We start from the raw sequence: 288,358 nt of genomic DNA, 5'->3' as shown, positions 1-288,358 counted from the left end.
ACCAACTTTGAAGAAGTTCTCCTCTCTCCTGAAATCATATCTGACGTGCATTGCAACTTAAAGCAAAAATATCTTCTAAGTCAAATAGTAGTTAGTAAGCAACCTTCTGTGGCCTTGAAAATCCTTCTGTAGTAATGTCATTATAATTTTGTTCTGCTCTAACTCCAACATGTTGGGCAGTTCATGAGATGCCTTTGATCCCAGGATGGGACCTGTGCAGGTGAATAACCTGCACCATGGAAATTGATTTTGTTATGTCATGTTAGTTTGGGCATTTTGCTTCAAGACTGACTGAAGCTGCCAATGATACAACCTAGGCAATCTTTTTCTTTGCACTAATAAGGTCCCTCCAACTGACCTGCAAACACAAATGGGGTTGGTGCCAGAAGGACATGGTCAAGCACTGTCCCAGCGCCAAGGCTTACCGTTCTCACCCACGCAACTTCATTGATTAGCTCTTGAAGAATTTATTTCCTTCTGATCAGTGAGAAGAATAGACAATGCACTTTGAAGATTACAAAATTTTAATCATTTATCATATTTCTGAATGGGTGAGTCTTAACTCTCTGTACTAAATGGAGTATAATGTTTGCATTTGATTGTCTCAAAAATTGCAACTTGACAGCAATGAAATTTAACCCAGATCATGTCCACACCTAGGCGTGACTGTTGCAGCCCACAGAAAATATTTTAATCCCACCTTTGGCCTTCAAACAGACTTCAATTTCAATCACCTCTTTGTCATAACAATTACTTCCACTTAAATTTGTATCTTTTGACATATTTTTGGCAGAGTTTCATTCTAGGCACCGAATGGTTGCATGTTCCTAGCTCAGATCTCTTGATCCAATAACTCTCCCCTCCACCCCTACATTCCCATACACGCCAGACCACATTATATTCTATTTTTGTTTGTTTAACCTCTTATAAAATTTTGCAAATTGGGATAATCAGACACTACTGTGCCTGTTAGTAAGAACATGTCACTTGAGTCAGCCATTGCTCTGAAACAAGCCAACCCATTCAGCCCAGTGCGAGGTGAGATAATTAATAGTTTCAAGCCGCTGAATGGAAATGATTTTCATTTGTTTGGAGAACATGAGTCAATCCCAAAGCACATGAGAACATGAGGAAGAGCTGGCATCGATCTTGCTCTCATTTCCTCATTCCAGAGGGCTGCCACAGAGATATTGGTGTATAGTTCCACTCATTGGCTTCTCCTTGACATCAGCCTTTCTCATGTAGCAGTCCTTCGGCGACAGTGAACACAGGTAGCAAAGCTCTTCATGGCGTGTTGGCCATGCCACCGAGCAACCCAATGCTTGGAGCGTTTCCAATTGATTCTCTTTCCCAAATTGCGATTGCCTTTTGCCGAGATAAAAGGTCCTCCCTCTTCAACCATTTTCTGATCTTACAAAGAGAATCTCATGTCAGTAGAAAGAGCTGTTTCATTCAGCAATACAGGCACAATGATGCCAGGACTCAACAGTGTGCAGGGTGCGTGAATGAGGACTTTTCATGGAATGTGGCAAAGAGGACCAGGAAACCGGAGAATCCAGACTTTAACCTGGAGCCTGGATGAATGAAGGCTTAAGCACTTTGGTCAACGTGGGCTGTTTTTAAATGTGCTATATAAATAAAATTGACTTGACTTGACTTGACTTAAGATATGGTTGGCCATAGATCAAATGCATAATGCTGTTAGATGTCCTGCCATGAAAAGGACAACACAGAGTTATTGATGCACAAGCAATACCAATACACACAGCGGTATGCTTAGTTTAGTTTAGTTTAAAGTTTAGTTTAGAAATACAGCGTGGAAAGAAGGCAGTGGAGGCCAATTCTCTGAATGCATTCAAGAGAGAGCTCAATAGAGCTCTTAAGGATAGCGGAGTCAGGGGGTATGGGGAAAGGCAGGGACGGGGTACTGATTGAGTATGATCAGCCATGATCACATTGAATGGCGGTGCTGGCTCGAAGGGCCGAATGGCCTCCTCCTGCACCTATTGTCTATTGTCTATTGTCTATTGAAATAGGCCCTTCGGCCCACCGTCCGTACCGACCAGCGATCCCTGCACACTAACACTATTCTACACACTAAGGCCAATTTACATTTATACCAAGCCAATTAACCTGCAAACCTGTACGTCTTTGGAGTGTGGGAGGAAACCGAAGATCTCGGAGAAAACCCACGCGGTCACAGGGAGAACGTACAAACTCTGTACAAACAGCATCCGTGGTCGGGATCGAACCCAGGTGTCTGGTGCTGCAAGGCAGCAACACTACTGCCTTGTCACCGTGCCGAATAAATGTTATGACTTCACATAAAATGTCATCTTTGCATAAGTGGAGTGCCATGGAACTCTGAGGAGTTTGACCCTCCTCACACTCACCCAAAGGCTGATGGACTCAAAGCGAAGGGTCAACCTCTACCAGGGGCTGAAACTCTCTTTATCTGAGAATCCCAGCAGTTCCACCAGCCCCCAGGTTTCAAAATGCCTGAAACTTGAGCAGGCTCTTCAAGTGGGCATTGCATCACAACAGACTTTGAACTTTATTTGGACCTGGCAATAAATTCAATTTGTCTCACCCTCCTGCTACCACCAAACAGAAGTCAATTAGTGACTATCCGGCTTAGAACATAGAACATAAATCAGTACAGCACAGGACCAGGCCATTTAGTCCATGATATCCATGCTGAACATGATACCAATTTTAAATAATCCTATCTGCCTGCATAGCTTGATTGATTTGACCGATTTAGTAAGTTTGTTTCTTTTGTTTCTCCATTGCGATCATTACTGCCAAGCAGAACTGAGTCATCAGTGTAGCATTGCACTTTCTGACTCTATTGTTTATCTACAAGACCATGCACATTGCCTCACTGCCTGAAGAGTGATGCCAGTCCAAGGCAAATTATCGGTGGCAGCTTGGTCCTGTTATTGTCGGTGGTGTGTGGAACAGAAGAGGACCAGTACTAGTACAACGTCTGTCTCGGGGTGTGACAGACCCAGCACTCCCATCCTTCAATGGCCTGGGTGGATTGCAGCTGCAAGAAAAGGCACTTACATTCTGAATAGCAAAACTCCTCACTTCAGTCACAGCTGCTATTCTCTAAATGTTTGAAAAATGCAAGTAGCATTCTGTTATCATAATGACCAAATGAAAGCCAGCCTTGTGTTTGCAAATCATTACCCAGGTGCCAAGAGGCATCTATTGAGACTGAATAGATGAAGGACGAGCTGTGAAAATCTAAATTTTCTGGGGAATGCCAGCCACAGAGTCAGCTGACAAGAACTATGCTTCTTGTTCCTCTAAATGGTCTCACGTGAATACTGCTTGAAGAGAACCGAGGAGCCGTGATATGTCAGTGCTTACATCAGTGAAGTTGGAACAGTACTCCTTTTGTAAACTTCCATTAGGGAGAACCTTTCATGGATGAAATGTCAGATTTTCGCATTCTCTTCCACATTGGTTTCTTTTAAAGTGTATTTAAACACTCCAGAGTGTGGAGGCTATATTTAACCTCTTTGAGGATGAAGAAGACTCCTGCTCACTCTATCAAATGCACCTACAGACTTTAAAGCCCAGGAACAGGCCCTTCGGCCCACCAAGTCCACCCCGACCAGTGATCACCCCAAACACTAACACCATCCTGCACATGAGGGACAATTTACCGAGTCTGAAGAAGGCTCTCGTCCTGAAAAGTCACCCATTCCTTTTCTCCAGAGAAGCTGCCAGACCCGCTGAGTTACTCCAACTTTTTGTGTCTGCCTTCGGGACAATGTACAATTTTACCAAAGAGAATTAACCTACAAAGCAGTACGTCTTTGGAGTGTGGGAGGAAACTGGAGCGCCCGGAGAAAACCCACACGATCACAGGGAGATGTGCAAACTCTGTACAGTCAAGCACCTGTTGTCAAGATTGAACCTGGGCCTCTGGCGCTGTGTGGAAGCAACTCTACCATTGTGCCACTGTGCCGCAATGGACCTATAGTACATTGTATGCAACAAACAGTTGTCTCAAACCAAATGAGAAGGCATTGACTCTTTTTGCCCCCAGCTCAAATTCATGGATGGGCAATTAGATTCCATGTTGGCATTCTCTCAATTGGGAGAGACTTGTAAATCATCTCAGAGCAAAACATTAAACAAGCTGGTCGATCATCAGACCTCTTGAATCAGTGGCCAACAGAATCCACAGACTTTGATCGATTGAAAGATACAGCATGGAACCAAGCCCTTCGGCCCACCTAGTCCCACCAACCACCTATCACATACAAACTCCATATAGACAAACATTCATAGTCAGGATCAAACACAGGTCTCTGGCGCTGTAAGGCAGCAACTCTACCTCGATGCCACCATAACCTTTACTCCACCAGTTTGCTGGTTTGCTACAGGTTTGCTCCACCAGTTGATCAAACCTTGGATATACTATATTTCTTCCATTTACTCTTGCTATTTTATCATCTCCTTTTGCTTAATGAAAGGTGCAGCATGGAATCAGGTCCGTTGGCATGCTGAGTCCAGCCTGACCATTCACACTAGTTCTGTTATCCCACTTCCCCATCCATTCCCTACACTAAGGGCAATTTACAGAGGCCAAATAAGCTACAAAAAGGTCAGCACAGTGGCACAGCAGTAAAGTTGCTGCCTTACAGCGCCAGAGGTCAGAGTTCAACCCTGACGAAGCGGCTGTCTGTATTGTGCCTGTATTTTCTGCCTGTGATTGCGTGGGATTTCTCTGGCTGCCTCCCACATTCCAAAGGCTTGTGGGTCAATTAGCTTCTGTAAATTGCTCGTAGTGTTTAAGAAGCAAAACTGGGGTAACGTGGAACTAGTGAATGGGCGATCGTTGGTCGGCGCGGAATTAGTGGACCGAAGGGCCTGTTCTCACATGGTATCTCTAAACTAAACTAACCTAAACAAACCAACATGCCGATGAATTTCTTACCAGCTTCTGATAACATCCCCTAAGTTAAAAAAAGGACACAAAGTGCTGGAGTGACTCAGCGGGTCAGGCAGCAACTCTGGAGAACAGTGATGGGTGACATCTCGGGTCAGGACCCTTCTTCAGGCTGATTCAATGATTCTTCAGACTGATTCCTCCAATCACCACCCGAATCTTGAATGTTATAATAACAATTTTTATTCTAACTCCAGTGAATATAGGCTAGCTTTATTCAGTCTCAGAAATCATTCTCGTTCATATCCAAATTGCATGTCAAGGCAGTAGCATGAACATTAATTTGAGAACAACAGAAGCTGGATAACATCATGCTCCTCCAACTAAAGTATTTTGTGAGGTGTACGTGTCCAGATCATGAAATACAAGGATGAGTGGTTGTCTTTATTTATCCTGATCATGAGATTTTGACCCGAGATTCATCTGATGTTGAATGCACGTAAATCACATGTGAAAATATGAATGTTGGAGTTATGAATCATAACTCTGTAGTCTGCATCATGTGAGGGGGATATGCAAACTCCATTGCAAAAGACTTGCTCTAAATATTTTCAGGAATGCAGATTCAAGAGTACAATGAGCATCTTATGTCAACCAAAGCAATATTAACACAACAAGAGGCTTTCCATTTCTGATGTATTTTGCCCCTATTTTCTCCCCTTCTCTCATGCAGATATTGACCGCTGTACCACTGTGTCAACCTTACAATAAGATGTAATAGTTGCAGGCGAGTGTTGTGCATAAGATTCACAATGTATCCCACCTGTGTAATAAATAGTAGCAGGTTATACATAATATAACGTGAAAATGTTTTATTATAGTTTTTTTAAATTAATTGTGATCTAAAGTGGGGGAAAAAAAAACACATGGAAGCACTGCAAAAAGTCACAGTAACTGCAAGCCTGAGGCGTCCAAAGAAAAAAACATAGGATTGGGCAGAACATCTATATACTAAAACTCTCGTATGTTTGTTTGTTCCTGAACTACAACCAAAAGGGTACACGATAGCGCGACAATTTTAGGCCCAACTTACTCACCGTCGTCCCGTGAACCTATGGAAGACGTTTAATTGAAATCAGTGTTATGGGTTTTCCACGGAGACCAGGTGCAATATTTGCTCTTGCTGGCAGTCTGTTTGTCCTTTGTCCTTTTTGTTTGTGTGTTGGTGGTGGGGTGTTTTGTTTTGGTTGTGTATGTGGGGGTGGGGGTGGGGGTGGGGGGGGGGGGTGGTGGGGGTGGGGGGGGTGGTGAGGGGGGGGGGTGGTGAGGGGGGGGGTGGTGAGGGTGGGTGGGTATGTGGGGGGGGGTGTGGGTGGGGGAAATCTTTCTTTTTTTTTAGGTCTCTTCCGCAGGGCCTTCCATCACCCGGCGCGGCTCGGCCGCGGGACTGAACAGCGCCCGGTGCGGCTCGGCCGCGGGGCCTTCCATCGCCCGGTGCGGCGCGGCCGCGGGACACCATTCTGCTTTAGTTAAACATTTTGTTCAAGATGGCCGCGCCGTTGTGTTTGGCTGCCTGCCACTGTATGTTGTTTCTTTTTTTTTCCTAATCAGATGTGCAGCACTTTGGTCAACGTGGGTTGTTTTTAAATGTGCTATACAAATAAAATTGACTTGACTTGTCTTGATATGTTTTAAGTTATTCACATTTTAAAGTTGAAAAAACCACGCATGCACAGTTGGGGCTCCGTTGATCTGGTACTTACGTAAGATGGCCGCCGCATCCGTGTGTGCGCAGAACAAACACGACCGTGCCCGCACAGTTGAGGGCCGTTGAGCAGGGCTCAGCTGCCTGTCTCTTGGGGGCGGGAGAGCCAGGCCTGGTGCCGGGGGAAGCAGCCAGAGCCTGGGCCTGGGCCTGGACGTGACCGGGTAACCATGAGCCTGAGGTGGGCCGAGGGGAAAGGCGGCAGCAGCAGCAGCGGCGGTGAGGCAGGGCGATGGTGGAGGTGGAGGCCGAGGCCTGGGCCTGACGCTGGGCCTACCTTCGGCTCCCCCGTCCCTTCTCCTCTCCCCGGCCTGGCTCAGCGCCTTCCCCACGCCGCCCAGAGTCCAGCGGCTCAGCAACAGTGGGAGAGCCGCCACTGTCTACAACTGAACATCCCCACACTGGGACGGGACAGGTCTCTCTCCCCCCCCCCCCCCCCCCTCGCTCCACCAATGGCGGCCGCCGGGGCCGGGAGGTGAGTTGCTAAGGCAACCGCAGGTTGCTCCGGGGGGGGGGGGGGGGGAAGGGAGGGAGGGGAGAGGGGATGGGGGAGTGGGGGGGGGGGTGGAAGAGAGGGGAAGGGGGAGTGGGGGAGGAGAGGGTGCTGCACCAATGCAGGAGTGGTTTGGGCCCAACGGGTCCACTTGGTCTAGTGGAAAATAAAGTAGAGCCTCTAGCTCTCTGGCATGGAAATGGGTGACCCATGAAAACATGATAGTGCTCCACGCTCTCTCACATGGGACTGGCAGGTACTGCATTGTGAGGTGAAGAGTCGAAGCAAAGTAGATTTAAAAAATAATACTGAAATGAAATGGAAGGGGCATGACTCCGAGTCAGTCGCCCACCCCTGTTGTCCTGGAGACAATGTAGCTGCCGGAGAGGTCTTAAACCTCTTCATGTGTGAATGCTGGAGGTGAGGTGACTTGTTCTTTTCCTTTCCCTCTCTCACGTCTTTCTAGTATCCCTTTTGGAAAACTTCCCTACACGTTAAAAAATGCTCACTCTTTATGCTGCCGGTTGCTGTCTCGGTCATGCTTTTTAATGTTAAGTAACATTTCTGGAATTGGCCGTTGGATTAGAGCAGAGTGAAACATGAATGAATAATCCGGTTGCAGTTTTCGTTGTCATTCCAGCCCAGCTCAGGCACATGCAGTTATTCAATTACACTATTTCACAGAAGGTAATATGGTGCCCCTGGAGTGCATTCATTCCACAGGGGATCAGATCACAGGTGATGCTGACATGACTGTGCAATTGGTGTGAGACTCGCATGGGTGAAAGAGCAATGCCCCGCAGTGCGTTTACCATGAACCACATCTCCAAGGCTCTTCCCTTTGAAAACACCTTGTTAGGAAATCTGAGCTGCCCATTTCCCACTGAGACATCAATGGAGTCTGATTTCAAACAGAGTCTGAACAGTTCAGTTTTGACAGGCAAAGAACTGGTTCATCGAGAAATAGTGTACACCTGAATCGCTGGGATTTGTACCGGCTGCTTCAGCTGCCATTAAGAAATCCCTTATTCCCGACACCTTAATCTCTTTCATAAATAATAAATCGGGACACACTGCAAAAAATAAATCTCAATAAATAAAACACTTCAGCCATCATTTAAATTGACTTATGAACAATTAAAGCCAGAGATACATTTCCATAAAAGGTTTACCTTTTTAACCGTGTTTTTATTAACTGCTCGTCCTTCAGCTCAGTCATTATCTTCAAGCATATATCACAGTGCCCCGGGCACATGGACAAGCAAAGAAGATTAAAGTTTATTGAAGAGTTCATTTTCCAAAACATTTTTATTTGGCCTGGCAGCTGTGAATGCTTCAGTCTTTCTTGTAAACTTATCACCAACACTTGAAAAGATGTTAATATTAAAGGTCGCTCTCTCATCTCTGACATCTGAACATTTCTGTTTTCCACTGGTGGCATTGAGAGAGGATTTTGGAAGATTGCAACGCGATCCTGTGAGGTGTACATTTCAATCAAAGTTCAAACCGTGTACATAAGCTTTTCAATTTGCAATGTAGCAGGAAAGAAGAATCATACAGTAAAATAAATAGCCACTCATCACTTGAAGCATTTGCTGTAAAGGTGCCAAACTTTCAAAGGACGGCAAGGTGGCGCAGTGGTAAAGTTCCTGCCTTACAGTGCCAGAGACCCTGGTTCAATCCTGACTACAGTTGCTGTCTGTACGTAGTTTGTACATTCTCCCCGTGACCGCGTGGGTTCTGCTGGGGTGCACCGGTTTCATCCCACACTCCAAAGATGTACAGGTTTGTAGGTTAATTGGCTTAGATTAAAAACATTGCTAATTGTTCCTAGTAGGATGAGTGCTAGAGTAATGGGATCGCTGTAGGATGAGTAGGGTGAGTGCTAGAGTAAAGGGCCTGTTTCCACACTGTATCTCTAAACTAAACTAAAACATGAGTGCTAGAGTAGAGTGGTCGCTGTAGGATGAGTGCTGGAGTAGAGGGATCGCTGTAGGGTGAGTAGGATGAGTGCTAGTGTACAGTCGCTGTAGGATGAGTAGGATGAGTGCTAGTGTATAGTCGCTGTAGGATGAGTAGGATGAGTGCTAGAGTAGAATGATCGCTGTAGGGTGAGTAGGATGAGTGCTAGAGTAGAATGATCGCTGTAGGATGTGTGCTAGAGTAGAGGGATCGTTGGTCGGGGCGGACTCGGTGGGCCAAAGGGCCTGTTTCCGCACTGTATCTCTAAACTAAACTAAAACATGAGTGCTAGAGTAGAGTGGTCGCTGTAGGATGAGTGTTAGAGTAGAGGGATTGCTGGTCGGCGCGGACTCGATGGGCCAAAGGGCCTGTTTCTGCACTGTATCTCTAAACTAAACTAAGACATGAGCATTCACTGGAATGATAAGCAAACCACCGAGCAACATCCCCTCCAGTACAGAGGCTTGAGGGTCGGGATGGAGGGTGGGTGGGGGAAGGGGTCGCCCTGCTGGCTTACCCCTAGGCCAGGGCAAGATGACCATTCGTGGGTCCAGGTAGCGGGCAGTTGAGGGTTCTGCCCGAGTCGACTACCTGCCCCTCTTCTGGGCCTGCGTTCGTGCTCTGGTGCCCCTGGAGATGGAGCACGCGGTGTCCATTGGGATCCTGGAGGCCTACCGTGAATGCTGGTTGCCGCAGGGGGTCGAGTGTATTGCAGATAAAGTTGACAATATTTTAATCAGGTAACTGTTTGATTGTTGTTTGCAAACTGCCCAATGGCAGTCTTGATTTTGTTACTCTGTATTTGTGCTTATTTGAATAAAAGCTCTAAATATTTTTTTTAAAAGAGCAACATCTCCAGCACTGAGGCACGAGTCACACACAGTTGGCTCCATTGGGCAGGCTACACCCCTGAAACAAAATCTGTAGGGGAGTCTTTAGCTTTCCTAGTTACCTCAGAACCAGAAAACTGGAATGGAAGTTAATCATCCTCAATCCCAAGGATCTGCCGAAGAGACACCATTACAGTGCCAGAACAAAAAGGGAACAATGTATCCATTAAATTGCCAGAAATTGGGTGCAGATTGAGAAATCACCATTAACCTGCCAAGAATTTGCTTATCTACATGCTTACTGACTGCAGGCTACTACAACGCACACTCAATACGGGACCAGTTTTTTTAGTATTTGCTTGTTCAGATAATCACCATCATCACGAGGAAAAGAAATGTGGAAATACTCTCAATATTGGACCTATGAATTCTATAAATCAGTGCAGCTTCCAAGTACTGGAAAAGGGCATCAAACCTACCAATGGGAAGCAAATACAGTGTAAAATATCAAAAAGAAGATGCACAAGGTCATATGGGCATTTGCTTTGTCTTGTATGAACAGGGGTGTTTAACGTGAATAGGAACACTGAACACTTCAGCTTTAAACATTGAAACATGGTCTTTCCTATCTAGATGATCACAGTCGGGGTCACTACAAAATGTTACCTGAACTTACGACTCCGTCTTCAGATAATATTTCATTTCCAAATGGAAGATGGTGTTGGGATGAGAGCTTGCTAGTTCATCCTCCTAATTGAGTTCCTGTTAAAGGCTGAACAGAAGAATGGATCAGTGATGTGAATTAGGCTAAATATTTTTCTCTAATGACTCACAGTACACAACAGACATAGTATTAGTTTAGTTTTTTGTCATGAGTACTGAGGTACAGTGAAACTTAGGAACAGCACCTCATATTTCGCTTGGGCAGCTTACAGCCCAGCAGTATGAACATTGACTTCTCTAACTTTAGAGAGTTCCTCTGTCCCTCTCTTCCCCGCCCCCTTCCCAGTTCTCCCACTGTCTTCCTGTCTCCATCTATATCTTTTCTTTGTCCGCACCCCTGACATCAGTCTGAAGAAGGGTCTCGACCCGAAACGTCACCCATTCCTTCTCTCCTAGATGCTGCCTGACCTGCTGAGTTACTCCAGCATTTTGTGGTACCTTCGATTTGTACCAGCATCTGCAGTTATTTTCCTACACGAGGTACAGTGAAAAGCTTCTGTTGCATGCTAACCAGTCATCGGAAAGACGATACATGATTAGAATCGAGCCATCCACAGTGAATAGACACATGATAAAGGGAATAACATTTAGTGCAAGATAAAGTCCAGTAAATTCTGATCAAAGATAGTCCAAGGGTCTCCAATAAGATATAAATATCAGGGAGGTGATTTCCTCCAGCCATGTGTTATGACTTAAGTGTAGTGGTGGTGGGGAGTTACCACATCAGAATCACACGTGAGATATGATTCCAAATCCCACCATGACAGTTGTGGAAATTAAATTCATTTTGCAATTTGAAACTGAAAAAAAACACACACGCATTCTTGGCAATGATGGCCACCAAATTATTTGCCGTACAGTGGCATGTTTGAGTGCAGTCAGTTAGCATGTTCATAACCAAACTCTTGGCACGTTAATGGTGATTTCTATCTATAGAAACAAGGAACTGCAGACGATCGTCACACAAGTGCATCTAATTCATTAAGTCCCTTCAGGGAAGAATCCTGTCCTGTCATTCTTCCCCAGTCCATATTTCCAGCAACTCGGAGCATGCCTTGCAAGGCACTCAGTTGTTCACAAGGGGCGGCACGATGGCGCAGTGATAGAGTTGCTGCCTTACAGCGTTTGCAGTGCCGGAGACCCGGGTTCGATCCTGATTACGGGTGCTGTCCCTACGGAGTTTGTACGTTCCCCCGTGACCTACGTGGGTTTTCTCCGAGATCTTCGGTTTCCTCCTACACTCCAAAGACGCACCCTGGCCACAAACTCTTCGAAGCACTTCCCTCTGGAAGGCGACTCCGGACTGTCAAAGCAGCCACAGCCAGACATAAAAACAGCTTTTTTTCCCACGACTGATAGTTCTACTCAATAACCAAAGTCTGTAGTCTCTTTTTTGCTCTGGTTTATTTTCACCCACATGTTTAGACCGTAATGTTTTATCCTTACTGTTTTGATGTATTTATGCTTTATTCTTCATTGTTAACTGTATGTTTGTGTTGTCATTGGTGAGCGGAGCACCAAGACACATTCCTTGTATATGCATACTTGGCCAATAAACTTATTCATTCATTCATTCATTCATACAGGTTTGTAGGTTAATTGGCTTGGTATAAGTGTAAACTTGCCCCTAGTGAATGTAGGATAGTGTTAATGTGCGGGAATCGCCGGTTGGCGTGGACTCGGTGTGCCGAAGGGCCTGTTTCTGCGCTGTACCTCTAAACTAAACTAAGGTTCATAAGTTATAGGAGCGGTATTAGGCCGTTCAGCCCATCGAGTCAACTCCACCATTCAATCATGGCTGATCTATCTTTCCCTCTCAATCAATAGTCAATAGTCAATAGTCAATAGTCGTTTATTTGTTACATACACATAAATGTGTAGTAAAATGAAACATTACCCGCAGTTGAACAATAAGACCAATAAGATTAATCAATAAAAATGCAATAACACATACAATCACAACTAACACCAAACAAAAAGAAACATCCATCACAGTGAGTCTCCTCCAGTCCCTCCTCTCTGTGATGGAAGGCCAAAATGTATTTTTCTCTTCCCTGCCGTCTTGTCCCGCGGTCAGGCTGTTGGAGTTGCCACGTCGGGGCGGTCGGGGCTCCCGATATTGAAGCCCCCGCTGGGCGATGAAAGGTCAACGGCCTATTTCAGGCCGCGCCGGACGGTGAAAGGTCCGTGGCGGGCCGACCCAAGCCCCGCGATTCGGGGCGGGCGAACACGCTGCCGCTGCCGCTGCCGGTGCTCCTGATGTCGGCCCCCATCCAGGGGCCTGCGGGCTTCCGACGTCCACGCGGCCCGCGACCGGAGCCTCCGGAGACGAGTCGCAGCCGTTCCCGCAGCATCCGCAGGCAGCCAGCGCCGCAGGTGGTGAGTCCGCGCCGCGGGCTCTGCGAACCAGAGCCCCAGGTGTTCCCAGGTGAATGGCCGGTGGTAGGCCGCAACGGGAACGGAGACACGACACAGAACAAAGGTCACGTCTCCGTTCTGGAGAGAGAATGTTACAGTTCCCGTTCCCTCCCACCCCCCCCCCCCCAAAACATAACATACAACACTACATCATATTAAACTACAATTCAGACAAAAACAACAAAGAACACAAAAGACAGACGGACTGCAGGCAAGCCGCAGGCCTTCTCTCCATAACCCCCGACACCCTTATTAATCAAGAATCTGTCCATCTGTGCCTAAAAAATATCCAATGATATATCCCCCACTGCCGTCTGTGGCAATGATTTCCATAGATTTACCACCCTCTGACTAAATAAATTCCTCCTTATCTCCTTTCTAAAGGTATGGCCTTTTATTTTGAATCATGGATTTAGTTGTATCATGATCTTTGTGTGACCAGCAAACCCTGCAGTTCTCACCATTGAGTGTATTTGCATTACCAGTGGGGCTGGATGTACCCAAGGATTGCAAAGGAAGATTCTGCCATATTGAATTTAAGGTAAGACAATGTCATACATTTATCCCCATTTAGATGTTTGGGATGGGTTTGTTTAAGCACCAAAACTGTAATACCCAACAGACCATTCTGGTAAGTTTGGACACAGCTAAATTGTTCCTTGCTCAGTTGAGCTTTCAAGGCCTTGCCACGCCAACCATCAACCATTCACATTAGTTCTATGTTATCCAACTTTCACTCCATATACACTAGGGGCAATTTACAGAGGCCAATTAACCTACAAACCAGCATATCTTTGGGATGTAGGAGGAAATCAGAGCACTGGGAGGAAACCTGTGCACGGCACAGGGGCGGCACGGTGGCGCAGCGGTAGAGTTGCTGCCTTACAGCGAATGCAGCGCCGGAGACTCAGGTTCGATCCTGACTACGGGCGCCGTCTGTACGGAGTTTGTACGTTCTCCCCGTGACCTGCGTGGGTTTTCTCCGAGATCTTCGGTTTCCTCCCACACTCCAAAGACGTACAGGTATGTAGGTTAATTGGCTGGGCAAATGTTTTTAAAAAAATGTCCCTAGTGTGTGTAGGATAGTGTTAATGTATGTGCGGGGATCGCTGGGCGACGTGGACTCGGTGGGCCGAAGGGCCTGTTTCCGCGCAGTATCTCTAAATCTAAAATCTAGAAACCCAAGGAGAACGTGCAAACCCCACACGGACAGCACCCGAGGTTAGGAGCGGACCTGGATCCCTGGCAATGTGAGGCAGCAGCTCTACCAGCTGCACCATTGTGCCTGTTCCTTTGGCGGAGTGGACTTGATTAGTAAAGGATCTGGAGTGCGTCGTTGTTGGTGTAAGTGAAGGGGGCACTGAGGGTTTCATAGCTGCACAGGCAGAGTGCCAGAATCTCAGGTGGGAGGGTGATGCCCAAAGGCATTTACCTGTGACTCGGAGAGTAAGGTTAATCACCTCAGAAACAACCCTGTCAGACAACATTATCCACCTCCCAAACACTTAATACCACAGAGACAATAGAAAGATTCAGTTTCAGATGCAGAGTCACTTCGCCCGTGCACTCGCACGAAATGAGAATCTCTGTCGGTGATAAACAATAGGTAATTGTCTGAAAAAGGCAAACTGCCACCCAGCGCTGAGTGTAATCAAAACAGCTTCACCAAAACAACCCCAGCTTCTCTTCCTACGCTGGGAACGCAAGGCAGGGACCACAGGGATGTGGAACATAATTCACAGCCACAGCCCGACAGCCAGTGTGGCTTCTGGCTGCAAAGTAATTGATGGGAAAACAGCTAGAGATTTTGACACAGACCGAGGGACATCAACCTTACATCTGCAAACAGTCAATGCCCGGCAACATAATTCAAGTAATGAGTTGAATGGGCATGGTTGCTGAATTGAACTTTTGCCTAAGAAGTATGATTTAAATAAACTTAACAACACAAAAGTCATTCTGACAGAAAATAAGTGAAGCTGAGAGACTTTGAAGCACTCCTCAAGTAAATAACTCCCTGTCACAGTTACTGTTACACAACGCTCAAAATAACAGAGACGCCAAACACTTCTGACAACATTGATGAAACTGCATAATATTTGAATGTAGGCAAACATTTTGATTTATATACAATGAATAATATTCCATCACTCTGTAAGCCCCTATAAATATTCTGCAATTTGGTACGTGCTGTAATTACAAACTAATTGCAGTCTAGACCTGTAATGCTGTGATTATGTTCGTACAAATTAAATCGTAAGGAATACATCTCATCACATGAGTGCATGTGACATTACCATTCAGTATTACCATTCATATATGAGACATATATGAGATTTGTTCAACAGTCAGAATATAAAGACAGCTCAGTTCCCTTACCACACTCTATTGCTCAGTTATTTGAGGGCGTTTGCGTGTAGGTGCATTTATTGCCCAGCCCTGGTAGCCCTGAGAAATTAGTCCTTCAAGGAATGACTGAATTTACACACAGGAGAGGCATTGAACTAGTTGAGCTTTCACAACAATCTAATAGTTTCAGCTGCATTGTTCACCACAGCTCAGAGTGAACGTATTTGCAGATCTTAATTTCATCATTCTCACCATGCACAATCGCTGGATTATGATTCTGGTGCCCCAACCATTATATAACCACAGAAACTCTACATATTAGTGGTAGGAGAGAACTGTTAAGTATGAAGAAGGTCAACTTGTAGTGGTGAGTAAGAATTTTGGAACTGTAATGATTGCTACTTAAAGACAAGTGCCACACAAAAGGACCAAAATACAATCATCATTAAATCATAAGTGATAGAAGTAGAATTAGGCCATTCGACCCATCATCTACTCCGCCATTCAATCATGGCTGATTTATCTCCCTCACCTCACCCCATTCTCCTGCCTTATTCCCATAACCTCTGACACCCGTACTAATCATGAATCTATCGAACTCTGCCTTAAATATATCCACTGACTTTGTCTCCACAGCCTTATGTGGCATAGAATTCCACAGATTCCCCACCCTGGTGGTGGCAATGAAGGTACATAGAGGCAGAGTCGCACAGCGAGAAGAGCTACTGCCACAGAACCCTAGTGATCAAGGTTCAATCCTGACCTCTGGTTCTATTTTGTGTAGAATTATACATGTCCCTCTGTGATTGCATATGTCTCATGTCCCATATCTCAAGGTGCAGTTGTTGATAAGTCATTTGGTCACTGTAAATCGTCCCTGGTATGTCGGGGAATGATGAAATATGGGAAGCTGACAGAAGTGAATAAAATGGGATTAGTGTGGATTAATGTAGATGGGTGATTGTTTATTGGCATCGTTTTGGTGTAACATAGGCTATAGAACTAAACCTCTGTCGGCTGATGTCGGTTAACTTCTGATGATTGTCAGAGTCAGAGAACAATTATTGAGGTTGGCATTAACCTGTAAAATCTGGAGCAACAAACATGAGACACAGTTCCACAATGATCAGGCATGATCATCTCTCTTCTTCCCCCTTCAATGGATATACCAGGAAATTCGAGAGACATAAGTTTTCTGTTTTGGAAAAGGTACATAGCCAGTAGTACTGGAAAAATTGGTCATTAAATTACATTGGAATTAGTTGAAGAGGTAGTGGGAGCTAGAGAGAGTTTAAGTGGGATAAAATAAATGCCTTACAATCTCCCACTTAAAGTGAAGGTGGTAATACCTGGACAAGGAGAGCGTGGGCCACATGGAAGCAGAGATGGTTGAAGAGACCAAAAGGTATAGAGGGTAAAAATGAAACCTCTTGACGAGGAACAATGAATTCTTATGGTGAGATACGGTGACAAAATAGGTGCTTTGGCTCAGGAAATGCACATAACCATCAAGCATTTACTTTTCCATTAACCCTACCCCAACCCACATTATGCTCTCCACACTCTCATTGACTTCCCCCTCCCCCCAACCCTCCAGGATCTCCCATTCAACTTTACGTTAGGGGCAATTTAGAGTGTGCAATTAATCACCGGGCGGCCACGGTGGCGCAGCGGCAGAGTTGCTGCCTTACAGCGCTTTCAGCGCCAGAGACCTGGGTTCGATCCCAACTACGGGTGCTGCCGGTACGGAGTTTGCACGTTCTCCCCGTGACCGCATGGGTTTTCTCCGATATCTTCAGTTTCCTCCCACACACCAAAGACGTACAGGTATGTAGGTTAATTGCCTTGGTGTATGTGTAAATAGTCCCTAGTGTGTGTAGGAGAGTGTTAATATGCGGGGATCGCTGGTCGGTGCGGACTCGGGGGGCCGAAGGGCCTGTTTCCATGCTGTATCTCTAAACTAAACTAAACTAAACCTACCAACTATCACATATTAGGGATGTGGGAGAAAACCAGAGGACCTGGAGGAGACCGAAGAAGTCACAGGGAGAATGTGCAAACTCAGTACAGACAGCAACACGGGACAGGGTCGAAACTGGGTCACTGGAGCTGCTCTACCAGCTGCCCAAACTCTGTCAGCTTTGAGCCTTGCGTTGCTTACTATATATGTAGTGTAGGAAAATAACTGCAGATGCTGGTACAAATCAAAGGCATTTATTCACAAAATGCTGGAGTAACTCAGCAGGTCAGGCAGCATCTCACGAGAGAAGGAATGGGTGACGTTTCGGGTCGAGACCCTTCTTCAGATATATATGTAAGTCATTTGGAGAACAGAACTGAACTTTATGTTTATACTGCTGACCTCAGGTTGAGCGGAAGAAAGAATCAGACGGTGAAACACTGCAGCAGAGTATCCTAAGCATGGCAGGATAGCAGAGAGGTGATAGGTATCTTTTAATGCAGAGACCTGTAAAACGTTGCATTCGAGGAGTAAAAATCATTTATGATGACAGCGCAAAACGACGTTAAAAAAGGCAAGTGTAATTCCTGGTTTTGAATCTGGAGTCGAAATTACTAAAGCAAGAAAGTAATGTTGCTATTGAATAAGATGTGAAACTGTAGTTGGACATTGTGGAGAGTGAAACAGTGATAATGTTTCAAGTCGATGACCTTTCATCAGCGCCATAAGTTAAATGTAATATAAAGGGAGACAAGGATGAACTAAGCAATTATAGATCAGTTAATCTTACCTTAGTTGTTAAAAAGAACTACTGTTTAGGAAAACTCACCAATCCTTAGAAGGGTGACCAGTATGGGATCTTTTAGGTTAATTTCTAAAATCTAAAATGCCGCATCATGGCAGTGCAGTAAATGGTAAGAAAACCAAAAGAGACCTCAGATGCGAGGAGGATGCTAGGAGGCTGCAGAGTGACTTGGATAGATTAGGCGAGTGGGCAAATGCATGGCAGATGCAATATAATGTGGATAAATGTGAGGTTATCCACTTTGGCGGCAAGAACAGGAAAGCAGAGTATTACCTGAATGGTGACCGATTGGGAGAAGGGGAGATGCAATGTGACCTGGGTGTCATGGTGCACCAATCATTGAAAGCAAGCATGCAGGTGCAGCAGGCAGTGAAGAAAGCGAATGGTATGTTGGCATTCATAGCAAGAGGATTTGAGTTTAGGAGCAGAGAGGTTCTGCTGCAGTTGTACAGGGCCTTGGTGAGACTGCACCTGGAGTATTGTGTGCAGTTTTGGTCTCCTAACCTGAGGAAAGACGTTCTTGCCTTAGAGGGAGTACAGAGAAGGTTCACCAGATTGATCCCTGGGATGGCGGGACTTGCATATGAGGAAAGACTGGATAGACTGGGCTTGTACTCGCTGGAATTTAGAAGACTGAGGGGGGATCTTATAGAAACATATAAAATTCTTAAGGGGTTGGAGAGGCTAGATGCGGGAAGATTGTTCCCGATGTTGGGGGAGTCCAGAACCAGGGGTCACAGCTTAAGGATAAGGGGGAAGTCTTTTAGGACCGAGATGAGAAAACATTTCTTCACACAGAGAGTGGTGAGTCTGTGGAATTCTCTGCCACAGAAGGTAGTTGAGGCCAGTTCATTGGCTATATTTAAGAGGGAGTTAGATGTGGCCCTTTTTGCTAAAGGGATCAGGGGGTATGGAGAGAAGGCAGGTACAGGCTACTGAGCTGGATGATCAGCCATGATCATATTGAATGGCGGTGCAGGCTCGAAAAGCCGAATGGCCTACTCCTGCACCTATTTTCTATGTTTCTATGTTTCTATGTAACCTAGAACCCAAAAGAGAAGATTGGAAGAACTTGGTGGGTCAAGCAGCATCTGCTGAAGCCAATGGTGTACATCTGCATTTTGGGTTGAGATCTTGCATCAGGACCAAGAGGACAATGGAAAGACTCCACCCACTGCCCAACACATGGCAAGTTCTGATCAACTACCTTCTTTAGTCAGAGGGTAGTTAATCTGTGGAACCCATTGCCACAGAGGGCTGTGGAGGCCAAATCAGTGGGTGGTTTTAAGGCACAGATAGACATATTCTTGATTAGAATGGGTGTCAAGGGTTATGGGGAGAAGGCAGGAAAATGGGATTAGGAGGAAGAGATCAGGCATGATTGAATGGCAGAGTAGACTCGATGGGTCGAATGACCTAATTCAACTCCTATAGCTTGTGAACTTGTGAACTGGTCCTTATGAAAGGTTTGACCTGAAATGTTAACTTTCCTTCTTTCTACTCAGATGATGTCTGACCTGCTGTCTATTTCTTGTATTTTCTGTGGTATTTCCAGCATCAGCAGTGTTTTGCCTTTGCTGTTAGAATATTGTGTGTTATTTACGAAGAATAACTAAATCCATGCAAAATATCTTATCAGGGATGAAGAATCAATATTATTAAACAGGTAGAGAGTTTTTTGCTGAAAGGTTAAAGGATGATCCAATTGAATTCTACAAGATAATGTTAGTTTTTGAGAGACCTTAAAATAATAACAATAATAAATGGCTTCATTAGTTAACAAGACTGTAACAAGAGGGCACATATTTAAAATAATTGCACAGAATTAAATAAGACCTGCAACGGACAGCGTATGACAAATTTGTACTTTTGTTTGAAAGGATATCAAATTGTTTCTTGAACATTAAAGATTATGGAGAGAAATAATGAAGTAAGGAAGCTTAGATGATGAGAGAAATTGTGGCTCTGGTCAGGAAAAAGAAGGAGGCAGGAGGCAGGTGGGATCAAGTGTATCCCTGGTGGAGTTTCGGGAACTGAGGAGCATATTTAAGAAGGAAATCAAGACTAATTTTAAACAGGATGCACAAGAGAACAAGCTTGTTTCCAGCTCCTGTAGATTTATTTTTTTGAGAAACTGCCCACGTTTCTTTAGACAGCCCTGTTGAAATATGTCAATGAAACATTAATCTGCAACATTTTAGTTTGTGGATTCAACTGCACAAGAAATTAAAAAGCTATTTCTTCACACTTGGCTTTAGTTTTAGTCTGCTGATGTAAAGCTGCACAATCTGACGTCAAACTGCATGTGAATCAGATAAAGAATTGTGAAATATTCTGACATTTTGATGTACTTGAGATATAGACTTAAAGTTCCAGGGACTACTGCAGATCTGTTTCATTAGACTGGAATAACTCAAATTGTTGAGAAAATGATGAACTATTTCCAACCTTTAATGTAAGTACCATTGACATTAAACTGTTCACCATATAAACCAGTCAGTTAAAGGGCAATATGACTTCCTTTATACATTGAAGTGAGTTTGATGTCATACGTAGTAGTCTTTGGATCCAGCAAAATGCTATTTTATCTCAGTTCTGTAAAAATAGGGAATCACAATGAGCACAAAAATAGCACTTTGGCCATTTTTGGCCACAACCATTTTTACACCAGCACAAACAGTAGTGTTGTAAGTACTCAGCCAGAAATGTGGCATCAGTGAAACGAGAAACCAGTCAATGTTTCCTGTCAGCAGCCTTTCCTCTGATAGATTTCTCTTTCCACAGATGTTTCTTGACTGGCTGAGTTCTTGCAGCATTTCTGCTTTACATTCAGATTCTGGCATATGCAGTTTTATCTGTTTTCTATTTTTAACAATAAAACTATCTTAAACAATTTTATTCTCCCCACGTTCCCATCGACTCACTCCCAGATTCTACCGTTCATCTGCACATCAGGAGTAATTCACAGTGGGCCAATTGCATGTTTTTGGGAGCGCCAGGAAATCCAACACCTGAAGGAACTGCAGATGCTGGTTTACAAAAGAAGGCACAAAATGCTGGAGTAACTCAGCAGCTCAGGCAGCATCTCTGGAGAACGTTGGGTCGAGACCTTTCTTCAGACTGAAGGAGGGTACGGACCCGAAATGCCACCTATCCTTGTTCCCCAGAGATGCTGCCTGACCTGCTAAGTTACTCCAGAACCTTGTGGTTTCTTCAGTCACAGGGAGAATGTGCAAACTTCCCACTGGCAACATTAGAGGTCAGGATTAAATCCAGGTCACTGGAGCTGTGAGGCAGAAGCTCTACTAGATGTGCCACTGCACTGCCCATTAATATTAGTACTTTAAAAATGATTCTCTTTGGCTAAATGCTGCACTTCCTGCAGCACAAATGTACAACAAAAGAACAGGGAATAGGCACTGACACAAACAGCAAACCAACTTATTTCTGTATATGTGTAGGAAAGATGCACCGCTTACACCATAGATAGACACAAAGTGCTGGAGTAACTCAGTGAGTCAGGCAGCATCTGGAGAAAAGGAATCGGTGACGTTTCCAGTTGAGACCCTTCTTCAGACCTTCTGAAAAAAAGGAATAAGTGACATTTCGGGTCGAACCCTGTACAAATCAACTTCCTCAAAGACAAACTGCTGTATTTTTTAGTAGACAACACAAACAAAATATTCACAACAGAATCTGTTTCGAAACTTTTCATCTGGCAATAGTTACATGCTAAATGGACAGTTATATGTTCCAAAGAGCTTTATAAATGTGGGAATAAACAAATTGTGGTAAAGTGTGCAAATTTGAGAAATGGCAAGTCGATTGCAGTCTGTACAGTGGGAGCCTTTTCGCGGCCCTGGGGGGCTGTATAGACTCATTCATATCCATTATTAAGAATAATCTTACGCAGACGGAGCCCCAAGTGAGAGACTGCAGCTGTCAGTCTTGGCTGTGATTAACCTTTGGAATACACACAGATCATTCTGCACCTGAGCCTTTGCAAAGAGTAGGGTGTCAGTCAGTTTGTTACAGAGAGCAGGGGTCGCCCAGCGTCGAAGTCATAAAACAGTAACCTGTGTGGAGTGGGGGCCATCTCATTTGCAGTATTCTCAAATCCCACTGACCTCCATTGTGCATTCTTATCTGCCAGTGCTCGCAGCAAGGGCTACGAAACAATAGAATACAAATGATGGAGAACTCAAGTGACAAAGATTGACTGGAAACTACTGACTGAAATGAGCAGAAGTGACACTTGGCCGTGTTATTTTGTGCATATATCAGAGAATAGAGGGTGATCTTTGACAAATCGTGATATTAGTCGTCAGACCACTGTAGTCTGCTAGCTGAAAGAAAAGACCATGTGTTGCAGCAGCTGCTGGTTACAACGCAGCAAGAGGGATACAGGTCATGTTAGGAAATACAGGAAATGAAGGACTACAGAGTAAAAGCACTGTAGTTGTGTCCAGCTACAACAACCATTCTTAATACTGTACCCATGCTGCCAATGTGAAGCTACTTAATCGTAATAACAGTTTAAAAACTAATTTGGCCACAGCAAAACTCTTTGGCAATGAAAGTGAAAAATAAATTAGCAATCTGTTTCTTTTATATTGTTATACTAAGTGCAGTCCTCAGTCTTTGATGCTCCGCTCTTCGTTGATCCTTCGTACAATATATTTTCCAGTGACATTTAAACTGAAAGATAAATTATGTTACTTGATTTTTTTTTGTAAAAAGCAGCATAAAGGTGTTTTCGTGCCGAAAGAATTAAGGATGATTTTTTAAATGAATCCAGCAGAAACATTTGACTTTGAGTCACTGGCTTCAACGTCCCAGAACAACAGTAGTCTGACACTTTAGATTAGCTTTATTCTGAAGCATCGTGATTAGCAGTTAAAGATTACTCCCCTTATGAGCCAGTTGTTTCACTAACATTTTCTCAGCATGCCAATTTACCCAACGGACCAATTTCTGAATTAAATACTGACGGACGGAAGGTTAAATACCCTTGAGACCAATTTTGATTGAGTCAGTTCATGTTTTAAAATCCAACATGCTTCTGTATGTTCAAAAGGAAATGAGATTGTTTATTCATTGCACCTGACAGAACTTTGAACGATTGTTGGGTAATGTAGTAAGTCTGGGAGAACTTAATAAGATTCATTTATTTTTAAGTAACAAAATTACATTGTTAGATTGTGTTTTATCACTATTCTCAGAAATATGTTTCACAAATGACATATTTTTTGATTACCACAAATGCATGGTAACACAGCAGCTCTGTCCACACAGGGAGATGCCATAATGAACAACAATATAACGAGTTGCTTTTGGTGATATTGGTTGAGGGGGAATTGTGGAACGGACAGGAAAAGGTGGACATCGTGCTGGTCATTCGTTAGAAGCACGAAGCCTTCCTAAACCTATTTACTGTGGCCTCAACTAATGTTCTCACTGGAAATTTCTGTCAGTGTGTGCAAGCTTCTTGAAGTGTATTTATTCACAAAATGCTGGAGTAACTCAGCAGGTCAGGCAGCATCTCGGGAGAGAAGGAATGGGTGACGTTTCGGGTCGAGACCCTTCTTCTTCTTGAAGTGTGCGTCAAATTGAACAAATTGAACACATTGAACAAATTGAACAAATTGAACACATTGAACATGTAGGTGGTGCAGCGGTAGAGTTGCTGCCTTACAGTGCTTACAGCGCCAGAGGCCCGGGTTCGATCCGGACTAGGGGTGCTGTCTGTTTGCAGTTTGTACATTCTCCCCATGACCACGTAGGCCTTCTCCGAGATCTTCTGTTTCTTCCCACACTCCAAGTTTGTAGGTTAATTGGCTATATAAATATAAATTGTCCCTAGTCTGTGTAAGATAGTGTTAATAATAATATTATAATAATAAACATTTATTTTATATAGCGCTTTTCAAAATACTCAAAGACGCTTTACAAAACAGTCAAAACATAAAAACAAACAAACGAACAAAAGATTTGTCCTGACGGAGAAGCAGCGAACAAACAGCGCCAGCGTCCTCTCACGTCAGGGTCCGGCAGTAAACAATAAAGAACACAAGACACACAATTACAGTTTAACACAAACAGCCATCACAGTGATTGCTCCAGGCACACCCTCACTGTGATGGAAGGCAAAGAAAAGTCTTATCTCCTCCTCATTCTTCTCCCGTGGTGCCACGAGGCGATCGAGGCTCCCGACTTTTGAAGCCCCCACCGGGCGATGGAAAGTCCCAGGCCGAGCCGAGCAGGCCGATGAAGGTCCTGAGCCCCCACCGGGCGATGGAAAGTGCAGCGGCCAGGCCACGCAGGGCGATGAGGGGCCTGCGAGCGGGTCGATCAAACCTCGCGTTCCGGGGCGGTCGAAGCTGCTGCGGCTGGAGCTCCCGAAAGCCGGTCGCCAGCCAGGGACCTGCGAGCTCCCGATGTTGCGGTCTGCAGGGCCCACGGCCGAAGCCTCCGATACGGTAAGTCCAGGCCCTGCGACCGGAGTCTTCAAGGATCGCTGATCAGCACGGACTCGGTGGGCCGAAGGGCCTGTTTCTGCGCTGTATCTCTAAACTAAACTAAATTAAACACATTTTCATTTATAACATCGACTTCTTTCAAGCATTTTGTGGAAGGCCTGAATCACTTTCTAATAGATTGATGTAGTTCTATTCACGAATATACTTTCAGCATGTAGGGAGAGGTAGAGTGAGAGGGGAAAGATTTAATAGGAATCTGGGGGCTACTTTTTCATTCAAAGGGCGGTGGGTCTACAGAATGAATTGCCAGTGGAGGTTGGACGGGCATCATGATAGGGAAGATTTAGAGGGATGTGGACCAAATGTGGTCAAATAGAACTAGCTTAGATGGGGCATTTTATATGGCATGGACGAATTGGGCCGAAGGACCTGTTTCTGTGCCCTCTGGCTCTATATAAAAGTCATACCCCTGACTTCTCATGTGAGGCTGAATGAACAGTAACATTTCCAAACACCAATACAGCGACACAATGCAATCACCATCTGCAGGAAAGTTTGATCATCTTATTGGGTTTTCCTGTGGAACATGAATACTAAAGAGATAAAACATGCTGCCAATATCCACCAGGCTACTGTGATTTGTATAGAAAGGAACTGCTGATGCTGGTTTAGACCGAACACAGACACAAAGTTCTGAAGTAACTTAGCGGGTTGGGCAGCATCTCTGGAGAAAAAGGTTGGGTGCCAGTCTGAAGAAGGGTCCCATCCCGAAACGTCACTGATCCCCTTTCTCCAGAGATGCTGCCTTAACCTGCTGAGTTACTCCCGCACTTTGTTTCTATCTCAGGCTACTGTGATAGTTTTTGCCATTTTAAGTAGACGGCATGCACATGAGAACGGGAGCAATTTATAACATGCATTGCCAATGCCCCACACTAACTAAATGCAATTATCTTACTGTGATGTAAGCAATCAGACAGAGCTGTTTAGAGTCCCAGTGGTCAGCTTAGTCATGGTCAGAATATCTGTGTATTCTTGCCAGCTTTACGCAATCTGACATTCAACTTCCCATAATAGCAACACCTCATCAACAAATCTGTGAGGTGAGCCCATCGGCCATATATTCTGGTTAAAAAAAAATCCCAAATAAGATCCTTAGTTGTTAAATCGTCAAATATCTCACCACACAATATTTTAGAAATAACTCTTGTGTATAAAACTGCCAATGGTTACAGGGCTGCATCAATGTTCTCTTAGGAAATGGCATTTTATTCATCAAGTTAAAAGTGTTTAATTTCAATTAAAATTAAATATTTTGAAATTGTTAAAACTCCGCCAAATGCTGTTGATTTTGTGAATTAGAACATGGAAAATACAACATTATCAACAGGCGTGAGCCTTGGGATATGTTCCTGGAATAAAGTATACTAACAATATAAAGTACTGCCCACAGGTGCATTTTTACATCAAAAGAAACAATATATTTTATCCTTAAGGTTAGCAGAAAATTCCTTGGTACTCTTAATTAAATCTGAAACATTTACAAATCGCATCGACTGAGTCCTACTTACGTTTCTGATGGAAACAGGTAATTATTTTAGATAGCTGTGCAAGGGGCATTATACTCCAATAAACAAGAGTGCAAGAAAGATCCCATTAGCACAAGTTAAAATAAGGACTAAGACTCCTCACACATTCCTGCAGAGGGTTAGAGGGCTGTTTCAGCAGAGGCAATGAGCAGAGGTCACCTGTTTGTCCTTGCAGGTGTGGAAAGCTGCAGAATGTGACCTCACGTGAGAAGGGCAGGAAATGTTCCTTAAAGCATCTCTCTTTACTGCTTATTCTGCACGAGAAGCCTCTGCAGCAAGCAAAAAAAAACCTTGCACAGCTGTGTAAGCTGGAGTTTGATCATGACTTGTGCTTCCCACTTTACTGCACTGTCAACGCAAAAATATGTAGCTGGCTGTAAATCACTACAGTCACTTAGTTTCTTTATGTAGATATATAATATATAGATTCAAAGGCATACATCTGGGAATATGAACCATCTCAAAGGACTAATATCCTGCCAAAGGTAGTTAAAATCAATGGAAATCTGGAGGTGAATCTAAAAGGAATCCGCTGTGTTCAGGCTAGTGCCGCTGTGCCACCATTAGATGTCCCTGCTTTAGAAATACTCTCCAATACAATAATGTGCACTTGACATCTAGTTTGCAGGTATTTGGAATCAATTGAAATGCAGACACATCATCGATATGCCAAAAGGATTGGGGGGGGGGGGGGGAGTCTTTTGTTTCTTCCAGCAATCCAAAAGCAAATTGGAGGAGGAAGATCACAATCCTACTGTAGGTTTTCAAGTGCTTACAACTGCATTGGGATAACCAATAGAGAGAGAGTTAACTCTACACTTATTAAGCCCAAGGATACTGCAGGCTATGTGTTTTTTTTTTGTTTTCCATATGATTGTGCAGTAAAGGAAATGCAATCCAGTATAGTTTGACTTTGCCACTTTCCTAACATTAAAAAGTTTGTTGACCAAACGTGTCCATTTCTGAAGCCAGTGACTGCGGGGGAACTATCACTTGGCACGGGTTGATGGCTGTGCGGTTTACCTGCAATGACAAGCTCTGTGCGGGACTGACTGAGATGGCTGTGGGAGTTGGAAACAGCCCATGGCAGCACCTAAAACAGTTGTCAGTCAGAGCAGCCCCCATGTAAACCAAGTGTCAGTCATCCCTAGGCTGACTGATACAGCAGTCAACAATGGTGCTGCAGCCTTTTGACAAGGTAATTATAGAAAACGTGCCCAGCCCGGTGTGCAGAGCAGTTTATGGAGGATAACCAGCCTGGATTATCGATTGTTCAGGGCAAGAAATTTGTCACTGTCGCTACTTTTCTCCCAGGTGCTGCCTCATGAAACATTTTCATCTCAACTGAACCAACTACTCCTGGTATTCTTGTCATAACTGAATTTTTTTTTTTACAATCATTCAGTGTTGGTTCCACCCATGATTAGACATTTTAAATGTAAGCGGTAGCCACTTCCTCTATATATTGGCATGGAGAACAAAGGTTTTGGCTACCCAATGAATGAAATCATCTTTTTTGATAAACCTATTTTGTTTTGGTTCTTCCAGGCGACCCCATCTCCAAACAAGTGACGATGAAAAGAAAAGATCACTGCTTTGCAGAGAGAATTGGTCTTCCAGGCCATTGTGAGAAATCTAAACATCTGTTTAATTTGAGAATCACTGGTACAAAGGGAAAAGGAGGCCAATCCATCATCATGGCTGCATTTACTTTGTTATGCCAGTCCAGAACTAATGCTACTAACCAGGTGACCATTTAATTATCCCAACCCAAATCCATATTCCTCCAACCACTCCCACTTTTCACAGATCTATATATAATCTATTTCTATATTCCAATCAATATTCTTTGAGGAAAGTGCCGTGGATTACTATTCTGAGCATTCTTTTTTAGTTTTCGAGATATAGCATGAAAACAGGCCCTTCAGTCCAAGGACTCCACACTGTCCATCGATCACCCTTTCACATTAGTTCAATGTTTTCCAAACTTCACCATCTATTACACACCTACATGCTAGGGGCAATTTACAGAGGCCAATTAACCTACAAACCTGCACGTCTTTGGAATGTGGGGGGGAAATCGGAGCACCCGGAGGAAACCCATGCGGGTCACAGGGAGAGCATGCAAACTCCACACAGACAGCACCCAAGGTCAGCATCGATCCCAGGTCTCCAGTGCTGTGAAGCAGTGGCTCTACCAGCTGTGCCACTGTACCACCCCAAAAGCTCTCCAAAAACATTTTAAATCGTGACCTGCAGTTGGTTTTCGAAGCTTGTTTGAGTTATAAAAGTCACTGGTGGAATGAATCTCAACAGGGTCCCAGATATGAATAGTACAGTAAAACCTATCATGTTGTGAGGATCTTTTCTGGCACCTTAAAGACTTGGCAGAACTGTTTATAATATTCATTCTGTCACAAATTAACCAGATCCAAACACAACCACATTGATATTTTAATACTCAGAAGGTCATTGGAGAAGTAGATGTTTCATAATTGCAGGGAAATATAAAAACCAGGAACAAAGACCACAATTGAAAGCTGTTGAAAGATTCCTCTAGTTAGATTGATATGAACTTCCAAGATATGACAAAAGTTTGCCGAGCTAGCAATAATGCAATATAAATTTGGCTCTAAATTACTAACGAAATAAATATCAATGGTGACTTGACGAGAAGATGAGATCTCAAAATGGAATATATTTATCAAAGGATAACCAGAGAGACAGGATACTTAGTCAACAAAACCCTTGTTCAGTCTGAACACTTCCCTGGGCTCTTGTATTGTTCCTTAGGTCTGGAGGGAGACCTAGGTCAATATTCAAAGTAGTCAGATTTTGGGGACATTTTACTAGGCTTTTGGATATAACTGGCACAGTTGATGGTAATGTTTTTGACAGGGTAATATGGCAGAGGCTATTAAATAAGATGGCATCCTGTGGTGTTCACAGGCAAAAGTTGCATTCTTGATGTTATCAATGGCCATAATCCTTCGGAAAATGGTACTGGAGTTGTTACTCTTCACAACTATTATTCACTTTTTGAATGAAGATATTCTGAATGAACGGTTTTGTGGAAGAAATTGTTGATGCTGCTATAACCTTAAGCATAAAAAGTTTAAAATCAGGTGCAGACAAAATGATGGAATGGATCCAAAACTGGCAAATGACATTTATTATTAATAAATCTAGCATTGTGCATAAGTAAAACTGATGCCAAATCTTGGCAGACTAGACAAGGATCTGAACTGAATACTATTGATAATGACAAATACTTAGATGGCTAGAGTGGATAATTCCAAAGGTTCATGACCAATACCACGAGGCTATAGGAAGAACAGATACAATAGGATGTATTGTTGAAATGTTGCAATATATTTACAAAAACAGTAAAATGTCCTTGTGTAAGACTTGGTTATGTTTCTTTTTGATGATAGAGCCTAAGTTTCATCTCCTCACATGGTGGGTGAGGTAAAGGGCCTGGCGAGGTTCAGAGAAGGTCACCAGACGATGTACAATTTGCACGCCCAAGGAAACAACAAAATTCTGAGACAGTCCGAGTACTCTTATTGAGGTTTGGAAACAATGAACTGGGACCTGTTCCATGGACATAGACTATTTAGGTTAGCTAGGTCAGAGAGGACCGGAGGGCACATCCAGCTTAAAGATAAGTACTTATTCATTGATAAGATGTGGAATTGTTGGCAAGGCTGACATTTATTATCCACTCCTAACCAATCCTGAACTGAGGAGCCAGTTAAGAGACAATCACTTCAGTGAAAGTGGAGTTGCACAAAGGCCAGAATGGGTCAGGAGGGCAGATTTCCTGACAGACCAGTAGCTTGGTGGTTACTATTGCTAGTTATTTATTCCAGATTTATTTAATGATTTGGATTTATATTCCCCAGCTTTTTTGATGGATTTTGATGCATGCCTCCAGATCAATGACCCAGGACCCACTAGATACCAGTCCAGCCACAGAGTCACTGTATTACCATATCCACAACAAAAGTAAAATTTATCTGAAGAAGGGTCTCGACCTGAAACGTCACCCATTCCTTCTCTCCAGAGATGCTGCCTGTCCTGCTGAGTTGCTTCAGCATTTTTGTGTCTCTTTTAAGTTGGCTAAGCAGAGAAGTAAGTTAAATGCTCAAGGTACTTCTTCATTCAGAGGGTCAGCAAACTTTGAAATTAGTTGTTGGATTTTGAATGTGAATTCATTGCAGGCATTCATCATGGGACTAGTGAATTAACCAGCTGATATCACACCATCAAAAGGAAAGAAGCTACGTTGATTGATATGCCTGCCTTGGCGTTATTGGGGTTGCTTGGAATGTGTTTGGGAAAGGGAATTCCTAGATTTCCAAGCACATTGAAATATATAAGTGAAAATATCATTGTTAATCGGCAACGCAGTATGCAATATAACTTAATAGATAGATATGAATGCAGGGGTTGGACTATAAATAAATCGTGAGATTATGCACAAGATATGTATTACTAGGTGTACAAAACAAAACCAAAATAGAAAATTAAAATACAATAGATACTGAAAATTTAAGGTAAAATTAGAAAGTGCTGGAAATACCCAAGAGGTCAGACCATTTTTGCAGAGAGAAAGGGATAATGTTTGAGGTTGATGACATTTTATCAGAACTGGGAAAAGTGAGGCATAAAGTTTTACGTTGCCAAGGAGGGGGAACGGGAATTAGATGGATTTTGTCATGGGGTGAAATGGAGGAGACTTCAAATGGAACAGCTCAACGTAAGAGGGAGATACCAAGATAAACAACACAAGCACAATAGCCCCAGTAAAGGTGTAAGAGACAAAAGGAGAATCATTTCCTGAAAGTGTTTCAACTCAGTGTTACTTCCAGAAGCTGCAATATGCATAATCAAAAATACCATGTTGATCCTTAACCAATTGTTGGAGTATTGTAGGAGGCCAAGGACAGGAAGGTCAGAGTGCAGAGGGCAGAGGGCAGAGGTTTAAAGGAGACTTAAACCTGCTGAGCACACAAACTTAGAGAGTTTGCACAGCTCACTCGGTCACTCAATACCTCTCTCCACCTCTCCCTTCCCACCATATGACTTAGTCACTCTTTCCAGGTAAAACCATGATTTAAAAACAAAAGGATATACATGGATAGGACTGGTTTAGAGGGATATGGGGCAAATGCAGGCAGGTGAGACTAGTGTAGATTGGACATCTTGGCCGGTGTGGGCAAGTTGGACCAAAGGGTCTGTTTCCATGCTGGAAGACTCTATGACTCTATGAGAAACAGGAGCAGCAGTTAGTTAAACAATCCCTCAAGCCTGCTTTACCATTCAATAATCTGATTTTTGACCTTAACTCTGTTGTTCTGTCCAATCACAGTATCTCCAAATTCCCCAATTGTCCAAAAAGTCGACCCATCTCTGGCTGGAGTGTAATTATTGACTCACAAAGAAACATAGAAAATAGGTGCAGGAGTAGGCCATTTGGCACTTCAAGCCAGCACTGCCATTCAATATGATCATGGCTGATCATCCAAAATCAGTACCCCGTTCTGGCTTTTTCCCCATATCCCTTGATTCCCTTAGCCCTCAGAGCTAAATCTAACTCTCTCTTGAACACCTCCAGTGAATTGGCCTCCACTGCCTTCTGTGGCAGAGAATTCCACAGATTCACAACTCACTGGATGAAAAAGTCTTTCCTCATCTCAGTCCTAAATGGCCTACCCCTTATTACTACCTTCTATAGCTATCTGGATGGAGGTTTCCAAAGATTCACAAGCCTCTGATGGCAGAAGTTTTTCCTCATATAGATCTTATGGTAAAATCCTTAGCCTGACCCTTTGCCCCTTTGCCCTAGTGCACGATTCTTCCTCAAGGGGAAACACCCTGACCATATCTGCTCTGCCAAGGTCTCACCTGTTTCAATCAGCTCTCATTCTTTTAAAATCCAGGGCACAGGCCCAATTTATTCATTCTTTATTATTCATTCTCATTGTAAACCTCATGCATCCCAAGACGCGATCCAGTAAATATAACTGCACCAGCTTTTGACCTGTATATCCATCCTTATACAAGATGAACAAAACTCCATGTGCGGTCCATCTGAAGCCCTTCATAGTTCCAGCTAGACTTCCATACTCTGTATTCTATCTCCCCTTGCAATAAGATCAGTATTTATTTGCTATCTTAATTACTTGCTGCATCAGCATGCTATAGTTCAGTATTTCTTGTATAAGAATACCCAGATCTCATTCAACACCAGCATTTAATAGCCTCACACCATTTAGTGAATACTCTACTTTTCACTTGATCCCATGCCTTTCCCTGCATGGTACTCCATCAGTCATCTTTTTGCCCACTTACATAACCTACTTGATTGCTCAGGAAGGAAATGAGGAGAAATTTCTTTAGTCAGAGGGTGGTGAATCTGTGGAATTATTTGCCGCAGAAGGCTGTGGAGGCCAAGTCAGTGGATATTTTTAAGGCAGAGATGGATAGATTGTTGATTAGTACAGGTGTCAGAGGTTATGGGAGAGATCGATCAGCCATGAATGGATGGCGGAGTAGACTTGATGGGCCGAATGGCCTAATTCTACTCCTATTCCTTATGACCATATGACCTTATGAGACACTTTGTGCATTCTGCAACTAATATGCATAAAATATTACACAACTAACATGTCTACCTCTGAATCATCAACAAACTCTTTCCATCTTCAAAAACATATGTTTAATATATAGCCTCCCCTGCCCTATACTGAGGAAGCTACATACAGACCAGGTGCCACTTTCTGGCAAGCCTTCACTAAACCCGCAAGCATGACCCCAAGTTTGAGATGTCCGTCACTTAAATTTGCTGTCACCCTCATCTGTTTTCTGGACCATATCTTCCCTGTCATTTACAGGTTGTACGTTACGTATAACAGACCTGACTTCCTGTCTCTTGCCATAAATATTGCACAACAACAAGTATCCTGAGAGTCTGACAGTGCCAAGACTCATTAACTTTATGTCAGGTACATCCCTGATAGGAAAAGGTCTGACAACCCTGGGCACCATGTCAGCCATTTGACAGTGGTTATTCAATGCATACTGAACGTATTCTCGACCACCTTACCCAATGTAATGCTGTAAGTGCAAGTAACGGCTCTGTGATCTCTCAAATAAATCATTCATTTGGTTTCTAACCTTATCAGAGAGAGGAGACTGTTGTCTGCCCTTACCTGTCACCTTTCCTCCCCCGTTGGCCATTCATAGAGCATGGATAGAACATGGAACAGTACAGCACAGGAACCGACCTGCAGTCCACAATGTCCATGTCAAACATGATGCCAAATTAAACTAATCTCCTCCTCATGCATTTCAAGCATGTTCCTTCATTCCATGCAGATCCGTGTGCTTATCTAAAAGCTTCTTAAATGCCACTATCGTATCTGCTTCCACCACCACCCCTGCAATTCATTTTGGATTGGGAAAGAATTGGCGTGTACGTTTTATGTTCACTGAGCTCCATGTCCCTTTAATCCTGGCTCCCATAATAATAGGTTTCGGTTTAGCTTTTATCATTGACACATTTACCGAAATACAGTGAAAAGCTTTGTTTTGCATGCTATCCAAACAGATCAGATTTACCATACATAGACACAATCAGTTCAGCCTCAAGTCCAATAGATAGAGCAAAGGGGGAGACACAGAGAGCAGAATATAGTCATCAGCATTGTAGCACATCAATCCCATAGGCAGCACATCAGTCAGATGTAGCAGAATTAAACAAATGATACAATGTTATTTCTGCTCCTTTGCACGGTTTACACATATGTTTAATTTCAAGTGAGCCAAAAATAATGTCCATAATTATTTCACCATGAACATTTTGGAAATTCAGAGTTGTGGTATTATGTAGTGATAGCAGCCAGCTAAAGATTATGACCCTGCAGACTCACAGAAAGCTAAGACTAGTCTGCGCGATGACAGTAATACAGCAGTCAGTGACTGCCGTGGTGCTGTGTGAAACTGTGCTCTAAATGGGGAAATGCACACCCTGTGAATGGATCAGTGACTCTGTGACACAATAGAACAGTGGGAGTTTCGGACATTGCCTCAAGCTACGCCAACATAACTCCAACATACATGAACCAAGGCATTCCACGTGTCACTCACCCTCAACCTTTAAAACAGAGCCAGCCATTCGATAGTTTTGTTGGAATTGGCTCCAAGACAATGCGGCTTTATTACATCTGTGTGCTGTGAAAGTGAGGGGGGATGAGAGTGCACAAGAGCAACGATGACTTCAAGTATTGGGTGTCATACAAAACATTCCAACCTGCTCCTAATGAAAAGAAGTTTTTAAATGAAACTGTAGTATTATCATATTCAACAATAAACAATAAAAGCACAATTAATCTGGAGGTCATTTACAAAATCAAAAATAGGCACCAACTTGAGGTGAGCCAAAGTTGAGATGTACAACGGTTCTCATTCAGAAAAGACACTGGATATGCATAGTTATTATTATTTGTTATTATTATTAGCCCTTGCGTTGGCCGTTCTAAGCCGCACAGGAACTTGCATGCCATCCATCAAGGTGTTGATCTGTTATTGGCTCAGTAGTGTAAGAAAATAACTGCAGATGCTGGTACAAATCAAAGGTATTTATTCACAAAATGCTGGAGTAACTCAGCAGGTCAGGCAGCATCTCAGGAGAGAAGAAGGGGTCTCGACCCGAAACGTCACCCATTCCTTCTCTCCTGAGATGCTGCCTGACCTGCTGAGTTACTCCAGCTTTTTGTGAATAACCTTCTGTTATTGGCTCATGATCTGTTTCTCTGATTGGAAGCTCTAAGCCCTTCCCTTATTAATTTAAATAAATTATAGGTAGAATTTTTTTCCTCTCATTTATTTCTTCCCTCAACTTTGCTTCATGAGGAATTCCCTCCAATTTGGCTGTTTTCACAGGGCATCCACTGGCACTTCGGCAAAAGCTTAAAACATGACTCCCAGCAGTGAACTGCTGTTCAACCATGGAGGGAAACATAGCACAACCAAATCAATCACTCACCCACCACCCGAGGCCAATGGGTATTTGGGCCAATTTCCTATTGTTAAATCATGGCTTCTGCGAAATCTATGCCACCCATCGAGATAATCTCTCAACAAAGAGTGGCCTTCCTGTTTGGCTCAGGGAAGAAGGGGAAACATTTTAATTTCATTTGCCATCCATCCCTGAATAAGCCAGCAATGAGCTGAGAGAGGAATACACCCTGTGATTGAGAACCAATGGAGGAAAAACACAGTATTAGATCTCTCATCATTTGTGATCCTTCACTCAGGATGAAAACACATCACACCTGTGATGTCTCGTCACTATGTCATTGCTGGCGGATGTTAACTATACAACCTGGAACATCATTACACCAGCTTGAAGCTACCATCTGAGAGGTCTGCCCCAAGATTACTTGTAGTCACCCCACTGAATCTCAGCAGCCTTCAATCAGCAAAGCACAAATGTAATGAAAGCAGAGAGAAGGCATGGATCGTGGAAGGACAGTCAGATGACATTCACAAACTTTAGTTTAGTTTAGTTTAGTTTCGTTGATTGTCATGTCCACCAAAGTACCGTGAAAAGCTTTTGTTGCATGCTGACCAGTCAGTGGAAAGACTATACATGATTACAATCGAGCCATCCACAGTCTACAGATACATGATAGAGGGAATAATGTTTAGTGCAAGATAAAGTCCAGTAAAGTCCAATTAAAGATAGTCTGAGGGTCTCCAATGAAGTTGATAGTAGTTCAGGACTGCTCTCCAGTTGTTGATAGAACTTTCTGCCATGTTTTGGATTTTAAAATTAGGTTTGGATTGTTTATTTTCTGTTGGTTTTCATTCTACTTCCACGGCCCATAGTTGTCAGCTACAGATGAAAGGTCCAAGATGAGATTGATGGTAAATGGAGGACTGGTGCTGTGCTTATGCTTTGTGCACACTGAAGAGTTGGTCAAGTCAAGTCAAGTTTATTGTCATATGCACATGTATAGTGAGGTACAGGTACAATGAATATCTTGCTTGGAGCAGCTTTATAGGCACATAGACTCAGACAACACACAAAAACATAAACAATACAAGGCAATTAATGGAAAAAGACTGCTTAAAAACAAGAACAAGACATTTGTGCAAACTCAATTTGAAAATAAGTCCATGATAGTGCAAGAGATGGTCTATAGTGTTCCATTGCTAAAGTAGGATTAGGGTTGTTAGGTTGGTCCAAGAACCTGGTGGTTGTAGGAAAGTAGCTGTTCCTCAACCTGGAGGTGTGGTGCTTTAGGTTTCTGTACCTCCTGCCCAATGGTGGTAGGAAGAAGAGCTATTGAAGAGCTATGCTCAGGCAGCATCTCTGGAGAACATGGATAGGTGGTGTTTCATGTTGGGACTCTTCTTCACATTGATTGTGGTGGGGGGGGGGGAGCTGGAGGAGAGGTGGGGTAGTCAAAAGCCTGACAAGAGAGGCTGGATACAAATGAAGGGTCTTTTTTGATAGGTAGATGTTTGAACAAAGGCCAGAGATGGAGAGTCAAAAGGTTGAGGTAAGGGTAAATTGTGAAGCTAGAGGGAAGAATATCGGTGGAAGGGGGCGGGGGAGGGGGATGGGGAGAAATGAGTGTGAATCCAGGTGGGGCCAGGGAAGAGAGGGGGTGAAGGGGAGGGGTGGATCATTAGCAGGTGAGTTACCTGAAATTGGATAATTCACTTTTGATGCCATTAGGTTGTAAGCTCTCCATGTTCACCTATCCATGATCTAAATATACTGCATGAACCGCTGACTTACTCCAGTACTTTGTATCTTTTTTGTAGACCAGCATCTGCAGTTCCTTGTGCCTCCACTGCTGTCCAGGCGCCTGGGAACAACTGTGCCATGGAGAGGCTTGACAATGTCAAAGAGCCTCAACAGCTGGCACAGCGCTCCAAAGCCCTGTGGACTTTAGAAACTTTCAAGAACTTCAGAGAGCAATAAACTCTTCTGGAATCACAGTGACACCCGACAGTTATCAAACACCAATTAATTTACTGTCAGTTGATGATCATTTTCAATAGCTCAGCTGGCAGAGCCTTCCAGCTGTGGAGCCTGTGTTGAATGGCGCAAGGTTAAGAGAGACTGTCAGCTGATACGCAGGGCTCCCACTAGACTATGCCGATGGAAGTTCAGCATTGCAGATCATATGCTGTTCATTCCACGCACTTCCAATAGACATTAGGAACACATGTACTAATGCATTGATCAGAACATTTTCCTGCCTTGCTCATTTCATAAATGTGCGTATGTGTAAATACTTGGATCAAGTGCTGTGCCTGTGTCATATCAAACATTATTGCCGAGCTGCTGCAGTTTATAATTTTTAGATTTGTGAATGTAAATTGTGGTTGAAGATGTGAAAGAATGAAATTCTTCTCTTTGGAAAACAACAAGAAAATGCCTTTCCCTTGTAATTAACAATTGCTAATGAAATTACAGATTTGAAATATGACTTCTCAGAATGCAATTTTGTTAGCAGGATGTTAAATAAGGGGAAACAGAAACATTCTCCTGCTATTTTTTGCCTAACAAGGAAATTATGATTCATAAATGTCAAAAAGTGTGCAGCACGTTACATCTTTCTCCATTTTGCTTCCTTATGTACTGAAGCTGCATGCCTAAATCGGCTTGTGTTTTCACGATCGTTTCTCTAATCACATTATCCAGTTCTCTGCAACGTCCTTTAGAGATGGAAGGAAAGATAGCCTTGGATATAGATTGTCCATCACTCTTGTCTGCCATGCTCGCTGATCTGCCAGCAGAAGTGTCATTGGAGCAAACCAAGACAAACAGTGCCCTGCCCTGGGCAGCTGCAGTCAACACTCGGTCACTCGCTCAGCCCTGGTGCTTTAAATCAAAGCGAAGTTTCAGGAGCTGCAATACCAGAAACAAACGGAGTCTTAGTCCACTCATTGGAGAATGGCCTGGGGTCACCAACATTCTAAATACATCACCTGCTCTCTGACTCTGCCATTTGTTTCTCAGAAGAATGTGTTTTGCTATATTACTGCCAAGACTGCAGCACCAAAAAACTTCAAAGTACTTTGGGATGCCCTGAGGTCATTCAAAGTGCTAACTCTTTAGACTTTAGGGATACAGCGCGGAAACAGGCCCTTCGGCCCACCGAGTCTGCGCCGACCAGATATCGTCCCGTACGCTAACCTACACACACCAGGGACAATTTTACATTTTACCGAAGCCAATTAACATGCAAAGCCAATTAACGTCTTTGGAGTGTGGGAGGAAACCCGAGCACCCAGCAAAAAACCCACGTGGTCACAGGGAGAACATACAAACTCCATACTGACAGCACCCGCAGTCAGGATTGAATCCGGGTCTCTTGCGCTGTAAGGCAGCAGCTCAATGCAAGCTCTTTCTTTTTGTCACATGGACTGATACTGAAGAGGAAGGCGGATGGGACTCTGGCATGAGCTCATCAATGTACATACAAAAGCAACAACATCCAAGCACCCCACCACATGCAACCTTGATTCATGTTACAGGAGTAACAAACAATCTGTTGGAGGAACTCAGTGGGCCGAGCAGCGTCTGTGGAGAGGAAAGTCATTATCGACGTTCAGAGTTAAAATCCTCCAGCGCATTGTTTTTTTTTGCTGCAGATTCCGACATCTGCAGTCTCCTGTGTCATCACATTATATACACCACCTCACCCACCTCCTAGATTCTTCAACCCACCCTTCCCAGGTTTTACCACCCCTAATCTCCGGAGAGTGGGAAATAAAAACTTCCCACTCAGCCCAATGTGGAGGGAAAAACTCTGGAAAACACTGCTTACAACTCATCTTCCCCAGCCAACAATGGGTCATTATGGACTCCACCCTTCCTTAAGTCGTCTGTTGCCAGCCTTGTTTTGTTGGGTCCTTCTCTATCTTTCAGCCTGAAGAAGGGCTCTGCCCCGAAACATCACCTACGCCATTTTCAATTAACATTTTCTTGGAGCAATGATCCTTATTAAATATATACAACTCCAAGCAAGTAATAGAAGGAAGATCCTGGAACTGGACATAAGATCCTGGAATAACTCAGCAGGACAGACAGCATCTCTGGAGAGGAGGAATGGGTGACAATTCGGATCGAGACGCTTCTTCTGACTATCAGACTCTATCTTTCAGTCTGAGGAAGGGTTTCCACCCAAAACATCACCCATTCCTTCTCTCCAGAGATGCTGCCTGTCCCGCTGAGATACTCCAGCTTTTTGTGTCTATCTTCAGTTTAAACCAGCATCTGCAGTTCCTTCTTGCACATGTAATAGAAGGAATGTCTCAAATAAAAACAGACAATGCTGGGAATAAAAAAGTCAGGAAGAGAGGCAGCATTTGTGGAGGGAGAAATAGAGTGAACATCATTGCTCCAAAAGCTTTCATCAATACTAAGAAAATTTAGAAAAGAGTCACATTTTTAGTTGCAGAGAATGGGTAGGGTGGATGGAGCTTGGGGATATTTCTGTGATAGTTGAGAAATCTGTAGAGACTTAAGAGGCACAAATAGTGGTGGTGCTGGGTGCGAGAGGATGGGGAGGCCATCTCAGAATTTTGCCCCCCTCTCTCAGTGCATGAATGGTTGGGTGCATAGAGGCTGAAGAGTCTAGAACCAGGGCTCCCAGCTACAGTCTCAGAGTAAGGAAGAGGCTATTGAGGATTGTGTGCGAGACATTTCATCAATCGGAAGATGACAAATCTTCACAATTCTCTCCCTAATAGGCTGCGGTGGCACGGTCATTGAGATCATTCATATCAGTGATTGATAGAGTTCTGGACATTGAGGAAATCCATGAATATGGGGAATGTGCGGGAGAATGGTATTGAGGTGGATCAGCCATGTTCTTGATGAATGGTGGGGCAGCTTGAAGTGTCAGATGGCTCCCTCCAGTTCACATTTCTTATCTTCTTCAATACTTTGCGATCTCCCTACATCATATGCAATCGCATTGCTCTCTCCACTCTTTCCCTTCTCTGCAACCTCAAACAATTTTCAGTTCCAATGAAAGGACACTGACTCGCTATAGTGATACTGCTGCTCCCTTTTCCTCAGATGCTGACTGCCAGTTTCTGTTTTTATTTCTCATTTCCAGCATCTGCAGTCTTTTGTTTTGTGAACAAGAGGAACATTACTCTCAGGCAAAGGAGAAGTGCAGGCAAGGCAAGATAAACAGAAGGTGCCAACATAATCCAAAAACAATTATCAAATATCTAACCTGCTGCCCCTTCCCAGCTACTCGTAAGCACAGGTCTGAATTCTCCCAAACTCAGCGAGTAGAAACAAAATGGAGCGAGTGTGGACACAGAACATACTGACAAAGCCAATGCAGTTAATTCCTGTTCTTTGAAGGCTTATTTGTAACTTTGAAATCAATAATTCAGTGGCATTTGGCTGGATTTAGTTACTTCTCCTTGGTGAAGTAATCCATTTTACCTCAAGCGTTTTGCAGTTGATTGTTTGCTTCACTAGTGAAGGCTGTCTGATTTTGGAAGCCAGAACTATTAAACAAAAACTGCAGATGCTGGACAACTGAAACAAAAAGATAAAATTGTGGAAACATTCAACAGGCCAGGCAGCATCTACTATAAGAGAAACAGAGTTAACATTACAGGTCCAGGACCCTTCTTCGTTTCCATGGATGCTGCTGGGCCTCATATACCTAGGTCAAACCTGCTTTTATTCCCATGGGTCAGTGGAGAGAGTCAACAACTTCAAGTTCCTGGCTGTGCACATCTTTGAAAATCAGTCCTGAACCCAGCACATTAACGCAATTATAAGGAAAACCCATCAATTCCTCTATTTCCTTGGAATATTGAGTTGATTTGGTATGTTAACTAATACTCTCTTGAACTTCTACAGGTGGCTGGTAGAGAGCATATTGACAGGTTGCATCACAGCCTAGATTGGCAACTCAAACGCCCAGGAATGAAGCAGATTACAAATAGTGGTATAACTGGCCCATCATGGATTACTGACCTCTCCACCATCAAAGGGATCAGCAAAGGAGGCACTGTTTCATAAAGGCAGCCAGCATCATCAAGGACCCACGCCATGTTCTCATTTCACTCCTGCCTTTTGGAGGAAGGTGTAGGAACCTAAAAACCATGTCCTCCAGGTTCAGGAACTGCTTCTTCCCAACAACCACCAGGGTAATGAACACCAACTAAACTTCGAACTACAAACTGTCTTGGTTGCACAAGGGACTATGGGATTTTGTTTTGTTTTTGCCCTAATATTGTGTTTTTTTTAAACTTATTGAATTCCGTTTTTATTTATTATTTTATCTATTGAGTACTGTAAGAATCGCACTGTTCACTTTTTGTAGATATGACTTTTAAACAGTCGTGGGGCTTGACCTAATTGACACCACTGGCACTTTAGTCAAATATTTTCTACAAACCGGGCTATATGCTGGCTTAGAAAATCCACTGCAGCCAACAGAAAAGTCAGAGGTAAATGGTTGAAATACTCAACAGGCCAGACAGCATCCATGGAGAGAGAAGCAGTTAACACGTCTGAAACCTGAACTCTGTTACTTAGAAACATAGTAACATAGAAAATAGGTGCAGGAGTAGGCCATTCGGCCCTTCGAGCCTGCACCGCCATTCAATATGATCATGGCTGATCATCCAACTCAGTATCCCGTACCTGCCTTCTCTCCATACCCCCTGACCCCTTTAGCCACAAGGGCCACATCTAACTCCCTCTTAAATATAGCCAATGAACTGGCCTCAACTACCTTCTGTGGCAGAGAATTCCACAGATTCACCACTCTCTTTTTAAAATTAATTTTATTTAAATTTTAACAAAACACATACATGTTACAGCTCATCGTACGCAATGATACTTACATTATAAATTCGATTATACATTACAAATTCGATTATATATGTATTGTTCTGTATTATCTCCCCACCCACAACCCCCCTCCCCCCCACCCCCCAGTTAGAAAAAAGAGGAAAAAGGAGAAGTGAGAAAGAAAAAGAAAAAAAGAAAGAAAGAAAGAAGGAAACCTGGAGTCAAGAAGGAAACACTTCCGGCTAATTTCTTATTAAATTCTTTTTAAGGGTATCAAAACAATCTTGAAATTAAATATTTCCAATTCTTAATCCTAGTTTTAAAGTGCAGGAGTAGGCCATTTGGCCCTTCGAGCCTGCACCGCCATTCAATATGATCATGGCTGATCATCCAACTCAGTATCCCGTACCTGCCTTCTCTCCATACCCCCTGATCCCTTTAGCCACAAGGGCCACATCTAACTCCCTCTTAAATATAGCCAATGAACTGGCCTGAACTACCTTCTGTGGCAGAGAATTCCACAGATTCACCACTCTCTGTGTGAAAAAAAACTTTCTCATCTTGGTCCTAAAAGACTTCCCCCTTATCCTTAAACTGTGACCCCTTGTTCTGGACTTCCCCAACATTGGGAACAATCTTCCTGCATCTAGCCTGTCCAACCCCTTAAGAATTTTGTAAGTTTCTATAAGATCCCCCCTCAATCTTCTAAATTCCAGCGAGTACAAGCCGAGTCTATCCAGTCTTTCTTCATATAACCTGCCATCCCAGGAATCAATCTGGTGAACCTTCTCTGTACTCCCTCAATGGCAAGAATGCCTTTCCTCAGATTAGGAGACCAAAACTGTACGCAATACTCCAGGTGTGGTCTCACCAATCCCCTTGCATGCTCTGTTTTTATCCCAGATTTTCAGCATCTGCAGTAACGTTGATTTTCAGAAAGTTCAGGGGAGATGTGTGTTTAAGGTCAGAGTATCAGATGGGCCAGAGTCCTCGCCCCGGCACTGCCACTGAGGATGCTGAGGGTTTTCAGGGCGCTGGATTGCCTGGGCTTTCCCACCAGGCAGTAGGACATGTGGCGTTGATCGCGTCCCCTACCTTGCGTGTAGGAATTGCACTGGCGGCCAGACTGGGACATGTTGCACAATGTCAGAATCCCCGAGGTTTACAGTAACCGCGGAAGGCAGGCAACCTGCAGCACAAATTCCTTAACCCTGACTGTTTCCCATCAACGGGATAAACACAGAGCGGCGGCAGGAGGGAACAATTAGTGCAGGATATTACAAATCGGGGCATGTTAAAGGAGAGCCACACTCCCAGGCCGTACTGCCCCGTGGACCTACCAGATGTTTCTGATGCGTAGCTCTCGGAGCGCCTGTGATCTTGTTTAATTAAACACAGTCACTTACATACAGCATTTCATGCTAACAGCACCATCTCATTCCGGTCCGGATATGGAAAGGAGCCAGATTCCCTTGAACTACTTCTCCACAGTGTAAGAGAGAATTCCCCCCTTCCCCCAGCCCTGCCCAGCCCAGCCCAGCCCTGCCCAGCCCAGCCCTGCCCAGCCCAGCTCAGCCCTGCCCAGCCCAGCCCCGAGAAGGACTCCCACCACCAAAAGCAACGTTTAAGTAATCTTTAGGAAATAATCATTAGAGGGTTTTTTTGGGGGGGGGTTTCCAATTTAAAAGCAGCTTCTTTCTCTGCCTGACTGATGGCTGAGGCCGCTCGGAGATGGACTGCGGCTCTGGCAATCTTATTTAGTTACAGTTGAATAAATTCTCTGCTTTCACAAAATGACTGGCCGCGGGGCAGCGTCAGCAGTTTAATGCACACCGACCAGTAACTGGAAAACCGTGGTTTGTGACACAGTAGCTATATCCTGCCTCTCGCTCATGATGCAAGAGTATTCAGATAGGGAAGAGATGGGGTGGGGGGCTGTGAAGAAGAAATTGAAATTGAAATGATTACTGTACATAGGCAATGAAAAAAACAAAAATTGCTAAGGCTTTGTCCACACTGCTTGTTGTGTGGCATGGGCTGCCATTTTATTCCTCTTTACCACCTCCATTCTATCCCCTCATGCGTCAATACTGACACACATCTAATTCCAGGCAGCATTGCAGGATATTTCGGTAACCACTGTCCCCACAGCAGGGATATTAGCTTCCTTTGGGTGATACCTGAACAACTCCAACATCATGCATTTTCACACCCCGTCTCACTGTGCCCCCACAAACAATGTCAGTAAGGTTGCCAACTTTCTCACTCCCAAAGAAGGGACAAAAGGTGACGTCACCACCCCATGAGACCTCACCCAGCCAGCAGCCACGTGCTCCCACTACACCAATGGCGGCCGCCTGGGCCGGGAGGCAGTTTACTAAGCAAACTCGGTCAGGCGGCACCCCCCAGGCCTAATACGGGACAAGGGCGGTCCCAAACAGGACAAGGGCGGTCCCGTACGGGACAAACCAATTTAGCCCAAAATGCGGGATGCCCCGGCTAATATGGGACAGTTGGCAACCCTGAATATAAGCGTTACTCAAATGCCAACATCCATGCATCATATGATGAACATTTGTCCACAGTATGCCTGTACTCGCTGGAGTTTAGAAGGATGAGGGGTGACCTCATTGAACCATATCGAACGCAGGCAGGTGGGACATGTTGGCAAGTTAGGCCGAAGGGCCTGTTTCCACGCTCTCTGACTCTATGATTCTAGTGAAAGGCCTGGATAGCATGGATGTGGAGAGAATGTTTCCACTAGTGGGAGAGTCTAAGATCGGAGGCCATACCCTCAGAATAAAAGGATGTACCTTTGGAAAGGAGATGAGGAGACATTTATTTAGGCAGAGGGTGGTGAATCCGTGGAATTCATTGTCACAGAAGGGTGTGGAGACCAAGTTAATAGGTATATTTAAGACAAAGATTGAGAGTTCTTGATTAGTACTGGTGTCCGAGGTTACGGGGAAAAGGTACGAGAATGCGGTGGAGAGGGAAAGATAAATCATCCATGATTGAATGGTGCAGTAAACTTGATGGGCCGAATGGCCTAATTCTGCTCTGAGAACTTATGAACTGATGAACTTACCATTGGCAAAAATAATTGTGAGCTTGCTCCATCATTGGTGTGTTCCCAAGACGAGCTTTAGTGTGACAACATCATGGGTATTCCCCTTTAGCCAAATTTACTGTCAATCCCATGGCCAACATCAAGATCAAAGTTTATGTTGTCCTGAAGAAAAACATTAATACAACGCAACGTTTAATATAAGTGCTCCTTACAGAGAATACTGGAGTTCCGCAAGACAACATTAGTGATCCCTGTGTCTATTATCAGTGTGATCCCCCATGCTCAACATCAGTGCTCACCGTTGCTTATGTTAGTGTGACCCCCACGGTCACATTTGTGCAATACCACTCAAAACGTAGAAGCAGGCCCTTCAGCCCGCCAAGTCCACGCTGACCATCAATCACCCAATTTACACTACTTCTCTGTTATGCCAGATTCACATCCACTCCCTGTGCACAAGGGTCAATTTACAATTAACCTACAAACCCGCACCTTTTTGGAATGTGGGAGGAAACCAGAGCACCCCGGTGGAAACTGACGGAATCACAGGGAGAATGTGCAAACTCCGCAAAGACACACCTGTCACAAAGCGGCACGCTAACGCAGTGGTAGAGTTGCTGCCTTACAGTGCCAGAGAACTGGGTTCGATCCTGACTATGGATGCTGACTGTAAGGAGTTTGTATGTTCTCCCTGTGAACGTGTGCATTTTCTCCGGGTGCAAAGACGTACAGGTTTGTAGGTTAATTGGCTTCTGTAAATTGTAAAGTGTCCCTGGTGTGCAGGATAGAGTTAGTGTACAGGGTGATCGCTGGTCAGCATCGACTTGGTGGGCCGAAGGGCCTGTTTTCACACTGTATCTGTGAAGTCTAAAGTCAGGATCGGACCTGGGTTTCTGGTGCTGTAAGGCAGCATCACCACCATGAGACCCACTGTGGTCCCTACGCCCAACACCAATGACACCAGGACCATCATTAGTGTCCCACATGTCCAGAACCATGACTCTCCATGCTCAAATAGTCAAGCCAGCATGTTCCCCCCACTGCCAACATGAGTGGTCCACAGGAACATCACAGTCAATGTCACTCCTCTTGTACCACATGGATCCATTGGATTTTATAGTGACTCCAGTCTCCAGTTGGAATCTAATATTGTGGAATAAGTCATGATATAATTCATGCTGGCACAGATTCCCATTTGGTCTGTGGTTTACCACATTGGGAAAACAAATTTGCTTTGAAATAGTTTTCTTTCTAACAAAATCTCTTCTTCTGGGTCAGAATGATGGCTCAGTTTCAAGAGGAGAAGGTGGCTTCTCCAGCACATTGTTTTAATTCAGCTCTCATTCTCATCCTACAATCTTGTCACTTAGGCTTTCTAGTGTGTGCCTCAAATAATTCACCGCCAGTCTCTGGATCCCGCACTGACTCTGTCGGGAACTGTGAATCATTAATGAGATTTCCCAGTTGCTGCTGATGGGCGACATGGTTAGTTGCTGTAATGATCTGAGGAAATGAGGTGATGTTTCCGGTGGAGCCAAGATGACAATGGAAGAGTTGGAGGTGAGGGATGGATCAAAAAGTTTCAGGACAACCAATAGTGGGTAAATAATACAACACTGAATAATTGTCCGTAATTGCCTTCTCAATCAACACATCAGCACTGAGCTACGTTTCTGGTAACCTGTGTTCTCCACAATATTGATGATGGTAAACATGATAATGCCATCGAATGTTAAAGCATCACAGCATGGAAACAGCCCCATTGCCCCAACTTGTCCAAGCCAACCAAGATCCTCCATCCCAGCTCGATCCATTTTCCCATGTTTTGCTCATATTGCTCTAAACCTTTGCTATCCATATTCCTGTCCAAATGTATTTTAAAAGTTGTTATTGTACCTGCCTCACTTCCCTCAGCAGCTGGAAAAGTGGCGAGACATCAGCTTCTTGGAGATGGTCATTGCCCTACAAAATGTTGTGTGCCACTTATTGCTTGTACACACTGGAATTTAGAAGGATGAGAGGGGATCTTATTGAAACATATGATTATTAAGGAATTGGACATGCAAGAGGCAGGAAACATGTTCCCAATGTTGGGGGAGTCTAGAACCAGGGGCCACAGTTTAAGAATAAGGGGTGGGTCATTTAGAACGGAGATGAGGAAAAACTTTTTCCCTCAGAGAGTTGTAAATCTGTGGAATTCTCTGCTTCAGAAGGCAGTGGAGGCCAATTCTCTGGTTGCTTTCAAGAGAGAGTTAGATAGAGCTCTTAATGATAGTGGAGTCAGGGGGTATGGGGAGAGGGCAGGAACAGGGTACTGATTGTGGATGATCAGCCATGATCACATTGAATGGCGGTGCTGGCTCGAAGGGCCAAATGGCCTACTCCTGCACCTATTGTCTATTGTCTATTGTTACTGTACTAGTCCTACTGTACGAGGCCATATCACAAAGATGCCAATGACGTTGAGAATGAACATGAATACTGCATTATTATCAACAGTTCCATTTTTGAACTTGGGATGGAAGGAGGGTCATTAGTGAATCAGCTGAAGTTGGTCTGGCTCAGTGAGCTGCCCTGAGAAACTGTAACAGAATCATAGCTGAGATGTCTGACCTGCATCAACCACAAACACATTCCCTTCTGTTACATATGGCTCCAGCCAGTGGAAAGTTTTCTTTCTGATTCCCACTGGCCTCAATTGCACTGTGGTTCATTAATGCCTTAATTAATAATAATAATAATAATACATTTAATTTATATAGCGCTTTTCAGGAAACTCAAAGATGCTTTACAGAGCAAACAAGACATAGAAACAAACAAAGAAACAAAAGATTTGTCCTGACGGAGAAGCGGCGAACAAACAGCGCCAGCGTCCTCTCACGTCAGGGTCCGACAGTAAACAATAAAGAACACAAGACACACAATTACAATTTAACACAAATAACCATCACAGTGATTGCTCCAGGCACAGCCTCACTGTGATGGAAGGCAAAGAAAAGTCTTATCTCCTCCTCATTCTTCTCCCGTGGTCAGGCAGTCAAACTGCTGCCTCGAGGCGATCTAGGCTCCCGACTTTTGAAAACCCCCGCCGGGCGATGGAAGGTCCCAGGGCCGAGCCGAGCAGGCCGATGAAGGTCCTAAGCCCCCACCGGGCGATGGAAAGTGTCGCGGCTGAGCCACGCAGGACGATGAAGGTCCTGCGAGCGGGTCGATCGAGCCTCGCGATTCGGGGCGGTCAAAGCTGCAACGGCTGGAGCTCCCGAAAGCCGGTCGCCAGCCAGGGACCTGCGAGCTCCCGATGTTGCGGTCTGCAGGGCCCACGGCCGAAGCCTCCGAGATGGTAAGTCCAGGCCCTGCGACCGGAGTCTTCAAGGTCGATCCCAGATGGAGGCCGCCGACTCCACAGTGTTAGGCTGTAGCGCGAACGGAGATACGACACAGAAAAGGGTCGCATCTCCATTGAGGAGGAGATTTAGAAAAAGGTTTCCACCACCCCCCACATATAGAGAGCTAAAAATAAATCAATACATACATTTAAACGCTAACAATAGACAAAGACAGAAAAAAGACAGAGAGACTGCCGGTGAGCTGAAGCCGCTACAATTAGTCAAGTGTTGCTTTGTCAAAGCCGGTCACCCTGCTTGTAACTCTGCATTCAGCCCTTCATGTTACCACCATGTCCGGGGCTAAAGGATGATGTCAAAATCCAAACTGTACACTGACGTTCAGGTTATTGATAAGTACTATTTGATTAGACTGTGAGCAGCATCTTCCAGCACTACACTGATGATTGACTGTAGATTGATGAGACAGTAACCACAGAGACTGTATTTGTCCTCACTTTTATGGACTGGACTTAAAGAAACACTTTTCCACTTTGAACGGTAAATGCCAGCGTTGTGACTGGAACAATTTGCTGGAGGTGGAGTTCAATTTGCTGGAGTCTGGAGTTCAAAACTTCAGTCATGACCTTACCTGGAACCATAACTTTTGCTGCATCCAGTCCATTCAATCATCTCGTGAAATAATATGGAGTAAATTGATTTGGCTGGAGTGGTGAATTATTTATAGGAAAGATGTTGTCAGGTTTGAAAGGGTTCAGAGATTTACCACGATATTGCCAGGACCTGAGGGACTGAGCTATAGTGAGAGGTTGAGCAGGCTAGGGCTTTTTTCCTTGGCGTGCAGGAGGATGAGAGGTGATCATACAGAGGTGTACAAAATCTTGAGAGGAATACTTCGGGTAAATGCATAGAGTCTTTTGGCCAGAGGAAGGGGATCGAGAACCAAAGGATATAGGTTTAAGGTGAGGGGGGAAAGATTTAATGCAAACCTGAGGGGTAACTTTATTACACAAAAGGTGGTGGGTTTATGGAAGTAGATGCCGGAGGAGGTAGTTGAGGCAGGTATTATTGCAATGTTTAAGAAACATTTAAATAGGTACATGGACAGGATAGGTTAAGAGTGACATGGGCCAAAAGCAGGCAGGTGGGACGAGTGTAGATGGGGCATGTTGGTTGGCGTGGGCAAGTTGGGCCGAAGGCCTTATTTCCATGCTGTATAACGCAGTCTCAACATGGTCCTGGTTATGTCAAAGTGTAATTGGAGTATGTACTTTAAATCTGTTTCCAGTTCATGGCAAGACCAGTTGCACAATGTGAAATTAAATTTGGCAGCTACATCCTTTGAACGGCTTCCATCACATTGACTCATACACAAGGCCTCAGAGACAGTTTTAAGAGACGAGACAAGATTCTTATGAAAGCAAATCGCTTTTTCCCCGTATGCCTGACTGAGAGAATGGGTCGACTATGAAATCATCACCACAACAAGTGGTGCATAGCAGGGGCAGATTGGTGGAGGGCCTACAGAGGATGAATGCTGTTAGGTGTATATGCAAATATCATCTGCATTTTGGGTGCCATTGGTTCTTATTTATGGAGGAGATACAGGTTGAATTATTTCCGATTTGTCCAGTTAGTTCAGACTTCAAGTTTAGACTTCTGTCCAGAGATCCTCACCAGTATAATGTTCAATAAGAGAATTTACCTCATACCATAATAACCCCAATGATTACTTTTGAACACATTTGGTATTTAAACTGCGGAAGTATGCACTGAAAAGATGACTTGGGATTTTTGCTCCGTTTGCCAGCTGTAGAGTCACTTTGTCACATGTCATTTACTTCACCTGTGACTGGAACTAAGAAAGAGATCAACTTATTCTGACACCATTTCACAGAAAGGCAACCTGACACTGAATGGAGGCTGTCTCTGATGGTCGACACATTGGTTTGAACGACCCTTGCTAAATTGTGGGAAACGTTAGACGTCATATTATGAGAGAAGCTTTTCTTTTTTTGGAGCACTGCAATGTTGCTGTTATCAAACCTGTTTTGTTAATGTCAGGAGGTCTGATTGGAATTGGACAACAGGTAACTCAGGGAAATATATACTGTCTTCTCCCCATTTCAGCTCTCTTTTAGATGATCCACAGGGTGAAGACCAGTGAAATTTAGCAGTGGTACTGTGTCATTTTGGCTGGTTGTAATCTGGTTATAATCTGGTTGTGATCTGGTTGTGATCTGGTTGTGATCTGGTTGTGATCTGGTTGTGATCTGGTTGTAATCTGGTTGTGATCTGATTGTGATCTGGTTGTGATCTGATTGTAATCGGGTTGTAATCTGGTTGTGATCTGGTTGTGATCTGGTTGTGATCTGGTTGTGATCTGGTTGTAATCTGGTTGTGATCTGGTTGTGATCTGGTTGTGATCTGGTTGTGATCTGGTTGTAATCTGGTCGTGATCTGGTTGTAATCTGGTTGTGATCTGGTTGTAATCTGGTTGTGATCTGGTTGTGATCTGGTTGTGATCTGATTGTGATCTGGTTGTGATCTGATTGTAATCTGGTTGTAATCTGGTTGTGATCTGGTTGTGATCTGGTTGTGATCTGATTGTAATCGGGTTGTAATCTGGTTGTGATCTGGTTGTAATCTGGTCGTGATCTGGTTGTAATCTGGTTGTAATCCCTTTTCTCTGCCCTTTGTTAATACTCTTCATTGGTCTTATTTAAATATTTGCTTGGTTTTCCTTTTAAAGGATGTTCTAGTCTTCACTTCCAGTGCTGCTTGTGATAAAGTATTCCATGCCTGGAGATATCTTTATTTCTTTAGTTCTCTTTTGCTGACCGTTACAACTCAAGGGCAACAGCACCCAGCATCAGGCCTAGATACAATTTCTGTAAGCTTGTTAGATCAACTTCCCTCTATTCTCACTAATATCATGACAATGGAAAATTGGCTGGTTCATAGATCCTGCACCATTTGGGTTTTGCACTGTCCAAGTTAAAGCTTCCCCTGCAATTTCTGAAAGGGAAATGTTTGTTAGCACAAGTTTTAATCTATGTAACTTGGTGGTCACTGTGCAGACTAGTGCCTTGCTTCTTGAAAAATAATTTCATTGTGCAGCTGTGCATGTGACTAATAAAGAATCATTGAACCATTGAACCAATGAACCATCCAAATCTTGAAACTACCCATCGAAACATATCTGAGAGAATGAAATGAGTATCTTCACCACTAAAGCTGCAGTTCACCACCACCCTTTAAGAAGCCAAGAATACAAGAAAAGATCGGCTGGAGCCTTTCCCCCACGACCTGCCCTCGCTTTGTAATGATCATGGCTGTTTTGTTGCTGGCTTCAACTCCCCTTGGAACACAGAACAGTACAGCACAAGTGCTGTGAACTGCTCACACAAGTGCTGTGAAGGGTCTTGCCATTAACTGCATACTTTCCCCTTACATTTGATTTCCCAAAGTACCTAATACCTCCTCGGATTAAACTCCACCTGGCATTTCTCCACTCATATAACTGACATATGAGCTCATAACTCATATAACTGATTTATATCCCACTGTGAACTTTGACAGCATTATCATATCATATATCATATCATATACATACAGCTGGAATCATATACATACAGCCGTATACATTCCTCACTGTCTGCAACTCCAACAGTTTTGGTGCTATCTGCAAACTTACTAACCAGCTCATTTACTTTTACATCCAAGATATCTATACATCATCGCAAACAAGAGAGGTCCCAGCACTGTGGAACATCACTGGTCACATACCTCCTGCCAGAATAACACCTTTCCACCACTACCCTCTGTATTCCATGGGTAAACTAGTTCTAAATCCAAACTACCAAGTTACCATGGATCCCATGTATCTTAATCTCTGGATCAGCCTACAGTGAAGGACTTTATCAATTGCTTTAATAATTTCTATGTTGACAACATCCATTGCCTACCGTCATGAATTATCTGTGTCACCTCTTCCAAATACTCAATTAAGTGAGTAAATTATGACCTGCCACAGATAAAGCCATGTTAACTGTTCCAACGTATCCCACTCCCTTCCAAATGAATGTAAATCCTATCCAGAAGAATCCTCTCCAATAGCTTCTCTACAATTGCCGTGAGACTCATCGGCTTATAATTTCCTAAACAAAAGAACAACATTGGCTACTCGCCAGTCTCCTGAATCTCGCCTGTGGTGAGGAAGGATGCAAAGATCCCCTTCAAGGCTGCAGCACTCTCAATAACCTGGGATAAATACCATCAGGCTCTTGGGATTTATCCACCTTAATGCTTTTCAAGAAAACCCAAGACTAATTCTTTTAACCTCAAACTGCCCTAGCACAATAGTGTACCCCACATTCATTTCAATTTCCTCCCTATCTTTCTCCTTGGTGAATACAGATGCAATGCATTCAGTACCTTGTCGACACCCTCTGTTTCCAAGCATAAATTCCCTCCCTTGTCCTTCAGCGGTCCTACCTTCTCGCTGGTTATCCCCTTATTTTTAATGTACAAATAAAAAGCCTTGGGATTTTTTAAAAATCCGCCATGCCTCTTCTTTGTCAGTCTTCCCATAGTCCTCGATTCCCTGGCCTTTCAAAAATGTATCCACCTCCACTTTAAATACGTCCGATAATAAAATCACCATGGTGAAAAATTCTAAAGTCTCATCATCCTCTGTAGTAATTGGAGTTGGGATAATTACTGCTATCCCTGCCAGCAACATGCATGACCCATAAAGGAATATACACTGATACACCACCTAGATATACTTGGGCAGGTTCTGCACCCAACGGAGAGATAAAAGGAGGATAGCAAGTTCCAAATGCCCCTTCAAATACTGGTTTCCACTCCATGAAACATGTAAGATTGCCAATTCATAGCCCTGTACCCAGCCCGAAATCCCTACACCCTTTTGGGAAATCTATAATCACTTTCAATTCTCTTTTATTGAGTAGATTGTAACCTTCTGACCAACCTGAAGTCCATATAGACAAATAAAGCAAAGCCGATATTTACTGTACCTGGGAACATATCACAAAAGTCGCACAATGCCTATGAGAGTCTCTTCTTGTTTTCTGCCCCAACCTCTGAAGGGAACCAATTCTTTCAATCGAGAAAGTTTATAAAGTTATCTTTCATTAAGAAAACATGTATAGGATGCAATGTTCAACATTTAGACTTTCTTGCACCACTTTATGTCACACTTCACAAGGTTTGTTGTTATTCCAATAGCTTCAGCTGCTGTCTAATTTTAGCTGATCTGTTGGCTGCTCCTCACATGGTACAGCCCAAGGCCTTGACCTCTCCTCTTTACGTCAGTGTATTTATGCTCCAATACCCCCATCTAGTGGGCAGTAATCACAATGCATGAAAATAAATGCCAACTGGTTAGTATTTTCATACAAAGTGAACATTTAATTGAACATCTTAATTATCTACACATAATTATTAAATAATACCTTGTTCATAAGGAATAATTTAATAATCAGAGCAGAGCTAAGTACTTTGAGGCTGGTATCTATTTCCAAAATATGAACTAAATATAGAAACAAGGAACTCCTGATGCTGGTTTACACAAAAGGACACAAAGTGCTGGAGTAACTCACCAGGTCAGGCAGCATCTATGAAGAACATGGATAGACGACGTTTCGGGTCGGGACCCTTCACCAGGATCAGTCTGAAAAAAGTGCTTATGAAAAATCTTCCGTTTCCCTGAATTTATGCATGGCTCATGTGTGTTAAGTGTAACAATCCAACAAGTAGTTCATATCAAACTATTTTTCAAATCTAAAGTGTATCCATGCCACAAAGTTGCAGAGCAAATTGAGAGTTTACACTTGGGCAAAGGTTGAAAAGTGAACATATTAGAGCTAATTATTTGCTTGCTAATTGTCGGTGTACTTTCATCCTGCTCTGGGTAAGATCAAATGTATTCCCAATCCTTCTGCATGTGAGGAGGAATAGCATGAAAGTCTCTCAGGTTTTAGTGAATGTTTTTACCCTTTAACTTTCTGGACCAATGTATCCAAACCTACATTACTGTGCTTCCCTTCTGCTTTGATTTTCCGCTGAAAAGGATTCACTGTGACAAGGCCAAACTGGAGCCAATTCACAAAGTGTCAGGAATTAGTCTTCACGAACCAGTAAATTAAAATATCTCCCTTAATAGAACTGAATCTCATCGTGGACAATAGTGAAGTCTTCCCTCTGCCCAGCCCTTCTTCTGTCTGTGACTTTTGCAACTCCTTCCCTGTATACGTCTAGTAGGAAATACATCTCAGTAAATGATGGCTGCTAATATTTTAAAACGTTTACTGCTGGTGAGAATTTGAACATATTAGAAACTTAACCTTCGACTCGAGTGGCAAAATCACTCCAGGAAGTTATAAGAATGGCTGGCATGGGTGGCACAGTGGCACATCCAGCAGAGTTGTTGGCTCACAGCTCCAGTGACCAGGGTTCAATCCTCACCTCCTCTGTGTGGACTTGCATGTTCTTCCTGTGACCACTTGGGTTTCCTCTTCAGTTTTGGTAGATTAATTGGCCACTGTAACTTGTCCCTGGTTTGTAGGTGAGTGGTAGAATCTGGGGGAGGCCGATATGAATGTGAGGAGAATAGTTGACAGGAAAATCAGCGCATGGATGAGATTGCTCTGTGAGTCAGCATAGACTCAATGGGCCATTGAAAAATATGGAAATCTTGGAATAATATATGGCTGGCCCGACAATTTGTAACAGTCCAGTGCAAAGTGCCTCTCACTGTGACACAATGCAAGACTGAGAATGGGGGAAAGAACTGAACAGGAGCAATGGAGCGGAAGGAAAGTGAGATTGTGGGCATTCAGGTGAGCATTCACCCAGTTACATTATGGGTCCGTGAATGCCCACTAGATACTGGCAAACTTACATTTGTGCATGTCCTGCTCTCTGAGGTTTGGGGCTTGAGGGAAGTGTACTCAAGGCCAAAGGCCACAATCAACCGCAATTACTAGGCATGAGAAGATATGGAGAACAAATAATGAACCTGTGGAGTTTTATTCTTTCCTTCTCAGGCCTGTTTAAATTTGGTACAAGTTCTCACTGCCATAAACATATAGGACACTGCTACTGGTGGAGAAGTGGCAGGGGAATATTATTCCCACCTTCATTGAATTTTAAGCTATGGAATAGCCTCCTACTCAATTCAAGTATTTTTGCCTTTACTTTGCCTTTAGGGGGAAAGATTTAATAGGAACCTGAGGGGTAAAGTTTTCACGCTAACAAATAGACAAGTACATGGATAGTGTAAGATTTGAGAAGTTTTCCCTCATTCTGCAATCAACACCAAACCAAAGAGCTGCAGTTTGGACATTTTAAACGGGAGACTGGGGCTGATAGCGGAGAAAGGCTGCGGTCAGTTTACCAAGGGATGTCACAATCCGTGGGTCCTAAGATGGCCGCGGGACCTCGTGACCAGCCACAAAAGCAAAAACCTTACAGCCCAGTCTCTAGGTTTCTGCAAAGCCACGGCCAGAACAATGGATGGATATTGGCCGTGCAGAAACCTGCCAAACCAGGTCGAAATCCAGACACAGGGGCGCTGACATCAGCATACTCACAATGCCCCAAGCCGACCTACACAGTTAATCTCGTTAAGGGGGCACAATAGCCCATAGAAACCTACCTGGCAGGAGATGGGAAACCAGTTAAACCCATCACCTCTCAACGAGAAACAGATTAACAGACCGTCTGGCCATCACCGGTACCCCCGGACATAACGCAGATCAAAGAGAAACTCAAATACCCATCTTTGAAACAAAGAGATCCCGAGATCTGGCAGGAGATAGGACGGGTCAGAATAGTATAACTGGCCACGACTTTTGGGTTTTAAACTCATGCAAGGAACGCAAGCCAGGAGGGAGAAGAACTGATGCAAGACAGAAGTCAGAGAACGCAACAAACGGCACGGAGAACGGAGACTCAACGAGAAGAACGGAAGGAAGAAACTCACGGAACAAGCACGACCCTCACGAAGAACAGCGGAGAAGCAGCACGAACAGTCAGTAAACCCAGTAATAGCCCCATGGTGAGCATGTACCCCGATCCTGCACATCCTGGACATAGTTTAGTGTAGAGGGGAGGGTGGTTTTAATTAACATGGGTGTAAGTGTATATGTGTTGGCCAATTTTGCGATGTGTCGTACGTGCCCCATCTTAAAGTATTCATGTATATGTCTTGTAGAACTGTACGTTTTATAATTCAGAGTAAAAGGTATTCATGTATATGTCTTGTAGGACTGTGCGTTTTATGATTCATAGTCAAAAGTATTCATGTAATTCGATATGTGTCTTATAGATATGTCTTATAGAACTGTGAAGAGCATCCATGTACAATAGTCCCAAGCGCTCAATAAAAGCCTTTTCCATTTAAACCCTGGTCTTCAAATCTGGTCTGGTTGAGTTTTTCCTGCACTATCAACGCTCCTGCATCTAAGTCCAGTGTCTAGAACCGTAGGGGGTGAGTGGGTCGAACCACTCACGGGGAACCAGTGTGCGCGGCCTGGTCAAGGGATCAGAGCAAGGCACCGGGACCTTAGGTTGGGCAAAAGCTCGGCGCAGAAACCCCTTACAATAGGACAAGTTTAGAGAGATATGGGCCAAACGCAGGCAGGTGGGGCTAGTGTGGATGGGACATGTTGTTCAGTGTGGGCGAGTTGAGCCGAAGGGCCTGTTTTCACATGGTATGACTCTATGACTCTAATGTTATTGGCGAAGGCAGTCCACAAACTACCCTCCACAGCAACACACCTTCCAAAGTTCAAAACTCTTCTAATAATCTGTTGGATCAGATATTCCCTTCTCCAAAATTATGAAATGAATTAGACATGAATCGCTCCAATAATCCTCTTCATAACCCAAAGTAGAGTTTTATAGTCTTCGTATGGGAGATGGGTTAAAGTCCAAGTCTTCTTCTTGAAATGTCATTCGCTGGCTGCAAGTAGGGGAAGCTAATAACATCTGTCTTCTTGTCATTTGCAATAATGGTCCATAGACAATAATTGTTCCTTTAATGCTGTCTCCCTTTTAAGGGTTCTTTTGTGTCAATGCTTCTAGTGTTTCAATAGTGTTTGAGTCAGGCATTTCCACAAGGGAGCTGTGAGGAAGAAACTGGAAGGATGCCCATCAGCCCTGGGTAAAGTACCTTTGATAATACATTAATTATCCCAACAATTTCCAGTACTTTAGAAAGTGATTAGAAGAGATACTTAGGCAAGTAGTTAGAAGTTCCAATTGATGAAACTATCAAATTTAAGTGCTAGGCATAAATCAACAAACCAATAACTGGCACCTTGTTGTGACCAGCACAGTGGCACCGCACAAAGTGCACCTGCCTCACAGCTTCACTCACCCTGGGTTCGATTCCCACCTCCACTGCCTGCGTGCGATTTCTCCCTCTGACTTGGTTTTCAGGTTTCCTCCTACAGTCCAAAGATATGCTGGGTGTTAGATTACTTGGCCACTGTAAGCTGCCAGTAATGTAGAGAAGGGTAGTGGGAGAAACAGGGAGTGTTAATGCATTCGTGAGCGATGTCAGAGGGAAATTAGTGGAGTAATGGGATTGATGGGATCGTTCCTGTGACTGCCATTGGTTCAATGAGCCCAGTGACAGAGGGAAATATGAGATAACATGTGAATGTGTGGTGTCAGATAATTTACTGAGACCATGCACAATATGACAAATAAAGGCAACGGAACCACTAAACCAGTCAAGTTACCCATCTAAAGAATGGAGAAAGTGGACGGAAGTATTTACACTGTGTATTGCATTGGCTGAAGCTTTCTGTCAGCAAGATGGAAAAACATATTTGGTGACAACGATTGATTGTCAAACCTCTAGGTGAGAGACTTCTTTAAAAAAATATCCATTTATCTCAAGCTCAAAGGACCATTTACCAGATATGCCATTGGTGAAGTATTGGCCACAAATAATAGGCTACAGTTCACAGCGGGTATCTTTGTGAGGTTCTTAATCGATGACAGAGACATTTGAAAGGCTGAGAAGCCGAACAAGCACCTACAGTTTAAAGATACAGTGCGGAAACAGCTGAGCCGACCCGCAATCCCCGAACACTGTCACTATCCTAGACACACTAAGGACAATTTACAATTTCACCAAGCCAATTAACTTACAAACCTACACGTCTTTGGAGTGTGGGAGGAAATCGGAGATCCCATAGAGAACCCATGCAGGTCACAGAGAGAATGTAAAATCTCTGTACAGACAGGATCGAACCCGAGTCTGTGGCGCTGTAAGGCAGTAATTCTACCCCTGCACAACCGTGCTGAAGAAAGCTCTATCATTCCATTCGAGCCTCTATTTGAACCTCCCAGCTTCCACAATACCCTGAACCAAGGGACAACAGGCAGCCTGTGTGGAGACCTTGGGGTAGAAGATCTGGAATTCGTCCGAGCAACAGAAAGCCTGTGTTATAGCGTAGTGTGTCACTAAAAGACCACACAGTAGTACCAAAACATGCCAATATGAAGAGTAACTAAAGCTTACACATTTAGCCATTGTTTGTCTTTTGTCCCACTCTACTCATTCCACACTGGGACAGCCTATCCCAATCTAATGGTTCCATACTGCGACAGTCTGTCCCCTACCTTATTTGAAATGTAAATATATACCATAATGTTGAAGAGTAGTTGCCTCCGTACCATTTTTATCCACATAGGTTTACTGTCAGATATATGAAGGCCATTTCAATCCGTGATAGAGGTTGTGCTGGAAATTTAATAATTATAGACTGGAAATAAGGAACTGCAGATGCTGGTTTACCAAGGAAAGACACAAACCTCTGGAGTAACTCAGCGGGTCAGGCAGCATGTGCGGAGAACATGGATAGGTGACAGGATAGGTGACATGGATAGGCAATGCTTCCTGACACGCTCAGTTACTCCAACTTTTTGAGTTATAATTTAATCATTATTATTATTATTGCAGAGAATTCTCGCATCACTGCTCAGGAGAAATAACAATCTCTCAAGCTCAAAGAATGGGTTCAGGATCCTGAGCCCCAGATCCAGATTCACTGGTAGATGAGCGATTGTCTAGAGTTGCCCAAAAACATCCAGCAGAGTCACCACAGATGATCAAACTGCAAGATTAAATCAGTGCGATAGATTCTTTCAAAAATGACTCCCTGGAAACCATTCCACACCATCTTAAAATACTTTACCAACTCAGTTACTCAGTTACCAACTTGTCTTGTACCACAACCTGGTCCTTAACCAGAACCACCCTGCTGCTTATGACCATAGTCAATCTCCTCATCATTAACTACTACAGCCTGCCTGCAGTTATTAATCACCACAGCCTGTTCCGCAGTGATTACCCACCAAAACTCATATTCATTAACAGTCTGCATTAGAAACATGGAAACATAGAAAAATAGGTGCAGGAGTAGGCCATTCAGCCCTTCGAGCCAGCACCGCCATTCAATATAATCATGGCTGACCATCAGTACCCCGTTCCTACTTTTTCCCCATATCCCTTGATTCCTTTAACCCCAAGAGCTAAATCTAACTCTCTCTTGAAAACATCGTGAATTGGCCTCCACTGCCTTCTGTGGCAGAGAATCCCATAGATTCACAACTCTCTGGGTGAAAAAATATTTCCTCATCTCAGTCCTAAATGGCCTATCCCTTATTCTTAAACTGTGACCCCTGGTTCTGGACTCCCCCAACATCGGGAACATTTTTCCTGCATCTAGCCTGTCTAATCCTTTAAGAATTTTATATCTTTCTATAAGATCCCCTTTCATCCTTCTAAATTCCAGTGAATACAAGCCCAGTCGACCCATTCTTTCATCATATGTCAGTCCCGCCATCCCAAGAATTAACCTGGTGAACCTACGCTGCACTCCCTCAATAGCAAGAATGTCCTTCCTCAAATTAGGAGACCAAAATTGCACACAGTACTCCAGGTGTGGTCTCATCAGGGCCCTGTACAACTGCAGTAGGACCTCCTTGCTCCTAAACTCAAATCCTCTCGCAATGAAGGCCAACATGCCATTAGCTTTCTTCAGCCTGCTGTACCTGCATGCTTACTTTCAGTGACTGATATACAAGCACACCCAGGTCTCCTTGCACCTCTCCTTTTCCTAATCTGACACCATTCAGATAATAATCTGCCTTCCTGTTCTTGCCACCAAAGTGGATAACCTCACATTTATCCACATTATACTGCATCTGCCATGCTTCTGCCCACTCACCCAACCTATCTAAGTCACCCTGCAGCCTCATAGCATCCTCATTGCAGCTCACACTGCCACCCAGCTTTGTGTCATCCGCAAATTTGGAGATGTCACATTTAATTCCCTCATCTCAATCGTTAATATATATTGTAAATAACTGGGGTCCCAACACCAAGCCTTGCGGCATCCCACTAGTCACTATCTGCCATTCCGAAAAGGACCCGTTAATTCCTACTCTTTGATTCCTGTCTGCCAACCAGCTCTCTATCCATGTCAATACCCTATTCCCAATACCAATCTCTTGTGTGGGTCCTTGTCAACGGCTTTTTGAAAGTCCAGATGCACCATATCCACTGGATTTCCCTTATACATTCTACTTGTTACATCATCAAAAAATTCCAGAAGATTAGTCAAGCATGATTTCCCCTTCATAAATCCATGCTGACTTTGACTGATCCTGTCACTGCTTTCCAAAGGCGCTGCTATAACATTTTTAACAATCGACTCAAGCATCTTCCCCACTACCGATGTAAGGCTAACTGGTCTATAATTCCCCGTTTTCTCTCTCCCTCCTTTCTTAAAAAGTGGAGTTACATTGGCAACCTTCCAGTCCACATGAACTGATCCAGAGTCGAGAGAACATTGGAGAATGATCACCAATGCATCCACGATTTCTAGTCAAGTCAAGTCAAGTCAATTTTATTTGTATAGCACATTTAAAAACAACCCACATTGACCAAAGTGCTGTACATCTGATTAGGTTCCAATGGAAAAAAAATGAAACATACAGTAGCACGCAAACAGTTCACAGCGCCTCCTCAATGAGCCTCAAACGCTAGGGAGTAGAAATAGGTTTTGAGCCTGGACTTAAAGGAGTCGATGGAGGGGGCAGTTCTGATGGGGAGAGGGATGCTGTTCCACAGTCTAGGAGCTGCAACCGCAAAAGCGCGGTCACCCCTGAGCTTAAGCCTAGACCGCGGGATAGTGAGTAGCCCCAAGTCGGCCGACCTGAGGGACCTGGAGTTAGAGAGGGGGGTTAGAAGATTTTTGATGTAGGGGGGGGAGTGTCCATTTAGGGCTTTATACGTGAATAGGAGGAGCTTGAAGTTGATTCTGTACCGTACAGGGAGCCAGTGGAGAGAGGCCAGAATCGGGGTGATGTGGACCCTTTTACGGGTACCCGTCAGGAGTCTCGCTGCGGTGTTTTGGACCAGTTGCAGGCGGGACAGGGAAGATTGGCTGATCCCAGTGTATAGGGAGTTGCAGTAGTCTAGGCGGGAGGAAATGAAAGCGTGAATGATTTTTTCTGTGTCGTCGAATTGGAGGAAAGGTTTGATTTTAGCTATGGTTCGAAGTTGGAAGAAGCTGGCTTTTACCACAGCGTTGACTTGCTTATCAAATTTTAATGCAGAGTCAAATATCATGCCGAGGTTTTTGACATGCGGTTTGACTAGGCAGGATAGACTTCCAAGACTGCCTGTTATCAATTTGATGGAGTCGGGGGGGCCGAATAGGATGACCTCAGACTTGCTCTCATTTAATTGGAGGAAGTTCTGTGCCATCCAACATTTTATGTCCTCAAGGCAGTGTAAGAGGCTGTTTAAATTTGACTGGTTGTTGGGTTTCAGGGGGAGGTAAAGCTGAGTGTCATCGGCATAGCAGTGGAAAGAAATGCCGTGCCTTTGAATGATTTGGCCAAGGGGGAGCATGTATAGAGAGAAGAGAATGGGGCCTAGGATGGAGCCTTGTGGAACTCCGCAGGAGAGGCTAGCTGGAGCAGAGGAATAACTGCCTATGTTGATGGCGAAACTCCTATCTTTGAGGTACGAAGCGAACCAGCTCAGGGCAGTGCCATCAATGCCAACTGCGTACCGGAGACGGTCAATAAGGATGGTGTGGTCCACTGTATCGAACGCTGCGCTGAGGTCGAGAAGGAGCAGGATTGCACAGTCGCCGGTGTCGATGGCGAGAAGCAGGTCGTTGTGTACCTTCAACAAGGCAGACTCTGTGCTGTGGTGGGCTCTGAAACCTGACTGGAAACTTTCCAGGATGGTGTTTTGGTGCAGGTAGGGCACTAATTGGTTTAGAATTGCCTCTTCAAGGACTTTTGACAGGAATGGCAGTTTGGAAATGGGTCTGTAGTTGCTAGGCAAGGTGGGGTCTAGGTTAGGTTTTTTCAGTAGGGGCTGGACCACCGCGTGCTTGAAACTGGTTGGAACAGTGCCAGTGGCCAGAGAACTGTTGATAATAGAGAGGATGCTGGGACCGGCTATTGCAATGACATCCTTCAGAAGGGCAGTGGGGGCAGGATCAAGGGGGCAGGTTGCAGGTTTCATAGCGCCACCTCTTTGAGTACTCTGGGATGCAGACCATCAGGCCCTCGGGATTTATCTGCCTTCAGTCCCAACAGTTTACCTAACACCATTTCCTGACTAATGTGGATTCCCTTCAGTTCCTCCCACCCACTAGATCTTCGGTCCCCTAGTATTTCCGGGAAATTGTTTGTGTCTTCCTGAGTGAAGACAGAACCAAAGTACTTGGTTTAACTATTCTGCCATTTCCTTGTTTCCCATTATAAATTCACCTGTCTCCGACTGTAAGGGACCTACATTTGTCTTCACTAATCTCTTCCTTTTTGCATATCTAAAGAAGCTTTTAGAGTCTGTTTTTATATTCCCTGCAAGCTTTCTTTCATGCTCTTCCCCCCCCCCCCCCCCCCCCCCCAACCCCACTTCATTAACCGCTTTGTCCTCCTCTGTTGATGGCTCCGAAGTGGAGCTGGTTGAAAGCTTCTAATTCATAGGAATAAATATCACCAGCAATTTGTCCTGGACCAGCCACATCAAAGCTTTGGCCAAGAAAGCACACCAACGTCTCTACTTCCTTGGAAATCTTAGAAGTTCAATATGTCCCCAGCAACCCTCACCAATTTCTACAGATGCGCCATAGAAAACAGCTTATTGGGATTTTGGGATCTTGTCGTGTTTTTTTATATTTTCTCCCTCTAACTTTGAGGTACAAGCCCATGTACAAAATTAAGGCCAACCAACCAATTCCTGTTTTAACCTGGCCCACTCGACAGATTCGGTGTGAAATTGGGACGTCCTAGTTTCTGCAATCCAAGAGTAGTAACTTTAATTTGCTGTGTCCAGAAACATATAATCTGTAACGTAAGGCGTCCACGCCCTGCTTTATATTTGCAGAAAGGGCTCTAATCTCGTGACTGTGGTCGGATTCCCATTCTCGCCCGGGTCTAGCATGGAAACCACTGTGACCTCTCCAAAGTCTACAGACAAAGCCCTAGAGAGGCGGGTGTTTTGGTCTTCTTGTACTTCCGGTCTTTTCTTGTCTCCACCGTGATCCACACATGCACTTGTCCAGGAAGGCTCAGGCTGCCGTCAGGAACTGGTTCTTTCGCCTATAAAGCAGTTTAACAAACTGAATTGCTCCCACTGCTGCATCAGCTGAAATCAGCAATCTCGGCCCAGGATAGCGATCAAACCTGGAGCTCGCTTGTAATCAGCCCTGCATCGGATAACGTGAATTCAATAGATTTTATATTTAATGGCTTCCCACTAGATGTCCTGTGTTTCAGTATTTATTAACCCGGTGACAATATTTGACACCGCAAAGCCATGACATTCAGATTCAAAGTCAAAGCTGTTTGGACTTCATCTGTCAGTCCAAAATATTAGCCGCATGGTAAACTGAAATGGCTGCCTGCATTTCCTGATGGGTTTTAGTTCATTTCACATGGCATGAGTTGTCCAGCAGTCTGTGATTGTCCTTGCACCCCTCAGGGCTTGACTCTTGCTTTCCAATAACTGGCCGCTCAGCTCTTCCAGCTCCCTGAGTCCCACAGATCACACCAAACACAAACAAGGCTATTAGATTATGACATTAATCTAACTATGACAGTGGCCTTAGCTGCCCCATCCATCTCTCAGCAGAGCCTGGCTCCTGATGAAGTTAGCAGAGTGTCAGAGGCACTCACACCCCGTGTCTCGCACTTTACAAATGGGCTGAAATCAAACAGGAAATTGAAATTTAACACAGACCTTCCCTGACTCTGAGGCGCATCGAGGGATAAAATCACTCATCGACTTCACGCCTGTCACATTCAGCGGAAGCCGATTTACAAAGACATCGGGAACTTTGCCATTTAACAATTTCACTACACATTAACAAATGAAAACTTTTAACTCTGTCAGGTTTCAACAAAAGGGCCTCCAGGAGAACAATTAGCTACATTTAGGTTTGGACACTTGCTCCTGTATGCAATCTGTAAACTGTCTCGCCACTACAGAACTTCAGAACAAATTGAGTCCAATAAATTTTTCAGCAGAATTCTTTGCAATTCTGGGAGTCGATAGCATGGACTAGCACCGAGAGATGGGCTCACAGCTGCCACCCAAGGTCTCTTGCTCCTCAGCCTCAAGGATCGGGAATTTTAAAGCTAAAATCACCCATCCCTCATTAGCTGGCTTCTGGCACTCTATGTGGGGTGATTCTTTAACCCAAGGGAATTAAAGAGTCATTAAATTCATATACAGATGTCCACATTTCCATCAACAACGTGCCAAACAGTTGGAAGGTCACATTCAATTTGGATTATTTTATTACACTTTTTAAAATGTTGTCAGGAAGATCTGAAAGCAATCCAATTAGTCGGCTGGTTTAAGGAACATCAGACCTCTCCACGTATCAAGGAAAGCATGTGGAACCTGAGACATCCCACGCAGAATTATTGAGAATTTGCCACACGGTTACAGGCCATTCAGCCCAGACAGTGCCTGCCAGTAATTGTGGTCCACACAATCCAACTCCATCCTTTCTTCCCATCAACCTGCTGTCTTAACCTATGATTCCTTTTTCCTACATGTGTTTATCTAAAAAGCACCTGTGCTACTTTCTTCCACTCCACCTGGCTATGGTAAATACCCTAATAATGTTAACATTAATCCTCTGATGTATCAGAGATGTGGGTTAGTTGGATAATTAGCCACAGCAAATTACTCCCAGTGTATAGATGGCTGAATCTGAGCGTTGATAGGGATGTAGGGAGGATAAAATGGGTAGTGTAAATGGGTACTGGATGGTCAGTGGGCTGAAGGGCCAGTTTGTGGCCTGCATGATTCAATGACACTCTCTGACTTCAGCTTAAGTTTCAATAGACACCGAACAACACATTGGCTCACCAACAAATTTCCCAACTTTATATTAAACCCAACAATGAGCTTGATATCTGACTATTTTATTTTTAAAGTAGTTGTTATTAAATAAAAGTGCAGGAAGGGGGTAAAAGCCAGTGAGAAATGTCCATGAATCAGAAACTGTGGTGGCTAAGGATGAAGGAAAATCCTCACTGATCCAACTAACCTGTGTAAAAATAAGTCTCTGCGTCAGAAACCTGCCAAACAGACAAAACAGGGGATGGGAATGATCATTCCCTGTAAATTCTGGAGCAGCTAATCAGATCCCTCTTGTTTCCATGTTTTAACAGTGTGTGCGTTTGCAGACTAACTTGTAAAGACTAACTTGCGTTAGAGGGGGGAGGTGAGACAAATGGTTCAGAACTGAAATTCCTTGTGCAATCTTGTAATGTGTCTGTTAAACTAAGCTTTCTCACACCAACGGACTTGTAATCCCTTCTGAATAGACCATCTAAAGACACTCTAATGGGCAAAATAGAGAGAGCCCATCTTTTATGGTGTAAGGTTTTGAAGTTAAAATGCAAGCAAAATTGAACGGAAGTGGCCAAGATATAGTTCAGGGACCACGTCTAGTCATTACCTACCACCACCCAGCTCCTGAGGTTTGGAGCTTGTTATTTTCTATCTGTGAACTGATCTATGTACATTTCTTTTCCCACCATTTGAGACTGAATCTGGAGGATGGCGGCGCAGGTTGACGGGGAGCAATGCAGATGCTGAGAAAGTGCTGCATTAGTAAATTTGACCCAATAAAGAAGCGTTCTCTGTTACATAAACAGATAAATAAAACTCTTGCATTTCACATGTGGGGCTTAGTTTAGTTTAGAAATACAGCAATCCCTTCAGCCCACTGAGTCCACACCGGCCAGCAATCACCCATACACTAATTCTATCCTACAGGCTGGGGACAATGTGCAGAAGCCAATTAACCTACAAACCTGCATACGTTTGGAATCTGGGATGAAACTGGAGCACCCAGTGAAAACCCACACGATCACAAGGAGAATGCAGTAACTCTGTACAGACATCACCCGTAGTCAGGATGGAACCCGAGTCTCTGACGCTGTAAGGCAGCAGCTCTACTGCTGCGTCACTGTGCTGCCCTAGCGTGATTTCTAGTGAAATCTGGTATCCAGTTTTGTTTTGTCTACATGCGAATACAGAGGGTGTACATTGTATCATCAACACTAAACTCAAGAGCTTTAAAATTATTTGAAATGTTTCGTTGATTAATGTGTCAATAAATAGAAAAAAGGAGGCACAGCTGTTGACTTTGCCACACGTGTACAATTCTGCCCAACCTGCCTCATTTGCCGCATTCTTTTTAGTTTTGTTACATGGATATAACTCGCTCTTCCAAAAGGCACGAGTACCAGAGCAGACTGTTGACCTCTAACTTTAGATAGTTCCTCTGTCCCTCTCTTCCCCTCCCCCTTCCCAGTTCTCCCACTGTCTTTCTGTCTCCTCCTATATCCTTTCTTTGTCCCGCCCCCCTGTCACCAGTCTGAAGAAGGGTCTCGACCCGAAACGTCACCCATTCCTTCTCTCCAGAGATGCTGCCTGACACACTAAGTCACTCCAGCATTTTGTGATACTTTCGATTTGTACCAGCATCTGCAGTTATTTTCCTACAGAGCAGACTGATTGTTCTGTACATGTGGTGGGGTTGTAGCTCCAGCTGCAAATTGAAATCTATCAACAGCACGACAGGTGCATGCAACCCAGGCCACCTCATTCACTCATCCATTGCGTGCAATGATTCCAGTAATTACATCTTCAATCAGAGGTGATCAACAGCACTGATTTCAGAACTCTTTAATCAGCCTCACTGCCAGTATGTGCAGAAAGAACTGCAGATGCTGGTTTAAATCGAAGGTAGACACAAACTGCTGGAATAACTCAGCGGGACAGGCAGCATCTCTGGAGGGATGATATTCATACTTCAGTGCCAGTAGGTTCAATGTCAACAGTTCAATAGTACTTTATTGTCACATGTACTGAGATACAGTGAAATTCTTTGTTTTGCATACAATTCAGTACAATCATGCTATACATAAACACGATCACACATAAATACAAGAGTCCTATGATTGTAGTGTAAAACATAGATTTCTTCTGAGACAGCACACAAGGAGTCACCCTGTTTTCGATGCCATCTGGTACCTTCCGAATATGAAATTCTTAAAAAAATTTAATCTTATCTTGGCCTTAAAAGCCCATTGTCCTGGTGGTGGCACTGGGTCGCTGGTATCAGGCCTGGTAAAGTTGTGTGTGTCCTCCACAGCAGCTCTACTGCTCAATGTTAGCTGCATCCTATCTGTACGTTTGTCCGACCTCTGTGGGGCCTTCAGGTGTGCCTCATCCATGTGGTTCCCCCGGCTACTGCAGAACCTCCAGCGGTCTACTCCACCAACTCCTCGACCCACGAACATGTTGTCCTCTGATGTCCAGCATTTGCAATCCTTTGGTGCTCCCCTTCCGTCTCTCCCACCCTTGTCATCTTATTTACGCCTCCTATTTTCTCATTTTAGGACCTTTCCCCGGACTATTCTCTGCCTTGGTGCACAGGGCCTTCCTGCCCCAAAATGAGATCATAAAATCATAAGTGATAAGAGTAGAATTAGGCCATTCGGCCAATCAAGTCTACTCCGCCATTCAATCATGACTGATCTATCTCTCCCTCCTAACCCCATTCTCGTGCCTTCTCCCCATAATCTCAGACACTCGTACTAATCAAGAATCTATTTATCTCTGCCTTAAATATATCCATTGACTTTGCCTCCACAGCCTTCTGTGGCAAAGAATTCCACAGATTCACCTGGTTCTGCTCCAGGAGAGGCTCTTGCTCTTTCTTTCCCCCAGGTCACAAAATGCCACAAGATTTTGCCACAAAATCATAACATCTGGCAAGTTTCTCCCAGAAGACAACGTTCAGTTGTGACTGAATCCATGAAGGCCATCCTGCCAATTTACCTTCTTTACTGTTGATAGGAAGGTCTCATTAGAATCAGGTCGAGAATAGTTGGCACTATGACAATCAATTTTATGTGGACACGTGTTAGTTAGAACTGTTGAAGAGATCAGAATTAGTAAATAAAAAGAAATGCAACAAAAACCCTGTCAACATTGTCCCTGTCTTCTCTATCACACAATATTATCACTTCTCCTCTCAATTCCTCTCTGACCTCTCAATATTTGCCCCCAAACATAATGACCCATGTGCTCAGACATGTGAGCAAAATATCTGCCTTGGCGAACTTCTGACCGGGCCGATACTCCGCGAGTGCTTTCACACCAGCGGTTGTTAATGAAATGGAATTGGAAGTGTCTTCCTTACACCAGAGTGGTATAAGGAGATATTTAATGATAGTATTCAGAATTACAAAGGGTTTTGACAAAACTAATTTAGAAACTGTTGACATTATCAGTTGAAGAGAAGAACTCGAATGTAATTGTGAAACCACCAGAGGGCAGGCAAAGAGAATGAGTTGTTGTAATCTGGAACTCGGTACCTGAATGGGTGACGGAAGCAAATCCTGGAGTAATCATAATATTAATATATAATCACTTTTATTCCTGAAGAGGGACTGATAGCATGACTATGGGGAAGACTGAGATGTTGAAAACCCTTTCACAAAGATGGCACAGGTAAGTAACATCAAGTGCCCTATGAGATTTGAGATTTTCCCCATATGCCCTGCTCTTTCTAAAATGTCTTTTGATTTCCACTTCTAATTGGAAGCAGTTTTGCCACCTTACTGGTTAACTTGAGTAGTGTCGCTGCGTTGGTTCCTGTCACTGGATGCCACCACCAGTTTCTTAGGGAGCAGGACCGATTGACACTCAAAATGCCCCAGTAATGATAGGGACAGAAATTCATTCTAATCATATGCTCCAATTGTGTGATGTTGAGTTAGGTTCATGGAACCAAATTTTAGAAATGAAGTGTGTGCTGCCAATTTGCATATTCAGAGTGCTGTGAATTTTGATCACCAGTTTTCCTCACTCTGTCTCCCTCACCACTTCCAACATCACCCCATCACCAACCAACACCCACCCCCCTCCCCCATACCCATTGATGGCTTGAATAAGTAATGGCAGAAAAGGTGCATTCTAAATAAACTTGAAAGGTGAGGTTTGATTTTCCTTAAACTAGCTGTCTAATTGAATTGCTGCAGACCTTCCTGGGAAAATTAAATAATTTCAATAAAATAATCCAGGTTATTGGTGACCTTCCAACAGTTTGGCATGTTGTTGTATTTTTTATAAGATAGTGTAAGTTTCTAATGTGTCTGAGCAGCTAAAGTAGCTTCCTGGGGTTTTCTACTTACCCCTTGGGGTCACCAGTTCCTGCAGATTGCACTGGGGGGCTTTCTGGAGCATTGCGAGACCATGTTGCATCCTTTGACTTCTTTTCCTCTCACCCCTTTTCTCCCTCTTTGGCTCAATTGAGGAGGCAACAATTATCAACCACCATTTCACCCGGTTGAAGCCCATTCTCTGCCAGGAAATTAGAGTAATGGAGAAACGTTTCACCCAGACCCTTCCTCCCTTTAACCCCTATCTCCATGCAGGAGGGCGTGCATTGGGCAGCAGGTCAAATAAAAGTGTAGAGGAGAAAATATAGAGAAGCACAAGGAGCTGCAGGTGTTGGTTTACAAAAAAAACCCACAAAGTGCTGGAGTACCTCAACAAGGCAGACAGCATCTCTGGAGTGCACAAGGAACTGCAGGTGCTCCAGAGATACAGCCTGCCCCATTGAATTCCTCCAGCACTTTGTGGGTTTTTTAGGGGAATATTATAAAATACATTTTAAAAGATTATTGCGATTTCAAAATATCTTATAGCTTCATGTCCAGCTAATCTTACTTTCTGACTAGTTGTTACTAATCTCTTATTTTTAAGATCACAATTTGACTCTTCGTGGTTATGAGTAAAAGGAGAATTTGTGAAATACTGAAATGGGCTCACAAATGCCTCCATTTCACAGTGTGCGTGCTATACAGTTTTGTATTTTAAGTGTCGGTGTGTGTGTGCTTGACAGTGCAGTGCCTGTTATAGATGAGGCCAGTTTGTATCATTCTATGAAATTCTGCAATGAAAGAGGTGAAATGTCCTACCATCCATCTCCACGAAGTCCAATTATTTTCCACTTATAAATCATTACAACTCATTACTCCCTTCTTTTTGCTGACTTGCAGGGTGGGGTGCAATGTAAAATCTCTTTGCTTTTCACACTTGTAATCTCTTTGTTAAACAGTTATCTTATGGTCCTGGAGTAGCTATATTTTTCCTCCTTTTCCTGACAGCTGGTAAGTGCCCTAAATAAAACATGTTTGGACCGACTCCATCCAGTCCCCTGTGGATGCTAGTCCATTGCACAAAGCTGCCTATAATTCTACTCTGATTGAGCAATCTTAGAGACAGGGCAATATAGATGGAGGGCAAGAGAGATGGAAATGTCACATTGGTGTGGTAGACGAAGGAAGTTGCTCTTGTGAGGCTAGGTTCTAAATTCAATGTCACAGTAATATAAGTGTGGACTCAGGATTTTTTATCTGCGGTGTGCTATTCAGCGCCTGAATTAAGAATGCTTCACACTGCCTGAAAATAAAGTGCAGCACTTTCTCTTTCCTGGTACCATCATCTCTCACCTTTAAGATCGTACGTACAAGTTGGTATCTGTACATACTCAGCGTTTCTGAATGTAACTGAACCTGTCAGCTGAATTGAGCAACTTAACCCTTTGTCTGGCAAATGGCATTTGTTCCTATCTGCAAAAATGATTTTCAATGCTCTTTGTCAAAATTTTAAAAGGAGGTAGAAATTGTTTCAAAGCATTTGTAATGATTATAATATTTTCCTCACCTCTTTCTCATTTTGATTTGTGGTCCCTATATTTTCATTAGCCTTTAAGCCCTGGCACCTGAGCCAACTGCTTTTCCTGTGTGAACCCAAAGAGGGGGAGTTCAACTTTGGGAAACATCATGGACAATCTCAATCTTATAACCATCTCACACCCACAAGACCTTAGGCATTTCTCTGTAAGCTACTGAGTCAGTCAGGATGTTCAATTGCCATATGTACCGACAACAGGACAATGAAATTCGTGCTTTCAGGAGCATAACAGGGCCGTAATGACAATACATATCAATAAAATATTCTAAACAAAAATTCAATAAATTAAGAACCACAATGGAGTCCAAATAACCTCCAAACGGTGCAACTAAAGACTGCCCATAAATATTCATAGTTGAGGCTTACACAACTAGAACAACATCAATAGTTGTGGCAACCTGATTTGTATGATTCTGCTATGCTTTAATTATCTAAGGCTATGAAAATAACAAACAGTTGTATTAAACACTCCATTGAATTTAATGAATATTGAAGATATCAGCCTTCATTGTCTTTTGAAAAGAACGCAGATGAAGGCCACAGAATTAACTCCTGGTGCAAAGTCCTTTAGTTATCAAGATGAGCCAGTACCGAGAGAGGCATCGAGTGAGAAGTGATCAGAATGATGTGAGGAGAGAATGAAGGGAGTAGGGTGCACTACATTTGCCATTTTCTTTCTCATTGGGAAGATTAGTGTGTTCCAGGGAGTTGCGACCTTCAATTACACCAGGCTAGATGGCAGATGAATGTCAGTAGATGGTTCTTTTCCCTGAGAGAATGGCCCTTTGTAATAAAGGGTGAATGCTAATTTACTGAATAGCTTCACGAGAAACAAGCCTGCTCCTGGCTAATGGAGGTCACCTTATGCTGCACAGAGGGGAATGGGAGGAATTCAGCGCTAATGCAATCTCCTGGACTAGAGTTGAACAGCCGGATGGGGCTGAGAATTTTCCTCCCTGATTTGCTTGTGTCTATTTGTTTTTTCACTTCTCATAGGAGATCAAATGATATTGCATGGCGTGGAGTGGATCTACATTGTGAAATGGATTCACGACAGGATGATTCGGCTGAAGTGCTTTTACTTACCAAATATTATCATATCATATATATACAGCCGGAAACAGGCCTTTTCGGCCCTCCAAGTTCCTTGCCGCCCAGCGATCCCCGTACATTAACACTATCCTACACCCACTAGGGACAATTTTTACATTTACCCAGCCAATTAACCTACATACCTGTACGTCTTTGGAGTGTGTTGTCAGTATGTTAATTCTAGAAGAGAATTCTAGAAGAGATAAGAGAAGGATTGGGCTGGAATACGCTGCTGGCCAGGTGGTAGTTCTGTGGAACTCTGCACAAGAAAGAAGTCGGAAATGTTCTGGAGGTCAGGAGGCAGCTTGTATTTCACATTAGCATTGAGTGCAGCCCTTTTCATTTGAACGGGTTCACTGACATTCATTTAAAATGTAAGTGTAGTCAAGTTTGTTATTTTTATAATTTCATTGTATGTTTGTGATTTTACTTATGGGGAATTATCGGGAGAGGTGGGGTGGGCTAGGACTTTATTCCTTGGAGCATAGGAAACTGAGGGTTGACCTTACAGACATGTGTAAGGTGAATGCACACAGCCTTTTCCCCAGAAAAGGAGAATCAAAATCCAGAGAGCGTAGGTTTAAGGTAAAAGGGGAAATATTTAAAAGGGACCCGAGGGGCAACTTTGTCGCAAATGAGGGGTGACTCTTCACACAGAGTACATGGAATGAGCAGCTGGTCAGCATGGATGAATTGGGCCGAAGGGCCTGTTTCCATGTTGAATTGCTCTAAAATGTTAATTAGCAACAGAGCAATGTTTTTAAAAACATTTTTTAGATCACTTTTTAAAATTACTTAACATTGTTTCAAGTCTCTCTAAATGTTGCTGATCATCATGAACTGTCATTGGGGCAGTCCGTGCTGGGGCCTTACCTACCACCATCTACAGCATAGTTGCTACCTGCAAAACGAGCAAGGCAGTGCTGCTGCTTCAACCTGAGGAGTCAACAACTACTGAGCATTCCCAAAGCCATGCTGTGCAACCATAAGGAGCACTCCCAGTTAAATGCGAAGCAAACCATCCACTTCTCAACTTATACAGTATAAAGGAACACACCATTAAAGTTAATAACATCATTATACACTGTGCTATCTATTTGGTATCATAGAACATAGAACAGTACAGCAGAGCGCCCTTTGGTCCACAATGTTTGTGCCGCACATGATGCCAAGTTCAACTGATTTCATCTGCCTGTACAGGATCCATATCCCTCAACTTCTTGCACTTCCATATGCCTATCTAAAATTCTCTTCAACACCACGATCGTATCTGCCTCCACCACCACCCCTGGCAATGGTTCCGGGGCCCCACCACCCTTTATGTAAAAAACGTGCCCTGCTCATCTCCAGTAAGCTTTCCCCCTCTCACCTTATAGCTATGCCCTCCAGTGTTGGACATTTCTACCCTGGGCAAAAGGTTCTGACTGTCATTGAAGATTTAGATTAGTTTAGTTTAGAGATAAAGCATGGAAACAGACACTTCGGCCCACTGAGTCGGTGACCAGCGATCACCCATCCACCATATGCACTAGTTCAATCCCACACATTAGCGGCAATTTACAGAAGAAATTAGCCTACAAACCTGCACATCTTTGAAATGTGGGAGGAAACAGTGCACCCAGAGAAAACCCACGTGGTCACAGGGAGAACATACAAATTCTGTACAGACGGCACATGTAGTCAGGATGAAACCTGGCTCTAGAGTTAACAGCTCTACCACTGCACCATTGTGCCACCCAATTATGGAATTATGGAAGATTATGGAATAAATTTAAAAGCTGTATTTATTGTTCTGGCTCTTTCTGAAACGAAGGACAAACGCACTAATAGCAAAGGGTCCAGATTGATTTCCAGTGCACAATTGAATAATTATTACTGAAGCAAAACTGTTGACCCTTTCTGATTCAGGTGACTAGTGGCATATCTTAATTTTCAGCTTTAGGGGACATATAAACAGATTAAGAAATAAATAATCTATAAGGGGATAGTTACACTTGACTGTATTCAATGCCCAAGTCACACACCATCCCACCATTTGTAGCTGCTAGTAATTTAGTGCAGCAAATTAGCTTTAAAGAACAAAGCAGTAAATGATTTAATAAAACCGGGCTAAACACAATCACAGTCACAAAAACAAAACAAAAAATTCTTCTGATATGGTTATTATTGCACATGCCATGGTAAAGATGAGACAATGAGGAGGAGATTCTGTTTGTAGGTCACACAATGGGACACCTCAATATTCCACACTACGAAGCAACACCAATGATTCAATGTAACCATAATGAATGGAACAGAATCATAGAGTGGCCATGGCACAGAAGAAGGCCATTTGGTCCTTCAAGTTTTTGCCTGCTCAACCCCAAATTATTATCTCTTGAGTGCTTATCCAATTCACCTTTGAAGACACACAGTGGGTCAGGCAGCATCTCCGGAGAAAAGGAATAGGTGATGTCACCTATTCATTTTCTCCGGAGATGCTGTCTGACCCACAGAGCTACTCCAGCATCTAGTGTCTCTCTTCGGTGTAAACCAGAATCTGCAGTTCCTTCCTTCACCTTTGAAGATACTGAGAGGCAAGTCTCAGTAATGTGGGAAGCTGATGTGAACTCAAAACGTTTGAGCGGTGACATTATGTGTAAAATTTGGAATAATGAAAATATATATGACATATATTTGCTAGATCCTCACACCATCCCAGTTTAGTTTTAGTTCATTATCCAAGAAGAATGCTTTTCCAGTTAATAAAATCCTAAAATGCTACTTGCAAATCAAAAATTAAAATGTATTAACAGAATTTGTAAATAATTGCATAAACGGAGAATTATGAAACTCTTTTTGAAACCTGAAGCAGCACTTCCTCAGTTGGCCATTTTAATTTATTTCAGCAGGATTGTGGAACATTTGTAAATATACAAGGATAGTAGTAAATATGGATCTGGTATTCCTGAGATCAGATTACTATTCATTCCGCAGCCCAACAATGTTGGCTGTGCATCAAGTTGGCATGATTTTTATGCTTGTTAACAAAATTAATGGATTAAATTTAAATAAATTTGCACTCTTTGGATTGTTTTATTTACAACAGGAGTCTTAATTACTGAATCTTGGTGGGACAGCTCCCATAATATATAAATTCCATTTCCATCAGCACCCTGATAAGTGAATACAATTTTGTATTAAACAATTTCTCTACTTAACAATAAATGACTGCATTTCTTTAATAGAAGGACCCCAGGGTCTGTTCTTGCCCTTTGCACTCATTGCCTGACAGATTAAACACACAAAAGGATGTTCCCATTAAACCATTATTCTAGAATATGTCCATTGGATGTAATTTTTCAATTTAAAAATGTTAATGATTGCAGCTCAGGTACATCGCTTTCTCCAAATAACCTGTCTCTTTGATAAATAACATCAGTTATGTTACAGAAGACAAACAAATAGACTTTTTCCAACCACTGAAAAACACTGGCAAAAGCATGCATCATAAACTATACTGAAATCTTTTACGATAAGGTCACCCTTTGTAGAAAACTGAGTACACACCATAAGCTGGTGGGGGGGGGGGGGGGGGGGGGAGTGATTTTATTGCCACACAATGGCAATTAAATGTTTCTATTCAAAGCAAGTTCATGGTGATCAATACATTTTACAGGCAAGGGGAGACAATAGGCTCCTGACGTCTGATATTCTCTTCGCTTCTTACTCAGTAACATTTCAGAAGAAGAATGAAGCTGCAGCTTGCAGCTGGAATGAAAAGATGGAACATTACGCTAACCACAAGCAGGACTCTTAATTGCACAGAAGGATGGCCTTTGCAAAGCAATAAGGACAGATATTAATGTTCTAATAATTGAAGGTATTGTTCATAATGACATGAGAACTGTTGTATATATAAATAGAAACATATGTTATTGAAGTTCAAGCCCTTTTACAACAGGGGCTGCTGATGATTTGTTATATTTAAAAATTCAGTCATAGGATGTGGGTATCTTTGCAAGGAAGGACCGACCTTCCCTTTCTTAACTGCCCTTGAGATGATGGTGGTGAGCTGCTTTTCTTAACAGCTGCTGTCTTTGTAGAAAAAGGAACTCCTGCTGTGCTATTCAGGTGGGAGTCTAGGATTTATCCCAGCAACAAGGAAGGAATGCCAATGTAATGCCAAGCATCTTACTTGAGATGTTTGCTGTTCATTTTAGGTGTCCAACAGTTTGCTATAAAATTGTATTCATGTATCAAATGGAAGTTATCCAGTATCGAAGCTGTCCCACTAAGATTCAACAATTAATATCTTGCCTGTAAATAAAGCAATCCAAAAAAAAAGGATTTATTTATGGTTAATCGATAAATTTCATTAACATGAAAAAGGCTACATGGTGGCTTCAAAAATATCTCAATCTGAAGAACCTAAAATGTCACCTATTCCTTTTCTCCAGAGACGCTGTCTGACCCGCTGAATTACTCCAGCTTTTTGTGTCTTTCTTTGGTTTAAACCAGCATCTGCAGTTCCTTCTTACACACCTCAATCTTTCTGTCGGGATTAATTGGGTAATTGTGACCAATAGTGTCCCAAGTAAAGAACTTCTCAGTAATGTTACTGTTTACTGGGTTCAAGTTTGTGACTGGGCTCGTTCTTTCCATCTCAAAATGGTGTCTGAAAACCAGTTTCTCTGCTTTTACAGGATGGGAGCTGAGCTCATTGGGTGTGGGGAGGCGAGCAGCAAGGTTGATGATAACAGTTGTTTTACAGACCTAAAAGAGAATTCTTTCACACGTTGATCATACTGGGGTGTCCAAATCAGAATGGTTCCAAAACTGTCCAAAAATTCATTTCTAAATATGAAACAATACCATTAATAATAATAATAATAATGCATTACATTTATATAGCGCTTTTCAAACACTCAAAGACGCTTTACAGGGATTACAGAGAATTGAATAAATAGATAAATAAGTAAACGTACAGAAAAAGGAGACAGAAGGTGAGGTGACCTTCAGTGGTTGAAGGCAGTGCTGAACAGGTGAGACTTCAGTGATGTTTTGCCCAAACTCTTCAGCACTTTGGAAGTACCAATTAAACTATTATTTCTACTTATCTTTAAATTAACTCGGCAAGCATTTGCAGTGTTTCAGTAATCCAGAAAGTCGCAAAAAAATATTCTCAAACCCCCATTTAATTTGACATGGATTTTGCAACAACTGCATTGTGCGAATTAACACTAAGAGCTGTGTTCAGCTGCTGATGGAAGAATTTTGCTTCCGGTAGATTTAGACTGAAATGACTCTGAACTAGGAGTAAAAGCTCAAGAAAGAACTTGCAATTAGATTGCACCCTGTAGCATTTCCCCAAACCATTTTGCAGCCAACCAAACACTTTTGTATTGCAGCCACATTTTGTTTTGGAGCTCGTTTGAGCAGAAAAAAATTCCAGAGAACGCAATGGTATAAATTGGTAGTTCATCCATTTTAGTGGTGTTTGTTGAAGTTTGGGCAAGTCACTGGGGGAATCTTCCAACCATTCTTGATCAAGCAGATAAGCCTCTTTTATGATCTCATACATTTTTATTCACACAGAATAACTTGGTGCATCAATGTAGCACCAATCTGGTTACATTAACTTTCTTACATTAACAATGAAAGCACATCTCGCCCAGACCCATTTAGGGAGTAGTTATACAACATCACAATTAGACATAGATTACCACCATGATGACGGAGAAGCTCAGAGCCGGCATCATTGATGGATCACTTCAATCTCTGTTACATCTTTTAGTTATTCTCCTTTTTGCATTCATTGCCTAAAACTCTTCAATACCCTTCCTCGCTCTTCCCCTACATGTTCATTTCTATATGCATGAGTTTGACATCCTGTGTCTTCCAATTTCCAATTTTTCTCCTTCTTGATTAGTTTGTTGTATGTTAGCCATTTTCTTTGATGGATATCGTGGTCTAATAAAAGAGAATACTTTGACACCTTGATAAATTTAACTAGTTCATCGTTTAGTATATGGTTCTGGAATTTTAGCTTTGGTTACAGGCTCATTTCCACAATTTATCTTTGTTTTTCCCAAAGTAATTCGGTTTATATTAATGAGAAGAGCCTTGCAATTGTGCATATATTTGGATTAGGTATTCTGATTAGAGATTGAAGTGATATACATGATTCTATCAGATTATCAGTCATTATTTCGTATATATTTCTAACAATGCAGAACTCGGTCAGTTCTGTTCACAAGTAGCAGGGCAGATTATATGCTTGAAGTCTTGGGAGATGTGTAAGTCTTGAAACTTTGACCCAGAGGCAAGATTGTCACAACAGAGACAAGGTGGCGCATTCATTCAGCACAATGCTCTTGTACGACATGCTGTAATCGCAGGTGAGATATTAAGAGCCTGCAATAGGAACTCTCTGACAACGCCAGCTAATGCCTGTTGAAATGAAACTCAGGCAGCATTCACAAGTTTCTGGATGTACATCCGTCTGTAAATTGTGCTCATAAAGATTGATAGTGTTTCATTGCCTTCCTGTTGCCTGGCACATTTTGTGATACAAACAAATCAGACATCACCACCCTGTTATTGCTTACCTGTACAGGCTAAAATTCTCATCCTTGTCAAGAATTCCTTCCTTAAACCTACCTCTCAACTTCCCTTTCTTCCTCTCATGTGCTCTCTCACACCTAACTCATTGACCAAGCTTTTTGGCCATTTGTCCCGAAATCTTCTTACATGGTTCAGCATTTCTTTATGTTTTTCAATATTGCTACTGGAAAAGAATTGGTGAATTGATGGCCACATAAATAAAGAGATTTAGGTGGCAGAATGGTTAGCTCCGCTGCATCACAGCTTGAGAGACTTGGTTGGGTTCATTCAGTAGTCCAGTAATGACTGTGTGGAGTTTGCAGAATCTTCCATTGAACACATGCAATTCCTCCCAATGTATGTTCCTCCCATATGCCACATGGTGTTTGGTAAATAAGTTGGCTATGATCAGTTGACCCTAGCTTCTGGAGGGTTGGGGGTATGGAAAGAGAATTGGATGGAGAGCAATTGATGGGGATATGAGAGAAAAAAATGGGTTTGGTATAAATGGATGCTTAATGGTTGATGTGGTAGGGCCTGTTTCAATGCTGTATAACCTTTTATGCTTTATAAATACGTAGAATAATGCATCTTTTGGGTATGGTTCCAAATGCAATCTTGCTGCAACATAACAGATGCTTGATTGAATAATACATTGAATTTTCTAACTTCATTGTGAGCAACTTCACATTGTGAGCATCACATCAGGCATCTTCTAGAAATAGGATACGTATGCACATCGAAAATGTTACTTCAAGCAAAAGCGTAGGTAATTCTTTTTAGAAAGTATGATTTCATTGCAATTAAAGTCTCCTGCATTTACTGTTCCAGGAGACCTGGTGCATTTATCCAATGGCTTGGTCTCACTTTGCCACTGGCCATTCACTACTAAATCAGATTAAACTACCAATGTCAATTAGCTGGAACTTCCTGAAACAACCTTTGGGAAAGGTTTCCTATCCATAGTGAGCTGTTTTGATACATACCAAGGAAAATATTACACAATGCATTTTCAATTCCAATTTACAATTTTAATGCAATTGCAGCTTAACAGAAGTTAAGGATTTTTTTTGAATGTATAAGGTTCTCATACAGTTGAAGTGATCGTAACATTCAGGAGAGATATGAATCACCTCCTCACTTGCAATGTAGAAACAAGGAACTGCAGATGCTGGTTTACCAAGGAAAGCCTCAAAGTACTGGAGTAGCACAGCGGGTCCGGCAGCATCCCTGGGGAACATGGATATGTGACGTTTTGGGTTGAGACCCTTTCCTCAGACTGTTTGTAGTATCGGGGAGAAAGCTGGAAAACAGGTGGGGGCAGGACAAAGCCTGGAGAGTGATAGGTGGATACAGGTAAGGGGGGGGGGGGAGATATTTTGCAGATGGGTGGATCAAGGCTGTTGAAGACAAGGAAACAAAAATGTGTCATATAAGGAGAGGAAAAGAGTGAAATGTAAAGCCAAAGGGAGAGATATAAGTAAAGGGTTGGGGTGGGGGTGAAGAGGGGGATGGTTTGAGAAATGTGTGTGCACCGAGGTTGAGGAGGAACCACAGGAAGGAGAGGGGCGGAAATCATTTAAAATGAGAGAATTCAATGGGTTGTAAGATACCCCAAAAACAAAGAGGTATTGCTCCTTCAATGTGCATGTGGCCTCACTCTGACAATAGAGTAGGCCCAGGCAGAAAGGTCAATATGGGAAGGGGAGTTAAAATGGTTGGCAACAGGGATATCCAGGTAGGCCTTGGTGAACCGAGCGCGTGGTCAGCAAAACAGTTGCTTTGTCTATGCTTGGTTTTGCCCCATACATATATATTTTAATGAGTCTTAATTATCTTACTGATCAAATACTTGGCAGATTCTAACAATTAATAAAAGTTTCATTATCAATAATGCCCTTGACTCACATCACCAGTTTTCTTTTTAGAGGATTGTTTTACACATATAGTTTATTTGTGTCACATTCTTTGAGAAGAAACTCATTACTGTCGTTAATGAAGCAGTAAAATAACACAATTTCTTCAGTGACCCATTGTTTAGAAACAGATGTAATGTACTGTGTTTTTTAGTGGCACGTCAGCTTAGAATCTGCGATTTGTACACATACCGTTAAATATTGTGCAACTAACCCACAACCCAGAAATTAGTGGCAAAATGTCATCATCTGCAAATTGCTTCAAATTCCTGGCAGATTTGTCCAACTCCTTAACCTTAATTTCAACATCAATTTCATATCAACTGTTAGAAGTTGCTGCATTTGTGCATTCACACCATTAGGCTGCTAAGCCCCCTATAAAAACTTAAATTGTAACATAACAATGTAAAGATCCTTTTGCTGCTGAACTTTATGTTGCTGGAGTGTGAACTCCGCTGCTCTGACAAAGGAACAACTTTCTTGGCATTTTATCCATCCAATTATCTTTGAAGGTTTTACATTTTTTGCTTCCTCTGACTCTTTTCTGGTCCTGAGAGGGTTAAATGTTTATTTATGGAAACAAAGTGACGTCCAGAATACGAGCAGTCCCACCCACCTACAGCTTTTGCCATTCATTGCTTTGGCAATCGATATCAGAATAGTCACAGAGTGATACAGTGTGGAAACAGGCCCTTCGGCCCAACTTGCCCACACCGTGTCCCTGCTATACATGTCCCACCTTTGGTCCAAATCCCTCCAAACCTGTCCTGTTTTACTAATGAATATTTCAGTTTGGCTCCAACATCTGGTGGTGGCATCTCTCAATCCATGAACCCTTTGGATGCTGTGACATCCTTTCATTCTCGGTGTTGTTTGCAATCAGGATATTGAGCATTTCCTCCTCTCCTACACTTGTTTTCTTTGGGAAATAGGTGTCCAATTTGATTGGGTTTTTTTCTAACTGTTTCCTTTTTTCACATTGCAAATCCCGAGCATCGACATGCTTCTGTTCCTCAGTGCCAATCCAACTGTTCAAGTGTCTCCATGTTCCCTGTGGTAGTACCTGGTGTTCCTCCCTTGAATGCTGGAACCCAGGTCAGGAACACACTGTGTGGAGGAACGATAAGCTCCAATGCACAACCGCTCGCTCCACATCAGTGCAGTGAAGCATGTATGCAAGCACAGGGTCACCTGCACTGCTACACTTTCCCTCAACTGCTAACATTCTCAATATAAACTCATAAAAGCTGCATCCATGGTTTCACTGCAGAAATAGCAGTATGATTTGCAACTTGAATTAATGGCTGGTTACAGCTCAGCAATTCAGCATATTTTAAAATGACAATAATCTGAAGGGGCATTTTACCCAGTGACTCACGTATTTGACGTATGGCCAAACTATCAACTATTAAATATAGTTTGCCTTGCAAAATTTTACTTGTTGTTTTTGAACTCTTAAAGGGATTTGTCTTCAAAGCGTTGCAACTGCAGGCAAAGGTGAGCCAGCAATGTGACCTGCACCACAGAGGGAGCACTCCGATAGTGCACTGACCTCTTTCTTTCTAAACTGGTGCCAAATCATAAATAAATTAAAAAACATAATGGTCAGTCGTTCTCCGACTGCATATTGTCCAAAAGTTGAAGTGGTCACAACACAGTGAGTTTATGCAGGTCACCTCAAAATCCTCATTGCAACCTAGGATGAGAGTAAAAGGCTTTCAATCCGTGTGACGTATCATATCCTTTCCTTCTCTGTGTTTCTTCTGAAGGGAGTGTTACCTGTCTAAACAGCATGGAAACAGGCCCTTCGGCCCAACCATGACAACCAAGATGCCCCATCTACATTAGTCCCACCCGCGTTTGGCCCATATCCCTCTAAACCTTTCCTGTCCATGAGTCTATCCACGTTTTTCCTTTTTATTCCAAAGTCCCCACTGACCCTGCTTTAGCAGTTCATGTTCCTATTGTTCCACACAGTTTGCCAGTGCTCCATGGGCTTTCTTTATGTGCTTATCAGCAGGGTGTTGAGTACAGATGTAATCTGGGCAAAACCAGTATCTGTCACCACTCATCCTTGAGTGGCCCTAACCTGACAAACACGGTCTCTCCACAATTCCAGCCGACAATGCCAATGGATTTTCCCAGCATTATCCCTTTAAAAAAGGATGAGATAGCTTTAAGACCAAAAGGTCTGCTTCTGATCTTGTTGGATTCAGAGTTCATTTGCATGTAAATTCCTTTCCGTATGCGGTTGATGTGGCTAATGTTTCCGCCTTGATTTATAAAACTGTTTTACATGTTAAATCAAATGCTGAGCTTCCTGCACCTTTTACTAATAGTTCACCTTCTTTCTCTCTCTTTCTGTCTTTCTCTCTCTCCCTCATTCTCCCTCTTATTCTCTCTACCTCGCTCTCTCTCTCTCTCTCTCTCTCTCTCTTTCGCGCGCACACACACATTTCCCATTGCCATTTATCATGTTGTGCCTGTCCCCAGTATTTGCCACATTGGTGGTGCTGCTTTTCACATTAAGGCCAGCTCAGTTTCTAATTTCCAGGTATTGATCCGTCCAGCTCCCACTTCCCTCCCACCACCGCAAGGCACTGGATCTACTGACAGAGTGAAACCTGCTGTGTACACAGGCAGAGGAAAATTATTAAAAGGCCGCGGCAGCTCCTTTTTGTTTTGATGCCTGACAGAAAGTTCTGAACTAAGCAACATGCTGTGGAGGGGAGCTATTGACCGCATGGATGGTAATTTCTTTACCCATGTGAAAGCAGCAAAGAACAAGGCCTTCTTCCTCTTTAGCAGTTGTGGCAGCCTACGCTATGGTTCGTCTGGAAAACATCCATTTCAATACAAATTCAAGTGAACTTTTGAAATAAACCATTATGTGTGATCCTGCACCTCCAGATACGTGAGCAGGGTGGAGCTGAGTGGATGGATCAGCAGGAAATGTGGCCGTCCCCAGTGAATGATCATGTATGCTACAAACATGAACAGATGTGTGTATGTTCATATGGTGCATGCTTCTATTCTGGCCCTTCAAATAGATAATAGGTGCAGGAGGAGGCCATTCGGCCCTTCGAGCCAGTTATGTTATGAATTGTACACTCATGGGCCTGGGTGGAACATTGGCAGCTCCTGGTAGGCTGGAATCATGTGTTTGTGGGGCAATGGAAGATGGAGTTAAAACCGAGCAAGTGGGAGATGCTGCAATTTGGGAGTCAAATGGAAGTGGAATGTATACAGCCAATGCTAGACCACATTGATGTAAGTCCACAGCTTCCCGAGATGGAAGAAGACGACGAAGGCGTGTTTGCCTTCATTGGTTGAGGCATTGAGTGTAAAAGTCAGGTTTTCATGTTGCAGTTTGTTCTAAGGTTGGAATAACTTGGATTGTTTTCTCTTGAGTGTCGGAAGTAGAGAGGAAACCTGATAGAAGTGTATAAAATTATGAGACACTTAGATAGGGTAAACAGTCAGAGCCTTTTCCCCAGAGAGAATATGTCAAAGACTACAGGCCGTAGCCTTAAGGTCTGAGGGGGAAAGAATAAAGGCAATGTGCAGGGCAGGTTTATGTGAGAATAAAGGCAATGTGCAGGGCAGGGCAAGGAGAGTGGTGGGTGCATGGAATGTACTACCAGTAGTGGTAGTGGAAGCAGATACAATAGTGGTATTCAAGTGGCATTTAGATAGGCACATTGATTTATAAGGAAAGGAGGGCTTGCTTGACGCACAATCTGCCTGATAGGGAGAGCTTGTGTGATTCCCATCTTTTTGTGGTTCTCTGATTAGTTTCTCTTGAGTACACCTGGCCAGTTTGCACTAACTCATACAAGTACTAACATTAACTCTTTCACAAACTTTGCCAATGTGTGATGTAGGTAATTATAAAGAAAAAGATCAAAATACCTGTGCAAAGACTGCAGGTGCATACTCAGTCATGTCCAGACCAAATGGCTATTAGAGATCTGTTGTGGTGGGGTAATGGGTGTGGGTGTAACTTGCTTGTTAATCTTGTCATTCTACATTTGTCTGAAATTGCTCAAACGTTTTCTCTCAAATTACACGTCACAATCCATCAGCACTTTTAAGGAATGAGTATCTTGCCCTAACATTTTGTTTTCACCAGTGAGAACTGAATTAATTTCATTAGAGTGCCTTTATAATTCAGTAGTTGGGCTCTATCTATTAGTAAGTAAATCACAAAATGCTGGAGTAACTCAGGGGGCCAGGCAACATCTAATGGAGAGAATAGATAGGTAACATTTCGAGTCGGGACAATTTCCTCCACAGATGCTGTCTGAACCGTTGAGTTATACCAGCACCAGGTGTTTTACTTCTGAACTGCATACGCAGCTCCTTGTGTCTCTACCTATTAATAGTTGTTCTAAAGTTGAACCAGTTGCACTAATGTTAACATCTCAGTCTCATGCAGATTGGTAGAAATACTAGCAGATAAGGACCAATGCTGGCAGGCAGGCAAACATGCAAATCTCCCTTACTATAGACAGACACAAAGTGATGGAGTAACTCAACAGGTCAGGCGGCATCTCTGGAGAAAAAGGATGGGTGACGTTTCGGGTCGGAACCCTTCTTCAGACTGAAAGTACAGGGGCGGGAATTAGAGGTAGGAAAAGGCCAGAACAAATCAGGGCCGGCAAGTTACTATGCTATCCCTTACTTTTCATTGTATTGATATTGGAGATGTTCTGTACTTGGACAATTTTGGTCAGCAGTGTGAAATGCTTCATTATTTTTTAAAAAACCAAATGTGAATAAAATACCATACAATTGGGACTGAGGTAATAATATTCATGTAACTCTTAATCCATCATGGACACTCCAGGATGCTAATGGGAAATGGTCAATAAATAAACATGCACACAAATTTTTTTTCACATCAGGAGTTACACTTTCCCAATGAGTTTGACACTGGGATTCGATTTCACTCATATGGAGATTACTTCCCCATGCATTTCTCTGCTAATCCTCATCTAGCAAGTCCCCCAACCTCAGTAATTGTCGATGTTGTTAAGTGTAGTTTGCGTTCATTTAGTCTAATGATTTCTCCTGGCTGGGGTCTGTTGGTGGGGGTGGGTTGGGGCTGGCGGAAAGCACCATCATTAGGCATAGTTGAGATTTAAGTGGCTGAGTGTTTAGCCTCTCGCTGTCTTGTTGATGACAGACACTGCTGGGAGTTTGTGTGCTTAATCCCAGCAGGACGATGTCTGGAGACATTGGCAACCAATGAAGAAGTAACACATCATGGGGGCTTTGGTTTTTGTAAATGATGCATTCTGCAGAACTCATTAAAATTATCAGCAAGACTTTTTTTTAATCTTCTGTACTCACAGTGGAACCTTTTGCTTATCGGTCCCATTTTGCCAGTCAAGATTATTATATTAATCCAGTACTTTACAAACTTGCCAAACAGTAAAGCACAGTGGCGCAGCAGTAGAGTTGCTGCCTTACGGCGCTAGTGACCCTGGTTCAATCCTGACGACGAGTGTTGTCTGTACGGAGTTTGTATGCTCTCCCTGTGACCATGTGGGGTTTCTCCGGGTGCACCAGTTTCATCCCACACTCCAAAGAAGTACAGGTTTGGAAGTTGTATAAGAAAATAACTGCAGATGCTGGTACAAATCGAAGGTATTTATTTCACAAAATGCTGGAGTAACTCAGCAGGTCAGGCAGCATCTCAGGAGAGAAGGAATGGGTGACGTTTCGGGTCGAGACCCTTCTTCAGACTGATGTCAGGAGGGCGGGACAAAGGGAGGATATAGGTAGAGACAGGAAGATAGAGGGAGATCTGGGAAGGAGGAGGGGAAGGGAGGGACAGAGGAACTGTTTGGAAGTTAATTGGCTTCGGTAAAAATTGTAAATTGTCCCTAGTGTGTGTAGGATAGTGTTAGTGTGCGGGGATCGCTGGTCGGCGTGGACTCGGTGGGCCGAAGGGCGTTTCCCTCTGTATCTCCAAACTAAACTATAAATAAAAATAAACCAGATCAAATAAACATCAAGGTTAATTAATACCCTGCTTAGATATCTGTGCCAGGATATTGGAGCATGTCTTTATGGAAACCTTGTAACTACATTTTGTTGTTCGATGTCACCTCTCAAGGTCTTACAACATGCATAAAGATCAAATTTGAGTGATTCCTGTCCTCACTAATTGCCTCTGGCAGCATTAAATCACCTTTATTACATTTTATATTTCCATAACAATACAGCAGCTAATTTGAGAATACAATATTTATCCATTTCAATATAAAGGATGGGTCAGCTTCAATGATTTTAAAAAGCATCAGTCAGTTTCTGAAAGTTACTGAAGACACAAGAGACTAGGTGCTGGAATGTTGGGTAAAATAACAAACTGCTGGAGGAAGTCAGCATCCGTGGAGGGAAATAGACGTTTTGGGTTGGGACCCTTCTTCAAACTGATAGTTTCTCACAAATGACTAGTTTCAAAGACAGTCTACTTAACAATGGGAAGACTAAATTGAATGAAGAAACTATACAGATAGCCGCTTATCGAGGATGGATGTGCTGGTAATCCATCACATGGAGAAGGTCCAGAGGAGGTTTACAAGAATGATCCCAGGAATGAGTGGGTTAACATATGATGAGCGTTTGACAGCAAACTTGCTAGAGTTTAGAAGGATGAGTCTAGTCCGCCATTCAATCGTGGCTGATCTATATTTTCCCTCTCAACCCCATTCTTTTGCCTTCCCCCTGTAACCTTTGACGCCCTTCAGGGCTGTACTGATCTGAGGGGTTGGATGCACTTCACATTTGGGCACCGGCAGCTTTGCTGGCTAGTGTACATGCAGCAATTCCATTCAATTCAAGGTCACTGACCCTCAAGCTTCAAACTAAGGTTTTGTTTATCTTTCCTTATTTCACTTTATGTGAAACTCCTGTAATTCAGTTAAGACATCAATAAACTTTCTTAATCATTTAAAAAAAATAATGTTAATTGTTCAGTAAATTTTAAGTGCTTTTGAAAATTTCAGCTATTCAATATATTTAAAACGTAAAAATACCTTTGACCACAGCATCTCGCAAAGACCATTAAGGCAATGCTGGGGAGCGGGACGGGGTTCTGTCACCTTAGATTGGTTGATATTTGCAGTATTCTCCACCGTGCAGAAGGGCGGCACAGTGCAGGGCTCCTGTATAAAGCCTCCTGCAGTTGCCGCAGCAGATGGGTACAGCTGTTTAATGAGTGTAGGGCCCAGGTCAGAATCTGAGCTAACACATGTAATTCACTAAAGTGCATTATTATTCTGTCTTAACTGGTCGAATTTTAAAGCCAAAACTCCGCGTTCTGATTTGGAAGGCGCGTTCCTTCCCTTTATAACCTTCAGTCCCATTGTACAAAGACGCGGACTGCAGAAGAATGTCAAACAACAAAAGTTAACAGGTTTTGAAGGAGCTGACATGGACATTTACCTTTTCTTCACATCTCCAGGCTATAAGCTCACACGAGACTTGCCAAATTTGTACTAGTGTCCTCTAGGTGTGAGATCACAGATTAAATTCAATGATATATTTACATCTACTTTACTTATGCCTTTCAGCATTAAAAAAAAATCCCTGGATAATGTCCATTCTCAATCTTTCTGGGATAAATATAGCTCAGAAATTATTGTAACCAGTATTAGCTGACAAAGGTTTAATACGTTTGCCATTTTAACTGGGGTATTAATCCACTTAAAGAAAAATTATTCAATTTTCATAGCATATCCTTAGAGATGCAATAAACCATAAACTCACTGACAGTAACAGCAGTTTAATACATTTTGAGTGTCTCCTTATAACTTAATTTTAACATCTGAAATCAGCCCTACTTTTTTCCTTTAAATCCTTCCCCTGACATCAAGCTCCTCTAATAACGGAGTAGAATTTTCACTGCGATTCTCCTACTGGGATTTCAGTGAAAGATTGTCAGAAACACTGGAATAAAGACATAAACAGTTTAAATTTATAGAATTGCCACAGATTTTGCAATGTTGAGGCAGGCCAGCTGGCCCAGTGGATCTATGTTGGTGAGGCACAAAGTGCCGGAGTAACTCAGCGGGTCAGACACAAAGTGCTGGAGTAACTCAGTAGCATCCCTGGAGAACATGGATAGGTGATGTTTCAGGTCAAGACCCTTCTTCAGCTATGCTGGTATTTGACCTCCACTCAAGATGAGCCTACCTCACTCTATCACACACCCCTCCTTCCTCCATCGCATTAATATCATCTTCTATACTTTCCTCCTTCATGTACATTTCTGTCCTTTGCCGATCTATGGGAAAATGAGTGTCAAATGGGTTGCTCCTGTATTTGACCCTGGTGAATGACAAAGGGCCTGAAGAGAAGACATGGAATAATGACGTGTAGATTACAAATGTTCAATGGATTAATACATTCCAACATCGTTGCTCAACTTCTGAAAATTAATATAACTTGTTATTTTTTTGCTCCCATATTTTTGTCTGCCTGTTCTGTTTTTCATATTAGATAACCATGTAGAGTGCCTATTTCATAAACTTGACTGAAAAAGTGGGAGAGATTAATCAAAGATAACAAAAAGGTCAGGGACAAGAGGGAGTGACCGGGGTGAGACTTGTCCTTGATTATGCTGGTGGCCTTGTCGATGGAGTCAATGGAAGGGAAGTTAGTTTGCGTGATGTGCAAAGATATCTTGGGATGGGAAGCCTTAGCTCCCTGAAAGTGCTCACACAGGTGGATAGGGTTATGTAAAAGGCACTTGGTGAGCTTGTCTTCATGGCCTTAAGTATAATAGCTTGGATGTAACATTGCAGTAGTACAAAACATTGGTCCGAATGCATGGACGGTATTGTGTACAGTACTGGTTGTCACACTGCAAGAGGAATGTGGTAGCACTAGAGTGCAGAAGGGATTCACCAAGATGTTGCTGGAAAGGAGGGCTGTAATTATAAGACATTGGATAGGCTAGGTTTATCCTCACTGAAATGTACGTAGCTAAATGGTGACCCTTTTGGAGGTTTATAAAATTATGAGTAATAGATGGGATAGGCAGTCAGAATCTTTTGTCCCAATTCACAATGGTTTCATAATTCACAACTCTTCAATCCTTTTCTTATAACTTTTCTTCATCTCTGACCTTAGACAACAATTTGCTTATCAAACCCCCTCGCCTGTGTTCACCTATTACTTGTCACACTTTGTCCAGCCCTTCCTCTCTTCCAGCTCCCCCCTGCCCAACAATCATTCTCAAGAAGGGTCCCAACCTTAAATGCCACCTATCCATGTTCTCCAGAGATGCTGCCTAACCTGTTGAGTTACTCCAGCACTTTGTATATTTTTTTAACTAAAATCAGTGGATTGATAGTTATATTCAGTGTCAAGGTGACCTAATTGTTCTTGGCACTGTTTGGTAATGACGTGATTATATTTATAAGTATTCGACAGAAAAAATGGATAGTCCATACAAGCATGATTCATTATAAGAAGTCATCGGTTGAATTTTCGGGGTGGCATGATTCAGCTTGGAAAACCATGTGACTGTTTTGTACTCAAGGACATCTATTGTTATTTATGTGGGGCTAAGAAAGTTAGCTCCTTGACTGAAATGCTTTGACAAATAAGTTTATCTAAGGCAGATTAGCAAGTGAAATACAAATCGCAATGAGTATGACACAATTTATTTGGAAACCACTAAATATTGGAAACACTCAAGAGAAAGAAGCAAGTGTAATGGAGAAAGAGGAATAATGTTTCAGATAAATGGTCTTTTATCAAAATCTAAATAAAATATAAAAGGTCATAACCTCACCATAAAGAAATGTTTTACAACACTTTAATGATAAGAGTGTACCAGATAGAACAATGAATTTCTTACATCTTAAGATGGCGCCTGTCCGTGGTGACATGTTGGAAGCAACACGACAGAAATAATCAAATATAGTGTCTGAGGAAATAATGGAATCAATTGTCACAATCAATTTGTGGATTATCAATATATTACGTACCATAGCAAGGAGCTGTATGCATGGTACATCAAGATCATCTAAGATCAAATGAGCCTCCTCGTTTGCCCTGTGGTACAGATGCAAAAACCGCAAGGATCTTTTTTAATTGCTAGTCAGGTCATTGGAGTAGGCCTTGAAGCTTCTGATCAAGGTCCTGAATACCTTCTAACAGGGGGATTAAAATAATTAGGCCGGAATCACTGAATAGCTATGCAGAATATAAAAACATGTAGTTAAAAAAAGCCTAACACCATGAAAAAATAAGTTATGATGTCACAGCCATTGATGTCATGAAAGATGACACCATATGGTGGTCTGCAAATTAGTGGGCTGGCAGGTTATAAGGGATTAGCATGCATAATTGAACCAAATCATCCTTTTGATCCTCATTATAAATTACAATAGAGAAAATTTTGCAGGTAATACTTTTGATGAATATAGTGCAATTACCTTGGATGCGTGGAAATCCTTATGAACAAATGTCTAATTCCACTTTTTTTTTCCTGCCCGCGTTGCTAAGTACTGTAAACCTTCAAATCAAGCCGTACAAACGCAGCTCCTCCCCCCAGGGCACCCCTCCGACCCCAACTCATTGTTGGCCCCCGATTAAACGTGGTAATTGGAGTTAAGATGGAGTGCTGCAGATTGCAGGGACCTTGCCCTGGGCTCTGGGATGTTACTGCTGTAAAAATGCACAGATGCTACTTGCAGTTTTTCCTGAACTTGTGCTGAGAGAGTACACAGATTGAACTGCAATACAACCCTAGTCACATTTAATAACTCTTCTCTCACCGGGTCCCGAGCCCTGAGGGTATCATGGCGATTTCTCTGAAAACCTAATCTCTGATCTTTAAAAATATAATTATCCCAACAATACTAAAAATCAATGGTGAAACCTGTTTTCTTCAGTTCCGACACACATGTTATAATTTGCAGCATCAGTCTATTGAGTTCTCCAAAGTCTGTTCTAAATTTATTTGTGCTTGTAATGGAGAGCCCATAATCCCAATTTCTCATCTGGATTTATTCAGCAGGCAGTGACATTCCTTAGAAAAACAAAGGTAGTTGATTCAGAGTTAAAAATGACAAGGTACGTGAACTGAACCAAAGAAAATGACTTCAGGCTATAATGTGCTCTTGAGGAAAACTAATGAAATAAGTAAAAAGATTGCCTTAGAAATTTTACAAAAAGGCTCATAAATTATATATTCAATTCAAGGATGAAGGTTATCCACAGGATACATTTGTTTATGGATAACAAAGCAAAGTGTGGGTATGCATGGTAGATTGTTATACTGAGTTCCAACTGATTTGGGACTTCCTGAAACTAGCGAATCTCCAATTCACGCTGCATCGGCAAGGCCACCAGCATAATCAAGGAGTGTCGCTCCTTGATCATTAAATTAATTTATTTGAGATAACATTAACATTAAATTAATTTACTTTGAGGTCACATAATGCAAGCAGATTGTTACTCCCGTTGTATTTTCAATATTGTTGGGATGACCCTCTGCAGTCCTTCACCGAGTAGGTTAACACTTTCTTCTTGGCTATCAGCAGCAGAAAAAATGACCAAAGAAAAAAAAAAAAGATCCTTTGGCCCAGAGTGTGTATGACATTCATTGTACCACTCTATTCTAATCCCATTTCCCAACTCTCAGCCTGCAGCCTTCTATTGCTACTGTATGCTTCAAGTGTCATTTAAAATACTTCTTAAATGTTAATGACATCACCTCAGTCCGTGCATTTCTGATTTCAATCTCTCAATGAGAATAATCTTCAAAGTACCTCTCAATCTCCTATCCCTTACCTTACAGCTATGATCTCTGGTCGTGGAAACGTTTACCGTTTCTCATTATCCACCCCTATCGACACCCATAATAATTTTGTATATCCATATCACCTTCTCCCCCACTCCTCCTTTGCTCCAAAAAGAAACCTAGCGTATTCCTTATAACTGAAATGTTCCATGGTCCCTGTCTAATGAAAAAAATATTTTCTCCATACCTTCTACATCATTCTATCCAACTGTGAAGGCCGAGAAAAATGTAACGAGCAAGTTAAACTACCTCAAGTAAAGCCACATTTAAATTAGCAGATGAAAGATATCAAGGAAAGAATCATATCTATAAACTTCTCATAAAATTAGATTTGTCATATTTGTGGCTGGACTGTCTTAATTGCAGGATTATTGTTCTTTAATCTCAGAAAAGGGATAAATACTCTGCCCCTTCTCTTCTAATAGAAGGATAAAGTTGAGGTTTGTTTTGTTTGGCTTAAGTTTATTGTCACATGAACCGAGGCACAGTGAAAAGCTTTTTAGTTGTGTGCCATCCAGTCAGCAGAAAGATTATACGTGATTACAATCAAGCCATCCAGTGTACATTCAAGATTACGGGAATTACATTTAGTGCAAAATAAAAGCAGTATAAAATACTGTTTATAGATATGATTCTTTCCTTGATATCTTTCATCTGCTAATTTAAATGTGGCTTTACTTGAGGTAGTTTAACTTGCTCGTTACATTTTTCTCGGCCTTCACAGTTGGATAGAATGATGTAGAAGGTATGGAGAAAATATTTTTTTCATTAGACAGGGACCATGGAACATTTCAGTTATAAGGAATACGCTAGGTTTCTTTTTGGAGCAAAGGAGGAGTGGGGGAGAAGGTGATATGGATATACAAAATTATTATGGGTGTCGATAGGGGTGGATAATGAGAAACGGTAAACGTTTCCAAGACCAGAGATCATAGCTGTAAGGTAAGGGATAGTCCAAGGGTCTCCAATGAGATAAATGGTAGGTCAGAACCACTCTCTAGTTCGTGATGGAATGGTTCAGTTGCCTGATAACTGGCAACTGTCTCTGAATCTGGAGGTGTACGTTTTCATACTTGTGTACCTCTTGCTTGATGGGAGAGGGATGAAGAGGGAGTGACCGACCGGGGTGCGACACTCCTTGATTATGCTGGTGGCCTTGCCGACACAGTGTGAATTGGAGATGGAGTCAATGGAAGTGAGGTTGGTTTGCGGGATAGTTTGGGCTGCGACCACACTTCTGCAGCAAAACTCTGTACTTTGTCATGTCACAAGCTGTTATATTAAAAATAAAACAGCGGAAATCTAAAATGCAACACAAGCCAGCGTTCTTTTAAGAGACACAGCAAGTGGGCATTACCTATTAGTGATAGCGCTGTGTACACAGAGTGAGATTAACGAGTTGTTTTAATCTGCACTGATTTAATGATGTGCTCATCATTCGAAGCAGGGTTAAATTCAGTTTGATGCATCTTTTTGCTAACAAGCAGCAGGTATAGCTGATGACATCTTTCAGCCCATTAATTGCATTAATAACCACCTTTTTACTATTTCCATTAGCGTACTTTGTCATAATTCCATCACCGTAGGAACAATAATTTTCTTCAGCCTGGTGCACAGATAAAGTAATCTGACATTTAGTTTAATGAGGAAAAATGTAATTGATATAAATTGCTCATTTCAGTCTAATGCAATGCAGATCAAAATTTACAATGGATATCATTTTTTTTTTTTTACTTGTAATGAAGCAGGAAAATTTATCTTTCACATAATCTTGCTAAGCACAAACTACTCAGAAACTGTATACAAGGTTTCCCTCTAGTGTTGAAATCCACTGATGTTTACATTCCAACTTCACTAAAGGGAACACTTAACATTTTGTTTAGCCTTCTGTCATAACAACAGCTGGTCTAACTAAAATGAACAGTGGCATATGCCAACCTGCAAATGCAAGCTATTAAAAAATGTTTGGGAACAACTTTCAGCGAACATTATTCTTCTCAAATATATATCTTTTGGCATTGGTCATGAAGAAAATAAAATCTTTTTTGCTGTCTCCCTATCTATTTTTACAATGCCCAACAACTTACTCTGAAGATTAATGCCACTGAAACAAATGAAACCAGTCCATCCAATGTCATCTTGCTTTAATTTAGTGCACACTTGCATTTAATACAAAAGATCTACTTAGCTGCAGAGTTTAATCTTCCCATTGCTTTCCTTTCAATTATGCCAATCAAGCATTGTGATCTTTAATTTTAGAGATATAGTTTTAGAGATACAACGTGAAAATAGACCTTCAGTTCACCGAGGCCACGCCAACCAGCAATCCCCATACAATAGCACAATCCTAAACACACCAGGGACAAAGTACAATTTTACCAAGCCATTTAGCCTACAAACCTGTAAGTCTGTGGATTGTGGGAGGAAACTGGAGCACCCGGGAAAAACCCACGCAGGTCACGGGGAGAATGTACAAACTCCATACAGATAGCACCCATAGTTCAGATCGAATCCATCGCTCTAGCACTGTAAGGCAGCAACTCTACTGCTGCGCCACTGTGCCGCCCCTTCTATTCTGTTCAAAGTAATCTGCTCCAGTTCTCATACTTGCCCTGAGCACCAAAGATGCTCAAACTTGTAACCATATCAGCTACTAAAGATTAAAAAAATTGAGCCAACAAGTTATAATTTATTTTATATATTTAACACTATTGTTTTCTTTTGTATTAGTTGACTGGGCCTAGTAAAATTAAAAGATCTTCTGATAGACACAGGCTGATTTTTCCTTCCTCCACCCCACCTTTATCCAGATCCCAACCAGAAGTACACATATCTTAGATTCCCGAATGATATTAAGATAATCAAAGAAAAAACATCTTATGGGATCCCATTAATGGCTAGCTTCCAGAAATCTTTCAATGTGGTTCTGGTCAGTTTCAGTAGTAAATAAAACTATCTCCCAATTTAATTAAGGCACAATCATTCTTTAACTTTCCACTATCTTATTTTGGAGCAGGTCATGGTATTTTCAGCACTAGCTCCGTCAGATATTATGTTATTTTTCTAGGGCAGTTGAACAATATCCTCTGCAAAGATCACCAAGTCCATAACAAAAACTTAGCTGGAAGCAATCTATTCTATAGCATTTATGAGTAGCATAATCAAATGTGATATATGCACAATTCCCATCCCTGCTAAAGATGCAGACTTGAACACGTTGGGCATCATTTCAAAGTCTGCAGATGGAAATTAATAAATAGCGAGGACAGCAACAGATCCCAGATGGCCAGATTTACTTGAATGCAATCACATGCAAGTGTGAAGTTGGCAATTTAGTAGGAATAAGTAAATAATCCTAGTAGAGTAGTACACTGTCTAAGAGTGTACATATGCAAGTCTTTTAAGATGGCAGTAAAATTAGGAAGATGTTAAAATTCAACTTTATAAATTTTACATTGAGGAAAAAAAAGGAAGAATTGGCATACATGTAAAATAAAAAATGTTTATTCCGACTGGAGCAATGCGTTCACTTCTGAATCCCATACTTTATGAAGAACGCCCAAACCATGAATAGGGTGCAAATTAACTTTGTGTTCAACACTGTGAAGTGTTTTATTTTTCTCTTGATCACTGGACCAAAAAGGTAAGAGGCACCATGAGTAAACTACTGTTTTATGCAGCCAGTTATGTCTGTAACACCTGAAAACATTATGGAAGGGGATACACTTTAAAACTACATTAGATAAACAATTGAAAGATTCAATTGGGAAGGGAAGGACAGGGTAGGAAATTGTGACTAACAGAGTAACTCATTATGTTGTACTATCAAGTAATCTAGACGATTTGCATAGGCAGTCTGCTCTAATAATTCTAATTCACAAATAAGATATTTCAGTTTGGTCAGAGGATAAAGTATTTGCTCCTTGGATAGCAACAAGCTAAATGAATAGAGTAGCATATCTGAGAACATTGGTAATATATTTATAGAGTGTGTTACTGAGCAGTGGCATACACTCCTCTAAATTCATATAGATCCTTGATTAGCCTACACTTGTGAGGATTGAACACAGGCAGTCAATACGCCATGACAAATATCAAAGTGTTGGACTATGAAGGTTTACAAGATTTCAAAAGATTCAGGAGGCAAATATTAAGCGTGCGGATGTCTGTTCTCTGGAAGAAACGAGATTTGGCAAAGTTTTATGAATTAACTCAGTTTGTTTGTCAAATTAACTTATCATACAGAGGGAACTGGTTCTTTGCTCATCCATTTGCAACTGGACGCCCAACGTCCTCATTGACAGACCACAACCAGTACAAATTGGCAACACCTCCTCCTCCTCGATAACCATCAGCTCAACACAACACCTCAGGGTTGTGTGCTCAGTCCCCTCATCTGCTCTCCCTATGCCCATCACTGTCACTGGATACAATTCCAATGCCATCTTTAAATTCAGACATCACAGTTGCTGCACCACCGAGGACCAATAATGGGTAATGTCGGAGTATAGGAGGGAGATCTAAAATCTGATTGAATGGTGCCACAACAACCACCTTGCTCTCAACATCATCAATACCAAGGAGCTGATTTTTGACTTGAGAAAGGGAAGGCTGACGATTACAAACCTGCCATCATCGACTGGTTCGAGGCGGAGTGTCAATAACTCAAAGTTCCTGGGTGCGCATATCTCTGAAGATCCGTCCTGGACCAAGTACATCAATGCATCTATTCCCATAGAAGATTGTGGAGATTCAGTATGTCGATGAATTCTCTCTTAAATGCTTGCAGGTGTACTGAAGTGAGCATTGGTTGACCTTTTGCAACTCAAACCCCCAGAAACAAAGAAAGTTACAAAAGTGGTGGACACTGCCGGGTCCACCATGGTTACTAATCTCCTCACCACAGAAGGAATCTAAAGGAATATTAAAAAATGATTTTTAAGTTTATATGATGCACTCACACTACGATACATTGTGGTATATGTAGGGACTTTGGGAAATAATAACTAATTATTTTTGTACTGAAGGCATCAAATGTGCAACTCAGTGAATAGGAAATTGCCAGAGATTTATAAAAAAGGTATTTATTTCTCAGATAAAACAATCTAGCAAGAGCATTTATAATCATATACAAGCAGGACACACCTAATTTACAAAACAAACTGAATACCAAATGAAGCTATATTATAATTATAATAATTATTTCTCTAAATATCGAAATATACTTCTAGTTTGTGAGGTCGTTGTCGTTGTCTTCTCAGTGCGTGGTCGCTTTGCTAATGAAGTGATCGGGGTAGCAGCAGCCTTTCGTTTTGTCTGCAAAATAAAGTGGATTCTTTATTTCTGTTGGCAATATTCTTTTTACACCATTACCAAAGCTATACGCAAAAACCAATGAATGGACACAAGAGCATTTTCTTTCCATATCCACAACCAACAAAATGGAGTCACATTTTAATTGTTGCAAAAAATGATGGAAGCCCCTTCTTGGAGTTTATATTCATCTATTGAAGCAAAATATTTCTAGGAACATACAGCTCGACTAGATGACTCAACTTTCTAAACTAAAGTTTACCTGTGCTCTGTTCGTAAATTAAGTCCCTGTTATAATTCAGCAAATCTAGAGTACGCACTCTGAAGTCACTCTCTCCTTAAGCTAAATGCCCAACACTAAGAGCAGTATTCCCGATACTGTCTTACCAAGATTCTGCAGAATTTGATGTAGTATTCATTTTTGAATTCAACATCATCCACACCACATTAAGGGCCAACTTGTTTATTTCAGAATATTTACACCAACAATTGTATGTGCTTGTCTGGCTGGGGCATTGAAACTTTGGAATTTTCTGCACCCAGTGAGTAATGGAGGCTCAATAACCGAGGATATTTAAGATAGAGATTGCTAGGATTTGTAGATATAAAGGGATTGAGGGAAGTGGGCCAACTCAGGTATGTGGCAGCAAGGTTAAAGATTACCCATGGCCTTATTGAATGACAAAGCAGACATGAGGTGCCAAATGGCCTACTTCTGTAACAGCCTGGAATATTTCATCCGGATCTGCCAATTTATCCTCTGTCAAGTATGCAACACCTTCTAATGCTACCTCTTGTGTTTATCTCATCCAATATTTTAAACTCCTTTGCCTTAACTATATCAGCATCACGTTTGTTTGTCAAAATGTTCAGAGAATATTAAGGACTTTACCTACATAATGAGCCTCCACACGTATAATCCTTGTAGTACCCAAAAGGCCATATCCTCTTGAACTTACTACCATGCTCATTTGGTGCCCACAACATGTCTTTACAATTTCTTGTCAATATTTTTTTTATAACTGGTCTTTGCTTTCTTAATTTCAATCCTACATGTCCTCTACACATACAGAATTACAGTGTTTGACATCAGCTTCCCCTTCACTGGCTTATCTTGCTCTGTGATATTGTCATCAGGCAAGCTATGGATTTGGCAATCTCACCTTCTCCCTGTGCAGTGTTATACTCACCATTAATCCACTGAAACCCTTGTTAAATGGCTCTCACTGCTTTGTCATGGATAAACCTTCAGGCAGCTTCTTCCAGACCATTTTTGTTCAATAATTTATATCTAGTAAAATCAGTCTTGCCCTAATTTACTCCTATTTTGTAATTATGTAAATTGATTTTGATCACTATCATCAAAATGCCCCCCTCTGATGTTTATTTGAAATGCCCACCTCTCCCCAAGATTAAATTCAGAAATACCTATGCCCTATGTTTGGAAAATCTCTTGAGTGCACAACACAGTTGCAGCCTTCCAATGGCACCTATCCTGTACATCACTCTTTTTCAGTCTTACCTGTGGTTTTGATTCCAGTTTCTTCGTGTTATTCTTTTCTGGAGATAGTGTGTGGAAGACAAAATTCCGGGAGCTGGCACGAGGAGCATTTAGTTTCACGTCTGATATTGCTGCCAGCTTCTGTAGTACCTCTCGAGGTTGGTTCAGCAGGGATCCATTCTTCCTCTAATGCCGCATTAAAAGAAAGAACACAATAACTCTAAGTTCTCTAGCCTTTATCAGACATTTCATTCTCAAGATATGGACCAAAACATGAAATGCAAATGTTTCGACATAACATTGTTATCTAACAGATCTAACAAGCACTTTGTCATGGAATCATTGTTTGAGACGACTTTAAATGATTTTCATTCGATTATCTAACTCACCTACATATGTAACATATTATTAAGACTTCACTAAAAACACAGACACCATTTCAAAGGTTAGATTTTACAGGGTTTCACTAGAGCTAAACAATTTATCTGAATCACTTCCAATTTCTCCTCATTTTTCCACCACTCTTTCCACATCCAACAGCAGCAGTCCTGCCTTGCCCCAGCCCCAAACCAGGAAATATTTGTCCCTTTTCTCAAGGCAAGTATCTCTCCAACTAAAATGCTGGGTATACTTCTTGGGATACTTGCTTTCAGTTGTAGTCTGGCTAACAAAACAAAAATCAGACTTCTTCACAATACACCATACTAGTGATCTCACACCATAAAAACATACTTGGCACTACCTGCTCAATTTAATTACCTTCTCAATACGTTGGATCTGAAATTTATAAAAGCTACCATCATTTAGCCAATGAAGGAAAAGTTAATTACAGCCACATTTTTAATACTGCTCAAAGGTGAGAAAATAAAAGCAAATGAATTCAAATAAACACACTACTTAATTTATGACATGTTATCAGTTTAAGAGCACAGAATCAAAGTATATTCCAAAATATTCATATATCTAAAAACCAAGTTTCATTTTTACCCACAATGACATTGTGAAGAAGTAACATCTTTTGAAAATAGATCATCACATTTAAGAAATAACACTGATCTATGTGTTTCCTTCACGTTTCATTTCTGGAAATTGAGAGTCAAAACATATTTGATAAGGTTGATTACATACGCAAAAATTAGATTTGTGAGGCTTGACTCCCATTGATTCCTGCCTTTTTGTTTCTGGAACCACTTCTGCAGAACTACCTGCAAGCCAGATATGACAAATATTAGTTTGGCTTTTCTTAAGAATGTTGTTTCATACACATGGCAATTTCTAGCTGACAAAATAATTCTACATTTTATGACACAATTGAGTTTTATATTCGCACGTACAACAGTTTTAGCAGTTTTCTCACACGCATTTTGATGAAAACTTTAAATAATGTAATTGTTACAACTGGAATATTTAAGAGCAGAACTAAAATTGGTTTCATTTATTTCATGGTATTGACTTTCTAGTTTTTTTTTGGTGATTTTTCAATGTTGATATACAGGATGTGACTATTGATTTCAACCGATGTACCCACTTTTATGTAAAGCTTTGATGGTAATTTTCTTTGCCAGTTTCATGAATTGGCTTTCTTCACCATCCTCTTCCTCACTATCTGCTTCCTGGGACTGAAGGGAGAGCAGAAAAAAATATTTTTGCTGTCAGTAGACAAAATAAGTAGTGAGCCAACAAATACCTTAAACTTCAGAAAATGCTTTTCTATCTTACATGCAATAAATTGTCCACTACCGCTATCCCGGTAGGAGGCAAAATAAAAATCCTATAATATTTGAACTAAAATTTCATGCAGTATGATGTGAAGTTTTTTCATCTCTATAGTTCACACCTTTACATACATTATCAGAAAAACGGACTAGCTTATTTTCTGACTAAGTGGAAGAGTGGCAGTCTTTATGTGCTTCGGCTTGCGAAGGCAGTATTAATTACCACCGACTATTCTTGGACCAGTTTGCTGGACAGGGTTTTGCAACGTCTCTGGACAGAAATCTCCAGCATGGACAGAAATCTCCAGCATGGACAGAAATCTCCAGCATGGACAACCATCAGGCTGTTAAACACTGCAACCTCCAAAAAAACTTCCAACTACATAGACTTGGGGGCATTATTTTTGTTTTGCCACTATCGTTTTTTTGAAAAAAATGTATACTGAACGTTTCTTGTTGTTTATAATGGTGTCAACAGAGTACAAGGTTTGCATATCTGTTTCTGCAAGTAAGAATTTCATTGCTCGGTTTTGGGACATACAACAATAACACACTTGACTCTCTTGACTTGTAATTTTGTATAGTCTTTTCGTTGACTAGATAGCATGCAAAAAGCTTTATATTGTACCCCGATACATTTAACAATAGTAAACTAAGCTAAGAGCACCCTTGAGCCAGCAGAAGCGAATCATTTACTCTCGTATACTTCTGCGTATCTGATATATTTACAAGACAAAGGCAAATTTGCATGGTTTTGCCCTCTCCTTCCCCAACAAATATACATGAATGCTGTGTAGCAGGACTGGCCAATTCACCAGATCTGATTCAAATATTTATATTACACAATAACATTAACTTGATCAAATATAGTTGCTTCAGGGATACAAAGTTAAAAAAAAAAAAGAATAATTTACATAGCTAATAGATCAAATTTAAAAAAAGCTTGTATGCAGAAAATGCACCTTCTCACGAAGCCACTGTTCACGTTCAAATCGATCCTTCCGCCATTTTACTTCTGCTTCATCTACTTCCTCATTTGTCTCATCTTCAGAATCTGCATGCGACTGGTCAATAAGCGAGAAATCATCTGAAGCAATACATTCACAAATATTCAAAGTGGAGTTTAGATATGATCAATATTTTCTGTTAAATGACTTGCAGCTGAGCCAGAGGCATGCATGCTGAACAGCTACACAATACATCTGCATGCAACAGTTGAGATAAACAATGGATGGATAAGGTAGAAATTAAAACCAAAAGTGTTTCAAACTATCTCCTGCCAAAGTCAACCAAAATCAAACTTACACAAAACATGACTTAGACAAAAGGAAATTGCACTGGATTAATGAATCAGCTCTACTGGCACACACCATTACTAGAATGCAAATGAAATATTAACATGAAATTTACATTGTTTTTATATAGTCACTGTGATTCAGTTTTGTTTTCCCCAGAGCATCTCGTGAACTCAAGGTAGTCCGAGAATAACACATGAGAAATGCTGACAATTGACTAACTCCTGCTGAAATGGAAATATGCCAAATCTAAATGGCACTCCAAAAAATACTTTGAAACTCACCAATATTTTTCCAACGGAATCTTCGTGCCCGCCCTGGTCCATCATTGTGCAGGTCTCCATCGGCCAAGTATTGTTCCTGATAAAGACGCAACTGTCGTTTATCGTCATCCATCAAAACTTTCCTGCAAAAGGTTGTCATGCGGTTGTGGAGGAAGGAAAAGAATAGTATTTAGAAGGTAGGAGATAAAAAATCAGTCGTATCTACATTACCATACAATCTTGCTTCAGTACATAGCCTTTAGCTCTAAATGTCTATATCTACCTGATTGCTGACAATGCCATGATAAAATAAGCTTAAGCCTCAAGATTATGTATATGCATAATTTGTGTTTTAGTGCATTTGTCTGAGTCTATGTGTCTGTGATACTGCTGCAAGGAACATTTTCATTTAATCTGTACTTCACCATACTCGTGCGTATACTCAACTTGACCTGTCCAGCTATCAGTGAACATTTAATGAGCTAATAAAAGGTATAGTTCTTTTAACCCAGTGTATGCTCTAGCATCGCAATCAAACAGATCAGAAAGCTGCTAGGCTCTTCAATCAGACTTAAAAATAACCTCAGACGGAATCCCAAATACTACGTATAAAGCTGGAAATACAGATTATATTTAAATCATGCATAAAGCAAAACAAAAGGCTAGGAAAACTAAAAATGAAAAATTGTCTTGTGTAATCTGCAGACAGAATAAATAATCCTTCATGGCAAAAAGATAGAAGGTGTGGGGTGGGAGGGTGGAGATGGACAAACACCTTTTTTTTCCTAAAACATTCCAACACAAATAATCTTTTTGAAGATTGAAGCTCCAGATTTATGAAATGACATTTTCAGGGCAGTGGGTTTGCTTGATAGCACTCATCATAACATTAACATTTCACTAACTCCCAAATACATAATTCCAAGCTTCTCAGCATGATCAGTGTGAAAACTGGGTGCCAAGTATTATAACTTCATATTATTGCATTAGTTGGCAAGCTTTTGCCACAGTTCAGCCTGGTGAATCTTAATAGGGATTGCATGGAATACATTTCCATGGTTAGGGTTCATAGGATCATGGACTTGTTCAGCACAGAAACAGCCCCTTCAGCTCAACACATCAAAGCTGAACTTTTTCACCATTGACACTGATCCCATCTGCCTATCTCAGATCCGTATCCTTCTCTGCCCCTATTTAAGTGTCTGGTTGAATGTTTCATTAACATAGTGATTGTATCTGACTTCACTAACTCCTTTGAAAGGGAATTCCAGATATCAACCACTGTGTAAAAACCCTTTCCTCTCCAATCCCCTTTAACATTTCTTCCTCTCACTTTAAGCATACAGACTCTCACCTTTCATACCCCTACCATGGGAAAAAGATTTTGACTACCTACATTATCTTGTTTCATAAATTGATATGCTTTTATCACATTACCCCTCAGTTTCCTATGCCCCAGGGAAACCAAACCCAGCTTATTCAATTTGTCCCCAGATGTAAGTCCTCCTATTCAGGCAATATCCTGGTGAGTCTCCTCTGCACTTTCTCAGTCTCATTTTTCTGTACTCGTTCTCACCTAGCAAACAGCTAACAATGGCTTGTTTCCTTTATCGTTACTTTTTGCACATCTTTCAGTCATTTTATATCTCTCTACATCACCATCTATATCTCTCATTTGCCTTTCCCCTGACTCTCAGTCTGAAAAAGAGTCTCGACCCAAAATGTCACCTATTCCTTTCCTCCAGAGATGCTGTCTGACCTGCTGAGTTACTCCAGGTTTGTGCGTCTTTCCTCACCCTCCTATAATGTGGATATCAGAACTGTGCATGATACTCCAAATGTGGTCGAACTAGTGCTTTGTAAAGTTGTAACACAACTTCTCCACTTTAGTATTTTATGCCCTGATCTAAGAAGGTAAGCACGCCATATGCCCTCTGATCATCTTCTAGAAGCTGCAGATATTTGCGGCAATAATAGAGTACCGAAAGAGTCATTTAACAGCAACACAACACGATATACTTCTACTTAGAAGCTAATCAAGATTCAAGATTCAAGATATCTTTATTTGTCATCCAAAAAACAAGTTTTTTGGACGAAATTTCGTCACCCACAGTCCAACAATAAGAGCAATAAAATAAGCAAATTACACAACCCCAACCAACACAAAACCCCCCAAAAAGAAACATCCATCACAGTGAGTCTCCTCCAGTCCCCTCCTCACTGTGATGGAAGGCCAGAATGTCTTTTTCTCTTCCCCTGCCGTCTTCTCCTGCGGTCAGGCTGTTGTCGTTGCCATGTTCCAGGCTGCGCCGGACGGTGAAATGTCCGCAACGGGCCGACCCAAGCCCCGCTGTAAGTCGGGGCGGTCGGGGATCCCGACATTGAAGCCCCCGCCGAGCAGAGAAAATTCCGTGGCCTATTTCAGGCCGCGCCGGACGGTGAAATATCCGCGGCGGGCCGACCCAAGCCCCGCGATCCGGGGCGGGCGAACACGCTGCCGCTGCCGGAGCTCCCGATGTCGGCATCCACGCGGCCCGAGCCTAAGGCGAGTCGCAGCCGCTCCCGCAGCCTCCGAGAACGGCCGGCTCCGCTGATGGTGAGTCTGGTCCGCGGGCTCTGCGAACCGGAGCCCTGGAGGCCGCCAGCTCCAGGAGTTGGGCCGATGGTAGGCCGCAGCAGGAACGGAGACACGGCCCAGAACACAAAGGTCGGGTCTCCGTTCGGAAGGGACACATATTTACAATGTTACAGTTCCCCCCCTCCCCCCCACATACACACATAGTACACAAACACAAAAACACCACATCACAACTACAATTAAGACAACAAAAACACAAAGACAAATGGACTGCAGGTAAGCCGCAGCTGCTAGGGCAGCGCCGCCATACAATGTTTGTATTCAATTGTTCATTAGTCAATGATAATTGACATTTTAATTCTTAGATTAAGCAAGCAGATGTTACTCTCCCAGTTGTTGAAAATTTGATTCCAAATAACATTTCACCCAATTAAAATGTAGTGTCCAAGTAATATTAGATAAGAAGGGACCAGGATTTTAAAATGGGATTGAGTGAAACATTTTAATTATTTCAACCAAATCCTTTTCCAACATTCCAGATAAAATTAATAATTTTACTTGTCCAGCATAAACTCACATGTGAATTTTGTTCACTTGTTCCTGCAGTTCCTCTTCAGAGGGCAGATCTTCATCAATTTCATCTTCTTCGTACTCGTCAGATTCTGCATCGTATTCCTCATCACTTGCCCCGTCGCTGCCAGAGAGTTCAGCCTCTTCTTCTACAAAGTCTCCAAGTTTCCTGTCAAATAATTTCAGTGTTAGTGTAGTAGCTAATAATCTACTGCAGATTCTGAAACGACCACCAGGTGACATAACCAAACAACATTCCACCTTTATCAGAAATAATAAAATAATGTGAGTAGATGGAACAACGATTAGGAAGAATGCAGAGGACCACGGATGACAGCCAGCCCCCCCCCCCCAAAAGTTTAATTAAGTAGTATATTTTAGAAATACAGAGAAGATGTATAAAAGGTATGGTTATGATTTTGCAGGAAGGAGTAAAAAAGAACCATGGATATACTAACAATTTATTTTTCCTTTGAACATTCTGAGCCAACTGCTCCTCTTCGTCTTCCTCACTACCTTTATCTTCCTCACTACCTTTATCTTCTTCATCATCTTCTTCACCATCTTTATCTTCACCATCTTTATCTTCTTCACCACCTTCGTCTTCACTTTTATCATCCTAAGTAGAGAAATTTGTCATAATCATTCAACAATATCCTTCAACGATATCATTACTGTGCTACATGGCACACATGACATCCCAATAAATTAGCAATCTTTTGATAACTACAACTTATCACATTAAATATTTACACACAGAACCATTGCTTCAAATTTCATATTCTCTCACCTCACTCTCAAAGACTTCGTCATCTGTTTGCAACTGAAACTGGTCATCTTTGTTTTCATCATCTTCCCTAGATGGAGGATAGGTTTACGTTTATTATGTGAAGTGATGCAGACAATTAAAAACTTTTCACTCCAGAAACATATGTGATACTGAAGTGCAAATTATAAAATGCTCCTCATCCAAGCACCAATTAACACCATTTTGCAGATTTGAAACATTACCTGTCTGTGGGAAAAGACCCCAAGCAAAGTGCAAGCGCCTCAGCCATAGGATCATCCGATTCTATGCTTGTTGCTTTTTGTTGCTTTACAGCTGAAGTGATGGAAGACATTGAATCTACTGCAAAGAGAAAAAACTGTTACAAATAAAAATTCTAGTGATAGTTACAAATTTCTGCTGTAAAGGCATTGACTCTCTGGGATATTCATCTTCAATTTCTGAATCTAATTTTACAAATAACCTACCACTCTCCATACATAGGAATACACATCCAAATGTGTATAATGTACACATATTCAACCTAGCTGTTGAGATTTACGAAGCTCCACTTCGCAATTTTTTTCCCCCAAGAGTAGTAAATTTGAGTCAAAGTACCATAGCACGAAAACAGGCCCATCGTCCCACTGTGTTGGTACCAGCCATCAAGTGCCAATTTATACTAACCCCATTTTCCAGCTATTCCCTGTGACCTTATCTGCTGCAACACTTCAATTGATTATTAAATACTTCTTATGCCGTCTCCACCAGGTCCCCAGACAGAGCAATCTCAGATGACAACCATTCTCTAAATGAAAATATTCTTCCTTACATCCCCTAAATCTCCCACTCAAAGAGAATGACTGTTCTATGTGGTTTTAATTTTCAAATTAAACACCTATTCAATTATGGACACAAAATGCTGGAGGGAACTCAGCAGGCGGGACAGGCAGCATCTCTGGAGAGAAGGAATAGGTGACATTCCGGGTCGAGACCATTCTTTAGCCCGAAATGTAACCCATTCCTTCTCTCCAGAGATGCTGCCTGTCCTACTGAGTTCCTCCAGCATTTTGTGTCTATCTTGGTTTTAAGGCAGCATCTGCAGTTCCTTCCTACGCACCTATCCAATTATATTTTGCAACAATCAGCATAAGCCAATCCATAATATGTACATGTTACTTATATAAGCATTTAGAATGCAAGTTAAAACTGCAAGAGCATACCTGGAGAAATAAATTTCCCAGAGCAAAGTCCAAGCAGCTCATCAATATTGTCTTTTTCTTTGTCATCCTTTAGTGTATCAAGGTTTTGAGGTTTGAACTCTCCTGAACAAAGACCCAACAACTCGCCCATATTTGCGTCCATTGCATTTTCATCCATACTATCCAAAATCAGTTGCCTCTTTAACGGCTGCCACTTTTTGCTCCGATGACCCACATTCAGGAACCTAGTTAAAAAATAAATCTCAAATTCTGTGCAATGTCTTAATAACTACCAGGAAGGTTTAAAACCCAATCTTTCATACAATTATTAGAGGTAAAATGAGAAAACATATTCATGGCTGTTTACTACAGAAACCTTCAACATGAAATGGTTTAAAATGATCAAATTCTCAAGAACTTATCCATTGTTGTTAGAGTAACTTTTATCTACAACTCTACATCTTGATAGTTTCAAAGTATACAGTCGTATGCAAAATTCTCGGCTCTAAGCGAAAATAATTAATAACTTAAAAACTTATTTTCCTGGCTCTGATCCTTTTAATGAATATAGCAACTTACCCATCTGCATCAAGTAGCTGACTTTGTGTTTCATCTTCGAGAGAGAACCTGGATTGAGATTCGCCGGTTGAGTTTTTGGGTTCTGGAGATGCATTGTACAAGTCTTGCGAATCTTCTACTGGCATAGAAGGCTCAGATAGCTTCCCAGAACTCTGATGGTATTAAAATGCATTGTTATATATGTTGTTGTTGATTACACAGTATTTTCCCTCTTACAGGTGTATAACTTTTACCCCACCCAAAAGGTCACAGCTTTAGTCATAGAGTGATAGAGTGTGGAAACAGGCCCTTCGGCCCAATAATGTCCCAGCTACACTAGTCCCACTTGCCTGCGCTTGGTCCATATCCCTCCAAACCTGTCCTATCCATGTACCTGTCTAATTGTTTCTTAAATGATGGGATAGTCCCAGCCTCAACTACCTCCTCTGGCAGCTGGTTCCATACCCCCACCACCCTTTGTGTGAAAAAGATACCCCTCAGATTCCTATTAAATCTTTTCCCCTTCACCTTGAACCTATGTCCTCTGGTCCTTGATTCCCCTACTCTGGGCAAGAGACTCTATGCATCTACCCGATCTATTCCTATCATGATTTTGTACACTTCTATTCACAAAATGCTGGGTTAACTCAGCAGCATCTCAGGAGAGAAGGAATGGGTGACGTTTCGGGTCGAGACCCGAAAAGTCACCCATTCCTTCTCCCCTGAGATGCTGCCTGACCTGCTGAGTTACTCCAGCATTTTGTGAATAAATACCTTCGATTTGTACCAGCATCTGCAGTTATTTTCTTATACTTATTATACACTTCTATAATCATCCCCTTGCGTTCCATGGAAGAGACCCAGCCTACTCAACCTCTCCCTATAGCTCACACCCTCTAGTCCTGGCAACATCCTCGTAAATCTTTTCTGAACCCTTTCAAGCTTGACAATATAATTCCTATAATATGGTGCTCAGAACTGAACACAATATTCTAAATGCAGTCTCACCAACGTCTTACACAACTGCAACATGACCTCCCAACCTCTATACTCAATACTCTGACTGATGAAGGCCAAAGTGCCAAAGGCCTCTTTAACCACCTTATCTACCTGCGACTCGACCTTCAAGGAACCATGCACCTATGCTCCTAGGTCCCTCTGCTCTGCAACACTATCCAGAGGCCCACCATTTACTGTGTAGGTCCTGCCCTTGTTCGACGTCCCTAAATGCAACACCTCACACTTCTCTGTATTAAAATCCATCAATCATTCCTCGGCCCACCGAGCCAATCGATCCAGATCCTGCTGCAATCTTTCACAACCATCTTCACTATCTGCAAAACCACCCCTTTTTGCATCATCTGCAAACTTGCTAATCTTGCCCTGTATGTTCTCATCCAAATCATTGATGTAGATGACAAACAGTAACGGACTCAGGACCGAACCCTGCGGCACAACACTAGTCATAAGCCTCCAGTCCGAGAAGCAACCTTCCACCATCACCCTCTGCTTCTTTCCTTTTACCCAATTAAGACAAAATTTCAATTTTCCATGCCTGCTCATCAAGGTTAACCAAGCACAAATTTTAGTGGCAGCTTTTTAGTTAGTGTTTTCAAACAGTTAAAAAAAACCTGCTTTGCTTCAGGGCATTGAGTCCAAATGTTTCATGAAATTTACTCTATAACGTTGATAGACACAAAAACCTGGAGTAACTCAGGGGGACAGGCAGCATCTCTGGAGAGACGGAATGGGTGACATTTCGGGTCGAGACCCTTCTTCAGACTGGTTAGGGATAAGGGAAACGATGTGGAGAGATAAAGAACAATGAATAAGAGATATGCAAAAAAATAATGACGATAAAGGAAACAGGCTGTTAGCTGTTTGTAGGGTGAAAACGAAAAGCTGGTGCGACTTGGGTGGAGGAGGGATAGAGAGGGAATGCCAGAGCTACCTGAAGTGAGAGAAATCAATATTCATACCACTGGGTTGTAAGCTGCCCAAGCGAAATATGAGATGCTGTTCCTCCAATTTTTGTTTAGCGTCACTCTGACAATGGAGGAGAACCAGGACAGAAAGGTCCTGTTGACTTGTTGACTTTTGCAATAGCTAGTATTGGAGCGTCAAAGATATATGCCACAGTCCTCAATCCAGGAGATAAATAAATGTAAAAACAAATCTGCCACACCAGAATTTAGCATTGTATGCTTACCTTAGATGCTGAACTAATGAAGCTAGTTTTGAACTGACTATTTGGATTAAAGAGGTTAGGTGATGGTGATCGGAATCCTCCATGCAAAGCAATTCCTAATCTGCCAGGGTGTTTGTTAATTGGTTGATATGAAGGAATCATTGATCCAATTAGCTCAAAGCTGCTGTTGTGGCTATTGTCCTTTGTTGTGGATGCCTGGGAGATGGAGTCATCATCATCTGAAACATTGATGCATATATTGTCAAACAATTTTATTCAAACAATGGTTATCAATATACCTTGTGCCACTTTAAATATCTGCCATATTCAGTCTGCCTTCGAGAAGCTGCAAGTTTCCCTTACCAAGTTTCAAAAGGCTACAAACAAAAACATTTTCACCAAAGCACATTTAGGAGGTTTGTATCCTTGAAATACGTGCATTAAAAAAGTAAATACTGGTTTACAAAATTATCAAGTCCAGATAAACCAGTTTGGCAATTAAGATATTACGACTGACTCGGTATTTGTACAAGGAAGGAAAACGTATTCATGAGGAAAAATAAATTACTAATCAGAAAACTGTATCAAAGTAAAAGAGGGGAAGATTAGATGTTGCTGGGCTAGGTTCTCTTAGAACAACAATCTTGGTATCAAACATGGCTGCAACCTGTTGAATTGTAACAAGGCACTGCCCAGTTAAGTCTCAATAGAAATAATGATAATAATATAATCAAATTTAATTCTACTAGATCAGTCACAGAGCCAAAGGTCTGTCTTTCTTTATATATTGCTTTTTTGATTGATCAAGTGGAAGGTATGAAATAAGGGAAAGACATGAGAATAGAATGGTTTCTGCTTCCAGATATTGAAATAATCTATTTAAATAATCCTTGCCTGTATTGCTATTTAGTAGTAACTAGACCAAGTGGACCCGTTGGGCCCAAACCTCTCCTGGATTGGTGCAGCACCCTCTCCTTCCTTCCCCCCCCCCCCTCCCCTCCTCTCCACCCCTCTTAACCTCCCCCTCCCTCAGAGATAGATTTAAACTTTAAAATGTGAATAACTTAAAAAATATAACACCAATTTCAATTAAACTTCTTCCATTAGCACCAAAGGGACGACGGTAAGGTGGGCGTAAAATTGTTACGCTATCATGCACCGTTTCGGCTCCAGTTCAGGAACAAACAAAAGTTTTAGTAGAGGATAGATGAGACATGAGAGGAAAACTCTTTACCAAGTTTACTGCTTCCTTTGGGTGGGGTTTGTTGAAGTTGCAGCCTCAATTTGTTGCCCAAAGCCTGTTCACTGAAAAAATAATAATTCTCTAATTGATATAATTATAAGTTATTGTTATACATATCATTAACTAATGCTTTTCCAAAAACAGCATGTAGAAAATTCTTCAACAGTGAATTGAATGAAAATTCCATTCCACAGCTTTGGTACTACAGCACCACCATGCAATACAAGTACAGTAAGGGTTCAATTCTTATTTTGAATATCACAAATGTGACATTAAATTTTAAGGTGTTTGCAAAGATTGGTACTTCATGCACATCCTACCATAACTGTATCATACAGATAATATTTTTCTCCCACAAATATAAGCAGTAAAATTAAGTAACTGTCTTAAATGTATTTGCATCTCAACCTGAACCAATAATTTTCACAAGCATGCAGAAATGGAGAAAAGGAACTTTCAACAAGTTTAAATTGAATTAAGTTCCATTTTCAAATGTTAGACAATACAAGCAGGTGAGAAGGAAAAAGGTAATTGATTTCCAGTCAAATCTAGGGTCAGTCATCAGATGAGAATGCACACCATTTTAATAGTTCACATCAAAGGATCAGTACTTAGCAAATTATGGAACAAATATCTAGAAATTACCTTGTTTTAGAAGAAGAATCTGTACCAGAATTTAAGGACTGTAAAAAATCTGATTTGACAGGTTTTGGAGTAGATTCCTTCTGGGTTTCTGGGTCTAGAAATGAAATCAAGTATTCACAGAAAGTTAGGGCAATATATATTATGGTTCCACATAAAATTAGCTGCCCAAAGAGACATTCGAGATTAGCAAATTTAAGCACCTTTTAAAAATGCACACCATTCATTTATCCATTTATCAGAATAGAAAATTGCAATTTGAAAGTGAACATAGGGAATATACATTACTACATGTAGATTCACAAGATAAACTGATTCTTTCTTGGACTTGACATTTGTTCCTGAGAGACTGACTTTAGCTAGCTGTTCACAAGCTTTAAAAGCGGGCAGATAAAAAAAGTTGCCGTATAAAATCTCGTCAACAAATCTTGTTTTAATCACATTTTAAAAATGTCAGAGTGTTTGCTAGTCAAAACACTAAATGTTGCATATTTATTTCACTAACATTTAGGTGTTCCATTGTTTTAAGGTACATCATGCGGAAAGCTGAAAAAGTATTTAACATTTTAAACAAAAACATGGCAGAAATAAACCCCGTAAAGACTACTTGTATTCAACATGCGGCTATAAATCTAAACAGAGCTTTACTGTATTTAAAAGAACCTGCCAAATCAAAACCACTATAAAATGTTGATTCATATAACCTATTAAAAAGAATACAGCCTTTTTTGCTAGACCCATTAAAATATAATAATAATAATAATGCATTACATTTATATAGCGCTTTTCAAACACTCAAAGACGCTTTACAGGGATTTCTAGAACATAGAGAAGTGAATAAATAGATAAATAAGTAAACGAGCAGAAAAAGGAGACAGAAGGTGAGGTGACCTTCAGTGGTTGAAGGCAATGCTGAACAGGTGAGACTTCAGTGATGTTTTGAATGTGGTGAGTGAGGAGGAGCCTCTGACGGTTTGGGGTAGTGAGTTCCATAGGGTGAGAGCAGCGATGGAGAAAGCCCTGTCCCCCCAGGATCTGAGTTTGGTCCGGATGGGGGGGGGGCAGGAGATTGGCAGCAGCAGAGCGGAGGGTGCAGGTGGAAGTGTGCCTGTGGAGGAGGTCAGTCAGGTAGGATGGGGCCAGGTTATGGAGGGCTTTGTAGGTCATGAGGAGGATTTTGTACTGGATTCTAATAGTAATAGTAATGCACTCACCTCCCCAATAGGTCAGTGCTACTAATATTAGTTTTGTTTACAGATAGAGCGTGGGCACAGGCCCTTCGGCCCACCGAGTCCGCGTCAACCAGCGAACTCCGCATATTAACACTATCCAACGCACACTAAGGGCAATTTACATTTATACCAAGCCAATTTACCTACAAACCTGTACAACTTGAGTGTGGGAGGAAACCAAAGATCACGGAGAAAACCCACGCAGTCACGGGCAAAATGTACAAACTCCGTACAGAGAGCACCCGTGGTTGGGATCGAACCCTGGTCTCTGGCGCTGAAAGGCAGCAACTTTGCCACTGCGTCACCGTTCTGCCAGTGCCATGTTACAACATGAAGCCATAGAGAAATCAGGAAAATCCCACATTGAATTTGGAATACATTTTTTTCTCTAAAGATAGATTCTTAAACATACAAACTTGAGTTATGCAACACATGTTGATCCTATTCAGAAGACATAGAAAGACTGATTCAACTGGCAAAGTGCCTTTTAATTGGATTCCACCTACTCTGAGCAATATCAGTAGATTGAGAATCATCCTCTGCTTCTCCTGCTGGCTCTCCTCCATCACCAAGAAGGAACTCTACAGTCTAAAACAAATATAATCATTCCATTAATGCGAGAAAAATTACTTGACAAATACAAAAACCTATCTGATAACCAATTAATATGTTCCTTCCACAAATTACTTTTAATCTATGTTCCCTGTTTTTTAAAATTTCAGTTTAGAAAACTAGGACCTCCTTGTTCTCTTTGTATAGGTCTCTCACTTTTATACATCTCATTTAAATCTCTTAAAATCAGGAAAACTTACACTTTAACCCAAATAATTTAATTCCAAATTCTCCTCATAACCAGAACTTACAGCCCTGGCAAGGTTTTCATTGATCTGTAACTTTCTTTGTGTGTTGACCAGAAATATACACCATGTTACATCTCTTCCCCAACTAGTCGTATATAGTTCCCGTGTGACCGTTCACATATTTACTATGCCAGAACAAAAAAGACCAAGACATTTCTTATCTTGCTATCTTCACGGATCTGTCAATTTGATTTCTCTATTCTTTTACTCTGTTCAGTATCCCAACATTTATTATGGCCTGCTTTCCCATCCCCGAAACCAAACGTCAGTAGAACAAATTATATTTGCCACTTTTATGCGTACTTATGCAAACCACTAATCTTTCTACAGCCCAAAGTTTTCTTCCCCATCAATTTAATTGCCAATTTTCATATCAGCACAACATTTATTTAATTTGACTACTGCAATCTGGTTTAAATCTTTGATATGTAGAAATGTTATCCTAATTTTGCACAACCCTTATTTTAACAGTAAGTAAATTCACTCTTTCTTCATAGATGTATTTTGATGCCTTGCGTATTAACCTGGTTCAGTTAATTCAGATTCACATTTTTTGGTGAATTAGCAGGACAAAAGGAGAAAGAAACTTATGGAATGAATATGAATCTCTCTGCCACCCTACTCCCTTTCTCGTCTGCACCCTGCTGTTGTACAGATCAGCAGTGGTCAAAGTTGGAATGAAAACCTGAACAATGGTGTCTGTAATGTGGAAAAAACAAATTGAGATCTGCCCAGAGTTATTTTGTTCAATTGTAATAGATTGGGGAATACTTTGTACATTAAGAACGTTTCCTTGTGCTATTTCATTTTCCTCTTCATTATTGTCAAGTTTTAAAAAAAACAGATGGAATGTACCTCAGACTCGTCTTCTTCAGACTCTGTCAGGTCTTCTTCCTCATCCTCTTCATCTTCAAAACCCTGCTCGTTATCAAGTTTGTAGAGTGCTTGCCGTTTCTGCCGCTCTTCTAGCCTCCGCGATTTCATTGCTTCCTGGAGTTTGGCTTTCAAAGCTTGCAGCTTCTCCCCTGCATAATGCAACACACATTTAATGACGAAAGGTTACTTAACTATTATAATTTAATAAAAATACATAACTCAAACATATCCTACTGCCATTTCTGTAAAATTAGTTTCTTGGCAAAATAGCTGCCAAAGCTTTGAATCAGAAACTAGATCCAGAGAAATTGCAGGACATTTAAGAATATTTTGCTTGGATTCAGGTATAAATCCACCTAGAAAAAAAAACCCAACCAGGCCAACATATTGTTATTGCAAGAGGGATGCAAGGTAGTTTCATGCACAATGCAACTAACCTCGAAACAAATATTGTCAGCGTCTTGAGATTAATATTGTTATTGTCCTTTATTATTTATCCTGCTTCATTGGCTTTCAATTTTCCGCACTACCTCATAGCTAGAAAATTTTTAGGTTTGGCAAGGTGATTAGTTTAGGGAAATGGTTGAAAACAGAGTTGAAATTTAGTTTTAAAATGCGATCATCATTATAAGAATAATAATAATAATAATAATAATGCATTTTATTTATATAGCGTTTTTCATATACTCAAAGACGCTTTACAGAGATTTTGAGAACATAGGGAAATGAATAAATAGATAAATAAGTAAATAAATAAATGAACAGAGAAAGGAGACAGAAGGTGAGGTGACCTTCACTGGTTGAAGGCAGTAATGAACAGGTGAGACTTCAGCGATGTTTTAAATGTGGTGAGTGTGGAGGAGTCTCTAACGGTTTGGGGTAGTGAGTTCCATAGGGTGGGAGCAGCGATGGAGAAAGCCCTGTCCCCCCAGGATCTGAGTTTGGTCCGGATTTGGGGGGATAGGAGATTGGCAGCGGCAGAGCGGAGGGTGCAGGTGGGAGTGTGCCTGTGGAGGAGGTCGGTCAGGTAGGATGGGGCCAGGTTATGGAGGGCTTTGTAGGTTATGAGGAGGATTTTGTACTGGATTCTCTGGGGGATGGGGAGCCAGTGGAGTTTATAAAGGACGGGGGTGATATGGTCACGGATCGAGGTGTGTGTGTGAGTAGACGGGCAGCGGAGTTTTGAATGTATTGAAGTTTATTGATGATTTTTGAGGGTGCGCCATAGAGGAAGGAGGCTGTTGCAGTAGTCCAGACGGGAGGTGATGAAGGCGTGGATGAGGGTTTCTGCAGCTGTGGAGGAGAGGGATGGACGGAGACGGGCAATGTTTTTGAGGTGGAAGAAGGCTGTCTTTGTGATGTGTTTGTCGAAGGAGAGGGTTTGATCAAGGATGATTCCAAGATTCCGGATGTGAGGTGAGGTGGATACTGGGAGACCATCAATGTTGAGGATGAAGTTTTGGGTGGATTTGGTGAGCGTTTTTGGACCAATGATGATGATTTCAGATTTGTTGCAATTGAGTTTGAGGAAGTTTGATTGAAGCCAAGATTTTATTTCAGTGATGCAGTTTGTCAGTGTAGAGTGTGTGGTGGGGGAGATTGACTTGGTGGAGATGAGGAGCTGGATATCATCGGCGAAGCAGTGGAAGTTGAGACCATGACGGCGGATTAATTGACCAAGGGGGAACAGGTAGAGGATGAAGAGGAGGGGGCCAAGGACTGAGCCTTGGGGGACACCTTGGGGGAGGGGAGCGGTGGGGGATTTACAGTTGTTAATGGAGATGAACTGGTGTCTGTCAGAGAGGTAAGATTTGAACCAGGATAGGGCTGTGCCGGTGATGTTAAGGGAGGTTTCAAGTCGGGTGAGGAGAATGGAGTGATTTATGGTGTCAAAGGCGGCGCTGAGGTCAAGTAGGATGAGGATGTTGAGGTTGCCAGCGTCGGAGGAGAGGAGAATGTCGTTTGTGATTTTGAGGAGCGCAGTTTCAGTACAGTGGTTTGAGCGGAATCCGGATTGGAAAGTTTCATACAGGTTATTGGTAGAGAGGTGGTATTTGAGTTGGGAAGCTACAGCACGTTCCAAAACTTTGGACAGAAAGGGTAGGTTGGAGATTGGTCTGAAGTTGTTTGGGGTGTCAGGGTTTAGACCAGGTTTTTTCAGAATGGGGGTGACTTTGAGGGATGGCGGGACGATGCCAGTGGACAGGGAGGAGTTTATTGTTGCAGTGATAAGTGGAGAGAGAGCAGGAAGGCAGGCCTTGACAAAGCTGGAGGGGATTGGGTCCAGAGAGCAGGTGGCAGTTTTTATTCCTGTGAAGAGGTCAGAGAGGTCGGTGGTGGAGATTGGGGAGAACTGAGGCAGGGGCTGACAGGATAAGGGGGGGCAGGTGGTTTGAGGGGGAGCAGGTGCGTTGGTGGTTAAGGTGCTGTAGATGTTGTCTATTTTGCTTTGGAAGAATGAAAGGAAAGTGGTGCATTTGTCAACTGTGAATGATTGGGAGATGGTGTCCAGGGGGCTGAGGAGTTTGTTTATTGTAGAGAAGAGTGTTTTGGGGTTTCTGGAGCCAGAGTGAATTATTTGAGAGTAGTAGGTGGAGTGGGCACGGGAGAGGGCATCTTTATAGTGCTGTATGTGGTCTTTGTAGGCTTGGGAGTGAATTGTGAGACCTGTTTTGTTGCGGAGTCTTTCAAGTTGGCGGGCATGAGTTTTCATCACGCGGAGTTCAGGGGTAAACCAGGGAGGAGAGTGGGTGAAGGAAACTGTTTTGGTTTTTATAGGTGCAAGCTGGTCGAGGCAGGAGGAGAGAGTGCGGTTGTAGTAGTCAGTGAGGTCAGAGGGGCTGTGGAGGTCAACGAAGGGAGAGGCAGACATTATTTCAGAGAGGGAGGATGAGAGCGAGGTAGGTGAAACAGAGTTCAGCTTGCGGAAGTTGATTTTGCGTTTTTGCTTTGGAGCTGGGGTGGGAATGTTGACAGACATGGTGATGGCTAAGTGATCAGAGAGGGTGGGGTCGGAGCCAGAGAGGTGATGTAGATTTAGTCCAGTGGAGCAGACAAGGTCCAGAATGTGTCCACGGTTATGGGTGGGAAAATTGACGTGTTGAGTGAGGTTAAAGCAGTTGAGTATTTCAGTGAAGTCAGCGGTTATTGTGGAGTCAGTGGAGTCCATATGGATGTTGAAATCACCGAGGAGGAGGATTGAGGGGGAGAGAGAACAGAACTGGGTCAGAAAGTCAGAGAAGTCAGAAAGGAATGATGGGTGTGGTTTGGGAGGGCGGTAGACAACTGCCATGACTAATTTTGTGTGGCCAGAGAGTTTGAAAGCCAGGTGTTCAAATGAAGGAGCAGATGAGATGGAGATGAGGTTGATCTTGAAGTCCTGTCGGTGAATTACGGCAATCCCACCACCTCGGCCTTCCGAGCGTGGTTTATTGATGTAGGAGTATCCGTTGGGTGTAGTGAGGTTGAGTGGGAGGTAATCCAGAGGTTGTTGCCAGGTTTCTGTGAGACAGAGGAAGTCCAGTTTATTTTCCAGGATGAAGTCATTCAGAATGAGGCTTTTATTGTTCAGGGACCGGATGTTGAGCAGAGTGAGCTTCATGTTGCTTTGTGTGGTGTGGATGGACACGGGTGATTTAGCCAGGGCATGTAGACGGGGCACGCTCGTGTGCGTTGTTGTGATGATGTAATGGACGAGTGGAAGTCCGATCAGCTGACCAGAGTGCAGGGATGGAGTGACCGGTCTGGGAGTAGACAAACTTGTGACCGGAGCCTCTGTGGATGTATTTAGGTCGTCGTAGAAGTCCGTGGTTGATGATGGCAGAGATGCATGGCGGAGTGGAGTGGTTGTTGAGCTGGAGCAGCCTCGCAGCCAAGTACTTCAGTGCCATGCCAGGCAGGAGCGAAGGAGCATAGAGCCCAGAGAGATCAAAACGTCACAGCAGGCTGATCCAGAGCAAGGCCTATGAGGATCGAGGAAGCTGAGCAGCCTAAGGATTAATAGGGAGCTGAGGACGTGCAGGCAGAGGAGGTAGCCAGGCAAGCAGGCAGCCAGGCAGCTGTTAGCGTTAGCGGTAGCGAGTTGATGACTGCAGCGCTAGCTGTCAGGTAACCCACAGGGGAGCAGTCCAAGCCAGCAGAGACAGGAGCACAGACAGGAGTGAGAGGTCCAAGGGTGCGGAGTCCAAGGGTGCGGAGGCAGCGGTGGAAGAGCTGGGTAGATGATACCAGGTCAAGCAGAAGGATTTGTTTAAGCAGAGGGATTTTTGCAAGCTGAGAAAATCTTTTCAAAAACGGCAAAATTAATACAAAAATAGAAGTGGAGAGAAGCGGCGAACAAACAACGCCAGCGTCCTCTCACGTCACTTCCGGTTCTCAAACCAAATGACAAGAATCAAACCACAATGACAATCGAGCAAACACGAAATGTGGTGAATGGGAGCAAATTGTATACAAATGTCACAATTAATCACAAGTTTGCCAGTATAGTAACAGAAACCATTAACTTTAAATGTTGTACTGAACATCTGTGCTGATTTTATGGCCAGAGGAGGAATTAATTATGGCTCAGGCTCTACATTATTTCCCAAGATGAAAATTAATGCTCCGACTGATCAGCAGTCCTCAGTATTATTACTTGCCTGGTTTTGTTGACACAAATTCCTCCACTTCTTTTTTGCCCACGGTCACGGTTACGGAATCTGCTTTGAGCTCCTCCTTCCCCTCAGCAGTGGTTACTTTTCGAATAATGTTAAGTTCAACACGCCGTTCTTGATTCTGCTTAGCAGACTTGACACAGTGTTTAAGGAAACGCTCCTTTAATGCTTGAAGCTCTGAATACAAAAACAAATGTATCCAAATACTGGTAAATTAATTAGTAACGAATAGAAAGTTCTTTTGAATTCACTTTCGTTCAATTAAAATTTGCTTGATTCATTTAAAAGCAAAAAGTACACCAACATCATGCATTGAAAAGATACAACATTTTTTTGAAATTTAATGCATTTAGCAAGAAGTATGGTCGCCAGAGACTTAAGGTCAATAGTGTACGGAGATGGAGCATATTATGGTGTAAAGTGCATTGCCTATAGGACTGTTGAAACATTCAATAACTGGAAATTAGATAACTAATTGAAGGACAACTATCTACATTAGTTCTGGGATACAGCAGGAGGTTGATTCATTTAACATGAATCTTTCAGGTTATGACTTAATTAGTTTCCTGCTATTGCTGTATCATTCTTTGACATTCACTAATTCAGTTATCATTCTGTATGAATCACTGTGATCATAGCATTGGCAGGTTTAATGCAGTTGAATAAATAAACTGAATAAATTCAGGTTCAAGCAATTCTAGACATTGCTGGCTAATAATTTACAAATTCTAACTTTCTAAAATAATAAACCTCTCCAATACATAGATCAAATATCATTTGGCACCCCGTCTTCACCCATTTCTGAAGTTATATGATGCCTAAAAAATGATTAGAGCTAAATTCCCTAAAGAACCTTCCTTCCAAAAAAGTAAATGTTTTTTTCACAATTAAGCACATCAGAACTTTATCTCAGGAAACTCAGAAGTATCAATTTGTACCCTCCCATCATTTAGACGTTCCAACTAGATGTGGCATTATGATAACCTAGTTGCAACAACAGGAAGTTAATGTGCCCGTCAAGTGTAAATGAGCGCAAGATTAAAATCTCACGGTTATTAACTAAATGCAACATATGAGAAAGATAACCTTTGTTTACTTTGGGCTCCTCCAGGTTAACAAATGCACCTTCATCAGCACAAAGGTGAGGTTTCAATGTTAGATCCACTCCCAGCACCCGTAATTTATCCAATTTGGATTTTCTGTGCTTGTTCATTGAAGCTGCTGCCAATTGCTGCCGCTCTTCTTCTGTAACAGTTGAGACATCACCCGAAAGTTTCACGGTAGCATCAGGCTGCATTTTATCCACAGGAGGATCCTCGGGCATAATTGCAAGTTTTTCATTTGATCCAGTTTCCTCAGATAGTTTCAAAGAGAAAGAGTGATGGTCAGATTCTGTGCTATGTACAAGATTTACAAATTCTTTTCCTCCATCCTCTATGTCAGTGGAGAAACTCAACTGTTCCACTATTTCTGTTTGTCCCTCATTCTTTTCAATGTGGATTTCAGTCACAGGCCAGTTAGGGAAAGTATTTTCTTTATTATCTGAAATGTTTAAAGGCGATTCTTCTATTTCTGGAGTCGTTGTAGAAATGGAGATTTTATTATTTGGCACCATTTGATCAATTAGCCGATCATCTTGAGGGATGCCAGTTAACATTTCAATCGCTGTTTTGGAATCAGAGGTTTCCTGCTGTAAGCAAGGTTGATACTTAGATGATCTGAAAGAAAATTATGCATTGTTTAGTCACTACATAAAAAATAAAACATTCTAAATCTAAGTAAAAATAAGAGCAGTGGAATCAAAATGTTGAAATATTATTCAACATGTTAACTAAACCATTTTTTTCAACCATGTTGAGCATACCTGCAGCGGGCAGATCCATTTCAAAAGACTACATCGCTAACAATGTAGCCTATTTTCAATACTTGAATAATGTGCTGGTTTATATCATAAGTTGAAACACCCGGAGTTAGCTGAGAACACTATGATTTTTCCCAACCCAGGTAAGCAAACTGTCACTAGGCCATGTCTAGAAGAATGGTCTCAACCTGAAACGTCACCCATTCCTTCTATCCAGAGATGTTGCCTGTCCTGCTGAGTTACTCCAGCATTTTGTGTCTATCTTCGTGTCTAGAAGAACATGGTAAAACCCTGACACAAGCTTTGAAAGCAGATTCTGATGCCGTAGAGGTTACAATTCAAAATCAAATTCCCACGATTAATTTTGGAAATGTGCTCACTTCCCATGTGCTGAAAATTATTTTAGCCTTTTACTAAATAGTTCAATAAATAAATACAAGACCAGGATGTTTGGTTACATGGTTAAAGTTTGATTTGCAGGGCATACAAAGACATCCAGGGACAAGAAAATTGCCACAGCATATACTTTTTCTCTGCTTCTCAAATAAGCAATTTTCCTTTTCAGACTAATGCACATTTTCCACAAATCTAACTGTACCGATTATTAATTATTTCACTATAAATACAAGAGTTTAAATTAATGCTCGGAAGAAGTCCATCCAGACTGAGTAATTGCAGTGCCTGCAGTGGATGAACCCATTGCAATTTCCCCTCTGGCAATTCAAACTGAAGGATATCTGGAACTTGGCAATTGGAAGCATTGCTGTCTAAAACAGCTAATATTATATATTTACAGCGCAGAAAGCGGCTATTTACTCCACTGTAACCATTGTAGTTTCCTGGAGAGTATCAAGTGCAATGTCCAAAATAAGCTAAATTATTTTAATCGTTTACTAGAAAGTCATAAAATAGTAAACGTTACACAATGAAGCAACGCACAAGTCCAGTAGGTAATACTTCTTAAGTTGGAGTATCAGCCAAAACATTCTGACCACTGACAGGTGAAGTGAATAACATTGGTAATGTTGTTACAATGGCACCTGTCAAGGGGTGGGATATATTAGGCAGCAAGTGAACAGTCAGTTCTTGAAGTTGATGTGTTGGATACTGGAGAAATGGGCAGCAGTAAAAACCTGAGCGACTTTGACACGGGCCAAATTGTTATGGCCAGACGACTGGGTCAGAGCATCTCTGAAACGGCAAGGCTTTTGGGGTGCTCCCGGTCAGAAGTAGTGAGTACCTACCGACAGTGGTCCGAGGAGGGACAAACCAGAAGCCGGCAACAGGGTGTTGGGCGCCCAAGGTTCATCGATGTGCGAGGGACTGTGGGAAAACGACAAGGAGGGAGTGTGATGCTCTGGGAAATGCTCTGCTGGGAAACTCTGGGTCTGGCCATTCATGTGGACATTTATTTGACACGCGTCACCTACCTAAACATCGTTGCAGACCAGGTACACCTTTTCATGGCAATGGTATTCCCTGCTGGCAATGGCCTCTTTCAGCAGGATATGCGCCCTGCCACACTGCACACATTGTTCGGGAATGGTTTGATGAACATGATGAAGTGTTCACGGTGTTGCCCTGGCCTCCAAATTCTCCAGATCTCAATCCGATTGAGCATCTGTGGGATGTGCTGGATCGACTAGTCCGATCCACAGCGGCTCCACCTCGCAACTTACAGGACTTGAAGGATCTGCTGCTAATGTTTTGGTGCCAGATACCACACGACACCTTCAGGGGTCTTGCAGAGTCCATGCCTCGGCAGGTTGGCGCTGTTTTGGCGGCACATGGAGGACCAACAGCATATTAGGCAGGTGGTCATAATGTTTTAGCTGATGGGTGTATATACACACTATAGACAATAGACAATAGGTGCAGGAGGAGGCCATTCAGCCCTTCACGCCAGCACCGCCATTCAATGTGATCATGGCTGATCATTCTCAATCAGTACTAGTTATTGTCTCTCTAAAACAATACATGCTTACTTGAGCAATGACATGGCACTTCCTTGGCAGGCTGGACGTGGGCGTTTCTTGAAGAAATCATGAATAGTTTGTGGTTCTGGCAGGTGATAGGGCATAGATAAATTTGCCTCTGGAAAAATAAGATCGCAATATAACAAATATTTAGTTGCGGGTAACTTTGGCATCAGTACAAACAGGCTTTTAGATGGGTACAATAACCTATAATTCCCCCTCATTTTCACACCTGCTTCCCCCGCTATGAAAGGAACCTGAATGATTGAGTAGAACCGTGAAATTAGATTATGAGTGAATTAATTGAACATATTCTCACTCACTGCTTCTTTTGGATTTTTAAAACAAGATAACCAATTAATTACTGCATTACACAATAACCAAGATACCAGGCTAGATATGCAAATGCCAATTTCTTTTAAAACGTTGGTGTCATCTTATTAAAATCTCACTACATCCTTCCTTAGCATTGATTTCAATCTGAAAGCAGGGTTCAAAAAAACTTTTATGATTGTAGCCACCATGGATTTTAATTTATTTTAAATAGTTTCAGCATCATCATTAGACCACGATCTGTCAAATTCCTTTCCTAATAAAAGGATCAAAAGCAAAATTTGAACAATTGCACCTCTAACTCTATGTCTTGACTCCATTTTAAACCGGGTGGCGCCGTTCGATGGCAGCCTCGCCAACACTCGTCCTTTTCTTCTTTTGTTGTTTTTAGTCTGTTGTTAAATGCACGTTTTAGTGTAACTTTAGTTTTCTATTATGCGGCGGGTGTGGGAAACTTAAAAAAAAATCTTTCCTTGATGGAGATGAGACTTTTTCCGTATCGTATCTCTGTCCGCACTGCAGCCTAGCATCGTGGAGCTGGCAGTCCCTTTGCTGGGGATCGGCTTCGGGAGCTCCAACCGTGGGAGCCTACGGACTTGGCTTGGTGTACAAAAAAGTTAAATTGTCACTAGTGTGTGTAGGGTGGTATTAATGTGCGGGGATCGCGGGTCAGTGCAGACCCGGTGGGCCTGTTTCCGCGCTGCATCGCTGAGCTAAACTTACGAAAAGCATGAAGCATTAACTTCTGAACACAACAGTTCATATAACGTAACGCCAAAAAAAAACATGTTTTACCTTGCTTAGCATCATGTTATGCAATCCCATATAAAACACAATGGAACCAGTCACGACAACAACAATACCAAATAGTTGGGGAAATAAAAGTGCCAGTATATTCTTAAAGCTCACCTCGCAACAGTCGTTGAGTTTCACTATGAATTTGACGCATTGCCTCCTTACTCATTTTGGCTGCCTTCCTCTCTATACGCACCTTTTAATTATAAGAATCAATAAAAACTGATTTACCCAAGACTTGAAATAATCAAATTAATAATCAGAATCAAAACTAAACAAATATTATTCTACAGGGACTGGTTAACAGATGGTCCTTGGAGATAATAATAATAATAATAATATATTTATTTTATATAGCGCCTTAACACATGCACAAAGCGCTTTACAAATACAATTAACATAGAAACAAACAGACAAACAGACAAACTATCCTGACGGAAAAGCGGCGAATAATCAACGCCAGCGTCCTCTCACGTCAGTGTCCGGCAGTAGACATTAAAGAACACAAGACACACAGATACAATTTTTTACACAAAACAGCCATCACAGTGATTGCTCTAGGCATACCCTCACTGTGATGGAAGGCAAAGTCTTATCTCCTCCTCGTTCTTCTCCCGTGGCGCCACGAGGTGATCGAGGCTCCCAACCCCTTGAAGCCCCCACCGGGCGATGGAAAGTCCCAGGGTCGAGCCGAGCAGGCCGATGAAAGTCCTGAGCCCCCACCAGGCGATGGAAAATGCCGCGGCCGAGCCACGCAGGGCGATGAGAGTCCTGAGCCCCCACCGGGCGATGTAAAGTGCTGCGGCCGGGCCACGCAGGGCGATGAAGGGCCTGCGGGCGGGTTGATCGTGCCTCGTGCTTCGGGGCGGTCGAAGCTGCTACGGCTGGAGCTCCCAAAAGCCGGTCGCCAGCCAGGGACCTGCGAGCTCCTGATGTTGCGGTCTGCAGGGCGCACGGCCGAAACCTCCGAGATGGTAAGTCCAGGCCCTGCGACCGGAGTCTTCGAGGTCGATCCCAGCTGGAGGCCGCCGACTCCACGTTGTTAGGCCGTTGCGCGAACGGAGATACGACACGGTAAAAGTCGCATCTCCGTTGAGGAGGAGATTTAAAAAAAGGTTTCCCCCCCCCCCCCCTACATACACAGAATTAAAAATAAAACAAAACGTACATTTAACATCAACAATGACAAAAAAACACAAAAAAAAAACGGAGAGACTGCCGGTGAGCCGCAGCTGCAGAACACAGCCACGCCCTGTGTGCCTCCAATGATCCCATAATCTTATCGTCATAAAGTTTATATCCATGACTCTGGATGGACTAAATCCATCAAGACCATTTTATAATAATTAATCACATGGTAAATGTTAGCATTAATACTTGCGATTCTGTGTCCAGGAAAGTGGCATGCATGTGAAATTGAGATATCTCAATGAGGAGGGCAGCAGTACTGCATGTTGGTCGAGGCAAAGAATTACTCAATTCAAGATCGGGAAATTAATTTGGGCTTTTACCTCAACAGACCATTCTTTCTGTAAAAGGCACGTTCATATGAAGGTGCCATGCAAAATCTTTCTGATGAAAAATGCATATGTATGTGGCAGATGATGGCCCAGATTTGATACCTATTGTCAGCTCAGTGTTAAACAGACCCTGTGCATATTTTCCCCAATAATAACAATGCTGATTGTTATTATAACTGTAGCAGCTAATTTTCTGAAACCGACTGGGGTATTTTTTCAGTCTAAACCAGCATCTGCAGTTCCTTTTTACACAAAATGTCTTGTGTTTGGATTCTATTTGTTTTAAATTTTAGGTGTTCAAATTTAGGGCAGACCAGCCTCAAATGACTAATAGATTAAAATTGCAAATGCTAGGACAATGTAAAGCTCAGGAACTTACACAAAGTTCACAAAGCTGAAGACGCCTTTAATCTAATATATTAAACAAATCCTCAGGCACAAAAGTCATTAGTTTACACTGTAGTGAATTGTCTTGAGTTCTCCTGGATTTTTTTCATGTACAATTAGCCACCATAGCAAAAGACGTACATGATTAAGTTAATGAAATTACGATGCCAGTAACTACATTTTCTTTATGATATTTAATGTGGAACCCCAACATTAAAATTTAATCAATACAGCATACTTTGGACGACCAGAATATTGGCTGTTACTCCAAAATATCTTACTGACTTTCATATACAAAAGATGTTACAGATAGAAAGATACATTGGATACCAGACAACTTTAAAGGAAGTGTGGAATCATGATCTAGCGATTGGAACGGGAATGTAGCTGGTGAGCTAGATGGCAAACTAATCGGGATTTCCAGATAGTCAGATTATTGGATTTTACTCCATGCTTATGCACAAACTAAAATATCAACCCATTCAAGGTTAGCACTTTAACAACTCAGTTAACCCTGTGAACATTACAAGTAGTAACATTAGGCAGATATGACATTGGTGACGCCACTTTTAGAGGACTGTGTACAGATGCAGTCGCCCTACTATTGGTTGGATGTCATTAGATTAGAAAGGTGCAAAAATGATTTGAGGGTGTTACTGGAACTGGAGGGTTTCAGTTATAAAATCATGAGGGGCATAGATAAGGTAAATAGCCACAGTATTTTCCCCAGAGTATGGGAACCGAAAACTAGAGGGCATAGATTTAAGGTGAGAGGGGAAAGAGTTAAAAGCGCACCATTTTCACAGTGGGTGCTACGTATATGTAACAAGCTGCCAGAGGAAATGGTATAGGTGGGTACAATTATGTCATTTAAAAGACACTTGGAGTAGTTTGAAGGCATATGGGCCAGGCACAGGCAAGTGGGATAGCTTGGTTAGACAACTGGTCGGCATTGACATATTGGGAGGGAAAGTTCGGTTTCCACACTGCACAACAACTGACCATTCTTATAAATTTAGAGAAGTTATTTTGTTAAATTGCAGATTATATGCAAATGAACTAGCAACCAAAGTTTACATATGTTATTACCTTCTTTCCATCTTTTCGCACCTGCTCCTCACAGTCATAATCATGAAGGTTTTCAGAAGGAACAAGTTGCCGACTCTATAATTAAAAGTGAAAGAAATTGAGAAATAGAGCAACAAACTGAATTACATGATTAAACGTGAAATGTAATTGCGGCCCACAGAGGCCTAAAAGCTTCACTGAAGGAATCCTCATTAAAAGCAATACAAGTGCGTTCACAAAAAAGTAACTTGCAAAAGTAACTTCCGGAAGTGACGTGAGAATTTCGTCCAATATTGGATGACAAATAAAGCTATCTTGAATCTTGAATCTTGAATCTTGAGAGGACGCTGGCGTTGTTTGTTCGCCGCTTCTCACCACTTCTCTGTTTGTATTAATTTTGCCGTTTTTGGAAAGATTTTCTCTGTTTGCAAAAATCCCTCTGCTTGAACTAATCCTTCTGCTTGACCCTGGTATCATCTGCCCAGCTCTTCCACCGCTGCCTCCGCACCCTTGGACTTCGCACCCTTGGACCTCTCACTCCTGTCTGTGCTCCTGTCTCTGCTGGCTTGGACTGCTCCCCTGTGGGTTACCTGACAGCTAGCGCTGCAGTCATCAACTCGCTAGTTGCTAACGCTAACAGCTGCCCGGCTACCTCCTCTACCTGCACGTCCTCAGCTCCCTATTAACCCTCAGGCTGCTCAGCTTCCTCGGTCCTCATAGGCCTTGCTCTGGATCAGCCTGTTGTGCCTGCTGTGATGTTTTGATCTCTCCGGGCTCTATGCTCCTTCGCTCCTGCCTGGCATGGCACTGAAGTACTTCGCTGCGAGGCTGCTCCAGCTCAACAACCACTCCACTCCGCCATGCATCTCTGCCATCATCAACCACGGACTTCTACGACGACCCAGATACATCCACAGAGGCTCCGGTCACAAGTTTGTCTACTCCCAGACCGGTCACTCCATCCCTGCACTCTGGTCAGCTGATCGGACTTCCACTCGTCCATTACGTCATCACAACAACGCACACGAGCGTGCCCCCTGTCTACAAGCCCTGGCTAAATCACCCGTGTCCATCCACACCACACAAAGCAACATGAAGCTCACTCTGCTCAATATCCGGTCCCTCAACAATAAAAGCCACATTCTGAATGACTTCATCCTGGAAAATAAACTGGACTTCCTCTGTCTGACAGAAACCTGGCAACAACCTCTGGATTACCTCCCACTCAACATCACTACACCTAACGGATACTCCTACATTAATAAACCACGCTCGGAAGGCCGAGGTGGTGGGATTGCCGTAATTCACCGACAGGACTTCAAGATCAACCTCATCTCCATCTCAGCTGCTCCTTCATTTGAACACCTGGCTTTCAAACTCTCTGGCCACACACAATAAGTCATGGCAGTTGTCTGCCGCCCTCCCAAACCACACCCATCATTCCTTTCTGACTTATCATATCATATCATATATATACAGCCGGAAACAGGCCTTTTCGGCCCTCCAAGTCCGTGCCGCCCAACATCCATATGGACTCCACTGACTCCACAATAACCGCTGACTTCAATGAAATACTCAACTGCTTTAACCTCACTCAACACGTCAATTTTCCCACCCATAACCGTGGGCACATTCTGGACCTTGTCTGCTCCACTGGACTAAATCTACATCACCTCTCTGGCTCCGACCCCACCCTCTCTGATCACTTAGCCATCACCATGTCTGTCAACATTCCCACCCCAGCTCCAAAGCAAAAACGCAAAATCAACTTCCGTAAGCTGAACTCTGTTTCACCTACCTCGCTCTCATCCTCCCTCTCTGAAAAAATGTCCGCCTCTCCCTTCGTTGACCTCCACAGCCCCTCTGACCTCACTGACTACTACAACCGCACTCTCTCCTCCTGCCTCGACCAGCTTGCACCTATAAAAACCAAAACAGTTTCCTTCACCCACTCTGGTCCCTGGTTTACCCCTGAACTCCGCATGATGAAAACTCATGCCCGCCAACTTGAAAGACGCCGCAACAAAACAGGTCTCACAATTCACTCCCAAGCCTACAAAGACAACCTGCAGCACTACAAAGATGCCCTCTCCCGCGCCCACTCCACCTACCACTCTCAAATAATTCACTCTGGCTCCGGAAACCCCAAAACACTCTTCTCTACAATAAACAAACTCCTCAGCCCCCTGGACACCATCTCCCAATCATTCACAGTTGACAAATGCACCACTTTCCTTTCATTCTTCCAATGCAAAATAGACAACATCTACAGCACCTTAACCACCAACGCACCTGCTCCCCCTCAAACCACCTGCCCCCCCTTATCCTGTCAACCCCTGCCTCAGTTCTCCCCAATCTCCACCACCGACCTCTCTGACCTCTTCACAGGAATAAAAACTGCCACCTGCTCTCTGGACCCCATCCCCTCCAGCTTTGTCAAGGCCTGCCTTCCTGCTCTCTCTCCACTTATCACTGCAACAATAAACTCCTCCCTGTCCACTGGCATCGTCCCGCCATCCCTCAAAATCGATGCTGTCACCCCCATTCTGAAAAAACCTGGTCTAAACCCTGACACCCCAAACAACTTCAGACCAATCTCCAACCTACCCTTTCTGTCCAAAGTTTTGGAACGTGCTGTAGCTTCCCAACTCAAATACCACCTCTCTACCAATAACCTGTGAAACTTTCCAATCCGGATTCCGCTCAAACCACTGTACTGAAACTGCGCTCCTCAAAATCACAAACGACATTCTCCTCTCCTCCGACGCTGGCAACCTCAACATCCTCATCCTACTTGACCTCAGCGCCGCCTTTGACACCATAAATCACTTCATTCTCCTCACCCGACTTGAAACCTCCCTTAACATCACCGGCACAGCCCAATCCTGGTTCAAATCTTACCTCTCTGACAGACACCAGTTCATCTCCATTAACAACTGTAAATCCCCCACCGCTCCCCTCCCCCAAGGTGTCCCCCAAGGCTCAGTCCTTGGCCTCCTCCTCTTCATCCTCTACCTGTTCCCCTTGGTCAATTAATCCGCCGTTATGGTCTCAACTTCCACTGCTTCGCCGATGATATCCAGCTCCTCATCTCCACCAAGTCAATCTCCCCCACCACACACTCTACACTGACAAACTGCATCACTGAAATAAAATTTTGGCTTCAATCAAATTTCCTCAAACTCAATTGCAACAAATCTGAAATCATCATCATCGGTCCAAAAACGCTCACCAAATCCACCCAAAACTTCATCCTCAACATTGATGGTCTCCCAGTATCCACCTCCCCTCACATCCGGAATCTTGGAATCATCTTTGATCAAACCCTCTCCTTCGACAAACACATCAAATACATCACAAAGACAGCCTTCTTCCACCTCAAAAACATTGCCCGTCTCCGTCCATCCCTCTCCTCCACAGCTGCAGAAACCCTCATCCACGCCTTCATCACCTCCCGTCTGGACTACTGCAACAGCCTCCTCTATGACGCACCCTCAAAAATCATCAGTAAACTTCAATACATTCAAAACTCCGCTGCCCGTCTACTCACCCACACCCTGATTCGTGACCATATCACCCCCGTCCTTTACAAACTCCACTGGCTCCCCATCCCCCAGAGAATCCAGTACAAAATCCTCCTCATAACCTACAAAGCCCTCCATAACCTGGCCCCATCCTACCTGACCAACCTCCTCCACAGGCACACTCCCACCTGCACCATCTGCTCTGCTGCTGCCAATCTCCTATCCCCCCACATCCGGACCAAACTCAGATCCTGGGGGGACAGGGCTTTCTCCATCGCTGCTCCCACCCTATGGAACTCACTACCCCAAACCGTTAGAGACTCCTCCACACTCACCACATTCAAAACATCGCTGAAGTCTCACCTGTTCAGTACTGCCTTCAACCACTGAAGGTCACCTCACCTTCTGTCTCCTTTCTCTGTTCGTTTACTTATTTACTTATTTATCTATTTATTCATTTCCCTATGTTCTCTAAATCTCTGTAAAGCGTCTTTGAGTATATGAAAAGCGCTATATAAATAAAATGCATTATTATTATTATTAATAAAAAACACTGTTAACTATCACATAACCAATTAGATAGGATGTATGGAACAGACATCCAAAGACAGGATCGGCTTGGTTCCTTAGTTTAAAACTAAAGTAAATAGAGCAATAGCTTGATCTCGTTTAGAGACAAAATGCTGGAGTAACTCAGAGGGTCAGGCAGCATCTCATGGTCTGGTTTACTAGGAATACCTAATAATTCATTGTATTTTTTCTGGTGTTGTATTTAATGTGCCTGTAAAGGTGCAGCAAATAAGAATGGCATTGTTCCAGTTCATATCTAGTACCTTTGACAAATAAAAGCTTAAATCTTGAATCTCTTGAATCTTTATTTCATAATAAAAGCTATACACAATCTTTGATTAGGGAAAAATAGGCATTAAAGTGCAAACTTTTATAATTTAATTTTAGTTCAAAGTTAAGCACTTTTCTATCAAACACCAACATCTCACATTTTTGTGCAAATCAAGTATACATTGGGATATAACAAGTCGCCTTTACATGTTGCCTTTTACTCATTATCATCACACCATTATGTCTTTAGTACATTATATGTCAGCCACAGGTCTTAACCAAGTCTTTACATGATTCGGCATGGAATCGCCAGATTCTAACAATTTCCAAGGATTTTTACATCTCGATACAACAGGTAAATTATGGCCTTAATTAGCTTCGGTCTCGTGGTACTGTCCTTTCCTTTGTAGTCACTCCTTGCTGCAATATCCCATTGCAGCAATCTCCTAATTCTGTCAACTGGATGCAGCAGACCCATGCGGAAATAGCTGAAACAACCCCATAACAATCTTTTCAGGATGTTTGATGAATTGGTCAATATGGCATTTTCTCACCAGCTCTCCAACTAATATCTGAACATGTTGGCTACATGGCCCTGAATCAGGAAATGGATTTTGTCACCGAGTAAAACCTTTCTTCAGTCCTCACATGACCAATCTTTATATTTTAAGGCTCACTGGTATTGTTTCTTCTTCATTACAGCAGTTAGAAGTTGATCTTTCACAAGTCTTCTGGCTATACAATTTCAATGAGGCGCAGGATGCTTAAGCTTACTGAGACTCCTGCTGCCTCCAAATCGTTCTTCGGGGCATCGCTTGTCTTTCTTAGATCTTTCTTACTTTCCCCGAGTCAGCAAGGTTTCATTCTTGGCCTAGTCTTCCTTTTGTGGCCACACCAGCCCGTCCCCTTGGGCAATAGCGATCCGGTTTCATAGCCTTGTTTGACAATCTTGGAAGCTTTGCACACCCATACCAACTTTGTGATCTCTCATTGTGACTTTGATGCAAGTTATAATCTTAGAAACATAGAAAATAGGTGGAGGCCATTCGGCTCTTCGAGCCAGCACCACCATTCATTGTGATCATGGCTGATCGTCCACAATCAATAACCCATGCCTGCCTTCTCCCCATATCCCTTGATTCATCTGGAGCTCTATCTAACTCTTTCTTAAATCCATCCAGTGACTTGGCCTCCACTGCCCTCTGTGGCAGACAATTCCACAAATTCACAACTCTCTGGGTGAAAAAGTTCCTTCTCACCTCAGTTTTAAATGGCCTCGCCTTTATTCTAAGACTGTGGCCCCTGGTTCTGGACTCGTCCAACATTGGGAACATTTGTTCACCTCCTCGGAATGATATCCATTCTGTGAATTGCTGGACGATTTCTTCTCATACAAAACCGAATGGTGCAATACTGATGCAAAGCTGGTGCAAGGTTGATACTTTGTCTTTGATTTATTTTGTACATTAACAGTTTTAAATACAAGAACAAATGGAGAACATAGAACCTCATCTTATGAAAAAATAACAAAATCAGTCCATTATTCAATTAATTTGCACAAGGAAGCAAGTTTGCGCAAATTCAGAAAGGTGAACGGGATTCCACACAGAGTTCAACAATGGAGCTCCACCTGGCCGAGGTTCCCCTGTATTTATGCTCAGAAAATTTATGCCAGGTTAGAAATACAGGTTCATGTCCACATTTATTTAAAAATGAGGACTTGGGTCTGCATTTAGAATTGTATGGTTTTAGTAAGCAAAGCAAGAGTTATTTTAAAATAATTTCAATTTAACAGTGAATTCAATTTCTCTTTGAGTATTTTTAGCTGCTTTTCATTTTCAAAATGTCAATTATTTGTGCTTTTTATTAATGCCATGGATCAAAGGTTTGCCCATTGCACTTCTGGAAACTTTCCACCACTCAGTTCATGCACAACTGGAATACAGGGTAGCCGAGCAAGGTAGTCCCTCCATACATGAATATGACATGGATCAGCATGCTCACTATTCCATGTAGCGGATACAGAACATGAAGTTCATGAAAAAATTGTATGCATATTATAATACTAATTGGGTACAAATAGTGAGAATCTCCCTTTTTAGATACTTGTTGGAACAGTATTCTTGGTCGATAGGTTGAGCTCAAAACTTCAAAATTAGATCTGTGCAAGGAAGGCAAAGCTAGCAGGAATTTTGTATTTTGAACCATGACTAGCAGCCAATCATCAGCTTTATGGTAAATGAATTAAGGAAAGCATTGTGAAAAAAACAATTAACTTTCATTCGGTACACAAAACTACAGTTAATATTGTGATACAAAATAAGCAAAAATAAAACCTAAAAAAACTCACTGTGGGGTGTTTTGCTTTCTTTTTTACTGCTGCTCGTATGGCATCCAATGAAAACTCTTCCTCTCCATTGAGTTCATTCTCATCATCGATTTCCGTCTCAAACAGGTCACTGTTGTTGAGCAGACAACCACTGTCATCTGCAGTCATCAATTCTGTAGGCACTTCCTAAATACAGTTGAAATGGTTCAGGTAACTTAACATGATTAATTATTCAAACATCTAAGCTAAAATCTTGTTTAAAAATCGGGAAATGCAAATTTTTGTTGCCTTAAAGCAGTGCTGAGATTCCATTTTTCTTTTAACGCACCTGTTTTTTTTGTTTCTTTTTTCTTTTCAACTTCTCAACCATTTCCAGTTGTCTCTTCTTTTTGTCTCGTGATCTCTGAGATTTGTTCTTTGGATTTACTTGCCCTTCTTGATGCATTGAACTTTTAGTCATTTGTTGACTAGCTGAAGAATCACCCGGACTAGAAGTTCTATGTTGTAGGTCTTCTGTGGATAATTCCTCATCTTCATTACTGACAGAACTGGATTTTACTATTCCAGCTTGGCATTCACTGTCAACATCAGAATCACTCTCATCACTATTCTTTATCACTCTCTGAACACGGTGCAATTTTTTTCTCTTGTTTTTATCATTAGTATTCAAGCTTTGCTCCTCATTATCAGTCGCACTATCCACCTTGGTGCTCCCAACTTCTTTTACGTTGCTTAAATCTTCATCACTATCACTATCTTGTAGAGCTTTTCTCTTCACTTTTTTGCAGGCAAAAATTTCTTCATCTGAATCTGGAAAGAAACAAAGTGTTAAGTTCTTCTGACAATATTAGTTACATTGTATTCCTTCAAAGGAGCAATTAACTATGTCATTATCGTTTTTATTCGATTAATTAAAAAATAATATTTCATATTTTAATCCTTGCTTTATCTGCCATTAAATAGGTTGTATAGTTCAGAAAAGCAGTATCTTAGCATGAATTTGTTGGAATTGGGACAAAAATATTATTTTGTGTGTTGATTTAATAAGCACTTCAATGGACAACCAATTGATAATTTGATAGAGAGAAAATGCTGTATTGAAACTGCATATCCATTCGAAGTGTCAGAAGCAAGTGTTTTGGTTTTCTCATTGCCAGATCCCAACCTCAGTAGTTCAACATCAGGAAGTACAACTCATTTGTAGTAGCCAACGGCACCCAGAGTGAACAGTCACTAGGGACAATTTTTTTTACATTTACCCAGCCAATTAACCTACATACCTGTACGTCTTTGGAGTGATAACCCACACTCCAAAGACGTACAGGTATGTAGGTTAATTGGCTGGGTAAATGTAAAAAAAATTGTCCCTAGTGGGTGTAGGATAGTGTTAATGTACGGGGATCACTGGGCGGCACGGACTTGGAGGGCCGAAAAAAGGCCTGTTTCCGGCTGTATATATATGATATGATATGATATGATATGGACCAAGCTCAAAAATAAGAAAGATGCGATTACTCTAATGAGATTCTACTAGAAGCCTCCCAATACCCAGCAGGGCAGCAGAACTTTGCATTTGGAAAACTCATTGTTTCAGGGAATGACCGCTACGTGGTTGAAGTAAATCCATTATGACAAGGGTTATCTGTAATGTGTGCAGTTTCAGTAGCCGCATTACAGGAAGGATGAGGAGGCTTTTGAGGATGCAGAAGAGGTTTATCAGAATGCTGCCTGGATTGGGAGGTGCCGTGATAGTCTGGTGCACTGACCTCTACCGGGCTGAGGCCAGGCGACAACTCTCAGACACCTCCTCCATCACTATTCTTTATGTGGACTCTTATACGTCGCCAAGACCAAACGCAGACTGGGCGATCATTTCGCGGAACACCTTCGCACAGCCCGCCTGAACCAACCTGATCTCCCGGTTGCTAAACACTTTAATTCTCCTTCCCGTTTCTACAGACCTTTCTGTCCTCGGTCTCCTCCTATCTCTCCTGCACCCAAGTCGCACTTGCTTCTCATTTTCATCCTACAAACAGCTTACAATGGCCCGTTTTCTTTATCATCGTTACTTTTTTGCATATCTTTCATCCATTGTTCTTTATCCCTCATCACCGTCTATAAGTCTTGTTTCCCTTATCCCTCACCAGTCTGAAGAAGGGTCTCAACCCAAAACGTCACCCATTCCTTCTTTCTGCTGAGTTGCTGGGAGGAGCCAGCGCTGCCGTCGCAGCTGCGGCTTGCCTGCAGTCCGTCTGTCTTTTGTGTTTTTTGTTGTTTTTGTCTGAATTGTAGTTTTAATATGATGTAGTGTTGTATGTTATGTTTTGGGGGTGGGAGGGAACGGGAACTGTAACTGTAACATTCTCTCTCCAGAACGGAGACGCGACCTTTGTTCTGTGCCGTGTCTCCGTTCCCGTTGCGGCCTACCACCGGCCATGCACCTGGGACCACCTGGGTCTCTGGTTCGCAGAGCCCGCGGTCCGGACTCACCACCTGCGGCGCTGGCTGCCTGCGAATGCTGCGGGAACGGCTGCGACTCGTCTCCGGAGGCTCCGGCGCGGGCCGCGTGGATGTCGGAAGCCCGCAGGCCCCTGGATGGGGGCCGACATCGGGAGCTCCGGCAGCGGCAGAGGCAACGTGTTCGCCCGCCCCGAATCGCGGGGCTTGGGTCGGCCCGCCACGGACCTTTCACCGTCCGGCGCGGCCTGAAATAGGCCGCGGGATTTTTCACCGCCCAGCGGGGGCTTCAATATCGGGAGCCCCGACCGCCCTGACGTGGCAACTCCAACAGCCTGACCGCGGGACAAGACGGCAGGGAAGAGAAAAAGACATTCTGGCCTTCCATCACAGTGAGGAGGGACTGGAGGAGACTCACTGTGATGGATGTTTCTTTTTGTTTGGTGTTAGTTGTGATTGTATGTGTTATTGCATTTTTATTGATTAATCTTATTGGTCTTATTGTTCAACTGCGGGTAAGGTTTCATTTTACTACACATTTATGTGTATGTAACAAATAAACGACTATTGATATTGACTATTGACTCCAGATTTTTGTGTCTATCTTCTGGATTAGAGGGCACTAGCTGAAAGGAGTGGTTTTACAAATTTAGATTGTTTTCTCCAGAGCATCGGAGGTTGGGGAGGAGACCTGATGGCTCACATGCAGGAAGAGTTTAACTTGGCATCATGTTCGGCACAGACATGGTGGCCCAACAGCATCTGTATCCTCTACAAGGACTTGACATCCTTTTTACTCAAATGTATACAATATCCAACTGACGCTTGAATTGATTTGTCATGGTTTGGCTTGTGATTTTTATTCAATGCACATAATAGGATCAAGAAATACAAACTTTCTTAATCACACAATTTTTTCTTAGCCTCCACCAAATTAAGATATGAAGGAAACATTAATTTTAAAAAAAAATTTTAAGTCATTAAAAGACAGCAAATGGACAAAGGTGGACTGACAGAATGAGTAAACAATTGGAAAATAAAATTTAACACAGCAAAGAAGTGACATCTCTTTCAAGAAGAAAGAATATTATAGGTTGTATGACTTTGGTCCAGTGTGTGCAAAAAACAGGAAAAGGAATAGGCCATCTGGCCTCTCAAGCCTATCTAAATGATGGCTAATCCACTCCATGCCACAAGCTCTCTTTTGTGTCAATTCTACACATATTTCATATATTTATCCACCTCCTCTTCAAATATCTTCAATGATCTATCATCCAGGGCACAGAATTCCAGATATTCAGCACCACCCAAGAAGAAATTCTCACATGCCTCTCCTTACTTAGTGGCACATCCCCTTGTTCGAGAAGTCTCCAATCGGTGGAAACATTTCAACAATCACCCCGTCATGTCCTCTCAGGATCTCATAGCCTTCACCCCTCGTTCATGCCAACTCAAATAATACAGATTAACCTTTTAAGCCATTTGTGTTCGTGCAACCTCCTCAATCAAGAATTATCCTGCGAATGTTTTTTTGAATTGCCTCAATGCACTTTCTTCAATAAAGGGGGCAAAACTGTACCTAGTTCTCCAGATGTCTCTAACACTCGACAATTGGAACAATCTATAAAGCACTGATATCTGAAATAGTGCCAGAATATCTGTTTTGTTGGAGAAGATGGACATGGGTGCTGAAAAGGAAATTTCAAGGTTTGTCAAAGACTTAACTTGAAGATGTATTAACAGTGAAATGTTATTACAAAACTGGAAGTAAACAGATGGATTTAGCAGAATGAGCAAACTGCTGTGAGAAAAAAAGAGCAAAGTGACATCTTGTAAAAAAGGTGAAACCATCATAGGTTGCATAGTTCCCAAGGATGTTCAAAAACAAAGCAACTTAGAAGTGTGCTTGCATAATCTTCACAGGATCATAGAACATTTACACACAGAAGCTGCCCACTTGGCCTATCTGGTCAGTGCCAGCTGAGGAAGATTCCAGTTCAACTTTCCAGAATGCACTGCTTTTTGAGTGTACATCCAGGTACTTTTTAAAAAGTTGGTGAAACCCTTTAAAATATTCCACGCAAAGGTATTTTCCCTCGTCTTAGTCATGGTGATCAAAAATATGTGAGACACACTATGGACCGACATGTATCCCATATAAACCCAGCATAAACTCCATGCTCTCACATTAGCTAATAGCGCAAAGCATTTCTTACGTGATTTTAGCTAACTTCTGTCACCATTAAGAATCTGTGGGCGTAATTGGTTGTTAAAGCCAGCTTTTACTTGTTCATCCACACCACTGATTATCTCATTTATTGAGTATTCCCTTGCCCTGTTGTGCCTCATCAAATCACATTTTTCATCCACTCTAATAATTTTTGTAACTTCTATAAATTCCTCATAATTCCCTCTTAAACATAACTCTTGAGTCATTAATATATAAATTGCAGAAAGCAAGTCAGAGTTCAGAGCCTTAGCGAACCACATTGTTAACAGCCTTCCACCCATTAGCCTTTTCTTCCCAGCATTGAATCAATTTTAGATAAAATTTTCCGCTCTTCTTTGGATCTTAAAAGCCGTACTTTTTTAACCAATGTACATTAAAAAACATCAAAAGCTTTGCTAAATTCTGCATAAAATACCAAATGCTTGGCCTTGTTCAAACTGCTTCTTACCACTTCAAAAAATTCACAAATTTGACTATCCATAATTAATCTGTGCCTTTCTCAATAAGATTTAGCCCGACCCTGAGAAAAGATTCCAATAATTTCCCACCACCAATATTAAAATCATTAGCTTGCAATTACTTGGTTTATTCCACTTTCTCCGGGAACGACAGTACAACTTTGGAGTTCCTCCAAATATTGATCAAGCAGTTATCCAAGCCCATGGGACACTGGGCACCATGCATAGAACAACGATTACAAAAGGAGGGAAGTTATTTTGAATGGTTTAAAAACACTGGATTGATCATGACTGGAGAACATTACCAGATACTGGTTATTGCAATTTAAAATGCATACAAAAGGTCTAAGAGAATCTGCAGAAAATATTTATTACAATGTTTCTAGGGACAAAGAACTTTGGTTCCAATGATAAACTAGAGTTCTCCTTTAAGCAAAGAGCTTTGAGAAGTGATTTGATTGTAATGGGTTTATGGTATATTTCTGAATGGTTTGGGAATCAGGAGTTAGATTGAAAAAGATCACCAAACAATATGGCAATGTTAGATGCACAAAGAAAAATTAAGTGATGATGATCTGGAACTCTATACCTGCAAGGTTGACAGGAAAAGTCAATGAGGATTTTCAAATGGGAACCAGATAGCCACTTGATGGAAAGTAATTTGCAAGGTTACAAGAGCAAAATAATGGGACTGACTGGATTAGCTTACATAGAGTCAGTATGAGCATGATGAACCAAAGCCATCTCCTGCAGAGTAGAAGTTCTATAGAAAATTGGTTGACAGACAGAAAGCAAAGAGTGGGGATAAATGGGTCCCTTTCGGAATGGGAGGCAGTGACCAGTGGGGTACCGCAAGGTTCGGTGCTGGGACCCCAGCTATTTACGATATACATTAATGACTTAGACGAAGGGATTAAAAGTACCATTAGCAAATTTGCAGATGATACTAAGCTGGGGGGTGAATTGGACAGGTTGGGGGGTGAATTGTGAGGAAGATGCAATAAGGCTGCAGGGTGACTTGGACAGGTTGTGTGAGTGGGCGGATACATGGCAGATGCAGTTTAATGTAGAAAAGTGTGAGGTTATTCACTTTGGAAGTAAGAATAGAAAGGCAGATTATTATCTGAATGGTGTCAAGTTAGGAGGAGGGGGAGTTCAACGAGATCTGGGTGTCCTAGTGCATCAGTCAATGAAAGGAAGCATGCAGGTACAGCAGGCAGTGAAGAAAGCCAATGGAATGTTGGCCTTCATAACAAGAGGAGTTGAGTATAGGAGCAAAGAGGTCCTTCTACAGTTGTACCGGGCCCTGGTGAGACTGCACCTGGAGTACTGTGTGCAGTTTTGGTCTCCAAATTTGAGGAAGGATATTCTTGCTATGGAGGGCGTGCAGCGTAGGTTCACTAGGTTAATTCCCGGAATGGCGGGACTGTCGTATGTTGAAAGGCTGGAGCGATTGGGCTTGTATACACTGGAATTTAGAAGGATGAGGGGGGATCTTATTGAAACATATAAGATAATTAGGGGATTGGACACATTAGAGGCAGGAAACATGTTCCCAATGTTGGGGGAGTCCAGAACAAGGGGCCACAGTTTAAGAATAAGGGGTAGGCCATTTAGAACGGAGATGAGGAAGAACTTTTTCAGTCAGAGAGTGGTGAAGGTGTGGAATTCTCTGCCTCAGAAGGCAGTGGAGGCCAGTTCGTTGGATGCTTTCAAGAGAGAGCTGGATAGAGCTCTTAAGGATAGCGGAGTGAGGGGGTATGGGGAGAAGGCAGGAACGGGGTACTGATTGAGAGTGATCAGCCATGATCGCATTGAATGGCGGTGCTGGCTCGAAGGGCTGAATGGCCTACTCCTGCACCTATTGTCTATTGTCTAAAACACCAGTGTGAATTTCACTTGGATCATATCAATTTTAGATAGGATGATTACATTATTAGCATCATTATATCAAGGAATACAATAGAGAAGGAACACAAACCTCCATTAAAGTGATTTAATTCTTTGTTAGAATGTAGCGAGTCCATTCCATAACTTCCACCACTGTCAGTATCACTGCCCTTTGTTGATTTCTCGCCACCAGAGTTTAGCTGGAAAGGAAGATAAAAACAGAATGACTATTTTGAATACGAGAAACAGCTGCTATTTTGATGACACATTATTGAATTGATGGTGAAATGGATCAAAATGAAGACTGTGGATACACAACAAACGATTCTCCATTTAGTGTTGCAACTGCTATATTTTGGGCACTTTATATAGGCAAATAGAAGTAATCAATTTTATTGTTGTAATTCCATAATTCTGAAACAAAAATGTCACGGATGGAAGCATGCACTAGTATGAGACTTTAATATGCAATTTTTTCTTTACAGTACTGCACTTGAAGCTGCACACATAGCAACAAAGTATTCATGTAATCGTTCACGGCTCATGGACATTGCTGGCAGCAGCAGCAATGGTTTTGTACTCCATGCCTAATTGCCCCCAGAACAGTCTGGCTTTCCAGCCTTCTCAGAGAGCACATAAGATTGCTTTGCGAGTGTGTCGGCCATGCTACTCAGATTGATATATTTCCTACCTTTAAGGACATGTGACACTATTATTTGTATTGATTTATTACTTCATACAGTCATACTGAATTGACTGCAATCAGGTCACACACAAGAACAATATGTTGTGCAAGGTGAAGAGTATCAGACTGCAAAATATAGTGTTACAGCACCTTACAGCTGCAGAGGAAAACTCCAAGGTCTGCATTGAGGTAGGTTGGAAAATTAGGCTATACCCTAGCAAATGGGAGGAGTGTTCAATAGTCTGGTAATGGCAGAGAAGCTGTTCATGAACATGGTGATACACTATTATGAGTCCCATTACTGATACTAGACATTTTTATTCCAAATTTAACATCAACGTGAGTGGCAGGCCTTGGGATACTAATCCAGAAATTTAACCACTCTGTAATGTACCCCATATATATGGTTAAACTGTATCAGTTACGGTATTTCAACTGGAAATACTGCGAGATTTGTAACATTTGATCAATTGTTGCTTAGCAAAGTCCACCGAAAGAATCACTGTCAAAGAAAGTGATTTCAGAAGCCAACCGAACCCATCACTCCCACACCCAATTTCCACTTCCAAACGGAGGTAAAAGCCCCACAAGAAATAAAATACATCAGACTAAATGAACATCAAAAAATTGTAAATGCGAAAAATTGAAATAAAAACAAAATGTGTCAGAAACATTTAGCAGCTCAGGCCATCAACAGAAAGAACAAAGTTAACTTTTTGGATCGAAAACACTAAACCTGGCCACAATATTAGGGATGTCACAAATCTGATTCTCGGATATTTAAAAAGTGTATTTTTAGAATGAGATGCAAACGGAATCTATTGTTTTGATTGTAGGATATTTTGACTCTTCAATAATAGTCAACGCGATACCGAGCAATACACTGACACCGAAGTTTGACGACGATTAGATAAACTATTCTCCTTTATTTGGACATTAGGCGAAAACATAAATAGCTTAAATATTACTCTTTCCCAAACCCACACCCTCCGGAGTCTCGTGGTTCAGACGTGAATATTGCGACCCAGCAATGTTGCTCAAACTAGTTCGAATCCTCGTGGAATTTAACCCCACACAGCCACAAGAAAGCAGCAATAGTCTTTAAATCGCAACTATAACTGTTGTACTAGGAATTTCTGAAATAAAACCCTTACGTAAACTGGAACATAGAGTCATTTATGGCCACTGAATGCATGCACCGCGTTTTATCTTGAGCCGTTCCATGAAAAATCTTTTTACATGATTTAAAAGTTAAATGTTCCGAAGATTGCTCCACAATAAACGTCAACTGGTCTGAGAAGTTAAAATACAGGATACCAAATGTGTGAATGTTGCACCCTGTTGAACCACACAAGGAGTAACCCGCCAACCCCTTGTCACGGCTAACCTAACTACCAATCAAGCTGCCGCCAAAATGAGAAAAAAAAACTATGAACAAAGATTAATGCTGCATCCATCTGAACTGTCTAGGGCAAAGTTGGTAACATGTGGGCACTGGGTATAAAATAGGAACAGGCACAGTTAAATTGCAGCCGAAGTCACATTTAAATACAGGCAAAAGGACAGCCCGCGGCGGATGACAGGTCTGCAAAATGCCAGCAGCCACTTCACGGTTCACTTCATTCTTGTTGTACCGTCGGGGATGCGGCCGGTGCCAGGGTTCAGCCCCTTGCTTTGTGGAAGATCAGAAGCTGCGGCCACATTGTTTGCCCCATCGCGGGATTCCGGGAGCGGCCCGCCCGCTCGCTGGCCGCCGCCACCCGGCTCCATTTTGCTGGCTTCTTACCTCGCCGCGCGACTCCTCCACAGACATTCCGGGAAAATGCGGGTCAAAACACTTCTCGGAGTAAAATGTTAAAAAGCGCCAAGTGCCGACGTCCTGATCTACCGGGCTGATAACACACGAGTCATTCAATGTAAAAGTAAAAGAGCGCCGTCGCTCCCCATCTCGATTTCGAATAGCGGGGAAAGCGACAACACAGCCGATGGTTCAAATCACTTCCCGCTCAGCCGCGGTGCGCAGGCGCCTCGGTCGCCTCGCCTCGCCTCGCCCCGCCCCTCCGGTCTGCGATTGGCTTTTACCAACGGGACCCCCGCCTCCTCTCCCGTCTTATATGCCAAGCGAGAGCAGAGTCCCGCCCCCACCGCTCGGGGATTGGCTCCCACCAACTAGTCCCCGCCTTCTTTCAGACCATATAAGAGAGGGAGGGGCCGCCGCCAACCCAGTCACGTGACTCTTCCCTATTCCAGGGTGGTCTCCTTGTCATATCATGAGAGCTCTGACCATCATTGGCTCAACTTGCCCACATATCCCATCTACACTGGTCTCACCTGACATCAATCAGAGAAATGAGCACAGGTATTGGGAGGTCATGTTGCATTTGTATAAGACGTTAGTGAGGCTGCATTTAGAGTATTGTATTCGGTTCTGGACACCATATTATAGGAGAGATGTTAAGCTGGAAAGGGTACATAGAAGATTTATGAGGATGTTGCCAGGACTATAGGGTCTAAGCTATAGGGAGAGATTGAGTAGGCTAGGATGCTATTGCTTGGAGTGCAGGTTGATGTGATTTTAGAGAGGAATAGATCGGTTAAATGCAGTCTCTTGCCCCTATTAGGTGAATTGAGGACCAGAGGTCATAGATTTAAGGTGAAGGGGAAAAATTTTAATCAGAATCCAAGGAGTGATATTTTCACACAAAGGGCGGTGGGTGTATGGAACAAGCTGCCAGTTTAGGTAGTTGAGGCAGGGACTATCCCAACATTTGGAACGTAGACAAGGACATGGATAGGACAGGTTAGGAGGCAAGTGGGACCAGTGTGGCTGGGACAACTAGTTGAAGTATACAACTGCGCATTCAAACTCTAGCTTCTGCGGTCTGAAGTTCCTACCTGTTCAAAAGGATGTCTATCACAATAGCAAAATAAAATGTAGTTTGTAAGGCAGTGAGTTTTATCAAGGTATGCCAATTAACTCTAGATTGTGGTAAATTGGCCCTTGCTGAGAATCTTAGCATGGGAGCTCGGGGCTGCACACAAGGTTGACATTATGAGATGGAGAAAGAACGCAACTGGTATTTAGAGGGAGAGGGGTGATTGTAAACTAGTGGGAGGGGAAGAAATGTGCTACAATCACCACCTCAGTTCTACCTCTGATATGCTGAAGCTGGGGAATATATGTTGAGGTTGGGGTGGGGCGTGGCAGGAGAGGAGTTTGATTGTTCATCACAGTTGTTCATTGTTCAGACACTTCCCTGTGAGCCTCCTGGTAGCCGAGTCGGAGCCCCAGGCCGGCGGTGCCAGCGTGACTGGATTCCCGCAGATTGGAGCCGGTGGAACACATGGCTGACAGAGCCTGGGGCAGTGCAGCCCGGAGCTAAGGTCAGAGCCTGCGAGTCAACGGAGCCATGGGGGTGGGGTCTGGGTCAGCGCCACAATGGCATCCGGGGAGGACTCGGCCGCAATAGTGGAGAGGTCTGCCGACCGACAGACCACGTGGAATGCGGACGTCCTTGTCTCGGGACAGAACAAAGGAGGACCCAGCCTGGGGGTACTGCCATGAGGTAGGAGAACAATGGACAACCCTGTGTGGGAGGACTGCAGCAAAGGGGGAGGGGGAGAACAAAGGTGGACCTGGCGCAGATACTGTGTATCTAGTACTTTGTAAATTTGTCAACCCCCTTATGTGGTGACTATTTGCATATCTTGGGTGCAACGAATTTTATTAGCTTGTCACATGACAATAAAGTTTTCATTCAATCCTCAACTAGTTGTATGTCCATCTCTTGGGCTCTCAAAACAGAAATAGGCACAAAATGAAAAAACAGATGTGGAATTTTGCACGTTAATGGAATTGAGCCACAATGTCACTTCATGTCAAAAGCTCTTGTTTAACTGGAATAGCAAGTTTCACAAGGTGTGAAAACAGACGCCACTAAAAACTCAGATTATACTGACTCACTTTCAAAAGCTTTGCTTCACATGGATAAATCTAGTCTTTTCTTCATTGTTTCTGGATACATATTTTCTTTGAAAGCAAAATAAAATCATCCCTTATATGCATCAAGTATTACTGTGTAATTTGCATACATGTTCCATCAATCCCTCCAACTTTCATGATTAGCAGCATATTGCCAAACACAAAAGACATTGCTTCAACCCAAATTAGTCCAAGGACAATGACAGCAATATCTATATAATCTATACAAAATTGGAAAGTTTTGCATTAGGGGCAAATTGTGATTTTGTTGCTGGGAGAACAATTGCACATAATCTGACACATCCAACTATTGGATCATTAAGATCTGAATTAACTAAGAATCACCATCAAGAACCTCTTTATAATTTTCATAGATATTTATGTGCTTATTAAGAGCATTGAAAGTTCACAATTCTCTTTTAGTGTTGAATAAATGTACCCTAAAACAAAGTTTTCTACTCTGTCTCACAGTAATGTAGTCCAAATCCAGATCACATTACATATCCACACTTTTAAATTGTGGGTACTAACACAAATATGTAAATTCAAGAAGTTATTAGCATATTGATGCATTTATTTTCATTATGTACAGGACTAAGCCCGTCAAACAAATTATATTTTTCCAAAATATGACAGCATAACAATCGATCACATTGATTGTTGACATTACATAAACACTAATTATTTTTACATTAAGCAAAAATAGATACGATACATAATTCTTTGCAAGAAGTTCACTCTTTAATTGTATGCTGTGGATGACAAGATATCTTCAAGCATAAGCTTTACAATCTAACTTGCCTTACCTTAAAACAAGGACAAAAGTTAGTAAGTGCAAGAAAACAGTCATGAGATTTCTGGTTACAAAAGTGTGCAGGGCCAAACCTGCTCTGTTTGACTGAATTTTTTAAAAAGGATGAAACTTTAAATAGCAGTAAGACTCAAAGTATAAAATTCAAGTGACTACTTTAAAAACATCTTCACAGGCAAACATAGTAAGCTTCTGAGAGCAAACTGAAGCTTCAAATCAGTCTGAAGAAGGGTCTCGACCCAAAACGTCACCCATTCCTTCTCTCCTGAGATGCTGCCTAACCCGCTGAGTTACTCCAGCATTTTGTGTCTACCTTGAAATCATTACACTGGTGGCTTAATCTACCAAATTCAGGACAGCAAGATTAGGTTTCTAATTTTTGCAGAGAACATCTTTCAAAATAGACATTCCATACAGGTTTGCTCTCTCTGCACCATTCTTGAGTAACATAAAGTCCTTGCATGATTTATTGTTCTTTGCTAGCTCAGCTAACACACATTGAAAGGCAGCAACAAGGTCAAGCTCGACAGACATTGGGGAAGCTTGAGTTAGCAAATCAAAAATATTATTCATCCACTTCAATTCAATTACATTCTGTGGTAGCCATGGCAATAAAGGAATGCAACTACTAAAAGCTTGCATTCCTAGAAACCAAAGCTCAGAGATTTGATCCCAAACTTCCTGGTATCGCTCAGTCAGGACAATAAGTGTTCTTTGATTTGCCTCTTCTCTTTGAGCTGCATGTGCTTTTGAAAGAAATTGAATTGCTTCTCGGAAAAATCCCTGGGACACGGAGGTTTCCTGAAGCACTGGAAAAAAAAGAGATTGTTTTTCAAAATACAAACGACAAGACAACCCAACGACCAAACTATTATTTAAGGGCCTGAAGAAGGGTCTTGACCTGAAACATCACCCATTCCTTCTCTCCTGAGATGCTGCCTGACCCGCTGAGTTACTCCAGCATTTTGTGAATAAATACCTTCGATTTGTACCAGCATCGGCAGTTATTTTCTTAAACTATTATTTAAAATAATAGTTTGAGGTCAACCACTTCTGCCCCAAAGTAAAACAATGATTCTGGCTGTCTCACTCCTCTTCCAACAATCTGTAATTTTCCTAAAGTCTTTCAGTCTTTACGTGTTTCAGCTCAGACCAGAAGATACCACAGGTCTGTTCCCAAATCCCATATCTTTATTTGATCTTTGTGCTCAGATCCACTATCTTCAAAGTTGACCATTAAGAAGCATATTTTTCTTCACCATTCTACCCTCATCTTGACTTTGGCAAGGCATTTGTTAAGGTTCTGCATAGTAGGCTGATCCGGAAGGTTTCATCCAATGGGATCCAGGGAGAGATAGTCATCTAGATAGAGACTTGGTTTCATGGCAGAAAGCAGAGTAATGGCGGAAGATTGTTTTTTTTTGGCTGGAGGCCTTTGACTGGACGTGTACCTCAGGGATTGGTACTGGGCCCATTGTTGCTTCAAAAGGTTTCAAAGGTTTCAAAGGTCTTTTGTATCGTGTACCAATTAAGGTACAGTGATATGTGAATTACCATACAGCCATACTAAAAAAAAAGCAACAAGACACACAACTACATAAAAGTTAAAACAATTTGGATGAGAATGTAGAAGGTATAATTTTGCAAACGACACTAAAGTGGGTGATATCATGGATAGCAAAGATGCTGCTGAGGAATGGTTAATGGAGTTTAATGCAGATAGAAACATAGAAAATAGATGCAGGAGTGGGCCATTCGGCCCTTCAAGCCAGCACCGCCATTCAATATGATCATGGCTGATCATCCAAGATCAATACCCCAGTGCAAAGATAGTGCGAAGTGCTGCATTTTGGGAAGTTAAACCAGGGCAGGACCTTCACAGGTCCCCGGGGAGAGTTGTAGAGCGATCTGGGAGTAACATAGAAAATAGGTGCAGGAGGAGGCCATTCAGCCCTTCGAGCCAGCACCGCCATTCATTCTGATCATGGCTGATCATCCACAATCAATAACCCGTGCCTGCCTTCTCCCCATATCCCTTGATTCCACCAGCCCCTAGAGCTCTATTTAACTCTCTCTTAAATCCATCCAGTGACTTAGCCTCCACTGCCTCTGTGGCAGAGAATTCCACAAATTCACAACTCTCTGGGTTGTACATGTACATAGTTTCTTGAAAGTGGTGTCACAGCTAGACAGGGTGGTCAAGGCAGCTTTTGATACTTTGGCCTTCATCAGTCAGGGTATAGAGTATAGAAGTTTGGATTTTATGTTACAGTTGTACAAGACATTGGTGAGACCACATTGGAGTATTGTGTTCATTTTTGGTCATTCTACCATAGGAAGGATGTTATTAAGGTGGAAAGAGTGCATAGATTTACAAAGATTTACAAGGATGTTGTGAGGACTAGAGGGCCAGAATGATAGGGAGAGACTGGGCAGGCTGGGATTCTATTCCTTGGAATGTAGGAGGGTGAGGGATGATCTTATAGAAGTGTACAAGATCATGAATGAAATAGGTAGGGTGAATGCACAGACTTATTTTACCCAGAGTTGGAGAAATCAAGAACCAGAGGACATAGAGAGTTAGATAGAGCTCTTACTGATAGTGGAGTCAGGGGGTATAGAGAGGGGGCAGGAATGAGGTACTGATTGTGAATGATCAGCCATGATCACATTGAATGGCCTACTCCTGCACCTATTGTCTATTGACATAGGTTTAAGGTAAGAGGGGAAAGATTTAGTAGGAACCCGAGGGGAAACTTTTTCTACACAGAGAGTGGTGGGCGCATGGAACGAGTTGCCGGAGGAGGTCGTTGAGGCAGATATTATAACAGCATTTAAAAGACATTTGGATAGGTACATGTAAGAAAATAACTGCAGATGCTGGTACAAATCGAAGGTATTTATTCACAAAATGCTGGAGTAACTCAGGTCAGGCAGCATCGCAGGAGAGAAGGAATGGGTGACGCTTCAGGTCGAGACCCGAAAAGTCACCCATTCCTTCTCTCCTGAGTTGCTGCCTGACCTGCTGAGTTACTCCAGCATTTTGTGAATAAATACCTTGGATACGTACATGGATAGGAAAAGTTTAGCGCGATATGGGCTAGATGTAGGCAGATGGGACTAAAGTAGATGGGCATCTTGGCCAGCATGTGCAAATTGGACCGAAGGCCCTGTTCCCGTGCTGCTTGACTATCTGTCCCAGCTTTATTGTTCGAAAGGCTATTCCTACTATCCTTGCACAATGACCTTCATCTTCCTATTAAGCTGCATCCTTTGCTGCCTCATTCATTATACATAAACATAGCCTTTTGATAATTATATGAACAAACAATGAACTCATTTGCATTTACTGACACGCTTAAGATCATTTAAAAAAAAGCATGGCCTGTTTCAGCTTGAACTTTCTCCAAATGAATATCTTAACATATCCTTCACCAGCACCCAGGAAATCAGTTCATGATTTTATCTCTCTTCTGATTAGTCACTGGGGTTACACCCAAAATTAGTCTAACCATTTTGTTCAAGCTACACTCGCACAGCAAATCCTATCCTCAACTAAGATTGATACTTTCCAACTTGTACCTTCATTTCTACCTCATATTCATTAAGTAATTTCCACAATTGTCACTTTCATTTTAAACTTGGCCAACATTTTCTGGATTATCTTTCCAAGCCTCAACTATTCACAAGATTCCTATCCAAATCAGATCAGACTCACCTAGAACTTGTCTTCACTATCCTTTAATGACCTAACCCACAACCTTTTACTCTCTTCAACAAACCCATTTCAAAATCTTTTGAATTATGGCTCCATTGCAAATTTCACCAAGGCACATATATACAGGAAATTTCCTCCAGTAAAGTCACAAGTCAGATCATCTAATCTTCAAACACCGGCTACTTGCTATTAGTTTGTCACTCAACTCTACCTTGGTGATAGAATCTTTACAGTTTTCTTATTCTCCCCCCCCCCCCCCCCCACCCCACCTACCTTGCATTCAAATGCATCCTCAAAACTGGCATCCACAGCCTTAGCTTTGCTATTTTTTCTGAACTCTTATTCAGCATTTACTATGTAAAATGATTTTAATTTATTTGCATTAGCATTGCTCTAGTGCAGATGGACATTGCTGTAAAATATTGTACAATCTCCATTTTCTAAAGTCCAGATATTTTTAATTACTTTTACATTAGATGCAAACATGAACTTTTGAACAATAATTGAGATACTGATATATAACAATTTGGCTTTTTTATTTTGTACCTGGGGTGCCAGCCAATATGCGGCTCATCATTAATCCCAAAGTTGTAAAATTAGCAGCAAGAATCAGGTAACTTTGGTTGCAGAGCAGTGATGGCAAGGATTCCATTAACAAATTAAGTAAAGTTAAGAAGCACTCTTCCTGCCTGCAACAATAAATTAAAAGAAAACAAGGGTAAGCATTGTTTAGTAAAGATGAATTCAAAACAGAAAATGTTGGTATTAATTTTATGATTTGAAGACTTACAATATTGGCAATATTTTACCCATACAAATTTGGTAAATCCACAAATGTTCCTTAGTCTGGGTCAGAATAAAACTTTGTGGAACCAGTTAGTAATACCATTTTTAGTAATGTAATTGAATGAGAAGCCAATGAACTATCACCAATTATAATCACCGTTGCACTTGTAAATAATGCATAACCACATTATAATACTTGAATAGGTAATGTTATTGTTATGTTAACCTGTGCATCATCAAGACTTCCGCAGTGCCTCCTCATGGTAATACACAGGCAGACAAAACTGTGTGGGGATCTTGGAGGAACTTTGGCCCCCAGAAATTTCCCCTGTGGAAGCTACGGGAGGGTCTACCTGTCAAGGATAGGCCTAGTCAGCCACAGCAGGAAATGTAACCATAGATGAAACATTTCCCTCTCCAAACAGGAAATCAAAGCCACATCATCATCTCAGATGGACGGATGCTAACTATTTAATGTTAAAACAATAGGTCAATAGTGGCCTTTGAAACCATCAAAAACTCCACAGATTAACACAATTAGCAACAAAATAATTGAGATTAGGAAGGAGGCAGGATTAATCCATGCTGAATTTAGACATTACAGCTGGATGCAAAGGCAGTTTGGTTTGGGGGAAAAAAAGATTAATCCAACAATTACAATGTTAGACATATATACAAGGATGTGGGGGCAAGGTAGAACTGCAAAGGTAGCTGTAAGCAAGGATCTATCAGTTTTACCTAGGCTGATTCACAACTCACCCCAACATTGAAAGTTGCGAAACTGAATATGCAAGTTAGGAACAGGAGAAGCCCACTTGCCACTCAAACCTACCTACTGCAGACTCTACCTAGAGAAATCTTTCAACTTCTTGCTTGTCAAGAATCAAACGTGACACAATGGTGTTGCCTCACAGCTTCAAGGCCCAGGGCTCAGTTCTGACCTTTGGTGGTGTTAATGTGGAGTTCACATTTTTTCCATGCAGCTCTCTGGGTTTCCTTCAATTGCTCTGGTTTCCTCACTTATCCCAAACATCTGCCGGTCATTAGGCTAATTGGCTACTCTAAACAAACAGTCGTATAAATGGCTCGTGAGAGAATTGGGTGAGGGACAGCCTTAATTGTCATGAAAGAATAGATAACAGGGAATAGGAAAATAAGATTGACATAATTGATTTGTGAACTAGCACAAACTCAATGGGCCAAATGGTACGTCTTAAGAAAATATGGATAATCTCTGGTTCACACATATTCAAAGCCTATTTCCACAGCCCTTTGACAAAGAGAATTCTAAAATACAATACCTCAGGAGCAATAAAAAGCATCACATATTGGCCATAAATGAGTGACCCTTTACATAGATTCACCCCCAAGAGGCAACATCCCCTCCACATTCATCCTGTCTTTCTCTCTTCTGGGTACAAGCCTAGTCTGTCCAATCTCTCCTGACGGGAGCTGGGTGAAATAATGATGGGGCTGAGACTAGACTTCCTTTATGTTGGCTGCTTTTCTGCGGCAGCATAGATGGAGTCAATGGTGTGGAGCCCGGTCTGTTTGATGTTATGGGCTACATCCACAACTCTCTGCAATCTTGTGCAGTCTTGGGCTGAGCTATTCCCAAACCAAGCTGTGATGCAACCCAGCTGTATGCTTTCTCTGGTGCATCTGTAGAAGTCTGAAAGTCATAGGAGACATGCCAAATTGTCTCAGTCTCCTGAGAAATTAGAGGCATTGGTGTGCCTTCTTGGCTGTTGCTTCAATATGCTTGGTCCATGACCGATCATGGGTAATTGTACTTAGGAATGGGTGACAACCATATCCAGAAAAACTGAATATGTATTATAAAAAGTGGTCACAATTACAAATCCGTCTTGGGACCAAACAGGAGCAGGAATGCAAAGTAAACTAGTTATCTTGCTGAATTATCATTGCTGGAACCTGGCCAAGATGCTTGACATTTAACAGGAAACTTAAAAACCGTGACCCATGGATTGGGTTTTCTTGCAGCTGATTGTGATCAGCGAGCACCATTTAAGCGCCAATGCACCTGTGCTCAAGCTGTAAACTGAAACCTAACCAATGTTTTTGTTTATTGTACCCAAGTCTAGTTCTTGTGTAATGAATTTTCCAATTTCTCTTTGTTCCCTCCCCTGATGTATTACTTAAATAGTAGAGATGTAGTTATAAAGAAGTTAATTTGGCACTCTTGTGGATTCTTTTCACTATCCTAACATACATTTCTTTTTCAATACATTAAACTAATTTTCATCAAATTAAAGAGTAATTATTCAGCTGAGTTGTTTATACCTTATCAGTGCAGGGTCAGTTACTACAAGATTCAGGAAAATTCCACAGGCCGTTCGGAGATTCATCTCTGTTTTATCTGGTAAAAGTGGTGCATTTTGGCAAGTACTGAAGACTTCCCACTGTTGTGTAAAATAGCGGAGAAGCAAAACATGAAACCCATGTGAAATTAAGATTCTCCGAGGAGCATCCTCAACTGAAAGGTGACAAAATCCAGGTAACAAGAACCTGTAAGTAGAGACATATAATCAGCTCAATATTTTAGATACACCCAAGTATTAAGAAACAGGTTCTACTAGTAATTCTCATATTTTCAAGTAACTCTTGCTGTGCTCCTATGAAATAGAAAGACAACACAAACCTGATTAAGAAGTAAATGATAAAACACAGGATACATGTTTTTCATTTTGTACGCATGAAAAACATTCAAGGAATTGATATTGAGCTCCTTGACCCTATTCTGCTATTCAACATGTTAATGACCGATCTGCAGCTGTGTACCCACATTTTCCTATATTTTATACATTTATCTGCATTGCTCGAAATGCAAACTATCTGTATCAACATCTAATTTGGATATATTGTTTTTCACTATCTGAAGGGTCTCGACCCGAAACATTACACACTCCTTCTCTCTCGTCCCACTGAGTTACTCCAGCATTTTATCTACCTTATAGATAAAATGTAGTCGGAGAGTGTAAGACTGGTTGGAGGACTGGGAAGGAGAAGGGATGGAGAGAGGGGGAAAGTAGAGAAGTCAATATTCATACTGCTGGGATGTAAGTTGCCCAAGTGAAATATGAGGTGCTGTTCCTTTAGTTTGTCCTGGGCTGACTCACTCTGACAATGGAGGGGACCCAGGACAGAAAGGTCAGTGTGGGAACGGAAGGGGCAGTTAGTGTTGAGCAACCGGGAGATCAGGTTCATCTACTTCATCTACTATGTTGCCCTTGGCATGTTATAGCCCTAGGGTGAATTCAATAATTTCAGATTACCAGTCTTATGTCAGAATTGGCTACTTCTGATACAAGGTCATCCACTGGTAAAATTAACTCTATTTTTCTATTATCCTGAATGCAAATTGATACGATGGATATTTCAAGCATTTTCTTTTGTTTTAAATTTCCTGTATCTGCTGTATTCTAGATTTCACTGTGCCAGTATGTTCTTTTGAGGGTTTTTTTCCCTTCATCATCCAACTGCCTGCATTCTTCTATGAAATAGAAGTTACCCAAAAGCATGTAACACTGGACAACTTTGTTCTTTACCCTATCACAGATTTTGTTTTACTCTTTCCATAAACCCCACCCCTCCCCAATCGCACTCCACTCTGGCAGTTTAAAATCCAGTTCTAATGGAGGGTTACCTACCTCTACAGATACTGCCTTGCCTGCTGTGTTCATAGAACTTTCTGCTGTTATATTCCCTGCATCTGGAGCTCTTTTCTTAAATCAATCTAGACCTTTTGGGGGAACGCCAGCAAGTAGGAAGCAATGTTGCTTTTGTGCTCACCACAATTCTGACTGCTTTCTTAAAATCAAATTCTAGATTGGCTGAAATGTCTTCCAGTGAAGTGCAGCAAAATACAAACTATGGTCTTTAATCTCCTCATCAAACGCTGTTGAGCAGCGAACAACCCATTCTTTTCTGAGGGGAAAAAAAAATCTGACATGGTCCCAGTCTATACAGTATTGTTGTCGTATTTAACCCCAGGAGAAACTCCTAAATACATAACCCACATCAACACATGGACTGCCTATTGCTACTTGCCCATCTATCCAAGCTCAGATCGCCTGCTGCTAATCTGTGTCTTTGTTGTGAGGATCTGTAGATTCATTGAGAGATATAGCACAGAAATAAGTCTTTAGCGCAGCAAGTCAAACTGACCATAAACCACCCATTACATTAATCCTACATTTATTAAATTAACAAAAATATTCACATCATATTTTCATGTTCTTCCCCCATTCACCTGGGGGCAATTTACTTTATCCAATTGAGGTCAGGAACAGACCCTGTCTCCGGTGCTGTGGAGTAGGAGCTCTTTGAGCTGCACCTTCAGAACCAATTATTCCAAAGCACTCTCTCATGTTTTACCCTCTTAACTTGACATCAAAAAGTTAGTGTCAGTTAAGAAGAGGACAGCAAAGTCCCATTAACTTAAAATGGTTACCTGTTTTAAAATGTTCACATTCATCCATTATCTCAGTTTTCCATATTATTGTTATTTTCCACTACCTTTCAACTCCCTGAGATATAGGTTTCTCCAATATAGACACAAAATTCTGGAGTAACTCAGCGGAACAGGCAGCATCTCTGGATGGAGTTTCGACCTGAAATGTCACCCATTCCTTCTATCCAGAGATACTGCCAGTCCCGCTGAGTTACTCCAGCATTTTGTGTCGATCTTCAGTTTAAACCAGCATCCTTTCTACTACGTTTCTCCAATTCTGTCCTCCCAAGGTTCAATAACCTTTTACATTTCTGAATTGGAAATCCAGCCTTTACACGCCAGAGATCCAAATTCTGGAATTTAGCACGTTATTATTGTTGCGATTGTAAAATTACAGCTGAATTTTCATTCAGGGTAAGAGTAAAATTACAGGACCACAGTTTATGAAATAGACCATAAAATGTTATATTGCAATTTTTTCTTACCTCAAAGCATCCCTCGACCAGGTTTTTGCCTCAGAACTATCAGTTAGAGATAGTTCTTTTACTTCGTTGTCCACGTTGTCTGATCTAATTGAACACTCAAATAGAACCCGAGCATAATGAATCAGAAAAGGCAGCACATCACAGATTTCTTGTTTTAATGCACAAGTCTCTTCAGCCATCCATGCACCTAATACTCTGATCGAGGCAAACAGAAATGGGTCTCTCAGTTGGTCTTCTTTCACCTGCGTTATAGGAAGAATTTTATGATAAAATTCAAATTGATGTATTTACAACCACATTTTAAAAAGTGAAATAGAAGTAACAAATTCCCATTAAAAGGAATTATTGAGAATATTTGAAGTGTAATGCAATTTACTATAAGGGAAAGCTTCTAAACAATAAGCTACTGATTTTCTGCTGGGATACATAAATAAATTGTGGATCTGGTGTTTTATTCATAGCAACGCCAGAATACAGAAAATTACATAAGATTTTTTTTAAATCAGCTTCGCTGCACCCTAAAGAGAAAATTCTCTCAGAGTAAATCACATAATTGAAGTTTCAACTCTGGCTGTTCATTATCGAAATTCCACCCTTTACCATAGGCCAAATGAAACTCCATTCACATTTAATAGCAATTCTATTTCCCATGGATATTTGTTGTCAGTCAATTTTGATTAGAACCATAAGCCAATTTTGATGTTTGTTTACATGCATGGCCAACTCAGCTATTCAAACTCAATCTGAGGTTTGGTCATTTCTGTTTTTTCATACAGTCCAAAGCAGATTCAAAACACATGAACAGTAAATAATCCAATCATTCCTCCTAATTGCTGCCTCTTATTCTGATTAAAAACATACTGTCTGATGAATTCTATTATTTGCAGTACATTATTTAATAAATATTGGATCACCAAATCACAATTATGCATTTTCCTGTGCAAAATGCATTCATTTAAATTGCATCGTTATTAAATTTGTATTAGAATTTGCATTAATCTAATATTACAGCAAACCAATTGTACATTTATGTCATGATTCAAAAAATGCCACAATCTGTACAATGCAGCATACAACCATATGCAGTTTTATGCAAGCATACAATTAGTCCTCCTGCCACATTTATATAAAGTATAATTTTAAGAGTTCTATTAAAACCAAAGAGATAATGAATTATGAAACGGCATCAGAGCTGTGGAATTAAAATGAATCTCTGATAGTTGGGAGGTCTTCAACACAGAAAAAACAACCACAGAAAGTGAAAGACATAAGTGGAGTCTAACAGCACATTATGTTCTGTGCTGGGCAAAAAAAAGTTACTCAGTTTAATCCTGACTTCCAACACTGGTCTGTAACCACATATGTCATAGTTCTTCCAAGTATCATTCTGAGGCAGCAAGTTCCAGACATCCCATGTGAAAGTGTTTTTCCATGTCTCCCATCTAATGCTTTGAAAAATATTTTAAATCCATATCTGCTGTTTTGGATCCCTCAAAGAGAAATAGGTGATTCCCATTTATTCCCTCTCAATCCCTCAAAATGTATACACTTCAATTAAGTCTCCTCTGTTCCAAATTAAATCTTAGTCTATCCCATTTTATCTCGTTTCTACAAGTTATTGTTCTGTAACAAAGCTCCTCTAACATCCTTCCCCCAACACAATCACAATTTTCAAAATATACTGACCAGATTCACGATCTAACGCTGAATAAGATTCTAGTGTAATTTCCCTTTCTCTTATCTTCAGTAAAGAAAAATATCCCTGTCTTTTTAAACAACATTATTTGGCTGAAGATATTGAGACAAACATTTCAGGGTCACTTTGTTACCTCTGCATTAAATCAACAATTTACTATTTACTGTGCATTCTCTTGCTCTGTTGCACCTTCACAAATGCATTACCTCACACTTGTCTGGGTTAAATTCCTGCTAAATGAGCAAATCATCTGAATGTTCATAAAATCTAGTTTCCCTCTTCACAAACACATGCATCATCTGCAAGCATACTTCCCTCTGCCACCCAGCAATACATAACATGCAACTCTAAATCACTAAAATATTTTAAAACGTACGGGTTGAGCATTTATCTCAGCGGAAGCCAATTGATAACAGTCTTCCAGTCACAAAAATATCAATCCACTATCACCCTTTATTCCTGGCGAATCAATTTTAGATCAAATTCGCCAACACTGTCAGATCCCTCAAGCTTTTATATGGTGACTAGTTCTTTATAAATGGGATCTCAAAAACCCTGTTGAAATCTGCATTACCACAAATACATAGGCCTCATCATCCCTCCCTGCTAACTCCTCAAAAGGTTGAATCAAGTTGGAGCACTGAGTATCGTTCTGGTCAACCTGCTAGAATAAATATGTAATTAAACTGAAAAGGATGCAAAATAAATTTTGAGAATATTATCAAGTCTGAGAAGGTTGAGCTACAAGGACAGCCCAAGGTCTCCTCCACGACCCGCCCCCCCCCTCCACTCGGCAAAAGAGGCTGAGGAGTGGCCTTGTAGAGGCATATAAAATCATGAGGGCATAGATAAGATGAGCAGTCACATCCTTTTTCCCCAGAATAGCATGGACTAAAACTAGAGGGCATAGATTTAAGTTGAAAGGCGAAAGATTAAACAGGGATCTGTCAGGGACTTTTTTTTATGTGAAAGAATTATGTACACTCATTGCCTCTGACACAACTGCATCCTGGTTAGTGTCAGGGTAATTCAAATTCCCCCACTATTACTTCACAGATCTGAACATAAAGTGGCGCAGCTGGTAGAGCTGTTGCTTCAAAGCGCCAGGGACCTGGGTTCAATCCCGATATCAGGTGCTGTCTGTGTGCAGTTTGCATGTTCTCCCCGTGGCCGTGTGAGTTTCCTCTGGGTGTTCTGGTTTCCTCCCACATCCCAAAAGGATGTTCAGGTTTGTAGGTTAATTGGCCTCTGTAAATTGCCCCTGGTGTGTGGGGAACAAATGCTAAAGAGGGATATCAGAACTTGTGTAAAAGGGTAATTGGTAGTGGTATGGACTTGGTGGGCTGAAGGACCTGTTTTTATGCTGTATTTCTAAACTATAAAATGGAGACAAATTATACAAATTTAAAAATGCAGTAAATTCATAAGAGAAACCCTTTTCCACACCTCACCTGCTTAATATAGTCAATGATCGCTCCAAAGGCCTCCACCATTATTGCAATTAATTGTCTACATTCAGCTTCTGTTAAATGGACTTTATCGCCAAGCACACACACCATCATCCCAAACTCAATTATACTGTAGCATGCTGTGATGACATCTGGTTTAGAGTAAGTTGCCTCTTGACTGGGATCTTCCAAGCAAATCCGAACTTCCACACAGGCCAGGTTCACTAACAACGATAAGAATTTACTTCTTGTTTCAGCATTTACTGTCAGAATCCAGTCTGTGCCATAAACAGCCAACAGGAGCCCAGCAAGTTTCAGTGCTGGGTCCCTTTGTGAGATACTCAATTTACTGCTGAGTATACTGAAGAGGCCAATATAACAATTCTTCAAGCATGCGGTGAAAGTTGGATCCTCTGTTGGATCCTCAGATGGGGTGGGTAGAAAATGCTGCATCAGGTTACACAATTCAAATTTCTGATGACCTTGATCTGTAGCAAACTGTTCACTAAGCATGTTGCATACCTTCAAGAGCTCTGGCTTACAAGTGTTCCAACATACTTTTTCCATTGCATTCAGCAGGCAGACAAGAAGATACAATGCTTTCTCACAGCCATGACATTGGTTTAGGTAAGCACGACATAATGCGAACACTGTTCCTTGAGCTACTGAATGTCTTTGTCCTTCAGGAGAAGAAGATATTGCCTGAAGACACTGATATGAATCTTCAATCATTGATGTGAAGGTGGTAATATCTGCTCCAGGTTCTATTGATGAACTGACAATTTCATTGAAAATGGGAATTGTATTTAACATTTGAGGGTGAGAAACCATTTCTGGATTTGTGGAAAAACATGCAAACAGAGTCATGCCCAGAGCTCGGAAAATTAAATTGGGACAACCACTGGGTGATTCCTTGGTGATAAGGAGTCGATTCGGGAAAGAGAATCCAATAGCATCAAATATCCGCTGTCGAGTGTCTGCATCAGTTTCACCTGCCTTCACCACTTTGGTCACCTAAAGTGAATAAAAAGTAATCATTTTATGTGTCAAATATTGGTATAACAGAAGGTCAGTAAGTGGTTTGCAATCATTTGTTTGGTTCAATGACAGTGATTTTCAATTTTCAAGCTGAAATCACAAACTAAATCTCAGAAGAGTTCACTATTTCTAGATTACCATTATTTTGCATTACTATTTATTTATTTGTTTGTGTCTTTGTTTCTATATATAGTTTGAGCTTTTTGTTTATTATGAGTTTAAAGTACTGTTTGTAAGTCTGTTGTGCTGCCACAAGTAAGAATCTCATTGTTCCATTTTCAAACATGACAATAAAACACTCGACTCTTACCTCAAACTGAACTATAAGCAAATTACATAGAAAATTAAGTTATCTGCTTAATGGAGTATTGTCATATAAAGCAAAATGAATGCAATATTTGATAAAATTAAATCTAAACTCAATTCATACACTGAAAAACTCTGTTGGCAAACTCTCATCCAACATTGAGATAGTTACAGCAGAAAACCAATACAACCAAATTCAAGCTGATGTATTCAAACATTCTTACCAGTAAAAGTGCAGCAAATTGTTCACTATCATTCTTTGCATCCTGTAGAACTTTAAGACATCGTTCCAGTGTTCTAGTGCTTGACTGACTTTCAGTCCCAGTTGTTTTGTCTGAATTTGACGCCATTTAAAGCTATCTGAATGGCAGTAAAAAAGAAAATGGAGAAAAACGTCAAAGAATGTTATTTCAAGAAAATGGTAAATACTGCGTAGAGTTGGAGTACATACTAACAAAACAATCCTGATAAATAAATGCAAGATGATCCCAAACTTCCCGCTGCCTGTCACATCAATGCCCAAGATAGACATAAAAAGCTGGAGTAACTCAGCGGGACAGGCAGCATCTCCGGAGAGAAGGAATGGGTGACGTTTCGGGTCAAGACCCAAAATGTCGCCCATTCCTTCTATATAGAGATGCTGCCTGTCCCACTGAGTTACTCCAGCTTTTTGTGTCTATCTTTGGTTTAAATCAGCATCTGCAGTTCCTTCCTACGCATTAATGTCCAACTCTGATCTATCAGAATGTAGCCTCCTGTACTATCACAAAGCAAACATGAGAAACAAAACCTTATTCTCTGTCTAAACATATTGCAGCCTTCTGGATTCAACATTAAATTTTACCACTTTGGGTACAACAGGCAATTTGATTTCTCAGTCTAATGCACTTATCTGTGGATCCATTAACTCAGTTTGAAGAGACCCGAAATGTTGGAGTAACTGAGAGAGACAGGCAGCACCTCTGGATAGAAGGAATGGGTGACGTTTTGGATCGAGACCACCTATCCTGCTGAGTTACTCCAGCATTTTGTGTCTATCTTCGAAGTAAATCAGTGCAGTTCCTTCCTACACATTAACTCAGTTAATTTTGTTTTCCTTTGTCTTTCTCTGGGACTGGATATATACATGATACATCTCATCAGTATTATGTAGTTTTAATAAAAGACAGCAGTGTTCAATGAAAAGTGTGTGCAAGTACAAGTTATGGTTATAATGTAGATTATTAAGAATTCAAAGCACCTTCTAATAAAGGTAGTATATCTGCAGTACAAACTGCTGAATCTTCACTCCTGCCATCAGGAAGGTCTGAAAACTGTAACATCCAGTTTTAGGAGCAGCTTCTTCCAAAATATCGCAATGCTACGATAACCTCCAACAAAGTTCCTAGTGACATAGACCTGGGGGCATTGTTTTTATCTTTGCATTACTATTGCTTGTATTTCTATACACTAAACTATTTTTTCCTTGTCTATTATGATGTTGACAGAGTACTATGTTAACATACTTGAATGTGCTGCTGCAAGTAAGACGTTCAATGTTCCGTTTTCGAGACACATGGTAATAAAGCACTCTTGACTAAAACAGGTAAACTAACTTTTGGTTTAACATCACTACTACCTCTTTGAGGGTCTCCCAACAAGGATGCGGACCCTCGCTACACTGTTGAAGGTATTTATTCACAAAATGCTGAAGTAACTCAGCAAGTCAGGCAGCATCTCGGGAGAGAAGGAATGGGTGACGTTTCGGGTCGAGAAGAAGGGTCTCGACCCGAAATGTCACCCAATCCTTCTCTCCCGAGATGCTGCCTGACCTGCTGAGTTACTCCAGCATTTTGTGAATAAATACCTTCGATTTGTACCAGCATCTGCAGTTATTTTCTTATATCTCTCACTACACTGTTGTGCTGGCTGGAGCGCTCAACCCAGTTATGCTGAAATACTAAACCAACAGTAATGGTTGTCAAGTCAAGTCAATTTTAGTTGTATAGCACATTTAAAAACAACCCTCGTTGACCAAAGTGCTGTACATCAGGTCAGGTACTAAGAACGAACATACAATGGCACACACACATAACAGCACATACATAAACAGTTCACAGCGCCCCCTCAGAGAGGGCCTCAAATGCGAAGGAGTAGAAATAGATTTTGAGCCTGGACTTAAAGGAGTCGATGGAGGGGGCAGTTCTGATGGGGAGAGGGATGCTGTTCCAGTCTAGGAGCTGCAACCGCAAAAGCGCGGTCACCCCTGAGCTTAAGCGTAGAACGCGGGATAGTCAGTAGCCCCAAGTTGTGATTCTAAAGCATGAAACCGCCGGTTAAAATTTAAAAAAAGGAGGAAAAAAGAGAGCAGAGCACAGAGAAGCCAAAAAGACAGCAGAGCACGGCGAAGCCAGACCCACCTGGACCAGCACGCACCATCCGGGAACAGTGACCGCTCACCCCGAGCGTCGTGAACCAATCAGCAGCTGCTTCTGCTTCCGTTCGTTCGGCCAATGGGAACACGCGTGACTCGCCGGTGCGCAGCGCAGACTGTGACCCTTCACCTCAGCAATCCGAACCAATCAGGGCCGCTTGTATTCAGAGGACCAGACCAATGGGAGCATGACTCTTCGCCTAGCAACGGTTGCTAGGCGCCGGTCGGTGGCCCAGGCCCTGGTTCCCACACTGGCAGACACAAAATGCTGGAGTAACGCAGCGGCTCAGCAGGCAGCATCTCGGGAGAAAAGGAACACCCCCTACTGTTCCCACTGATCACTCAGTCTGAAGAAGGGTCTCGACCCGAAACGTCGCCCATTCCCTCTCTCCAGAGTTGCCGCCTGTCCCGCTGAGTTACTCCAGCATTCTGTGAATAAATACCTTCGATTTGTACCAGCATCTGCAGTTATTTTCTTACACCAGCATTTGGTGTCTATCTTCGGTATAAACCAACATCTGCAGTTCCTTCCGTCACGTTATCACTGACTCCCACCCGGAGTCGTGTCGGGCGCCGGTACCCTGTCAGTAGCAAAATGACATTAAAATTCTGCAGTGACTCAGCTGGTCAGGCAGCATGTCATGGATAGGTGATGTTTCGGGTCGGGAGCCATCATCAGAGACCCTTAATTCCCCTTCCAGTAATTGCTTGATTCCTCCTTCCATTGCCATGCATGGGAGCAGCCACATGACAGCGGCGCTGCTGTTGACTTGCGGTGCAAACCATGGCGCAAACATCTTGCTTCATACTTGTTTCACTTTTCCACCAAATAATTTTTAACATTTCATGCATTTAAATGGCGTGTTCTCAATCTAATGCATTACGGATGCGCTGAAGAAGGGTCCCGACCCGAAACGTCACCCATTCCTTCTCTCCGGAGATGCTGCCTGTCCCGCTGGGTTACTCCAGCATTTTGCGTCTATCTTTGATGTAAACCAGCATCTGCAGTTCCCTCCTGCACATTGAGCGATGCATTACTTGTTGGTGGGGAATAAAGCTCTGGCCTGATCCTCACGGTTTCTAGTCGCCGTGTTGCATTCTCTCAATCGCAATTTAAATGGTTCTGGGTGGTTGTTCCTGACCTGGTGTCAGGACGAGGTGATGGGTATTTGTTGAAGGGTGGAGATAATTTATTAAAAGTCTCTTAAATGTATTTCTGAGGCGGATGTCGGCCGCGGAAGTGACGCGGGAGTGTTTGCGATGCCTCCCTCCCCGTGATCAGAGAAACGCGCACACAGAGGGGAGGAGAAAGTCAGGCGAATACCCACAGACACCGAGAAACAGAGCGAGAGAGAGAGAGAGAGAGAGAGAGAGGCAGACAGGCACAGGTACCGGCACCGGCGAGCACCCACCGTGGGGGCACACAGACACAGAGGGGGAGACAGGTTCAGTCAGGCAGAGGGCGGCATCACAAGTCAAGATTCAGACAGGGAGAAGGGTAGAGAGAAAGTGGGGGGAAGCGAAGGGGGACAGAGAGAGGGAGAGAGCGTGTGCCTGGGGGGGACTGGGAGAGCTGGTGCGGAGAGCTGAGCTGTCTCTGCTCTCAGAAGGGGAGAGTAAGGAACCGTCAGCGAAAGTCCGGTGAAATCCAGAATAAGACACCGGGGAAGAGAGGTACTGTAGAGAGCCGCAGGCTGAAGATAAGTGCGATGATGGGAACTGGGCAGTGAGAGAGAGACCGGAGATCCGGGTCCAGGCCCAGCGAGCGCATCTGCCGGCAGCAAAACGAGGAGGAGTCTGGATGCAGATTTGACAGCCGAACATCGTCCGGAGGAGTCTGAATCTGATCAAGGGTTTGTGGAGGCCGAATGCTCTTGGTGTCGGTTTTACGGATGTGACTGCGTTTACAATTCTCTAAGTCAGACGTGTCTTTAATGCAGAGTTCTGGGGTTCGCAGTGTCGATTCATATTGGCGAGGTTATTACCCTCGACTGTCTAAAACCCAAGGCTGCCATATGGCATCGGCTGCATTTTCACCGACCGGAGTTGTGAGTTCGTAGAGGCCGAATATCTCGATGTATTCAACCAGCAGACGAAATCCGCTTGTTCGCGGCTGAATATAATATGTGCGGTGTTGTTATAATGGATTTAGTTTTAAGATTTGATGCGTCAGTTGTTCAGTAGTACGATTGAAGTTATTCTGCAAGATAGGCAGCTATTGCTGTGAGAAGATTTATCTCAATCCTTGCAGTGATATATGGTTTTACATCTTTGAGTTTATTCTACTTTATGTACCGTTCATGTTCCCCGTTTCTGTAGGGTTTTGTAGTCAACAAATTAGAATTACTCAGGCGAGTGAAGGTAACAACTAGCTAATAACTCACTTGACAATCTCCTTGACTGAGGGATCAGCGTTGACTCGGTCTCGTTGGAATCTTGGCAGGCAATATTTGGTTTCAGGGTTCACAAATGAAAGACTTCCGACGATACAGCTCTCGTCAGCACGAAGTATTAAATGCAATGATGTTCCCAGGCCGAAAAGCAACAACAAAAAAACTGCTGATGGTGTTAATCCGGCTTTAGCGGAGAGGGAACCCGAATTAAAATTTCGGATCAATGATTTTCCATCAGAATTTATAAAGTTAAAAAATGAAAATGCCTTCAAGTTGTAGAGAAGGGAAGAGGTACAGAGCAAAATAAAATAATGTAGAGTCAGAGTGGCGGTCAGTTTGGTCTTGGTTGAGATAGGATGATGAGAATTTATTAATTGCAGTCTGGGTGAGATAAATGAAAATGGGGTGGTGGGGGGGGGTGATCTGGGAAGGGGGACAGAAAATTTGAAATGCAATATGCTGGCGATGTTGAAAACTTGAGATCTGATTAACTCTTCCATCTCCAACAATAAGCACTTTTCTTTTCATTGCATCTTCTTTTCTAGCTGGAGACAATGCAACAGCTGTCCTTTTACCTCTTTGCTTGCTATCATCCACAGACCCTAGCATTGTTTCTCAGTGAAGTGCCAATTAGATACTATTTGTCTACCTTACATTAAAGAATTGGGTCATCACTTTACAGCTTATAATAGGTTTTACTTTAACAAAGTAGGAGGGCAAAAACAAAGGTCAAAGTGGGCATGGCTGACACTGAGCTTTCAGAGCTTTAATTTTCCATACCATTCCCACTTTGACCTGTATCTTTGGTCTCTTACATTGTTATGGAGTCCAGAACCAGGGGTCACAGTTTAAGAATAAGGGGCAGGCCATTTAGAACTGAGATGGGGAAAAACATTTTCATCAAGAGAGTTGTGAATTTGTGGAATTATCTGCCACAGAAGGCAGTGGAGGTTAATTCACTGGATGTTGTCAAGAGAGAGATAGATATGGCTCTTAGGGCTAATGGGATCAAGGGAAATGGGGAGAAAGCAGGAATGGGGTACTGATTTTGGATGATCAGCCATGGTCATATCGATTGGCGGTGTTGGCTCGAAGGGCCAAATGGCTTATTCCTGCATCTATTTTCTATGTTTCTATATTTACTGATGCAAGTTTGAGCAGCTCATCTTCAAACATAGTGTATTACTGCCATGAGGACTTAATTACATTGTTAAATTCAATGTTTGTTCAAAGTAACATTAGCAAATTTGCAGATGATACAAAGCTGGGTGGTAGTGTGAGCTGTGAGGAAGATGCTATGAGGTTGCAGGGTGACTTGGACAGGTTGTGTGAGTGGGCGGATGCATGGCAGATGCAGTTTAATGTGGATAAGTGTGAGGTTATCCACTTTGGTGGTAAGAATAAGAAGGCAGATTATTATCTGAATGGTGTCAAGTTAGGAAAAGGGGACGTTCTACGAGATCTTGGTGTCCTAGTGCATCAGTCACTGAAAGGAAGCATGCAGGTACAGCAGGCAGTGAAGAAAGCCAACGGAATGTTGGCCTTCATAACAAGAGGAGTTGAGTATAGGAGCAAAGAGGTCCTTCTACAGTTGTACAGGGCCCTAGTGAGACCTCACCTGGAGTACTGTGTGCAGTTTTGGTCTCCAAATTTGAGGAAGGATATTCTTGCTATTGAGGGTATGCAGCGTAGGTTTACTAGATTAATTCCCGGAATGGCGGGACTGTCGTATGTTGAAAGACTGGAGCGACTAGGCTTGTATACACTGGAATTTAGAAGAATGAGAGGGGATCTTATCGAAACATATAAGATTATTAAGGGGTTGGACACGTTAGAGGCAGGAAACATGTTCCCAATGTTGGGAGAGTCCAGAACTAGGGGCCACAGTTTAAGAATAAGGGGTAGGCCATTTCGAACGGAGATGAGGAAAAACGTTTTCAGTCAGAGAGTTGTAAATCTGTGGAATTCACTGCCTCAGAAGACAGTGGAGGCCAATTCTCTGAATGCATTCAAGAGAGAGCTAGATAGAGCTCTTAAGGATAGCGGAGTCAGGGGGTATTGGGAGAAGGCAGGAACGGGGTACTGATTGAGAATGATCAGCCATGATCACATTGAATGGTGGTGCTAGCTCGAAGGGCTGATTGGCCTACTCCTGCACCTATTGTCTATTGGTTTGCAGCCTCTCCAGTCAGCATTAGAACTGGCCAGTTATGAAAAGTTATTACCATGTAATTATAGATTTTTTTCTCTCCTCACTGATGCTTTATGCCCAGCATTCTGTTTTTAATCACTGATATCTTGATGGGTGATTTTAATTGACAGGCTTTGTAATTGACACAAGAACACTAATGAATCAGCAAAATTAAACTTTTCCACCAAAAATGACTTAGGTGCTCTAACTATTGAAGACAATTGGAAAAATACCAAATTATATTTAAAAGTTACTTGCCAAGTTTTAATTGATTCTGAGTTTCTAATATCTTGATATCGATGTTGACACAATACACTTTTTTACATTTCACTAGTTAATCAATAAGAAATTATCAGTCCCTGAATGTTTTTGGAGTAACTAACAATTCTTATTGGATTATTCTGTAGGATAGAGCACTCTTCGAGATATGGTTGTAGAGTAAGAACCTTTTTGTGATAAGATTTATTATAAACTTTGCTTTCATCTGTGGCATGTGATGCAATTTTACAATGTTTTTGAAAAGTGCCTGATGCAAAGGGATATTTTGTTTTTGTCTTTTGGTCATACATTTGTGGATTTCTTGAGTGTTTTGGCCACACTCAGACTACTTATTAATCACAAACGAAAGGTGAAGGAACCATTTCTTAAGAATTAAAAGTCTATGAAAGTCTGATCATCCAATGTGGATCTTTTTCCTGTATGTTCATGGGCTAAATTTCAATGCTCTTTTAGCCAAGTATAATGGATGAAACCTAACTCAGTTATATGAACATATAAATTAGGAGCAGGTGTGGGCCACTCAAACCTGTTCTGTTGTCATTAAGGTTGGCTTGATGTTTGAACTCGGCTCTGCATTCCCATTTGTAAATGTTCTCTTCCTTATTTGCTTGTGCCTTAATGAGCCTTGCTTCCACTGTCCTTTGAGGAAGATGATTCCAAAGATTTGCAACTCTGAGAGAATAAAATTTTCTTCCATCTGTCCTAAATGCTTGTTTTCAGCCAGTAATCCCTTTATCCTCTCAGAACAGGAAACATTGTTTATAGACACAAGAAACTGCAGATGCTGGAATCTTGAGCAAAAAAGATTGACCGGAGTAGGGGAAAAGAAGGCTGGAAAATCAAGGCGGGAGCAGGACAAAGCCTGTCCTCTATATCCATATCTCTCCAACTGGCTAGACATTTCACACCACATCTTCGCTCTCTATCACATACCATTTTGTCCCCATTTCATATTTAGCCTTATTTGCTTAATCTATCCATTTTCCAATCAAACCCCTCACATCTTAATTCATCTATCAATTGCTAGGCCTTGTCCCACCCCAACGTCTCTTTTCAAGCTTTCTCCCCTCTTTTCTAATCAGCCTTAAGAAGGGTCCCAACCTAAAACACAGTCTGTCCATTGCCCCCACAGATGCTGCCTGACATGCTCAGTTCCCCCAGCATTTTGCTCAGGAAACATTTCAATAGTTCTTGTATGCAGTGAGTTAATGAGGAAATGGTGCAGAACATGAAGAGCATTTATGGTATGAAATATATTGGGGACAGTAGAAATATTTTTGTTTTTTAGGATTGTGATACCAAGAATCAATGTTCTTGTGTGGTGCAGCACTTTTCAAAAATGCATTTTGCTGATGAGATATGTTTGTATGATTAAAACCAATTTGAAAAGATGGGCTAGTTAAAAGCTTATTTAGAATATCTTTTCAAGTTTGCCCTGTTCCACAGCGAGAATTCACTTGTCATTCCTGGTTATTTCACTAATTCACATTGTTGAACTACTAACTACTGTTGGATAGCAGTCAGCATGGATTTTCATGCTTGACTAATCTTCAGGAATTTTTTGAGGATGTAACTAGGAAAATGGACAAGGGAGAGCCAGTGGATGTAGTGTACCTGGACTTTCAGAAAGCCTTTGATAAGGTCCCACACAGGAGATTAGTGGGCAAAATTAAAGCACATGGTATTGGGGGTAAGGTACTGACATGGATAGAAAATTGGTTGGCAGACAGGAAACAAAGAGTAGGGATTAACGGATCCCTTTCAGAATGGCGTGCAGTGACTAGTGGGGTACCGCAAGGCTAGGTGCTGGGACCGCAGCTATTTAGAATATACATTAATGATTTAAATGAAGGGATTAAAAGTAACATTAGCAAATTTGCAGATGACACAAAGCTGTGCGGCAGTGTGAACTGTGAGGATGATGCTATGAGGATGCAGGGTGACTTGGACATGTTGGGTGAGTGGGCAGATGCTTGCCAGATGCAGTTTAATGTGGATAAATGTGAGGTTATCCACTTTGGTGGCAAGAACAGGAAGGCAGATTATTATCTGAATGGTGTCGTTAGGAAAAGGGGAAGTACAACGAGATCTGGGTGTCCTTGTTCATCAGTCACGGACTGAAAGTAAACATGCAGATACAGCAGGCAGTGAAGAAAGCCCATGGCATGTTGACCTTCATAACAAGAGAAGTTGAGTATAGGAGCAAAGAGTTCCTTGTGTAGTTGTACAGGGCCCTAGTGAGACCATACCTGGAGTATTGTGTGCAGTTTTGGTCTCCAAATTTGAGGAAGGACATTCTTGCTATTGAGGGATTGCAGCGTAGGTTCACGAGGTTAATTCCCGGGATGGCGGGACTGTCATATGTTGAAAGAATGGAGCAACTAGGCTTGTATGCACTGGAATTTAGAAGGATGAGAGGGGATCTTATTGAAACATATAAGATTATTAAGGGATTGGACACGCTAGAGGCAGGAAACATGTTCCCGATGTTGGGCGAAGTCCAGAACCAGGGGCCACAGTTTAAGAATAAGGGGTAGGCCATTTAGAATGGAGATGAGGAAAACTTTTTCACTCGTAGAGTTGTGAATCTGTGGAATTCTCTGCCTCAGAAGGCAATGGAGGCCAATTCTACGGATGCTTTCACGAGAGAGAGTTAGATGGAGCTCTTCAAGATAGTGGAGTCAAGGGATATGGGGAGAAGGCAGGATCAGGGTACTGAGTTTGGATGATCAGCGATGATCACAGTGAATGGCGTTGCTGGTTCGAGGGGCCGAATGGCCTACACCTGCACCTATTGTCTGTCTGTCTATCTATCTAATTGCACCCTGTTGTATAATTGCTTAGAATGGCTTATTAAGTTGTAAAGAATCTAAGTTGTCTGAAGTGTTTCAGATGACACCAAGCTAAAAGAGCAAAATTGGTGAGTCAGATCTGCAAAGGTTAAAAGCAAATCCTTTTTTAGACTAGGATGCCAAAGACTTTATTGCACAAAATGATTTAAAATGTGCTCTGTGGCCTTTGTAATGTTGTACATAGATGGTATTTTTGGGAACTCCTGAAATAATTTATTGTGGATGGTTAATTGGTTATCAATAAAGTAGGCAAATCCTGTGAACAGATACTGTGATATTTAGATGATAGTAAATTCCTGCCCTGTGAAGTAAAATAAAGCAAGTAGAATTTCGATTCAAATCATGTAATTCAGTTGACAGAACCAGTCATGCATTGTTCTCCTTCGTGATCCTTGCTGTTGGCAAAATAACATTGACCCGAAACAATATTTAATAAAGTCAATGCATGAATCTCACTTACACATCAAGTAACATTAATCTAGGCTCCATTTCAAGAATGAAGGACTCTTAAAATCAGGTTATGTTAATGAAAGGAGCTGAAATAATTAGCTATAGGATAAATTTATCACTGCTTTAATTAGGAGAGCCTTTCACTCTGTGTGGCTTATCATTGTTTATGGTCTCCTGGTTCCTTCCACATGTCTAAACATTTTAAGGTGTAATGAACGTAATCTTTTACTGTACAGTACTAAAATATTTCTTCAGTCTTACTCATTTGCCATTTTATTTCTCGATAAATAAAATTTCTAATACTCAAAATTCTATCAAATTCATTTCCCCATTTGTATGTTTGTCAGAATTGTTTCCAGATGCTGAATTTTGATTGTGTAGAGTGCCTAGTCACAGATGTTGCATTAGCCTAGAGGTTTTTAAAGGTTTTTCAGGCTAAGTCTCACTTAAGAATATTAATTTCCCTTGTATTCCTCGGCACCTATTGATTTTGATAATAGCAGTTGCCAAGAAAAGTAAACTTTATTTAAGTAACTTCTCTTTGGTACAGTACTATAACAAAATTCTAGTTGTTTTTAAATCTCTGGAATTCTCTGCCCCAGAAGGCAGTGGAGGCCAATGCACTGGATGTTTTCAAGAGATAGATATAGCTCTTGGGGCAAACAGAATCAAGGGACATGGGGAGAAAGCAGGAATGGGGTACTGACCTTTGATGATTATCATATTGAATGGTGGTGCTGGCTCGAAGGGCCGAATGGCTTACTCTTGCATCTATTTTCTATGTTTTTAAATCCTTTCACACTTCCAGACTCTGTATACCTTTCCAGCTTTGATGTCTTCAAAAATACCTGATCTTTCCCAATCCTGAAACATTAAAATATTTAATTGATCCACTGTCATTAGCTGTGCCCTGCTCTGCCATCTGCCCTGATTGTATTGTGTAGGATTTATGTTTTTTTTAACAGTGCTGTTGTTATGAGTTATTAACGGTATTTTGGAAATGGAAGCTTTGTTGTGACCCGATAATGCAAGTGAAAGGTCAGCCGAGTTAGTTAAAATGCCAACAACCAGATAATTATCAATGTGTAAAACAGCCTTGAGTCTGTTTCAGTTGATTAAACAAAAAAAATATCTTAAAAGCCATTTTTCCAATATATAAATTTACTTATTTTATCTTAGAAAGTAAAATTCTTGGGGAAACTTGCAGTCCCTCATTCTGGAAGATTAAAAAAATTAACTTTGAATTTGTTACATTTTCCATGTTAGGACATCTTAGTGGTCTAGTACTATTGCCATTTTCCCCAATAGCTCTTCATTTTGCAGAATCTAGGATTGTTTTTTTGCATATCTTTTTAAACCTCTGGTGAAAAATGCCTCATGGCCAATAAGGTGAGGAGGTAGACACAAAAATCTGGAGTAACTCAGCGGGTCAAAAACTGCCTGACCCACTGAGTTACTCCAGCTTTTTGTGTCTATCTTCGGTGTAAACAAGGATCTGCAGTTCCTTCCTACACAATGTGAGGCGGTAAATGGAATAGGATTGATTGGAATGCTCTGAGAAGCTAAAGGCCTCTCAACCCACAGGCTAAATTAATCAAATGGATGCTTTCTATGTTGCAAGAAAACATGCAAAATAAAAATATGAATATGTTTTCTGGAAATGTGGTTCCTGTGTAATGCAGGGAACATGGCAACTCAATTGAGAGCGACAATCCCACAAATAGCACTGACATGAAGGATCAAATCAGATTGTTTTTAACCTTTTATTTGATGCATAGTTATTTTGAAGGAGCTGAGAAAACACACTACATTTTTTGGATATGCTTTGTGGATCATTACAGTTGTGGTATAGTTTTCTCTGTGCAAATAGCCAGCGTTAATTTGTATCTAAGGCAGTATAATTAGTGAAAAATTCTACTTAATAAATTAACAAGTATTTTACTATTCTCCATAATTGATTTGCAGTTTCATTTCAGCTTTCAATAGTTAACATTATTAGCTAACATTACGGATTTATTTGTGATTTAGAAAGGAAGAAGACTGAAGTTAAGCTAGCTGTGAATGTGAATAGGATCTTTTGTAATCAATCTGTGGGCTAAACTACGTGCAGTATCTCATAGTTCTCTTGTTTATGCTTGAGTTCAGTGTAATGTGTTTGTTACCAATTGCATAATTAACTGAATATTGCTTAATGCAATTAAGCTTCTGCCCAGTTTCTTAACCCTGTCACTAAGAAATCTTTATTTGTATAATTGTACAAAAAGCCTTAATTTTATAAAGAGCTAAACATAAAATAGCCAGTACATGAAAATATTTTTTTTCACTTGCCACTGTGACTATATTCAATTTTCTGTGGTAAAGTTCAATTTTAGGAATAGTTGATTGAATGAGAATTTTCAGCTTTGCTGTAGTTGTCTGGCATTGCAAAAATATGTGATCTGTGTTCTTTGCAGGTAATTGTTATCTTCAGTAACATGGTGATCATGTACAGGAGCCTGGAAAACCTTTCAGTCCCTGCAATGTCTTCTGTAATAGTTTGGATGTTCTTTCGGCGAGCATGCGTTTCAAAGCTTGGGGACCTGTTGTACATCTGCTTCTGTCTGACCATATTGAGTTCATTTACAAGTAAGTTGCACCCTCTGATCTAATCACATGTGTTTCATTTTATTGCAAGCAGTTTTACAATGAAATCTTAACTTAGTTCAAATTCAAAGTAATTTATTTGTTTTTGATGCACAACTGCTTTCTCATATTTTTCCAGTGTATCAGCCGATGATGAATTGCTTTGATAGCACTTCTGTCCTTGTATATATTGTCAGATGCCAGCAGTTGAATGTTTGATGAAAGAATGTTTGATGAAAGATTGTTGACATTTTAGGGAGAGGTTCTTGAAAAAGTCAATATAAAGTCAACTAAGTAGCATCCTTGTTTTTATTCATAGCAGCAGGTTTTTCATGTCCTACTTTTATCTGTATTTTGTGCTGCTTCCCCACACTATAAGTTCTCTCATTTAAAAAACTACATAGTTGGGATATTCTAGTGATTATGGAAGAATTGTTGACCTGCCTCATTCTTGGCCTGAATGAAAGGACCACAGTTACTTATTGTTTGTAGACAGTGTATCATTGAACTGCTGATCTAAAGCCATCCAAAAGGGATCTGGGTGTGATTGTGCATGAAATATAATATAATAAAGACTAAAATGCCATTTGCCAGGTTGCAGTTTGAAAATGGAGAGGTGTTATTATAATTGTGCGGGGTGGAGAGCATGCACACAAATTTGGTCACCTTATTTGAGAAAGATATACCAGCATTTCAGGCAGTCTAGAAGAGATTCGCAAGGTTTATACCTAGGATAAGAAGAACGGCAAAAAAAGTAACATTGGTATTTTTTGGACTTTAAAAGAGTTCCTTGTAAAACATAGAAGATTGGAAGGAAACATGGCAGTGGAGTTATTGGGATATCTCCACTTTTGGGTTGAGGTTTTCGATAAATAGATTAAAATGGAAGTAAGCTACAATTTACAAATTATTATCTTTTCACAACTTTGAATTCTGTGTGGAAATTATGCAACAGTGTAATGATTACAGAACTTGAATCATCTTACTGATATATTATATCTTTTTTGTTGCCTACTTATGTAGAGTCTGCTGTTGTTGTGACACATTTAACCTATTATTTCTGTACCAGGCAGCTTTTTTATCCTGAGTTTTTAAAGAAGAGAGTAAGAAATAGGAACAGGAGGTGTGCAGATGGCCCTTGGCACCCGTGCTGCCATTTTATAAGGTCATAGCTGGTCTTTACTTCAATTCCACTTTCCTGTCCAATTCCCATATCTGAACATTCGCAAAGATCGATCAATCTTTGAATACACTCAACATCTGAGTATTCAGAGACCATTAGGATAGATAATTCTAAAATCACATCTCTAGAAGAAAGCTTTCTCCTGTCATTTGTCCTAAATGCCACGCATTAGATGCCATGCATCTAATCCTGACACAATGTTTACACTATACTTTATCGTTGACTCTCTAACCAAGGGAAATTGCCTCTGGCCATTTTTATTGTTGTTCTTTTTACTGTTCAAAAACATATATATTGTAATAAAATTATTTCTCTAGAAATTGAGAGCGTTTAACTCTATTTTGCATTGGGACTGCTCTACTGTTCTGGGAATTAATCCAGCTGCCCCTCAGGTAGTGCAACTACATTTTCCGAAACCCAACAGGAGCAAATTTGCGCACTCTATTCCAGGCATGGTCATCAATGGTCTGCAATTTTGAGAAAACATTTCTGCAATTGCATTGCAACCCCTTCACAATAACAAACATACAAGTGCCATTATTCTTACTAATTGTTTATTGTACCAAGGCTAATTTTATGCAATTCACTTATGAGAATGCCTAAACCAACACGAATAGTAAAGTTTAATGTCGAGACAAGGAAAGAAAACCATCTTCCAGACAGTTGTAATTTTAGTATGATCTATTCTAATGGACTCAAAGAGTCACATGCCCACCCCCTGTTCTTATTTCTTATATTCTCTTTAAAACCTTAAACTAGTAAAAGCTTTCTGGTACAGAAATAAAGGAAAGTTAAATGTGTCACAACAGCAGTCTCTATCTACAATAAGTACAAAACTAAACAAGATAAAAGATAGACACAAAGTGCTGGAGTAACTCAGCGGGACAGCAGCATCTCTGGAGAGAAGGAATGGTTGACGTTTCTTCAGACTGATGTCAGGGGAGTGAGTGGGACAGAGATAGAATGTAGTCAGAGACAGTAAGACTGGTGGGAGAACTGGGAAGGGGAGGGGATGGAGAGAGAGAGGGAAAGCAAGGGCTATTTGAAGTTAGAGAAGTCAATGTTCATACCGCTGGGGTGTAAGCCACCCAAGCGAAATATGAGATGTTGTTCCTCCAATTTGCGCTGGACCTCACTTTGACAATGGAGGAGGCCCAGGACAGAAAGGTCAGCTTGGGAATGGGAGGGGGAGTTAAAGTGTTGAGCGACCGGGAGATCAGGTAGGTTTAGGGGGACTGAGCGGAGGTGGTCAGCGAAATGACCACCAAGCCTGCGCTTGGTCTCGCCGATGTACAGGAATTGACACCTGGAACAGCGGATGCAGTAGATGAGGTTGGAGGAGGTGCTGCCTCACCCCGAAAGACTGTTGGGGTCCTTGGATGGAGTCAAGGGTGGAGGTAAAGGGACAGGTGTTGCACCTTCTCCGGTTGCAGGGAAAAGTACCTGGGGAGGGGGTGGTTTGGGTGGGAAGGAACGAGTTGATCAGGGAGTTGTGGAGGGAACAGTCTCTGCGGAAAGCAGAAAGGGGTGTAGATGGGAAGATGTGGCCAGTAGTGGGATTCTGTTGGAGGTGGCGAAAATGTTGGAGGATTATATGCCGTATGCAACAGCTGATGGGGTGGAAGGTGAGGACAAGGGGGACTCTGTCCTTGTTACGGATGGGGGAAGGGGAATCAAGAGCGGAGCTGCGGGATATCGAGGAGACCCTAGTGAGAGCCTCGTCTATAATGGAAGAGGGGAACCCCCGTTTCCTAAAGAATGAGGACATCTCTGATGACCTGGTATGGATACCTCGTCCTGGACGCAGATGCGGCGTAGACGGTGGAATTGGGAGTAGGGGATAGAGTCTTTACAGGAAGCAGGGTGGGAAGAAGTGTAGTCTAGATAGTTATGGGAGTCAGTGGGTTTGTAATAGATGTCGGTCAATAGTCTGTCTTCTGTGATGGAGACGGTGAGATCTAGAAACAGTAGGGAGATGTCGGAGATGGTCCAAGTGAATTTGAGAGCAGGATGGAAATGAGTGGTGAAGTTGATGAAGTCAGTGAGTTCTGCATGGGTGCAGGAGGTAGCACCGATGCAGTCATCAATGTAGCGGAGGTAGAGTTCGGCGATAGTGCCAGTGTACACCTAGAATCGTGATTGTTCGACGTATTCGGAGATAGGGCCAGTGTATGCCTGGAACAGTTGATTGTTCAACGTAAAAGATGTAAAAGACGTTAAAAAAGATATATTACATCAGTAAGATGATTTAATTTCTTTAATCATTACACAGTTGCATAATTTCTGCACAGAATTCAAAGTTGTGAAACTCAAAGTCTTACATGTAATAATCTGTAAATTATTACTTCATCTCCAGTGCAACGCATTGAAAACCTCAAGTTAGCAAGTTTTAATGGTTGTTCTTCATTTAAAAACTGTTTTTGTCTTTGTTCCTACCAAAGTGAAAAATCCTAATTTTTGCACAGAATATACTCTAGGTTTTATCTTCTCACTCACTTAAATTAAGGAGGATGTAAGGAAGTTTACTTTCCTGCCTTGGTTTGCATGATTGTTCCAGAAGAGAAAATAAACTGTATGATTGAACTTGAGATTGTCAGTTTGAATCTTGGTCCAATGGCTCAAGCCTATTTTCTTTCCCCCTCTCTCCCAGAAAAGTGAAAATTACCAATTTTCCTATACCTCGTCTCTGCTGAATTACTTTTAACTGAACATAAAGAGCATGGACCACAATACACAGACATATCATGCTAGTGATTAACTTTATTCCTGAGTGGACAATTCATGTTTATATCACAATGAACTCCCGATAATCTGTTATTTGATTGCTAGAAAATCCTGAATGTTTGATATCTGACTTGCTCATGAATGAGAGCCAGAGTCCAGAGCGCAAACTGGGTATGTGGCTAAAGCCAAGAGTCCTGAGTGCAGCTGGGGCCACCATCTGATGCGTGACCTGGGTGTGCTGCTGGAGCTGGGATTGGATTGCGAAGACCCAGGGATCAGGGCTTTGAATAGGTTTGTGACCAGAGCTAGGATCCAGAGTGCTTGTATATTTCCTGCTCCGTTTATCATCGCTAGGTTCACTGGAACACTGTGGCATGTTCATTTTAAATAGAAAGGTAATATTAATAATGTTCGAATATTTTAAGTGACAGCTCATTGTCCAGAAAATCTGTTAATCCACCACCACCAATATCCCAAAGGTGGCTGGTGTATTATCAGTTTAACTGTATTAGTCATGTTTTGTAGTAACAAAAAACATCTGATGGGGTAGGGATGACTGGTAACATTTATGATAACAGTGGTAGTGCTTTGGACTTTAATTGTTTATTATGCTCAAAGGTTTGGTTTTTTATGAAAGTGCCATATCATTTGATTGTAATCTGTCAGTCGATGCTGTTAATAATGCCAACCTATAATACTTAATTCATTGCCCTTAAAAATGTGGAGCTATGTATATTAAGCAAAGTTGTTAACTGGAAGGTTAGATTGCATGGAATTCCAGGAGAGATAGCTGAATGGATTGAAAATTGACTCCATAGAAGGAAGCAGTGGGTGAAGGTGAAAGGTTGCTTCTCTGACTGGAGGCCTATAAGAAGTGGTGTGCCTCGGGGTTCAGTGCTGGGCCCATTACTGTTTGTCATCTATATCAATGATTGGGATGAGAACAAACATGGCAAGATTAGTAAGTTTGCAAATGATACAAAAGTGGGTGGTATTGTAGGTAGTGAGGATGATTGTCAAAAATTGCAGCAGGATCTTTATTGGTTGGCTAGGTGGGCTGACGAATGGTTAATGGAATTTAATACAAAGAAATATGAGGCATTGCATTTTGGAAAGTCTAACATGGGCAGGACCTACACGATGAATGGTAGATCTGGGGAGCGTTGTCGTGCAGAGAGATCTCCGAGTGCGGGTACATAGTTCCTTGAAGTTGGCGTCATAGGTAGATAGGGTAGTCAAAAAGGCTTTTGGCACATTGGCCTTCATCAGTATATTCATATTCAGTATAGGTTTGGAGGTCATGTTGCAGTTAAATAAAGATGTTGGTGAGTATTGCGTTCATTTCTGGGTACCATGTTATAGGCAAGATGCTGTCAAGTTCGAACGAGTACAGAGAAGATTTACAAGGATGTTGCCAGGACTCGAGGGTCTTTGCTATAGGGGGAGGGTGAGCAGGCTGGGACTCTATTCCTTGGGGGGCAGGAGGATGAGGGATGATCTTATAGAGGTGAAAAAAATCATGAGAGGAATAGATTGGGTAGACGCGCAGAGTCGTTTGCCCAGAGTAGGGGAATCGAGAACTAGAGGACATAGGTTTAAGGTGAAGGGGAAAAGATTTAATAGGAATCTGAGGGGTAACTTTTTCAAACAAAGGGTGGTGGGCGTATGGAACGAGCTGCCAGAGGAGGTAGTTGAGGCAGTGACTATCGCGACTATTCCACACTGTATGACTCTATGTATTTGGCCATTAGAGACATGCAGAAAGAGAACCAAAGATCTTTTACAACATGAGCTGTCCGAAACACATCAAGGTGGTCAATGGGTATGGGCTTTTGTCTTAGCTGTCTAAGGCTAGTTGTTGCTATTAGGCTGCTAGAGAACCATGGCAGTGACCTTGGGAAAATGTTAGGCATTACCAGCCATTTGGCCACAAAAGCAAATATGTGGGCTGACTCCACTGTTGTCCATCTAATAAATATTTGTAGATTATTTGCCTTGAGCACAATGCTAACACCAAAGCTTGCCGAAGCTTCTCCGAACATTTATGTGCATGTTTTCCTATTGGAACATTGGATTCATTAATAGTGCTGCTATGCATTTTAATAAGTACCAAAACACTAGTTTTATTCTTTTATTGATATGAGTAATATCTAATTGGCAGAGTGAATCATGCATGTCAGTTTGCTAATCATTATTGATGTGCATAATATTATCTGCTGATTACCAGCTGTCAGATTGTGGCTTGTTTCAGTGCAGCCCCCGAAAGATTATTCTCGTTTTAATCTTGGTCTTAAACCTTCTAATAACTCCAATTGTTTCAAATTCTGGCCTTTTATATTTTCTAATGTAATTTTTTTTTTAATGGACAAGCTTCATTGAAGTTTCAAGAAATATTGTTGTATAAATGATAGTTGTGTCTGCACTGCTTCAATTAAGTTTAAAACATAACCAAAGTGTAAACTCTTCCAGTTAATTTGATAGAATATTTCTGCTTCTCAGATACTGATGGAAAGTTAGTGGGAAAATAATAAAGCAAAATCTGTCTTATTTCAATCTGCATCGGTTAATCTTAAATGGTCTTATTTTAACATTATCTTCATATTATGTTACAGCACATCCTCCCACATTTTCGCCACTGGTAACCACTAGCCACATCTTCCCATCTCCACCCCTTTCCGCTTTCTGCAGAGACCGTTCCCTCTGCAACTCCCTGGTTAACGCATTCCTTCCCACCCAAACCACGCCCAGGTACTCCTATATATTGGGGAGACCAAGCGCAGACTCCGTGATCGTTTCGCTGAACACCTTCACTCAGTTAGCCTAGGCCTACACGATCTCCCGGTTGCTAAACACTTTAACTCCCATCCCATTCCATACTGACCTTTCGGTCCTAGGCTTCCTCCACTGTCAGAGTGAGTCCAAACACAAATTGGAGGAATAGCACCTCATATTTCCCTTGGGCAGCTTACAACCCAGCTGTATGAATATTGATTTATCTTACTTCAAGTAACCATTGCTTTCCCTCTCTCTCCATTCCTCCCCCACCCTAGTTCTAGGACTAATTTCACTGTCCTCCTGATTAATTTTACTGTTTGTATGTCCCATTGCCATCTTCCCCATAGCCAACAACAAATCACTTTTCCTTAATCAATATCTGCTTTGATCTGTCGTTTTCACACCTAACATTCTCTTTGTACCCTTCCATAACTAGTTTCCCTCTCCCCTGACTCTCAGTTACTCCAGCATTTTGTGTAATGCTTCGATGTAAACCAGCATCTGCAGTTCCTTCGTACACAATAATATTTAATCAAGGCAGACAGGCACTGTAGCATTATTCAGGTCATCCTATACCCAAAGGGAATTTACCGAGTTGACTCTGAGCTGGGAGGCAGGTTACACTGATCATGTATAACTGGGCAGATGCTCATTTGCCATTAAAATAATGCATATTAGCAATGTATTACAACTACACAACTAAGATGTCCCTGAAGTAAATGGAAAAGTGTGAGGAAATATTGCACAGGTAGAGATTTGGCTTCTCTGTCCCTGAATCTTTTGATATTTACTTGTTAGAGGAAGCAGCATCTCCCCGTTAATCCCTTTCAGAATCTTGAGTGTCAATGAGACTGCCTCTCATTCTAACAAACTGCAATGATTCTGGAAACCTTTCTACTCTCTTTCTCTTTGTCTGTTGGGTGTGTCATCCCTAAATCAATTAAGTGAATCTAAGCTGCATTGCTGGCAAGACAGGTACATTCTTTCTTGGCTATGGAGACTAAAGGGCCATTAATTGTGTTCTTGCCAAAACAGCAAAGTTGAAGAAAGACTTTGTAGGAGCCATTTGTGTTTATTAGCTGTCTTAGCTTATTATATTATTTTGTATCCTGCTGTATTATTTTTGGACACCAGGGAGTTGTCGTGAGAGGAATGCTAGGCTTACTTATATGGGCATATGTGCATATATGGACTGGGAGGAGCCAGGGGAGGTGCCAGAATTATGAGTATAATTGAGAAGGCAGTGACGTTATGCGTTAGACATGAAGGAGCCATGGAAAGATACACATTCTTAACAAGTCAATGACGAGAGATATACTAATCTAATTGTATTACTACTTCAATAAACGACTAATTAAACTGAAACGTCGTGAAGATCTCTCTGTTGTTTGCGTCAAGAATGTTCACTCCGCTCCTTTCGTGAAAGTGGTAAGCTTAAGGACTTTATTGGGAAGGACAAAGTTGCCACTGCAGACTTCCTTGCTGTTGTTGTCCACTCCTCCCCATTCTCTTTCCCCATCCTCCAGATGTCGATGTTGCAATTTCATCCCCAGTCCTTTAGTTTTCCATTACCTTCTGTGTTTTGGGCAAATGGGCACCCCAATCCCTTTTCAGAGAGATGGGTCCTACAAAAGGAATTTAGAGAGTTAGGTAGAATGTTGAAAGGTAGGTCCTGTAAGTCCAAAATCTCTGATCACTTCCAGTGCCATGTGCTAGTGAGCATAGAAATAGGAAGATTGACAGATGGACAAGTGGCTAAAGAGCTGATGCAGGAGGGAGAAAGTGAGGTTTTTAGATTGGGATCTCATCTGGGGCAGGAATAATCTGTAAAAAGTCAGATTGTACCTGAGTTGGAGGGGGATCAATATCCTGAGGGATTTTGCTGATGCTGCTTTAGAGGGTTTTAACTAGCAAGGTAAGGGGCAGAACCCAGACTGACAGCGTAGCAGGTAGAGACAGGTATAGTGTAATAAATATACATGAGTTCATTGGGAAGAATAGGCAGAGTCGGGGTTGGAAGCATGAAAGGGGCAATAGGATTTTTGCATATTAATGCAGGAGCCTAAAAGCTAAGACAGATGAGCTGAGAGTGTGGATGAGCAAATAGAATTATGATATTGTTGCAATCATAGAAATATGGTTGTGGGAATGGAAGGACTGCTATCTTGTCAATTTGGTGAGGTCATACAATAGTGGGGTTATACAATAGTTATATAATAGTAAAGTTACACAACGTTTAATGCAAAATAAAGTCCAGTAAAGTCAGATTAAAGAGTTCGAGACTCTCCAATGAAGTAGATAGTTGGGCAAGACTGCTCTCTAATTAGTGATAGGATGATTTAGTTGCCTGATAACAGCTGGGAAGAAATTGTCCCTGAATCTGGAGGTATGTATTTTCACACTTCTGGACCCCTTGCCTAATGGATAGAGAGGCGAAGAGGGAGTGTCTGGGTGTGAGATTCATCCATGATTATGCTGGTGGCCTTGCCGAGGCAGCATGAAGTGTCGATGGAGTCAATGGAAGGGAAGTTGGTTTGTGTGATGGTCTGGGCTGCGTCCACAATTCTCTGCAATTTCTTGCAGTCTTGGATAGAGCTGTTCCCAAACCATGTTGTGATGCATCCCGATAAAATGCTTTGTACGGTGCATTTGTAGAAGTTGGTGAAAGTTGTTGGGGACTTGACGAACTTCCTAAGCCTTCCAAGGAATTATGCTTTCTTTGACATTGGTTGATATGGCTGGTCCAGGACAAGTTGCAGGTGATATTTACTCCTTGGTACTTGAAGCTTTCAATCATCTCTACTACGGCGCCGCCAGAGTATACCGGGGTTGTGTACCGCTTTGCCTCCTTAAGTCGATCATAATTTCCTTTGTCTTGCTGTCATTGAGGGAAAGGTTGGTGTCTTGGCAAGTCCAGTAATAGAATTCAGTTTTGCGGGGATTTCCAGCACTATTCTGCGGAATTGCTACTGGGATCTTTTACCAGGTCAGATCTAGCACAGGTTCCTAGTTGAGATAAAACAGAAGGTAAATGACTTATCCAATATTAAACTAAAATAAAACAATATAATTATTGTTATTGATTTAATTGTAATTTACATTGGACGTCTCTGAAATCAGGGGGACTTAAAAATTACTTTTTGCTGTCAATGGTGTTTCAGGTAGGATCGCAACTCTTCTCCAATTACGGCCCAGTCATTGTCTGGACCTTGCTGCTGGATGATACAGTTATTCTGATTCATGACCCAGCACAGTTCAGTTTCTAGTGCCTTATTGTCAAATGCTTTGTGCGAGATTCTACTCTTTTGTGATTGATGTCAAGTTCTCTCCCTGTTGGAGCTTGAAGTACAGTTTCATAATAATCAAGATGTTGCTTTCTAGCTGAGGAAGAGCACGGAATCATTGGGGGTAGAAGACGTGAACAAAATTTAAGTGTACATTAAAGGGTAGAAACAAATCAATCGGCTCACTTAGTTTGATTGCGGCACGTTAAATCTCTAATTTTTCTACTTTAGGTTTGAATGCTACTAAGTGGCAGTTTTGTTGTTTAAATTATGCAAATCTGATGACAGCACCAAGGCAAATCTGTTCAATTTAAGAATACTCAGTTTTAAAGTGTTCAAACCATTGACCTTGACAAGTTATTTTACATTGACTGTTGAGCAAAATGCATAAATCTGCTCAGCACTTCTAATGTGGTACTAAGCCCAATGCAAAAATGCCTTTTTATTACAACCATGGTTCACGTTCATTGAAGGTTAACGCTTGGGCCATTGATCTATGCAGAGTAACTGCATCTACAAAATGCATTGCAGTCACTTGTTTGGTCACTCCAATATCACTTTCCATAAATATAACCTCTACTGTGAAGGACAAGGGAAGCAAGCATGTGGGAATTGCGGGTTCCCATCCAAGTCGCGCATCATCCTGATTCTGAAATCCTCATTGTACCTTCATTGATGGGTCTGGGCACTGGGGATGATTTCCGTGTATGTTTTACAAAACACACTGGATGGGCCACATTTGGAGTATTATAGTATTATGTTCTAGTCACCAAGAAAAGATGTAATTGTTCTGGAAGAGTTTGGAGAGGCAATTCATCAGGATGTAACTCATCCATTCCCACCCAAACCACCTCCTCCCCTGGTACCTTCCCCTGCAACCACAGGAGATGCAACAACTGTCCATATACCTCCTCCCTCGACTCTGTCCAGGGACCCCGATGGTCCTTTCAGGCGAGGCAGAGATTCACCTGCAACTACTCCAACCTCATCTACTGTATCCGTTGTTCAAGATGTTTTTATACATCGGCGAGAGCAAACGTAGACTGGCGATAGTTTCGCTGAACACCTTTGCTCAGTCCGCCTGAACTTATCTGATCTCCCAGTTGCTAAACAATTTAATTCTCCTTTCCATTCCCACACTGACCTTTCTGTCCTAGGTCTCCTCCATTGTCAGAATGAGGCTAAATGTAAATAGGAGGAACAACATCTCATATTTCGCTTGGGCAGCTTGAATTCTCTAACTTCATCCCCTCCCTCTCTCTCTATCCTTCTCCTACCCAAGTCGCACCAGCTTCTCGTTTTCACCCAACAAACAGCTAACAATGGCCTGTTTCCTTTATCATTGTTACTTTTTTGCATATCTTTCATTCATTGTTCTTTATCTCTCTACATGATCGTCTATATCTCTTGTTTCCCTTTTCCCTTTTCCCTAACTAGTCTGAAGAAGGTTTTGACCCGAAACGTCACCCATTCCTTCTCTCCAGAAATGCTGCTTGTCCCTCTGAGTTACTCCAGCTTTTTGTGTCAATCACCAGAATGTAACCTGGATTAGAAGATCTTCATTTTGAGAAGCGATTGGATAGGTTAGTTTTATATTCCCTGAGCTAAAGGAGGCAGAGAGTGACCTGATAGAGATCCATATGATTTTGAGAGACATGAATACACCAGTTGGTCAAAATCTTTTTTTTTCCCATTGCAGGGTATCAAAAACAAGGGAGCATATGTTTGAGGTGAGAGGAAGGAATTTGAAAGTGGATTTTAGGAGAGTTTTCTTACAGAGTGGTTGATTTCTGGAGGATGCTGCCAGCAAAGGCAGTGGAACCTGGTATATTTTCTATGTTTACGAGGCTTTTGAGGCAACATCTTAAATAAGCAAGACATAGAAGAATATGGGCCAATGAGATTAATGTAGACAGGCAAAAAATGTCTGTAGGGATGTGGTGGCTGAAAGACCCATTTCCGTGGTCAATGACTATGACTCATTCATCTCATTCATATCTCTATCAATAGATATCATATTCCACCCCACCCAGAAGTGTTATGTGCAGTTCTCATAACTTCAGATGTGCCAACGTTATGTAGCATCTCTTGTAGTAGTTTCTGGAGTCTTTCTTAAAAATCAGTTGTTGGATGTGGGAGGATCTGAATATGATAATAATCTGAGCGAGAGTGTTGCCTGGAGAACAGATGGAAGTCCATTAAAGTACTGGAAGAAAGTAAATTTCAAGGTAGGCAAATAATCAAAGGAAAAACAAGGAAGTATGCTGCAAGGAATGATTGGGCAATAGTGGAACCTGCAAACAAGAGTCAATTGCAGATTGTATTCTGTAATCCTTTGACCATTCATGGAGTCCCTGCCTTGTCTGGAGCGTTAACCTGAACCTTTGTCATAAGTTCTTAAGTGGTAGGAGCAGAATTTGCCCATTTGGCCCATCAAGTCTACTCCGCCATGCAATCATGGCTGATCTATCTTTCCCTCCTATCCCCATTCTCCTGCCTTCTCTCCATCACCCCTGACACTTGTACGAATCAAGAATCTATCTATCTCTGTCTTAAAAATATCCATTGACTTGGCCTCCACAGCCTTCTGTGGCAATGAATTCCACATATTCACCATCTCTGACAAAAATTCCTCCTCATCTCCTTCCGAAAGAAATGTACTTTCATTCTGAGGCTATGACCTCTGGTCCTAGACTCTCACACTAGTGGAAACATCCTCTCTACATCCACTCTATCCAGTTCTTTCACAATCCGGTAAGTTTCAATGAGGTCCATAGTTTGGTGAATGGTTTTCTGCTTGGTTAGGGCTATGGTTAGCAAACATTAAAAAATATATATATATATTTTAAATGTTATTGATCACCTCGGGGGTGTACAAATCCAAATTTTCATGTAGTAATGGAGATAGTAAGAGTATAAGCAATGTTAGGTGGTGTAATTCAACCATTATCATGGAGGGTGAAACAGATGGAGCATCCATAGTAGGAATTTTGGCTAGGGACACCGGCATTAGTTCATGTGTTTTTCCAATTGATCTGGGGGATTCTGTTGTCTGTAGTCATAGATTTGGTGAATGGTGAGAATTGCACAAGGACACAGATTACTTTGACAAGGTGAAAACAAATATATGCTCAGTTCTTGCAGCTCTGTACCAGGACTTAAACTCCAATCATCGCAATGCTCTTTAATTTTTTGGCTGGTAGATTCTGGCAAGACTGCAATGATATGTAGTCCCTTGAAAAAGCATCTCTTTGGGTTCTCTTGTACAACAGTATTTGGCAAGCATGTGTTGTTGAAAAATAACTTGGCTGAGAATAAGATGGATGAATAACTCACTTGGGTTGCCTAGACAATCGCTGGTATTAACATCTCCTCCCAACTTTGGAGTCTCAACTGGGACTGTAACAGAAGGCAGGTTTCAGCAAGTAGATATCTAAAGTAAAAAAACAATGTTCCCCAACTACCACACTGCCTCCTGAATGGTCTCTCGAAAGCAGAAAGGTTTGCAGCACTGCAGAACTGGTTTGTAGAATTGGGCAATAGGTAAGGGGAGCCTCCCATGCTACTGCTGAGTTTAAATTAGATTAAGTGCTGGGCTTTGAAATGATGGTGTTGGTTTTGACCTGCATTATGTGCTGATTGATCTCAAAATTATCGTAGATTATACCTTTGGCTGCCACTTGATGCATCATCAATAAGGCTGCAAAAACTTCTGTAAGTACCACTTTGGACATCTTGATGACATCAGTTCAGTTTAGTTTATTGTCACGTGTACCGACGTACAGTGAATAGATTTAGTTACATGCTAACCAGTCAGCAGAAAGACAAAAGATGATTTGAGCCATTTACAGTGTATAGACACATGATAAGGGAATAATGTTTAGTGCAAGGTAATGCCAGCAAAGTCCAATCAGGGACAGTCTTAGGGTCACCAATGAGGTATATAGTGGTTCAGCACTGCTCTCTGATTGTGGTAGGATGATTCATTTGCCTGATAACCGGTGATAACATTATTAAACCCAAAAGGATGCCGTGGGATCCAGTTTTGCCATGTTTTCTCCATTTAACAATGAAAAACCTGTTTGACTGTAATCCAATTTTATTGTACAAAGAATGTGGAGGTTTGTGGAAAATATAGTTTACTCAATGTTCAGACTCGCTGAACAGGATGTTGGGATTAATGCCACTCAATTGTATATTTCATAGAACCTACAGAGACTAGTTTGGTCATTTTTCACGGGAGAGGTTGGAACCATTCTGTAGGTTTTATAAGTAATTGGCAAGAGTTCCCAGAAGATAAGTATTGCCAGTGTGGAAAGTGCATTCAGTGGCCATTTACAGCCTGGGACTCAGTGTAGCCAAATAATCGCTTGTGAATCTACGGAATTCTCTGCCACAGAAAGCAGTGGAGGCCAATTTACTGGATGTTTTCAAGAGAGAGTTAGATTTAGCTCGTAGGGCTAAAGGGATCAAGGGATATGGGGAAAAAACAGGTAAGGGGTATTGATTTTAGATGATCAGCCATGATCATATTGAATGGCGATGCTGGCTCGAAGGGCTGAATGGGCTACTCCTGCAGCTATTTTTCTATGTTTCTAATTCCTATTTGAACTTGAATTCCTGATTTATTTATTTTCAATTCCAATTTTGTGGAATTTGGGGCTTTGAAGGGCCTATTTAGTGCAGTTACCTGAATGATGGTTAAATCTTAAATGCCAAGCTCTGATGGGTCAACTGAGTGCCCCAGCAAACTTATTATCCATTCTTGATTGTGCCATAACTGAGGAAATCCACAGTTAGAATATGTATCAGAATCAGATAAAGATAAAGGGCATTAGCAGCCAGGTAAGTTTTGCCGCAATCAGATAATTATATAGTTACCATTTCAGAGACAGGATGTTTATAAATTCCAGATTTTATAATATTTTTAATATATTCTCCAGCTGCCATGATGGTATTCAAACGTGTTTCTCTGGGTCAATGATTTAGAACCCTGTCTGCTTATCCATAACTTAAGCATTGTGCAACTGTATTCCTACTGTTCCTAGGTCCAGATCTTGTGGGGATTATAGTGATGTATATATCAGATAAATAGAAATAGTTCTCTCTATTTTTTCCTATTGGTGTATGATTCCAGAGTGTTGGGATTTGGGGAGAAGCAGATGTGCAGCTTTGAGTAGTAAATGATGCCATAATGAGGATGTGGAGAAAAGCTTTTATTTACATAGAATAGTTATAATCCAGACTTCACAGCCTGTAAGAGTGATGGAAATAGAATCAATATGATGTTTCAAAATTGAATCAGTGCTTCAAAGAAAATAATATCAAAGGCTGTGTTGTTAGAGTGGGGCAATAACTCCAATGGGATTACTCTGCCATTAACTGACACAAATCAATATTCAAAATGGCCACCTCCTGTTTATAATTATCTGTACTTTGGTAAACGCCAGGAACATATGTTGTGCTCTCTAACTGTTCTGTTATAGTAAATTTGCTGTACTAAATACAGTACTAAGTTTGGCAGATAACCCTCACATGTTTCAAAAATGAATGCTTGGAATTTTTGGATGAGTTTCACTTTGATCAGAAAATGTAACAAAAGTGAGGTAGCTAACTAAGTATAAAAGAATTAAAACTTTCTGCATTTGTCTCCAATACAGGTGCAAGTACAGAGAACTGTTGGACAGCAGCGAATCAAAAAGGGATGCTTGCGCGAGTCAGACAGCGAAGTGTATTTGTGGAGGAAGCCAGTTCTTTTCAGTCTTGCAGAGAAGCCTGCTGTCGAAGATGCCATTGTAATGTGGCATGGCTACTGGAAGGGAAGTGTTACCTGTTGGACTGCAGATTACGAGGAAACTGCCAGTTTAACAAAATAGACAATTCCAACTCGACACTAATATTTATTTATAAACTTCTGCCTTGTGGGGATTCGCAGAGTTCTAAGCACAGGATTATAAAATATAATTTTCTTGCCAAGGCTAAAACTCTTAATTTGACCAGAATCAATAGAACTCCAGTTACAGGCCAATTACTTGGAAATTCTTTGGTAGGAAAGAAAAATAACACCAGGACAAGACGTGAGGCATCTGCACCCTCTGATAGTCTTGCAGAGGTTCCAAAAATTGAAGATTCTACTTCGCAACGAACACAAACAGTACAGCCCATTGGTGATAATAATAAGAAATTAAGTCCTTCTGAAAATGTAGAACAGCAAAGCACTCACGATTCAAAATCACAACAAAATGCAGAAAAAGATGAACAATCTCATCGAAAAAGCATCAAGGACAATAATAACACTGTGAATGACCAAAATACTGAAAGATCTGCTCCCATCTTAGATGAACGAAACTTAACATCGATGCAGGCTCTGCAGCCCAAGGTAAATCTTCAACGTTTTAAAATAACCGGTCTCCTAAACTAATGCTTCACTATTTTTAAAAAATGTGCAGAGTTTGATGTGTGGTTATAATTGTCATTTTGAGCTATATTAAAAAGTGTGGATGGCATTATATATTACTGAATATGCTTTGATGACTTAAAAAAAAATCTTAACTTGGTGTTAGTCCAAGAAATAGCCTGAACTGCTGCTTGGGTGATTGATCATACCAACATGTTATTTTACACAAGTTACTTTGTGAACAATGTTTGTGTGAGCCATTGCAGTGTTATAGACCAATGTGGAGAGAAGGATTCCCTTCTGAGAATACAGGGTAATATTTTGGTGTTATATTGGTCAGTATATTCACCGTTAACCTTTTGATTAAGAGATTTTGTTGGCCAAAATTAGTCATTATTGGTCTAATGATTGTTTTTGCATTTTGCAAAAATCGATATCTAGATTGTCCCATTAGGAAGCTAAAATAAAAGCAGAAAATTCTCAGCAGGTTGCACCTGTAGTAAGAGAAACAGTTAATATTTTGGGTTGAAATCCCTTATGCTGACAGGATAAAACCAGGGTGACTGAGGATCAACTATAAACAAAGTTAATTGGGCATGAGTGATAAAGTTAGAGTGAGAGAACATGGACAAAAGAGTGTTGGAGTTAGGAAATGCAGAACAGGAAGATGCTGACAGGATAAAACCAGGGTGACTGAGGATCAACTATAAACAAAGTTAATTGGGCATGAGTGATAAAGTTAGAGTGAGAGAACATGGACAAAAGAGTGTTGGAGTTAGGAAATGCAGAACAGGAAGATGTCGCAAGCAGGTTACACTGGGCATGCCCTTCACTGAGAGAGAAGAAAATGTGGAGTGGATGGGTGGAGAACAATAAACAAGCTGAGCCGATATCACAGATGGATGACTGATACAAACAAAAAAATCAAATTACCTGAAGCTGTAGAATCCATTATTCTGTGCAGAAGCCTGCAATTGCCCAGACAGAAGATGAAGTGCTTTTCCCCAAGCTTCAGGGAAGCTACAGACCCATCGGTTAGAATGGGGGAAGGACAGAAAATTAAAGTGGGAGACGATAATAAGCCACTCCATTTAGTGTTCAAAATGTTTTCTCCTCTACATTGGAAAAAACAAAAGCAGATTGTGTGATCACTTTGCAGAACATCAAATAATGATGTGCACTTTGCAGAACATCAGATAATAATGTGCACTTTAGCTACATGTGCACTTTAACCACATGTGATTTTGTTCTGTTACAAATCTCAAATTGTGGAGTACAGAGGCAAATAAATAAATGATGGGTCTTTGTCCCAAACATTATGGAGGGCACTGAATTTCACATTTTCTTGCAACAGTGTTCAGGAGATTAACCATTAATTTGTGAAGATTCCAAGATGTTCTTACAAAGTAACAGTATGATTGAAGTGGTGTGTTTAGGTACACATGCCACCTAAATTTATCTGATAATGGAATGGTGGAAGAAAGGTGCAAATGACAGGTATAAAGTATGCAAAAGGATGCGTTAAATTAAAGCAGAATCTTTGTTCGGCATGTTCCACACTACACGGTGCGGCATGGTGGCATGTGATTAAACTATTTGATATCGTAGCTTCGAGCTAATAAACACTGTTAATATTATTTCTGACATTTAATTGCTGAACGGCTGAAAATGTGTTCTCTTAAAACGCAAATTCTCCTTGCATCAAATTAAGTTTTATTTTGATACTATTTTGCTGATGTATTTTGAAATTTATCCTGCGTAAGTTTTATGTTATCACTTTCAGAATCATGTTGGGATGATTTGAAATGCCCATGCATTATGAAATGTCAAATATGATATAGGGGTATGGAGAGGAACACTATACTAGACAGGTTAAGAAGTACCTGCCAACTAGTTATAAGGCTGTAATGCAATTGAGTGTTCAATTGGCCCTAAGGCAAGACTGGAATGGCTTACAGAAATGGGAGCACCAAGATTGAATTACAGTCTTGAAAGGAGAATACTAATGTAGGGTGTGGCACTCAAAGCGAAGGATTGTCACATATTCATCAAAGCTAAAATATATGTTGAATCAAAGCTTTGACTTGTTTATATAAAGAAATAAGTTGATGTCTGTGAAAAATGATTGATATCTTAATGTGATAAGATATAGATTTTCCATTTGATTCACCACAATGATGACTTGAATAACAAAATGGGTAATTTGGGTCAGTTTAGCAATCTGCTAATCACTCAAAAGAGGAAGCATCTACTAGGTGCTCTACATAATTAAAATACAATGATTCATTAATTTAAAAATTGACATGTTGAAAATGAATATTGTTAATTATGTCAGTGTAATTATTCTTTTAATTTAGCCATAAGCAATGTCACTTATCAAATTGATTTGGAATGGTGTTTTCTTTTTATATTTGTTTCTTAATTGAATGTGCATAGGGCATTGTTGAATGTTGATTATTTTGCATGAGGTGACAAACTTCATAAAATGTTTCTAGCAAAATCCATAAATTCAGAAAGTGTGAGAAACAACATTTATTTCGGGTGAATGACCTGAGTTCTGATGAAAGATTAGATTTTCTTTTTCTAGTTGGCGTTTGTCCATTTTTTATTTTCATTTCAGATTTTCAGCATTAATATTTTACAAATGCGAAGCCACATTTGCTCTTTAAACTTGTGTCTGAGCCATTCACGATTATTCTTTTTTTAAATTCTGCTAATTTTAACTTGTTAAACTAAATGCTCAATGAGTTAACCGAATGCCACCTTAGTGTAGGAAAAAATGGAAGGTGAGGACAAAAAGAACACCATTCTTGTTCTGGTTGAGAAGAGAGGGTTGAGAGTAGATCATTGGAAAATGGGACAGATATAGTGCTGTCAACTTTGAAAAAGTAGAAGTTCCGGTTGAAGATGAAGGAAAACATGAAATAACCATTGTCACGCGAGGGTTATCATTGGAACAGATTAAATGCAATAATTGAAAATAAAGTGAAATCCTCACATGAATGAGGTGGAGAAAAGTGTAGTTGGGGAAGCCTGTGGTTTTTGTTGATATTGGTCACTAACTAGTCCTGTTAAATAGAGATAACAAAGTTAAGAAAGGGAAGAGCTAGATCAGTTGAATATTAAAGCAGGATGAAAATAACCAGCCAATGTGATGAAACTTTTGAATTGTGTATTAGAGTAGGAAATGCCATTGGTGCAGCCTTTGAATTTTTTTCCATAAATATATAATATTTTATACAGAACAATAATATATACAAAACAAAAACTGTGCAAAACTCTTCAGACATTCTCGGCGTCTTTGATGTGCCAGAACAAAGAACCTGAGAAGGAAAATTTCCACGCATCCTGCGGAGTCTTCTCCTTGTGCAAGTTCCTATACTATACCTTTTAATTTAGAGTGAATATGCAGTTAAAGCATATAATGGTCAGTGTGATAACTAGATGGGCCAGGCAGAAGATGTGTATTCAAGGGAGATAAACTGAGAAATTAAGTTTCTCTTAAATATTAAAGATTAGTTTAATAATTATAATCATTTCAGTCTTTCACTAATTTTCATTGTTTAAAATTGCTGTAATTATCTTAATTGTAAAGGTTTCTCAATGTCAGAGTATTTAAAAGCATTTTTGGCAATTTCACATAAGATCTTTTGTGCACCATTGATGGCCTCAGCATGGCTGCACTACTGGAGTCCTGGGCATCTTACACCAACACATCAGGTCCTTTGTAACCAGAGTATGCAAGTTCAACAGGCTGACCTTGGGCAGTACTAGTGAACAATAGTTCATGTTCATAAGTGATAGAAGCAGAATTAGGCCATTTGGCCCATTCAATCATGGCTGAGTTAACTTTCCCCCTTAACCCCATTCTCCTGCCTTCTCCCCATAACCCCTGACACCTGTTCTAATCAAGAATCTATCTATCTCTGTCTTAAAAATATCCATTGACTTGGCCTCCACTGCCTTCTGTGGCAATAAGCTGATGCTGACAAGTTTGGGCTCAACTAGTTAAGACTTGTTTCAGTTTAATTTCACAAATAAATTAGTATCCAGTTGTACTTGTTGGGCAAATGTTGACTGTTTAAGGGGATGATAAAATTGTGAAATCTTGGTTCTTCACTGTAAGGAGAAATGACAATGTGTTGTAGTAAGCACATTCCTGATCTATTGATCTGCATTTATGGAGTTAAAAATACTTGGTATCAATGCAAAAAATGTGAGCCTTAAATGTGCATTAATTTTACTTGTGATCTGTGGTTCCTTTAATGGATCCATGTGTAATATCGGGACAAAGAGCTCAGCCATAAGATTCTGAATATCCAAGTCTGATTTAAACTAAAGCAACAGTTAAGACCCAAGGACAGTAATCAGAAAAGGGTAGCAATGAGGACAAGAGACCATTCTTCCTTCAAGACTGCATTTTTCCACTACAAATATTGAGTTACATTTGATACTCAACAGAGAAATATGGCAACAAGTAATTAACTTTTGTTTTAAGTTGCATCTACTCTGCACTATTTATAATATGAATGCACTACATTTGTTTTATTTTGACAAAATAGTTCTCCAATAAAAGCAATTGGCTAGTCAAGTGTTATATTTTTATGTAGCTCCCCTTAAGTCTGTGAGTTTAACTTGTAAATAGCAGTTAAAGATTATAACAATGTTTTGTTCCATGATTGTACTTTGTTAAAGTAATTACACCAAGCTTGGAATCTGGGTTACTTCAGTCACCCTATTTAGCCCTGGTTTTGGGAGGTGAAAAGTGATCCAGGTTCTTGTTTTGGTTTATCTCTCCAATGATCTATTTTGTTCAAGTACTTCAGCCAGGCTCTTCATTCCGTAGTAATTAAGTCACAATCATGTTTTGTGGATTTTTATATTTTTTTGCATTTGAAATTTATTATGCATCAGCTTGAGCCATAGAAAATGAGAACTTGAAGATCATACTGGAACTATCTAAAACATTAGAAGCAATGAACTGGTAGATGCTGATTTACAAAAACAGACACCAAGTGTTGAAGTAACTAAGCGGGTCAAGCAGCATCTCTGGAGAACATGATCCTGGCCTGAAACATCACCTATACATGTTCTCCAGAGATGCCGCCGGACCCGCTGAGTTACTCAAGCATTTGTTTTTTTAATAAAAAACACTAGTTGGGCTTCATCCATGGTATTGCATTTTGTTGTTCCTAGCATTTCACAGGAGGGATGTGGTACCACAAACTGAACATGATGGGAATAATGACAACCTTCTGTGCTGAATGATCTCCTCATGTGCCTAAATTTGTCTGATCCTGCTGAATGATGTTGTGGGAGGAATGCATTGCATAGGGACAGCTTTAGTTTGTGTTGAACCACCCTTCAAGAATGGGCTCCTGTTCCAGAAAGAGTGTAGTTATCTTAATGTAAGATTCCATGTTCGTTCCAACCACTTGTTGCATGGTGGAAATTTATTCGCTCTCTGAATCTTTCATTTTCTGTTTTGTTAATTTCTTTGCCCATTTTGTTAAAAGTGTCATATAAATGAAAACAGTTATATAAATGAAACCCGTTATAGTCATCTTCAGTCTGACTTCAGACTGAAGAAGGGTCTCGACCCGAAACGTCACCCATTCCTTCTCTCCTGAGATGCTGCCTGACCCGCTGAGTTACCCCAGCATTTTGTGTCTACCTTCATAGTCATGAGACTATTCACTACCATGCTGGCTGTTTCATATTGAACATTAAAAATGACATTGCTCATTGGTATGGAATGATGCTTTGATGATATATGAAAAATGCATTGTATTTTTATATTTCAGCATTAATACAGTGGCATTACGTTCCTGCACTGTTGTTTAAAACTTTTCTACACCTGGTTGTCTTTCATGTTTATTAAATGTTTTCATTAAACCTAAGAAATTTTTTTAATTCTGTTTAATTAACCTTTTATTTTCTTATGGCTTTACTTAGGTTGGTAAAGGAAACTCTTTGCCAAATGCTGCCTCTTTGGTCATTCCTCCTGATTCTAAATTGACTACTCCATCATCCAACCAAATGAATGCAACGAATGACAGCATAAATGGAACATTGTCAGTCGTCACTGTTGCATCCCCACTCCTGAACACCAATGCTATAATTCAACCTACAAATCATCCACCCAGTGTCACAGATGCCACCGCAGGTGAGCTGAATATACTGACTTTGTGTATCCATTTCAGCAATTTATTTCTTTGTTCATCTCCATTTAATTTTCTTGATAGTGATTGATAATTGAAGTGTAACCTCAGAAATGTTTTCCACGGGAGATTTGAATTAAAACCTTTCAAATCAAGTTTGATATTCACAACTAACACTTGTCTTAGCTCATGAATGTGATTGTATTAACAAGGAAAAAGTTCTCATCTCCACCTCAGGACGTCATACGGTGCATTACAATGCACTGCAAATCAGGTCACTAATGCAGGAGGTGTCACTGCCAAATTGTGCACAGTAAGTGCTATTGCCCAATAATCTCTTTGAGAATGGTTGAGAGAGAAATATTACTTAGGATACTGGGTAACCTGTTTAGAATAGCTTCCATGGAAATAATAACATGGTTTATTTTACATTCACCTGAGAAAACAGATAGGGCCTCAGTTTATATCCCATGTGCAATTTGGAATGATGAGACCACTGTGCATCCTCAGTATGCACTGGTGTACGCCAGCAAAGATTTCTGTGCTCATGTCTTTGGAATAAATGTTGACTTGAGTGAGGAAACAGTTAATTAAGTCATAAATTCGGGGGAGAAAAAGAAAGTTCCCCAGATGTTGGCATTAAATGTCCTTTCATATCATTTTGGATTTAATCTGTCATAAGTTTGGACAAAAACAAAACCATCCATCCTGATCATTCTGAACATGGGTATCAACATAACCAGCTTAGCTCTCGTTTTGTTGTTACGATCGGGAAAAAGGTACATACAAACTTAAACACAATGCTATTTTAGCAATCTTCTACTGTGGATTATGTAGTATGATTGATAATTTATTGTATTATTCATGATTGTATATTTATTTGCTGCGATATTACATTAATGGGCTTGTTAAGCTGTAAATATTTAATTGTTCTATTCCCAGTGCATAATGACATTTGAACACACTTGACTCTTAGCAAGTCAAAAGCAACCTTTGTGAACTGAAATTTCAACAGCTTACAATTAAGCAGATTATAAGCGATTGTGGAATAAAGAACTGTGTATTAGAAGCTTACAGAATTGCAAAATTGGTTTGGAAACAATGAAAACAATTATTCTGATATGAAAACATTGATGTGTTGTTAACAGTGAAGGAACTGATTGTTTCTGCTGGGGACAGCGTGGATATAACTCTGCCAACGGATAAGGTTGATCTGAATGCCTTTGTATTGCCCATTTCCCCAGAAGGTAAGCAATTTGATCTCTGCTTACTCACGAGGGAATGAATGAGCTTATTGAATCATCTTGGCTGTTTATCAGTATTGAAATCATTCATTTCTTCAGATGTTTAGATTTCATCATGGAAGAACACCTTTATATTAATATATTCCAAGTCTAACCTGTAGTACAGAACTATAATATTTCCATAGGTTTGTTCAAATCAAAATTGCACATAGGCACGAGAGTCCAAAATCTTGACATTGACAGTTGCGGAAGAATTATTTATTTCAGTTTATATTAACCCACTTCATTATACCTCTTGAGTTTTTTGTTAAGTGGCACCCCACTGGATATAGCCATTCCCAAAGAGTATTCATAAAATAACTGAAACAAGTTTATTCTGGGTATTGCTTTACAATTTAGGTTGTAGTATAAGTGCTATTTCTATGAATGGCATAAATATAGCACCAGGTTGCAGCAAACAGGTGGAAATATCTTTAACTTAAACATAGAACAGTTTCTGTACTGTACGACTATATGATCAGTTGAGGCATTATTCAAAATATGCACAGGTTATTTGGGACTCTTTGTCATATAAATGGTCTCTGACAAAAAAAAGCAGATTAAAGGAGAACGTTTGGTATGTCTTCTCAGTAACTCATTATGGATAGAAATGTTGAAAATATTTTAGATTGCTGTGTCATCATTTTTATGAAAATAGTTTAGTAACTTGATTTAAGCATGGAATTCCGATTTGCCTTTTGTATAGAATGTCTTGTACAATAATGTCTGCCAAATTTGATCTTAAGATCTTACTTTTAACAATAATTATCCTACACAGTAGTATACAACTTAACAAGTGCAAGCCAAATGGTGTGCATATTTTAAATGTTATATTTCTTTTACAGTTAAACTATATACAATAATTGTTTGCCATCCACTAATATTGTATTTAACTTTTAGTTAGAATATCAAATACATCAGAATGTTAATGTCTTGTATGTGTATTAACCTACAAATACTAATGGAGTGAATTTCTATTGTAAATTAATTAATGTATTAATGTACATTTGGTTAGTTAAATGATCTAATTAGAAGTAATTACAATCAACTTGAATTCTTTTGATCTTAATTTGTTCATTTGATCATACAATCCAAATATCTTTATTGTCATTGTACAGGGGTACAATGAGATTGGGAATGTGCCTTCCATACGATGCAATAAATTAATTAGCTAATCAGGATAAATTTATACAACCCAGTGAAACAAAATTAGAAACAGATTTAAAACTATAAAGTTCAAGTAGGTCTGTGCCGGTTCACTGTGCGATGTGACCATCCGTGCGATGTGACCATCATGTCTACCAAATGAATTAAATAAGTAGTTAGTATAGATTTTTGTAATAGCTAATTATATACAAAATGCAAAGGGCCAGCAGCATTCCAAAATAATTTTTTTAATGCTATCAACCGCAATCAAATTGAAAAAAGTTTTATTGAGAAATTCCATTTATATTCCTTTATTTAAACTAGCTCTTCAATATTATTTCTTAAAGATATTTTAAAAATTTGTGTAATTGGATTGCTTCTGCATTAGATTTCAGGAAAACAGGAAACTGCTCCTGGTAATTTACTATAAATATGAAATAATCTATCTTGATTCTTATTTCACATTCTGCTCTACAGTGTCTTTTGGTGACAATCAAAAAGGCCATACGGCCCATTAATTCTAAGATGGCTCCTAGAGCAATCCCATCAATCCCATTTTCCCACTTATTACCCTGTAACCTTGGCTCTCTCACATAACCAATTCCATCCTATTGAAGGGAATAATTCACAGTAAGCAATCAACCTAACATAATATTATCTTTGAGATGGGTATGAACGTAAGCATCCAAGTAATCCCATGTAGTCACAAGACAACTCTGCAAACTCCACAGTTAGCAATAGAGGTCAGTATCAAACCCAGGAAGTTGGAGCTGTTTGGCAGCAACGTCACCTGCTGTGCCACTGTGTTGTCTGTATGTAATAATTATTTTAATAATGTATGAAGCTCATTGACTCTAAGTCATAGCACCTGTTTGTATCCATTTCTCCATTCGAAGATCCTTTAAAATAAATTCAGTTGTGCAGTGTGGGAACTTCTGAATATGTGCTTATGCTCTCTTCATCGAAAGCCAATAATGTGCATTATAACCTCAGATAAGATCTTCTTGAGTGGAAAACGTTGTGCCTGAGATCCCTCTTAAATCTCTCTGCTCTCACCTTAAATCTATACCCTCTCGTTTAGAATCCTCTACCCTAAAAAAATGAAATGACTGAGCGTTTACTTTATCCATGCTCCTTATGATCTTGTACACCTCACTAAGGCCACCCTTCTGCCTTCTATGCTCCAAAGGAAAAAGTCTCGGCCTACACAACTTTTCCCTGTAACTCAAGCCTGCAATCTCGGGTAACATCTGATGAATCTCTGCTGCACTATTTCTAATTTAATAACTTCCTTCCTATAGCTGGGTGGCCAGAACTGCACTTAGCGGCATGAAGAAGTCTCATCCTTTGTATGCAATACGATACGATAGAACTTTATTTATCCCAGGAGGGAAATTGATCTGCCAACAGTCATAAAAACACGAAATATATGAAAACATGAAATTAAAGTGATGAGTGGAAAGGACTGTGGATGTGCAAAGAATGGTGGTGGTGGGGGGGGGGGGGGGGGGGGTGTAGGAGGGTCAGACTCAATCTGCCTCACGACAGAAGGGGGAGGAGTTGTACAGTTCCCTTCCTAATGAAGCTAAGCATGCCCAATGCCTTCACCACACTCTTCATCTGACTTGCCACTTCAGGGAAACCAAGTAACTGTACTCTGAGATCTGTTCTGCAACCCTCACCAGGGCTCTACCGTTTACTATGTAAGTCCTGCCTGGTTTGACATAGCAAATTGACCTCACACTTGTCAGAGTTAAATTCCATTTGCATATCCTTGGTTTACCATCGCAACTAATCTAGATTTTGACATAAACTTTGATATGTTCCTCACTGTTGACTATACCACCAATTTTGGCGTCAACTGCAAACTATATTGTTAACTACATTGTCTTCCAAATCATTAATGTATGTAACAAACGGCAGTGGACCTAGCGCCGACTCCTGCGGCACTTCACTGGTCACAGATCTCCAATCAGAAAAACAACCCTCCACAACTGCCCTTTGACTCTTTCTCTAAGCCAATACACATGACTCGCTCACCTTGAATTCCATGCAATCTAACATTCCTGACTAGCCTAACATGCATAACCTTTTCAAAGGCATTGCTATAGCCCTGCTCCCTGCTCTCATTAGTCCTTTTGGTGATTTTTTGAAAGAAAAGGTTCTGATTTAAAAGACATGATATCCCTGGCACACATATTGACTATCTCTGATCAGTTCATGCCTATCGAAATGCCAATAGATTCTGTCCCTAAGAGTCTACTTCACCAACGTTGCCGGCCTGTAGTTTCCAGCCATGTCCTCGCTGCTCTTGTTAAATAATGATGCAACATTAGCCAGTCTTCCAGAACTTCACCTGCAGCATAAGATAATGCAAATATCTCTACAGGGGTCTCTGCAATTTCCTCCCTAACCCTCACACTGTCTGAGGATATATGGTCTGGCCTTGAGGATTTGTCTTCATGCTCTTTAAAACTGCCTCTTTGATAATTTATATATAATCTAAGACATCACAACTCCTATGCCTCAGTTCGTTAGTTTACATGATATTCTCAGTAAAATCGGATAAGACATCCCTTAACTATTCAAATGTTTTCTTATTTGATTTTATATATTGTCACATCAAGACCTGATTTTTACCATGCAACCTGGTTCTAATTCTCTATTTTTAATTCAAGGCTCAAGCTATAAATATGATTGGCAACTAATTATTCATCCCCATGACTATGTGGGAGAAATGGAGGGTCAACATTTGATGACACTGAAACTCTCCAAAGTAAGTATATAAAAATAATTAATGACAAAGATAATCTAAAAAGTGGTGGCGAATTGGACAGTTATCAGAAGGAAACAGCCATAGAACACGCTATGCTATACACCTCAATGCTAGCAGGGCCCACCAGGCAAGTGTAATGACCATGCTGAAGATTTGCATCTGTGTCCAATGCAAGTGCTAAATGATGAACTATTCTTCTGAACCAAGCCTCACAGAAGCCAGCCTTTCGCTGATCTGACTCAGTTTATCTGACATAAAGAAGCAGCTGAGAAAATCAATTATAGGAAAGACATTGGGCCTGACAAGATCCCAGCAGTATTTCTGAAGATTTCCACTCTGGAAATAACCTTGTCTTTAACCATGTCCAACAACACTGGTATCTCCCTGACAATTTAAAATTAGCTAGGTATAGTGTATTCATTTTAAAAAAACAGGATAATCCAATCCATTTATACTCAACATCTTTTTTTCAGTGCTTCACTCCTTTATGCTGAATTTCTGCTGACTCGTTTGGCCTATAACGTCCCTTGTCAGATTCTTTAATCCCTCTTGAATCTCACTTTTCCATCCAGCTTTGTATCATCAATATATTTGGATTTGTTTCATTCTCTTTTAATTTGGGCTACTAGAATATAAATGGCTGATGGGGAAGCTCTTTGCAAAAGTTCACCAGCAACAGTCTATCAACTTCAAACTGACCTGTTGATTCCTGTTGAGTTGATTCCAGTCCTTCAAACTGACCTGTTAAGTCTGAAGAAGGGTCTTGACCCGAAACGTCACCCATTCCTTCTCTCCTGAGATGCTGCCTGACCTGCTGAGTTACTCCGGCATTTGTGCCTACCTTCCTGTTGATTCCTCTTTGTATCCTAATATTTAATCAATCCTCTTTCCATACGATCATATTATCCTCATTCCTGCAATTTGCTTGTAATGATTCTTCCCGAGATATCTTATCATTGTGAAAATCTGTGTTCTACACCGTTAACGACACTCCTATTTACCTTTTTATATTAAAAAAAACTCATCAGGTTTGGCAAACATCATTTTCTTTAACTGCCCAGTCATGTAGATTTTCTAAGCGTTCTGTTATCTTATTCTTAATGGATTTCAGTCTTTTCCTGATAGATGATATCAGGCTAACTGAGTTTGCTGTCACTCTCCTTTCAGGTTGAAATAGTTGAGTTCATATTGTAAATTAAAGTATTTAATATTAATAGTGTACATTATGTTAATAAAATCCTGGAATATTTCCAAAAATGCGAATTTAATGCATTAATTTAATTTTACAGTTGCATTGCATGTGACTATGTATTTGCTTCATTCTACTCAGACAATTATAGAATCTAGGGAAGTTTGGAAGATTACTACTGATCAATTTGATTAATATACGCAGTCTTAGCACAAGTGTAGAGCTGATGCTGTGCATTGCACATTGAACTAAACGGTGTTTTGGTACTTCAATTTTTCAGCTTTCAGCTGGTTTTTACATCTTCAAGCTAATAGTTCAAGGAGACAACGCATACGGAGAAGGCTCAGTGAATGTGACTGTTAAGCCAGGTTAGTGTTCATGATTTTATCATCTTAAGTGTAGCAGCTCAGCATATGATTAAAACTCTTAATTCATTATGTAACAACAAATCAATTGGCTCAGTGTGGTGAATTGTTATGATTAAGGTTCAAATACTTTAAAGAGCAGTGTCTATGGTTTAAAAACTAAAAGTGTAATAGAAAAGGAAGCAAATTAAAATAACCCTAAATTATTTGGGTGAGTGAATGAATATAAAAGCAAAATATTGTAACTGCTGGAAATGGGAAATAAAAGCAGAAACACTTGAATACTCAGCATCTGTGAAACGAGTTAAGATTTCAAGTTGAAATAGGTGAGTTAACATTGTAAATTAATGTATTTAATATCAACATCATGTTACTAAAATCCTTGAATATTTTCAAAAATGTCCTTTGTAGAGAGGAATTTAATACATTTATTAAATTTAATATCGGTTGATTTTGCAAATGCATTACCTGTGAAATTCAAAGCCAGATGTAATCCTCTGAAAAAAGAGTAGTTAAAGTGCAAGGAATAATTTAACTAGGTCACAAAATAAAATTCAATCCACATTGTGTTCTTTTTATACTGTAATTAATATTAATATGACATTAAAACTACAGTACCAACAGTCAACTCCTGTCAACATTTTCCATTATAAATTCCTGTGACTGTATTTTTAATGGAAACCATATATGCAAATTTAATGTTTTATACTAAAATCTATCTCATAATGCATTGTTTCCACCTTCTTCTAGTCACACTATAACTATAAGGAATGTGTGGACATAACAGTCCAGAATTCATGTAAAAATACTGGCAATGTCAAGATATTTTGGATCTGTATACATTTTGTCTGGATGTCGTGAAATGTTTGGCTGAGCTCTTGTGAAAATGTAGTTATTTTCTGGCACAAACTGTTGCAGCTCCCCAGAAGTCTACCCATTGAACTAGTTAGATTTGACATATAAACTACAAGGTTATTCATTTAAATAGATTTCTTGCTATCAGGGAGAATAACAAGTATATGGTAATTTACAATTTGGCATTGAGTTGGCTTTATTGTTTTAATTATTTAATTTCCATTCTTATCACACTTTTAAAAAATATTCTTAATTCACTTTTTAGTTGGCTTTGGAAGTTTCTAAATTTTAGTGACATTAAGAAACATTCAATGCCCTTGGCAACTTGGATTGCCTGCAAAGTCTGATGACTCCTTTTCAACCTAAGCATTACGTGATCGTTTTTTATTCTGGTTCACCCCATTGACAGTATTAAGTCATAAAATTCTCACCAACTGCACAGAGCCCTGTCATTTAGGATCAGGATGCCATTTATCAGCAATTCGGTGTAAGGTGGGGCTTGGCAAAGTTTAAGTTCACACTTTTCCTTTGAGAATTGGTAATGGGAATAAGTAGCAGAGTGCTGGCAGCAAATTTCCCACAATTTCCTAATTACACCTGTGACTATATTATCATTCAGAAGTTTTCAAAAACTATTTAAAAACTAAAATCATTAATTATTAAAAAAATAAAATTAAAACATTTGAACTCTTAACTGATTTAAGAAGTATATTAATTATCTTTTCCCTCACAGTCTTGTCTCTTAATTCAAATGAATGGAATTGCTATACATGAACCTGGGCTGACTAGGCAGGTTTGGAGAACTGATTTCATCTCCTTGTGGGAACTCTGACTTAATTGTACTTGCACATAAGGCAATGATGGCAGTTTTTTGTTTCCTTCTGTATTCCAACATAATAACTTATAATGATGGACAGCAGTGATGTTTTACAAACAAAAACAGACAACATACCCAATTGGTCACTTGGAGAAAAGCATGGGAGTGTTCTGATTCAGTGATGGACAGGGAGCTGGTTCATGTTCCTATGGGGCATTTGTGTGGCGTCCAATGTTCAACCAAAGCAGGCAAAGATTGACTTGTGGGTTCCAGGCATTTGCACTTGAGGTGAAATCCAGATAGTCTCAATTGGAACTTTTTGTAATTGCCTCCTGAATCTGATTCAGCTGGCAGAATGATTTTCAGTTGCAGTTATTTGAATAGCCCTAGCCAAAAACTGTTTGCATTTGGAATATTGAAAAATGTTTTTCTTTACCCATATATTTCAAGTAAATGGATTGTTTTCTAATGATAGAAAGGCTATTCGAGGAAGCTGAATTTGTTGCTGCATTGTCCTAGCTAATTGTTAGTGTTGCTTTTGTTTGCAGCAAAGCCACGTTTTAGTTGGTGTATTTTTCCCATATTTACTACTTTTAATATTGCTTTCATTTAACTATGAATGGTTTATTTTACAGCACCTCGTGTAAATCAGCCCCCAGTGGCTGTCGTATCTCCAAAACTGCAAGAGATCTCACTGCCAACAACATCTACTTTTATTGATGGAAGCCGTAAGTTCATAGATTTACTACAGTGTAACACAAACCTGCTATTAGGCTATGATTAGAATACAATTAGAGTATGTTTACTTTGCATAAATTTTTTTCTTTTTTTTTCTTAAGATTGTGAATGCTTTTTGAATCATCTCTCTAAATCCTGGTGTCTGTTTGTTAAAATGAATACAAAAGAGGAAGTTAACTGTTTTACAATGAGTTCGTTTAAAAATTGAGATATTTAGATGAAGCTACATATTAGACTGGCTTTACCTAAATACTATAATTTGCTCACTAGGCAATGGTGACAAGTGGAATTTTAATCCAGACAAACGTGAGGTATTGTATTTTCGGATGTCAAAAGCCAGCAGGGCATATGTAGCAAATGGCAGGGTCCTTCGGAGTATTGAAATACAGAGAGATCTTGAGGTGCAAGTCCATAGTTCCCTGAAAATTGTGTTGCAGATGGATAAGGTGGTGAAGAAGCATTTGGCATGCTTGCCTTCATGGTTGAGGCATTAAATATAAGACTTGCAATGTCACATTGCAGTTGTACAAAATGTTGTTTAGATTGCATGTGAATTATTGTGCACAGTTGTGGTCACCACACTACAGTAAGGACGTGGTAGCATGAGAAATAAATCAGAAGGGTGTAGCCTGGAATGGGGGGGTACTTTAGTTACAAGGATCTATGGATGGACTGGGTCTGTTCCCATTGGACTGTTGGGGTTGAGAAGATTATGAGGGGCACTAGCAAGATAAATAACCAGACTTTTCTCATAGTAATGGATTTAAAACTAGAGTTAAAACCAGAGACCATAGATTTAAGATGAGAGGTGGGAAATTTAAAACTGCTCTAAGGACAATTATTTCTTCCTCTGAAAATCCTATTTTGAAGCTATAAGCAACATCATAAGTCTTATCAACTGAATTGTAAATTCATGTTGTTCTGTTTGCAGAGAGCACAGATGACGATAAAATCATAAGCTACCAATGGGAGGAGGTGAAGGGTCCATTGCGAGAGGAGAAGGTGTCAGCAGCTACACAGATACTGAAGCTGAATAACTTGGTCCCAGGAAATTATACATTCAGGTACCAAAGTGCAAACGTTTAAGTATGCATAAGACTTTGTGTTAGAAAGGAATTAAATCAATTTGTTTTCCCAACTGTAGCCCGTGGATTGTATAACCATTCCCTGAAATGGATGCCAGCATCCAAAATAGCAGGAGTTGCTATTCTGTTATTGAATTTTTGGATGTTCCAAAGCAGTCTGAAACCGTCCTGTGCATAGTACATGGCTGGATATGTTCCTGGGAAATAACTGATTTTCTTCCCCTTTGAATATATTGCAGAAAGGCAATAAATATAAATCTCTCCTTTCTGTACTTTTGAAGCTGGTATGATGCTCTCTTCCATTTAACTCTAGTTTAGAGTTCTAGTTTAACAGTTAAAGCAGCAAATGGTTTATATTGTAGCTAGTTTTCCTCCCTTTGCAGAATTGTTTGATTCTGCAACTGTACAGTTAGCTGAAACTGCATTCCCAACTTACTTATCCAAGAAAATATATTTCAGTCGCAGGTTTTTCTCATCAAAGGATGCCAATGATTAGTGTAACACCGAGTTAGCTAAAATCCTATCTTGCTTGTTAATCTTGTCCTCGTTGGGAAATCCAAGATGCAAATAGATAGTTCACTCTTGTGAAGATATTCCAAGCTTGAGCATTCGCTGGGTACTCTTAATGAATTCAATAATTGGAACAAATAGTAATTTAATCATTATTCACACAAAACATTGAGGCAATTTCATTAATAGACCAAGATAGGACTTTTGTTAATATAGATGAAACAGAAATTGAAGTGTCTACTGTTGGAGGAGGAATGTGGTAAATTGTAATGGTTACACTAAATTAAATACAAATTCAGACTCTTAATTTATTTCTATTACTGCAAAAAATCTTAACTAGAACACGAGACTGCCCCCTAGTGATTTGCATTTATTGCACATGACACATAGAAACTTCAACTTAAGACACACAGTGCTAGCATAACTCAGTGGGTCAGGCATTAGCTCTGGAGAACATGGATAAGTTCCATTTCGGGTCGGGACACTTTGTCACCTTGATGAGACTCGTCAGTCTGAAGAACGGCCTTGACCTGAAACTTCACCTATCCATGTTGTCCAGAGATACTGTCTGACGTGCTGAGTTACTCCAGCCCTACTATCCTTTTTAGTAAACCAGCATCTGCAATTCCTTATGTCTACATGAAACTTCAATTTGTTTTCCTGTTTAGCCAATTATACTTTAGGGACAAATCTCATTGGGTGATTCCTGTGGATATGAAGAGATCCATTGGTGGTTAGTCCTGCACTTGCAGACAGATTTAGGAGTCAGTGTCCTTTGCTGTTGGTGGGACCTAATCTTGCTGACATGGGCTGGCATCTTGCCAGAGAATTGCCGCTTCAATCTTACACTGACTTAGATTCTGTTTCACCGATTTCTTTAGAGCTTTGCATTTGGAAGCAATGGGGAAGATAAGGTAGTTTTCAATTATTTTACATTAATCTCACTATTTTTGTTCAATTAAATTTAACTTTAACTGGATGTGGAGAGGATGTTTCCACTTATGGGAGAGTCTAGGTCATAGCCTCAGAATAAAGGGACGTTCCTTTAGGAACGAGAGGAGGAGGAATTTCTTTACTCAGAGGGTGGTGAATTAGTGGAATACATTGCCACAGAAGGCTGTGGAGGACATCAATGGGTATTTCTAAGGCAGAACTAGATAGATTCTTGATTGGTACGGGTATCGGGGGTTATGGGGAGAAGGCAAGAGAATGGGTTTGAGAGGGAAAGATAGATCAGCCATGATTCAATGGCGGAGTAGACTTGATGGGCTAAATGGCCTAATTCTGCTCCTACCACTTATGAACTTAAACCATATCCCCCTCACACTTCTCCACTGTTCTCAAGCCAAAGCAGTCTGAAAATTGCAAAAACCCCTCCCAGGTGACATCTTGGTGAATCTCCTCTGTTCTCTAATCACTGCAGCCACATCCTCTGAACATCCTTTGTTCAACATTTATAAGGGTTTAATTTATAAGGATTTTTCGGTTCCCCAGAACAATATTTGTAGCACTTTTGGGCTAATATTGCCATGTTAGTGATGTGTAGTCCAGCAGTGCAGTCCAGTGTGTTTGGAAGTTTGGTGTAATTTATTTTCCTGTTTTTTCAGCTTAACAGTTCTGGATTCTGATGGTGCCACTAACTCAGCCACAGCATATGTAATGGTGCATAAAGCGGTGGATTATCCGCCTGTAGCTAACGCTGGAGCAAATCAAGTCCTTACGCTACCCAAGAATTCCATCATGCTTTATGGCAATCAAAGCACAGATGACCATGGAATTGTCAGCTATGAGTGGTCTCTAACCTCAAAAAGCAAGGGAAAAGTAGTTGAAATGCAGGTAGGAAAATTTCAACAATATTTTATTTTGCAGGATAAAATGAAGATGTCCATTGTAAATCTACACTTGAAGAGGAAAAGGCCATAAAGCGCACAAATCCCACATGTGTCTGAGAGATACTTTAAATTCCCTAGACAGTTTAATCTCATTCAATTGCAGAAATGTATTCAAAGAATATAATCAATTTTGTCTGATCAAAATTAAGTTAAATCAATTTTATGAGGCTTGCCTTGAGTACAGCGAGGAGACAGAAAATACATTTTAAGTTGGTATTGCTGCTAAGGTGCCGCAACTGTTCATTTTCAAGTTGCCAAGGGTAGATATTTAACAAAATACATACTCCTTCTGTTCAGGGTGTACGGACATCATCACTCCAACTATCAGCAATGCAGGAAGGGGACTACATCTTTCAACTAACAGTTACCGATTCAGTAGGCCACCAGGCTACCGCAGAGGTGATGGTTATAGTACAACCAGGTATGTGCTTAGAAAGAGGTCTGCTGCACAAACATGTGTTGCCTATTATTGTTCTCCAACTTAAATTTTATTTATCATGCTTTATGAATGCAATTAATGTTACTTCCCATAAGTAATATGTTGTGTATTTTTAAAGTAGCGCTTTTATACAACCATATGCTACAGAAGGACTCATTTGCATTGATATAGCAGCCTTTCACATTCTTTCACATCCTTGCGATATCCTAGATTCTCCAAGGATGATCAGTTGCTTCTGAAATGTAATTATTTTCAGGCAAAAGTAACAGTTAAAGAGTCATACAGCGCAGAAATGGGCCCTTCGGACTAACTTGTCCAGGCTGACCAAGATACCTCATCTAAGCTAGTCCTATTTGTCATTATTTGGTCCATAACCCTATAAACCTTTTGTATCCATGTATCTGTCCAAATGTCTTTTAAATATTGTTATTGCATCTGCGTCATTCCATTTAGCCACCAACCACTGTGTGAAAAAATTATCCTTTCGGTTTGTATGCCCTCTAGTTTTTGATTCCAAACTATGGGGAAAAAGACTCAGTGCATTCACCCTATCTATTCCCCTCATGATTTTAGACACCTCAATAAGATCGTTCCTTAGCTTCCTGTGCACCAGGGTATAAAGTCTAGCCTGACCAACCTCTCCTTACAGCTCAGGCTCTCAAGTTATGACAACATCCTTGTGAATCGTCTCTGTTCTCTTTCCAGCTTAATGGCACCTTTCCTACAGCAGGATGATCAAAACTGAACACGATACTCTAATACCTCACTAACATCTTATGCAACTGTAGCATGATGTTCCAACTTCTGTACTCAATTCCCTGACTTATGTAGGCCAGCACGCCTGCAAAGAATTTCGCTGTGACTTGTCACATGTGACAATAAAGTATTCATTCCTTCCGTCCTTCATGCCAAAAACCGCCTTCACCACCCTATCTACCTTGTTTTAACATTTCACCCAAAGCAATATGACTGCAGTTCTGAAGTATAATACTGAAGTTTATCTTTTCCATGTTGCTAATTTTTGCAGAAAATAACAAAGCCCCAGTGGCAGACTCAGGACCTGATAAAGAGTTGACACTCCCTGTGGACAGCACAACTTTGGATGGCAGCAAAAGCACAGATGACCAGAAGATTATATCATACCTTTGGGAAAAAGTGAGGTAAAAACAATCGCTTTTATAAACCAATGGTTTATCTCAGGCCCTATCCATTCAAAATAACTATAATGAAACAAAAAAAATGTTATCTGTAATATAAAAAATCACAATCAGGTGCCAAATGACATCTTTGCAGCTAACCTTCCCAAAAGTTTCATTTTTATTTTCTAGATCAGAATCTGATATTTAATAATTGAGCTACAGTGCTGACATCCAGGAACATTTCCTTTGGTGTACATGCATCACAGAATTTTTTATTTTTTTGAGGATGTGACAAGTAAAATGGATGAAGGGGAGCCAGTGGATGTAGTGTATCTAGACTTTCAGAAAGCCTTTGATAAGGTCCCGCACGGGAGATTGGTGATTAAAATTAGAGCACAAGGTATTGGGGGTCGGGTGTTGACATGGATAGAAAATTGGTTGGCAGACAGGAAGCAAAGAGTAGGAGTAAACGGGTCCTTTTCAGAATGGCAGGCAGTGGCGAGTGGAGTGCCGCAAGGCTCGGTGTTGGGGCCGCAACTGTTTACCATATATATTAATGATTTGGAAGAGGGAATTAGAAGCAACACTAGCAAGTTTGCGGATGACACAAAGCTGGGTGGCAGTGTAAACTGTGAAGAGGATGTTAGGAGGTTGCAGGATGACCTGGACAGGTTGAGTGAGTGGGCAGATGCGTGGCAGATGCAGTATAATATAGATAAATGTGAGGTTATCCACTTTGGCGGCAGAAACAAGGAGGCAGATTATTATCTCAATGGAGTTAGGTTAGGTAGGGGGAAGGTGCAGCCAGACATGGGTGTCCTTGTACACCAGTCACTGAAAGTTGGTGTGCAGGTACAGCAGGCAGTGAAGAAAGCTAATGGAATGTTGGCCTTCATAACAAGATGATTTCAGTATAGGAGTAAAGAGGTTCTACTGCAGTTGTATAGGGCCCTGGTAAGACCACATCTGGAGTACTGTGAACAGTTTTGGTCTCCTAATTTGAGGAAGGACATCCTTGTAATTGAGGCAGTGCAGCGTAGGTTCATGAGATTGATCCCTGGGATGGAGGGACTGACATATGAGGAAGAATTGAAAAGACTAGGCTTTTAGTTTAGAAGGATGAGAGGGGATCTTATAGAAACATATAAAATTATAAAAACACTGGACAAGCTAGATGCAGGAAAAATGTTCCCAATGTTGGGTGAGTCCAGAACAAAGAATAAAGGGGAGGCCATTTAAAACTGAGGTGAGAAAAAACTTTTTCACCCAGAGAGTTGTGACTTTGTGGAATTCTCTGCCACAGAGGGCAGTGGAAGCCAAATCACTGGATGGATTTAAGAGAGAGTTAGATGGAGCTCTAGGGGCTAGTGGAATCAAGGGATATGATTGGGAACGATCAGCCATGATCACAATGAATGGCGGTGCTGGCTCGACGGGCCGAATGGCCTCCTCCTGCACCTATTTTCTATGTTTCTATGTAACTGGGGAAGAGCACTTTGGCAAATGATACTAAACTGTCCAATCAAAGCTTTAGTAACTCAGCCAGACAGGCAGCATCTCTGGAGAAAAGGAATGGGTGACATTTTGTGTTGAGACTCTTCTTCAGACGATGGTAATGGCTTTCTGGTCAAGAATACCAATGGTTTTCCATAACTCTCCACATTTTTACCCCTTGGTTTTTTTTTGTTGCAATATTAATGTTTTGGACAAATGTAGGAGCATGATAAGAAGTTGCAGATGTTACAAAAACTGGCCGTGTAGTTAACAGTGAGAAGGAAGACTTTAGAATGGAGGATGGTATAAATGGTCTGATCAACTGGAAGAAAATGCCAAATGGAATTTAATTAGAAGTAGTGCAAGGTAAAGCTTTCAGGGTGGTGCTGTAAGAAAAGGGAATGTAGAATGAATCGGATGATGTTGAGTGGTGTGGAAGAACAAAGGAATATTGGTGTATATCCACATGTCCTTTGTTATCAGGAACTGTGATTGTGAGGAATGATTAGAAGAACAACAATTGTTTTTGTTTAAATATAGGAGGCTGAGGGTTTTTTAAACCAGTTTAATTAATTAATTTAAAGTCATTGGTAGAAGGTTTTGGGGGAGATTGTTGGAAAAGATTTGCATCCAGAAGGCAGGAGGAAGTTGGTTCTTGCTGCCAGAAAGGTAATGAGGCAAAAACCTAAACACATTTAAGCAGTTCTCAGATATTTGCTTTAAGAATCATATATATTTTTTTAGTGTTATGGACATGGTGCTCCATGGTAGATTAAGGTTGGATAGCTCTTTCATTTGTTGGGAGGAATGGGGAGGTCAGTGAGCTGATTGTGTTCTATGTAGAAATCTATGATTTTACAGCTTTTTTTGAATAAGTTGCTTGCAGAGAATTCTTCAGATATTTTGTTACCCATACTTGGAAAAGTAGGTCAGTCACCTGTCAGCATGTAATTAATTCTGACAGCAAAATTTCAACTGAAATGAAAATATATACTTAGTTATTCATTAGAAGTTAAGCACTGTTTATGTAGAGTGTCCTATTGAAAGACTGATGAGATGTATCAAAAGGCCAACTCATGTTTTCAAATGAAGACCTTGAAATCTAGTGTTGAAGTAAATGTTTTGAAACTTATGTTTTCAGCCAGCATTCCTCTGACGATAGAATAACATGTGCCCTCCTGTTAACCCAGACCTGAAGTAAAGTTTGATGCTTTGATATTGCAGTGGCCCAGATGGTGTGAAAATTGAGAATGCAGACAGTGCCGTTGCCACAGTAACAGGTCTCCAGGTTGGGACTTACGTGATTACGCTGACGGTGAAAGATGAAAGAAATCTGGGGAGTCATGATTCTGCTCGCATTATAGTGAGGGAAGGTAAGTATTTTTTTCAGATCTGGAGACGACAACAATAGGTTTATATCCAAGTGATAAAGGAAAGTAACAACTCAAATTAATAATGATTTATAATGATCCTATTGCTAGTTTTACTCCATGGTTCCTTTGTTAATGGATACTCTGTTCTTTAGTTTTAGATGTGAAATTATTATTGTAGACTAAAATGAAGAACTTGGCAATTCAGTTAATAGTGTTTCCAATTTGTGTCGAGCATGTGAAAATGTCAGTATGTTGTAGTTCTCCTGCAACTGCTGACATTTTCACATGTTCTACACAACTCAGAAACATTATTAACTGAAAATCAAATTTTGGCTTGTGCTTGCATCTCTTGTGATGGAGATTCTGGTCTAATTGATTTGATTGATGTTTGTGTCATTTTTTCTGAAATAAATTATTGAAATAGACAATTTTGTAAAATGCTTGATCCACCAATTGGTAATTGTTACAAAAAAATGTCGAAAGTGGCATTAAGGAGAAATAAAAGAAATGGAAATTAAAATTAAAAATAATCTTCAACAGATTTGTCATTTTAAAACAACTACCTGTTTGATCTATTGTCCAAATAAAAAATTGTATCAGTGTCCTAGGCAAGCATTGCAACAACCATCAAATTTCACAGCCTGGAAAAGACCTCCTCAATTAATTGATTGATTGTTCATTGCAAGTCTGCCAAAGTGCTTCTCATTGTAAATTTGATGGCATCTTTCCTGTTCTTGGCTGATGTCTTGAATTTCAAATTATACATTTTAATTTAGTACCAACAAGAATAGTCAAGATCCAACAAATATTTCTGATACTGTAAAGTACTTTTTTAATTCCATGCATTCATCTGAAAAGAGGTGTGAGAAAAGTTAATTGGAGCTTTAAAACCGTCTATTCAGCTAACTGCTCAACTGAGCATGGCACAAGTTCCACTTAATCTCATAAATACCACCAAGAAAGACATTTAAAGGATAATATTAGATGATCAAGTAAATTCTGAAAACCCAATACCTTGCAAAATTGCAGTTAATTCACAACAATCATTCAATGGCAAAATAGACTGCAGATACTGGAAATTTTAAATAAAATGGGAACTCTGTTTCTCTCCACAGGGATCCTGGCCGATTAGCTATGTTTCAATACTTCTGTCTTTAATTCACAATTACCGAATGTTAATTCCATATGAAATTAAAATGTGGCTGAAGACCTTTGCTAGTTCTTTCAAAGTTTAGCTCAAGATAAATTCATATTAAGGCCAACTGCAAGTAAGCCTGTGGTTACCTTGCACAAACCTAGTACAGTGAAATTATTTATAGAAAGCCTACATCAATTATTGGGGTTTTGAAATGAAAAATTATACTGTCTTTGAAGAAGGGACAAGGGGGAATAGTTTTCCTCATAGACTCTTTATTGCTGCATTGCATTCTAATTGATATTTGAATCTCACTTTACATTACAATATTTTTGAAGATCTAAGGTAGAGATAACATTTTTTATTTTTTGCTTTTCATTTTCCAGAAATCAATAAGGCTCCAGTTGCTAAGATAGCAAAGAATGTTGTGATTACACGTCCTAATAACACAGCAATCCTTGATGGATCAAAATCATCAGATGATAACGGGATCGTCAGCTACTTGTGGATGCGGGATGAGAGCAGTCCAGCAGCTGGAGTAAGTATTTGACGTTCCCAGGTGAAATGAGCTGAGAGAATATTGCAGTATATTCTATGGAACTCATTGTTGAATGTATTATGCTAAACTTCAGTAGTGGATATCTGAAAATGTATTATTCTTAATCTTGTTCTAAGAGACAATAATGAAATGAAAGTGTTTAAGTTTGTTGACTTCCTCCTAAACATATGAATAGTTTGACAGTATTTCATTATGTTATTCGGCAAAATGTTTCCTGTATCATTATAGACTATTACAAACCCTAGATATCCACAAAATGATGGTGCAACTCAGCGGGACAGGCAGCATCTCTGGAGAGATGGAATGGGTGACATTTTGTGTCAAGACCCTTCTTCAAGCTCTGAATCTGAGTCTGAAGAAGGGTCTCAACCCGATACATCACCCATTCCTTCTCTCCAGTTGCTGCCTATCCTGCTGAGTTACTCCAGCATTTTGTGTCTATCTTTGGTGTAAACCAGCATCTGCTGTTTCTTTGTACGCTAATAATACCCCTGTTTGATTTTTGATGTTTCATATCACCATTGGTCTGGTATTTATCCTTCAGTTACATTTCTCCATGTAAATTTTCTTGTATGCTTTTCACTACTCTTTACTAGGATGTGCTGAATAACTCTGACCACCACCCTGTGCTTTTCCTATCCAATTTGGTTGAAGGTCTTTATACATTTCGTTTAAAAGTAACTGATGCGAAAGGAGAAAATCATGTGGACAGAGCAACATTGGAAGTTAGACCAGGCAAGTAAAAACCACCCATTGATACTCCACTATATTTAGTACGGCTACTGTTATAAATATTGCTTTTATTCACTTAAAGATGGAATAACTGCCCAAATAAACTGTCAACCATACTTTTTAAAAACTTTTTGGGGATATGGGGATCATTGGCAAGACCAGTGTTTGCTGTCCATTGAGCCCCTGAGAATGTGGTGGTGAGCCAGTCTTCTAATGTAAGTCACCCCATCATGCTGTTGAGTAAGGAGTTCCAGGATTTGGTTCTTTAGGCAATTATACTTCCAAGTCACAATGTCATAGAGAACCAATGAATGACATTGTTTCCGTTGCATTATCTGTCCTGATTCCTGATGTAGTAGTTTCTTTGTTGGAAGGCACTGTTGGAGAAGAACTTTGTGGATTATATTCACTGCAGAAGATGGTGCACGTAATGAATGTTTAGGATAGTGGATGGAGTGGGGAACCCAAATGGGCTACTTCATCCTGGATCATGTTGAGCCTCTTGAGTTGTTGGATTAATGGCCAGTGGAGGGTATCCCTTCACAATATGACGCAGATAATAATTTGGTGTTGGCATGTCAAACCCTGTTTCTCTCTATGGAATACCTAGTCTTTGTTATTTAACCACAGTATTTATGTGATATGACTAGTTGAGTTCCTGATTCGGGGTGACCTTCAGGAAATTGGTGAAAATCAAACCAAAATTGCAGATACTGGGAATCATGTTGTATAACTTTGTGACTATAAGTACATAAAAATCAGTTCAATTGCCCATGTATAAAACAACTAAAACATAGCACAAAAAGTAAGGAAATTTGTGTTTGGTAGATTATTTCTTTGTTGTAACAATGCTTCTTGGCAATAAATCTTATACCGTTGGAAAGCCTGTTCATTTCCCTTTTAAATGGTGCCACATTTGTAAGGAACATGCATTTGTGGGATGAGCAGCAGAGCTGAGTATATGGGTTGCGCCCATGAAAAATTTGCCAAATCTTCTCTGCCAATGCCAAACAGCTTATTCTGCTGTTGCTATTGACTCTTGTTTTGAGCTTCTGGTACCCCCAGGTGCTGACAATCAGGTGCCTGATTGGCACCTGATTGGCAGCATCTGTGAGCATGGGCCCTGCTACAGTGGTCAGTAGGTGTCTGCTCCAAGAATCGGCATGCCACGTTTGACTGATCTGGATTGGGCCCGTGCGATAGGGCAACTTCAAGCTGGTGTTCCGCAAAACCAAGTTGCGGCATTATTTGGAGTGAGCCCTAGTACCATCTCCAAAGTGAAGGCCAAGTTCCATATAACAGGGGATGTCAGAGACAGGCCGCAAAGTGGGCGTCCCAAGAAGACGACACCCGAAGAAGACCGTTTCCTCACCCTGTCAGCACTTAGGAACCGTAGGCTGTCTTCTACAGATTTGCAGTCAAGGTTTGCAGGACGATATGGCTGACGGCTCGCTGCCCAGACAATTCGGAACAGACTGCACGCAGCCGAGCTCCGGTCTCATAGGGCTGCCAGGAGGCCTGCCATGACTGCCCTTCACCGTCAGGCCCGTTTGCGCTGGTGTCGGCAACACGTGCACTGGAACCTGAACATGTGGAGGAACGTTATGTTCAGCGATGAGTCCAGATTCTGCCTACGGCAGTTGGATCATAGGGTCAAAGTGTGGAGAAGACGCGAAGAACGCTATGCTGATTGCTGCACCAATAGAGTAACATCTTTTGGTGGAGGCAGTGTAATGGTGTGGGGCGGCATCTCCCTCGCTGGAAAAACGAGGCTTGTCATCATTGGAGGCAATCTCAATGCAGAGAGATATCGAGATGAGATTCTGCAACCAGTGGCAATCCCATATCTCCACAGTCTGGGACCGAACGCTATCCTCCAAGATGACAATGCTCGCCCCCACAGAGCAGGGTTTCTCAGAGACTACCTCCAGAATTTGGAAGTGGAGAGGATGGAATGGCCTGCCAGCAGTCCTGACCTCAACCCCATTGAACACTTGTGGGATCAGCTTGGGCGTGCTGTTCGTGCCAGAGTGACCAACACAACCACGTTGGCTGACTTGCGACAAATGCTGGTTGAAGAATGGGATGCCATCCCACAACAGTGTGTGACCAGGCTGGTGACCAGCATGAGGAGGAGGTGCCAGGCTGTTGTGGCTGTGTATGGTTCTTCCACACGCTACTGAGGCTCCTGTTTATTAAATGAATAAATTGTTAAATTGCCAATATGTCTTGTTTCTTCAGACTTCAATCATCCAATCCACCAAACAACACCGAACAAGAGTCAATGGCAGAATAAGCTGTTTGGCATTGGCAGATTTTTCATGGGCGCAACCCACATACTAAGCTCTGCTGCTCATCCCACAAATGCATGTTCCTTACAAATGTGGCACCATTTAAAAGGGAAATGAACAGGCTTTCCAACGGTATAAGATTTATTGCCAAGAAGCATTGTTACAACAAAGAAATAATCTACCAAACACAAATTTCCTTACTTTTTGTGCTCTGTTTATAAATTTTGCCAGCAGATCAGGCAGCATCTCTGGAGAACATGGATAGGTGATGTTTCAGGTTGAGACCCATCTAAATATCACCTATCCATGCTCTCCAGAGATGGTGCCTCACCTGCTAAGTTACTCCAGCACTTTGTGTCCCTTTGTGTATTAACCAGCATCTGCAGTTCTTTGTTCCTGTAACTTTTGTTAGTTTATCTTTTATGCACCGTTTCTCGTTTTGCAATTGTCGTGGTTGATCTTGCATTTTTTGGCATACCATTTAGAATCTGTAGTGAGAAATGATGATGGATTTCTACCACCAATTCAGGCAGTGAATTGCAGACCTCTACATGGATTGCTATGGTGGTATAATGGTCAGAAATCAGTGGTTAAAGAACTTCATGTACTTATGATCTATTTCTATGAAGTTAAATCCTGAAAATACTACATCAACGTGCTTATGAAGTAGTGAGCTTTTATCATGTGCTAAGATGTAATTACTGCCTAATCTCACTGGTTTACTGTTGGAACTTACCACTTGCAATGTTGGTAACACAGGAGTTGGCTGCGCCTAACGGCTGCGGCTCTCTGGCAGTCTGTTTGTCTTTTTTTTTTTTTTGTGTCGGTGTTGGGATGGTTTTTGTTTCTGTTTTTGGCTGTGTATGTGTGGTGGGGGGGGTGGGGTGTGGGTGTGGGGTGTGGGGGTGGGGTGGGGCGGGGGAAATCTTTCTTTTATTAGGTCTCTTCCCCGGGGCGCAGCTCGCCCGCGGGGCCTTCCATCGCCGGCGCGGCTCGGCTGCGGGACTTAACATCGCCAGCGCGGCTCGGCCGCGGGACGTTTCAGTGCCCGGTGCGGCTCGGCTGCTGGACTTAACATCGCCAGCACGGCTCGGCCGCGGGACGTTTCGGTGCCCGGCGCGGCTTGGCCGCTGGACTTAACATCGCCAGCGCGGCTCGGCCGCGGGACGTTTCAGTGCCCGGTGCGGCTCGGCCGCTGGACTTAACATCGCCCGGTGCGGCTCGGCCGCGGGACGTTTCGGTGCCCGGTGCGGCTCGGCCGCGGGACGTTTCAGTGCCCGGTGCGGCTCGGCCGCTGGACTTAACATCGCCCGGTGCAGCTCGGCCGCGGGACGTTTCAGTGCCCGGTGCGGCTCGGCCGCGGGACGTTTCAGTGCCCGGTGCGGCTCGGCTGCGGGACGTTTCGGTGCCCGGTGCGGCTCGGCCGCTGGACTTAACATCGCCTGGTTCGGCCGCGGGACGTTTCGGTGCCCAGGGCGGCTCGGCCGCGGGGCCTTCCATCCCCTTGCGGGGGCTGTGCGTGTCGTTTGCCTCGGTAGGGGTCGAGCTGCCTGTCCGTGGGTGCGGGGGGAAGAGAGGGGAAGTTTTGTTGCCTCCATCACAGTGAGGGGGTGTTTGGAGTCACTGTGATGGATGTTTGTGTTGGGGTCGGGTGTCCTGTGTTCTTTTCTTTTTTGCTGTGTTTTGTGTGACTGCTGAAATTTCGTTCGGTGTAAAAAGCCGAGTGACAATAAAGTGTTGTTATGTTATGTTATGTTAAACTCTCATCAAGTGAGGGCAGGACTGTGATTCTCTTGCTAGGAGGAGGAGGAATTGGGCTAGTTAGCTGCTTTTCAATTGAAATGAATGTGATGGACCAAATGGCCTTTTTCTTGTAATTTGGTGTTTAGCCTGTATGATGATATTCCTATTGCTGGACATCAGAGATCTTGTAAAATTGGTGCTTAACAACAAAAATAGAGCTGTAAGTTTGGGGAAACAGAATCACAGAATTGTTTCAGCATTGATGAAAGCATTTGGTGTGTTGAATTTATAGACTTTGTATGAAGGACCAACCCAACTTGCCCAACTCCCCAGCCTTGCCCCGTAGCCTGCAAATTCCTTTGAAATACTTATCTAGCTCTTGCTTGAATGCTCCAATTAAATTACCCACCACTGCTACATATGGCAGACAGGAAGCAAAGAGTAGGAATTAATGGGTCCTTTTCAGAATGGCAGGCAGTGACTAGTGGGTTGCCGCAAGGCCCGGTGCTGGGACTCCAGCTATTTACAATATATTATTAACGATTTAGACGAGGGAATTAAATGTGATATCTCCAAGTTTGCAGATAACACAAAGCTGGGTGGCAGTGTGAGCTGCAATGACGATGCTATGAGGCTGCAGGGTTGACTTGGATAGGTTGGGTGAGTGGGCAGATGCATGGCAGATGTAGTATAATGTAGGGGAATGTGTGGTTATCCACTTTGGTGGCAAGAACAGGAAGGCAAATTATTATCTGAATGGTGTCAGATTGGAAAAAGGGGAGGTGCAACAAGACCTGGGCATCCTTGTACTTCAGTCACTGAAAGTAAGCATGCAGGTAAAACAGGCAGTGAAGAAAGCTACTGGCATGTTGGTATTCATTGCGAGAGGATTTGAGTTTAGGAGCAAGGAAGTACGACTGCAGTTGTACAAGGCCCTGGTGAGACTGCACTTGGAGTATTGTGTGCAATTTTGGTCTCCTAATTTGAGGAAGGACATTATTGCTATTGAGGGAGTGCAGCGTTGGTTCATCAGGTTAATTCCCGGGATGGCAGGACTGACATATGATGAAAGAATGGGTCAACTGGACTTGTATTCACTAGAATACACTAGAAGGACGAGTGGGGATCTTATAGAAATATACAAAATTCTTAAAGGATTGGACAGGCTAGATCGCAGGAAAAATGTTTCTGATGTTGGGGGAGTCCAGAACCAGGGGTCACAGTTTAAGAATAAGGGGTAGGCCATTTAGGACTGAGATGAGGACAAACTTTTTCACCCAGAGAGTTGTGAATCTGTGGAATTCTCTGCCAGAGAAGGTAGTGGAGGCCAATTCACTGGATGTTTTCAAGAGAGACTTAGATTTAGCTCTTAGGGCTAAAGGAATCAAGGGATATGGGGAAAAAGCAGGAACTGATTTTGGATGATCAGCTGTGATCATATTGAATGGCGGTGCTGGCTTAAATGGCCAAATGGCCTACTCCTGCACCTATTTTCTATGTTTCTATGGCATTCTACTCACTAATCATTCATTGTGTTAATGTAATATAAAATCTTTAAAATTTCACCACTGTGAATTTCATTAAAATCATTTTAGTTCTCTAACATCCTACACCAGGTCAGAATGTTGTAAGTATATCCTGACTTACCAAATATGGATAATTTTTGTTTGCTGCCTTAAAAGATCCAGCATGCCACTTAGTTCAAGGAGTTGCTGGGGTTATGGTAAATCTGGCATATCCTGTGCAAAATAATAACTTTAATTTAGAGTTCATAACTTCAATGCTAAAACCTCTAATCTTGGTATTTAACTTGAAAATATAACAATGTAGCTCATCCATGCCGACCAAGATGCCATATCTAAACTGGTGCCACTTGTCTGTGTTTGGCCCATATCTCTGTAAACCTTTCCTATCCATTTCTATATTTCTATTGAGAGAGATTTGTAATCATTTTTAGCCTGACGAACTAGAGGTCTGGGTCCACACCAGATAAAGGAAATCATTCAATTCATTTTTAAATCGTATACATTTTACATTTTACAATGAGTTCATTCCTTTACCATGCATCATATTATTAATGAAAGTCCAATAAGGCTTGCATGTTCTGCGATTTTCATGACTGCATAATTTCTGAAGTAGTGCAAATGATCAGCTAAATACCTTTAACTCTATTATTATCCTACATTGAAAATTGCTTTCTGGAAGTGGGTTAGGCGTGACTAGTGCAAAATCTAAAACTTGAAGATCTGTTGATTTAAAGAGAAAAATGTTTTTGTTTTCAGATCCCAGAAAGAATGACCTTGTAGAAATTATCTTGGATGTCAGTATCAGCCAGTTAACTGAAAGGCAAAAGGGCATGCTTATCCGGCAAATAGCTGTCCTACTGGGAGTCCTTGATTCAGATATCACTGTGCAAAAGATTCAGTCCTACACTGAACAAAGGTAAGGAGCTTCTCAAATTTACAATTTGAATTGTGACTGTTCTCACAAAGTGTTTGAATGGCTGCAAAGATTTTTTAATCATCCTCTTAGAGGAATGTAAGTTACAGTGAAGAAAATCTTTTTTTTTAATGCAAAAATTGTTCTTACCACAAAAATAAGTCTGCATTGAATGGTAATTAATATTGGTCTCAAGTTGAAAGAAAACTTCCCTATTTTGTTCCTAAGCCTGTATCCCAATCTCAGTTGCATATAATTAATTTTCATTCCTTAAACTTAAATTTGTTTGTACAAAGTAACTTTTTCTGTAGCAATTTGCACAAACTATTTGTAGTCTATTATTTATATATCTATTTGCTTTTGTATAACAAGCATGTTTATTGTTCTTTAGTTTTTCACTAGATAAATAAATATGATGGCCTACTCGGCAGTTTGTTGTCTCAAAATCGTTCAAGTAAAGTTATTTCTCTACCAAAAAAAGGCAATAAGAAAGATTTATGTAAAACAAGGGGCCACAGTTTAAGAATAAGGGGTAGGCCATTTAGAACTGAGATGAGGAAAAACTTTTTCAGTCAGAGAGTTGTGAATCTGTGGAATTCTCTGCCTCAAAAGGCAGTGGAGGCCAATTCTCTGAATGCATTCAAGAGAGAGCTGGGTAGAGCTCTTAAGGATAGCGGAGTCAGGGGGCATGGGGAGAAGGCAGGAACGGGGTACTGATTGAGAATGATCAGCCATGATCACATTGAATGGGCTGGCTCGAAGGGCCGAACGGCCTCCTCCTGCACCTATTGTCTATTGTCTAACATGGACAGTGTAGAGTTATAAATTCAGTCACACAATGTTCTGTAATTCTATTCAATGATTTTCGCAGCACGCAGATTATTTTCTGTGTAAGGAATACACAAATACATCAGGTATTGAAGGGACAGGATGTTGCTCGCATATTGAAGAATAAATTTCGGAAACAGAAATCGGACTTCCTAATTTTTCATGCTCTCCAAGTAGCTACAGTCAGTGAGTAATAATTAATGATTAGATATTTTTATACAAATATATTCAAATGAAAATATTTGGTTTTGTACTTAGCTTGTGAAATACAAGGTATTATAAGGAAAATCAGAAATAAGAACGGTTAATGTTTTTGTGGCAAAAAAATTCAGGCTGCTTTGGGTAGAAAATAATTTCTGATCTCAGAGCTTTAAAAGCAAAAAATAAACAACACTGCTTCTGTTGTGACCTGGAATAACTTCAAACAAATTATTCTAGTGCATCCTATACCCTTTAAAAAAAATACACCCCAAAACCCTTTTAACCTGCCTCCCGCACCTTAGCTAGTCTTTGACATTTCCACCAAGGAAAAAAATGTTCTACCTGTCTACCCTATCTATGCCTCCCATAATTTTATATACTTCTATCAAGTCTCCCCTCAACTTCCAAATTTGCAGAGAAACCAATCCGAATTTGTTCAAACTTTCCTTATAGCTAATAGCCTCTAATCCAGGCAGCATTCCTGTACATCTCTTCTGCACCCTCTCAAAGCTTTCCCATCCATTCTATGTTGGGATGACCAGAACTGTGCACAGTACCACAAATAAAGTGCTGTAAAGCTGCCACACAACTTCCTGGTGCTTATTCTCACTGCCCTAACCATTGAAGGCGAGCGTAGTGGGGGGTAGTGTGAATTGTGAGGAAGATGCAATAAGGCTGCAGGGTGACTTGGACAGGTTGTGTGAGTGGGCGGATACATGGCAGATGCAGTTTAATGTAGATAAGTGTGAGGTTATTCACTTTGGAAGTAAGAATAGAAAGGCAGATTATTATCTGAATGGTGTCAAGTTAGGAAGAGGGGATGTTCAATGAGATCTGGATGTCCTAGTGCATCAGTCACTGAAAGGAAGCATGCAGGTACAGCAGGCAGTGAAGAAAGCCAATGGAATGTTGGCCTTCATAACAAGAGGAGTTGAGTATAGGAGCAAAGAGGTCCTTCTACAGTTGTACCGGGCCCTGGTGAGACCGCACCTGGAGTACTGTGTGCAGTTTTGGTCTCCAAATTTGAGGAAGGATATTCTTGCTATTGCGGGCATGCAGCGTAGGTTCACTAGGTTAATTCCCGGAATGGCGGGACTGTCGTATGTTGAAAGGCTGGAGCAATTAGGCTTGTATACACTGGAATTTAGAAGGATGAGGGGGGATCTTATTGAAACATATAAGATAATTAGGGGATTGGACACATTAGAGGCAGGAAACATGTTCCCAATGTTGGGGGAGTCCAGAACAAGGGGCCACAGTTTAAGAATAAGGGGTAGGCCATTTAGAACGGAGATGAGGAAGAACTTTTTCAGTCAGAGAATGGTGAAGGTGTGGAATTCTCTGCCTCAGAAGGCAGTGGAGGCCAGTTCGTTGGATGCTTTCAAGAGAGAGCTGGATAGAGCTCTTAAAGATAGCGGAGTGAGGGGGTATGGGGAGAAGGCAGGAACGGGGTACTGATTGAGAGTGATCAGCCATGATCGCATTGAATGGCGGTGCTGGCTCGAAGGGCTGAATGGCTTACTCCTGCACCTATTGTCTATTGTCTATTGTCTATTGTACCATTCACCTTCTTTACCACTCTATCTCCTTGTGTTGTCACTTTGATGGAGCGATGAACTTGGACCCCAATATTCCTCTGAACATCAATGATATTAAGGGTCCTGCCATTAATTATATATTTTCTTCAGATGTCTTTTCTCCCTCCCAAAGTGCAACACCTCACATTTGCTCAGATTAAACTCCATCTGCCATTTCCCCGCCCATTTCTGTAGTTGATCCATGCCTTGCTTTATACTTTGAACGCCTTCCTCACTGTCCATAATTCCACCAATTTTGATGCTGTCTGTAAAAACTATGTAACACATCTCCATTTACATCCATGGTGTTAATATATTTCACAAACAGCAGACGACCTAGCACAGAGCTGTGCAGATCTCCAGTGGTCACAAACCACCAGCCAGAATATCAGCTTTCCATCTCAACAATCTGTCTTCTATGAGAAAGGCAAACAACCGATCACCATGTATCCTAATCTTCTGGATCAGCCCAACATGAGTCTTCATCAAATGTTGTACTAAAATCCATGTCGACAACAGCCACTATGCTACCCTTAGCAATTATCTTCTCAAAAAACTTAATCAACGTCATATGACATGACCTGTCACGGACAAAACCATGCTCACTATCCCTAATTAGCCCATTCTCTTAGAAACGCATAGTCCTATCCTGAAGAATCTTCTCTTATAGCTTCCCTGCCACTGATGTGAGGCTCTAACTATGTCGATTATCCCTATTTCTCTTCTTCAACAAATGAATAAGATAGGCTGCTCCCCAATCATCCAGCACATTGCCTGCAACTAAAGATACAAAGATTTGTCCTCCAGGCTCCTGCAATCTCCTCTCTTGCCTCTCTCAATTACCTGGGATAGATTCCATCAGACCACATTATATCTATTCTGATTTCCTAAATGGAGGAGAGATTACGTTCATTGAATGGCATGAATCATGTTCACATCTAGTTTGTGCGTAGGTTGTAAACTCAGCTTATTGGCATCATTGACTCATTGTGAAATTCATTTTCATTGCTATACAGTCTTTAAGCCAAAAGATCTTGTATAAATTAAGCAAAATTAAAATTCCTTGCGTACAAAATTCTCCTATGACCCACTTACCCTGAAATAATTCCTTTTTGTTGTTGTATGTTGTCTCTTGGGAAATTCCTTGCAGCAAGGAATTCTTAAATTAATGGTGATAACGTATTTGGTATTTGCAACAAATTACATAAATAGTTAGTAATTTAGAATGACCGCTCTGATCAATTGTTCCCCCAGAGATTTCTATTTATTGGCTACCCATTTTAACTCAAGCTGGCATGTGATGTATATATAGGAACGAGTAATATGGTTATTTTAAAACAAAGATAAGCAGATTTTTAATTTTGTTAATGTTAAAGCATCAGTGTCAATTCTAAAACTGTGTGAATTATGGAATTGCCCTAGTTATTAAGTTGACTTGTATCTTATTCTTTATTTTTAAAAGAAAATTGGAACTATATTTGTACACTTTGCTAGTCTGTTTTTGGAAGTCGCACAAACCTGCATGAACTTTATCTTTAATTGTTGTATGATACCTATAGCCGGTAACTTTAATGGTGCTTAACGGTATGGCTTTAGCATGTTTATACTATGGTACTTGTGTTGCAAATGAATAGATGAGAATAAACTTATTTGCACTGCTAGTTACTGAAAAACAAAATTGCCATGAAAGTCAATCCAATTTCAAAGCCAAGCATAGGAATCTTATTTTAAAGAATTGTATTAAAATTAAAATCATTTGGTTAACATTGGTAAAAAAATATCAAATGCAATATCCTGCCCTGCAAATTTTTTCAAGTATAGTTACACTAGAAATCTACATCAAACATGTCAACGAGTGTTGGTATACGTTTCCACATTTGTAGTTTGTATCCTTTTAGTTCATGCAACAATATAATGTACAACATTGCTCTGGGAAAGATATGTATTAGATTACAGAAATATCAAGGGTTTTCTGTTCGTAGCAATACCTTGTGAGGACAGTGAAAGCATCTTAACTTTAGTACTTTTTCAAACTGTGTGAACTTGATGGAAGTTGTTTTCCGTCTGTGATAGCCATCATATGGACAATAGACAATCGGTGCAGGAGTAGGCCATTCGGCCCTTCGAGCCAGCACCACCATTCAATATTGCTCTTCTGAGCTTAGTGTGAGATTTCTTCAACTCTTTACAATATCACACCAAGGGTCAGAATATTTTTCCCATACTCAACTCTTGTTTTGCCATGCATTCATTCATTTAGCAGCGTGACTATTTCTTGAAATGAATGAATGAGTGAATACTTTGTCGCATGTGACGAGTCACAGTGAAAGTGAAAAACAGTCACAGTTTTGCTTACCCAAAGTATGCAAAGAGTTGCCACATAAATGGCGCCGACAAAGTTGCAAAGTAACAGGTCCTCTTTTGTTCCATCCCCCCCTCCCCCATGCCATGTCCTCCTTTTTATGCTGTATGCATGCATGATTAGACTACCATCTCTCTGCTTGCTGTTTAAAAATTGCAGGTCAGTGTGCTTGCAAGATCTTGTGCTTTGAATAAAATACATCTCTCATTAGTATTAAAATGATTTACACTAACTAAATTATATTTCTATTGATAAATATGGTTATGCTAAAACATGGCTTAGCAATGTGAGCAGAAAATAGTTTTACTTTGGAATAAGGAATCAACAGGAAACATGATTTCACACGTTGAGAGAAATATTTCATAGGTGGTCTATTTATTTGCAACTGAAATAAAAATAACTCCTTGGAAATTAGAGTCTTAAAGCATGTATTTACAGCTAATTGTTACTAACCTGCTCTGTTCCCCTCCCTTCTATTTGCTGTTTTCTGATTTAAGTTTGTCAGTTGAATTGCTCAGACCATGGTCGGTGTGATTCTTTCAATAAGCGCTGCATATGTGACCCATTCTGGATGGAGAACTTCATTCGAGTTCATCTGAGAGATGGAGAAAGTAATTGTGGTAAGCTTTGGAAGGATAGAAGCATTATCAACCATCAAGTGCATGCCAACTCTGTGGAGATATGTCTGTCTGACCTAACTTCCCGCACAGTTTTTCCAAAGCAATTTTTTTTTCTCCACGAGTTAATCTTGTTCTCTTTTGAAAGCTATACTTTATCGTTTCTTCCATCCTTGCAAGTATTGAGTTCCAGATCATAAGCACTCTTTTTTTTCCTATTATGTTTAAAACAAAATGTTATTTTCTCCCCTCCCCCTGCCCATCTTGTATATTTTATTCTTTTGCTCCGAATCTGTGACCCTGCTCCTCAGTACATTTGCTAATTGGAACAGCTTGTCTCACTTTACCTTGTAATGATCATGTACCTATCATATCATATCATATCATATCATATATATACAGCCGGAAACAGGCCTTTTCGGCCCTCCAAGTCCGTGCCGCCCAGCGATCCCCGTACATTAACACTATCCTACACCCACTAGGGACAATTTTTACATTTACCCAGCCAATTAACCTACATACCTGTACGTCTTTGGAGTGTGGGAGGAAACCGAAGATCTCGGAGAAAACCCACGCAGGTCACGGGGAGAACGTACAAACTCCTTACAGTGCAGCACCCATAGTCAGGATCGAACCTGAGTCTCCGGCGCTGCATTCGCTGTAAAGCAGCAACTCTACCGCTGCGCTACCGTGCCGTTTCTTAAATCTGAGGAGAACTATTCTAACCTTTCCAGTCTAAACCTAGACCTGAAATTATTATCTCTGGAACTATGATCGTAAATCGCTTTTGTCTGGTGTCCAACTTGAGAGAAACATCATTTATACAGGAGGAAACTGAAATGTAAACAAAGAGTGAATAGAATAAAATATATGTGTTTGTTTAATCATGAAGGATGTCAACTCAAGTCTATTTTACAAAAAAATTGTATGAAAGAGTCAAGAGTGCTGGAGTAATTCAGCGGGTCAGGGAGCATCTACGAGGAACATGGATAGGTGACTTTTTGGGTCGGGACCCTTCTTCAGGTTGATTGTGACGGAGGGAGGAAGCAAGCTGGAAGAGAGGTGGATTCTGGACAAAGTCTGGCAAGTGATAGGTGGATACAGATGAGCGGGAGGGGTTTGATTGGCAGAAGGTTGGACAAAGGCCAGAGATGAAAAGGCAAAAAGTGTGGGATCAGCATAGAAGTTGTGATGTCGCGTATTGTGAAGCCAGAAGATGGAAAGATGGGAGGCAGGGGAAAGGGTGAGAGGAGGCGGTGGGGGAAGGTAGGGTGGGGAATGTGGGGGGTGGGGAATTGGGGGGGTGGGGGGGGTTTGTCAGATACATATCTAAAATTGGAGAACTCAATGTTCCTACTGTTGGGTTGCAAGCTGGATGTTTCCCACCCCGTCCCCCTCTGGGTCAGCCCTGTAAGCACCCTTTAAGTCTGCCGGCTCCCACCCTCTGGGTGTGCTCCACTTCCCACATGTCCCCTCCCCCTCTCTCCAAGATTGGCCTACCCCTCCCCGCCCCTCCTTGGTCTGCCCTCTTCCCTCCCCCCCCCGGTTCCTGTCCCCTTTCCTCTCTGGCCCCCAGGTCTGTCCTGCCACCCTTTTTCCATCACTTGGGTGTTGCAATAATATCATTGCATATTTCTAGCAGCTGCAAGATAGTAGTAATATCTTTGAGAAAACCAAGCAATATTTACACCTGAAATCTTCTTTATAATGGGCTTAGAGAACAAATATGTACAGAACATAAATGCGTGCATCGTAATAAATCTATTTTCTTTGTAGGTGTCTATGTGTGCTTTATGAAACTCATAAATATTTACATCTCAACCTTTCTCTGCCTCTAGAATGGAGTGTGCTCTATGTTGTCATAGCTGCGTTCATCATTATTGTCACCATTGGCATTTTAGTGTGGATGGTCCACTGCTTCTGTAAAAGGTAAGAATGCCTCTGCAGTCTATAGTGCCTCTCTTGTCTCCTTCAAGCTTCTGAAGTCATTGGAATTATTTAAAAACAAATAACCCAGTCTCCTTCTTTTGAAGCATTTACATTAATGCCCTTCCAATCTCATCTATGGAGATGCATGTTTACTGAAGAGAAAGATAAATCACCGATGCTTCATTTAAAGGTTTAGCCATACTAACTGAACTCGACGAGAACTTAGTTCATCTGTATCAGACTTCCATTTTTATGATAGGCCTATTAGCAGTACAGAAGTCTGATATTCAATTAATTGCTAAATTTTCTGGTTTAGTTTGAGTTATTGAATAGGGAAGTGACAAGGAGATTGGTGGATCAGTGCCAAGGTTGCAGGTGAGGTTTTTAATAATTTTTCAAAGCTTTCGATCGAGTAATTTTTTTTTTTTGTTCAGAGAATTTAGCTTTGCCTCAAGCTGAGGAAGCAATGCTACAAATTACATTTTGTTTTGACCATCTTGATTGAGCATCCAAATTTGCAGTATCACAAAGTTTATTTTGTTGCTATTGTTGTTAAACTCCTAATGTGCAGTGCATAAAATTGACTAATCGTTGATTTTAATTCCATCGGAAGATCAAAAGTAGGGAAGACCACTGATGATTTTAGTGTATAATTTAATTCACTACTTCTCAGAAAATAACATAGTCTAAGCCTGCATGCACCGACATAAACAACGTTCAGGCATGGGCTGGGAAGTGATAAGTATCATATGATTCACAGAAATGTCAATCATTGACCATCTTCAGTAATGGAATGAGTCCATCCACCACCCATTGACATTCAATAGCATTGCCATAGCCAAGTCTGCTGCAGTCAGCTTCCTATGAGTCACTATTGACCAGACACCGAAGTGGACCAGCGACCTAAATCTTGTGGCTATAAAAGCAGATCAGCGATGGGTATCCTGCAGCAAGTGGCTCAAAGGTTTCAAAGGTCTTTTATTGTCACATGTATCAATTAAAGTACAGTGATATGCGAATTACCATACAGCCATACGAAAAGAAAAAGCAACAAGACACACAACTACATGAAAGTTCACATAAACATCCATCACAGCGGATTCCCCACATTCCTCACTGTGATGGAAGGCAACAAAAGTCCAAACTTCTACCTCTTTATTCTCCCGCGGTCGAGGCAGGCGAACCATCCGTCTGGGCGATCGAAGCTCCCGCAGCCGGCGGTCGAAGCTCCCGCGTCGGGGCGATCAAAGCTCCTGTGGCTTGGAGTCCATAGGCACCCGCGGTGGAGCTCTCAAAAGTCGGTCTCCAGCAAAGACCACCAATTCCTCGATGTTAGGCCGCAGTGCGGACGGAGATACTATACGGAAAAAAATCGCATCTCCGTCGAGATAAGAGATTAGAAAAAGTTTCCTCCAACTCCCCCCACCCCACACATAAAACAAGCTAAATAACATTAAAAACATACATTTAACACATACTATTAAAACACAAAGAAGGAAGGGACAGACAGACTGTTGGCGAGGCAGCCTCGAACACTCCAACACCTCTCAACCGTTTACAATGCATAGTTCAAGAGTGTGATGGAATGCCTGCTAAGAATGATATCCTAAAACACTTGAATCCTGTTACCATCCAGGACAAAACAATTATTTTATTGATTGGCACCCCACCTACCCATGAAACATTCATATGCTTCACCATGCCTGCTATGTCTGGAATCTATAAAATGCACTGCAGTAAATCACTTGATCTAATCTCTCAGCATCTCTCAACCCTGCAACCCCTGCCATCTCTAAAAATGAAACTAGCAGGCATAGAGAAAAGCTATTATCTGCAAGCTCCCCTACATCTTGCACTCCATCCTGACATTTCTCTTTCATTGCTGGATCTAAATTCTGGAACCCAATAGCTCTGTGGGAGTATTTTCAATAGAAGAACTGCAATGGTTGAAAATGCTAGCAATGTTCACATTTTTTTTTTTTTAAACAGTCCTTGGTAAATTGATACATTCCTTCAACTATTCCAACTCTCCAGTCCAGTCTGATTTGCTTTTGTTTACTCAAAATAATGGCAAAAATAGAAAAATATTTAAAAATCAATCCTTAAATGGGAAATATTCAATCTTGTAATATCAGCAAAATATTACATCTATTTGCATTAAAGTTTAAACATCAATATCTCTGCAGATGTACATGCACCTGTAACTTGAGTACATTATCACATTTTCTCAATCCATGTTATCTATCTTTTAAAGCAAGAAACATGAGATTGACAGAAAAGACCACTTACAAGCCATGAATAAAGTTATTGTTCCAAAGTGAATATTATACCTCTGCCCCTGTCTATTAAAAAAAAATCAATAACCCTTGTATTCAGAGTTACTGGGTTCAAACCAAAGCCTGCTATTTTCCAAAGATGTTTTTTGGTCAGAGTAGTTATCCCCTGTACTGGCCAGAACGTATTCCTCAATCAACATTAAATTAAAAAGAGATTATCCAGTGGTTATTGTAGCCTGTACTCAAATTGACTACTAAGTTCCAGCAGTGCAGTAGTTGCTACACTACAGAGATACTTATTGGCCATTATATATAAACAGAAGCTTTATTTTTCCTTTGCTATAAATACCTGTTTTTTAATTTAGCCAGAAATTGAGGAGGTAGTAAATAAAATGGAAAACATTTGACCATTAAACATATATCGTTGACAAAGGAGAAATTACACTATGTAGCAGAAGTACAGGGGTTCCCTGGGTTATGCATGACCTAATTTAAAGATATCCACATCAACGTAAAGTCTCCCATATATTTTTTAAGCATTTTTAAAGATAATTGCTAATAAACGTTTTCTTGTTTATTAATGCTTTCAGTTTAGTTTATTGTCCCACGTGTACCAAGGTACTTGTTGTGTGCTGTCCAGTCAGCAGAAAGACTTACATGATTACAATCAAGCCATTTACAGTGTATACGTAGATACAAAAGGGAATAATGTTCAGTGCAAGGTAAAGCCAGCAAAGTCTGTTCAAGGATAGTCCGAGTGTCACCAATGAAACATAGAAACATAGAAAATAGGTGCAGGAGGAGGCCATTCGGCCCTTTGAGCCAGCACCGCCATTCATTGTGGATGATCAGCCATGATCACAATCAGTAACCCGTGCCTGCCTTCTCCCCATACCCCTTGATTCCGCTAGTCCCAAGAGCTCTCTCTAACTCTCTTTTAAATTCATCCAGTGAATTGGCCTTCACTGCCTTCCGTGGCAGAGAATTCCACAAATTCACAACTCTCCGGGTGAAAAGGTTTTTTCTCATCTCAGTTTTAAATGGCTCCCCTTTATTCTTAGACTGTGGCCCCTGGTTCTGGACTCTCCCAACATTGGGAACATTTTTCCTGCATCGAGCTTGTCCAGTCCTTTTATAATTTTATATCTTTCTATAAAATTCCCCCTCATCCTTCTAAATTCCAGAGAATACAAGCCCAGTCTTTCAAATCTTTCCTCATATGACAGTCCCGCCATCCCGGGGATTAGCCTCGTGAACCTACGCTGCACTCCCTCAATAACAAGGATGTCCTTCCTCAAATTAGGAGACAAAACTGCACACGTACTCCAGTAGATAGTAGTTCATAACTGCTCTCTGGTTGTGGTAGGATGATTCATTTGCCTGATAACAGCTGGGGAGAAACTGTCCCTGAATCTCGAGGTGTGCGTTTTCATGCTTCTATACCTTTTGCCTGATGGGAGAGGGGAGAAGAGGAAGTGGCTAGGGTGCGACTCGTCGTTGATTGTGCTGCTGGCCTTGCCAAGGCACTGTGAGGTATAAATGGAGTCAATGGAAGGCTTAATTAACTATATTCCACTAGTTTAATTAATATAGTATTAGGGTGAATATATATGATGAATAATAATATATATGATGAAATTATAGAATGAAAGCATGTTTATATAATACGATAGCTATAAAAACACGATGTTTATGTCTAACGGAGGAATATATAGACATTTTTCAGAAATAAAACCCTTGTGTAACCCGGGAAGGTCTTGGAAAGGTCTATAATACTGCTGAACATACACCACCAGTACCATCCTACCTGATATCTATACTTGATGATATATTGTTGGTGCTGTTATATCTTTGTTTTAATGACTCACAGTGGTCAGTGCAGAGTGACTTAACTAAAAATATCCCTTGGGAAAGAAAGTTGCTTATGGCTTTGTGCCAATAGCTGAATATGCATGTACCACTTGTACCCTCTGTTTTGGATCTGATACTGTATCGCTATTGATTTATTATTGTCATGTGTACGGGCGATACAGTGGAACGAACACTTTGTTTGCAGGCTATCCAGGCAAAACATATCAAAAATAAGTACAGCCAGTAGTGCAAAAGGGAAAATAGAGTGCATATTACAGCTGCAGGAAAAAGTGCAAGGACTGCAACAAGATAGATTAGAAAATCAGGGATTCATACTTAGCAAATGGGCTTAGTTCATGAGTCTGATATCAACAGGGAAGAACCCATCCTTGAATCTGCTGGTAGACACAAAATGCTGGAGTAACTCAGCGGGACAGGCAGCATCTCTGGACAGAAGGAATGGGTGACGTAACGGGTCGAGACCCTTCTCTTTTGTATTTTCTACCCAACGGGGGAGGGGAGTGAGCAGTCCTTTATTATGTTGGCTACATCTCTGAAGTTGATGGGGGGAGGGGGCTTGTTTGCACGATGGACTGGCCTGCGCTCATAACTCTGCAATATCTTGTGGTCTTGGGCAAAGCCATTGCCATACCAAGCTGTGATGCATCTGGATGGGATGCTTTCTTGGGTGCATCTACAGAAATTAGTAAGTGTCATTGCAGAGATACCGTCCGAGAAACTAGAAGTGTTGGCGTGTTTTCTTTGCCATAGTGTCAGTGTGTTTGGACCAAGGCAAATTATTGGAGAATTATTGGGAACTTGAAGCTTTCAACCATCTCAACCTTGCCTCCATTGATGCAGATTGGGGTGCGTACTCCACCTCCCTTCCTGCAGTGGATGTGCAGATCCCTCTTTTTGTTGGCATTGAGGGAAAGATTTTTGTCCTGACACCATGTCATCCATACTGTAAAGGTATTATTCTCAGTAGTTATCCAGATTTGTCATCCAGAGGCAAAATTCAAATCTAACCACAGTATCAGGAGAATGTAAATTAATTTAATTAAATGAATGTGAATGTGAAGGTGAATATGTTTATTGGCCAAGTATGTACACATACAAGGAATGTGCCTTGGTGCTTCGCTCACAAGTAACAACACGAACATACAGTAAACAATTATGAATAAAGCATAAAATATTAAAACATTAAGGATACAGCATTAGAGTTTAAACATGTTGTTGTACTTCGTGGTCCGGTACTTGTTGTACCTTTGTTGTGACTCTGGAAGGACCACGAGTACACATGTTTATGATGTTATCATGGTGGAGCTTAACTCCAGGCTGTTTATTCCAAGGCCGCCTGGATCCAGAGTGACCGCCTAATCACACCCATCACTTATATACACAGCCATACAAAGTAGTTCTTGGATACACAAAGTAGTCCCAGCAATATCACAACATCCCCCTTGTCTTATATATTACAACATCCCCCTTGTGATGTTATCATGGTGGAGCTTAACTCCAGGCTGTTTATTCCAATGCCGCCTGGATCCAGAGTGACCGCCTAATCACACCCATCACTTATATACACAGCCATACAAAGTAGTTCTTGGATACACAAAGTAGTCCCAGCAATATCACAACATCCCCCTTGTCTTATATATTACAACACATGTGAGTGAAATAAACCAGAGCAAAAAGAGACTATAGACTTTTGGTTATTGAGTAGAGCTGCGACACGGAAAAAAGCTGTTTTTATTTCTGGCTGTGGCGGCTTTGAGTCCGTAGTCGCCTTCCAGAGGGAGGCTTCAAAGAGTTTGTGGCCAGGGTGAGAGGGGTCAGAGATGATCTTGCCTGCTCGCTTCCTGGCCCTTGCAGTGTACAGTTCGTCAATCGGGGGAAGGTTGCAGCCAACAACCTTCTCAGCTGATCGAACGATTCGTTGCAGCCTCCAGATGTCGTGCTTGGTGGTTGAACCAAACCAGACCATGATAGAGAAGGTGAGGACAGACTCTACGATGGCAGTATAGAATTGGACCATCATTGCCTGTGGCAGATTGTGTTTCCTCAGCTGCCGCAGGAAGTACATCCTCCGTTGGGCCTTTTTGACTGTGGAGTCGATGGTGGCCCCCCATTTAAGGTCCTTGGAGATGATGGTTCCAAGGAACTTGGGAGTAAAAATTAGTATTAGTAATCGTCTCCAAAGAGCACCTGCACGTCATTACAATCTTATCTAGTTTGCTAATATCCTTTGAGCTAAAGATGGCAGATCTTTAATGTAGATTTTCTAAAGTTATTGTAATTCCAAATCTACCATTGTGGTGGACTCTTAATCTCCCTTTGAAATGGTTCAGGAAACTATTTGATTCAAAGGCTGTCAAGATTGGATAATAACTTTGAATCTAACCAGCCACTCCCATCTCTCTGAATGAATTAGATAAAAATCTCAAACACACTGTATTGAAAATCCAGAAATAAAATTAATTTGTTTTGTTATTCCATTTTTATTTTATTACATTTGTTAAAATGTTTGAGTCTTCTTGTTCAGCCTGGGTAATCTATTTGATAATATTTGATTTCTTTTAAATAAATCTTTTTGGAAATAGTGGGTCTGCTTTATAAGAAAATAATCTGAAATGCAAAGCTTTAGTGTGAAGTAACGCCTTAACACATATATGTTTATTATGTCAATTATTAGGATGTGAACTCAATTAAAATGGTAATTATGAATTATTGTTATTTCAGGCGAAAAGGTAAGCCTAGAAGAAAAAGCAGATATAAAATATTAGATGCAACAGATGATCATGACAGTATGGAATTTAAGACTACTTCAAAGCCAGGTATTGGAATAAGAAGGAAACGTTGAAGCTGTGACTCTTGGGGGGAGGGGGTGGAATTACTATGCATTTTGTTGAACCCCCCCCCCCCCCCCCCCCTCTGTGTGACCCGGCATCATTTATCGTCCTCTGGGAAAGGAATGCAAAATCTCAAACATTTCTTGCTCTGTCTTCCACCAAGTTGCAGGAACCCACCCAATTAAAAATTACAACCAAACTCTTTGCTCACTTCTGTATAGCACCTTTTGTACAGTACCTTTGAATACCAGTGTAATAAACAAGAAACATTTTTTTCTCAGAAAACCTACAGAAATTTATTAGTCTATATACCACATGTTAACACAATGACATATCAAGCATTGTAATATATCTGAAGAAAGGTCGCAACCCGAATCATTACCTATTCTCTCCTCGGATGCTGCCTTACCCACTGAGTACCTCCAGCACTGTGTTTTACTCAAGATTCCAGCAACTGCAGTTCCTCATGTATCCTTGTTATATATCCTATTTTATGGTCCCCTGTGCAATCTCAGAAAGGATGTACTTGAGGCAGGTTGCATAGAGCTTGATTTCCAATGCAGAGTAAATTTTGAACTTCTGTTCCTATGCAAGTTTCACTCGGTGCTCTCAATCAGAACATGCCCAACAGAGTTCAGATTGTGTAAATCATGACATTCCCAGTTTTCCATTTATTAAGATTACTCTGGAAAATTCAATGCACTGCAAATCTGGTGGACAGATTACACTAACCATGCACACTCATCCCACACTCCCTGTCTCCAGTTTACTTTTTTTTAAATTGAGCCATCATTTATAAAGACATGACCTTGCTGGTGTCACCGAAGGTGAGACTTAGTTGTTCATTTTCCTTGCATCAATTGTTATATCTTCATTTCAATTACGGGTCAGATGGTGACAATTGAGTTCTTTAATGTGCTAATTCTTAAAATGTCGAGTCGTATCAGGTTTCAGAATCTGATATGTGTTGATAAATGATGCAGACTGTCAGACTTTTGCAGTTCTCAGGCTGGAATGAAAAATGGAAACTGTCACTTTATAGAGCTACCCGTCTAAGTTAAGATATTGGCACATTGTTAAAGCAAAATAAAGACGTAGATGATGTTTTGTAATTTATCCTCTTCATGGTTATTCCTTCTCATAATTACATTATCATTAATAGCTTTCATACTTCAAAAAGGTTTCCTGTGAAGCACTCCGCTGCTTGTTAATGATGCTACTTTTTAAAAAGTGTTCTTCAACCTTTTCACATGGTGAAACATATCAATTTCCAGTTTAACTTTACCTGAGAAAAGAAGATCTGGAATATAGTTTAAGTTTTCAACTTCTATTCGTCTTAGAAACATAGAAAATAGGTGCAGGAGCAGGCCATTTGGTCCTTCGAGCCAGCACCACCATTCAATCTGATCATGGCTGATCATCCAAAATCAGTACCCAGTTCCTGCTTTCTCCCCCTATCCCTTGATTCCGTTAGCCCAAAGAGCTATATCTAACTCTCTCTTGAATACATCTTGTTAAACTAGCTACGGATCCAGCATTTTTTATGCAATATATAAAGCTTGTTTTATAGATGGTAAACCATATGATTGATGCAGATGGACACGTAAACCAGTGAGTCACAAAGGAAATGGTCTTTTGATATGTTGTTAAGGGAGGAGAATGTGTGGGTGGAATGATACAATGACAATACTTGCCTGGTAGGGGAGAGACCGTGATCAAAAAGGCGGTTCTCCCAGGTCGAGGCTGTCCTATTGCACTTCAGGTGTGCTGACGCCTGTGATGTCCCAAATGCAGGATTCTCAACTGCAAAATTTGTGGTAGTGGGGGACTGTGTTCACTCTAAGATAGGGTGACACAGTGGCGCAGCAGTAGAGTTGCTGCCAAACAGTGCCGGAGACCTGCGTTCAATTCTGACTACGGGTGCTGTTTGTATGGACTTTGTACGTTCTCCCCGTGACCATGTGGGTTTTCGCCGGGAGCTCTGGTTTCCTTCCATACTCCAAAGACCTACAGGTTTGTATGTTATTGGCTTGCTAAAATTGTAAATTGTCCCTAGTGTGTCTAGGATAGTGTTAGTGTGTGGGGATCGCTGGTCGGCGTGGACTTGTGCCGAGGGCTTGTTTCCGCGCTGTATCTTTGAACTAAACTAATCTCTTGCACTCAATGCCTCAGCCAAACAAGGCAAATATGCCATGCCACTTTCACTGCCTTGCCAATCTATGTTGCATCAATCTATGGAATGATGTTTCTGTCCTGGGCCTCCACCATTGTCATAGTGAGGCCCAGAGCAAATTGGAGGAACAGCATCTCATGTTTCCCTTGGGCAGTTTACACCCCAGCAGTATGAACATTGACTTCTTTAACTTCAGATAGTTCCTCTGTCCCTCTCTTTCCCCTCCCCTTCCCAGTTCTCCCACTAGTCTTCCTGTCTCCTACATCTTTGTCCCGCCCCCTCCCCTGACATCAGTCTGAAGAAGGGTCTCGACCTGAACCGTCACCCATTCCTTCTCTCCTGAGCTGCTGCCTGACCCGCTGAGTTACTCCAGCATTTTGTGTCTACTTGTATACCAAGGTCTCTATTCATCAATACTCCCCAGGTCCCTGTCATTCGCTGTATATGTCCTGGCCAGGTCATAAGTGATAGGAACAGAATTAGGCCATTCGGCCCATTAAGTGTACCCCACCATTCAATCGTGGCTGATTTATCTCTCCCTCCTAACCCCATTCTCCTTCTCCCCATAACCTCTGACACCCCTACTAATCAAGAATCTATTCATCTATCAGTCTACCCGTCTACCCATGGCCTCCACAGCCTTCTGTGGCAAAGAATTCCACAGAAATAGTGATGTAACTTACCAAAATGCATGACTTTGCACTTGATTGGATTAAATTTAATCTGCCATTCTCTTGCTCTCTTCCCCAATTGAATTGGATCCTAATATATAGCTTAAAAACAACCTTTTTCACTATTCATCATACCAACAATTTTGTTGTCATCTGCGAATTTACTAATCATGCTGCCTATATTCTCATTCAATTTCTTGATATAAATTGGACGACGGGGGGTCCAGTACCAATCTCTGTGGCATATCACTGGTCACAAGCTTCTAATCTGAAAGTCAACCCTCCACTACCACACTCTGCCTCCTACTACCAAGTAAATTGGCTGGCTTACCCTAGATCCCATGTGCCGTAACTGGCTGGACCACCCTATTGTGCAGGACCTTGTCAAAGGCCTTGTTAAGATCCATGTAGACAATATTTACCACCCTTCTTTGACAATTCTCTTGATTAACTTTTCAAAAACTACTCGGTCAAATTTGAGATATAATTTCTCATGCACATCGTCATACTAACTAATCCTAATTGGCTCTTGCCTTTCCATTGAAAATAAATCCTATCTTTAGGAATCCCTTCCAGTAACTTTCCCAGCGCTGAGGTAAGGTTTATGATTTTTTTTATGATTCACTAATTATTTATTTTCAAGCACTGTCATAACACATACATTGTGATTGAACCTCGTATTGTGGCCAGAACACCAATAAATGTGATTTATCACATACAGTAATGATTTTTTGTCATGTCATAAATGTGCGTACATGGACTGTGTAAGATTTATGGGCATTTATTTCTATCGTCCATACTGAAATTATTTTTACAAATTAGGTCTTGTAAAACCAGTTTAAAACTAATGATCAGTTTGAAATTAGTGTAATAGCATATTAAACATCTTTGTTGATAATTTCTTTGGGGCAACGACCCAAAACCCTGGCAGTTTTCAATTTTTATTGTTGCATTTTTGACGGGTGTTAAACATTGATATGTTCAGATTTGCTAAAGTGATCCCTACTATTCAGTTATCCAAATTTCGTTTAATTGCCAAAATGCATTTTTGCAAAATGGAGTTGCAGGTGGAAACAAATTTGCAGCTGTGATTTGAATGCGCATTTTAAATTACAATTCTGCAACGTGAATTTGGAAAATTTATATTCTCATTTACCAAGTACATGGTTTTATCAAACTTTTGGCTGTTGCATGAGTAAAAAATTCTAATTAAGAATGGTATTCCTCAAGAATGATTTCCTGCCTGAGAACAGCCCTACTCCCTTTCCCACCGCTTGCATTACAACATTGCTGATAAATGTCTCATTGTAGTTGGCAGGCTGAAAGCTCCAGCACAGAACACCAGCTTAATGGTTTCGGAATCTGAACTTGACAGTGATGAAGCTATCTTCACCTGGCCAGACAGAGAGAAAGGGAAATTACTGCAAAACCAGAATGGATCAATCCATAACGGACAAATAGTTCATAAAACTAAGAAACAAAGAGAAGAAGTCCTATAACTGGAATCGACTTGTCCGACCTGTAAAAACTATAGATCTAGGGTAGAACCTGTCTCCCAGTATTACACTGTTTCTGCTCAGTAAAATGAAGATTGATCTGAAGCAATAGTGACCGCTACATGGAGAAGGTGTGTGCAATCCCTGTGAAATATGTCAGTTCAGTCGCCCAATTCTTAAACTGCTCTGCATAAGTTTACCAGAACTGGTTTCTCATTTGAAGTCCAGAGAAAAGATACAGGCGAGATGCAAACTGGCCATAAAAAATGTTTATGATTTCATATGATTGCAACCGTAGCATTTCATTAATTTCTGAAGCTGAAACTTTTGGGTGCAGTCTCGCTGCCCTCTTGTGGTTTTGAGGTCTTGCGTTTCCAGTGAGACTCCTGCTGGAATTCAATTGTATTGCAGCATGAAGGAAATCTCGAAGAACCAAAAAATGTGGTGGAGAACACACTGGATGTCCTGTGAATTTTAATTATCACCTGTGATTTGCAAATGACCATTTTCTTCAGGTCAATGACTTTATTAATAACTGAAATCTCTGGAAAGCTAAATACTGTGATATTAAACACTATCCTTTAATACTGGATAAAATGCAATGAACTTACAACTTTGAAGAATTATCATGCAGGCGAGCACAAAGAGGATTTGCTGTTTTCACCTGTTGTTTAGTTTGTGTTCACTCCTGTATAGAACATTGCACAACTGGTAATGACCTCAGTCATTTTAGCTTTATAAAACTGTTTCTCACTGCTTTGTTTTTTGTCAATGTTGGGAATGTGTTTTTTAAATCTTTTGTTAGTGTGAAAATTAACAGGGTGGTTTTTAATTTATACTTTGATGGGAAGGAATTGCATTGTAATGTTATTCTCTTTGAATGTCGGTCAATATTTGCTGCTGGGTTGTTTTATTTTAATAAAACTGGTCTTCCTTTTAATACACTGGCACCAGACCACATCTCATCATTGGTGAACAATCCAATTGGTGGTAACTTCACATAATTTAATTAGCAAGTGTTAATCTTCCCCAGTATAATGCCATTAATTGAGATAAGATTTGAACCGTTTTTGAAATATACCATTTGTATACCAACAAGCTAATTGCTGTGGTGACAATAATGAAAAAAATGTTGCAAATTAACTGTGCACCTTAAGCTGAAATGGAAAATATGAAACCAATGTGATACCAGAATCTGTTCTGCATAATGCAGAACCACTCTGTTAGATGATGACTATAAGTCGCAAAGGTTTGTGTTATATAATTAATAGGTTGCTAAGACTTAAACAATTTTAAACTAAAATACTGCAGATGGTAGAAATCTGAAGTTAGAAATACATATTCTGCAATACTAAGCAAGTCAGGCCGCATTAGATAATTTCTTTTAAAGGTCTGATGAAATCTCATTAAACTGAAACCTTAACTCTGTTTTTCTCTCCATTGATACTGTCTGACTTGTTGAGTGCTTCCAGCATATTCAGTTTTAACTTCACGACTCAGATGTTGAAATTGTTGTCCTTTCGTTTGGCATCACGGCTCTGCTGTCAGATAAAATTAGACTTCAAAAATTACACAACAATGATGTAAATTGGGTCCTTTAATTATAATATTAAGAGTGACATACTTTACAGAAAGGTCATTCAAACCAAATTTGGAGTGATGTGAATGGAAATTAGCCAAATTTGGCATGCTTACAGATTTTGGTGTTTGTGTTCTGAGTGTCTTTAATTTTAAAACATGGAAGGATTAGCTGTTCATTTAGTGAGTAAATGAATGTGGTTTGTGGTACTAAGCCAATCTTCTGAGAAGATTCTGAGTTGGTGCTGGAAGAACCACATCAACCTGTCAGTTGTCCTCGGGTTGAGAAGAGGAAAAGTATTCAGATAGTCTGGAAATGAGCACATGTATGGATGCGTTTGTCCTTAGTGGTGATGCCTTGCATATCATGCCAAAATACTTGTATCAAGTCAAGGCAAAAAAAATGTAATAGAGAACACATATTCCAACATGGTTCTAAAAGAACACACTGCAAAGCATTACATATTCAGAAGCACTAGAAATAGAGAATTTCAACCTTCTTTTCCGCAAAGATTTTTTGCATGTCAATGTCAGAAGATTGAATCAGGCCCAGGAGCTAATGTGCAAGAAGGAACTATCATGTTTTCATCAGCATCATGATATGCAACCATATTTATTCAAGAGAATATTTGAACAAGTTGGGATTTTTTTTACCATCCCGAGGCAGCAGATATGGCTTAAATTTAACAAATGATCTGAAAGTTGCAAATCCTCATAAGTTGCAGTTTCTAGATTGAGCTGAGTTTAGCAGTACAAATATCCAGTGATGGCATTTTTTGATCACCTAACAGGGAAGAAAGAAATTTCTAAACTTGGTCCATATAATGTATATGATTTACCAGCTTGTTTGATGAAGTTTAGTGCAGAAATTCACAATTACTTTTATTGATACTCTTGTCAAGTTACTGGATGCAGCTTTTCTCCATTCCAAAGTTAGACACAAAATGCTGGAGTAACTCAGCGGAACAGGCAGCATCTCTGGAGAGAAGGAATAGGTGATGTTTCAGATTGAGACCCTTCTTCAGAAGAAGGGTCTCAACCCGAAATGTCACCTATTCCTTTTTCCAGAGATGCTGCCTGTCCCGTTGAGTTTTTCCAGCATTTTGTGTCTTATTTTTGGTGTAAACCAGCATCTGCAGTTCCTTCATACATTTTTTCATTCCGTTCCTTTTCGGGATGTATGACAATACAACACTCTTGACCCCATGCAGAATTGAGAGAGAAGAAACAAGTGTTTGTATTCATTAGCATTTTAACATTGTATCAGCTCATCATTGCCAGAAACATACTTTAAGTCGTTCAGGCCACAGAATAACAATAATCTTCAATCAATTAATTTAAAATTAATCTACCATTTTAGCAGCTACAGGGTATAATGACCAAATTGACTTGTTGATAGCATTGGTATCATTTCAGAGTAAGCTTCCAGCAATTGCTCATTATGATATTTTATAAATATCCATATTTAAATCTGATTTGTAACTAAGCTTTTAATAAATATAACACTGGTAAGGATGAATGCGATCACAAAGTGCTCGTAAGTAGCTTTTGAACTTGCAAATTTGTTTTATAATAGTTATACCAAGAGGCTAATTATTCATGTCATAAGCTAGCTGATGGCTGAATGACGTTAAAGATGTAAAGATTGAGTAAACATACACAGTTGTAGGAAAAGACCATTGTATCTTCACCCTTGCTTGTAAAGCATACACTGTATTGGAAAGTTGCACTGTGCACAATGCACCAGCATTTGTATCTGTGAAAATGCTTGAATGGTTCTGTGTTTTTTTTTGTGTTTATTTTTGTAAAGCATGACCTGTGCTCGGACAAGTAACTGGATGGTCTCTGAGAATAAGCTGATCAGTTGAATTTTTTAAAACAAAAGTAGCAAACTGACAAACATTTTTTTTTTTTATCAATGTTTAAATTTGATTTTACAAGAGAAAATAACTAATCATTTGATTTATGCAGGTTAGTTTCTTGTTTGCTACATTGTTTTGGTATACAATTATCCAGGAGGTTGATTGATTGTGAAAAATGACAGCGGAATAAGGTTGTATTTTCTGCAAAATGGACAATGCATCAGCATTTGATTTCACATCGCTACGTAATTTTAAAAAAAAATCTTCATTCAGATTAATTCCTTGGTTGTATCGGGCCCAATTGGATATGACAGAAACGGTATATTTTCCCATGTACTTTTTTTTCACCTCCGAGTTATTTTAGTCAACTTTTTTTGTGGAGACATGAGCCTATCCTGGATAGCTGTGATATATCCTTCATGGAAATTTACCTTTGTCAGTTTTTTTAATTATTGATTGAACTCACTTTTATTCCTAAAATATAAAGGTGTATTAATACTAAATTGTATCTAGGTAACAGTACTCCATTACCAATTGGATTTTGATAGACCATTCAAAACTTAAATCCATACATTGCATTTCTCCATGCAACTTTTGTGTTCTATTTGTTTAAACTCATTGAAAGGCCCACGTTGATTGGTTAACATTTTTTGAAAGTTTATGGTTGTTGTGGAGCCATCAATTTTAAATTGCCTCTTTTCTGGAAGAAAATCATCAAAAATTTAGCTTGAATATCTGAATTTAAATGAAATTACATGCATTTATGGACAGGACCACACTGATTATTTCTTGGCTTCTTGCAATTTATTGAAAGAGTGCATTGTAATACAAATTGTTTCTATGGAATTTTCTTTAGATATCCAAATAAATTTATACTCCATTGGTTTTCTCGACGTTTATTATTACATCATGCATGCAAAAAGCTTAAAGTTATTTGTCAATGTTTGTGGTTTTATTATTATTTCTGCAATTTTTTAAGTTAAATTAAGAATTACAATTTAATATTTGTTTTAATTGATTGCACCTTAAGAAACAATAAAACAAAGAAAACCAGTACAATGTCCTATAAGATCAAAATTATATGTTGGAAATTTAGTGTAAGAATTTGGCTTTCATTTGTAATATGAATTTCTTCCACCATCAGGGGAGCTGTGTTCAATCTGCCTCAAATTTTTTGTAGATGGGCTCTTTGACGTCAATTTCTGGCTACTATGCTCAGTCAAAAACAACCAATTTACAAATTGCAAATGTAAAATGTTTCCAATGTATTAATTGCATTTTTTAATTATGTCTGTGTACTGTGATCTGGATAAAATCTAGTATGAATTGCTTTGAATATCCCTCGTCTGTCAATAAATGAAGGATTTCAATTTTCAGTATGTTTATGTAATAATGTTCGATCCTGTAACTCTCCTGTTGAAATTTTGAATATTTAACAACCTAATTCTGTTCCATTTAAGATGGAGTTTGATATTTTAGATTGATTTTTGCATACCATGCCAAATTAAGAATGATGCCATATGTTTTCAAATTGGACTGTCTTACAGAAGGATTTTCATATCATCTAAGGTGGGTTCGTAGGATTGAGAATGACTTGCTTCGACTTTAGTTTTGTGGTTTCTGATGGAGATCACATGGGACAGGCATGTCAGATGAGGCAGGTGGCATCTGATGAGACAGACATGTGGATAGTTTGAGGTGGTGCATCCTTCCACTGTTTACTGTGGATTTCCTGTGCTTCTGGACTTGGTGACCTAAATGCTGCTGTACCATTTTAAGCAGCCATGGGCCTGGAATGCCAGGAGTCGGGGGGGGATGCTGCATATTTTCACAGGGCCCTTGAGAATATCCTTGAATCTTTGCCTTGGCCCTGCTACAATCTCTTCCTGTGCTGGAGTTTGAAATAGAGTGTCTGTTTTGTTGGCCAGGGGAATAACGTGAATGAAAATCAAAAACCTGCAGCAGCCTGACATCTGAAATAAAAGTAGAAAACGTTGGAATTACTCAGCAGAACAGGCAACAAATATAGTAAGAGTAAATGAGTCAACATTTCAAGTCGAAGGTGCTTTGTTGGAACTGGAACAACGTGGAGATGACCGATTATAATTAGGGCCTCGGTTCTATGAATGTTGGCCAAGTAGAGTATGTTGACATTGAATTGTTTATTCTTGCAATGCATTCGATGTCCTTTATGGGGGCAGTGGTGGTATCTCTCCATGGTTTGAGACACCTGCCGTAGGAAGTCCAAGATGGATTTCATTTAATATCATTATACCTGGTTACATTTCCATTTTTCTCCATGGATGAATGGAAACTCATTTGATGATATGGTTGCTGGTTTGTTGTGCATTTAATTTAAAGTTACAAAGTTACATGAAGCTTCTCTTAAAACAGTATTTCATGATTATTTATATTATCTGTTCCACTGCTGAGAAAGTAAGTTGCTGCAGTGGTGAAAATCTGTCAATCATAGCTATTTCAAAGGAACTCTCAGAACTACTGATCTTTGTTAGACACAAAACCAGTGCAGCTGTGAATACTTACGATACGATACGATAGCACTTTAATTATCCCAGGAGGGAAATTGATCTGCCAACAATCATAAAACACAAAATACATGAAACATTAAATTAAAGCGACGAGTGGAAAGGATTGGGGATGTGCAAAGATTGGGGAGAGAAGGGAGGTGGGGGGAGGGGAGTTGGTCGACCACCACGACAGAAAGGGGAGGAGTTGTACAGTTTGATAACCACAGGGAAGAAGGATCTCCTGTGGCGTTCTGTGCTGCATTTTGGTTGAACCAGTCTGTTGCTGAAGGTACTCCTCAGGTTGACCAGTGTGTCATGGAGGGGGTGAACTGTATTGTCGAAGATGCCCCGCAGTTTGAAGAGCATCGTCCCCTCCAAGACCACTTCTCATGAATCCAACTCCGCCCCCAGGATGGAGCCAGCCTTCATGATGAGTTTGTTAATCCTATTGCCGTCCGCGGTCTTTGCCCACTACCCCAGCACAAAAACAAAACAAGGTTGGAACGTGGTGAAGCAGTGAGGGGGGAGGCTCCAGGTATGGCTGTATAAATGGAAATTTTGCCCCACACCACTATTTCCCCAGCCTACCTCCAACTAATATTCAATTACTTGGGAACAAACTTGAAGAGCTTAGAGCAAGGCTGCTGTTTCACAGATTTCTGAGACTGTGTAATCTTGACACCTATGTCAAGATGCTATTCATTAACTGTAACTTGGTTTTCCAACACCATAAATTATGAACAAGCTCATCCCTTAACCTCTGGACCTTTGGCTTGGAATGTCCATCTGCAGCTGGCTTCTGGACTTGTCAGGCAGACCTCATTCAGTTAGAATATTGTCATAACATTTCCTCCACCCTGACCCTTGATACTGCTACCACACAGGGTTATGTGCTCAGTGCCTTGCTCCACTCCCTGTACATGCATGATTGTGTTGTTAAGTACAAGAGCAATTCAATCTTTAATTCACCAATGATGCCACTATTGTCCACTGTATCTGTAACAACAGTGAGGCGAATAACAGGCAAGAGATCAAGAATCTCATGTTATGGTGTCGGGATAATAGCCTCGCCCTTGATGTCAGCAAGACAAAAGAGTTGTTAAGCTAAGGAAGTGAGGGAGGGGAGGGTGAGGGGCGGGGAGAGACACAACCCTATATTCATTAATGGAGCTGCAGTAGAGATGGTCAACAGTTTCACGTTCCCAGCAACCTAACCCAATGTGCTTTATGATCACCCTTCACATTGATGTGATGGCCCAAAAAGCACAGGAGCGTATTTACTACCGAGGTTTCTGAGAAGATTCAGCATATTCAGAAGGGTTCTCTTGAATTTGTATAGATGCACTACAGAAAGTATTCTGACGAGATGCATCTCGGCCTGGTATGGCAAGTACTCCGTTCTTGACCACTTGAACATGCAGAGGCTACTGAACACAGCCCAATCCATCACAAAGCTTATCACTTCCTTCGATCCAGTCCATATTCATGATGTGTTGAATCAGGAAGGCTGGAAGTATTGTCAAGGATGCTATCCCCCTTTGCATTCCTCCTACTTTCTGATAAGATACAAGAGCTTGAAAGTTCGGATGTCTAGACTTAAGGACGGTTTCTTCCCCACTTATATCACCTGAACCAATAACTTCCTTCACACTCCATTCCGCGACATACTGCCGCATTCTCTTACTCTGACTCATTTGGTTATTCTGTTACTGTACATTAATTTTCTTGTACTTTATGCTGTTCTTGCACTTCAATCTAGCTGCATTCTGCTGTTTCATGTTCTCATTGCATTTATTGTTGTATTTAACATTACTGTATATATATATATATATATATATATATATATATACTGTTTACTCTGAGAGCTTATTGTGATCAAGGAATTCTGCCGCACTTGGTGTATATGACAGTACACTAATCTAATCAACATTATCCATTTACTAAATTTCCTTGTCCTTCAATATCAATATATTGTATATGTAATATGTTATATATATGTATATATATACATATATATATATATAATGTCTATATGTTATGTCATTAACATCAATGATAAATGCTTTCCCAGATGATCAATTGGGTCAGTTGTCCCATAATCAACATTATTCCATCTTTCCCAAATGGTCTAAACAATAATTTGCCCCAAAGGGCACAATACGCTGGAGTAACTCAGTGGGTCAGTGTAGATCCAGCATGTTTGTGGCATACTGACTGACCTGCAAAGAAAAATAGTGTAGGAAAATAACTGCAGATGCTGGTACAAATCGAAGGTATCACAAAATGCTGGAGTAACTCAGCAGGTGAGGCAGCATCTAGGAGAGAGGGAATGGGTGACGTTTCAGGTCGAGACCCTTCCTCAGATTGAGGATGGGTCGCGACCCGAAACGTCACCCATTCCCTCTCTCCTAGATGCTGCCTCACCTGCTGAGTTACTCCAGCATTTTGCAAAGAAAAATATAGTTTTAGTTATTCGGATGATGCTGGATTAGATCAGGAATCTTCATGTGGCAAGAAGATGGTTTTAACTAGAAATAAAAACTGAAAATGTTGGACACATTTTAACTAGACCTGTTGAGGAAATGTAGAAAAGCCAACATACAACATTTAATTTTATCCAAATCATAAAAGACAATAAAACAGTGCATGGGCAACGCAAGAGATTGATCAGCTGAAATGAAGTAAAGAATCAAAGATACAGATCCAACTTCCGATATAAATATATACCAATTGCACTGGTTCAGAGGCAGAGTCAAGTGCTTGAAAACTATTCCATAAATTAATACAACTAAGCCTGGTTGAGTGGAAGAAAAAAAGTAAAATTTCACAGTGTGTTTTGTTATCAAGGTCCTTTTGAAACTGGAGAAATTAATACAAATTTGGCAGAAATCCAGCAACAAAATAATGATCAGTTTTTTTAGAACAATCTCTAGTGCTGAGATTTATTTCATTTTATCAACCAACAGCTTTTTATAATAAATGGCTCTGTTAGAGTTAGTATGAAAGTGAGTTTGCTATGTTTTTGGGGGCCCCTATTCACAAATCTAGATTAAGGTTAATCCTTTACACTTCTTGTCTCGCTTCCCTTTATGTAACGACAAAGAAATCTAAAAGAGTTTTAGCTACTCCTAACTGCAGCTGAAAATTGCTTCTGTGGACAGATTTAAACTCTGGTAATTTCATTTTCCTGTTCGTAGTTCATCAGGACTCTTTAAGAATTGCCATTTCAGCAAGAAATCCCTGGAGTTGCCAACTGTCCTGAACTTGAACTTCATGCTACATGTCTTACGGGAAGAATCACTAAAGACAAGGTTGAAGAGAAAGAACAGAACCCATTTTTTCATTAGTACACAGATGGGAGTTATTGATCCATCCCCAAAACTTCTGCTTAAAATCCACTTGAAAAATGAAAATGCATTGAAAAGCAACATTACTAAGAAATTACAAATTAAAGACGTAGATCAATAGTTTAATGTTTTGGAGATTCCAAAGTACTTTGGCATTAAATATTTTAACATTATAAAATGGTTATAGCACGATGTTAAATCAACTGCTTTCCAAATATACTGTGTCAGCTTTTATGTCCACTTACATGAGCATACTAAAGACGACATCCCTGAATGTACAGCACTGCCTCACTACTGCGATTGAAGATTAAAAACAATTGGAATTTACTAACTGATAGCATATAAAATCACAAAATGCTGGGGTAACTCAGCAGGTCAGGCAGCATCTTGAAGAGAAGGAATCGGTGACGTTTCGGGTGACTAATGTCATGAGTGTCTCGAGCCAAAACGTCATCCATTCCTTCTCTCCAAGATGCTGCCTGACCTGCTGAGTTACTTCAGCATTTTGTAATACCTTCGATTTTTACCAGCCTCTGCAATTATTTTCCTGCATATAAAATCATATGTTTAAGGTCAATATGTATGATCACTTTTTAAATGTCTTTAGCAGTCGTCTGGAGGTGGTTAGGTAATATTTTATGTAAAGGTTGGCACCTCTTTGATTTTGCAGTGAACAGTACTCAGTGAAGTGTGGTGCTGCCCATTAACAAAATTGAACCTTGTGGGCATTCACTAAGACAATAAATAGGTTACTTGGCAGTGGCTGGTCACTGAGACCAGTGATGCTGCTGCATGAATTTTAGCATCAAAACAGGCCCTTTCTCCCACTGTCTGTGCCGACCATCAATCGTACATTTACTCTAATTATACACTGATTCCTTTATTCCCTTTAATTGTATATTGTATTGTATAATTTTTATTTGTCATTCCACTCCTTACAGATCATGCAACGAATGGGACGAAACAGAGTGCCTCCGGGGGCCATAGTGTAATACAAATGCAAAGCATATAGACTGGATGACAGTGCACTACAATACAATACAATACAATTAGACAGTGCAATACAATACATATAGACAGGCTTTAATCAAAGCATGTAAACGGTAAAGGTAAAACATTTAACCTAGAGTTTAAAGCATGTAAACGGTGAATTTAAAACCATCAATGAGAGCGGGTAAATTATTGATTGAACACCCTCATTCTGTCATTCACCTACTCTCTTGGGGGTAATTTACAATGGCAAATTAACCTCACAACCAGCACATCTTTGGGATGTAGGCTGAAACTAAAGCATGCCGGGGAAACTGCTCAGTTACAGGACGAACATGCAAACACCACATGGACAGCATCGAATGCCAGGATTGAACCTGATTTGCCGAAGGTGTCTCTGGAGAAAAGGAACAGGTGATGTTTTGGGTCGGAACCCTTCCTTGGACTGAAACATCACCTGTTCCTTTTCCAGCCTGACCCGCTGAATTACTCCAGCACTTTGTGACTAAGGTTCAAGACGTGTTAGTGAATAGGATCCATCAGAGGAAGAGGATGGTGATGAATTGGTGTTCTTCTGATAGGAAATCTATAACAAGTGGGTTACTGTAGGGATCAGGTTATTGGAGCAATAGAAAAAGTGCCAAACAGGTTCACCAGGGGATTGCCAGCCGGGCTGCAGTTATATGGAGAGGTTGATTGGGCTGGGTTTATTTTCACTGAAACAGGAGATTGAGGGGTGAATTTATGGAGGTTTACAAAGTTATTAGTGGAGTAGACAGTTATAGTCTTTTACTATAGGGAAGTCTAGAACTAGAGGGCACAGATTTAAGGTGAGAGAGTAGAAATTTTGTGGAGATCTGGGGGGTAGGCTTTTCACAATGTGATAAACATTTGGAATGAACTGTCAGAGGAGGCAGTGAAGACAGATAATATTCCAACATTTAAAAGTTATTTGGATTGGTAGGAATAGGGACTGTTAGAGGGATATGGGCCTAAAGACAGCAAATCAGTTAGCATCAACATTGGCATAGGTGGACGAGGTGGGACAAAGGGTCTGTTTCTGAGCTGCGGGTTTCTATTATTCTAAGATAGCAGGCCCCAAATGCTCAACACTTCCTCTTAAGCTAGCCAAAATCAGCACAATGAACCTTCTCTGACCTGCTTCCAATGCAGGCATATCTCTCCTTAAATACATGCACTTCCAAGTATAATCTCATCAACAACTTAATCAATTGTAGCCAGACTTCCCGACTTTTATGTTCAGTTTAGTTCAGTTTAGTTTATTGTCATATGTACCGAGGTACAGTGAAAAGCTTTTGTTACGTGATATCCAGTCAGCAGAAAGACAATACATTGATTACAATCAAGATCTATACAGTGTATAGATACATGATAAGGGAATAAAGTTTAGTGCAAGGTAAAGCCAGCAAAGTCCGGTCAAACATAGTCCAAGGGTCACCAAAGAGGTAGATAGTAGTTCAGCCCTGATCTCTGCTTGTGGTAGGATGATTCAGCTGCCTGCTAACAGCTGGGAAGAAACTGAAGATGTGGTCTGGATGTTTTATATTCCATTCCCTTTACAATGAAAGCCTATATTCCATTTGCCTTCCCAATTACTAGCTATACCTACTTGCTGTGTTTCTGAGATTACTTTCAGTGGAAATGAATATAGCCCTGTATTTTCCCACGTGATATGTCATCTGCCACATTTCTGCCCACTTGATTAACCTATCTACATTTCTCTCCACAATGTTTTCTTCTCAATTTGCTTTCCTACTTTTGTATCATCAGCCAAAAAATTGGGTAACATCTCCTCAACCCTTCCATCTATATCATGCATACAGGTTTTTCTGTACATGACACCCTGGTAGTGTTCCCTGTGGCCACCCCACTAGCTATAATACAGAACTTGAAAATAATCTATTGATCCAGACTTTCTATTCTCTTGATAAATCATCTTTCCATTCACCCCAGTGCAATGACTCTTGTGCAGTAACCATTACAGGCATCTTGTCAAAGGTCTTCGGAAAATCCGGATACACAATATCTTCCATTTCCTCTTTATCTATCCAACTTGTTATGCTCTCAAAGAACTATAATAAATCTGTCAAACCCAGTTTCCTTCTCTTAAAACCTCAGTGTCTCCGCTGGATTATATTATGCATTTCAAAAACAATACTAAATCTGCTTTACTAATTATTACCTTAACAGTTAATAAAGAAAATGTTACAGTGGTTCTGAGATGGAGAACATGATCATTGTGACAGACATAAAATGCTGGAGTAACTCAGCGCGGGACAGGCAGCATCTCTGGAGAGAAGGAATGGATGATGTTTCGGGTCAAGACCCTTCTTCAGACTGAAAGTCATGGGAAAGGGAAACCACATCATCTGTATCTCTCGTTTCCCTTTCACTCTGCCTGCCCCGCAGAGTTACTCTAGCATTTTGTTTCTATCATCGGTTTAAAGCTGCATCTGCAGCTCCTTCCTACATATAATCATTACAATATCAGTTGCAATTGATTTATTGATGCAATTTATATTACAATGTTGTGTTTACCTAAAGAAATGGTTGTCATGCAAACTTTGGAACAACTAATGCTTTGCACGACTAATGATTTATGTAAAGTAATTATTTAAATCCTCCTCTTAGTTCTCTCCTCAAAGAAAGGAAGTTATGCTCCTGCACAAGTTCTAGTTTGCCAACATGCCTATTTTTATATATTTCAGCTCAAGTCTATGGGGAAAGGATGGGGATATTTAAAAAAACGATACAAGATATAAAAAAAAGACTGATACATTCTGCTCTTGAATTTAAAATTGAATTCTACATTAAAAATAAATGCAAATTCATGTTAGAGAATTTAGCTGATAAATAATTTGAATTAAAAGTGGTCAACTCTCTCATGAAATCCTTACTCTTAATAGCTACTTTGCCTATATTTTCTCCTCAGAATATAATTAACTAGTTTTCATGGTCAGTTTCTGAACAAGTCAGATAACAAGTAAAGTAATTGCATTCATGTGGTTTATACTCCTGAATGATATCTTGAAGAAGGAGTGGTCCCTGAACTTTGTGTCTGTTATCAGAAAAGAACTTTAAACAGAGGCCCGAATTGTGCGGATCGATCATTGAGCTTGAAGCTCGTGGAACTGCAATCAGTGCATTTGAAGTTGTACGGAACTGCATATATTCAGCGAATCACTGACCGAGTGTTGAAAGTAGGCATCTTCATTCCCAATTGCAGTGTATAGTTCCACGAACACAGCTACTGACTATGAATTTATTTTTTTATAGATAGGAAGACCAAATCGGTACAAAGTTAAGAACAAGCAACTCTGTTGTGGGTCAAAGAGTGGTTTCTGTGTACATAGAAAAGTAAGTGTTACAAATTCTCAAGTACTTTTTCTCTTGTCAATACAGCTGTGCTAAAGTCTGCTTAAATGGGGTGAACAATCTATGAAAAACAAATTGTGCTGTTAGAAATGCATTATCCATGATTAAAAGGATTACAGAACAGCCAGGTTCTGCAATAGCTTCGTCCCCCGAGCCATCAGACTCTTGATTTCGCAATAATCCGCCGCCATTATTTTATGTGCGAGTTACTTTTTTTTTAAATCAATTTTTATTATTCAGTTACATTGTGAGCCAGATGCAACAGAATTTCATTCAAATATGCACTCGTCTGGTGTATAGTTTTGAATGACAATAAAGTTATATTCAATTCAATTCAATTCAATTCAGAAATTCAATCGATTGTTATTTGTTTTTAATAATCCTTTTGATTATCTTTTTGATTTTTTCCAATGTCATCTATTTTTACCTACACTTTTTATGTACTCCAAGAATTGTTTGAGACTGTTACCAATGCAACTACGAGATGTTCTTGAAATATTAGTAAAAGTTATTGAAATTTGATTGTAAAAATAATCTGACTTTTGATACTTTCATCTCAGTAACTCTTCCTTGTTACTTTTTTCATCATGTCATCATCATTCCCCATTTATAGAAAGGTACGCTAAAAATCAATAGATAAAATAAATCCAGAATGCGTTTTTACATTTTTTTTTTTTAAAGGGACAAACAAAGCAAAGCGGGATCATCAAAGATTCTATTTCACATCTTTAAGTTGCTAAAGAGTCAAAATTACAATATAACAGGTCAAATGTAAATAGCTGCTATTCACGTGAAAGATGATGATCAATTAAAAGTGATCAAGTGCATAAATGGGGAAACCTGGTTTGGTTCAGTGTATTCCTACATTCGATGCAGTCACAGAGTTTATTAATCACACCAGCAGTTGAGGAGATACAGATGGTACTGCTGTTGAATATTTTCCACTACATCCCACCTGTTTATAACATTTAATTAAATCTGATAAACTGAAAATAAAATTGTTACTAGTAAATTGCTGGGGCTAAGTAAACACTGCTAGTATTAGAATAAACTATCGAAGTTTATAACAAGTGATATAATCTTCATTACCCCATTATTACCCCATATTAGTCTCCCAATAACCTGACGTTTCCAGAAACTATGGCGGTAAGTGTTAGTTCACAGGGGGATGATACCACCAGCTCAGTCAGCATTTATTGGCCACCCCTAATTGCCTCATAAATTTAGTGGCTTTCTAGGTTATTTTAGAGAGTAGTTGAGAGTCAGCTAACTGGGTGAGTATGGAGTCCCATAATAAATCAGACCAGAGTAAGGCAGATGGTAAACATATATATATATTTTTATTTCATATTTCAGATACAGCGCGGAAACAGGCCTTTTCGGCCCACCAAGTCCGCACCGCCCAGTGATCCCCGCACACTAACACTATCCTACTCACACTAGGGACAATTTTTACATTTACCCAGTCAATTAACCTACATACCTGTACGTCTTTGGAGTGTGGGAGGAAACCGAATGATAAATGATACAGGGATTTGATTTATATTAATCCAATTGAAAGTTTGATATTATCACTTTCTGTTTATTGCAGTGTCAATTACAGCAACAATTTTATTTGCTTACCAAAATATTTGTTTCCCATAGAGTGATGCTGTTCAAGCGCTATAATAGTGGGGCCTTTTTGGCTTTTGCAAAATATAGGTGATAAATCGTACATGAGATTATAATCCATTACTCACTATCTGTTTGGCAATATGCGCAACTAACTGCAGGGGGAGTGCTTCTGTTGAAAATAATGTTTCTTTGTCCTCAAAATATCACTGGGTGTCTGCTGAATGCAAACATAGGGCTTGGCCCGAAAAAACATAACTGCCAAAGATAAAGTATTTCAGCTTGCACACATATATTTTAGCTCTTCCATTGTGGAAGATCATGCTTGAGACCATTTTCTCTGCAATTCTTGTCCGTAAGTGCCAGTATAGCAGTTTTGCAGAGTCATAACAGCTGCTGTGTTTTAATTGCAATGCAGTATATTTACCAACATGATAAAATGCAAATGGAAGTATCACTATATCTAATATCTTAAAAGCTCTATCTACTAACTTTGCATTTTAGTCGCACCATTTGAAATTATCAACTGTGCAGTTCCTATAATGATTTACAGAACCACACCATTGAAACATAGTAAGGGGTACTGTAGTTTTTGAAATAACCTCTATATAGCATTAAATTTATGAGCCTGAATAATGGTTCCGGCTTAATTTAACCATAAAGTGCTTTGAAATATCAGATTTCTTTCAATAATGCTACAGATTCTTGTCAAATTTCAAACGTACTATGTTCTGCCTATCACCTAGAACCATTAATTCCTCTTGTGTAATATTGTTTACTCTCCCTATCTCCCTATTTTACCTTGGATGCAACCGAAATACATAAGTTCCTCAGACTCAGCTGACCCACATTCCTGCCTGCTTGTTTTCAGAGTGTAGTCCACCATACTTCCATTTGCCAGAACACTGCTCCTACATTCAACTCCATTAAGTCCTCTTTAGCCGCAAACTCCCCCTCACTTTGTTGCCCTCCACAAACACATAGACTTCAGGATCTCTGTTTTCAGCAATGATTCCAACAACATGCTTGACTAAACCTATCTGTAAAAGTTAACCAGCCCAACCTTCTGGCTTGCACTGTGTACTCTTCCTAATATGATCTACTTTATGGCACTCCCTTCTCCACATAAATAAACATGGGTGCTTTACCACTCATTGAACACTTTGCTCAAATTGCAAGGACATGGAATCATCACCACCTATAGGTTCCCTTCCAAGTTACACATGGGTTTCCTTTGAGTGCTCTGGTTTCTTCCCACTTCCCAAAGACGTGCAGATTAGCCTCTGTATATTGCCCCTAGTTGTAGGGAATGAATGTGATAACATAGAACGAGCATGAATGGGTGATTGATGGTTAGCCAAAGGGCCTGTTACCATGGTGCGTCTCTAAACTCACTACCTTCCCAAGGGCTGTAAGGTTGGGTAATAACTACCGGCCCGGTTTCTGAAAATTAAAAGGCAAACCATTCAACATTTAATGTCATCCCCTAAAAAATATTTTTGACCATGTTTCTATCAGTTTTCTTAGATCTTGTCTTGTATATTTTCACCTCCCATTTTTTTTTAAAGCATTTTTGGGACACGAATGGAATAATGCACTGGGTACGAAAACGGCCAGGTTAAATGATCATCAACAACCATACTGAGTGGGGGAGGGAGAGCAGTTGAAGGGAAATAGCCTTGTCCTGTTCTGAGTATATTAATAGTATAAGGATGAGAGGGGATCTTATCGAAACATATAAGATTATTAAGGGGTTGGACACGTTAGAGGCAGGAAACATGTTCCCAATGTTGGGGGAGTCCAGAACCAGGGGCCACAGTTTAAGAATAAGGGGTAGGCCATTTAGAACGGAGATGAGGAAAAACTTTTTCAGTCAGAGAGTTGTCAATCTGTGGAATTTACTGCCTCAGAGGGCAGTGGAGGCCAATTCTCTGAATGCATCCAAGAGAGAGCTAGTTAGAGCTCTTAAGGATAGAGGAGTCAGGGGGTATGGGGAGAAGGCAGGAATGGGGTACTGATTGGGAATGATCAGCCATGATCACATTGAATGGTGGTGCTGGCTCGAAGGGCCGAATGGCCTACTCCAGCACCTATTGTCTATTGTCTATTGTCTACAAGGATGTGGAGGCTTTGGAGAGGGTGCAGAAGAGGTGCACCAGAATGTGGCCTGCATTAGAGAGTATTAACTATAAGGACAGGTTGTACAGACTGTGATTATTTTCTCTGGAATACTGGGAGACCTGATAGAAGTATATACAATTATGAGAGGCATAGACAGGGTAGGCTGTCAGAACCTTTTTCCTTGCGTTGAAATGTCAATGACAGGAGGGCACATCTTTACGTTGAGAGGGGAGAAGTTTAAAGGAGATATGCAGGGGGAGGCATTTGCATGAGGGTGGTGAGCGCCAGGTAAGCGCTGCCAGGGGTGGTGGTGGTGGGGGCTGACGTTGTCGACCTCCCCGTGGTGAGCCCTGTCAACTGACCTCAGTCAGGCGAACGACAACAAACAGAGAACGCAGAAGCAGAAGCAGCTTCATAACTTCTGCTGCCTCAAACGCAAGAAGAAGAAGGGCAGTGGTGGAGGTAGATGCGATAGTGGTGTTTAAGTGACTTTTAGATCGGCATCTGGATATGCAGGGAATAGAGGGATATAGATGAGATGAGATTAGTTTATCTTGGCATCATGCTTAGCACAGTCATTGTGGGCCAAAGGGTCTGTTCCTGTGCTGTACAGTTCTATGTTCTACATTCTAAGTCATCAAGGTGTTATTTTTGTACAATGGAATTTTTTTACTTTACTTGTTCAACCAGTTCCCTAGTACAGCTTGTAAATGGCTTGCCCACCTGAAGGAAGTAGAAATATTTTTACATCAGTTCCTTTCTTATTCTGTTCGTCTTCTTTTCCACATTATGTTCATTGTTACCTTGCAACTTGATTCTCCTTGTACTCTATTTAAGCCCTTCTTAAATTTTGCTTTGTGTACAGTCATTTTGTTTATTTAAAAATATCTATTTTCACAATTTCTTTCTTTTCATCCTTTTTTCTTCACTTAATACGGATTATTTCCTTCAAGGCAAGAACCCAAGATAGGACTGTACACCAAGACCGGTCCAATGACCCTGGGACTAACAATGTATCAGGAACACAGGGAAAAGGCACAAAGTTACCAGTTTGTAGAAGCTCAAAAGGAATTTCATGAAATGGAAGATGCAGTTTTAAAAAATCATTTGAGCAATTACTTTGCAGCAACTTAAAATGAAAGCCCAATTTTGAAAGGAAACTAAAGAGGAGAGGATAAACATGTGCTCACACTTGGATCCTATCAATGGAATGAGCCAAGGTTAGAGGGCAGGACTCAGAATGTGTTTCATGCAGTGATGCAAGGAACAGCAGAAGCTGGTTTACTAAAATAGGCACCAAGTGCTGTAGCAACTCAGTGGATCAGACACCATTACTGGAGAATATGGATAGGTGACTTTCCTGGTCGGGACCCTTCTTCAGACTGATTGAAGTGTTGGGGGGGGGGGGAGGGGAAGAAGAGAGATGGTGCAGGACAAAGCGTGGCAAGTGATGAGTGGATGCAGGTGAGGGGGGGGGGGGGGGGGGGTTGATCGGCAGATAGTTGGACAAAGACCAGAGATGAAAAGACAAGTGTGAGTTAGAAGGATCGAGGAGGTGTGAATTGTGATGCCAGAGGAAGGAACATAAGTGGAAGGGGATAAATGAATGCACATCCAGGCAGGGCACAGAGAAGTGAGGGTGGGGGGTGGGGAACGGGGCTGTTTGTAGGTTAGTTACCTAACATTGGAGAATTCAGTGTTCATAGCATTGGCTTGTCAGCTACCGAAGTAGAATATGTGGTGCTTCTCCGTTTGCGTGTGGCTTCACTGTGGCAATGGAGGGGGCCCAAGACAGAAAAATAATTATGGAAATGGGAAGGGGAGTTAAAATGGTCAGCAACCGGGAGATTCAGCAGGCCCTGGCAGACCGAGTGCAAGTGTATGGCTAACTGGTTGCCGAGTCTGTACTTGGTCTTGCCAATGTGCAGAAGGCCACATTGGGGTCACTGAGGGTAGTATATGTAGTTAGAGCAGGTGCATATCAACCTTTCTCACACCTAGGACTGCTGGAGGCCCTGGAAAGATGTGAAGGAAGAGTAAATAGACAGCTGTTACATCTCCTGCGGTTGCAGGGAAAGGTACCTGGGGAGGGGGTAGTTTGGGTTGGAAGGGATGAGTGAACCATGGAGTTTTGGAGGATGTGCTCTCTGCGGAAAGGTGAAAGGGTGGGGATGGGAAGATGTGACAGGTGGTGGTTCACGTTGATGGTGGCGGAAATGTCGGAGAATGAAATGTTGGGTGCAGAGGCTGGTGGGATGAAAGGTGTGGTCCAGGGGAACTCTATCCTTGTTCCATCTGAGGGGATGGGGAGCCAGAGCAGAGGTGTCAGAGCTGGTCAAAATGAATTTGCGGGCAGGGCGGAAATTGGTGGTAAGGTTGATGAGATCAACCCTCTGCATGGGTGCAGGAGGCAGGCCCAATGGAGTTGTTAATGTAGTGGAGAAAGAATTGGGGGATGGTGCCAGTGTACGTTAGCAGTCTGAAGAAGGGTCTCGGACCGAAACCGCACCAATTCCTTCTCTCCAGAGAGGCTACCTGTCCCACTGAGTTACTCCAGCACTTTGTGTCTATCTTCGGTTTAAACCAGCATCTGCAGTTCCTTCCTACATATTATAGGTTAATGATGTTAGATTTTTTAGATTTAGATTCTACAGCGCGGAAACAGGGTTTTTCGGCCCACCGAGTCCGCGCCGCCCAGCGATCCCCGCACATTAACACTATCCTACACACACCAGGGACAATTTTTACATTTACCCAGTCAATTAACCTACAAACCTGCACATCTTCGGAGTGTGGGAGGAAACCGAAGATCTCGGAGAAAACCCACGCAGGTCACGGGGAGAACGTACAAACTCCGTACAGACGGCGCCCGTAGTCAGGATCGAACCTGAGTCTCCGGCGCTGCATTCGCTGTAAGGCAGCAACTCTACCGCTGCGCCACCGTGCCATATTAGAATTAGATACCTCTATCTGAAGAATAAACATGATGAACTGCATTGCCTCTTCATGTGCTTTCACTTGTAATCACTCAATTCAAAATTTATTGCCCAACTGTCCTTTATTATATATATTTTAATCACTTCAGTTCTTTGTTATAAACATAATAAAACCAAACCTCTCTGCTTATAGTTCATATCTATGTACACAGCAGAGCAATGAACAGCCTTTATGTTATCACCTTAGTTTGTTTATTAAATACATGAAAAACACTCCGTTTTAACCACTGACTACACGTTGCTCTTTTAACAAATAATTCTTCCCAGATTATCCTCTTGCCTACATTTTCTTGCTAAAACTTACAAGTGTAATAAAATATAATTCAGCATCTGTTTTCGTCGGCGACAAAACTCTTGAGTCAGAGTTGACTAATCTCTCAAACATGTCTTAAGGAAACGAAGACCAACTCAAGAAGCAAGTACCAGCTAACTGCCTGACACACATATCTCAGGCACAAACACCCCACACAATTTCAGCTGTCAGACAAAAAATAATTTACTAATCTCCCTGCACTTTGGTCTCATTGTGGTTCTGTGTTGGTTTGAAATATACTGTCAGCTTTTAAAAATTACCTTGATGCAAACAAATCTGTTTTAAGCAAGGGGATTTAAAAATGCCAAGCATTTGAGGAAATACTCCTGCATTATTCATTTATAAAAAAACACCTGATAAATGTAATGATTCATTCAGCAGAACTCCAAATCTACAGGCAAAGCAGATACAAGTGATTTATTTATACAAATGCCTCCTCGGCAACCTTTACCGTCCCTGGTTTCCCATTTGTGGACATCTAAGTCATAGATTCAATTCTAAAGCAATGGTGTTTTTACGTCAATGGGTGAGTTTAGTGATTCTGACCAGAACCACCAGCATTCATAAGTGAGAGGAGCAGAATTAGTCCATTCGGCCCATCAAGTCTACTCTACCATTCAATGATGGTTGATCTATCTTTCCCCCTCAACCACATTCTCTCGCCTTCTTCCCATCGCCCCTGAGCATTCTGTCAGTGTTAGTCTTCCACTGAGTGGGATCCACTCATTGATGGCGCTGCATCTCAATGGAGCTTGCAGTCAGACTGAGGCGAGAGGTCATCAATTTCCATTGGGGTGAAGGCCTGTGCATTATTAGGTAGAGGTGAGAAAATAATTTTGCTTTAACATAATGTTTTTAATTATGCATAACTAATTATGTGTGTATTTAATTTTGAAATGCTTTTTAATTTTTGTAATCATTATCTTTAATATTTTTTTTATTGTTTCTGCATATAAACATAGAAACATAGAAAAATAGGTGCAGGAGTAGGCCATTCAGCCCTTCGAGCCAGCACCACCATTCGATATAATTATGGTTGATCATCTAAAATCAGTACCCCGTTCCTGCATTTTTCCCCATATCCCTTGATTCCTTCAGCCCTCAAAGCTAAATCTAACTCTCTCTTGAAAACATCCAGTGAATTGGCCTCCACTGCCTTCTGTGACAGAGAATTCCACAAAATAACAACTCTCTAGTGAAAAAATGTTCCCTCATCTCAGTCCTAAATGGCCTACCCCTTATTCTTAAAGTGACCCCTGGTTCAGAACTCCCCCAACACCGGCAAACATTTTTTCGGCATCTAGCCTGTCCAATCCTTTACGAATGTTATATTTTTCTATAAGATCCCCTCTCATCCTTCTAAATTCTAGTGAATACAAGCCCAGTCGACCCATTCTTTCATCATATGTCAGTCCCGCCATCCTGGGAATTAACCTGGTGAACCTATGCTGCACTCCCTCAATAGCAATAATGTCCTTCCTCAGATTAGGAGACCAAAATTGCACACAATACTCCAAGTGCAGTCTCACCAGGGCCCTGTACAACTGCAGTAGGACCTCCTTGTTCCTGAACTCAAATCCTCTCGCAATGAAGGCCAAGATGCCATTAGCTTTCCTGCAGGCTTAGTGACTGATGTACAAGCACACCCAGGTCTCGTTGCACCTCCCCATTTCCTAATCTGACACCATTCAGATAATAATGTTCTTGCCATCAAAGTGGATAACCTTACATTTATCCACATTATACTGCATCTGCCATGCATCTGCCCACTCACCCAACCTATCCAAGTTACCCTGCAGCCTCATAGCATCCTCATTGCAGCTCACACTGCCACCCAGCTTTGTGTCATCCCCAAACTTGGAGATATCACATTTAATTCCCTCGTCTAAATCGTTAATATATATTGTATATATATTTTATTTTTTCGCCAAGCAGGGATGAACAATTTTTGGAGTTCATCCATGCGGTCTTTAAATCTTTGCCATTGCATCTTCAATCAATAGTCGTTTATTTGTCACATACACATAAATGTGTAGTGAAATGAAACATTACCCGCAGTTGAACAATAAGACCAATAAGAATAATCAATAAAAATGCAATAACACATACAATCACAAACTAACACCAAACAAAAAGAAACATCCATCACAGTGAGTCTCCTCCAGTCACCTCCTCACTGTGATGGAAGGCCACAATGTCTTTTCTCTTCCCCTGCCATCTTGTCCCGCAGTCAGGCTGTTGAACTTGCCATGTCGGGGCGGTCGGGGCTTCCGACATTGAATCCCCCGCTGGGCGGTGAAAATCCCGCGGCCTATTTCAGGCCGCGCCGGACGGTGAAAGGTCCGCGGCGGGCCGACCCAAGCCCCGCGATTCGGGGCGGGCGAACACGCTGCCTCTGCCGGAGCTCCCGATGTCGGCCCCCATCCAGGGGCCTGCGGGCTTCTGACGTCCACGCGGCCCGCGCCGGAGCCACTGGAGACGAGTCGCAGCCGCTCCCGCAGCATCCGAAGGCGGCCAGCGCCGCAGGTGGTGAGTCCGGGCCGCGGGCTCTGCGATCCAGAGCCCCGGGCTCTGCGAACCAGAGCCCCAGGTGGTCCCAGTGCATGGCCGCTGGTAGGCCGCAGCGGGAACGGAGACACGACACAGAAACAAAGGTCGCGTCTCCGTTCGGGAGAGAGAATTTTACAGTTCCCGTTCCCTCCCACCCCCCACCCTCCCCCAAACATAACATACAAACCCTACACCATATTAAAACTACAATTCAGACAAAAACAACAAAAAACACAAAAGACAGACGGACTGCAGGCAAGCCGCAGCTGCGACGGCAGCGCTGGCTCCTCAACCCTTTAAGTATAATATGCCAGTCTATCCTAGCTAATTCCCGTCTCATACCATCAAAGTCTCCTTTCTTTAAGTTCAGGACCCTAGTCTCTGAATTAACCGGGTCACTCTCCATCCTAATGCAGAATTCCACCATATTATGGTCACTGTTGCCCAAGGAGCTCTGCACAACAAGATCGCTAACTAATCCTTCCTTATTACACAATACCCAGTCTTGGATGGCCTGCCCTCTATTCGGTTCTTCTACATATTGTTTTAAAAACCATCCCGTATACATTCCAGGAAATCCTCCTACTCAGCGCTGCTACCAATTTGGATGGCCCAATCTATATGTAGATTAAAATCACCCATGATAACTGCTGTACCTTTGCTACACGCATCCCTAATTTCCTGCTTGATGCTATTCACAACCTCCCTACTGCTGTTTGGTGGTCTGTATACCACTCCAACAAGCGTTTTCTGCCCTTGACCATTTCACAGTTCTACCCATACCGATTCTACAACATCCAAGCCAATGTCTCTCCTTGCTATTACATTAATCTCCCCTTTAACTAGCAATGCCACCCCACCTCCTCTTTCTTTCTGTCTATCCTTCCTGAATATTGAATACCCCTGCATGTTTAGCTCCCAGCCTTGGTCACCCTGGAGCCATGTCTCCATAATTCCAGCTTTATCATATTCATTAACTACTAACTGCACATTCAATTCATCCATCTTATTATGAATGCTCCTTGCATTAAGGCACAAAGCTTTCAGGGTTGTTTTTCTTATCTCCCTTCTGCCTTTTGGATCTGTCCTCCTTTTATGGCCCTCTGTTTCCTTGCATTGGTTCCCATCCCCATGCCCTGTTAGTTTAAACGTGATCAGAAACATTTAAAACTCACTACAGTCCATGACAGCAGGCAATGCTGCATCCCTGGTTTTTCCTTCTGTGCAAGGGCTGTCAGGAATGTCAAGGGGCAGTCCCTCTATTTCATACCACCTGATGCTTATTGCTACGAAGATTCATCAGTCTGAAGAAGGGGCTCGACCCAAAATGTCACCCATTCCTTCTCTCCAGAGATGCTGCCTGGCCTGCTGAGTTACTCCAGCATTTTGTGATACCTTCGATTTGTACCAGTATCTGCAGTCATTTTCCTACGCTACGAAGATCTAGCTGTCTATCCCCGAGCGAGATCAAACCCAGATCAGAGAATGTGGGATCTGTGAGAACAATGATTCCATGGCTGGTCCTAGAAATGACCAGGCACATCTATCATGATTGGAACCTCTGTCCAGACTCATATAAGAGCATAAGACTTAGGAGCAGAACCAGGCCATTCAACCCATTAAGCCTGCTCCGCCATTCAATCATATTTCCCTCTCTAAAATCTGAAACTGAAATAAAATGCAGAAAATACTCAGCATTCTGGGCAGCATCAGTGGAGAGTGAAACAGAGTTAATGTTTCAGGTTGAGGACCTTTCCTCAGAGTTTAAACAACAAAAAGGAATAATCGGAAAGCAATCAGTACACGTCCAGAATAGTTAAATATATCCTCTTATCACGATGCATCGTTTCCAACTCAAACAATGTGCCTGCAGAAATGTTTTTTTATGAAGCAGTTTGTGCCATTGTATCATTTGTGATTAAATGTAAATGGTTGGCAAAAATAATTCTCATAAACTCAATGCTCCTTTAAGTGAATGAATGTGGACTTGGTTACCATTAACTAACATGCAACATCACATTAAATCTTAATTATAGCAGATAACAAGTTCTTCAGCTTAATGAGATCACCATTGGAACAGAGGCAGCAGTCTGTCCCAATTGCATCATTCTAAAAAATACTCCCACTGTTTTACAAGCCCGTCCAGCCTCCTCCACTTAATCTTATGTAAAATGTGAGATTTGACTTTGCGTAGCGGCCTGGTAACCCAAAGCTAAAGCAATCAGGCATCTCCTGGCTGACTTGGGAAGAAAGACTGGAGGAAGACCTATTTTTTCTGCAAATAAAATATTTTTGATGTCATTATTTAAGGGCAGAATATAATCTTAGTTACTTAACAAATTTGCTGTTGACTTGAAAATACCATCACTCAGTCTTCAATGTACCGTGTAATAGGAAGCTATCATAGTGACATGCAGATAGGTCCACTGTGACATAAACAATACAGGATGATTGTGTTTGTGCTGGCGATCAAAAGCTATTGTTTTCCCACTGGAGATGGATAAGGAAAACTGACTGTGAGACTCGAAGGCGAGCCTTTCTTTCCTGCACAAGTGTCTGGTCAACTCTGCAGCACCAGACGATATCTTGGCCACAAAAGTTGAAAGGAAATGTCTTATACTGGTGCAAAGGGACAGAAATTATGGTGCCTTTTCAATATCACTGTCAAACTACAATCTCTTGTCTCTCATGTTCCTGCTTTTTATTAAAAAAAAGATTGTTCATTCACCAGTTGTGGGAATTGTGGTCCATTTGGGAAGGCAGTTAAGAGTCAACCATTATGGCCACAAATGCTGTGGGATATTAGTAAACTAGGTGATATTTTATAATAATACAGCTGTTTCATGATCACCATTGTTGACACTGGATTTTTAATTCCAGACATTACATGAATTTAAATTTCCTAGTTAATAAGGCGAGATTTGAAATTGTATTTCCAATTCAATCGTCCTGTTACCCAATCTCTCTGTAACATCCCCCTAAATCGATTTATTTAATGGAAAAATATATCAGTCTTGGATTGACTGTTATTTTCAAATTGTAGTAGTATTTTACTCTAATTACCACAAAGTAATTCCCATTCCTCCCTCTTCATTCCTACTCTTGTGGGTTTTCACAAAAGACTTTCATTCAGATTCAGGAGTTAGGCCACTTTCACAAGTGCATCTGTGCTTTTCCAATATCCAAATAAACATACTGGTCCAAGAAGTTAACAAGATAACTGTTCACACTGCATCCCAGTGTTTCGCATGTAATAGTGTACACAATTTCCTTGACTTAATTAGGGGTAGATATATATGATGTGTCTTAGAATATTAATTATATCTGTTAGACTTATTCAATGTTAAGCAGTCACGAGAGCATATATTCTTGAACAGTTTTTTTTAAGTGCTTTGTTCAAACGAGAAAAAGCAGGCCTATAAACTAGTAAAAGTATATTTAATAACATATTTCATATTATGAATTAATTTAAACATAAATGTTCATCGATGTAAAGAATAAAACCAAGCCACTTTACTCAGTTGTTCCATCCATGTTGTCAGGCCATTTAACTGAGGCTCTACCCCACCATGCATGCCATCATTGGCTGATTGAATTTCAATCTCAGGTCTAATTAATTCATACTTTATGCCACAAGAATGAAAAAAAAATTATAGGATAACTTTTCTGCACTTGTGAATTGTTCAATACTGTTAAACATCTAAGCTGCCTACCAATGAAAAAAATACAAAGTGCTGGAGCAACTCAGCAGGTCAGGCAGCATCTCTGAAGGACATGGATAGACAAGATTTTGTATCAGGGTCCTTGTTCAGAACTTAGAGTCTGAAGAGTGGACCCAGCCTATGTACTCTGCAGATGCCGCCTGACTCGCTGAGTTGTTCCAGCAGTTTGTACTTTTTGGGTAAACCAGCATCTGCAGTTCCTTGTGTCCCCACTGATGATTGGAGTTTGAAATATGCATTGGTGTAACTTGGTTATTTTGCACAACTGTGCATTGCTCCAGGTGCTAAAAGTCAGAAGAGTAGACACAACGCTGGCCCACAATGGAACCTTCTTCATTTTACAGTTTCTCTGTGAATTGCCTTTACACACTTTCTAACCACTGGCCTTCTCACACTGCTGCTGGACTTAACATTGAGTCCAAGGGGAGAGCTCAGTCAAGCTAGGAGGCGGAATCTGCCCCATAATCTCCCTCGTAACTTTAAGCCAAATCTGGTACATTTAGATAATCCCATTTGAAGAGCATCACAACCTGAATGGAATAGCTAAGTGAAGTTATGTGGTTTGGTTTTTTTCTTTAATATTTAAATTATATTAGTTAAATATGTTATAAATACATATTTTATTTTTAATGTTATTTTGATCATTTGAATCTATCTTAAGTTCCTTTGATATCTCTGCTTTAAAAGGGTTGGCAGTGCAGGGCTGGGACCTTAAGATCTGCCATCTGAGAACCAGCGGCTGTTCAGAGTGATGGTCATATCACAACCGGACGCGCAGTGTCACATAACGTTAATGAGGCTGGGCGGATTGATCAAGGGGTGAGTTGGGGTAGAGTCTGTGTCAAACACGATTCAGTCCATTTAGAACAGTGCAGCACAGGAACAGCCCACTGTGTTTGTGCCGAACATGAGGCCTACATAAACTAATTTCCCCTGACTGCATGTGCTCCTTATTCCTCCATTCCTGTGTATTCATGTATCTATCTAAAACCCTCTTACATGCTTGTATTGCATTGGCTTCCACCCCCACCCCCAGTAGCACATTACAGGCACCAGTAGAAAATGTTTGCCTTGAACATCTTTAAATTTTCTCCCACTGTCCATATAGCAATGCCTTCTAGTATTTGACCGTTCCACCCTGGGTAAAGGTTATGGCTATCCACCCTATCTATGCCTCTCATAATTTTACAAACTTCTGTCGGGTTTCCCCTAAGCCTCTCATACTCCAGAGAAAGCAATCCAAGTTTGTCCAACAACCCCTTATAGCTAATGCCCTCAAATCCAGACTGCATCCTGGTAAATCTCTTCTGCACTCTATGTTTAGTAGATGCTTCTTCAAATGGGGGAAGAGAGATTAGTCAAACCTTATCACTGCTATAGGGACTGAGATAGCTGACAGTTGTCAAAACTCATCCAGTGAAAACAAGTATTTTAAGACGGGCAGTTGAATTTGTTGTCTTGCTGGTATTGGTGTACATTGACATGGTCATTAGATATCCTGCTCTCCCTCGTCTGCGTTATCATACTTCATGTGTGACCATAGATAATATCAATATGGAAAAAGAGTTTATAAATGACAGAGATGCCTCAGTTTGCTGTAAGTAAATTTATACCTGAAACAAGATAAATGACAGAGTCTGCTGTCATATCAGCCGATGAATTGGACTAATTCTGTGGATGAAGCTGATCCTAGTGACCATTTCACATCTGATTACCTCAGCATCAAGTTCCAAGCATTTTCATCGGTTGCCCTCTGGACCACAGGAAACCACGTTAATAAACATTAGCCTTTAAATTAATCTTTTTGTTTGAAAATGTTAAGAAGTTTGTGGTCCTACTGTAATCCAATTTGTTAACAGTTTATCTCCATTTAAGGTTTTCAATTACACCATTTTGTTGAATGGATTGGTCCGTCAAGTGCACTGATGTTAACCTCTGGCCCTTCCAGAGGAGAAGAGAGCTCTCTACTTGTTGTGAAGGTTCAACTGAAAGCTAAACTGTAATCCCAGTGTGCACTAGATGACCCTTGATAAAAAGAAGTGCAAAAGCTTTTAAATGGACCAAATTGTGGTGCATCGACAGATTAGAATGAAATCTAAATAAACCTGCCGGCAAACTGTGAGGAGACGAGTGTGCTGCTGAGTGATCTTGTATATCGGGAGTGAAACATAAGTAACTTAGTGGTTCATTAAACCCTCTTAATCGTACAGAGTGTATGTATTATAGTCTGCTTGTATTTCAATTAAGTGGACACAAAGTTGAATTTAATTAAACCAGTTTAGTTTAATTTAGAGATACAGCGCAGAAACAGGCCCTTCGGCCCACCGAGTCCGCGCCCACCAGCAATCACCCCAAGCACTAACATTACCCTACACACTAAGGCCTATTAACAATTTTTACCTAAACCTGCAAACCCGTACGTCTTTGGAGTGTGGGAGGGAGCTGAAGCACTCAGAGAAAACCCACGAGGTCACAGGGAGAACATACAAACCATGTAGTGACAGCACCCATAGTCATGATCGTACCTGGGTCTCCAACGCTGCGCCACGATGCGGGCCCAGGTTAAATGATCTTTTTCATCCTACAGTGTATTGTTTTTAAGGATCCTTAAAACCACACTGAAAAGTCTTATGTGCCAGTGCATCATGTGACAAAAATGCACAACAGCTCCAAACTGCATAATGGAAACAAAATATAACCTCTTCTTGTGGTTCATCCTTAAAATAGAAGCTGTGTTTCATACACCTAAATGAGACACATCCTTCTCACAGATTTCTCTCCTTAATATTCCCAAAATGACATTGGGTACTATTAATTCTGCATATTTCAACATTATTTATACACTTACAAGATGCGCACTCTTATGGAGAGTGAATGTAAAAGGCAATTTAAGTTTAAAAATTGCCACTTTAAATTTTCTGCTATACTTAGTGGATGACTGCGTTGCCTTGTACAGTAATGGGATATATTAACTTGCTGAGTCATAAATCCATTTCAGTTTAATGCTCATGCTAACTGAGGCAAATAAAAGTGTAATATTATTCCAGTGTGAAACTGATTGGAACAATTGAATTTGTAGCCTTAGAGTATTGGCTCTCACAAATAGATGGAGCATTAATAATTACGAACTGACAATGTTTAAAAAAAATGTATGGAGAAATGGAAGGGTTTGACAAACAATGCCGAAAAAACAAGGGAATGACCTTGATTTATCAGGTGCATGAGTCCATTTTGAGGTGTTGTGGATTATACTTTTTATTTGAAACTTTCAAGGACTTTGCCACAGTTTATCTGGGTAAAATGGTGCAGACTGAATTGTTGGAATGACAGAAATGCAAACAACCCCATGGGAATGGGAATAAACAACTTCTTCATATGCAGATGTCGTGAGGGCAACCCAAGACTGCGGGCAGTAGATTAAGCAGCAACACACTCTGAATAACAAGAATAACGGTACTGAATGGCATCCAATGTGTTTTTCTCTCCTGTCGGTTTTGCTGAGACGCCCCATTACCACACTCTTCCTTGCATTTATGAACACTTTTCAGTCAATGCCCTCTGAGGCATGGCCAACTGATTTGAAAACTCTTCATTGCCAATAAATAAACTTCTTAAATCAGAAGGTTGTGACTCTTTGCAAGTCTCTTCCACAAAGGGCAGTGGAAGCAGAAGCTTGGGATGCTTTTAAGACAAGAGTAGATGAGTAAGTGTGTGGGTGAGAGGTTACCCTGACTAGGCGGGCGTGTAAACTTAAAGTTATATTCAAATTAATCAGCATATCATTGAATGGCAAAGCAAGCTTGAAAGACTTCACCAACTCCTGCTTCTAACTCATAAGGATGAACAGAAATGAGGCGTGGAAGAGCTCTAATTCAAAACCCCATGAGAATAGATTCAAAACAAACACCTAATGGCGAAGAAAGACACAAAAAGCTGGAGTAACTCAGCGGGACAGGCAGCAACTCTGGAGAGAAGGAATGGATGATGTTTCGGGTCGAGACCCTTCTTCAGATTGGGAGACAGGGGAGAGGGAGACAGAGAAATGAAAGGGTAAGGTGTGAAAACAGATCAAAGGAGACGATGATCAAGGAAATGTAGAATGGTACATTGTTAGCTGAGGGGAAGGTGACACCGAGGCGTACAATCAGTAATATTGAATCTGAAGAAGGGTCTCAACCCGAAACGTCACCCATTCCTTCTCTCCTGAGATGCTGCCTGACCTGCTGAGTTACTCCAGCATTTTGTGAATAAATACCTTCGATTTGTACCAGCATCTGCAGTTATTGTCTTATATAGCCCACTGAGTCCATATGCAAGATTCACCAGGTTTTGGCGAGATTTTCAAAGTCCCAGATGTAGATGGCCAGAAGGGCCCATTGCAGCTGCCGTGTTTGTCTGGACTGTCCCGCAAACTGTCGTCCCTCCCCTCGCACAGTTCGATCCTTCGATCAGTAATATTTAATCAGGAGGACAATGCAACTAGTTGGAGAACTAGGATGGGAGAGGGACGGAGAAAGAGGGAAAGCAAGGGTTACTTGAAGTTGGAGAAATCAATATTCATACCGCTGGTTTGTAAAGTGCTGAAGTGAAACATGAGGTGTGGTTGAGGTGAAATATTAGATGCTGTTGAAAAATCTAAATTTTCTTCTATGTCTGAAACGGTCACAGCTTCAGTCACTCATAGTAAGGACCGGGCTTAGATCCTTAAACTGCTAACGCTTTACATATCTGCCACCGCAATGCTACAGTAGGATGTTGACTGAATAGTTCATAAGCAAATGTCCTCTGCTCCCCAGCATTAGTGCTACTTTTAAGCAGGCTCAATTTGATCATGTTAGTTCGTCATTGGCTTGTTGATCTTTCATTATTTGTACAGCTAACAGTTTTTTTCCCTTCTCATTAATTATTGGTAGAGTTTCACAAAAGACTGGGAAGCAAGAAATGCATTAGTTGATCTAAGGGCCTTTCAGCCAACAGCTGCTGCTGACGATTGAGCCTATTCTCACGGCCCTGTGACTTTGCTCGGCCTAGACCTCATTTCTGGTTAGGTTTCAATTCAATCCGGCGAATGTTCCAAGTATCCAGCTGGCAATTTTTTAGGATTACGGATCTTTTCCTCGCTGGAGTTTCACTGCCCTGCAAGAGTAAATGAAAGGAAAACATACCACTTGGATGTTGTAATGAGATTTCTACGTGGATTTTACATTCTTTGAAAAAACGGATCGGTCTAAGTCTTTCGGCTTTTGCCGTCTTAACTGGAGCGGAGTGTGAGACAGCGGATATAAACAGTTCTTCTGGAAAGAATAGTTGATCACACAGTAGCCTGATAACTGTGCCTGTGTATTTTACCCATTGCTGCTTTCTAAATACCTTGTTCGGTGGATTCTCATCTCGTGAGTGTGAAGCCACAGGTTTTATTTTAGATAAAATGCTTAGTTTGCGTAAATACGGTATGGAACATTCAGGAGCTTTTGTCTGTGAAGAAAGAGGTAGTGCTTAATGCCCAGAGCAAAAGGTTTTGGATCTAACATTTAATGAAGTGGCCTCTGCTAGATCTTTGGTCAAGTGCTCCCTTTTAAGAGGAAGCATTGCAAATGAAGGAAGGCGGTGAAGTTTGTCTGAAGATGCTAGCTGAAGAAATTGGAAAATTGTATTAACAATGTGATGGGAGGATACGTAGAATGTTTTGCTGCCCTTATTCATAGCTAATAGAAGGGGGATCTCTGAGGTGATGTGGACATTCTGTCTCTTATTAAGAGGCACAAATGCAAAGTGTGGATCGCTCATGAGCTTCTACTCAGTAGTTTTTGTGTAAAATTATGTAGGTCACCAGATTATTTTAAAGAAAGGGAGGGCATAGAATATTGAATCATGAATAGATTTCCTGATTGAGCAACCATTGTATGTCGTTTTAGATAGGTCAAAGATAATTTGATAATAAATTGGAATACGGCTGAGGCTTAGAAGAATTGGGATATCAGAATACTTTATGGGCATAACTTAATTGGGACATGTTTAAATCAAACCGTTTGAAAATCAAGTACTTCTGACCTCCTGCAGTAATGGCATTGCTGTACCATGCCAAGGAAGGGACAAGATGGACATGTATGAGTGTAAATCTCTCTGAACTTCTGCTTGATTTAAATTTGGGAATGAACTGGGTTTCTTGGAGTTTTTAAAACAGTCATGGCTAAATAAAAGGACTTTTCTTGTTTTATGGTTTCCGTAGTTATAACATAGAATCATACAGCACGGAAACAGGTCCTTCGACCTAACTTGCCCAAGCCGACCAACATCTCCCACCTACCTGTGTTTGGCCCATAGCCCTCTAAACCTTTCCTGTCGATGTACCCGTCTAAATGTTTTTAAAGTGTTGTATTAGCGCCTGCCTCAACTACCTCCTCTGACTGCTCATTCGATATATCCACCATCCTCTGTGTGAAACAATTACTATTAAATCGTTCCACTCTCACCTTAAACTTATGTCCTCAGGTTCTTGATTCCCCCACGGTGGGGAAAAGATCCTGTGCACTCGTCCTCTCTATTTCCCTCATGCTCTTATACACCTCTTGGCCTCAGACTGAAGAAGGGTCCTGACCTAAAACGTCAACCATCCATGTTCTTCAGGGTTGCTTACTGACCCGCTGAGTTACTCCAGCATTTTGTGCCTCAGATGAGGATTGACTCATGAGAGATTAGGTTGATTAGACCTGTACTCATTCAATCGGGGTTAGAAGAATGAGAGGAGATTTTATTGATGAACTGGATAAATTGGATTCAGGGAGACTGGCTCCCCTGAATGGGGTGTCTAAAATTAGGATTTACAGTCTCCGCACATGAGCTAAGACATGGAGGACTGAGAAGAGTTGATATTTCTTTGATCAGACCGTGGTGAACTTGTGGAGTTCCTATAAGAAGGTGGTGGATAGATTTCTAGACGCAATCAAAGAGTAGGGGAGAGAATGGGAATATGGCACTGAGATAAATGTTGAATTATGATCATAATGAGTGGTGGAATAATCTCACTGGGCCAAAAGCCTCCACCTAATCCTATTTCCCATGTTTCTAGAACTGGAACTGTAAGACCGTCAGTTATTCTCTGGCCACTATATTACAATAGCTTCACTCTGGCAACAGCCGACAAGCTTTTACATTGTATCCCATATACTTTATCTGCACTTGAAGTCCCTGTAACTATGTTGTGTGGTCATAGACATGTTAGAGTTATAGAGTCATACCGTGTGGAAACAGGTCATTCAGCCCAACTTGCCATTCAGCCCAACTTGCCCACGCCAACCAACATGTCCCATCTTTGAAATTTGTTGAAACATTTTCAAAACATTAAGGGCATTGAATCCCACAACCGGTCACGGCCATGGTAGCGCAGCGGTAGAGTTGCGGCCTTACAGCGAATGCAGCGCCGGAGACTCAGGTTCGATCCTGAGTACGGGTGCTGTCTGTATGGAGTTTGTACGTTCTCCCCGTGATCTGTACGGGTTGTCTCCGAGATCTTCGGTTTCCTCCCACACTCCAAAGACGTACAGGTTTGTAGGTTAATTGGCTGGGCAAATGTAAAAATTGTCCTTAGTGGGTGTAGGATAGTGTTAATGTGCGGGGATCGCTGGGCGGTGCGGACCCGGTGGGCCGAAGGGCCTGTTTCTGCGCTGTATCTCTAAATCTAAAAAAATCTAAATCTAACCTGTCAGTTTATCCCATTATTTTTGAGGTGATGCTCTTCTTCAATAAATAAGCTCAATAACAAATATATATAAAATAAAAATGCTAGAACAGACTTATTGAGCTGTGTCAACCCAAGACCATCACATTCTTCACCAATCCTCTCACTCTCCATCCCTGCACAGACACAATCACCAGAGTGGAGTAGAAAGAGCATGAGGAATCCATCTAAAAATCCTAGGGATATCCTTCTCTGACTTAGGCAATTAGATTAACTGCAGCCATCGGTGGTAACTCCTGGAAGTAGGCCCGATTATCCAGCTCATTTCTACACGTGGAGCAGCATTATTCCGTAAATCCACAAACACATGTCATTGTTGTTCTTATTGAGGAATTCTCATTAAAAGGAATATTGAAAAGCATCCAAAGAAATCTGTGTACATATGCCCACGGAGGAAGGAGATTGTAGAGCATGGTGGATAGACACTGCTCGGTCCATCCCCATTGACCTCCCCACTATCGAAGGGATCAATAGGAGGTGCTGTCTCAAACAGGCAGCCAGCATCATCAAAGACCCACACCACACTGGCCACACTCTCATTTCATTCCCACCATTGGGGAAAAACGTATAGGAATCTAAAACCGTGACCACCAGGTTCAAAAATAGCTTCCTCCCACCGACAATTGGGCTGTTGAATAGTACACATAAAACGATCATGAACTATGGACTCTCTTTGGTTGTACTGAGGACTGCAAGTTTATATTTGCATTAGTTATAGGTGTTATTAATGTAATGATTTTCTTTTGTTTATTATATATTATCTATTGCGTTTACAGGTCTGTCATGCTGCTGCAAGTAAGAATTTCATGGTTCTGTTGTTGGACAATTAAACACTCTTGAATCCTGCCTTGATCTCTTGAGATATTTCTGTTTAAATTAGGCATGCTGCTTATTCACACCGCTCTGCAGTGGATGGATTGATCACACCCAGAGTCCAATGCTTATTTTCTGCAATGATGGGGTGTAAATCTCCATAAATCCTTGCAAATCTTAACTTCACAGCCTGAGAATCTCAGTCATCAACAGCCCGTTTTCAAATGAATCTGTCTTTTTAGTTTGCGCACATAACAAGCTGTTAATACTGCAGCAATTGCTTGAAGTGTAAGTAAACAGTGAGCACATTAAGGAAAAGGAAACACAACATATAACGTGCTGGTTAAACAGGGTGCTGTCATTGTATTGGAGATGGGGTTTTTTCCCCTCTATATTCCAGAGTAGTCCGTTAGAAGTCAACCCACATAGCAGCAACATTTGAGGTGTGTTTTCTAGTGTGAGGGTTCAGTGGAAATAAATGGAAGCCGTATTAAATCTAGTTTTAGAGATATGGCATGAAAACAGGCCCTTCGGCCCACTGGGTTCATGGTGATCATCGATCACCTGTTCACGGCAGTTCTATGTTATCCCACTTTCTCATCCCTACACTCTGGGAACAATTTAACAGAGGCCAATTAACCTATAAACCTACATGTCTTGGGGATCTGGGAGAAAATCCACATGGTGGATCCAACGACACCCATTCCTTCTCTCCAGAGATGCTGCCTGCCCCGCTGAGTTACTCCAGCATTTTGTGTCTATCTTCAGTTTAAACCACCATCTGCAGTTCCTTCCTACAGTGTTTCAGTTTTGATTGTTTGATCTTTATGGAATTTATGGAACTTCGATTGGTTCATATCTGAGCATAGATCCTATTTTGCTGCCAGGATAATTTTGTAAATATGTCCTTCGAATGTAATGTCCAGGCAGTGAAGTGACTTGATGAGTTTAAATCTGGTGTCTATCCTTCAGATGCTTTATAATTAGATGCTGCAGTCCGGTTGTTGCAAAGTTGTCTCTGTGGCTGATGATACAGGATGTTCAGTCACTGAATTATGGTCAAGGCTGAGATCTGTAGAACGCTTCCTTGTTTTGTTCACTGTTTATAAATTGCATTCATTCCTTTGATTTGGTGCATATTAATTACTTGAAAATGGGTGCACAGAGTAAAATGTTGAGTTTTACAGTTGACACAAAGCTAAGCGGCGTGTTATACCATGATAGTGCGGTGTGGTAATTAGTGATATCCTGCAAAGAGACATAGCTAGACTGGTTCAGGGACCAAACTAGCAGCAGATGAAATTTATGGCAGAAAAATGTGAAGATGGAAGTTTTGGCAAAATTATGAAAGGCACTATCGGCTAAATGATGTGCAGGAACAGAGGGACTGGGTGAACATGCAAATAAACCGCTATAAGTGTAAAGACATGCCAAGGGAACACATGGAATATTTAAGTAGAGACAGAGATTCAAGACCAGTAGGTGGGGGTGGGGGTGGGGGGAGGGGAGGGGTGGGGAATGGGTGTTGGTGGTGTTACACTAAAACTGCATGCCACCTTTGGAATCTTCAATGCTATTCTGACCAACATGCCATAGGAAGGATATAAACACTCTAGAGATGGTGCAAGAAAGATTTGGTGGAATGGTTCCGGTAATGAAAAATTTCAGCCACGGATTTCGACTGAGAAGTCACTAATTGTTTTCCTTAGTGCAAAAAAAAAAATTGCTGTAAATCTAAAATAAAAATAGAAAATGCTGGAGGCACTCAGTGGGTCAGATAGAATCTGTAGAAGGAGAGACCGTTAATGTTCCTTCTCCAGAACAAGACCATCAATGATTTAGTTGGGAAAGACGGAGGGACAATCTTTCCATGAGCAGAAAGAAAAATGACCAGCGACCAATAATCAGATGGGCAATTCGCACAATGGGGACTCGAGGAAACACTTATCCTGCAGGGAATGGTGATGACATGGAAGCAATGAGGGAGGAAGAGTCAATCAGAGCTTTGGAAAGGAAATTAGATGGGATAATTTGAAAGAATAGTTTGCTGCGCCATGGGGAACGAGTGGAATGAATAGGATCAACTCTAGTGTGCTACAAGGAACTGTGGCAAACTTCATGGGTGAAAGGCATTTTGTGCCATGCAAGGATTCTATGAAAATGTGAAACAAAACAAAACAATTATTTCACCCTTAAATTGTCTTAAATTTAGCTCCATGTATTGAGTTTAGGAATCATAAAAGCAACATTTGTTTGCTTTCTTTGGACACTGTCGGTGTTTGCTCGCTATCCATTCTCTTTGTGTTGTTTTGTTACAAGCCAGTATCATATTTCCTCCTACATCTATTTATTTTTATAAGAGTTGCAGTGAGGGTTTGCAACGTCCTTGAACATCAACTCTAAGCATCTGGCACTCTGATGGAATCTAAACTCAGCTTTCACTCATGAGCATCTCACCGAACTCAGTCAAAGTCCTTTGTTCCACCTTTTACAATATCCATTCATTGATTGTTTCATTTATCCATTCAATAAAATTATTTTGCATCTATTTTGATTGCCCATTAATTCACTTGAAATTCTATTTATCCCTGACAAGGTCAAGTAAATTATTTCTCAGAACATACTCGAATAATAACAGCATCCTGTGCAATGCGTGCTCCCTGCGCAGAAATGTCTTCCTATTAAGTTTGGATATGACGCTTTGGCAGAAGGTCCCGATGAGCTGCGGCCGTACCCTGACAGCAGACCTGGCTCGCCCACCGCGGAATCGGGAGAGGGAAGCCACTGAGCCCGGCCCCTGTTCGCTCCCCCGAATACCGGGAACCGGAGATGAGGTGGAGGAAGTTGGGATGGTGGCAGACGTTGGGCAAGGGCCGGCAAGAAGAACAGGAGGGATTTACCTTCCGTGCCATCGAGACCAGCTGTGGTAGGCTCCGCTGCGGCACAAACGTTGAAGATGGCCTAGGTAAGAAAGGGATGACAATTCGCTGGTGACCCGGATGGAGATGATGGCTGCAACAGGCCGTTGTGGCCACTGCAGTTGGGACTGTGAAATGGCACCAAAACCTGGCGACTCTTGCATATAGACTCAGTGAGCTGTTTCAATGCATAATGAACTTAACCAGGGATTGTGCTTGTGTATGGCAATAACCTTACTGATCCATATGCAGAGAGAGAATCTCACTGTATCTTGGTATACGTGATAATAAAGGAAATATTGAACCACCGAACCTTTCCTCCAAATCACTTCTGAACACTGAGAATTATCACGATTAAGCTACTGGCTTAATTAAGTGGGAATCTCCTGTTCAAATACTTATTTCCAATTATCCAGATATGCTTTTAATCCATTTCTCAGTGTTTTCCTAACTTCATGATCTTGCACCCATTGCCACTCTTATGAGGTAATATATCAATGTCTTTTGAAGCTCTTTTTCATCCACTTAGTTACAAGCTCTAATGCATTCATAAGTTGCAATGCTGTGATGTTCAGTTCACAACTGTGTGCCGACATTCATTAATCTTCAGTGTTGATATCTGACTGTGAATTGTATTTCTCATTAAATGACGTTAATTCAGTTGTTCTTAGTAGGATCTTGCTGCAGATAGATTTCACACTGTAATTGTGTGCGGAAGTCACCCCACTTCAGATTAATTCACCATGCGCACAACTGTCTGGGAAGGAAGTTTCCGAAGGACACGACAAAATGTATTATAAATGCAAGTCTTTTGTTCAAAACTGTTTATATAATACTCCCAGGAAGTATTCCCACATCTGCTGATGCCCAGTGTTTAGTTTTAATTCCTTTGTTTCTTATCTCTGAACTCCAAAGCACATGAGCCACTTTAAGGCATCAGATGTCCATCCATTTTCTGAGATGCTGGCCATTTCTGTCAAAAGCGTATTTAATTATCTTTCTGACATTAAGTATATTTTATGAGATTACAAATGAATCTTGAAAGCCGTAGCGATCCAGTGCTCAGAGAGTTAACCCACACTATCATTACCTTTGCTTGAGTTAGAGTAATGTATTTTCACTCTGATACATGAAGCAGTACAGACACTTTTATCATTCGACACAGTACAGACACTCTGTCATTTGTGCTTATCAGTACTCTGAGAACAGAGACAGAATGTTTTTACAGAAAGTCACAGACTTGATCTGTTTTTCAAACATGATAATGACAAGCAAATTAACCAACTTGTGACGCTGTCGAGTTTAACTGTATGTCATAATATGTCACAGTGGATTGGAAAGTATTCCACATGTGTGGTCACTTTTATTGTAAACTACCAGGCAAGTGGAAGATATTTTGTTGATGACTCTATTTAAAATAATGGCATCCATGTAGACAAAGCAACATTGTGAACAATTTATATTATGAATGGTACTGTGTAATATAATATATTAAAGTCAGATATTAGGAACATTTCATAATATCCAATTGTAAACATCACTGTTAATTCAAATTTACACCAAAGATACTCAAGATCTGAGGAAGGGTGTCAATGTGAAACGTCACCTATTCCTTTTCTCCAGAGATGCTGCCTGGCCTGCTGAGTTTCTCCAGCTTTTTGTGTCGATACTCAAGACCAGTGTTGTTTTGGGGATAATAGCTGAATCATTTTGTTTTATTAGCTTAACTTTTAGGAGGTTATTCTGATTTGGGTTTCTTCGGATTGGCCACACAGTATTAAATGTACTCAGATTTATGCCCAGCTTCCCTTTCTCCAGATCTGGTCGTATTCCTGTGGCAAACAGAACCTCCAAACCTGGCAGAGAACTTTAGATATATTTCATCATTTGCCACTGTGGAGAATAGCGTTCATGAGAATAACAAAAACATAGATAACGTTTTGCAAAATTGAAACATTACATTTTAGTGGCTATTTCTTTGCCATAAAACACGACACAAAGCAGCGACTGTGCTAACTTTATCGTGTGAAATGTTGTGTAAGAAAATAACTGCAGATGCTTGTACAAATCGAAGGTATCACAAAATGTTGGAGTAACTCGGCGGGTCAGGCAGCATCTCTAGAGAGAAAGAATGGGAGACGTTTCGGGTCGAGACCCTTCTTCAGACTGATGTGATGTGAAATGTTGTGCTCATGCTATAATGCATTTAATCTATTGCATTGGATTTCATTACTACCATTTTTATAGTGTGGAATCACACCACATCAAGAAGATGCTCAGCCTAACTGACCAATGACTGTCCAAACATAAAATACTGCAGATGCTGGAAATCTAAAACAAAAACAGAAAACACTGAAAAATAATGGCAGCACTGTGGTGCAGCGGTAGTGTCAGCGGTAGTAGTGGTACAGCGCCAGAAGCCTGGGTTCAATCCTGTACTGTACGGATGCTGCCTGTACGGACTTTGTATGTTCTTCTTGTGACCGTGTGGGTTTTCTCCGGGTGCTCTGGTTGGCTCCCACATTCCGAGGATGTACAAGTTTGTAGGTTAATTGGCTGGGGTAAAAATTGTAAAATTGGCCCTAGTATGTAGGATAGTGCTAGTGTACAGGGATCACTGGTCAGCACGGACTCAACGGGCCGAAGGGCCTGTTTCTGCGATGTATCTCTAAACTAAAGTAAACTGAAAATATGCAGGGGTCAGGCAGCATGAATGGATAGAGAAACAAAGACCACATTTCAGGTCAATGAGATTTAAACAGGACTAGGAAAAGAGAAATAAAACTTGTCCTAAAATGTTAAACTTGTTTTATTTCTAACTTTTCCTGGTTTTAATGAAAACCTAAAGTATTCTCTCCACAGATGCTGAATGACTGCTGAGTATTTCCGAAGTTTTGTTTTAATTAGGACTTACAATTGTGTTTATGTTTACTTTAGTTTAGCATGAAAACAGGCCCTTCGGTCCACCGAGTCTATGTTTATCCCACTTTCTCATCAACTCTACATTAAGAGCAATTTCACAGAGGCCAATTACCCTCCAAACCTGTGCTTCTTTGGGATGTGGAAGGAAGCCAGAGTTCATAAGACATAGAATTAGGCCATTTGGCCCATCAAGTCCACTCCGCCATTCAATCATGGCTGATCTATCTTTCCCTCTCAACCCCATTTTTGTGCATTCTCCCCATAACTTCTGACACCAGTACGAATCAAGAATCTACCAATCCCTACCTTAAAAATATCCATTGACTTGGCCTCCTCAGCCAACTGTGGCAATAAATTCCACAGATTCACCACCCTCTGACTAAAGAAATTCCTCTGCATCTCCTTTCTGAAGGTGTAAGAAAGACACCTTTTTAAAGGTTCAACTATCACATTTTATTTAATCTGATGCCTATTGCCTTCCCAGTTTTGCCAGGGCACCATGATGCCACTCCCAGTCCAACGTTGCTTTGATATTAAGGGCAGTCAATCTCACCTCACCTTAGAATTCAACTCTTTGGGACATATTTGCTCTGAAGTCTAGTGGTTTTAGCAAAAATCTAAACCAGATATTGATGGGTAGGTTATTGGTGAGTAAGTTCCACTTGATAACAGCATTAATGTCAATTTTCATCATTTTGTTGATGACTGAGGCCAGAATGATTCAAAGGTAAATAACCATATTGGATTTTTCTTGTCTTTTTTGTGAATGGGACATATCTGAACAATTTCCTGCGCTGCTGGGTAGATGCCAGGGTTGGAATTGTACTGATACCATTTGGCCAGAACTGCAGTAGTTCTGGAATGTAAGTCTTTGGGTTGGGAAATTGTCTCGTCCAGTCGCCTGTCCAATATCTAATGCTGTCAGCCAATTCTTGATATCATATGAAGTGAATCAAATTGGTTACTGAAGCAACTTTGTGACAGCATAGAGCAGAAGTTACTAAACAAAACTGAATTCCTAGCATGTTTCACAAAGTAAAGCATTTACATAAATATAAAGGTTGGAGTAAAGAAAGAAAAATGCAGTAGAACCAGCAGATATTTATTTAATCTGCTATCTGAAATTGATAGGGTGAATGCATCGTCTTTTAACCAGGGAGGGGGAATCAAGAGCCAGAGAATAAAGGTTCATGGTGACAGGGGCAAGATTTAATAGAAACCTGAGCTACAACTATTTCACTCAGAGAGTGGTGTGTATTCAAATTCAAATTGCTTTTATTGTCATTCAAAAATAGATTTGAATGAAATTGTCGTTTTACCATGCAGTCATAAAGAATAAAGAGCACAAGACACTCAATTGCATAGTTTAACACAGACAACCATCACAGTGATTCCTCCAGGAACACCCTCACTGTGATGGAAGGCAAAGAAAGGTCTTATCTCCTCCTCTGTTCTTCTCCCACGGTCAGGCAGTCAGACTGCTGCTTCGAGGCGATCGAGGCTCCTGACTTTTGAAACCCCCGCCGGGCGATGGAAGGTCCCAGGGCCGAGCCGAGCTTCCGATGAAGGTCCTGAGCCCCCACCGGGCGATGGAAGGTCGAGCCACGAATGGCAATGAAGGTCCTGCGAATGGGTCGATCGAGCCTTACGATTCGGGGTGGTCGAAACTGCTACGGCTGGATCTCCCGAAAGCCGGTCGCCAGCCAGAGACCTGCGAGCTCCCGATGTTGCGGTCCACAGAGCCCGCGGCCGAAGCCTCCGAAGGTGGAGATGGTAAGTCCAGGCCATGCGACCGGAGCATTCAAGGTCGATCCCAGCTGGAGGCCGCCAACTCCACGGTGTTAGGCCGTAGTGCGAACGGAGATACGACATGGAAAAAGGTCGCATCTCCGTTGAGGAAGAGATTTTTTTTAAAGGTATCCCCCACCCCCCCCCCCCCCCCCCCACCACTCCCCACATATACACAGCTAAAAATAGGTCATTACATTCATCTAAACACTAACAATAGACAAAGAAAGAAAAAAAACCAGACAGACTGCCGGTATATGCAACAAGCTACCAGAGGAGGAGTTGAGGCAGGTACAATAATATAATTTAGAAAACACTTGGACAGGTACATGGATAGGAAAGGTTTAGGGGGATATGGGCCAAAAATGGGGAAATGGGACTCATTTGCATGAGGCATCTTGGTTGGCATGGATGAGTTGGGCTGCAGGGCCTATTGCTGTGCCGTATGTCTCCATGACTACCCATATTTTAGGGGGGGCATTGATTCTGATTAAACTTAGTGGGGTGGGAGTAGTAATTCTTCCAGTTGCATGCATTTATTCTTGGTTTAGCAACTTATGTGCTTTACACCTTTGGCTTTATTGACTTTAATGGAACTGAATCTTGAAAACTGCAATGTACATCCAATGTTATGTTGCACATTTTATTTATCTAATTGGATAAATTGAATGTGGCTGGAAAAGAGGGAGGTATTTGTCACTTTGATTCTGATGATATTGTGTGCACTGGTGACATTGTGTCCAACTAAATGACAATGAGATTTGATAGAAATAAGTAACATATATAGAGGCTGTTCTATAATTGAAATTGTTGATTCATTAATTGGCTGTGCATTATAATGAGGAACTGATCATATCTCCACACAGGAAGCCTTTTGTTAACTAGATTACCCGTAATCCAGATTCATCAATGAATGTCATCAAAATTGCAAGAACCATTGAGGTAATTAAAGATTTGGATCAATTATACATTTGTAAACACATGCAGTAACTGAAAGTTAACAATGCAAAATGATTTGTGAAACACATGAGACTCAAAGATTCAAATGATCACAAAGAGATCTGGGCTGTTTTATTTCAAACACCATGTATCTCAATGTTTATATTATTTAATCCAACTTTCTTATTCTTGAAATTGACTTCTATGCCAATTAAGTCCAATGGAGGATTGAAGGGAAAAAAACCCCATGGGCTGCTGGAGTTCAGATAAAGCAGTGGCAATCTAAGAATAGCATTGAAAAGGATATGTGATTGTTTTTTTTCAGAGCACTGGTTATGATCTTGTCTTTGGATCCCATCTTCCTCTTTCTCCCCAACAATCCCTGATGCTCTAAGAATGATTGATTCGCCTGCAGGGATTTTCTCTCAATCTTGTCAATGTGGCTTCAAGTTCCTCAACTTGTTTTCTACTTGCAGGTGGGTAGGGTGTTATGATCAGCAAAAAGATGCTAACAGCGTGAAAAAAATCTTTAAATGCTTCAGGCATCTCTTGACAAGTACCTTTCTTGACTTTAATAAATTTTCAATTTGCTTTTTTATTGTATGCATTTCAAATTCATAATTTATCCTTTTACCTATTGAAATTCTATAATCCTTTGGTATAAAAATGAGCTCCAGAGTGTCCCGTCTCTCTACAGATGATATTGAGGTACAACAGTACAATGTGCACCATCAACTAGTCTCTAGTTGGATTTTGTCACTTTGCTATGAAACATGCACAGGTCCAAATTTACAGCAGCCCTTCTACACAACCTGGTGCAGGATGTTATTTTCGAGCACTGGCAATCTAAAACATGTGCATTTCCAAAAGGAAAAGAAAACTTTAGAAGGCAAGCACAGGCAAACATGATAAGAAAATGAGATGCACATCATCATGCGTTTAACCTGATAACTGTTGTCTGTATTAAAATAATTTATTTGACAAGTCTAAAAATCAAAATTAAACCTTTGGATAGTCATACATTCATAAGTGATAGGAGCAGAATTAGGCCATTTGGCCCATCAAGTCTACTCCGCCATTCAATCATGGCTGATCAAACTTTCCCTCTCAATCCCATTCTCCTGCCTTCTCCCCATAATGCCTGACACCCGTATTAATCAAGAATCTATCAATCTCTGCCTTAAAAATATCCATTGATATTCTGTGGCAATGAATTCCACAGATTCGCCACCATCTGTCTAAAAAAAATCCTCCTCATCTCTTTCCTAAACTTCTTTAAACTTTACTAAATCTAATGGGCAGGTAACTTAACTATAAAAAGAATAAAGCCAAAGAGAATTTTAATTAAATTTTCACTAAGCAATAAATAAGGAGCACTGGAATAATTTGGCTTCTAAACTGCGAGAAGGGTGGTGCCAGAAACAATACATCAGCTTTGGAGTCAGGGACCCAATCTACAAGGAAGGATTTTGCCATCCAAGTTTAAGACGCCAGCACTGACAGGAGGTCCTGTCACTATCATCTGTTTGTGTAGTTCCAGATAACACCAACGCCTTGCAGTAGAGTGTCTGAAGTAATGCATAGAGAGATCGTCATGAATGGCCAATTTCTGGCTGTTGTTAGTGAGTGTATCAGCTAGATATTAGGGTGAGGTTTGAGATTTCTTGTAAAGGAACAAGGAGGATTGAGAGTAGTAAAAATAAAATTATAAAAAGAAAAATCTGACCGGTTGTTCCAAAGGCATTGCTGGAAGGTAATACTCAGAGAACAGT

At 41.1% G+C, this 288,358-nt stretch overlaps 3 protein-coding genes and 1 non-coding gene across 7 annotated transcripts; 2 read left to right on the top strand and 2 right to left on the bottom strand.

Annotated features, from left to right (window-relative positions):
• Positions 1-98,542: 98,542 nt before the first annotated feature.
• clspn (claspin) lies at positions 98,543-144,986 on the bottom strand. Its single transcript, XM_078422906.1, has 26 exons — positions 144,940-144,986; positions 142,560-142,668; positions 135,762-136,243; positions 135,455-135,619; positions 128,762-128,836; positions 125,880-125,961; positions 124,647-124,755; positions 121,887-122,518; positions 120,786-120,977; positions 116,125-116,294; positions 114,916-114,997; positions 113,181-113,274; positions 112,527-112,597; positions 111,314-111,531; positions 109,126-109,277; positions 108,568-108,791; positions 107,590-107,707; positions 107,369-107,435; positions 107,037-107,197; positions 106,586-106,747; positions 103,452-103,573; positions 102,835-102,959; positions 101,686-101,776; positions 101,286-101,362; positions 100,179-100,343; positions 98,543-98,659 (listed from the first exon to the last, which is right to left on the bottom strand). The coding sequence occupies exons 1-26, from the start codon at positions 144,964-144,966 to the stop codon at positions 98,543-98,545; spliced, it is 4,089 nt and encodes a 1,362-aa protein (XP_078279032.1). The 5' UTR covers positions 144,967-144,986.
• Positions 144,987-147,747: 2,761 nt separating this feature from the next.
• Positions 147,748-165,474, bottom strand: ncdn (neurochondrin). Of its 2 annotated transcripts, none has more exons than XM_078422870.1 (7): positions 164,754-165,474; positions 162,122-162,257; positions 160,557-161,567; positions 157,410-157,651; positions 154,755-154,979; positions 152,211-152,353; positions 147,748-148,755 (listed from the first exon to the last, which is right to left on the bottom strand). In XM_078422870.1, exons 2-7 carry the CDS (start codon positions 162,245-162,247, stop codon positions 148,319-148,321), a joined length of 2,184 nt encoding a protein of 727 aa, XP_078278996.1. In that variant the 5' UTR covers positions 162,248-162,257; positions 164,754-165,474; the 3' UTR covers positions 147,748-148,318. The 2 variants fall into 2 exon arrangements, with proteins under 2 accessions (XP_078278996.1, XP_078278995.1); XM_078422869.1 differs by lacking the exon at positions 164,754-165,474 and adding an exon at positions 164,297-164,687.
• A 376-nt stretch (positions 165,475-165,850) lies between these two features.
• Positions 165,851-245,039, top strand: LOC144606651 (dyslexia-associated protein KIAA0319-like protein). Of its 3 annotated transcripts, XM_078422939.1 has the most exons (21): positions 165,851-166,163; positions 174,929-175,100; positions 190,724-191,442; positions 197,416-197,626; positions 198,770-198,868; positions 202,729-202,826; positions 204,296-204,383; positions 206,688-206,780; positions 207,722-207,854; positions 209,993-210,221; positions 210,575-210,698; positions 211,744-211,876; positions 214,574-214,722; positions 216,244-216,395; positions 217,013-217,151; positions 223,465-223,624; positions 224,493-224,635; positions 229,087-229,209; positions 231,045-231,135; positions 238,005-238,099; positions 242,270-245,039. In XM_078422939.1, the coding sequence occupies exons 2-21, from the start codon at positions 174,950-174,952 to the stop codon at positions 242,455-242,457; spliced, it is 3,318 nt and encodes a 1,105-aa protein (XP_078279065.1). In that variant the 5' UTR covers positions 165,851-166,163; positions 174,929-174,949; the 3' UTR covers positions 242,458-245,039. The 3 variants fall into 3 exon arrangements, 2 of the variants coding, with proteins under 2 accessions (XP_078279065.1, XP_078279066.1); XM_078422940.1 differs by lacking the exon at positions 174,929-175,100; XR_013548968.1 differs by lacking the exons at positions 238,005-238,099; positions 242,270-245,039 and having other exon boundaries at positions 229,137-229,209.
• LOC144606977 (U1 spliceosomal RNA) lies at positions 239,801-239,957 on the top strand. Its single transcript, XR_013549039.1, has one exon. It is a non-coding gene; the product is annotated as a U1 spliceosomal RNA (small nuclear RNA).
• Positions 245,040-288,358: the final 43,319 nt, after the last annotated feature.

This window comes from Rhinoraja longicauda, chromosome 27, assembly GCF_053455715.1.
Source record: "Rhinoraja longicauda isolate Sanriku21f chromosome 27, sRhiLon1.1, whole genome shotgun sequence".
NCBI classification, from domain to species: domain Eukaryota; kingdom Metazoa; phylum Chordata; class Chondrichthyes; order Rajiformes; family Arhynchobatidae; genus Rhinoraja; species Rhinoraja longicauda.
This window is presented reverse-complemented; position numbering and strand designations above follow the sequence as displayed.

Coding starts and splice junctions, on each gene's coding strand:
- clspn (XM_078422906.1), bottom strand. CDS start 144,966: ATGTCTGTGGAGGAGTCGCGCGGCGAG. Junction 102,960..103,451: donor ATTCCGTTGGAAAAATATTG/GTGAGTTTCAAA, acceptor GTATTGCTTCAG/ATGATTTCTCGCTTATTGAC. Junction 98,660..100,178: donor AACTGGAATCAAAACCACAG/GTAAGACTGAAA, acceptor TTTATTTTGCAG/ACAAAACGAAAGGCTGCTGC.
- ncdn (XM_078422870.1), bottom strand. CDS start 162,247: ATGGCGTCAAATTCAGACAAAACAACTGGGACTGAAAGTCAGTCAAGC. Junction 157,652..160,556: donor TCATTGACTATATTAAGCAG/GTGAGGTGTGGA, acceptor CCTATAACGCAG/GTGAAAGAAGACCAACTGAG. Junction 152,354..154,754: donor ACTGACCCTGCACTGATAAG/GTATAAACAACT, acceptor TTATTGTTGCAG/GCAGGAAGAGTGCTTCTTAA.
- LOC144606651 (XM_078422939.1), top strand. CDS start 174,950: ATGGTGATCATGTACAGGAGCCTGGAAAACCTTTCAGTCCCTGCAATG. Junction 210,699..211,743: donor GATGGTTATAGTACAACCAG/GTATGTGCTTAG, acceptor TAATTTTTGCAG/AAAATAACAAAGCCCCAGTG. Junction 238,100..242,269: donor TAAGACTACTTCAAAGCCAG/GTATTGGAATAA, acceptor GTCTCATTGTAG/TTGGCAGGCTGAAAGCTCCA.